Source organism: Hemiscyllium ocellatum, chromosome 6, assembly GCF_020745735.1.
Source record: "Hemiscyllium ocellatum isolate sHemOce1 chromosome 6, sHemOce1.pat.X.cur, whole genome shotgun sequence".
Taxonomy (NCBI): Eukaryota; Metazoa; Chordata; class Chondrichthyes; order Orectolobiformes; family Hemiscylliidae; genus Hemiscyllium; species Hemiscyllium ocellatum.
In genome coordinates, this window is record NC_083406.1 from 94,803,737 (window position 1) to 95,092,094 (window position 288,358).

Below are 288,358 nucleotides of genomic sequence, written 5' to 3' on the forward strand. Positions count from 1 at the left end.
TTATTAATACATTTAGTGTATTTTCAGGCTACAAAATTAATTTCTCAAAATCGGAGGCTATGCCAATGGGTGGCCTTGCTAGTATATCCCACTTATTGGATGGATCCCATTTTCCCTTTCGGTGATCCCTGGAGGGTTTCTTATATTTAGGCATTTTTATTACCCTAGTATTTGATCAGTTATACAAGGCTAACTTAGTGCATTTACTGGAAAGGCTAAGGCAGGACCTCCAGCGATGGGCAGACCTTCCAATTTCTTGGCTAGGTAGACTAGCACTAATTAAAATGAATGTCCTGCCCTGTCTCCTAAACCCTATGAGAATGCTTCCGGTGATGCTGTCAAGGCTGGCACTACGTAAATTATATGGCTGGTTGGGTTCCTTTATCTGGAATCATAGACGGCCCCTCATTAAGCTGAAGAAGCTACAGCTTCCACAGGCAAGGGGAGGATTGGATTTCTCAGATTTTAGGAAATATCAGTTAAGTTCCCTATTAAGTTACATAGCTGATTGGGTCTTGCCTGACCCGCAATCAGTCTGGCTGGACATTGAGGCTTCTCAAGTAAAATGTCCACTTATTAACCTTTTATTTTCAGACAAGAGGAAAATCATTACAGACCACTGCAAAAATCCTATAATAGTAAACACAATTAAAGTTTGGAATATATTGCGGCACAATGGGGGCAACTCACATAAAACATCTCCCTATGCTCCGATAGTGAGCATGGGGATTTCAACCAGGGTTTACAGATGCCACTTTTAAACTCTGGAGATCCAGGGGTATCTCATATTTAGGGGATCTGTTTGAAGAAGGGGTCCTGATGTCTTTTGAACAGCTGCATCAGAAATTTGGATTACCTCATGGAGACATCTTTCGATACTTCCAAATTCGAGATTATATACAGAAGAAGACTAGGTTATTAGATAGTCTTTATAAATCAGATGGAGAATGTAGAGTGCTATGGCCAATGGGGGTATCTTCCGTCAGTCATTTATCATTTATTACATGATGAGGTATCAGGAAATATGGACAATCTGCTTAAAACATGGGATCAGGATTTGGGACTAGAAATCTCTACAGAAACGTGGAATGACATTTGGGAAAATGCCAGAAGAATCACTATCTGCAACAGAACTCAGGCCATTCAGCTGAAGATACATCATGGGGCCCATATATCACCAGATCGATTGGCAAAATTTAGGGCAGGAGCATCTCTAATGTGTCCCAAATGTAAAATAGAGGTGGGCATTCTTGTACATTGCTTATGGACCTATCATAAGATCCGTAGATATTGGACTAAAGTAGCAGGTGCTCTGACAGAAATCTTACGAACGGAAATTAGAGTGGACCCTGTATCTCTCCTGTTGGGCTTTTTGAACTTATCCTCCCTGGATATGCACAGGAAGAGACTATTTACTATTCTCTCTTTCTGAGCAAGGAAAAATATTTTGGTGAACTGGGTGGCTGAGGGCCCCCCTGGACTTTCAAATTGGCACAGATTAATTATGGAATGTATTCCCCTTGACCTCCTTACAAATATGGTGCACCAAAAGACCGCATTATTCCATAAAATATAGCAGCCCTTCTTGAATTATATAAATACAGATATTTCGACCATCCTAACAAGGGCTTTTATTTAATTGAGATGGTGAACCTGGCTGATCCGGGACCCCTTGGGAGTGGAATCCCGCACGAATGCGGGTTTTGTTACATTTGATGTTAATACATTCCGAGCATGTATCTCACTACCCAATTTCTGTGTTATCTGTCGTTTTTTTTCTCTTATTTGAATAATGTAAGAGACTTAATTATACACTCTGGTTAGTTGTAGGTTAGAAAAGTAGTTAGTTGAGTTTTGTTTTTTCTTCTCTCGGTATTTTTCTTTTGTTAAATTTTGGTTATTATTTATTTAAGATTTAATTGTATATCATTGTTTATACTTGGGTTTTTTTTATTTGGTAAACTTGTAAAAATGTGTTAAATTTTCAATAAAAATATCTATTAAAAAACACTTTGAAGAAGTAACAAAGACTAGACACAGGTAATGGAGTAGATATATTATACTTGGATTTTCCTAAGGCCTTTGATAGGGCATCACACAGTGAACTGAGGACAAAATCGATAAATGCAAATTGGCAGCAAGTTGTCTACAAAACAGAAAATTTAGATTTGATGTTAAAGATAGTTACTCACATTGAGAGAAAGCAGGAAGTGACATGCTACAGTGATCTATCTTGGGACCACTGCTTTTTGTCAGTTGTATAAATTATTTAGACTTAAGAGTCACAAGTACAATTTAAAATATTGATAAAGTTGTGACAAAATGTGAAATGTAAACTCACTGAATAGCCATGTCAATGGTAAATTAATGTAAATATTCCTAAGTCTGAGGTGGTGTATCACAGCAGAAGGAATAATGAGATCATATATTCCCAAGAAAATAAAAGTCAAAACATAAACTGCATCAATGCAAGGCCAGTATTTAAGGTCATTCGACATTAGATTATAATAAGATTTGTTAAGAAATATTATAAGATTGAAACTGAAGAAATAAATGGAAATAGAGAGATTCTATACAGATTTAGCAGTGTTAATAAGGATAATATTACCCAACATAATTCCTGAAGTCTTGCCATAATTTTACAATCTCCTGACCATAAATGACTATTGCTTTTATCTGAGTTGTTATTTGATTAAAATACATTACTGTAAGAATAGTTTTACCAATGTACAGTCTCCTGATGAAATCAACTTCTGCATAAGATGCATGCAATCTATTGCTTTTGTATTTTGTGTTTTTTTTCAGTGTAATTACAGCAAGTTACTACAATATGAGGCAGCTTATAATTCTAACAATATTTCATTGTAGTTAAGTGTGCAAGAATATATAGTAGCAAATTCTCAAATGTTCCAGTACAAATTGTATAAAAGGAGATTACTGTGCCATTTTAATAAAATAATTGAATGATACAGTACAAGGAGAGGCCAATCTGCTCACTATGCCACGGCTGGCTCGTTGAAACAATCATCCAATTAGTCCTATTTGTCAGCCCGTTCCCTGCAGCTGCCATTTTTTCCCCTGTCCATTGTTTATTCAAAATTATTATTGAATCAGCTTCCACTACCCTTGCTACCTTGACTTCAGGGGTTATGAGAAGAGATTATACAAATTTGGCCTGCTTTCTTCAGAATTTAAAATATTATTGGGTGATGTGATTGAAGTCTTTAAAATATTAACATGAATAGATAGATAAATTATTTCTACTGGTTGGGGATTCTAGAACTAGGGGTCATAGTCTGAGAATTAGGAAATATTCCTGCACACAAATGATTGTAGATGCTTGGAACTCTCTTCCAAACTGATACAGGATGCTGGATCAGTTTTAAATCTGAGATAGATTTTTTTTGTCAAATAAAGGAATTCAAGGATATGGGTCAAAGGCCCATAAATGAAGGTAGGCCACAGATCACCAATCAACTCACTGAATGTTAGAACAGGTTCAGGGGACTGAACGGCCTGCTTCTGTTTCTATGTTCCTTGCAGTTTACAACACAGCATTGTATTATACACAATTCAATGGTTTAACTCATACAGGAAAGTAATGCCACATGCACTGATTTTGTTTGTGCTTGACACAATGTGAAAAATATTCCCCACTTATTTCACTCCCACAAAAGGGACAAATCCATCGTGAAGTGAATTAAATTTTCTTCCTGACTAAACCAGAAAATGACGCTTTAAATCAACATAAACACAAAGAAGCAATATTTTGAAGTACACATTTGTGCTAGACTACACTATTTTAGGAATACTATCAGATTTGTTTCTAACCTGACAATGTTTTAAGATTAAAATATATTCTGAAAAGTACAAATTTTTAAGCAATTATAAACATCGGGCGGCACAGTGATGAGCACTGCTGCCTCACAGCACCAGGGTCCCAGGTTCGATTCCAGCCTTGGGCAACGGTCTCTGTGGAGTTCGCATATTCTCCCCGTGTCTGCGTGGTTTCCTCTGGGTGCTCCGGTTTTCTCCCACAGTCCAAAGATGTGCGGGTCAGGTGAATTGGCCATGCTAAATTGCCCATAGTGTTAGGTGCATTAGTCAGAGGGAAATGGGACTGGGTGGGTTACTCTCCAGGGGGTCGGTACAAACTTGTTGGGCTGAAGGGCCTGTTTCCACACTGTATGGAATCTAATCGGGACTACTTGACTGATGAATTCATTTTTGTGTATGTTCCACATTATTTCTGAGTCAGAATAATTTTTAAAATTGCATAGAACAGAATAACTTTGAGTAACGTTTTTTTATTTTGAACTTTGGAATTAATATTTCTCTTTATTGTTCTTACTTAGCTTGTGAAAGCTGAGAAATGAGATGGCCTTAATGAAAAGCTATATACTTCCAGATTGGTGCTAGAACTCCCTGTGTTGCCTGTGCATTTGGGACAGGAGGAACTAGAACCAACAACATTCTTAAGCTTCTGAAGTGTAATTAACAGAAATAAAACAAAAAAATCAATAAAATCCAAAAAGGCTAGCAAGCTTAGGAAAATCGACAGTTAAACAAAGATAATAGATAAGTGGATGATAGATGATGAATCCGTGACATAATTGATGGGTGTTGGGTAGGATTCATCTATTGTTTGATTTCTAGGGTTTCCAGTGAGTGAATCAGTTGCTTTCTTGGCCGTAGCCATTTCAAATATTTATGATTAAAGGTACAAAGTAGTTTTCGGATTTCCTGCAGAATATCTAGACGGTGGCTGTGAATTCTTTTTCCACAATTCCACTCAGTAATTAATACACTGACATTTGTAAACAGAACCACAGAAGTCTAGTTACAGAATAAAATGACCTTTGCGCCCAGTAGCACTGAGAAAAGAAAAACCTTACATAAAGCCACATTAAACTTGGAAATTAACACATGAAATAGTTTTGAAGTAAATTAAACACTTAAACATTCATGGAGTGCTGCTCCGAAAATATAACCAATTACTAGCTAATAGTAAAACAATAAGACAAAGGATACATCTTTTTAATTACTTTAGCTCTTAGTAATTGTTTTATTTAAAACTGTATGTGGCTCCTGTTTTCAGGAAGATGCAGCTTACTGTGATGATGGAACATCACAGATATAGAAGCCTCTCTCACTGTTGGAAAGATGTGACTGAAGTAGCTTCAAAATGACACTGGAAGTGGTGGCATTCCATTGAACTGTGATTGCCAGCTCTTCTGATCCTTTGGGAACATACTGACATTTTGTAAATGACTCCAGGCTTAACTGTAGTAACCTGCGCAATGTACGAAAGCATTCCTTCCTGTGATTATCAACATTGTCAAGGACCTTTCCAAGTTAATTAATGTGTGTTACACACTATCGCCATAAATCCTGCTCAAGAAAAATTCACGAGGCAACACAGAATGAAAATGTGAAAGATCTCTGGCACATCAAACCTAATTAGTCATGTATTTAAACAGAAATATGTTCTAAATTAAAAAAGTAAACTAGCTTGTAACAACAAAATTAAAGTTTTAGTAAGATATCTGGTTTGCAAAACAAAGTGGAACAATGAGCAAATCTGTTCTTTTGTGTCCCTCAATATGGGATAATCTAAAAATATAAGGACAGGAGTAAACCACTCCACCTTTTGAGGCCGCTCTGCAAATTGTTCAGCAATCAGAATGGTCTAAAACTGTGGTAGGTATGTATCTGTAATATGTATTTCAGAAAATAAACAACTTATTAAAATGGATTGATTTTATTTTGTGGGATGTTAGATTTTAAAGGTATAAACAAAGATGGAGAGAAAATGGAAATACTCCATGTCTGGGTGAAGTCTGGTATGCTTTGTTAATCTGACTTTTTTCTTTGAACAGCACCTATTCACATTGCACCAATGACGATAGAGCCTTCATCCATCTTAGATTTACTCTTTGAAACTTTCTTCATGAACCTCTTCTGTCTTGTTTGTTGAAAGCCACCTCAAATATTATCTTTACAATTATATGACATTTCTTTCAATTAAGATTACAATTTAACATCAGCTCTTTGAAGCAACACTAAATGTAAAAGATAAATCAACAAATAGAGATTGTAGTTATGTGGTTTTCTGCTGTGATATTTAGAAAACTGAGACCATCAGCATCTGAGAATGATAGAAGACTCATCAGACCAAAATTAATGAACCTCGATTATCTGAAGGACACGGGTAGGGAAAATTTCATTCAGATAATTGAATGTCGGATAATCGAATGATGGATAACACAGTTTAGCCAAGCATCAGACCTGGCGACCTTGTTCGGATAATCCAAAATTCAGATAATCGAAGTTCCTCTGTATTTTAAATTGCAGTTTAAACATATAGCATCCAAGACACTTTGAAAACCCTCAAAAGGCTATTAACATCATTACTGCTAATAGCACTCAGCAAATCAAAATATTTTTATTAATAGACTTCACCCAGATATGGAGTATTTCCATTTTGGTCTGATGAGTCTTCTATCATTCTCAGATGCTGATGGTCTCAGTTTTCTAAATATCACAGCAGAAATTGTGCAGCAGCAAAAATATAAGTACATGTATTAAAATCATCCATTGGCATAAGTTATACGTTGGCCAGGAAATTGCAGTTGTATTGATGGTGAAACTAAGAGCATTCTGGCACCTGCAGTTACATGTGGAAATTGAGGATTTGCTATCAATATATCTCTACTCTTCCACAGGGTGCATTGTTGATTTCCATTGTTGAGAACTTCAGTTAGAAAACATTACATTGACATAAAGCTCTGTTCCTTGTCCTTTTTTTTTAATTGCAAGAAGCCTTGTAAATCTTATGCTTTGTTGAATGATTGTGAATTAGTGCATCATTCAAAACAATTATTGCTGTAAACATCATTCCAGATTTTATATATATTTATATAAATAAATAAATAAATATAATATATATGTGTGTGTGTGTCTAGTTTTTGGTAGTACAGAATTTTAAGTATTACTGAAAAATGACACTTTGCTAAAGCTTTTAATCCTGCACTGATCAGGATAATTAACAAGAATACTAATTCAAGGAGAAAATTAATATTTATATTGCATGACAGAAAAGTGCTGATTGATTTGGCAAATGAACTCAGAGATAGAAGCATTACCTATTAATGCTAATTACCAATCTCCGAATAGATTTTACACCAGGCAGCATGTTCCAGATTAGTCAGCCCTGAAAAATGAGTCAGCAAATGGATACACATATTTTGTTGAGTTGAAAAAGGTGCATTACAATTAGTTGTGACCCTGTGTTCAATATTTGCTGAATAATCCCAAGTGTGTGAAGAATTATGTTGACAAACAATTTAAAACTGGTAGTCAGGCTCACAGTGTGGTACACCCGTATGCACTGGAACCTATATATATTTTATTAGAAGCAAAAGTAAAAATTATTGGAAAAGCTCATCCTGCAGCATCTGTGAAGAGAAATCAAAGTTAACATTTTGGGTTGTGTGATCCTTCCTCAGAACTCTGAGAAAGTTTTTCCAGCAATTTCTGTTTTTGCTTCTGATTTACAGCATCCGCAGTTCTTTTGGGTTAATATCATTTGTTATGCTATTACTAAACAGGGTGCTGATCCTTGAAGAGAGCATGTGGACCATTCAGCTCATCAAATCTACTCTGGCATCCAATGAGATCATGATTAATCTGACAATTCACAATTCCAATTTCCTGCCCTTTCTCCCTTATCCTTGATTTCCTTACTGATTAAAAAATCTGGTGCCAGAATGAGATCAATTTGAGGAAGGATATTGCTAGATACTTGTGAGCAGCTTTTTTGAGGACACAGTATCACAACTCTCAATATATGTGCCAATATATTTATAAATACATTGCAATGATGAGGATCTTGTTGTTCGCTTTTTTAATACAAAAACAACATGAACATGAACAACAGCATTTTGTCCCCATCCTTCATTAATTGTTAATTTAAGCACCTCAATTGGTGATCGAGAAAGAAGGATGTTCACAAACTTTCCTGGCTAGGACTTAATTGGGGTAGAGGCAAAAAAGGCAACAGGATCCATACTCGTCACCCTCCTGCATGATTAAATGTCCCCTACTTCCAAATTAGCTTTGGGGGAGGGCATTACATCCTGTCAATGTTTCCTCATGTGGGGGAATGTAGCATATGTTTTCAGAATAAGGCTACTCTCCATTTAAAACTGAGAGGAGAAGTAATTTCTTCTCACAGCAGTCACGGATCTGTGTAATTCTCTGCCCCATGCAGTGATGAAGATTGGCTAATTGAGGATATTCAAGATTGAGTCAGGCAGATTTCTGATCAACAAGGGAGTCAAGAGTTACGGGAGGGTAGGATACAGCAGCGAAGTGGAATTCAGGCCTTGACCAGCTTAGTCATGATCACATTAGAGGGAAAAACCAATTTAAAATGCAAAAGTAAGGAAAGTCTGAACATGTTTTGTAGCAAACAATTATTATATTAGCACATTTTTATGATCTGCAGTGAAATGTAAATGCTTCTAGCCTACTTAAAATAGATAGAATTAGTAGTTTTCTCTTTGTTTGCATTCTACTATTGTCAAAGCTTTGGACCAATGCACATATATCAAATCAGTAAAGTAGCCTCAGCATTGCATACAGCTGAAAATGTGTTGCTGGAAAAGCACAGCAGGTCAGGCAGCATCCAAGGAGCAGGAGAATCGATGTTTCGGGCATGAGCCCTTCTTCAGGAATGAGGAAGGTGTGCCAAGCAGGCTAAGATAAAAGGTAGGGAGGAGGGACTTGGGGGAGGGGCGTTGGAAATGTCCTCACTTTCTCCATTATTGCATACAATAAAGATTGAAGCTGGTACTATTAACAAAATATATTCTTACTGGATTATACACGTGAAATAAAGGACTATGGCAGGGCTTCACAAATTATTTTCCAACTTGACTCAATTTTAACTCATCACGACCTTCTAAGGGCAATTAAAGAAGAGCAACAAATGACGACCTTGCCAGTGTTGTCCTCACACTGATTATAAGAACTCTTGAAAATGAAGGTGACCCCAGCTATCAACAAAGCAAAACAAAACAGCAATAAAGCAACAATGTAACATTCAGTGTATAATTATTAAAGTTTGCATACCACATATGATATACGTATGGAAATCTGTATTTGAAGTAAATTGTAAAAATATTGTTTTACTTACACAGCTAGGCTTCAGAAAAGTTCTCTATGTTCCCTGGTGACAGAAAATTCAGTGAGGCCCCTCCCCACACACATTGTAATCACTGCCCCAACTCACATACAGAATCCTCTTGTGAACTCTATTCCAAAACCTTCCTCCCTCTTCCTGGGAACCCTTGGTGCTACTCCTCATGATGGGCCTGCAGAATGTCAGGTTCAGGAACTCAGGTTCTTCTCCCTGTTAGATCTTCTGAGGCCCAAGCAGTTTCCACCCCTTATACACCTCTGATCACTACAATTCTATTAAGCATCCAGTAGTAGATTGCACTGCTTTGGCTGTATTGGAGGCTATTGCAGTCCAGGGAAAATGAAAGTCCATTAACAAAAAATCGCGACTCTGCTGCATATCAGAAATTTTTCATCCATGTTAATGAACAGTGGAGGAGGATTCAACAATTTACTCCTGTTCCTAATTCTCATGGTGTTATATTACCATCATTCTCTTAGTTCATTTCATAGATGAACTCAGACTGTAGTGCAGTGATTGTTCCATTGAAAATATACTAAAATCAAAATGGTACAACATATCATTTCGTGGACAGGACCATTGCAGCCTATGCATTATTTCTGCAGATGGAATAGGGATTTCCAGCAAACTTCAAGCAGAAAAAAAATACAGATATTTCCTTGAATAGTGGCAGAAATATAAAAATAACACTTATGCATCATAAATTCTTTTTGAAAATACAGTATGTATTTTGTATTTCAATATATGTTAATTTGTAATGGTGTTCATTCAACTTGGTACCGAGAAAAACACAAGATGCATTACAAAACAACATGAACCCAATGAATTAATGTCCTGTTATTTCTGCCAGAGGTAAATATAATCAGATTAATTCTTCAGGGAAAGTGAAGAAAAAGTACATTTAACTAATGTCTGATCATCTGTTTTTATTTTGTAGATGACTTCATTGGTTAATTGGATCATAACATGTCAAAAACCATAATAGGGATATTAATGTCTTGCAGGCTTTGACTGGCTCTGAAATGCTTGTTGAAAATATGAGTGAGCATGTCCGTAGCAGTTTCAAGGAGAAATTAGAGAATCGGCTCAAAGGACTTGATAATGAAAATGAGCCAGAACAATGCACAACAAAAGACTGGTTATATTCTATTTTCAAAAATTCCTTGTGGGTATCTTTCTTCATGTTTGTGAGGAATATCAGTATTATGATTGAAATATCTTTGATGAGAGTTTCAAAGCATTTACAAATTAGACATAGTTGGTAAAGTTACTTCGATATACCCTAACGGTGAACACTAGATCACCATCTGCTCCACAATCAGAATATTTCATAACCAACTTAATTCTTAATTCTGGATGCTGGAAATCTGAAATAAAAACCAATTTGGCCTCCAGACTTTAACTGTTTCTCTCTCCACAGAGGCTGCCATACCTTTTGAGTTCCTCTAGTAATTTCTTGTTTTTTATTAATCCTTAAAGCCTCTGAGTTCAAAAAGGTGTCGTAGAAAGGAGGAGAGGAAAGGGGAAGGAAAGGAGTTGGCAAGAAGGAGAAAAGCATTAAGGAAAGGAGGATGGTAAGGAAGCATGAAGAATGAATGAAAGAGGGGATGAATGGAGATGGGGAGGAAGTTAAGGGAAAAGTGAAAAGAAAGACGGAAAGAAAGATGGAGACAAAAGAAAGGGAAGGAAAACAGGAAAAGGAGAGAGAAAAGCTACGTAACATCTTTCATTAACTCAAGATGTCAAAAAGCATTTTACAACTAATGAAGTTATTTTGAAATGTAGTGAGATGTAGAAAATGTAGCATTCAATTGGCTGCCTCCTGGAATGGTCTATGCAATGATGCTTCTGTGCCTGCAGCATCACCTTCGCAAGATTATTTTGTGGTAGCAGAAAAACATTCCTGTTCCTGCTTAACAAAAATAATTCTAATTATACCACTCATCAAATCAATACAAGTAGCCACAACAGACCATATACTCAACTAGCATGCAAAAGGTCTGTTGGAAACCTATGTAAATCATAGGAACACTAACCGAACCCTAACAAAATTAGTTTTGCCATAAGCAGGTGGAGGCTCTCATGCAGACTAGACATGCCAGGAAATAGCACAGACCATCATCTTGCAAAACGAGCTGTGCTCTTTTTTTCTAGTGGATTCTGTTGCTTTCAATTTAAAACTCGACTAGCCAGTGAGAGATGAAAATGTGGTCAGTGTATCAGTTATAAATGAGTTAGGCTTCTGAGTAAAGCAATCAGAAGGAAAAGGAAATATTAAAATGAAAGAGAATAATCTGTTTTTATACCTCTATCAGCAATTTGTTTTTTCACATTTCTTTCCCTTCTCCTATAATTTCATGTTCGTTTTTAAGCAATTATCAGGTCATTTAAGTACCATTCTTTGGTTGCAGATGTGTTTCTTTGCTGTCGTTATACCCCCTGTTGTTTTCTGATTCTATCTAAATGCTTATCTTTTTTTTATTAGATTCCAACTGGTTTGCAGCATATAGCCCATCTATTTTTGACTCTTATATAATCCTTTGACGCATATGATTATTACTACAATGGCTTGTCCAGGGTTAAGTTCAATAGAATGCTCAGCAAGGAACTCTGGAGCAAGCATTAGGATGGAGAATATTTGGCTAAAACTAAGCTTCGCTTTAAGAAATAATGGATTAACACCTGGCTAAGTCTGCTAACAATATGGTGCCAAAGGGATTCATTAATTATGATCAATTAAGTGTGAAATATTGATGAAAAATGAGTTCTAGGATTAATGTAAGCAACTGAAAATAATTAATGCCTGCATCTGCTGTGATATGCAATTTATGCAAAATCTGTTCATACTACTTGTACACAGAAGTTTGAAGCAACTACATGGATGATTCACACATCTTAAAACATCCAGGAAAATAATTTGAGGAAATAATTTGGAGTCAAGCTATTATGAATTGAATGCTTGGTAATATTTATAAAGAATATAAAGTCTTTGTTGGATGATCACACTGGCTTTTGTGGAAAGCAGGAGTATTTTTAACATGTTGGGTAATCATTTCTTGACCTACAGCATTATATCAAATAATCATCACACTGTATTCACTCAAATGGAGTCTATAAGCAGAACATCTATGGAATAGAAAATACCTTAAGAATATAAGAATGCTCCTGAGAATTTGCCTGACAATGATAACCGTACCACCATTCTCACTGACACATGGTTTGTATTTTATACTTCACCTAATGCATTCCTATGGCAGATAGGTACAAGCCAATAAGACCTGAAAAGCTGTTCATATGGAATAGACTACATAACTGGGCTGTTAAAAGTGGGCTTTAAACAGACAAAGGGTAGTGAGTGGAATTCAATCCAGATAAATGTCAGGTGATGCACTTGGGCAGGACGATTAAGGGAAGGGAATACATGATGAATGGGAGGACCCTGGAAACCAGAAAGGAAGAGAGAGGGGAAAAAAAGTTCAGGATACTAAAAATCCAAAACAAAATCAGAAATTGCTTCAAGAAGGATCAGAGGGATCTTGATATACATCTACACTGGTCTTTTAAGGTATTAGGACAGATGAATAAAATGGTTAAGAATATATATGGAATACTTGCCTTTATTAGTCAAAGCACCGAGTTTAAGCCAGCACTAGAGAGAGGAAATTTATCAGCATGTTGCCTGGGTTGGAGAGTTTCAGTTATGAAGACAGATCAAACTGACTGGAGTTGCTCTTCTTACAGTAGAGAAGATTGAGAAGAGATATGATTTGAGATGGATAAAATGATGAGATGCGGAGATAGGTTAAACAGGAAGAAACTTTTCCCCTTGACAAAGGCATCAATGACCAGGGAGCATAGATTTAAGGTAAGAGACAAAAGGTTTTGAGGTGATGTGAGGAAAAACATTTTTGCTTTCCATCACTTTACTTATGACTGAGAAGAAACTGATATGGCATTGGCTGGAATGGATTTGTGTGTGTACAGGACATTCCTGGGTGATTTTCCACAGTCAGATACATGTTAAGGTTATAGCTTGGTAAGGAGAGCAACAAGGTCTGGAGCACAATGTTTCAGCAACAGCACTGAAAACTTATCGGGGCTCATAGACTTTACATATTCAGTGCCTCCACTTGATCCAGATATTACATGGAATGAATCAAATTGGCTGATGAAGCAGCCCCTGGGAGGATGCTGGGATGGAATCAAGGACACTATCAACATTAGAGTCAACTCCCGTTAAATTCATGGTCAGAAGCTAAAGTTGGAGAGGAAATCTTAATGACAGTAGCATGTTGGTTATGGCTGAGATGTAGATGTAAACTCATCAGCCTCTCGTTGACACCCAGAGGGAGTTTAGAGAACAAAGCAAAGATCCTGGTCTTCATAGCAAAGCTGACTCTGAGAATGCAGGGGTCACAGTCTAACTTCCCTTTCTAGAAGAAGGTATACTCTCCGTCTGCCTTCCTCATCTGCCCCTCCCCAATGAACTAGATTTTGCTAAGAGCAGTGATGTGGATTTTGTGTCTTGCTAGTGCTTGGACACAAGGACTGTAATCTCACTGGGTACAATTTCCATGCCCTGTAAGTGGACAGGCACCTTTTCTAGTCACTTCTCCTTTCAGGGTGAGCATAGGATATCCTAAAAAGGTCTTGCTCATTCACTGAAACAGGTCCTGGAAGGTTCCCCTGTCTCAACACAGGTGCCCAATGACCATCATGCATCCACTGTTGTCTGTGTGCCCCCCAGATATCACAGCCTTGCCCCTGTCAACAATCCACCTTCACTACAGGACTTCATGTGATGGCTTGTATTGGACATTGGTTACAGTGAAGATTTAAGTGCACAGTTGGGTTCTGCATAATCTTAGCAGTTGATGGCTATCATAGACCAGGCCAGACCCCCTAAAAACATTTCAAGAAAGTAACCCAGACCCTAACTTGGCTGGTTGTTTTAAGCAGGTGTGAGGTGGATTATCCAGGAGGGATGTAATGCAGCTGGTCAAACCACTTAGTTTTATATCTTTCCCCTCTCACCCTAAACCTATGCCCTCTAGTTCAGGACTCACCCACCCCAGGGAAAAGACTTTGTCTATTTATCCTATCCATGCCCCTCATGATTTTATAAACCTCTATAAGGTCACCCCTCAGCCTCGGACGCTCCAGGGCAAACAGCCCTAGCCTATTCAATCTCTCCCTATAACTCAAATCCTCCAACTCTGGTAACTCTGGTAACCCTTGTAAATATTTTCTGAACACTTTCAAGTTTCACAACATCTTTCCGTTAGGAAGACCAGAAATGCACACAATATTCCATCAGTGGCCTAACCAATGTCCTGTACAGCCGCAACATGATCTCCCAACTCCTGTACTTAATACTCTGACCAATAAAGGAAAGCATACCAAACATCTTCTTCACTATCCTATCTACCTGTGACTCCACTTTCAAGGAGCTATGAACCTGCATTCCAAAGTCTCTTTGTTCAGCAACACTCCCCAGGACCTTACCATTAAGTGTATAAGTCCTGCTAAGATTTGCTTTCCCAAAATGCAGCACTTCACATTTATTGAAATTAAACTCCACCTGCCACTTCTCAGCCCATTGGCCCATCTGATCAAGATCCTGTTGTAATCTGAGATAACCTTTTTCCCTGTCCACCACACCTCCAATTTTGGTGTCATCAGCAAACTTACTAAATTTACCTCTTATGCTCACATCCAAATCATTTCTATAAATGATGAAAAGTGGAGGGCCCAGCACCGATCCTTATGGCACTCCACTGGTCACAGGCCTCCAGTCTGAAAAACAAACCTCCATCACCACCCTCTGTCTTCTACCTTTAAGCCAGTTCTGTTTCCAAATGGCGAGTTCTCTCTGTATTCCATGAGATCTAACTTGCTAACCAGTCTCCCACGTGGAACCTTGTTGAATGACTTATTGAAGTCCATATAGATCACGTCCATCGTTCTAGCCTCATCAATTCTCTTTGTTACTTTTTCAAAAACCTCAATCAAGTTTGTGAGACATGGTTTCCCATGCACAAAGCCATGTTAACTATCCTTAATCAGTCCTTGCCTTTCCAAATATTTGTACATCACGTCCCTCAGGATTCCCTCCAACAGCGTGCCCACCACCGATGTCAGGCTCACTGGTCTATAGTTCCCTGGCTTTCCTTACCACCTTTCTTAAACAGTGGCACCACGTTAGCCAACCTCCAGTCTTCCGGCACCTCACCTGTGACTATCAATGATACACGTATCTTAGTAAGAGGCCCAGCAATCACTTCCCTAGCTTCCCACAGAGTTCCAGGGTACAACTAATCAGGTCCTGGGGATTTATCCACTTTTATGCGTTTTAAGACAACCAGCACCTCCTCCTCTGTAATATGGACATTTTTCAAGATGTCTCTGTGTATTTCTGTACTTTCTGTATCTTTCACGTCCTTTCCACAGTAAGCACTGATGCAAAATACTCGTTTAGTATCTCTCCCATCTCCTGTGGCTCCACACAAAGACCGCCTTGCTGATCTTTGAGGGACCCTATTCTCTCGCTGAATGTCTTTAATGTATTTGTCCTTAATGTATTTATAAAAACCCTTTGGATTCTCCTTAACCCTATTTGCCAAAGCTATCTCATGGCCCCTTTTTTCCCTCCTGAGTTCTCTCTTATGTATACTCCTACTGCCTTTATTCTAAGGATTAGAATACTCTTCTAAGGATTCACTCAATCTATCCTGTCTATACCTGACATATGCTTTCTTCTTTTTCTTAATCAAACCCTCAATTTCTTTAGTCATCCAGCATTCCCTATACTTAGTAGCCTTTCCTTTCACCCTAACAGGAATATACTTTCTCTGGACTCTTGTTGTCTCATTTCTGAAGGCTTCCCATTTCCCAGCCATCCCTTTACCTGCAAACATTTGTGCCCAATCAGCTTTTGAAAGTTCATGCCAAATACCGTCAAAATTGGCCTTTCTCCAATTTAGAACTTCAACTTTTAGATCTGGTCTATCCTTTTCCATCACTATTTTAAAAGGAATAGATTTATGGTCGCTGGCCCCAAAGTGCTCCCCCACTGACACCTCAGTCATCTGCCCTGCCTTATTTCCCAAGAGTAGGTCAAGTTTTGCGCCTTCTTGATTGGTACATCCACATACTGAATCAGTACATGTGTTTTTTTTAAACTTGAAAGCATTCTCAGGTAGATCAACCCCAGGTATTTCAAAGTCTAGGTCTTTATGACATAATGAAAGAGAAACCAAGAACAACCTAACCTTGTTAAAGGAGCATCATCATCACAATGGCTGAATTCAGCAGCAAGGCAAACCTTGAGAACTGGGCCACACCCACACTACAGCCTTCTTCTACCTTCACATTCTGTTTGGTCACAGCCTTGCTCCGCTGTTGAGGACTTCTTGACTTTTTCTTTGCTGGAACTAGCTCCTCGGCCTTGTTACCATGGGGGAGCTTGCATGAATGCATAGCGAAGATCATTGGAATAAACTGACAGACAACCATGGTGAGAAAATAGCAAAAATAAAACTTACAGTATGTTAAATCTCATGTCCTTTACAAAAGGAAATTGAATATCCTTCCATAGTCTGGCCTAAGTGTGAATCCAAATCCACAGCAATGTGATTCACTCTTTACTTCCCTCTGGGCATTAATGGAAGGGTACACCAGGTCTGGCATGTCAACCTTACCCAGGTGTTATAAACACGTTTTTAAAAAGCTAAGTTTCATTTTGGGATCTAACTTGTGCAGTGTTATGACCATCTGTAATTATAACAACCTTCCCTGTGTTACTGGCAATCACAAGCCAGTTGGCCACAATACAGTAACAAAAGCCAGTATGTCATAAAGTCAAAGGTTGCCACTGTTCTAACAAACGTTAAGCCTGCTTTTTTCATTAGAGAAAATGGCAACAAAATCTGAGACAGGAGAGTTATGCCTCATAGTCTGTTCCCACTCTGACATGAAAATCCCCCCGCTAGATAAAGTGTTCTGAATTAAGGTTTCTGCTGATGGCAATGTCATGCTCTCAAAGAATTGACTTTTCACCTTTAACATTGACATCACTGCTCTGAGCTAAATATAACTGGCAAGAGAAGGCCAACTTAAAGAGCAAGGTGATGGTTCACCTTCTTTTGGAAAAGCAAACCTGAGAAAGAATAAGAATGTGGATTTGGGTTTGCCTCAACAAACAAACTGGTTGGACATCCCAACAAATCCCCCTTTGGGATAAGTGACAGACTCAGGATCCTATGGCTCACATTGGTCCAAAAGCAGCACATCATAATTATCAGTGTCTACAACTGAACCCTCGATGCAACAGATGAGTCAAAAGAGGCATTTGACACTAACCTTGAACAATTACTGTCCCACATCCGCAAAGGAGACAAGTGCATTCTCCTCAGTGACTTTAATACAAGAGTCAGGAGGGATGCAAACCTTTGGAAAGGCATGTGAGGCAAGGTGGCGTAGGGAAGACAAACTCTAATGATGGAGTCCTCCTCCTGATGAAGTGCCTAAGACATGGCTTCATCATAATGAATACCTCTTCCGTCAGAGGAACAAGCACAACACCTCATTACAACACCCCTGCACTGGCACCTAATAGACTACATCATGGTTCAATTGAGACACTGCACAGATGTCCACATCAACTGTTCAATGACTGGAGTCAACAACTGCTGGACCAACCACTGATTAATCCATTCTACTACCTCCACCGACATGGTCCCAAACCAGCAAAAGTAGAAAGAACTTTGCTGCAGGAGACTCAATGTTGCTGGCAGAAAGACCCAGAGAGGAAAGTCCTACTCAGGGTAGGTCTCATTGCCTCACAGCCAATCAGGCAACAACCAATGTGCCAGAGCCGAAGAGTATCCACAGAACCTGGTCCATAATAATAATCACCAGAATCAGCACCTGTGCGAAGACGCTGAGCCTCTCAACCAAGAAACATCAAGACTGGATCATCGAGAATGATCAGGAGATCCAGGATCCCACAGACCATAAAATGTAAGGTGTTTCTAAACTCGTAGCTCCACCAAAGCCTGAACAAGAAAAAGCAAGCCTACAGAGAACTGAAAGCAAAGATGCAACAAGGAACCTGTGACCAGAAGAATAGATGGTGTGTTGAAAGACACAGGATACTCAGCAACTCACCAACAACTATGATGTACTTTGCTTCTTCAGCACAATCAAAGCCATCTATGGTCAGAGTACCAAAGGACCTACTCCACTGAAAGCCAAAAATGAGAGTCGCTCAAAGACTTAGAAGTAATCTAGACGCTGGAGAGCACTTCAAGGAGGTCAGTGTGGACTTCTTGGGCTGAAGGGCCTGTTTCCACGCTGTAAGTAATCTAATCTAATCTATAAACCTTATTGAATGTATTGATTATGGTTTGTAGGTCGCGTGTGTATACATGCATTAGTGGTATACTGAAGTTCAATGACAGAAGTTGGGGTGGTCATGGTACTGGCCTGGAGGCAATGGAGGTTGGACAGTTTCCTCTTGTACTGTAGGTTAGCTCCAATCTGCCTGGGAGTTACCTGGAGATAGGGTGGAGTTTTGGAGCAAAGAAGATGGTTAGTGCAATGATGCATGCTGTTTGACATCAATTTGCATTCATACCGTACTGGTTCTGTGGTAGATCCAGAGGTGAGGATCATGGCTTGCATATTATTGTGAAGCAGGTGGAGAATGGTGATGAATTTTTATAGGTGGCTGAATTTGAAGAGCCACTCTGAAGAACAACCCACCCAGACCCATTCCCCTACATTTACCCCCTTCACCTAACACTACAGGCAATTTAGCATGGCCAATTCACCTAACCTGCACATTTTTGGACTGTGGGAGGAAACCGGAGCACCCGGAGGAAACTCACGCAGACATGGGGAAAATGTGCAAATTCCACACAGTTAGTCGCCTGAGGCTGGAATTGAACCCGGGTTTCTGGCTAACCACTGTGCCACCCTTAGGATGGCTAAGAAGGTATTTATGAGAGAATTGATGATGAAATCCAACACTGATTCCAGTGCAGCACTGTAGACTTTGGAAACCTGAGGAACATTGTGTTCAAAATTCAAGAGTTGAAACACATCACCAAGCTCATGGCCTACAGAGCAATTATAGACCCCAACCCACTGTATGCATCAGAAGCATGGACCTTATGCACCAGCAACCTCTATCACTGGAGAGTTATCATAAGTGCTGCCTTCACAAAATCCTGCAAAGCCATTGGCAGGATAGGTGTACCAATATGAGCGTCATTTCCTGGGACAATATCCCTAGTATTGAATCACTGGTCACACACCACCAGTTGCGATGGTTGGACACATTGTTGGTATGCTAAAATAAGTCTCCTGAAACAAATGCTCTATTCCAGGCTGAACAATATTAAGTAATCACTAGGACGGCAGAGGAAATGCTACAAGGACATTCTGAATGCCTCCCTAAATAAATGAAAGATCCCCACCAACATGTGGGAATCACTTGCCCTAGGAAGCACAAACTGGAGAAGATGCACCTGTGAAGACACTAACCACTTTAAACTTCACCGAGTGGAAGACATGGAGGCCAAGTGCAAACAGCAGAAAGAATGCACACACTCAGCTGGTTTCCACCCACTGACCTCATCAAACACCACCTCCCCAACCTGTGGCAGAGTCTGAGGCTCCAGGATAGGTTGATTCATCTACAACAGAAGCTACCCCAGCAGAATTGAAGCAAGTCAGCCTTGACCCAGAGGGAAAATCAAAGGAGGAACAGGAGGGAGTGGTGTAAAATTCACTATTCATTCAATATTAGAATGAGGTTTCTCAGGATCTTTTTTTTAATTCACTCATGGGACTTGGGCATTGCTGGTTGGGCAGCATTTATAGTCCATCCCCAGTTGTTCTTGAGAAGGTGGTGATGAACTTCCTTCTTGAACAAGTTCATATGTGGTAGGCTAACAAGCAATTCTCCAAGGAAGGTAATTCTAGGATTTTGACCTAGAGACAGTGAAAGAATGGCAATACAAGTCAGGATGGTGAGTGGCTTTGAAGGGAGCTTGCACGCGGTTGTGTTCCCATCCACCTGTTGCACGTGTCCTTTGAGGTGGAAGTCATCGTGGGTTTAGAAGGTGTTGTCTAAGGATCTTCAGTGGATTTCTGCAGTGCATCTTGTAGACAATATATATTGCTGCTGTTGAACATCAGTGGTGAAGGGTGAAGACACTTACGGTGGTGCCAATCAAGTGGGCTGCTTTGTCATAAAATCATAGAGATGTGCAGCATGGAAACAAGACTCTTTGGGCCAACTTGTCCATGCCGACCCAATATTCCATATTAATCTAGTCCCATTTGGTAGCATTTGGCCCATTCCCTCTAAATCCATCCTATTCATATACCCAACCAAATGCATTTTAAATGTTGTAATTGTATCAGCCTCTACAATCTCCTCTGGCAGCTTATTCCATACATGCACCACTCTCTCTATGAAACAGTTGCACCTCAGGTCCCTTTTAAATCTTTCCCCTCTCAACCTATACCCTGTAGTTTTAGACTCCCCTACCCTGGGGATAAACCTTGAATACTCACCCTATCCATGCCCGTCATGATTTTATAAAATTCTATAAGGTCATCCCACAGCCTTCAATACTCCAGGGAAAATAGCCCCTATTCAACCTCTTCCTATAGCTCAAAGCCTCCATCCTTGGCAACATTCTTGTAAATCTTTTCTGAACCCTTTCATTTTAACAACATCTTTCCTATTGCAGGGACACCAGAATTGAATGCTGTATCTAAAAGTGGCCTAACCAATTTCCTGTACAGCCACAACATGATCTTCCTACGCTCAATGCGCTGACCAGTAAAGGCAAGAATACCAAATTCCTCTAACACCACCCTGTCTACCTACAACTCCACTTTCAAGGAGCTATGAACCTGCACCCAGAGGTCTTTTTATTAGGCAACACTTCCTAAGGCCTTACCATTAAAAGTTGTGCCTTAATTTGATTTACCAAAATGCAGTATCTCATATTTATCTAAATTAAACTCCATCTGCCACTCCTTGGCCCATTTGCCCAATGATTAAGGTCCCATTGACTCTGTGGTAACCTTCCTTGCTGTCCACTATACCACCAATATTGGTGTCATCAGCAAACTTATTAACCATTCCTCTATGTTCACATCCAAATCATTTATATAAATGATAAAAAGCAATTGACTCAGCACCAATCCTTGCAGCACACCACTGGTCACAGGCCTCCAGTCTGAAAAGCAACTCTCCACCATCACCCTCTATCTCCTACTTTAGATCAAATTTTGTATCCAAATGGCTAGATCTCCCTGTTTTCCACACGATCTAACCTGGCTAACCAATATACCATGTAAAATCTTGTCAAGCACCAAGTCCATATAGACGATGTCCACTACTCTGCCTTCATCAATTTTCATCATTTCTTCAAAAAAAACTCAATCAGGTTAGCCAGCCCTGGATGGTGACAAGTTTCTTGAGTGTTGTTGGAACTGCATCCATTGAGTCAAGTGGGGAGTATTCCATTACGTTCCTGACTTTTAGATGGTGGACATGCTTTGGAGAGTTAGGAAAACGTGAGGACTGCAGATGCTGGAGATTAGAGTCAAGATTAGAGTGGTGCTGGAAATGCATAGCAGATCAGGCAGCATCTGAGCAGGAGGAATATAGATGTTTCAGGCAGGAGTCCTTCATCAAGAATGAGAATCAGGAATTTTCCTGCTCCTCAGATGCTGCCTGACCTGCTGTACATTCCCAGCACCACTCTAATCTTGACTCTAATCTTCGGGAGTTAGGAGGTGAGTGATTCGCCGCAGTATTACTAGCCCCTGACTTGCTCTTGTGGCTACTGTGTTTATGTAGTGCGTCTAGTTGGGTTTCTGATCAATGGTAACATCAAGAATGTTGATAGTGGGAATTCAGTGATGGTAATTGGCATTGAATGTCATGGGGTAGTATTACACTGTCTCTTACTGGAGATGGTCATAGCCTGGCATTTATGATGTTTACCACTTGTCAGCCCAAGCCTGGATATTTTCTAGATCTTATTGCAGTTGAACATGAAATGCTTCAGTATCTGAGGAGTCATAAATGGTGCTGAACATTGTTTGCCATTGATTGCACATCACTACTTCTAACTTTTTAATAGAGGAAAGTTTATTGGTGAAGCAGAAGACGGTTGAGCCTAAGACACGACTTGAAGAATTCCAACAGAAATTTCCTGGAGCTGAGATGACTGACCTCCAACTACAACTGTCTTCCTATATGGCAGGTATGCTCCAACCAGCTTGCACCCATTACCATTGATTCCAGTTTTGCTCGGGCTCCTTAGTGGCACACTTGACCGAATGCAGCTGTGACGTCAAAGGCATATTACTCTCACCCCATCTCTGGAACTCAGCTGTTTTGTCCATGTTTGAATCAAGGCTATAATGAGGTCAGGAACTGAGTGACCCTGACAGAACCCAAACTTGGCATCATTGTGCAGGTCATTGCTAAGCAGGTGTTGCTTGATAGCACTATTGATAACACCTTCCACCACTTTACTAATGCTTGAGAATAGACCGATGGTGCGATAATTTGCCGGGTTGGATTTGTCCTGCATTTTGTATAATGGATACACCTGGACAATTTTCCACGTTGTCTGGTAGATGCTAGTTTTCTAGCTGTGCTGGAATAGCTTGGCTAGGAGAACGCAAGTTGCTGGAATGTTGTTAATGCCGATAGCCTTTGCAGTATCCAATGCCTCTGACTGTTTTTTTCAAAAATATGATGCAGAATTAATAGAGTTGGCTGAAGATTGGTATCTGTAATGCTAGCAACCATTCGAGGAGGCTAGACAGATCATCCACTCAAATTGTCCAACTGAAAATCGCTGGGAATGCTTCAGCTTCATCTTTTGCACTGATTTGTTGGGTTCTTCCATCATTAGGCACAGGGATATTTGTGGAGTCTCCTCTAGTGACTTGTTTAATTGTTCACGAACGTTCATGACTGGATGTGGCAGGACTGTAGAGTTCAGATTTGGAAATTATTCAACAACAAAAAAAATGCCCTTTGCAGCATTCCAAATATAATATAGTTTCCTTACAATCTGCCTTCTCATTGCATATGCACTGCTCCCTTGATGCTCTGCACTTTGTCCCAACCAAAAACCTCTTCCCAATCCCCACACACTCATCAGCTTCTCATCCTCTTCCTCCACATTCATTCACATTTTCTTCTGTCACTTTGTCATCCCTACTAACTAACTGAGCAGCCCCTCTTCGTGAATCACTCCTCCATCACTGCTCAACTCCTCTCCTGCTCCACTCCAGTCACTGACACACCAAGAAGCCACCCTCACTGACTCACCTCTTAGTAATGTTGGACCTAACTGGAGGCTCAGGCTCCTCCCCATCCAAGGCTTGCCAGACCCCTACTGCCATCCTAATACTTGAGCTACTCCTTCCAGTACCAGGTTCAAATTCCAAAAATACAAGGGCAGCAACAAGAGGGAACTAGCCAGGAATGTCCCAGTCACTGTCCTGAAAAGCAGTGTCCTGGAGAACTAGCCAACAAGACACAGGACAAAATATAAAGTTACAAGAGAAGCCTATAATGGACAAAGTGGTTAGTGACCCTTATCCTAACTCCAACATCGTACAAACATTGCCAAGTCAATAATGTGTGTTCTGGCTTAATCTCGATGACTGGATGGATGAAAGCCATATACACAAAGATATTCTGCATGGTGAACTGGCTACTGGATCATGGCTTCTTGGGTATCCATTCCTGCATTACAAGTTCACCTGCAAGCAAGACATGAAGATGGCTGACATAATTGTCATTAACTTTCAGTTATCAGTCGCTGATGTCTGTGATCTGGAGGCTGACTGTTTTGTCTGGCATTGGAAGAGAGAGGCACATAGGAGAAGTTCAGAAATAAAAACCAGAAGCCATCCACTTTCTGAACTCAATATTTCTCTGCAGCAAGTGCAGATTGCCATGCTGAAGGTCCTGAGCTATGTCAGGCACTGGTTCACACAGTGCAGATCCTGAGAACCTACAATTAAAGATCATTGTCACAGAGTCACACAGCCCAGAAACAGACCCTTCGGTCCAACCAGTCCTTGCCAAATATACAGATAGTCCTCCTATAATGTAGTAGTTGCGATACCATACAAAGCCATGTAACAGAATATAAATAATGGGGCCTATGAGAAAAACAAGGTTGGGGCAGACTATCAAAAAATTAGTAAAAATTGAAACAAAATAAGTAATTTAATGCAAATGGTAACACAGTCTAAGTAAATCTTTAAATCATATATTTTAATGAAATAATACAGTAGACTTAACATTGAAATCACTGACTACAGCACTGTACCTTTCACAAAGCTCTTCACCAGAAAGCATGCAAGCTCACTGACCACATCAGATGCTTATCCAGAAGTCCAGTCCTCCTCAAGATTCTCCCCCAGATTGAAGTAAAGTTCCTTCTAAACGTAGACTACAATTCCCAGTTTCGTGCTAAGTTTCAAGGCTTGCAACACCGATTGCATTCCTGTTTTAGCTGATCACACTGAATTTGTATTTCACAAACAAAGGATCCATAGGTTGGGTTTCACTGTTCAGCCAGTGTCAGGGGTAGAATTGTGTAACAGCAAACAGGAATTTGCTTTATAAATGGAAGTCCGCAAATCACAAATTAGAACAACTCCCTGTAATCCCAAACTAAACTAGTCCCATCTGCCTGCTCCTGGCTCATATCCCTCAAAGCCTTTCCTATTCATGTACTTATCCAAAAATCTTTTAAACATTATAACTGTACCCACATCCACCACTTCCCTGGGAAGTTCATTGCACACACAAACCACCCTCTGTGTAAAAATAAATTGCCCACATGTCATTTTTAAATCTTTCACCTCACCTTAAAAATGTACCCCCTTGTTTTGACATCCCCCATCCAAGGAAAAAGACAACTGTCATTGACCCTAACTATACCCCTCATTACTTTATAAACTATGAATGATGAATAGTAAAGCCTAGCAGAAATGCTTCCAACAACTGACCATCCCACAATAGTGAAACCAAATAGCATTTCTCCATTACCAAGATGGCCGCCACCCACGGGCGGGTGGATACCACGTGATCACAATAACACAGCAGCTGATTGGTGGGTACAGAAGAGGGGCGGGGAGTAACTGACATTCCACGGTGGTGTGCGCGACGAGATGTCCGGGCATGCGCAGTAATGTGCAGAGGCTGGGCCTCCGTGGGGGTTGTTTACAGTCGGAGGTCGCGGCGTGAATTTCGGGATGAGTGAGGGGCAAAGCGAGCGCGATCGGGGCAGCCAGGGTGCTGTTGCCACCAGCACCACCACCACCACGCCGACGGCGGGCGTATCCCCTCACAGCGCCTGCCCCCTGGAGGTGACCACGGTGGCTATGGACGCGGCTCTCTTCGAAAGTAGTCAGGCAGGAGGAGCAGAGGAAGCCGTGCGGGCTCCTGATACTACAGAGAACTCCAGGCAGGCTAACGGGGAGGAGGAGGATGAGGAAGAAGGAGAAGACGAGGACGATGAAGAGGAGGAGGAGGAGGAAGAAGAAGAAGAGGAGTTGGAGGAGTTAGAAGATGAAGAGGAAGATGACGAAGATGAGGAGGAAGAGGATGAAGAGGAGGAAGAAAGCGGCCACAGCGAGACGGTGATCAGGAAATGTGTGTACCAGGATTGTACCGAAACCACCAACCTGGTGGCTAAACCTAGGAAGCCTTGGATGTGCAAAAAGCACCGCAACAAAACTTACAAGGACAAATACAAGAAGAAGAAGAGCGTTCAGGCTATGGTCAGCAGAAACAAAACTTATATGAGCATAAACTACATATGCTGTGCAAACAGTTATTTTAGGGTTTTATTTCCACTCTGATTCTTTCTTGAAAGGTTACTGGGTTTCTTGAGAATTGCAGACCTTTGACCATTAGTAGAGGCAGAAGTGGACTAGTGGAGTTCCACATGGGTCAGTGGTGAGGCCACAACTATTCACGCTATTCATGAATGATTCGGATGAAAGATCTCCAGGCATTGTTGCTAAATTTGCAGATGCACACTAAGATAGGTGGAGGCACAAGTAGCATGAGGAAGGTGGGAATCTGCAGACGGACTTGGACAAGCTAAGAGAATGGGCAAAGAAGTGGCAAATGGAATACAGTGTGGGAAAGTATGAGGTTATGAATTTTGGTAGGAAGAACAGAGGCATAGACTGTTTTCTAAACGGCGAAAGGCATTGGAAATCTGAGGACAAAGGGGCTTAAGGTTACTGTGCAGGTTCAGTTGGCAGTTCAGAAGGCAAATGCAGTTGTAGCATTCATTTCAAGAGGTTTAAAGTACAAGAGCAGAGATATACTGTCTCTGGTCAGATTGCATTTGGACTATTGTGAGCAGTTTCTGAATACTACCTGTCCCTCCAATCACCTGTGTATCATCTGCAAACTTAGCCACAATGCCCTTAGTTCCTTAGCCCAGATTATTAATGTGTAACATGAATAGCTGTGGTCCGTACATGGACCCCCTGTGGAACTCCACGAGTCAGCAGTTGCCATCCTGAAACAAACTCCCTGATCTTGGCTCTTTGCCTTCTGCCAGTTACCTGGTCCTCTGTCAATGCCATTACAGTGCCTCAGCACCATGGGCCCTGAACTTATTTAGCAGCCTTCTGTGTGACACCTTGTCAAAAGTCTTCCGGAAACCCATACAGATCATGAAATGTGTGGTGCCGTGTTTAGGTAAGGCAAATCAGGGCATCACTTATACACTTAACAGAACAAAGATATCTTGGAGTGCAAGTTCATAGTTCCTTGAAAGTGGAGCCACAGGTAGACAGAGTGGTGAAGAAGGCATTTGGTATGCTTGTCTTTATTGGTCAGTGCATTGAGGAGAGGAGATAGGAAGTCATGTTGCGGCTGTACAGGAGCAACTTTTGGATTACTGCATTCAATTCTGGTCTCTCTGCTATAGGAAAGATATTGTAAAACCTGAATGAGTTCAGAAAGGATTTACAAGAATGTTACCACGAGTGGAGGGTTTGAGCTATACAGAAAGGCTGAATAGGCTGGGGCTACTTTCCTAGAGCATTGGAGGCTGGAAGGGTGACCTCAGAAAAATTTATAAGACCATAGATAGGATGAATAGCCAAGGTCTTTTCCCCAGGCTAGGGGAGTCCAAAACTAGAGGGCATAGGTTCAAGGTTAAAGATTTAAAAGGGACCACTTTTTCATGCAGAGGGTGATGCATGTATGGACTGAGCTGCCAAAGAAAGTTGTGAAGCTGGTACAATTACAACAGTTAAAAGACATCTGGATGGGTATACAAATAGGAAGGGTTTAGAGGGATATACGCCAAATGCTGGCAAATTGGACTAGATTAATTTAGGATATCTGGCTGGCATGGACAAGTTGGACTTGGAGGGTCTGTTTCTATGCTATACATCTCTATGGCTCTATAACTCGACTGAATAATATTTCCATTTCTTTCATCTTCCCGCAACTTTGTTTCTATCTTTCCTACTATTTGGCCTGTAGAATACACTCAGTAACATATAGTTCCTCTATTGTTTCTTCTAATTATGATAACAGAAACTTTAGTGGCTCCTGCCCTAAAATTAGCAAATTTGTTGAATTCATGTTCTTGCGATGGTGAGAGTTGAACTTGTGATCACTAAACTGTGGTACATTTAAAGTAATTTATTGGCTGGGCTGTAAAGTGCCTTCAGACTGCTAATGAAATGTAATATATATGATACTGTATAAATGTACATGTTTTTCTTTATACTCTTTGCTTGTTATCTGCATGTACTGGAGTAAGAAATTAAGTTAAATATCCCCATCCTTTACCCCTTCCAGCTCAGGGTTGTTGAGTCAGCTGTTGTGTATTGCCCAATACTCCAGACAGACCAGGAGTTACACTTGGCCAGTGATTTTGTTAATTGTGATGAGTTCTCAATCTCAATAACTTTGAAACAAAAATGCATAAGCATGAATGCAACTTCAAATAGTCTTGAATAATAAGCTTGAACTTCTTTATTTCCAGTCTTAATTTATAGTAATAATTTTTATTTGAAAGATTTTTTTTATTCATTGATGGAATGTGAGCATCACTGACCAGTATTCATGGCCCATTCCTGCTTCCCCTTGAGAAGGTGGTGGTGATCTGCCTTCTTGAACTGCTGCAGTCCACCTGCCTAATCCATCAAAAAAGTCCACTTTGCCTTTTACTGTACAAAAAAAAAGGTGTTTGCTGCTTTTCTGAATGCTGTATTCTAATCCAACAACTTTCACGATCATCACATCTTGTACCAGCCCACAAATAACTAGATTTATTGAATTTCCAGCTCTTCATGCCAGCAATAACTGTGAAATAAACATTGAACAGTTTTTCTTTTAAGTCAGTTCTGCACCAGATTCAGTAGTCAAAATGAGGCCACAGATGTTTGTTGTTATTTATGTTGAAATAGTGTCCACCTTCAGATAAGGAAAAATGGCATTGTTAAATACAAATAGCTAAATGTTATTGTCTGAGGTGCATCACTCAGCTGTTTGCTTTGTTTAAATGTTTTTTGTGGTTTTCCATACTACTGGTATACATTGAACATCATGCTTTGCCTTTTTAGCTGAGACAATAAACCAAGGTATTGTCTGCCATCTGAGGTGAATGTTAAAAAAAAGCCATGCACCCATTTCAGATAAGAGCCGAAGCATTTCCCTGTGTCCTGACCCTCACCAACATCATTTTAAAGAAGAATCTGGTCATTGTAATAATGCTGTTTGAGGATTTTATGGAAACTGGATGTCCATATGCTACATAATTATCTGTAAAGTATTTTGGGATATGCTGAAAAGGTGAAAGGTTCTACATAAATCCACGTTTGTTCATTATTTATATGTCAGATATTCACCACAGATACCTCAGTCCAGTGATTTATAAGTGTAAGCAAACCTTTAAAAGCATTAGATGTTATTAATTACCATTTCATTGTCTCTGGCACTAAAAATTCAAATGTGGAGCCTCATTCCTTCAAGTTTAATTGTTGGTGATGTTTTAAACATCCTTCCTCTCTTTATTTTTCTTTCTGCACCAGATTTGACATTGATTTCACTGATTCTAACTTACAGTACCTTATAGGTCTTTATGGTGTTAATTTCATAATTCTTCAAATTGATTAAAGCGGTTTACAGTGCTTGTCTTATTCATTCACACCCCAGATGCCCTCTCCTGGACAGTGTCACATTATTGAAATCCTGCATTGTAGTGCACAATATCACTGCTTTGAAGCCAATTCATTTTTGATATGTTGAAGACTTGTGTTTTTAAGGATTGTGGAAAAAGAGGTCATGTCGGGTTTTGAACTGATAAACAGATTGATTCCCTTGAAAGAGATCAGTGAAAGGTCATTATGACCTGGAACAGTGACTAAATGGGATGTTTAATGGCAGATGATATTTTTTAATGTATTCTCATTTCTGAACAGGATGATACAGATGAAAGACCTACATCTGCCACCAAACAACGTTTGAGATGTATGATAGTGCATCAAACGAGTCGTAAAGCAAGCCTCCTTGAGCAAGTTTTAAATCAAAAGAGATTGGTGAGACAGGAATTATTTGATTCTTTTATTTTGAGGAAAATATATGTTGTATTTTTTAAGTGATAAATCCTTGTCATACCACTCTGTTCAAATATGATTCCATTTTTTTTCCATTTATGGAAGGTACTGTTCAGTACATTGTGTATATGCCACAGTTGCTGATCTATTGCGGTTGGGTGAACCCAGTCTGTAAAGTCCAATCAGTAATAAATGCTTGAAATTGTGAGTTTTACCTCCACAAATTTAAAGACAAACTGATGTGAACTCCATGGAAAATTGAATATTCTCCCGTTGAGCAGGATAGTTGAATTTTTACAAGGATTCTCCTATTTGTCTGCTGTAACTTTAGCAGTACAGCCTCAGAACCAGAATCACATACCACGACCTCCGGCAAAAGACAAAGCTGGAACTTTGTATCTAATTTCAGCCAGAAATGCTGAGTCAGTGATCACTCAGCCTCCTCCTAAAGTCCCATTGATATAAATGCCAGTCTTCAGCTATGTTTCAATCGTGTGATTTGAAGACTTGGGTCTAGGCAATGTATTCTGTAAAAGTTATGGGCCCTGGCAAAAGTGCTTGAAGTTCTGTGGTCCAGAACTTCCTGTGCCTCAAGCTAATCTGTTTCAGTACAGCAACAACATAGCGTCTATCTGGCAATGTGGAAAATTGCTCAGGAAAGTCTTGTACTCAAAAAAAAGGGCAAATCCAAATCATACAATTACCTAACATTAGTCAGTTCTCACTTATCAGCAACATTATGCAAAGTGCCATTGACAGTGCTATCAAGCTGCACCTGTAAAGAAATAACCTGGTTTTTGATGCTCAGTTTATTTTCTACTAAAGCTACATAGCTCCTGAAATACTGAAGGTGAGGTGAGAGTGACTGCTTAAGATCAAGTCAGCATTTGACTGGGCATGGCATTAAGGAGCCCTACCAAGATTGAACTCAATGGAAATCAGAGGGCAAGCTTTTTACTGGTTGGAGTTGTACCCAGTTTATACGCTTAATATGCATAGCAAATACAGACAGACCGTTTTACCTTGGTAATGCAAATGCTTTCAGAAACTATCATCTGGAACAAAATTGTCACTTAACTAACAGACAGGTCTATATTTATAAATGTACAGACATCTTCTAGAGCTGACAATTGGCAAGTAACATTCACACAACACAAGTACCAGGCAATAACCATCTCCAGTGAGAAATGTTGCAGCAGTGTGTCTCATATACGTACTGTTCTGCAACAACTTATCAAGGTTCTTTTGATAGCATCTTCCAATCCTGTGACCTCTACCAGTTGGAAGGATAAGGACAGCAGATACATGGCAACACCACCAGCATCTGCAAATTCCCTCCAAGCATCCTGACTTGAAACTGTTTCAATATTTTTAAATTAGGAATGAGTGAAAATCATGGCACTCCTTAAGAGCACTGCCAATGTATCTCCACCATATTGATTGCAATGATTCAAGAGTGCAGCTCATCAGCCTCTCCAGGGAATGGCAATAAATGGCCTAGTCAGCAGTGCCCACATAACAAGAATGAATAAAATTTTAAAAAAACTATTTATTTCTGATGTGGAAGTCTAACTGCAAACAAAAGACTGTTACTATGTCTAGACGTCCATTCTAATGCACACGTTCTAATGGGATGGTTATTGTATCAAATCAGGCTGCTCTGTTCTCAAGCTCACACTGAAAGGAGTTGGACACCTCGTGTTTTTTTTATGCTTGCCTTTTGTTGATGCAATGTAAGGCTAAACTGGGTAAGTACATAAGAAAGAAATGTTACAATGCAATGAAATAATGTGGCAGGTTTGTATAATGTATGGAAAGCTACACTGTTCCATTGAACTGAATGGCCTGTGCTGCTTATTCTTTAAATATGTTGTGCACATTATTGGATCAAAAATACTGTTCTAGATGGTTTGGATAGTTTGTCCATGAAACTTGTTTTATGAGTCCATTTGCCATGATAATCAGTCAGTTAGTAAAGAAACAGATATTTCACAATGTATGTATGTTTGTAGGCTGTGTCCCAGCACTGCTTTGATTTGATCCTTTTAAACAAAAATAATTTTGCTTTCAGAAATGCTACGGAGTACCCAGTTTGAAGTGTTCAATCAGAAATGTGGCTGAAACACTAACATTTAGTTTCTATTCGTGGTCTTCAAGCTTAGCCTTCTGTTGTGAGCATGGGAGGAGAATTTGGTTTTTGCTGTGAAATATAGAATGGGAAGTTTGCAGACCAAAAATTCTACTTGAATTTAAAAAATTGTAATAGAGTACAAAAAAACTTCTATTGCAATAGTATTTGATAATATTTGATGAGTAATGCAATTATATTTATTTTTAGTCATTATTGAGAAGTCCAGAAGTTGTCCAGTTTCTACAACAGCAGCAACGATTGCTGAGCAACCAGGCCCTTGCTCAAAGGCAGCAGTTTCCAGAATCACCAATGTGATGCTTTCTTTGCAAATAAGATGGTAATGTACAGGAGGATAATGCTAATGAAATGTCTGTAAGTCACTGAAGGTTTTCACATTTCAGCTGCTTTACTTCATTACTGTGAGAACAGAGTTTTCTAACACCATTTTGAAAAAAATGTTATTAATTAACCGTGGTGATTGTGATATTACCATATGAAAGGTATGCTTGTATTAAAGGTATGCTTGGATATTTTTGAATATTCCTGATTGGTAATTTGACCCTGGATGACGATTGTGCAGATGAGGTTGAGGGATGATGGTATAAAATGGAGCAGTTTACTATTACAGGACCCAGTCTTGTCACTGAGCATTTTCAAATTAGATACAGCAGCTGAGTGCGAAATAAAGCTCTGTTGCCCCTGCGCCATCAATGTACATCAGCCTAAACAAAAACTATCATTTACGTAATGTTGTATGTGAAGTCATCTGAGGAAGTATTGTGGTGGAGGTAGAAAATGTAGTGGATCCTGACTAAGCAAAAATGAGAAAAGTTGGAATAGCAAGTAGATTTTAAAAGAAGAGTCTATATGGCTTCTGAAAGCAGAAGGGTGTGGAAGGATTTCAAGAATACCTTTATTGTTTGGTACAATATAATGGAAAGTCTGTGGAGTATGTAAGGATATGTAAGGGTTGTAATGTTACAGAAAAGCACTGCTATAGTTTGTGTCTTCAAGCAAATTGCAAAATCTGAGCTGATTTCTGCTGTTCAGAATTTAAGGTTTGAACTATTCATTTTTTTTCTGGCTAGACCAGGTTTTTGTTCAAATTGCCCTGAAGATAGTGATGAATTGTCATTTTGAACTACTTAGTTCTTATTGTGTAGGAAATACTGTTAGGAAGGGAGTTCCAAAATTTTGACCCAGTGAAGGAATGACAATATAGTTCCAAATCAAGGTGGTGAGTGGCTAAGAGGGGAATGACCATGTGGTGGTGTTCCTCAATATTTGTTCTTCTCCTTCTAAGTGATGGAGGTTGTGCTGTCATCTTACAAATCCTACTGATGTACATTCACTCCACACTCTTATTTTTAATTAACAAAGGTAAAGTTGGTTGCAGGCACTACATGAATAATCACAATGCAGACATTGTAGGAACAATGCTCTGCAGGATTAAAATTTTTCTTCTTCATCTCAATTTTTCAGCAGGTTCTTCCTCTTTTGCCTTCACATAGCCAGCCTTCCATTGTTATAAATAAATAATTATGGCATCCAAATAGAATACAAATGCTGTTTTACAGATGCAAGCATAATTTTTAATTCCCAGATGCCTCGCAGAGATTAAACACTGCAGTCAACTGTTATATTCATTCAGTTTGAAATTGGAAATGATTAGGTTAGAGGACATTTGAATTTCTAGAAATGTATGTTTACTAGATTATTAAATGTGTTAAATACCTTCAAAAGTGATTTTGTTTGAAATTTTAATTACAATGTATTAAGCCTGGTCTTTAACAAATTTTGGAATATTGATTTTCAAATAAAGTATGGATATGTAGCTTTTCGTGTCTGGTTTCTTTGTTAACTTCAAAGAAATAGGTTCTGACATTTTAATACTATCCTCTGGTTGTGTTGATGAGAAACTCCATTGTTAATCTGTGATTCTTAAATTGTACTCCAGCCAGGGAAGCCTGGGAAGAATCATTATTGTGCAGACCTTAAAGCAGTCTATGTGATTAGCATAAAAATTTAGACATCATTGTGCCGTTTGTTCACAGTAAGACATAAGCCACAATGTTTCTTCGCTGGAGTCTAATTACCCGCCCAGTCTCAATACAAACACACCCACATCTTGTACAACAGTACATCACTACTGATTAATAAGATGTTACTTAAGATGGTATATGAATGCAATCACCAAGCTCAATATTGTCTTAAGATATGGATTCTGGAGAGGATTTAATAGTGGAGACTTGTGATATTATTTTATTCCCTCTCTCATTACTATCATTTGTAGAGTCCTGGTATCTGAATGTGATGAATTAGTTTGCCAAATCTAGGAATTTTCAGGTCTGCACAAATTGGTAACATAACCTAACTTCTGGATCAGTGGTGCTGGAAGAGCACAGCAGTTCAGGCAGCATCCAACGAGCAGCGAAACAGACGTTTCGGGCAAAAGCCTTTCCTCAGGAATAAAGCTAACTGCCTAACAATGGGATCAATTTTTCAGAGTATTGGAAACAATTGTTTTTAATAACTAAACTAAAATAAAGAAATGCAGATGCTGGAGATCTGAAACAAAAACAGAAATTGCTGCATAAACTCAGCATGTCTGACAGCATGTCTGACAGCATCTCTGGCACGGAAAAAAAAGCAGAACTAACATTTTGAGTCTAGTGACTTATCATCAGAAATTCTGATATATACATGTTCTCATCCAAACATCGGCTCCTGTTAAACATTCTTCAAGAAAAGGGCATGAAAGAGTTCAGGAGCAGACTTGGTCTATATGTGAGGGAATGTTGCCATTTGCGGATTGTGTCCAACAGTAATACTGACACAAGGTGATCCTCATTGTTCATGAGTCAAAACATGTGGTGCTGGAAAAGCACAGCCGGTCAGGCAGCATCCGAGGAGCAGGAGGGTTGGAGTTTCGAACGTAAGCTCTTCATCAGGAATGGGGGGTGGGAAGGGGGCTTCCAAAGGGTCTGAGAGATAAATGGCTGGGGGGAATGTAGCTGGAAATGCGATGCGTGGATGACGATGAGGGGTGACGGTGATAGGTTGGAGTGCAGGGTGGAGCGAATAGGTGGGAAATAAGATGGACAGGTAGGACAGTTCAAGAGGGCGGTGTGCTGGGTTGGAGCGTTTAGATCTGGGATAAGGTGGGAGGAGGGGAGATCAAGAAACTGGTAAAATCAACATTGGGACCCTCCAACCACGTGCAGAAGTTGAGGTGTTCTTCCTCCAGGCATTGGGTGGCTAGAATTTGACAGTGGAAGAGGCCCAGGGCTTGCATGGCCTTGGCAGAGTGGGAGGGGGAGTTGAAGTGTTCAGCCTGAGGGTAGTGGGGTTGATTGGTGCCTGTGTACTGGAGATGTTCTAGGAACGAGGCTCTTAAATCATGTGTTTTCAAATAAACCTATTGGTCTATAACTCAGTATTGTGTGATTTCTGTTTACGTTATGAAGAAGCCAGAGGACCACCTTGGTTCAATGATGAGTGTCTGGAAGCAAGGTAGGGGCAGCACTATGCATACCTAAATGAAAGCTGTTAACCTGGTGAAGTAATGATACAGGATCACATGCATGCAAAAGAGCAGAAGCACTAAGCTTTGGACAGAGCTATGAATCTTGCAAGTAATAGATCATATCAAAGCTTCACATTCCCACCATAATCAGTTGTGAATAATATGAATGCAAACAATTAATGGAAGGAGATGGAGCCTGAGGACTGTCTCCATCCCCATTGGGGATGCCCAGCTCATCAGTTGCAAACAAGCTGCAAAAGCATACATAGGAACAAGGACCAAGAGTAGGTCACTTGGCTCCTCAAGTCTGCTCTGCCATTCAATAAGAACTTAGCTGATCTGACCTTAACTTCAACTCTTAAGTTTCTGCATATCCCTGATAATCTTTTATTCTCTTGGTAATCACAAACCTATACTTCTGCCTTCAAAATATTTAAAACTTTTGCATTCACTGCCTTTTCAGAAAGGAAATTCCAAAGATTCTCAACCCTCAGAGAAAAACATCTCCTCATCTCTGTCTTAAATGGGCTACCCCCCCCCCCCCTTTTTTAAAATGGTGACCCCTAGTTCTAGATTCTTCCACAAGTGGAAAAAACATCCTTTCAACATTCACTTAGTCAGGTCCTCTCAGGATCTTGCATATAGTCACCTCTGACTCTTCCAGAGTTCCAGAAGATGCAAGCCTAGCCTGTATCGCCTTTTCACATAAGGCACTCCACTTTTTCCAGGTATTAGTCCACTAAACTGTCTCTGTACAGCTTACAACATATTAATATCCTTCCATAAGTACAGTGAACAGTACTGATTACAATATTCCAGATGTGGTTTCATGAACTGTTAGATTGAGTTGCTGTAATGTACAAGATTATATTTTTAAAAACATCAAATTGGTATTTCAAGTTGTTACATAATTTAATACTTAAATCTAATTCATTCAGAATTCTCTTTTTTTAAATTGCAACTTGTAATAAATATATGAACAGGTGAGTACCTATCATCTGTATTTTTTTTCTTTCTCAGCTGTTTCTAACAAGGTTAAGATATGTGCATTTAAATGTACCCTGAGGAATAATTATAATCACCAACAATAAGACAAAGCATCTCTCAATTTTCCATGGTCAACTAATTTAACAGAAGTTGCTTGTATTTTATATGGAAAATTGCTAGACCATAATTGACAGAACACCATATTAGATATGAAGGTTAACAAGCCAAATGTAACCATGCAATAATTTAAAAGAAATGGCCCATATAAAACTAGGAAAAACCCATATACATCTTACGCATTAGTTTTAACTTGCCAGTTATATGTTTTACGATCAAGGGAGTTAATAAAGAGCCATACTAAGAGACTGAAGATATGGGATTGTGAGGTGAACCCATCTGTGTTAAAACTTTATCCAGCCATTGTAAGGGTCCATGCAGATGAATCTCTATCCAGCAGGGAGTGCTTGTAACATCTTGACGATGGTACTCTGCTCCCCATCCCTGAAATGATTAAAAAAAAGTCAGTTTTATATGAGCAGTTTTCCTTTTGTGTTTTATCTATTTAAATTTTATTTTTATAATGTTCAGTTATTTTGATACATTTTAGGTTTTCAAAGCCATGCAACATTTCTTCATAATGACGACAGGCAGGCAGGCTTTGATGAGGTCCCTGAAAATGGAAGCATGAAAATTATTTACATGGAGAATCACTGGGAAATTATTGATCTTCAATTCCACAAGACTGACCACATGTGGAACTTAAGTACTAGCTTATGCCAAATGCTCTATTCAGAGTTCACAAATAAATTGCATGACAGTCAAATTGCATGGAAACAGACCTTTTGATCCAACTCGTCTACTCCAGCCAGTTGCTTAACTGAATCAGTCCCATTTTGCCAGTCTTTGGCCCATATCCCTCTAAAACTTTCCTTTTCATTTATCCATCCAGATGCCTTTAAATGTTATAATTGTGCCAGCCTCCACCAGCACCTCTGGCAGCTCATTCCATACATACACCACCCTCTACATGAAAAAGTTGTCACTCGGGTCCCTTTTAAATTTTTCTGCTATGTCGTCTGGTTTTGTAAATCCCTACCCTGGGAAAAAGACCTTGGCTATTCACCCTATCCATGCCCATTACAATTATCTATACCCCTATAAGGTCACCCCTGAACCTCCGATGCTCCAGGGAAAAAGTCCCAGCTTATTCAGCCTCTCACTTTAGCTCAAACCCTACAACCCTGGCAACATCCTTTTAAATCTTTTCTGAACCCTTTCAAGCTTATTAATTTCTTTCCGATAGTAGGGAGACCAGAATTAAACACAATATTCTAAAAATGGTCTCACCATTATCCTATACAGCCGCAACATGACATACGTTCTCCTGTACTCAGTTCACTGACCACTAAAGGTAAGCATGCCAAATGCCATCTTCACCACCTTGTCTACATGTGACTCCACTTTTAAGGAACAATATACTTAGGTGTCTTTGTTCCGCAACACTCCTCAGGCCCCACCATTATGTGTACAAGTCCTACCCTGCTTTGCCTTAGCAAAATGCGACACCTCAGATTTATCTAACACCTTGACTATTAGTTTTGCTTTACGCTGTTATGGTCAGTTGTGATCTGCATTTTCTTATCTTTGCTGCTGCTTTTGGTAGTAAAGCTATCTGCGTATAACATTAGAAGCCATACTACCCATTGACCACTTTCTTTGCAGCTTGTCTTGGCATAATCACTTAGTTCTGTTCTACTTACTCATGTCAATTTACTTTCAGAGATAAGTTCTGATGTTTTTCCTTGGTCTCTGCATTGAATGGCATAGCACTTAATGATTTCAGCCTCCGTCTCAACTCAACTCACCCCAATCTGTGTTCACTGCTCACCGTTAACCTTCAACTCTACAACTTTGCTGCTCCACATTCAGGGCCACTCCTTCAATCTTGCAATTTCATGTTTATTCTGTTCGTACAAAACAACAACAAAAAAAGGTCTGATCCCTTCCTTGTAATCCACAAACCCCCTTTGGATGGTAGGATCCCTTTCCATGCCTCTTTTAAATGCATTTCTTTCTGTATTCAACCTATCTCGCTCACTTACAATGGGACTTTCAAACTTCTAGCTGTCTAGCCTTTCTCCTCTATTTCTCACGGCTGCAGCTACCTATCTGCTCCATTACATTCTTCTCTTTACTGTTGATGCCTCACTCCTAGTAAAACCATTATATTCTCCAATTCTACTTGTCCCTGACAAAATACCTATCTACATTCTCTTAGCCAAGCAATGCAGATAAGAATTTCTACAGCATACAGTTTGTTACACTCATTATTTCCAGGTCTGGCTTGATCACATTAAGCAGCATTAAGACCAGCTCATCTTGAATGCAACTGCTTAATACTTCTGGAATCACAGAATTCCTAAAGTGCTGATAGAGGCCATTTGACCCATTCTGCACTGACTATCCAAAGAACATCCCACCCTATCCCCATAACTCCACATTTACCATCGTTACCCTATCTGCCTGAATATGCCTGAACACAATGGGGTAATTTAACATGGCCAATCCACCTAGCCTGCACATCTTTGGACTGTGGGAGGAATCCAGAGCACATGACTGAAACCCATACAGACACGGGAAGAACATGTAAACTCCACACAATTTTCCAAGGCTGGAATCAAACTTGGTCCTTGGCACTGTGAGGCAGCAGTGCCACCAGGCCACCCATGAAAAAGCAAGTCTTGCCTCTTCCTTACCTTCTCGAGCCTCACCTCCATTAAATGAAACAAATTGTAAGCTGCCTTCATCTTGATCTTACTCACAATTTGTTCAACTGTCAGTACCAGAAAGCTGAGGTTCCTCTTCCACCCCATCCTCAACCTTTCTGTAGTTTGTCTTCTATCTTGCCTCAAGCTCATTTTCTCCATGAGATCCATCTCCTTTTTCATCTTATTGATCTTCATAACCCTAAAGTGCTGAAAAAAAACTTTGCTACCTGGATCCCTATTTAAAGGATTCAGCACCTTCCACAAATGTACTCCACTCTGTTGCTGGCTCGATATGTTCGAAATCAGAATGAAGTGTGACTGCTTGCCAATTTACTCCTCTCCTACCACTGCAGCAGCCTCAAAATGATGGACTGAAAATGGACATTGCTTCAGGCAGTCAGCCATTAGTTTGTTTGGGATGGGGGTGAATGGGAGTTGCATGTGAGTGAAATCCAAAAATCTACTCTTCTGTTAGTTTGGTTTATTAAAATCAGCTACTGTTAAGTCTAGAAGATGTAATGTCCTAAGATACAACACAAGTTATATACAAGTTTACATTCTATATAATTAACAGTTGCAATCCACCATTCAGCTTCTATTCCTCACCCATGTTGTGGTTCTGTTTACCAAGCTGGGAATTTGTGTTACAGATGTTTCGTCCCCTGTCTAGGTGACATCCTCAGTGCTTGGGAGCCTCCTGTGAAGCGCTTCTGTGATATTTCCTCCGGCATTTATAGTGGTTTGTCTAATGCCGGAGGAAATATCACAGAAGCGCTTCACAGGAGGCTCCCAAGCACTGAGGATGTCACTTAGACAGGGGACGAAACGCCTGCAACACAAATTCCCAACTCGGCGAACAGAACCACAACAACGAGCATCCGAGCTACAAGTCTTCTCACAAACTTTGAATTCCCCAAGCATGTTAAACAATGACTAAATACTTATCTTTTCTTAAATAATAGAGCTGCTAGTGAGCAAAAAATAAAATTCACAAAACAGATTAAAAACCACTAATTGTTACTTACAGCTATTCTTTCTGAAAACTAAGCTAAATGGCATCAGTGGAAAATCTTTTTTTAATGGCATGAATTCCATAGTGTATTAACAGCAGTTAACAACACAACAAACATTTTGGATATTGGATATCATCAACCATGCATAATTTTTAAAAACTATCACTCTATAATAATGATTAGGTACTTACTTTCACAAAGCTCATGCGGATGGTACACATTTTTGTCAATTCATAGACCACCTCAAATCCATGATTTACAGATTGCGCTAGAAGCTGGGCAAAGAGCTGATTATTGAATATCTTGAGGCTACAACCACTAGGAATCTTGCAAACAGTAGTTGGATGAAAACCATGTTGATAGTTGCAGTTGCGACTCTGGATAAAGATACTGCTTTCACTCAAGCATTCGGCATAAACCTCACCACCAACATAATACAGGTGAACACCTGGAAGATTTTTTTCATAAATTGTTTATTACGTCTGTTTGCATAAGAATCTTTCTTTCAAAAATGAATACTAAGAGAACTCCAAAAACATGTTTTTTACTACGTGATTTGTTTAAAGAGTATAGAGCTACAGTTTATCTAACTCTCTGAACTTTCAGACAATCAGGATAATGGATCAAAAACCGTAATAATAAGCCTATTGATAACTTTTCCCTAATACCATCTGCTCTTATATATATACACTGTTTAGAAAGCAGTGGTAACAACTTCCACCCTATTTCAGAGGCTGAATTACATATGGTAGAGTATTGTCATGGCAAAGCTTGCAAATAATTCAGGAACACCTAACACTATCTTTTCAGGACTGTGTCTGCATTCTGGTTAAAGGATGAGTAACAATTTGCAATTTATAATGCAAACAAGAATTGAAAATGGAAAAATGTATCCTTAATTTCAAAGGCTGAATGAAGCAGCCCTGCTTTCTAACTATATATGATATCGACCAATTGCCAACATATGAACGCACTATACCATGAAGCTGTCCCACTGTATTTGCAATTCTACAGCTAACCCTAAGAGCAATATATACTTGAGAATCAAATCCCTTAATTAAAAGTTTATTTTTCCAGTGAATTTATGCAGTTATATTTTATGTGTTATATTCTGCTTATATTTCTAGTCAAATTATATGGTGGAATTTATAGTTTAAACTGAACTACTTGGTGGACATTAGGAATCCAACGGATTTATTTGAGGAGGAGCAATGAATTCTCCCAGTATGTTCCTCAATCACCATTACCAAGTACATTCATGTCATTGTTGTTTGTGAGGAGTACCTTTTTGTATAATGGAAGCTACATCCACTTTCATAGTAACAGTTATTACAGTTTAAAGCAATTCATTTTATGTGATGTGCACTGGTACAGCTTGAAACACTGCTTCTAACTGCATAGTTAAGTATGCTGCATTCTTGTGTGTCATCCAAGGCACACATTGTCAGACCAAGTTGTTATGAAGTTAGGATGAGAATTCCTTAGCACTATTTTTCATAACTTGCCCATATTTCTCAATCCTTTTTTACACTTTCCCTGACGAATGCCTGCTGTGATCAAGTTGGTTTTGGAAAGAGTAAGTACATTTCTCAGGAGATTTGAAGAGAAAAATCCAAAAAGACTAAGAAAACTCTAGTGTTTAACAACAAATAGACTTTTAAAGACAAAAAGCATTTATTTATGGACCTGACCTTTTCCAATGTGCCGCCTGGTGTTTTCAATTGTAGAATTTCGATTTACATTTGACAGAAGCCCAAGGCAGAACCTGTTCTTATTATTGGAGGGGTCTGTGAATCCATCAACCAGCAAACTTGTTGCTGATGCATGGAAAGCCTCTCCAACTCTATTGTTTAGTTCATAATAGACGATGGAGCACCAGTGATCTGGCTCTTCATAGCAGACAGGTTGCAAATCTGAAAGGAAATCAATTGACAGGGTTTGACGTATCTCCAGGATCATCTCATCTGTACTTATCAACATTACAGTAATAAAAAATTGTAGTAAAAGTAAACATTCTTTGTGTGTGTAAATTAGTATTGTAGCTAGAGACATTTGTGATTGCAATTTTCAATCAGTTGGATTGATATTTTTATTCAAATAGTTTAACAGGACTTTGCCATTGTTTCTAACCCTAGAAGCTGTTGTCCCCAACAGAAATCCAATAGAGGTATGGAAGAAGTTATCAGGCAAAAGGGATTAGCAGAACAACAGGGCAACATATTTGTATGAATACAATATTAGCAAAGAATAGGCATAAACAGATCATTCTTGGGTCAACAGGGTGCAAATGGGTGGTGTGCCACAGGGATCAGTATACTGGCCTCAACTTGTTATTGTTTACATCAATGATTTGGATGAAGGGACCGAATGCATGGTTGCTAAATTTGCAGATGATAAAAGGACAGATAGGAAAGTATCTTGTAAAGAGGACATAAAGATTCTGAAAAGGAATTTGGATAAGTCAGGGGGCAAAAAAAAGGTAGATAAAGTGTAACTTGGGAAAAAATGTATTTGTTTTCTTTGGCAGGAAGAATCGAAAGGTAGTATGTTATTTAAATAAAGGTAAATTATAGAATTCAGAGATACAGAGGGATCTGGTGGTCTATTCACAAATCATCGAGTAAAAAATGAGGTCTGCAGATGCTGGAGATCACAGCTGCAAATGTGTTGCTGGTCAAAGCACAGCAGGTTAGGCAGCATCTCAGGAATAGAGAATTCGACGTTTCGAGCATAAGCCCTTCATCATAACATGTTAATGTGCAAATACAGCAGTGATTAGAATGACACATGAAATGTTGTTTACTGCAAGGGGAATGACATATGAAATTAGGGGTGCTTTGCTATTGTTGTAAAGAATGTTGGTAAGATCACATCCAGTCTACTGTGTACACTCTTAGTCTTATTTAAGAAAGGATATACATGTGCTAGTTTAGGGAAAGTCCATTTGATTTATATTGTGAAATATTAATTTATAAGAATAAAGTTGCACAGGCTGCGGCTGCATCCATTGGAGTTTAGAAGAATGAGAGGTCATATAATTTAAACATTTGAGATCCTGAGTGTGCTGAAAGGATATTAATAATAGCTTCAGTTTTTTTTTTGTCAGTCAGGATCCCAACACACTTTTACTTTACATGTACATTATTTCCTTTTGATACAAGTACGAGTTATTTCCTGGATTTTTGATACCCATGCAAAGCACTCTACATTCAATTTGATCTAACATCTATTTGCCCAATCCATAAAGGTATTTAAATTCCCCTGTAGCCTATTCTGCTCAGCTTTGGAGTCTACCATCCTGTTAGTCATGTAATATATGTACATTTAGCCACTCTATTAATGATTTGCAGCAGAAACTCATGAACATAACTGATGATAACCCCTGTATCACCATCTTGTGGCAGAGGTTGGAACTAGGTGATACCTTTCAAAAATAAGGATCACCCAATTAAAGCAGAGTTGACAATGTTTTCTCTCACAGTGCTTATGAGACTTTGGATAGCTCTTCCTCAGGGATCAGTAAGAGGGCACAGGTAGTTAGAATTTCATACAACAAGAGAATCAATGATTAACAGGGTGGGGAGCTTGGAATATGGAGTTGATGCCGCAATCAGATCAGCTAAGATTATTGTATAGTGGAACAGGCTAGGAGTGGTCAAAGCACCTGCACGTATTCTAAATCATATGTTTGTACAGGACAATTATCAGTTGATGCACTTTCAATTTACATCAGTCACAGTTCCTGTCAGATACATTCTCCAAATTTCTCCTTCCTTGTGCGAATGCACTAATTTTTATGGATTATATCATGACAACAGCCTTTCAATACAGTACTTTAGCAGCCACCTTTATGGTATTGCCCAAAATAATGGCTGAGAAACATGGAGAAGCACACAATTCTGTAAAATTGTCTTTAATGTGATAAAGATGTCTCCCTTTCCTAACAAGCCTGGGAATTTGGACATTGATTACTGTAATTTCAACGCCTCTTTGGCTGAAATGAATAAAGATACTTGATCAAAACTAAGTGAAATTTTCTACTCCCTTGAGCAGAGTGAGTATTGGTGAGAAAGCTGGACAAATACAGAGATAATAGAAAAATCAGAACCTCAAAGATTTTGCAATTTTCCCCTTAGAGAAAATGACATTAGCAACTCTGCAGGTGCTATCCCTGTGGTTGCATGAGGGGTGGTCCTATGAACTGGGACAGTTTGGTATCCAGTGAAGCTGTAAGCTGTTTCTGTAAGCTTGCCTTCACAGTTTGGACAGCTCTTTCTGCCAGACCATTAGAGGATGGATGGTATGTAGCTTAAATGTTGAATGCCATTCAATTTTAGGAAATACCCAAATTCCCTGTTGGCAAACGATGGCCTGCTATCTGTCAATAAGACTTCCGGGAGTTCTTGTCTTGCAAAACATTGGTGGAGTTTTTCAATCGTTGGCCCTGTGTTTAACGAATGAACTCTGTGCACCTCCACTCTGAGTGATGACTAAGAACATTGAGCCTGTGAAAGAACCTGCATAGTCGATGTGTAACTGTGTCCAGGATTTACCCGACCACTCCCATGAGTGTGGGGAGCTGCTGGCAGCAATTTCTGTCCTTGTTCACACTCTGGGCACTGCCCCACCAATGTGGCTATGTTAGCATTCACTCCTGAGCACCAGACATAACTTGTCGCAAACATCTTCATTTTGGAAACCCCTTAATGACCCTGGTGGAGTTCAGCCAGTATCTGACAGTGACCTTTGCTTGGGACAATCACTTTTGCTCCCTATAATAATATGCCATCCTCTACTGTGATCTGGTCTCTCTGGATCCAAAAAGGTTTGAACAAGGATAAAAATTACTGCCAGCAGCTCCCCTACATTCATGGGAATAGATGGGTAAATCCTGGATTTAGTTACACCTCGACTATGCAGGTCACTTCATGGGCTCAAAGTTCTTAGTCATTGTGTTCCAAGAAGGTTTCAATTCTGGTTCAGATGGCCCTTTGGTTTCACCCATCGTCACCTGCTGTTCCAGTTTTGCCAAGACCAGATCTTTCTGCATCCAAAGTGTGATATTGTCAGCTGTGACTGGTTGTCTGTGCAGGAAGTTTTAAAACCATTACTGACTCTTCCAATGGTAATACCAGCGGCATCATGTCTGCCAGTGAGAGATGGCTCAATACATCCATATTCGCTACATGGCCTCCTGGACAGTGTTCCAACTTGTAATTATATGCAGTTAGTATGACAGCCCACCACTGAATTTGGCCTGAAGCTATAGGTGGCACTGTCTTGTTCTCTAAGTAGACCTAGCTGGGATTTGTGCTCCATTTTTATGACAAATTTACATTCGTGAAACTATTGGCAGCATTTCCTGATTCTAAATATGACTGCCAAACCTTCATTCTTTATTCTGCCATATAAATGCTCTGCATTAACAAATGTCCTGGATGTATACACTATTGGGCATTCCAATGGGCCACCTATGAGCTAATACCACCTAATGCCGAATGGGGAGGAATCACATATCAATACCAGATCTTGCTTGGGTTCATACTATGCCAAGACATCAGAGGATGATAGCTGTTTCTTCACCTCCCTGAAAGCTGTAGCTTCAATTTATGACCATGTCCAAGCCTTTTTTAAGACTTGATGCAAAGGTGCCAGGATGGAAACCAGGTTATGTAAGAACTTTCCTTAGTTTCACCAGCCCAAGGAAAGATCTAAGCTCCTGTACAGATGTGGGAGTCAAGGCAGCTTTGATCACCCTCACTTCATCTTCCAATGGGTATAACCTTGTCTTGTTTACTCTGTAGCCCAAGTAGGTCACTTGGGGTGCCTGGAAAACACATTTTTCCCTTCTAAAGCATACATCCACCAGGGAGAAACATCTAAGGACTATCCAAGTCCTCTAAATGCTCCTTATTGGCCTTCTCTGTTATTATCACGTCATCAAAAGAAATGGTGACCTGTGGAAAACCTTGCAAAATGTTTTCCATTGTCCACTGAAAAATTGCATTGGCTAATGATACCCCAAATGACATTCTTGTATATTGGTACAAACCCCTATTAATTGTAACATGCACCTGGAAATCCTCAACTAACATGACTCTTTGCAAGTACAAATGGCTCGTGTCCAGCTTTGTCAAGGACAGCCCCTCCTACCAGCTTTGCATATAAATCCTCTATGGGAGGTTCTGGGTATTTATCAAGCTACAGAAAGTGGGTTAGTGTTTGTTTAAAATCTCCACAAACCGACACATCGAGTTTCACAATCAGTACAATCAATGCTACCCATTCTGCTTTCCAGCCTCTGGATTTCTGCTTCTACTTTTATATGTAAGGTAAATGGCACTGGGTAGGCCTTACCGAATCATGGAATTGCTACCTGGCCAACATGCAAGATGGCCTTGGCTCCTTTGACAATTCCTTGACCTTCCTGAGAAACTTCCAAGTATTTAATCAGAACTTCACTTAGGCAGTCATTTTCTAATCAAAAATGTTGAACTAATCTAAGTGAATCTTTCTGAACTAACTTCACCCCATCAAGCTTGGGCCCAAACCTTTTACTACAATCAGTGGTAACTGAACTAGCTGTTTCTCATAAAAGACCAGAACCGAAGTTGTATCCTTAATCTGTAAAGGTTCCCTGGTATAGGTTCTCAGTCTATTTGAGGTCTTGCACAAACTTAAAGGTTAGCGTCGAGAGCAAATTTTATTAAAGACTGGATTGGTGATCACTGAAATAGCCTCAAACGGTATCGACCTCCATTAGAACCAAGTGATCATTTGAAGAGATATTTATTTTGACTGATTCTGACTTGGAGGTTGCTAAACAATTTAACTGTTCCCAATCGGATGCAGGATGTGCATTCTCCTGGATACTGACCAATGAGTTTTCTTAAGCTTTGTTGGTCCAGTGGGACTCTTTTGCCATTTTGAGTCAGCACACTGGTAACAACTACAATGGCTTGCCCACCCTAATCATGATGAAAATGTTAACCATTTGGCCAAGGCTTGGCTTTATTTTAGGGTTTTGTTGTGGGCTGACCTAGAGTCCCTCTGTTCAGAATGTTTCCTCAGTGAAGATATGCAATTGCCTTTACTCAAGTGGTCTTCCCTAAGCTCAGCTGGACTGGCAAGTGTGTCCATTTCCATCAGAATACCCTGCATCTCATCTGCTCCACTAGCTGCATTTCCAATAATAAAGCCAGTTGTATCACCAGTTTGAAGTCCAGTTGGGCTTCAGCTAGTAGGTGCTTTTGTATAGTTACATCATTAATCTCACATACCATGTGGTCTCTCTGAATCTAATTAAGGTTAAACCAAAGTCACACACCTCTGCCAGTTGTCTTAACTTAGTCAAAAAATCCCAAACGCATTCGATGGTTCTCAGATTGCTGAGTAAAACTGATAGTGTCTCGGAGTTAGAGGATGCTTGAGATCATAAAATTCCATAACTAATTCTGTCAACTCTTGAAAGATTTTAACATCCGGTGCCTCACGGAAACCTCCAAATAACTGATAAAGCTGTGGGTCCACAAGCTGTCAAGAGAATTACTCGTTGCTTTTCATCTGCTGCAATGTCATTTGCCTGGAAAAAAAATACATTCTTTCCATACATTAGGCCCAGTCTTTGATGGGGATCAAATGAGTCAAACTTCCCATATAATGGCATGATGCCAGAAATGCTTACCCCAATTCAAAGCCGACTGTTGTAAGTGAATTCCTTGAGGAGTGTGCTTTACTCTCAGCGTCAGTGAAATAACTCCATTTAAGCTGGCATCCTGTCACCAAGTCACTCATTATTTACATGTTGATAAGTCCTTGACGTTGATCCAGTTTCCTCAGAGCCAGCTCTCAGCGTGACAGGATGTCCGAAACTCTTGTTTATATCTGTCAGCCAGGGCTCCCTGATCACGCCAGATTAACAGCCCCAATCAGGGAACTCCTATTCCATGAGGTCCACTTGGCTGATAGACATAGATATAGAATCCTGACAGTGTGGAAACAGGCCCTTCGGCCCAACAAGTCCACACCGACCCTCCGAAGAGTAACTCACCCAAACCATTCCCCTACATTTATCCCAGACTAATACACCTTATCTATACATCCTTGAACACTATGGGCAATTTAACATGGCCAATTCATCCAATCTGCACATCTTTGGATTTTGGGAGGAAACCGGAGCACCTGGAGGAAACCCATGCAGACATGGGGAGAACGTGCAAACTCCACACAGTCAGTCGCCAGAGGCAGGAATTGAACTCAGATTCCTGGCGCTGTGAGACAAGTGTTATCCACTGAGCCACCGTGCTGCCCATAACAATCACAATATCTTGTTACAATCACTACAATTTCCTTTTAAATGCCTGTCGAAATTCTTGCTATTTAGAACCATAGGATCATAGAGATGTACAGCACGGAAACAGACCTTTTGGTTCAACTCATCCATGCTGATCATATATCCCAACCTAATGTAGTCCCACTTGTCAGCACCTGGCCCATATCCCTCCAAAGCCTTCCTATTCATATACCCATCCAGATGCTTTTTAAAAGTTGCAATTGTACCAGCCTACACCACTTCCTCTAGCAGCTCATTCCATACACGTACCACCCTCAGCGTGAAAAAGTTGCCCCTTTGCTCTCTTTTATATCTTTCCCCTCTCACCCTAAACCTATGCCCTCTAGTTCTGGATTCCCCCACCCCAGGGATGAGACTTTGTCTATTTATCTTATCCATGCCCCTCATGATTTTATCAACCTCTATAAGGTTACCCCTCTGCCTCCGATGCTCCAGGGAAAATAGCCCCAGCCTGTTCAACCTCCCCCATAGCTCAAATCTTCCATCCTTGTAAATCTTTTGTGAACCCTTTCAATTTTCACAACATTCTTCCAATAGGAAGAAGATCGAAATGCACACAATATTCCAAAACTGGCCTAACCAATGTCCTATACAGCTGCAACATGACCTTCCAACCCCTGTAAACAATACTCTGACCAATAAAGGAAAGCATACCAAACACCTTCCTCACTATCCTATCTACCGGCGACTCTACTTTCAAGAAGCTATGAACCTGAACTCCAAGGTCTCTTTGTTCAGCAACAAAAGTCCTGCTAAGATTTGCTTTCCCAAAATGCAGCATCACACAGTTATCAAAATTAAACTCCATCTGCCACTTCTCAGCCCATTGGCCCATCTGATCAAGTTTCAAATTTCAGCACTGCAGCTGCATTGGTTTAGTGTGCCAACCTAGTGTGCCAGTTCATTTTCCCGTCCATATAGTTGCCCTTATTTAGGTTTAAATTTCTATAATACTAGGCTTCTCTCTCTTTCAAACAGGTGTAACATTCAATCATATTGTGATTGTCAGTTGCATCTTAACTCTGAAATCATTAACTAATCCCAACATATTACATAGTATCAGGTCTAATATAACCTGGACTCTGATAGTTTCTTAGAGGAGCACATTCTGGAATGAATCTTGAAACCACTCTATGAATTCCTTATCAAGGCTACTAACCTCAGAGTCTTTTTTTGAAGAGATTACAAAGGTGGTGGACAGAAGTAAGTCAATGTATATTGTTTAAATGGACTTTCAGAAGGCTTTTGATAAAGTCCTACACAAGAGAGTGTTCACTAAGGTGAGATTACTGATATGGATAGGAAATTGATTGAAGAAACAGAACGATGGTTAAGTATTCAAATTGTTTGGACTTGACTACTGGTGTCCTAGAGAGATCTGTGTTGGAAGCTCAATTATTCATAATAAACGAATTAGATAATGGAATAAAAGGTCAAATATCCAAATTAACTGCTGATGAAATTGGACAGCATTATGGACAGCTTTGGCAACAGCATAAAATTCTAACAGGATATTGATAAATTAGGTGAATGGGCACAGCTGTGGCAGATGGATTTTAATATAAGCAAATGTGAGGTTATCCATTTTTGACCAAAAAAGAATAGATCATGGTTTTTATGTTAGAAAAAACAAAATTAAATACAATGGATATCCAATGAGATGTGGAGGTTCAGGTGCATAGCTCTTTAAAATGTCATGAACTGGTGCAGAAAATAATGAAGAATGCTAATGGAATGCTGGACTTCATATCTAAAGGGTGGCACAGTGGCTCAGTGGTTAGCATGCTGCCTCACAGTGCCAGAGACGCAGGTTTGATTCCAGCCTCGGGCGACTGTCTGTGTGGAGTTTGCACATTCTCCCCGTGTACGACTGGGTTTCCTCCGGATGGTCCAGTTTCCTCCCACAATCCAAAGATGTACAGGCCAGGTGAATTGGTCATGCTAAATTGCCTAAAGTGTTAGGTACTTCTTCAAAGGGAAATGGATCTGGGTGGATTACTCTTTGGAGGGTCGGTGTGGACTTGTTGGGCTGGAGGGCCTGTTTCCACACTCTAATAATCTAAAGAGCTAGAGTATAGGGAAGCAGACGTTATGCGGCAGTTATACAAAACCCTAGTTAGACCCCATTTGAAGAACTGAGGGTAGATCTGGACACCATACCTTAGGAAGCAGGCTCTGGAGGTAGATCAACACAGGTTTACAAGGATCATCCCTGGGCTTCAGGGGTTAAGTACTGAACAGGGATTAGAAAATTTGACATTTATTCTCTAGAATTAAGAAGTTAAAGGGTGATCTAATTGGAGATTTCAGAATATGAATTGGGAAAGACATGTTAGACAAAGATAAACTATTTTCACTGGTTGAAATTTCCAGAACCAGGGACATAGTCTAAGAATTAGGGCCAGGGCATTCAGGAGAGATGTTAGAAAACACTTCTACATGCAAGAGTGGTGGAGATTTAAAACTCTCTTCTTCCAATGGTGGTTGATGCTAATTCAGTTATTAAATTTAAACATTAGAGAGACATTTTTTATTAAGCAAGGTTATCAAGGGATACAGGCCCAAGGCAGGTATATGGAGTTAAGCCTCAGGTCAGCTATGATCGTGTTGACCAACACAGCAGTATTGAGGGGCTGAATGGTCTACTCCTGACCGTATGTTTCTGTTGCCAATTTGGTTTAAACAGTTTAAATGTTGATTTAAAACAGCCATATTTATGGCTTCCCTTTTATTGCAAACACGCAATAGTTCTTCTTGTATTCTTTGTACTACATTGTGGTTACTGCTATGGCACCAGAAGATCACTCTCACTAGTGACGACTTCGACTACTCATCAGTTCCGTGATTCTACACACTGATCTCCTGGACCTCGGTCATCTCTAAATATTACATTAAAATCTTCCTTGATAAACAGTGCTACCATTCCACTTTTCCTAGCTTCCTACTCCCCTTGAATATCATATACCCCTCAATAATCAGGACCCAGTCCTTGCCATCCTGCACCCACATCTCTGTAATGGTTTTCATAGTTACTTTGTTGTGTGATATAAATTCATTTATTTGTCATTAGATAGGAGAGTGACTCCCCTTGACATTACAGCTGCAGTTGACCGAGTGTGACTGAGAGGAACTTCCTGGGGGTCTTTTGTGTTGTCCCTCCTCCTCCCTGTAGATGCCTGTTGGCACCATCCTCTCTGAGAGGAAGGGACACATGGACTGAGGCCAAGCCCTTTTGTTCCCCACTCACCTTGACTCTGATGCTGACTGTCAATGGTTACAGCGATGGAGTTTTGGTCTATTTGTATGTCTGTGTCCAATGAACTCACATCAACATGACAGTCACCAACCTGCCCATGAGAAAGACAGAGGTAGATAAGCAGGAGGCTGGAAGAACACAGCAAGTCAGGCAGCATCAGGAGGTGGAGAAGTCAACCTTTTGGGTGTAACTCTTCTTCAGGACCCTTCTCCACCTCCTGATGCTGCCTGGCTTGCTGTGTTCTTCCAGCTTTCTGCATGTCTGTCTTGGATTCCAGAATCTGCAGTTATCTTTTGTCTCTAACATGAAACAGACAGATGGCATGCATCAACCATGCACTCCTCCATCATTTGATCCTGTTTACTGACTGCCTTTGGCAAATCTGCCTGCGGTTCATGTTCCTGTCTGTGCATTTTTACAAAGTCCTTAATGGCCAAGACAATGGAATCATCTTCTTCCTGGGCCTGAACAGGTGCCAAGTCTTTGGAAGTCCCTTGTGTGCCAGTGACCTGATCTGTGCCATCCTCAACCAGCTGCAGAGACGTGCCAGTGGTGGGCTCACCAGATTGTGCTTCTGAGTCCAGTCGAGATAGAGAATTTATTGGGGTCGAAGTGGAAGTCCCTGAGCTGGTGCAGGGTGCAGGTGATTGGTGCATCATCTGAGGGTTGTTTGGCGTCCTCCTCAGAGATGGAGGTGGAGCTGAGGATTAGCAGTGCTGGTCTCTTCTTTGTAGTTCTTTACTAGGCTCCATGAGAGTTTGCATAAGAGAAGAGGGGGAACTAGTTGTCTAAGAGGGCTGAAAGCTTGGACAAGTTAAGGATGTATTAATAATGGGAGAGCTGAATGGCACAATGAAGCTTATTGGTTTAGTTCCCATTGAGGTTTCTGTGACCCACTGAGCAGTTGTGTTCTTCTTCGGCCAACTGCAGCATTTTCTTCTTCATATGAGGTGAGAAGCTTAATGTATGCCATTGTTCTTCACCCATTCTGATTGGTTACGAGACATCTTTTCCTGCAATGAGATAAAGAAGGGATTGAATGAAAGTGTATTGAAAAACAGTTACTAGTGATGAAGGAGCAAGAGAGGTGTTGAGGATTCCCTAATGAGTGAGTAGGAAATTAGAGGACAGGAAGGGTTAGTAGTTTGTGAGACTGAGGTAGGCAAGAGCCATTGAGTGGACATGTGTCATGCATTAGCGAACAATGTGTGAGCACAACATGAGTGCTGGTAAGAAGCTGGTGTGCAGTTAGATTCCTAGTGAGTGGTTGCTCTATGAGTATGAGAGACAGCAGAGAGAAAAACTTGGTACTTACCTTTGCACAGCCCAGATAGCCATTAAACTGCATTCAGCTCTATTGGTTGTTGTGTTTAATCCTGGACACCACATTAACACAGGCTGTTCTCTCCTTCCAGGCTGGTTGTGGTGTGGCCATACAACAGACTTCCTTTCCACCACCCCATCCACTAACTCCTCCAGGTTCCTGTTGGTGAAACAGGGCCAGCTTCCCTTTTTGGGCAGAAACAGAAAATGCTGGAAAAACTCAGCAGAATTAACGTTTTGGGTCCAGTGACCATTCTTAAGTCCTTTTTGTACAGTTGCTCGGTTACAGTGGTGGAGTAGCAGAGTGGAGGGTACTTTTTGACTTGCAGCATCTGAATTGCTGTAGAGTTGGTAATTAAATATGGCACCAACGCTGTGGACATCATAAAGTTCTGGCAGCTTCCACCAAGCCTGCTGCATGAATGCATAAGATGGTGAGGGAGAAGCCTGCTGTATAGTTAATGAACAGAGGATTATATGAGAAAGGTTGACATGGGCCATGACAGACCACTCGCCATGAATCTCACCAAAAACTACTCTGCCAAAAAATATGAAAATTCAACCTCATGCCTTTCTGCACAGCTCTGTATTTAAGCTACAAAGTTGGTTTATGGTGAAACTTTGAATCACACCATAAGGAGAAAACTTTAACCACTGTGCAAATCAGTTCAGGAAAGTTCCCCTCATTTCCCTTTCATATCAAAGCAACTGAATTGCTTTCATGGCTATTAGCACTGCCAAAGTTAATGACCAAGTAATCAATACAATATTTACTAACATTTCTCTTGTAGATAGAAAGGCATACCCAAACCATTGAAATTGCCTAAGTACAGAAACATTAAATGTAATCAATAAAAACTGGAAACATTCAAGATAACTCCCAATATTTATCATTCAAAACAAATAAAGCAAAGTAGTCAAGAAAGTAACAGACATGATAACACTACATTTCAAATAGTAAGAGACAATCAAACCTCATTGTAAAATTATTTGTTCTATGTCATGATTATCCTGAACTTTAAGACCATATTCTACATTTCCCTAATTCCACCAACTACATTTTATAAAATGCGTATCCCAGATCAGTTCCGTATGATGTTTAGACGGTGTGCTCCACTGTGTTATTATGTGACCTGTATCTGTAGATCTGTTTATTGCTGCTGTAATCTTAATATGATGTGGAGGTGCTGGTGCTGGACTGGGGTGGACAAAGTCAGAAGTCACATGACACCACATTATAGTCCTTTCACCTGATGAAGGGGTAATGCTCTGAAAGTTTGCAATTTTAAATAAACCCGTGGAACTATAATCTGGTGTCGTGTATAACTTCTGACGTAATCTTAATAATCAGTGTTCCACAAACTGGTAAACAAAGTTAAAAATCACACAACACCAGGTTATAGTCCAACAGGTTTAATTGGAAGCACACTAGCTTTTGGAGCGATGCTCCTTCATCAGGTGATTTTTAACTTTGTACACCCCAGTCCAACACCGGCATCTCCAAATCATGACAAACTGGTGTGTCGGCTTACCTTTACAATCAACCAACTCTGGAACAAATGAGGAATCACTTGAGATGTCCATTGGCTGAATGTCACGCATCACTTGTTTGTCTGTGGGCCCATACAGAGGTGGTGGTGTCTTGGCTGCAAACAGACCATGGTCATCATTAACAATTGGAAAAGTTAACTTTTACTTTTTCGATCAGATAAGATGTACATGTTGACCCTTTTAAAAATAATTTGGATTCCCCAAACAAGTAAAGTAATGTCCAATTAAAAATAGAAAATGCTGGAGAAAATCAGCAACTATGACAGCGATTTTCTTTTTATTCATTCACAGGATGTGTGTGTCACTGTTCAAGCCAGCATCTATTACCCATCCCTAATTGCCCAGAGGGCAGTTTAGCATCAATCAGATTGCTGTGAGTCTGGGAGTCACATGTAGGCCAGATCAGACAGTAATTTCTTTCCTTAAAGGATATTAGTGAACCAGATTTTTTTTTCCTGACAATAAACAATAGTTTTCATTAGACTCCTAATTCAGCATTTTTATTGAATTCAAATTCCATCACCTCCTATAGCAGAATTCGGACCCATGTACCCAGAAATGACCAAGGCGTCTAGGTTAATGGTGAAGCGATAATACTACTAAGCCATCACTTCCCCAGATGTGGATAGAGAAGCAGAGTTAATGTTTCATGTCCAATATGATTCCTCAAATGTTCCTTCTCCAAAGATGCTGCATGACCTACAGAGTTTCTCCAGCACTGTTTGTTGATATTTCAGGTCTCCAGTATCTACAGTAATTTCCTTTTCTTAAAGTAACAGCCAAATCATATTAGATCTAACACAGGAAGCGCTAGACAAAAAACAAACAAACATGCATCTATTTCTTTGTCGTGGTAGTCACATGATACGACCATAATGGAATTTTGGAGTCATCAGAGCAATAAATTGATCAACAATAAATAAAAGGAAAGAGTGGCCTTGAGCTTTAAGAACCATAGGCCCAAAGACATATGTTCCTCAGAAGCATGCTTTTCTGTGTGGAATTTGCACATTCTCCCAGAGTCTGCGTGGGTTTCCTCCAGAGTCTGCGTGGGTTTCCTCCCACAGTCCAAAAATGTGCAGGTTAAGTGAATTGGCCATGCTAAATTGCCCGTAGTGTCAGATGAAGGGGTAAATGTAGGGGAATGGGTCTGGATGGGTTGCTCTTCGGAGGGTCAGTGTAGACTAGTTGGGCTGAAGGGCCTGTTTCCACACTGTAAGTAATCTAATCTAGTCTAATCTTAACACGTGCATGTTTCAAATTACGCACTCTGTGACCCTCAATGTAACAACATAAAGAACATACTAAGAAAGAATACAAGATACTTTTCTCTAATAGGTCAGGCACAGAATATGAAGCAGATAGGTTCTGACAGAACTGTATAAAACACTAGTGATGCCACAGTAAGAGTGCAGCATATCATTCTGCTCTCCACGAGAGGAAGAAAGTGATTACATTAATGAAGGTACAGAGAGGATTTGTGAGAATATTGCTAAGAATAAAAATGTCTGAATAACTGGGAGTTCTGAAGAAGGGTCAAGGAACCTGAAATGTTAACTCTGCTTTCTCTCCACAGATGCTGCCAGACTTGCTGTGTTTTCCCAGCATTTTTGTTTTACTTTCTGAACAACCGGGTTTAATTTTGGAACAGAGAAGGCTGTTGGAGAGTTTTAATTGAGGTGTATAAAATCATGAAGGGCTGACTGTATAAAGACAATCTAATTCCCTAAATGAGAGATCCCTACCCATTTACAAATAGATTTAAAGTGATAGAAGGATGAGGGAAGACATCATAAGTTTTTTCACTGAGGAAACTAGAGATCTGGAATTTGCTGTCTGAAACAGTTGTAGAGGCAGAAGCTCTTACTGTATTTATAAAGTACGTAGGCATCCACATGAATTACTAACTTACAATAAACCATTACAGCACAGTAAAAGGCCATTGTGTTTGCACTAGCTATGCATTCTAATCCCACTTTCCTGAATCTGGTCTATAGACATTCCTGGCTTCAGGGTTTCAAGTGCAGATGCAGGTTTTGCCTTGAAAACCAAACTGAGCAATGAATTCCAGACACCCATTACCATTTGCTAAAAAACATTTTCTTCGTGCCCCCTCTAATAGAGTCATAGAGATATACAGAATGGAAACAGACCCTTCGGTCCAACCCGTACATGCCGACCATCCTTCTATGAATTTCCTGTGCCCCCTGGTAATTGACCTCTCTGCCAGGGAAACTAGGTCTTCCTTTTACACTGTACCCAAGCTGCTCATTATTTTTAACACCCCAATTAATTCACCCCTCAGCCTCCTATTCTCTAAGGAAAACAACACTAACCTATCTGGTTGTTCCTCATACCTGAAATTTTCAGACCCCGACAACATACTTTTAAATCAGCTCTGTACACTCTCTACAGCAATTATGTCCTTCGTGTAATGTGTATAGAACTGTATACAACATTCCAGCTGTGGTCTGACTAGTGTCTTGTATGATTCTAACATGAATAATTGAAAATAAAGCAAACAAAGATGATGACAATCCCTGTACTGACATTTTTTGGGTTGTAATGGTCAACTACACAGATATCTATTATGAATTATTTTCAATGAATGTCACTGTATTTATTTTCAGTACCAGCCTTAAAAGGAATTATAACAACAGTTCTACTGAAAGCCAAGTCTACTGTTGTACTCTTACAGCGTTCCTTTGTCATACTCTCAAATGAAAGTAGTAATTTAGATTGCTAAGCCTATTGGCTTTCTTTTGGGAATGTGTTTCTAATCAAACATCACGGTATGTTATCTTTCATTCAGACTTCTATAACTTTACCCTCAATAAAGGTTGTAGTTCACTGGGTCACTTTGCTCCCTTTTTAATTAAAAAAGCAGCATCAACCTTTGGCTAGGTTCAGTATTCAGTGAATTCTATAAGATCTGTACCAGAGTTCATAAAACATGTTCTGTTATTTCGTCAAGAATCCTTACAGTATTTTATCTTCAAAAGTGTTTCATTTACTGTAAAGTGCTTTCAAATGTTCTCAAATTGTGGCAGATTACTTCCCGTTAATATTAATTGAAATGCTACCTGAGAGTTGATATGAGGCTCGTGAACCAGGAGAACTTGGATAGTTAATGTTGCTCGATGATTGAGGGAAAGCGTTGTTTGGTGAAGGCAGATAAGGCGGATTTATTTGCTGGTGAAAAGAGCTTGGGAAAGTAACATTGTGCGGCATCAATGGTTCATTCTGAGGTGACAGAGGCACATTGCGAAACTTGGCAAGTAGGCTATGTTGTGGGTTAAATTCACTATGACGTGGCACAAGTACAGGCGGTAGCACTGTAAGAGAACACACAAGTTCAGATGGCTGGTAGACTTTGACCATAGTTTTCTCTTGTATCACAACAAAATCATTGAAAGTTACCTATAAATCTCAGTCTTAATTGCATACGTATGCTCAAACAAAATATGGTAATTTACAACATTAAAGATTTGTGGATGATTTTAAAATTCTATCACAAATGCTTTTTTTTAAGCTTTGCAGCGCCATTTTCCTTTTCAAACACTGGCATTAATGTGCCCAATCGTTTGAAGAGTTAGATAGTAATTCCTTCTTTTAGCTGTTTGCCTGCTGGCAGTTTCAGAAAACTTGTCATTATCATCATTGGATACTTGCCTTGGAGTAAAACCTACGGCTAGAATCTGTGCATGGAATTTTAATGTGTGGAAGGTGCAGGAAACTTCCACTCAACCTCTTGCACTGGGGCTTTGGAAGGACTTACGATTTGGCAATATCATGAACACATCTGTTAGTCAAAATGTTGATAGGGTTGATAGATTAATGTGGAGACAATGTTCCCGCTTATATGCAAATCTAGAGCTGGGGTCATTGTTTAAAAATCAGGAGTTGCCAACTGAAAACAGAAATGATGCAAATTTTTTCTGATAGAAATAGATTCCTGGAGTAGTTTTTAAGACAGAGGTAGACAGATTCTTGTTCAGCAACAGGCTGAAACATTGTCAGTGGTAAGCGAGAATGCAGATTTGAGGTTACAATCTGATCAGCTATGATTTTATTGAATGATGGAGCAGTCACAAAGGACTGAAACAGTCTACTCCTGCTCTTTGTTCACTTGTTCCAGGCCATCAAGTCTTGGACCCATAGAATTCTGGTTCAGAAAAGGAGGAGCCAAAAGACTTCCCCGTGTCAATTTAACTGTTAAGGTTTTAGTTCAGCTAGTGATGCTGAAAGATGACCATTTTATCATTGGCTCAGTTGTAGTTGTTCCAAGCCATCTCAATTACTAGTGAACAGTTATAACAGGCCTGCTTACGTTGATTTCTGAGCAACTGCTTTTAGTTTTCATTTGACAACCATGCATACTCCTTTATCTCCAACATTCACTCCTCTTCTTCTACGCTGTGCAATTATTCCCTTTCAATTTGAGTGTTAGCAAGACATCCATAACTATATATTCAGTCCCATTGTACAAGTCAACTTTTACAAATTGTAGAAGTTTGAAGCCCCAGCACTGATCTCTGTGGGTCAGTGTGTTCTCCTAATACAGCTGCAGTGGTGACCATTGTGTAATGATCACAGATGGAAATGTACAGCAGATCTTTCTCCTATTTAGATTAGATTACTTACAGCTTGGAAACAGGCCCTTCGGCCCAACAAGTCCACACCGACCCTCCAAAGAGCAACCCACCCAGACCCCTTCACCTAACACTACGGGCAATTTAGCATGGCCAATTGACCTAACCTGCACATCTTTGGACTGTGGGAGGAAACCGGAGCACCCGGAGGAAACCCACACAGACACGGGGAGAATGTGCAAACTCCACACAGACAGTTGCCTGAGTCGGGAATTGAACCCAGGTCTCTGGCGCTGTGAGACAGCAGTGCTAACCATCGTGCTGCCCACTAGGTCAAATGTCAGCAAACTAAGAAAGTTTTAGGGCAATTCTACTTAGATTAGGAATTCTGATAAAGAAGCTTTTTAATAATGAAAAACAAACAACGGTGATACCTTGATTATTTGATCAAGATAATTAGGAAATGAATCAAAATCTTCTGATCTGTTCCTCTGTCTCAACAATTTTACTTATTAAATTTACATTTACAAAACTGACATGTATGTGTAACATGCTCAGTTATTTATCAGTTTTAATCATGGTGTACACTATCATTACTTACATACAAACAATGGCTATTAGTACTGCATATAATTCTGATAGAAAAGAAGAGATTGAAATTAGCTCTTAAGGAATAAGTTGTTTATTATTCTAACTGCACAGAATTACTACCTATTTATCATAAAAATAATTTATCATTTGATAACTAAATATCATTTGATTTTTTCCTAAGCTATAAGCACAAGTCACAGCAGTCATATTGGATCTAAACTTTCTCTGATATTTCTAAAGCTGACTAGCATTAAAGTTTAAGAAGAACTGAGTAAGGTTTTATTTTCTTAGCACTCTCAGTAAACATTCAAAACCTACCCACAAATAATGTCACATATAACAGAATGGAAGAAAGTAACAAAAGTTCATAACAACATTAGTATAAATTCAGCTATAATTCATGTAATGCTTCAGTTGTTGAGCTCTCAATCTCAGCTCTACCATCATGGTTCATAAGGGAGACAACTGTTCTAGGTCATCTTCCATTGGTAACAAAGTGACAGGGGTAAAGACGTGAGAAAAGTTCATTTGCCAGCGCTTTTGACCCTGATGAATGGTAATAAGAAAGTAAGTCTATTTAAAGATATGCTAAGCAGCAAGTCCCATTATTTCTTAATAACTATGTGAGCTATGGTGCCCCTCATATGTGCATTGCTCATTACACAGAGGATTACTAGCAACAAGCACGGAATGATCAGCCTGGAACACCTTCCCCCTCCCAGCTAAGAACAGTCCACGTGAGAGTGGGACTAATTGGAGAAAAAAAAAATGAAGAGGTAACAGATTCAGTTTTGTATTTTAAATTATATGTCAAAAATCTTGTTTCCAGAAGGCAATGTAATGTCAGGATTTAGTCCTCAGGAAACATTTGCTTGGTAATAATTTGACATTGGTGAAAGTGATTTTGTCTTAGGGTATCTTTGATGACTGAAGATTGGAAATCAATCCTGGAAGCTCAATGAAACTAAATGATAACATCCAATTTCCCTATCTTACCTGAACCCGCCCCACCAGAGAATATGAATGACTGTAACATGTGATTGAGTTTGTGAGCTTCCATCCCCACTCACATTCTGAAATATTTGGCCAATTTAAAGAAAATTTCCATATCTATTGGTCATATCTGTTTTGACCCATTTTTGTAGCCATGAAAGATTACAGATGTAGGAAGTAAAAAGTGATAGGTTAATCAAAACTCTAAATCAAAACCAGAAATGAGAAGTAAACTAATTCTTTAGCAGCCAAGTGCGTTGTGAAGCTCCTGGTAAATGTGATTGTTTTATTTAAAAACTAATTAAGACTGGATACTATTAATTAAATATTCATTTACAATAAATCCTTTTGTGCAAATAATAAAAACAAGGCACAAACAATAATATTTATTGCAGATTGAATTAAGCAAGAACATGATTCAATCCTTAATTGTCATCCTTTGCAACAAAGTATGTTTATTATGCTCAATCTTGGGATTGCTCTGGTAGTTTTTGAAAACAAGTCATTGGAGTTTCAAGAATAATACATTAATTTTCCGTTGATAATGATATTAAATGGGAAACCATTTAATTTCAATTAAAGAATTGCATATCTTACAAGCTGTTTATTGCAGCCACTTATGATCTGCAGGTATTTAAAATAAACAGTTGTTATAGGAAAATTGGACAAACATACAACTAATCTCCCCAATTTCTATGTAAATCCTGGATCAACTGCAACTCCAAAACAACAGGTGTAAGAAAAAGCCAGACTTCTCCTCAATGAATTAAGTTTTGAAAGGGACACACATTGATGAGTTAGTAGGTAAAATAAAAACAACATATTGACTAAATGTTGAGACATTAAGATGCAGAGGGATTTCATAAAGGACAGGTTTTGAGCTTTTGATATTATTATGTAATAAGTACTCATTACTAAATCTCCAGGGCAACAGGGGAACCAGATTAAATGAACTAGCATAATAGACATACCTGGCATTTCCACCCTCCTGTAATGATATGGGTTAATGCATACTTCTTTCTGCTTTGAACCAAATGGGAATTCACAATACTCAAGAGGTTTTAACTCATGGTGAGACTGTAAATCAGGCCATCGCCATACCCTGCAGTAAATTACATGCGGTAAGCCTTTACGGTGAGATACTTGTAATCTCCCATCCAAAGACCTTGGAATGGTGACACATTTGCTGAGTTGCCCTGGTGAGCTGAGGGCTTTCTCCAGGTCCTCCATGGCTCCTTTCTTTTTTTTCAGCTTTTTCACAAGCGAATCCACAGCCTTTTCTGCCCATTTTTCTTCCTCGTCTCCTTGTTTCCATCCCAGGAGCCTTTTCACTGCAGGACTTGTGAAGGAAAACAAGCTAACCATAGTCATCATTGAAAATACAGAGGAAGAGCTTTTTTTAAACAGTTAGGAAGCATGAAGAAAATGTCATCAAGACCTTCGAAGCCCGTGCAGCTTGATAACTATCCAGGATAAAGTTCCTGTGATATCTAGAGGTCAGCCACAACAAATCTCTTCAATGCTCTGAATTTAGAGCTGGCCACTGGGAAAGTCTGAGAAGCTTCCAGGAATGGATGCTTTTCTTCTGTAGTCAGATGCCAGCTAGTATTAATTTCACCTGTTAGAATAATACATAGCCATGTTAAAGATCAGATAGCTCTCTCTTTTAAAGGTGTCATTCTTTTCAAGTGTAGTTCACATTTCAATGCTACATTAATTGCTATGAAATACAACACCATCTGTTTAGCTGTGGAATTGTGTTGCAGTGTAAAAAAATGTATATATACATGTACACATACACCTCCACAGTCAATCAAGATTTAACATGGTTAAAATATACAATTTGTGGCAAAATGTCAAATATTTGACTACTGAAATTTTTAATTTCTGTATTTAGAGGCAAATGATATGAGCATAACAACATCTTGAAACTCTGAAATCAGTTGCACTGAAACCTGAACATTGTAGGTGCCTCATCAGCTATCCTAGGGTATGTTTCATTCTTTCATCATTTTCAAAACATGAAAATTGTCATTTAACAAAATAAGCCATATTTTCTGATTCATTTCTCAGGGTAATGCCCTGACCAATGTAAACCTACTTGGTTTCAAATCTAAATAGAATTTGGCAGTTAGCAGTTGACCATAAGATATAGGAGTAGAACTAAACCATCGAGTCTCCCGATCATTCGATCATGGCTGATCTGCTTTTCAAACCCTGTTCTCTTGCTTTCTGTCTGTAACCTTTTATTCTCAATTCAAGAACCTATTGCTGTCTTAAATACACTCAATTACTTGGCCTCCACTGCCCTTTGCAGCAAGGAGTTCCACACATTAGCGACCTTGTGGCTGAAAAAAATTCTTCCTAACCTCAGTTCTAAAGAGCCATCCCTTCGCTCTAGGGCTGTGCCCCTGGATTCTCATCTCTCCTGCCAGTTGAAATATCTTCTCCACATCCAGTCTATCCAGGTCTTTCAGTAAGTTTCAATTGCAGAGACCTATATCAACACTGGTCAAAGGACTCCCAAGCACTGGAAGTAATTTCTTTGATAAAATTTGCTCCACCTCACATTGATCTGCACATTCTGCATTTAATTTGCAAAGGGGTTCAGTTTCCTTGTACACTAACTAATGAAAGTAAATTGGAAGGTGCAGGAAGCATTTAGGAAAGCAAATGGTTGACTTTCATTCCAAGAGGATTTGAATACAAAGTAGGAATAAAAGGTGAAAGTGAGGACTGCGGACGCTGGAGATTAGAGTCAAGAGTGAGTTGCTGGAAAAGCACAGCAGGTCAGGCAGCATCCGAGGAGCAGGAAAATCCGAGGATTCTCCTGCTCCTCGGATGCTGCCTGACCTGCTGTGCTTTTCCAGCAACACACTCTTGACTACAAAGTAGGGATGTCTTACTGCAGTTATGCAGGGCCTTGGTGAGACTGCATCTGGGGTATTGTGTGCAGTTTTGTTCTTCTTACCCAGCACTAGATGTATTTAACATAGAGGGAGTGCAGTAAAGGCTCACTAGACGAACTGCTGTATGAGGAATGATTGGCTTGACTTAACCTGTATCCAGTTTAGAAGGATAAGGGGGAATCTGATTGAAACATAAAGTCTTAATAAGGCCAGACAGGCTAGATGCAGGAAGGACTTTACCCCAGGCTTAGGAGTCTAAAACCAGGGGTTAAAGTCTTAGGAAATGGGATACATTGGAGATGAAAAGATCTTATTCTTTATCCAGAAGGAGGTCAATCTTCAAAACGTATAACCACAGAAAGCTATGAAGGGTGGGTCACTGATTATATTTAAGAAAGAGTTTTTTTTGTTAAAGATATTAAAGGCATCAAAGTGTATAGAGAGAAAGTGGTAATATGCCAGTAAAATAGAAGATCAACCATGATCATACTGAATGGCACAGCGGGCACAAAAGAGCATTTCCGGCCAAAGCTCTTCATCAGGGATAATTCCTGATGAAAGGGTCTGGCCCGAAACATCGATTCTCCTGCTCCTCGGATCTGCCTGACCTGCTGTGCTTTTCCACCACCACACTCTTGACTCTGATCTCCAGCATCTGCAGACCTCACTTTCCCTCAGTCTTAAAGGGCAAAATAGCCTATTCCTGCTCCTCCTTTCTATGTTTCTATAAAAGCTGTCCATCGAGCTTTCCAGCTAGTGAAAGATTTTTGTTTTGCATTCACTGGTGTAATGTTGGAAAAATGACAGCCAAATATGCAAGGATCTGACAAGGAGCAATGTAATAATGATTAGCTAATCTCTTTTCATGTTTGAGGGATAAATGCTGGCCTGGACATTGGAAATAGCTCTATTGTTTTCTTGAATGCCATGGGATCATTTACATCCACCAGAGGGAGATCAGACCAGCTTAACATCTTATCCAAAACGCAATGCCCTCTGAAAGTGGAGCAGTCACTCAGGACTGCCTTTAAATATCAGCTTTGATTTTTGTGCCTTGTCTTTGGAGTAGGATTCAACTCCATAACTGTCTGACTCAGAGGTGAGTGCTACCAAGCAAGTGACCACCAAAATTGTTAACATTCCCATCATGTAATGGGAGGAGGCTGCTGGAAAAGGATTGAGAAAAAAGTCAGAATAGGGTTCAGCCATGAAGTTGTCTGAAAGCTGGGACAAAGATACTAAAATTAGACCATTGGAATTTGGGTAGAATGGTGGCGATGGTTTCATTATTACAGAGAATGCCATTTGTGCATTTGATCAGGGTTCTCAGCGCTTTAACTGGAGCAGAAACCTATATAGAGAGTTTCAAACTTGGATTTGGGGTGGGAAATTCACACAGATTTAGGAGGCAATAATATATTAAAGGAGCTCTTTTGAAAAGGAGAACACAATTAGAGATGGGGTTTGTCCTGTTTCCAAGACAGATGGGAAGGTAGCAGTGTACCAGGGTTACAGTTGGCTTCAATAATAGTGACAAAGAAATCCATGAGCTTTTCACTTCTGTGGAGAAAAACAAAGGTGAAAAGGAACTGAGGGGGAAATTTTGAGTTTGGAGATTGCAAAATTATTTGAAAAAAAGCCACAGTTCACAATCCACTTTGAAAATGGCAGTTTGGCAATATTGGAAAGATGGGTGAAAATGAAAGTCACGTTACGAAGCCAAACAAACAATCTTAACGTTAGTAAGAAGCTGATATCACACCATCACGGCAGGCCACATTTGGAGAGTTGATCCTCAGCTGTAGCAATAGCCACAGTGCCAGGAACTGACTTGAAAAATATTGCATCCAACCAGGTCGACCTGAAGGCCCTACTTTCTCTCCTGTATAACCCAGAATGATGGAGCGTTAAACTACCAACGATAAAAAAAACATCTTTGACAACAGGGAAGTCTTGATTGCTCAGACCCAACTCAGATTTCAGTTACCCTCAGATTTCCAACTCATGGGAGACTTTTTTCAAATGTTTTGGCAGATTGAGTAACTCGTTCGACAAAGTAACAAACATCGACGAATCCTTAAGCTGGGGGAAAAAAAATCAACATTACTTACAAATAAAACAAACCAACATTTATGGTTTAACTTACTGACCCTTCTGAGGTGCGAGGATTCCGTCAGCACGTCTCATGTGACAATCCTATGGACAACCAGAAAAGATTGAAGAGAAAACTTCATTGCGACTTAGGAAAAGCAGCGGTGAGTGAATGAGAGACAGACAGATTGGTAACAGGGACCTGGATAACCTCACTTCTCTCACCCAGACAAAGAATTTCTCAGTCACAGAGCACCACTGTCAGAGTCATGGAGTCCGAATCAGTGAAGTGCCAAAGAGACAGTCAGTCTGAGTCTCTCCGCGCACAGGGATCAAGTTGAGAGAATGCCAATGAGGCAAAGCCACAGAACCCAAGTGACATTCACAGACAAGTCAGAGTGTCACAGTACTAGCGGGAAGACAGCCAGAGTGCCAGAATGAAAGCTTCATGTTTGAATATCAGTCATAGCTTGCTTTCGCAGAAGTCAGCGTCACTAACATCCTAGCTTTCACCACACTGATTTTGGCAACAGTACAGCACTGACATAATCATCATGTCAGGGTCAAAAGTGCAGCATTATGTAGCTGGTGCCAGCCCAGTCTCATCTGTATTACGAGTGACACCACCTTAAAGAAATTGCCTCAAATAAATTTTTTGATTAGTTGTGAAAACCACTCTATGTTATTGCGGTGGGAGAGCCTTCAGCAACTGCAGATTAGCGTACAGTGGAAATCACAATCAGCATAAATGTATCTATGTACACAGCTAGAGCTGGTGTTGTGAACGGCCAGGGCACACTCCCCACAAATAATGCTGACACAAATCATGAGACTCATATCAGTCAATGTCAGCCAGGGACACATTCAGTCTAAATTGGCCTGAGTGATGTGAGAATATAATGGACTCAACCAGTCAGTGCACTCTTAGTAAAGTGTCATTTTACACATACATATTACAGAAAGTGTGACGTTTGTGTTCATTGACCTCCAACTGCAAGTGAAATTTCAAAAGTACAAAGAAAGCAAGGTTTCTGGTCAGTTCTTTTTCAATCAGACTATCCTATGATTTAATTTTTAAAAATGACAGGGCTTCAATTGGGTAAACTGGAATTGGTGTGATTATGGAGACCTCACACTGTTATTAGCATGAGACCCACTCCATTTTAACTTGTCATTTTGATATCCTCAGCTTTTGTTTTGGTAATGACTATGAAAATATCAGCAATGGTAACAGCAACTTCAGGAGTTCTGTCATGCATGGAATAAGGTAGAAACCCAGACATTGCAGCTAGTGCGGGTATACTTCTCCTCAGGGTGTGCTGCAGACGCTAGCCAGGTTATACAGTACAGAAACAGACCCTTCAGTCCAACTTTTCCGCACCCACCAACATCCCAATCTGACCCAGTCCCATTTGCCAGCATTTGATCCATATCCCTCCAAACTCTTCCTATTCATATATCCATCCAGATGCCTTTTTAAATGTTATAATTGTAACAGCCTTCACCACTTCCTCTGGTAGCTTGTTCCATACATGCGCCACTCTCTATGTGGAAATTGTTACCCCTCAAATTGTTTTGAAATCTTTTCCCTCTCACTTTAAACCTATGCCCTTTATTTTGCCCTGGACGAATACATGGATAGGGAGGGAATAGAAAGGGATATAAATCCTGTAAATGAAGACAGTTTTAATATGGAAGGGCAAAATGTGTCAGCACAGATTTGGAGTGCTGAAGGGCCTGTTGCTGTGCTGTATTGTTCTTTATTCTTTTGGACACACGCCATCTTTTGCAATTGTGAATTTGTGAGATGTTGCCCTATAACACTTAGGCTCACCGCAAAGACCCATGAAAAAGTTGCATCTTGTTGAAAGAGGGGGAACAGTTTATCAACTGTACAATTACCATAAACATCCTACGACCCTGAAAAACTAATCTTGTATTTACATAATGTCAAATTTCTCCAAATGATATAAATTCCATATTCTTTCTATTTTTAAAAAGCATATTTTTAAAAGACTTCTTCTTAGTTTTCACATCCCTCTGAGGCAGAGCATTCTGAAGATTCATTGCCTTCTGAGTAAAGACATTTCTCCTTATCTCAATGGGGTTGACCTTGTTGTGAGATAATGTCCCCCTGATTCTACATTCACTCTCCTATCTACATCCACATGCAAGAATTTATCAATTTCAGTAGGATCACCTTTTGCTCTTTGAAATTCTAAAGAATACAGATCCAGTTTTCTCAATCCCTCCTCACGATCCTGCTACCCCAGGAAATAGTTTGGTGAATCTCTGATGGACTCCTTCTGTGGGAAAACCATCCTCCAGTAAGGAGACCAAACCCATACACAGTAATCCAAGTTTAGTTTCACCAAAGTCCATACAATCATATCAAATTATCTTTACGTCTGTACTCAAATCTCCTGACACTGGAGGCCAACATATCATTTCCCTTCATTTTTGCTTGCTACACTTGCATGCCAGTTTATAGAGATTAATAAACAAGGATGCATAGCTCCTAATGGGTACCAATATATTCCAACCTCCCACCATTTAAGAACTGTTCTATCTTTACTACCAATGTGGATTACTTCAAGTTCATTCACATTATGTTCCATTTGTCATTCTTACCCATTCAATTAGCCTGTCTATGTCTGCTTGAAAGTTACTTGAATCTTCCTTACGATTTAAATTCCCACCTAGTTTTGTGTCACTGGCAAATATGGAAATATTGGTCCCCACATCTAAATCATTTGTTTAGATTGTGAATAAATGTAACACAGATCTCTGTGATACCCCACGAGCAGTACAAGTCCCATCTGCTCAGAGGTGAATGCATAACTGAACAGTTGACTAGAAAAATATATACAGCCTGTTATCCTGAGAATGGCCCATTTATTCCTATTCTCTGCTTTCTGCCTGTTAATTGTTTCTCAGTCCAAACTAATATATTGCCCCCAATCTCATGTGTTCTAGTTTGTTTACCAACCTTCTGCATGTGGCCTTATCAAAAGCCTTAACACAGAGGGTGGTACGTGTATGGAATGAGCTGCCAGAGGAAGTGGTGGAGGCTGGTACAATTGCAACATTTAAGAGGCATTTGGATGGGTATATGAATAGGAAGGGTTTAGAAGGATATGGGCCGGGTGCTGGCAGATGAGACTAGATTGGGTTGAGTTACCTGGTCGGCATGGATTGGTTGGACCGAAGGGTCTTTTTCAATGCTGTACATCTCTATGACTCTATGACTCTATTTATTCTGCAACAAGTATCATCCTCAAAAAAACCCAACAGATTGTCAAATATGGAGCGGAATTGAGAAAGGTGGAAAATGTTGCCCCTCAAATCCTCTTTAAATCTTTTCCCTTTCACTTTAAACCTATGCCCTTTAGTTTGCCCTGGACGAATACATGAATAGGAAGGGAATAGAGAGATACAAATCCTATAAGTGAAGACAGTTTTAATATGGAAAGACAAAATGTGTCAGCGCAGGAGTGGAATTGAGAAAGATGGGAAAATATGGTGAAAATGAAAAAAATCACAACCTTGTGTCAAGAAACATTTTTGTGATTTTCATCCTCAGACCTATATTGGTGATACCAGAATCTCACCACTTATGTGGTGACTACCTTATTTCCACGATTTTGCATCACATTAAATTCCCAACTCACATTATTTATATGTCACTTCTGATTCTCCACTCTTTCCCTTAGAAACTATACAGCACAATTTCATGAAATATAACAATGAGCCAGTACTTGGTTACTGCACCTTACTGAATGCTTGTTCTGGTCATCATCCAACAGTTTATTTACCACAACATTTCTGTATGCTCCTTGACCACTATCCTCTTTGATTATTCAACCCCACAAATCAGCATCAGTAAACTATGAGCCTCAACATGTTATCATGCCTGCTCTGGATCCAACTCACACAGCACTTCAGCATTTCAATGCTACTTTGGAGCTTAGGGACACCTATCACTTACATGCTTCTCTCAAGTTGCTGCGCATTCAAGAATAGACATACATCTCTTGCATCTGCGCATGTGCATTTTATGATGCCTAGCATGCTTTCTTAGCACTCATTTACTTGCAGACAGACAGCCTGTTTCTGGCTGACATTGTTTTCTTATTGCACAGTCACTGACCTCAACAATGACTTACAGTCAGTTTCTGTGTGGTTGACATTGCATTTCAGCACATACGGTCTTTATTGCTCAGTTACAAATTGCTAGTCTCTGTTTAGAGCAGGGAGAGAATCAGGTAGTTGCCATCAGGCAGCTCTGTCCAGTTAAATAGAAGGTGAATATATCATTCTGTGATATGTGCTACATCCGTGTCACACCTGCAGCATGTGCCAGGAGTCTACACGCAAATACACTGCACGTGCTTCAAGGGAATGACAATGTGTGAAAGTTAAGGTTGTGCGCTCCTGTGGGGTGAAGGGGAGCAATGGTCAATCAGCTCATCCATTTCCAATTCAGGTGATGCCCACAGTCATTCAGGCACCTACGTCTTACCAAAGTTTGGGAATCTGTATGTGGGTAATCCAAAGAGTAGGCTCAGACTAGCTCTACAGGTCAACTGCTTACAGTTCAAAATGTACAGGTACATTAGTCAGATTTCTGTGGAAAGATCAACCTGGGGGTGCCTACAATGAGACAAAGGAGGGAATTGAGTATGATGCAAGTGGATGAAAGAGTAGTTAGTGGTGGTATAGGAGCAGGGGAGGTGGTGACATGTCCTTGGTAAATGATAGGAAACACAGAAGGAAGGCAGGGTTAGGAAGGAAGGATGAGGTGTGTGACAGCTGTTGAGCGGACATCATGCGTACAATCATAAGAGTTGTCCACGAGTCTTGGTAAGAAGCTCCTGCAGTGGTAGCATTGTTATTATTTTGTGAATTTATGATGTGGAGGTTCCAATGTTGGACTGGGTTGGACAAAGTTAAAAATCACACAATACCAAATTGTAGTCCAACAGGTTTATTTGAAAGTACAAGCTCTAGGAGTGCTGGTCCTTCGTAAGGTAGCTAATAGGGCAGGATCATAGGACACAGAATTTATAGTAAAAAATAAAAGTGTCATACAACTCATGCCAGTAGTTTTGATTAATAATAATTTGAAACCTGCATCCCCATTTGAAGTGATTAAAGACTTAACAGCAATCTATGTTTGTTCAATACATTGCATCAGTTGTAAGACATTTTGATCTTTTGTTATAAATTCTGCATCCTGTGATCCTGCCAAAGTAGCAGCGCTCCAAAAGCTTGTATTTTCAAATAAACCTATTGGACTATAACCTAGTGTTGTGTGATTTTTAACCTTGTGAATTTGGCCACTGTGCCTTCAGTCCCCCATCTCAGTCATTGCTGTAAATTATATAAAATTGAAGTCCCAGCACAAACGCTTATTTGATTCCACACATCGAGCACTGTCAATCAGATAAAGACCTACTTATTCATTCTCTGTATTTTCTGCCAGTCAGACAATCTTTTGTCTATGCTAATATGTTACCCCACAACTTGAGATTTCATTTTCCACAACAACCTTTGATGTGGAAAGTTAACAAATTACCTTTGGAAACCTAACTACTGACTCCCCTCTCTGCATCCCTGTTAATCTCTCAAATGACTCCAATAAATTGGTTAAACATGACCTACCTTTGACAAAATCTTCCTGATTACCTTGAGTTTTTATAGAGTCATAGGCGTGAAAAAGTTGCCCCTCAGGTTCCTTTTATATCTTTCCCCTTTCACCTAAACCTATGCCCTCTAGTTTTGGATTCCCCCACACCAGGGAAAAGACTTTGTTTGTTTATCCTATCCATGCCCCTCATAATTTTGTAACCTCTATAAGGTCAACCCTCAGATGCTCCAGGGAAAACAGCCCCAGCCTGTTCAGCCTCTCCCCATAAGCTCAAATCCTCCAACCCTGGCAACATCCTTGTAAATCTTTTGTGAACACTTTCAAGTTTCATAACATCTTTCCGATAGACCAGAATTGCATGCAATATTCCAACAGTGGTCTAATGAATGTCCTGTACAGCTGCAACATGACCTTCCAACCCCCGTAATCAATACTCTGACCAATAAAGGAAAGCATACCAAACACCTTCTTCACTATCCTATCTACCTGCGACTCCACTTTCAAGGAGCTATGAACCTGCATTCCAAGGTCTCTTTGTTCAGCAACACTCCCTAGGACCTTATCATTAAGTGTATAAGTCCTGCTAAGATTTGTTTTCCCAAAATGCAGCACCTCGTATTTATCTGAATTAAACTCCATCTGCCACTTCTCGGCCCATTGGCTCATTTGATCAAGATCCTGTTGTAATCTGAGGTATCCTTCTTCGCTGTCCACTACACCTCCAATTTTGGTGTCATCAGCAAACTTACTAACTGTACCTCTTATGCTCACATCCAAATCATTTAAGCAAATGACAAAAAGTAGAGGACCCAGCACTGATCCTCGTGCACTCCACTGGTCACAGGCGTCAGTCTGAAAAACAACCCTTCACCACCACCCTCTGTCTTCTACCTTTGAGTAAGTTCTATATCCAAATGGCTAGTTCTCCCTGTATTCCATGAGATCTAACCTTGCTAACCGGTGTCCCATGGGGAACCTTGTCGAATGCCTTACTGAAATCCAAACAGATCACATCTACCGCTCTGCCCTCATCAATCCTCTTTGTTACTTCTTCAAAAAAACTCAATCATGTTTGTGAGACATGATTTCCCACACACAAAGCCATGTTGACGATCCCTAATCAGTCCTTGCCTTTCCAAATACATGTACATCCTGTCTCTCAGGATTCCCTCAACAATTTGCCCACCACCGTTGTCAGGCTCACTGGTCTATAGTTACCTGGTTTGTCCTTACTACCCTTCTTAAAGAGTGTCACCACATTAGCCAACCTCCAGTCTTCCGGCACCTCACCTGTGACTATCGAGGATACAAATATCTCAGGAATGGGTCCAACAATCACTTCTCTATCTTCCCACAAAGTTCTCAGGTACACCTGATCAGGTCCTGGGGTTTTATCTACCTTTATGCGTTTCAAGACATCCAGCACTTCCTCCTCTGTAAAATGTCCGCACTACAGAGGAGGAAGTGATGGATGTCTTCTGAGAGTACAGCTATAATCTCTTTAATGATTGATTCTAACTCCTTCTCCATGAGGAATGTCAAGGGAACTGACCCATAGTTTCCAGATTTCTGACCCCTTTCATGAATAGAGGGTTTATATTTGTTATTTTCTAATCTGCTGGAACCTTCCCTGAAGGGCAGGAATTTTGAGACATTAACACCAATGCATTTATTAGCTCATTAGCCACATCATTTAAGCCACCGGGATGAAATTCTGGACCCAGTGACATCTCAGACCGCAGCTCCATCAGTGAATACTGAGAACCATTTCTCCCCTGGCTGAATATTTATTTCTGGGATGTGGATGTCACTAGCTAGGCCAGCATTTATTGTCTCTCCCTAATTGCCAGATGTGAATTGGGAGTCAGGCACATTGTGTGGCTCTGGTTACATTTAGGCCACACTGTGTAAAGGTGGCAGATTTCCTTCTCTAAAGGACATTAATTAATCTGATGGGTTTTTATGACAATCAGTAAAGGCTACATGGTTGCTATGAGGGCTAGCTTTTTATTCCACATTTTTTTATTGAATTCAGAATTCACCATCATCAATTTTGGGATTTGAAACCTTGCGTCGAGAGTGTGGTGCTGGAAAAGGACAGCAGGTCAAGCAGCATCCGAGGAGCAGGAAAATCAATATTTTGAGCATAAGTCCTTCAGGAATGGGCTAATTTGAAACCTTGCCTCAAGCACATTAGACTGGAGTTCTGGATTATTTGTTCACTATTCTTTTTAATGAAGCCAGAAGCAAATTGGTTGTTTTTTTTCTTCTGCCATTCTCTTTTTATCTGCTACTGATTTTCCATTGTCACCCTCTGGAGGATTTACACTTAATATTTTTCTTTTTAAGTACCTATGGGAACTCTCGATATTCCTGATTTACATTCATTGCTAGCTTCTTCTCATACTCTAATTTTTTCCTCCTGATTAACATTTTAATCATTCTCTTCCACTCTTTGTATTCTGGCAAGTTTTCTAAGCTGCTACTCATCTTTGCACAGTTGTATGCTTTTCTGTAGGTTTGATGCCTTCCCTAACTTCTTTAGTTAACCACAAAATGTGGGTCCTCTCTTTAACATTTTCTTGAGAATAGGAAAAATGTATTCAAAATATATTGAAATATACACTTTAAAAGTTTTCTACTGTCACCATCAATCTATCCACTAGCCTAATATGTCAGTTCACTTCAGCCAGTTCAGATTTCCTGCTCACATAGATGCATTTATTCAGGTTTAATGCATTAAACTTAGCCTCATTCTTCTTCCTTTTTAAATTAGTTGTAAAACTCCTCGTATTGTGATTGCTGTTACTTAGAGATGCCTTTTCTCTGAGGTCATTAATTACACAATACCAACTCTACTAAATCCTGCTATCTTATCAATCATTTGGAAAGTATTCAATGAAGTCTTCATCCTGGCTACTGCTGCCAATTTGATTTTTTCAGTTCAAAGGGAAGTTAAAGTTGTACATGATTATTGCCATCCATTTATCAAAGCACCCAATACGTTCATTGTTGAAGGGGTACTGTAGACAATGCCCCTAGTGATGTGTATTTGGAAAGGCAAGGACCGATTAGGGATAGTCAACATGGCTTTGTGCGTGGGAAATCATGTCTCACAAACTTGATTGAGTTTTTTGAAGCAGTAACAAAGAGGATTGATGAGAGCAGAGTGGTGGATGTGATCTATTTGGACTTCAGTAAGGCATTCACCAAGCTTCCCCATGGGAGACTGGTTAGCAAGGTTAGATCTCATGGAATACAGGAAGAACTAGCCATTTGGATACAGAACTGGCTCAAAGGTAGAAGACAGAGGGTGGTGGTGAAGGGTTGTTTTTCAGACTGGAGACCTGTGACCAGTGGAGTGCCACAAGGATCGGTGCTGGGTCCACTTTTCATCATTTACATAAATGATTTGGATGTGAGCATAAGAGGTATAGTCAGTAAGTTTGCAGATGACACCAAAATTGGAGGTGTAGTGGACAGCGAAGAAGGTTACCTCAGATTGCAAGATCTTGATCAGATGGGCCAATGGGCTGAGAAGTGGCAGATGGAGTTTAATTCAGATAAATGTGAGGTGCTGCATTTTGGGAAAGCAAATCTTAGCAGGACTTATACACTTAATGTGTAAGGTCCTAGGGAGTGTTGCTGAACAAAGAGACCTTGGAATGCAGGTTCATAGCTCCTTGAAAGTGGAGTCGCAGGTAGATAGGATAGTGAAGAAGGCATTTGGTATGCTTTCTTTTATTGGTCAGAGTATTGAGTATAGGAGTTGAAAGGTCACGTTGTGGCTGTACAGGACATTGGTTAGGTCACTATTGGAATATTGCGTGCAATTTTGGTCTATCGGAAAGATTAGATTAGATTACTTACAGTGTGGAAACAGGTCCTTCGGCCCAACAAATCCATACTGACCCGCCAAAGCGCAACCCACCTAGACCATTCCCCTAACACAACGGGCAATTTAGCATGGCCAATTCACCTGACCTACACATTTTTGGATTGTGGGAGGAAACCAGAGCACCCAGAGGAAACCCATGCAGACACGGGGAGAATGTGCAAACTCCACACATAGACCCGCCTGAGGCAGGAATTGAACCTGGGTCTCTGGCGCTGTAAGGCAGGATTGCTAACCACTGTGCCACTGTGCCGCCCTAACCCTAACCCTAACCCTAAATGTTGCGAAACCTGAAAGGGTTCAGAAAAAAATTACAAGAATGTTGCCACATTTAGAGGATTTGAGCTACAGGGAGAGGTTGAATAGGTTGGGGATGTTTTCCCTGGAGTGTTGGAGGCTAAGGGGTGACCTTATAGAGGTTTATAAAATCATGAGGGGCACGGATAGGATAAATCAACAAAGTCCCTTCCCTGGAATGGGAGAGTCCAGAACTAGAGGGCATAGGTTTAGGGTGAATGGGGAAAGCTATAAAAGAGACCTATGGGGCAACTTTTTCACACAGAGGGTGGTACGTGTATGGAAGAAGCTGCCAGAGGAAGTGGTGGAGGCTGGTACAATTGCAACATTTAAAAGGCATTTGGATGGGTATATGAATAGGAAGGGTTTGGAGGGATATGGTGCTGGCAGGTGGGACTAGATTGGTTTGGGATATCTGGTTGGCACGGACAAATTGGACTGAAGTGTCTATTTCAGTACTGAACATCTCTCTGACTCTATGGCTTCTTTCTCCTACTGTTCCTTATTTTTATCCAAAACAGGTTTACCACCTGAACCATGTTAATCTCTAACTATTGCACAAATGCAAATTTAATTAACATTGCTCCCCCTTCACCCTAAGCAAGCTTTCTATTCTTGTTGAATGTCATTGAGACATCAACATTCAGGACCCAAACCTTGTCATCCTGCAGCTGCATCTCCATAATGGCCATCAGAGCAGATTTATTTACTTCAATGTATGGTATCAATTTGTTGCTTTGTTATGAATGCTCTCTCCGGGTCCCTGTCCAGATTTCTGGAACATTTTTTCTCCTATCCTCATTATGATGTCAGACACAAGCTGATTATTTAGTTTCTTTGACATTTCCCTGTCTCCTCTATAAATTCTCTTGCCTCAATTTGTAATGGATCGACATTTGTCTTGGCTAATTTTTTCCTTCTCACATGCCTAAAGAAGATTTTACAGTCCACCTTAATGTTTCACAGTAGCTTCCATTTTAATTATCTTTTCCTTTTATGAATTGTTTCTTGGTCATGCTTTGCTGGCTTCTAAATTGCTCTCAATCCTCAGTCTTATTACTTTAACCAAAATGAAATAGCAAATACAAGAAGCAAAGAGGGATTAAAGAGAAAAAAAGAACTGGCAGGTAATATACAGCAAAATTCTGTAGTTCTTCTATAAGAATATCAATAATTAAAGATTGGTTTAAAAACAGGGAGTAGGGACAAAATGTGTATCTGCACGTGGAGTTAGATGGCATGGCTAACGTGTTAAATGAATAGTTTACTTTTGTCTCTATCTATGAGGCAGCTGCTGCCCAGGCCATAGCGACAGAATAGGGAACTCAGTCACTAGAACAATTCGCAGTCAATAGGAAAGGTATATTGAATAAACTTTTACTTCACGTTGATAAAGCGACACGACCAAATGAGATATGTTCAAGGATATTGACGGAAACAGTAAAAGTGAAAAGTGGAATTGCAAAGATAGTGGCTATCATCCTGGACTCAGAGCTGGTACCAGCTGACTGGAGATTATGTCCTCATTCAAAAAAAAAGTAATGTTGGGCCTAACAATTATAGAACATTCAGTTTAACATTGATGATGGAGAAATGCAAGTTATTTTGGAAAAGTCTGCATTGATTTGCTAAGGGAAAATTGTAACTAACTAACTTGCTGAAATCTTTTTGAAGCAGCAACAGGGAGAATTGATAAGGGTAAGTCTATTAGGTGGTGTACATGGACTTCTGAAAGATGTTCCATGTATTGCAACACAGATTTGTGAAGGAAGTGATAGGGCATGGAATAAAAGGGACAGTAGCTATATGAATAGAAATTTGGCTGAATATTAGGAAGTAAAGAGTACTAATTAATAAATATTCTTCAGTTTGGAGAAGGTTTGTAATGGAATTCCCTGAGAGTCTGTAAAGGGACTCTTACTTTTTCTGATATATACATATAAATGATCTCGATCTTGGTCTGCAGGAGGAAGTTTCAAAGTTTGCGGCTGACACAAAACTTGGAAGAATTGTAAATTGTGAAGAAGACAGATGTAGACTTTCAGAAAAGACATTGACAAGTTGATGTACTAGGCAGATCGCTAACAGATGAAGTTTAATGTGGAGAAGTACAAGTTGATACACTTCAGTGCAAAGAACATGAGAGACCGTAAACAATAATGGGTACTTTTCACAAAGGTGTGCAGAAATAGAGAGTCCTAGCTGTACATGTGCATAAGTCATTAAAAGTAACAGGGCAAACGGAGCTGTTAAATAAAGCAAACCGTATTCTTGGCTTCATTAATAGAGGCATAGAGCACAAGAGTAGGGAGAGTTTGCTGACTTAATGTAGGAAATAAGAACTAGAAACAGAAGTAGATAATTCAATCTCTTGAGCCTGCTCCACCATTCAATGCAATCACGACTGAACTCATCTCTGCCTCAGCTCCACTTCCTGAAACACTTTGGCCTATTATTAATTGAAAAATCTCCATAAATTTCTTTGGTGTCCCAGTCTCTGCCTTACTCTAGGGTTGTAAATTTCACAGCTCAAACCTTTGAGTGAAGTAATTCGTCTTCATCTCAGTTTTAAATCTACTATCCCTTATTCTAAAACAATGCCATCTCATTCTAGATTGCCTGACAAGAGGAAACATCCTCTTTGCCTCTACTTTATCAATCCCCTTTGGGGTTTTATATATCCCAAATAAATCTGCTGTTATCCTTCTGAACTCTAGCTAGTATAGGCCTAAAGTGTTCAATTTCTCCTCATAAAGCAAGTCCTTTATCTTTAGAGTTAATCAAGTGAACCTTCTCTGAATGATTAGATTAGATTCTCTACGGTGTGGAAACAGACCCTTCAGCCCAAACCGACCCTCCGAAGAGTAACCCAACCAGACTCACTTCCCTCTGACTAATGCACCTAATACTATGGGCAATTTAGCATGGCCAATTCACCTCACCTGCACATCTTTGGACTTTGGGAGGAAACCGGATACCCAGAGGAAATCCACACAGCCACAGGGAGAATGTGCAAACTCCACACAGACAGTTGCCCAAGTCTGGAATTGAACCTGGGACCCTGGTGCCGTGAGGCAGAGTGCTCTGTAATGAACCCCCATGCCGCTTCTTCAATGCAATTACATCCAAGACACTTGTTAGATCTCAACTGGAGTATTGTGTAAAGTTCTGGTCTCCACACTTTAGGAATGATGGGAATGCATTGGCAGGAGTGCAGAAGAGTTTTGGAAGAATGGGGGCTGCATGGATGAGAAACTTTAGTAATGAGGACAGATTGGAGAAGTTGGAATTCTTTTCCTTGGTGAGGAGAAGGCTGATGGGAGATGTGATGGATGTTTTTAAAATCTTGAGATGTCTTGTGAGAGTAGGAAGGAATAAACTACTCCTGCTCAAAACAGGATTGAGAAAGAGAGGGCACAATTTTACAATGTTTTACAATGGAAGAAAATGCAAAATGCAACTATTTCTTTCAGTTGTGTTCTAGCATCTGGGCAGGTTGAGCTGTTCGAGAACTGTAAGAGGCGTTCATTCTTAATTACTTGTGTTTTCAAGCGACCTTAGTTGAGGTTGCTGACAGTAATGTTGGTGCAAGATGTATATGAACAAAATGGACAACAGTACCTGACATTAGTAAAACAAATTAAATATCTTCTCACCATTTAGTATGCAAGACAAGCAGGCATTTGTCTCAAGAACCACTTTGGAAAATATTTTCAATGACACTGTAATTTTAATGTAGCTTCCACATGAACAGTGTTTAACCTGTTCAAAAATTAACATTATTGTAAAGCCTGGAGCAGACTGGCAGACTCCTACTGATGAATCAATCAGTTTTTATTTTGCATGAGGGTTTAGTTACATGAAGCATACTGTAGATTGTATGAGCATTAAGATTTATTTTTAAGGTTATGTTTACAAGAGAGGTAGAAAAGAGTAAACACAAGATGAAAGGATAAGAGCAAGAATAACATTAATTGCACTTCATATTTGGGAAAAGTTTGAACTGCTGAGATTAGTACTTGTGAGCTGCTGTTACTTGCATTTGTTTGTCAGCTGAAATGTCATAGCTTTAGCTTGTGTTGATTGCTGGTACAATCCAATATAGTATATGGCTGTAAGATCATGATAATGAGTGAATGCTACAGTTTTTCTGTCTAAAATGGAGATTGTTGTTTGATCTCTGAGAAAGTTTTGGGTAAAATGGTCTCCAAATATGAGAATGAATGGGTTTTCATGAGGTGATGTCTGATAAATTGGAAATGTAGATTGCAGAGGACAGAGGCTGAAGGACAGAATCTTATTTGTTCTTTTTTATTCATTCATGGGATGTGAGAATTGCTGGCAGGACCAGCATTTATTTCCCACCCTAACTGCCCTTCAGGAAGGAGTGGTGAGCTAGCTTCAAATGCAGATGTGTTAGCATGGACTGAGGATTGATTAACAGACAGAAAAGAGAGGAGTAATAAGTCAGCTATTTCATAGTGGGCGATTGTAGCTACTGGGTTACTACAATGACCAGCACTTTGGCCTCAACTATTCACAATCTGTATCAACCACTGTGGTCTCAATTATAGTATATCTAAGTTTGTTAATGATACAAAGTAAGCTGTGAAGGAACAAACGAGGCTACACAGAGATATAAAGAAATTAGGTGAATGGAGAAGAACATGTCAGATGGAATATAATTAATGCAAGTGTGCAGTTATCAACTTTTGGAAGGAAAGCTTTTTTGTAATAGTGAGAAATTGGGAGATGAAATCAAAAATTGCTAGAAAAGCTCAGCAGGTCTGGCAGCAACTGTGAAGTGAAATCAGAGTTAATGTTTCGGGTCTGATGAACCTTCTGCAGTACTTTCAGTTTTTATCGAGTATTTGGGAAATGTTGATATTCAAAAGGAGCTGGGTGCAATTTCCAAGACAAATGTATGTTAACCTTTATTACAAAGCATTTGGGGTATAACAGTGAAGGCATCTTACTGCAATTGTACAGGACTGTGATCGGACATCAGCTTAACATGGGTATACAGTTTAAGACTCTTTACCAAATAAAGTATATGCTACCTTTGGAGCAGGTTCAGCAAATGTTCACTGGACTTGATCCTTGAATGAGGGCATGAGGTGCATTAGAGTTGGTCCTACATTCTCTGGATTTCATAAATGAGAGAACTTAGCATTGAATCACACAAAAAAAAATGTTAAGGAGCTTGTTAGTGTAGACATTTGAAGGATTTTTCTTCTGGTTAAGGAACTTGAAACCAACGTGGAGACCTTCAGACACTACTCTGAAGTCTGAGAAGTTTGGAGCATCAAAGCTTTATTCAAGTATACATAGTGAACTAAGATCTTCTCAAAAAATCAACAGTTATCATAGCTATATTTATACTTCCCTCTGTAGAAAACTATGAATTGCAACCACTCTGTGACCATGGTGTGCCAGTTAACTGAAATAATGGCTGTAAAATTCACTGCGTCGTAGGTTCAATCTGTTCTAAAATCCAAACAATTATGATTAGCCCATTAACAATTGTAAGATCAACAAGCAATTATTTGACCCACAGTTGCTCCACATCAGTCCTTTCCATGGCTGTGTCTGGAACCTTTCTTCCAGACAGGCCATCCACCTGGGATATCTATCTGATGGACATCCATGGATTTGATTGGCCCTAGGCTAAGCTTTTACCTTGCACATGTTGTGATTCAGCCTGTATCTAATGATATGATAGGGGCTTTTGAATTTGCTTTTAAAGCTCGGACTCTCTCTTCCATCAACTCCTGTGCTTCCCAGCAAATCCTCCCTTCCCCTGCCCCAGTAAAAAGGATCTCTCTTTCATTTACAAACATTTGGATATACAAAAGAGAGCAGAAGTAGACAATTCAACTTTATGACCCGGCTTTACTATTCAATAAAATCATACTGATTTCTTCGTATTTTGAGTTCCACATTGCCACCAATTACCTTTTATTCCACTATCTAAACAAAAATCTAACTATCTCTGCCTGAAAGATATTCAAGGACCTCACTTCTATTACTTTTGAGTAAAGCAGTTTCAAGTTGCAAAACACCTCTTAGTGAAAATATTTCCCCTGATTTCTGTCTTAAAAGGATGGCAACTAATGTTAAAACTGTGCCCCCTACTTCTGGTCTCAGGCTCAACAAGAAACATTCTTTCCATGTTTACATTGTCAAGGCCATTGAGAATTTTGTGCACTTCAATCAAATCACCCCTCACTCATTTAAACTCCAGTCAAAATAAACCCAGCTTTTCCTCATAAGACAATACACGTATTCCAGCTATCAATCTCGTGAACCTCCTCTGCACCATTTTCAGTGCATTTAGATCTTTCCTTAGATAAGGAGACCAAAACTACACAATATATTTGCAATATTATATAAAATTTTTACATTTTTTTGTCAGCTCTTCTTGTAATAAAGGACAGAATTCCATTAGCTTTCTTGATTAAATGCTACACTTGCATACTAACTCTTGTGACTCCAACAGTTGAACAAACAATTCCCTCTGCATCTCAGAAATCTGCTGTCATTATCCATTTAAGAAATATTCTGCCTCTTCACTTTTCTTGCCCTTCCCTCACATTTATTTGCATCGCTTGGTATTGAAACTTTGGTCAGAGAGAGAGACAAGGGATTTATGCTGTCCCTTCACTAATTCCTTGGCCACTGTATTGGTCAGCTTCTTGGCCTGTCTTTGCTGCCTCCCACCATAGGCTTCAAGGAGCAGATACAAAATTATTACCAGTTGGATAATTGACAGTCCATGAATGATCCAAATCCATGGATGGAATTGTGCATTATGTCTCTAGTTCCACATGTCCTATCACCAAGTTGTGATCTTAATGTTCTCCACATCCTCCTATTGGCCCACTTCTTTTTTTGTGGTTGTAGAAAACCTTCTAAGATTTGCCCACATCTGTAAGATGTTCATTAAGGTTCTCTGTCAGAGATGGTACCTTATAGTGGAATATGTTGACACCGTCCCATAAGAAGCTTTAAAGGAAATCCCGCATCCATATCTTCATGAAGTTTCAGCAGCAGATGTTGATCAATTCTTGTGCCCAAACTGTACCAGGACTTCTGGAATGAAGGTAGGTTAAGGTGTCCTACAGAGTAAATCTGTGTAGCCAAAAAACATTTGAATAGATATATACACAGCACTCTTCATCACCTGCATAAGAACTTTGTGTTGGTTTATTGTGGCCACCAATTAATTCCATGGTGCAATTGACCTTGTTCATAGTTGTGTTAAACACATAAGTTGCCTTAGTGTCATGATGTATTCTATAAAGATATACCATTGCACCTTGGTGGGTGATGCATCCCTCCACTTTAATTTCCACTAAACCTCCCATTGTTCAAAGTTTATGAGAAGATTTGTAGCTCGGGTGCTCGTTGTTGTGGTTCTGTTCGCCGAGCTGGGAATTTGTGTTGGAAACATTTCATCCCCTGTCTAGGTGACATCCTCGGTGCTTGGGAGCCTCCTGTGAAGCGCTTCTGTGATTTTTCCTCCACCATTTATAGTGGTTTGTCTCTGCCGCTTCCGGTTGTCAGAACCAGCTGTCTACTGCAGTGGCCGGTATATTGGGTCCAGGTCGATGTGTTTGTTGATAGAATCTGTGGATGAGTGCCATGCCTCTAGGAATTCCCTGGCTGTTCTCTGTTTGGCTTGCCCTATGATAGTAGTGTTATCCCAGTCGAATTCATGTTGCTTGTCATCTGCGTGTGTGGCTACTAAGGATAGATGGTCTTGTCGTTTTGTGGCTAGTTGGTGTTCATGGATGCGGATCGTTAGCTGTCGTCCTGTTTGTCCTATGTAGTGTTTTGTGCCTCCCACTGATCACTTTCTGCACTGTAGGAATTCTATGATTCTATGATTAAACAATCTCATTCTGGGTTTGCAAGTGGTAGTATGTCATGGCATGCATCATAATCAGATTCTTTTATTATTCTTAAACAAAAACAGAAATTGTTGGAGACACTCAGCATCATCTGTGAAGAGAAATCAAAGTTAATGTTTCAGGTTCAGTGACCCTTCCTCAGCCCCTTTTATCATTATGATATTTTCAAAATGGTCCAGTATGGAGTTTGGTCCCAGGCAATATTGCATCAATTTTACCAAGGAATTGTTACAAAGTTAGAAAATGCTGGAGAAACTCAGCAGGTCTGGCAGCACCTGTAGAAAGACGAACAAGGAGTTAACTTTTATAGTCCAGCGAAGGGTCACTGGACTCAGAACATTAACTCTGTTTTTCACTCTCTACAGATGCTGATGGAACTGCTGAGTTTCTCCAGCATTTTCTGACTTTGTTTCAGATTTCCAGCATCCACAGTTCTTTATTTTGTTGCTACAAAGTGTTTGGGCAGGATTTACGTGCCACCATTCCCTTGAGCTGACTGAATCAGCCACTGTTCCCTTCTTACTAGTTACATATTAATCAAACGCAGGTCACAAACTTCCCTGCACATGCGTCTGAGCATGGTTTTGAATAGATTAATCTCAGTATCTAATTCTATGTTGTCAATTAAATCCCTAGCCAGCACATTGAGTATATATACTCTTTTACTAGCCCTGCTTCTTTCAAATCCACAATTGAGCATACTTTCTTTTCCTCGGGCTATAAATTACAAGCTATCATAAATTTCTCACATCCACCTACAGTTTAATCATTTGTAATTGAGATTTGCTATGACATTAGGTTGGACTTTGTACTATCAACATTTATTCTGCTCCATTCAATTCTTTGGACTCCTTATTCCAGGAGTTATGTGATTCTTATGGTTACTAGTCAATTGGTCTAGTATGTATTTTGCCAGGCCATTTGACTCATAGAAACATTGAACACAGAAACATTGAAAATAGGAGCAAGAGTAGGCTATTTGGCCCCTAGAGCCTGCTATGCCATTCACTATGATCATGGCTGATCATCAAACTCATGAGCCTGTTTCTGCTTTTTCCATATGTTCTTTGATTAATTCAGCCCCAAATGCTATACTGAACTCCTCCTTGAAATCATACAATGTTTTGGCCTCAACTACTTTCTATGGTAGTGAATTCCACAGGCTCACTAATGTTTAGAAAAAGAAAGTTCTTTTCATTTTAGTTCCAAATGGTTTATCCCATATCTTGGATTGTGACCCCTAATTCTGGACAACCCCATCATTGCGAGCATCCTTCCTGCATCTACCCTGTCTCGTCCTGTTGTATTTTGTAGGTTTCCATGAGATCCCCCTCCTTCTTCTAACGTTCAGTGAATATAATCCTTATTCCACCTCTCCACACATCAGCATCAACTCAGGGTGATTAGTATAGATGTTTTTTTAACTATTTAAAATTTTCCCTAATGCGTTTTTGATAGCAACATCTTTGGGTTCCCTATCTTCACAATGCCGTCCTTGGGAGAGAGAGAGGTCATTGCATTGACGTTTTATAACCATGTTGTTAGATTAAAGCATCTATACAAGTACATTCTAACCGGTTAATGATGTCAAAGCATGATTCTTGACAGTATTGTCTTTTAAGTACTGGTTTCCGTAGGAACTGAGGGAAATTGATCCACCTAGTGCAACCTTAACCATACCTATAACATCTACTGTACCAATTAGAGCTGTGCACAGTGGCATCCTCTCATAATGTCACGGTTACCAGGACGGTGATCACCAATACTGCGAACCACTGGGTTGCCATTGCTGTAATGGTTTACCTAATACAAAAGCACCAAGTGATCTGATTCTGTTCTTCTGCTGGCAGAATGTGAGCTATAGAGTTTGGCTTACAATTAGTGGGATGGTGTCACCCCATCTGACTTCTCTGAAAAGCAAGGTAGCCATTGCTGGGAAAGTTTTCCTTTTACTTTCTATCTATACAGCATAAACAGGTGTTTATAATTGATCAGGACACTTCCTCTTCTTAAAGGGAATACTGCGTTACTATTTGTGCAATTTTGCTTGGGAGCTTCTTAGGTGGTGACTCCTGGGCAGCTCAATTCCTCATCTCGGTCCTCACACAGACACACGGTAGCTACCTCTTGTTTTGGGAATCAATTCTAACAATATGTTTTGTAGTCTCATTGTAATCGAGTGCCTTTTACTCCACAACTATCTGTCCTAAATTATACACATACTGCGAGTCACCATCTCCTCATTCATTTACTGTCTGACAAAATATTAAGAAATGCCCTTGAAACAAAAGGAACAACATTTCTATTTAATTCCAGGCATTAACATATTTTGCTTGTTCATTTTTTATCTTAATAAAAGTAGATTAGAAATACTCAAAAAAAGTCCAACGTCTCTTTCCTTCCTCCAATGAACTCCTTAAGATTCTTAACTCCTGTACTCTATTGTAAGTCATATTCCAAATGCTCAATCAAATGGTGTTTGATATTTGTCTATGTTCTAAATACTGTAAATGAGGTTCCAGTTTCAGCCTGCTCTTGATTAGTCTTCAGTTTGCGTTCAACTCTCAAAGCTATTTTTAAAAAATAGCATTTTAGGTATAAGATTGTTTCTAGTGCATTAAAAAAGAAAACTAACATAAGAGCAAGGATACTTTTAAATTTTAAATGGTAAGTGATTTTAAATAATATCTTCGTTAAAATGGCAGAGGCAGAGTGCTGGACACTTGGCTCCAAGAGGCAGTCACACTCTGTAAATTAGGTTATTCAAATTTCTTGATTCAAATACATTGCTAATTGCTTTGTAAATAGAATATAAGGAAAAGAACTGTTTCGGCACTTTGAGCCATGTGTGAAATCCAAAGTGATACTTCTGCTGGCATTAAGCCTCTGGAGTTGACAATGGTAATGCAATGTCTAGGACTGATATTTTTAGAGCTTACGATCTCAGTTAATACTGTACAGCTGCAAGCTGTTTAAAATTCATTTAGGTTTTAAGAGATGTCCTGTAAGTTTTATAAATAGCCGATGACATACATTATGAAATCACACCTAATCATTCAGGCATCTAAACTACATATAATGCATCTTCAACCTGACACTGCTTAAAGCTGTTCTGATATGGGTATGTTGTGAGGATTCTCTTCTATAGGGATAAGCATTATTCGGACAACATGAGCTCTTGTGTCATAGTGTTAGTGTTCCTACATCTGAAGCAGGAGGCCCAGTTTTAAGACTCACCTGCTCCAGAAATGTGTAATGGCATCTCTGAGCAGGTTGAATTGAAAGTATCTAGACAGGACAATAATTATGTAAGCAGTACTTAAACATTGTGCACAATAAAAAAAAATGGAGAACCTAAGTGGACTTTCCAGTCATCTCCTCTGTAACTGTCGAGGTAAAGGGAGATGCTGCAGTTAGATAAATCTACGGGTGGCCATTGCTGAAGGAGAGATGGGTGAACCACACTGCACTTTAAGGTGAAAACAAAGTGACTCTTAACTGAGGTTTGAACAAATACGGTTGTTGTAAAGGGAAAAGCTTGAATCTTAGGGCTGAACTTTCTCATCTTTGTCAAAGGTGAGAATCTCATAGGGGTCTGAATGATGTGGGCTATGGCAAAATATATGGCAGAATTGGGCATTAAGTACAATGAGGCCCATCTCAATGTCAGGAGCAACTCGTGCCACATTTTCTACTTTACACAGGTGTCATGGTGAGATTCTCACATGCTATTGCAAGATGCCAATTAATGTTCATGCTTAAAAAACAAAAGAACTGTAGATGCTGCAAATCAGTAACAGAAACAGAAATTGCTAGAAAAACTCAGAAGGTCTGGCAGCATCTGTGGACAGAACTCAGAGTTGACATTTCAGGTCGAGTGACCCTTCCTCAGAACTTTTTCTGATTTACACTATCCGCAGTTCTTTCGGTTTTAAATTTAGTATTATACTCACTGCCACTTCTCTTTTAAGTATGCTTATCTTGAAGAAGTTCTGCTCCATTCGCCAATGGGATTCCATTGCAATCTTTTTTTCTTATCTACTGACATCAATTTCACTCTCATTCCTGGTAGTTGACCAGGTATTTGCTAAAACTCATTTCCATAGCCACTTCATATTCCTCACTGACTGCCTCTGGCTCAGACTCACCCCACACTGATTTCAACTCAAGTTTCATCCTTCGTGCTTTGAATCCACAGATCATAGGTATCTTCTCAATGCTCAACGTTCCACAGACAACTGTTCCCGCTGTATCCTGAGATCCACAATCAGGGCCATTTTGTCATCATATGCAAACTCTCGACCTCTCTTTCCAACAACATCACATCATGCTGGCCCAGGGCTGCATTACTCCCCAGTTCCACTTCATCATCGGCTCATTTGACACACTAACAAGAAACTCTTTCTTTTCCTTTCAGGCGTCAAGGCCTACAAGATGAAACAAGCCAGAGATCCCAAGGTCCCCTGGAGCCTTCCTCCCCTCTCCTTCCCTTTAACTCCATCCCCTCTCTCAACCTCACCTGCTGTCGTGAATTCACCATCTCTCCTGACCATCTGCTCTCCAATGTTCATTATTGTTTGTTAAACAGCTTGTTTAACAGCTCAATTTACTTAATTAATATTCAGCTTCATCAAACTTGTTAATTTGATTTTCTGAAAAACCTTCTCCTCTGCTTTTGGTTGCACTTCAGTCCCACGCTCCTGATCTTCAGGCACCCGGTGCGGAGGAGGGAGGGCAGGTCTGAAGACCTCCTCGTGGGTCTGCTGCTGGGCCTGGCCAAACTGGCCATAAACAGGTCCAGGCAGCGGGCCGTGGAGGGGGTCGTTAGGGCCGACTGCCTGCCCCTCTTCCGCGGTTACGTTAGGGCCCGGGTGTCCTTGGAGAAGGAGCACGCGGTGTCCACCAACACCCTGGAGTTGTTCAGGGAGAGGTGGGCGCCGCAGGGAGTGGAGTGCATCATTTCCCCCTCTAACTCTATTTTGATTTAGTCCCTGCCCTCCCCTTCACTGTTTGTTCACACAGCATTGCCCTTTGATGTGAAGGGCACTGCTTGTCACAGGCCACTCGGGTGTTTTCCTACTTTTCCTGGTGGTGGAAATTGAATAAAGATTTGTACACCTGTGTCTCTCACTGTGCCTCACACCTGCACACACACACCATGGGTGCTGGGCATAAAAATAATAAGCACTACCGCAGTTAGGCGGTAGTGTGGGGGTTAATAAAAAAAATAAAAAGAAAAAGAAAAAAAGAAGAAAAAAAAATCAAACTTGTTAATGTCAAGAAAATTTGACAAAGGAAACCAGAGTGGGTACCAGTCGGATTTAATTCAATACTTGCTACGACTAACCTCCATGGGCATCAACATCACAGGTCACACTCCATAGGCATTCATCACACACACCTCACATCCATGGACATTGGCATGTGACATACTCCAGTCTCTAAGAACCCTCATGGTACATCTCCAATTGACCTCCAGGATGCTTCAACACTTCAACGCTGCACCTTGAGCTGCACCACTAGCTATCATTATAAAACTACAGCAAGGACACTCTGCATTCAGGGATATGCACCCAGCTCATGGGCTAGACCAGGCTGCATTTCTGAACTTTCTGTTTGCTCTATTAATGTTTACCCTTTCTGAGTCTATCTAGACACTTACAGCATCCCTGCCTTGCCTTGCCTTTTAGCACTTTCACCCTTAGACAGAAATACTCGGCTCATATTACTGCTATCTAGGCTTGTCTTGAACAGCCAGGCCATTTGTCATGGTTGTCAGCAGGCCTCAGTCATTTCAAGCAGGATAGCCTCCACTCAAAAGTTCCTGATACAGCAAGTCGAGGGCAGCCTTCAGTACCAGTCCAGGGCTTGCTTGGAGAGAGGTTTGGGGAGGAGGGGGCAGAATGAGGAGCCTCTTCACATAAAGGCCGAGCTGAATATTGGGAAGCCTGACAACAGCTTGGTTCTTTTTGCCCTATTGGGTGCTGTTTTCCTCCTGGAATGAAAGAGGGGCAGATTTTATTCATTAATGGAACGTGGGTATGACCAGCATTTATTGCCCATCCCAGTTACCTGGGACAAGATGATGGTGAGCTGCCTTCTTGAACCACTGTGGTCCATTTACTAAAGGGAGACCCATACTGCTGTTAGGCAATGAATTTCAAGATTTTGACCCAGCAACACTGAAGGAACAGTGATATATTTCCAAATTCAGTGTGGTGAGTGACTTGGGAGGAGAAATGGTGTTTCCATTTATTTGCTGCCCTTGTCCTTTTAACTGGAAGTATATGTGGGTTTGGAAGTTGCTGTCTAAGGAGCCTTTTTGAAATTCTGCGGTGAATTTTGTAGATGGCTCTCACTGTCTGCTACTGAACTTCAGTGGTGGGGGAGTGGATGTTTTTGGGTTTGGTGCCAATAAATTGGGCTGCCTTGTCTTGGATGATGTCAAGAATTTTGAATGTTGTTGGACCTGCAGTCACTCAGGCAAGTGGGGATTATTCCATTATACTCCTGACTTGTGCCTTGTCGATGGTGGATAGACTTTGGGGGGTCAGTGGTGAGTGTGGGAGATGGGGCAAAAATTGGATGTGAGGAACACCACATTGGGTAATTAATGAGGGGGGTTTAATAAGATAGGGTGTTGCAGCAACAAATCTATCAAAAGCTTGACATAACTTGGACTTTGTTTAAAAAAAAAATCAGCTTTGGCCCAAAATATTTATTCCTTTGAGATTCAAGGAGGGAGCTCATGGTCCACAGTCTTCCAAACCTTAGCTTATTAGTTCTGCAAATGGTGTCTTATAAAATTGTGCTACAGTAGAGATGGAAGTGCTCTTCACTGCAGGGACTTGCTGCCATTCAAGCTGCTCGCGCCATATTTAAACCCCAGCTCCACAGCATTTTGATTACTACCAAGCAGGAATTAGCCTTCAAACCCGATTACTCTGCTGTTGTAACCAAAGACATGGTCCAGACAGGGAAGCTTACACCCTGTTTCAATGACAGGGACTTGCATATCCTGGTGGAAGGGTTGACCAAAAGAAGGCAGTGCTGTTTCCTCCAGATGCAGTCAGCCTAGGAGGAGATAGTGGACTGAGTTAGCGTAAACTTTTGGATGAAATGCAACACTTAGGTGTGTTGTAAAAAGATTAATGAACTTGCATGCATTTGTAGTGGCTGTTTGCCAATCATTCCTTCCCTTGCCCATGTGTCAAGGTAGAATAATTTCAGCTTGCTGTTTTGGTTTCAGATAATTCAGTGAAATATATCTTGTCACAGACAACGTTACATTTTCAAGTACCTATCTAATGCACAGCAGCCGATTGTGAAATTATTTTTCCATTAGTAATAGTTAGATCTACTATGTGCTACAATGTTTAAAAGACATTTGGATAAATACATAAAAAGGAAAGGTTTGGAGGGATATGGGTCAAATGTGGGTGGGTGGGACTAGTTTAGTTTGGGAACATGATTGGCATGGACTGGTTGGATTGAGGAGTCTGTATTTCCATGCTGTATGACTTTAAATTGCACAGGGTATGTGCCACCATTTTCTCTTTGCTACCTCACACTCATAGGGTCATCACTCACTTTGCCAGTGCAGTAACTTCTCACCAAGTTTCAGGGCATGCATTGTGTCCACTCAATGGCTTTCACCTATCTCATCCTCACTATTAGCCCTCCCTGTTCTCTGCACATCCTACTCACTCAGTGGAGTGGAGACAATGAGGACCAATGATACAGTGGCAGACATTAGGCCTCTAATCCCATCTGAGGATAAATAGTGGAGGTAGCTGAATAAGAACACAACTGCTCAGTGGGTCATTGTGCTATTCAGCTTTCCCATTAACATTTGTACTAATTCTTAACCTGTGCAAGCTTTTAACCCTTTTCCACATCTCATTCCCTCTTTTCTCTTTTGCAGACTCTAGTGAGACCCAACAAAGGATCACAAAGAGGCCAGCACCTCTGACCCTCAGCTTCATCTCCATCTCTGAGGAGGAAACCAATCCACATTCAGAGGATGCACCTATCAGACTGTTAACTGCACCCTGCACTATCTTAGAGACATTTATTTACCTCATGACTTCTCCAGCTCGTTCCTTCAGCACACATCATTACACACTGAAATGTTGTTCCCACCTTGCTGCCTATGAGAGATAGCATTATTAACACTTGGGAATCTCATGTTGACTAAATCCTAATGCCAGTGCCTCTTGATGTTATTGCACGGTCTCACTGACTGCTGCCTCCTTCCTCACAGTCAGTAAAATCTGTGTAATTGTGGCCATCCCAATGGACTGACATCTGATGAACCCCTTTGACAGCCTGTGGCTGCACTCTCTTGACTGATTGTTGTCCCCCTTTATTAACTGAGCAGAGGCTGATAGCCAAATTTGATACCCATGAGGACGGCCTCAATTGGGACCTTGGGTTCATGTCACAATGCAGGTGACCCTACTACACTATACACTCTCTTTCTCACACACACACACTCTTACATACACACACTCACACAGACCCTCTCTCATACACATACATAAACACCCCCCACACTCACACCCTCTCACAGGCTTATACTCCATCACACTCGTGCACATTTTACCAAGCATGCACCCATGCCTTCACACAGTCTCACATGCACTCACACTCACATGCACACACTCATTTTCAGACGCTCTCACACTCTCTCTTTCTTTCGTGCAAACACACACACATATAGGTCTATAGGGTGAATGTGCATTTGCAGATTTATGTGTGCAGATATATTCTATTTTGCTCAAAAAGGGTACAATCTGCAGGCAATGTTGGAGAAAGACCCATTTGTACATACTCTCCATTTTCTGTCAGCCAGTCAGTCTTCAGTCCATGCTAGTATTCTATCCTCTATATGATAAGCTTCTATTTTCCATAATAACCTTTGAAATATTTGTGTATAAAATACCTAATGGAAATCAATGTGTCATAATACATTTATTAACTCCACCTTATACACAGCACCTGTTACTCCTTCAAAGAACTCCAAGAAACTGGGTAAATCTGATCTCATTTTGATGAAACCATGCTGACTTTTCTCAATTACTTTGATTTTCTGTATGTACATATAGCTTCTTTAATGATCGATTTTACTATTTTTTCCATGACAACCTGGCTTATCATTTCCTGTTTTCTGTTTCCCTCTTTTCTAGAAGAGTTATACTTGCTACTTTCTTGTCTGATGGAACACCTAAAGTTTTGGAGGGAATTTTGGAAAATTAACACGAATGAATCAATTATCACATTAGCAACCTTTTTAAGGCCCAGCCCACATCTCCATCAGTTTGCTTAGTGCCACTTGCCTCAAGATTATAATTTTGCTACATTCCTCCCTCTCTTCCACCTTCTGATTTATAGCTTTCATTAGAATGCTTTTTTTTATATGCTCTATCATGAAGACAAAAGAAAAACATTCGTCTGTTTCATCTGCCATTTTCTTATATTCCATGACTAACTCCCCATTCTCACTGTCTTGAACACCAACACCCACTTTATCTACTCTTCTTCTTTTTAAATACCCACAGAAACTCTTGCTATCTGTTTTTATGTTCCCAGCTAGCTTTCCCTCCTACTCTAATTTCTTCCTTCTGATTAACCTTTTAGTCATTCTTTGCCATTCCTTATATTCTGACCAATGATCTGATCTGCCACTCATCTTTGCATGGTTGTATGCTTTTTCCTTAAGTTGGAAATTTTTCCTGACCTATTCATGGAAAATGGGTCCACCCTTTAGAATTGTACCTTATAATAGGAATATGCTTCCTATTGGTATGCTGAAATATGTCCAGAAATGTCTACCATTGCAGCTCTACTGATCTTTCCCCTACCTTAGTGTGCCCGTTCACTATAGCTAGCTCAGTTTTCATGCCCATATAGTTGCCCTTATTTAGGTTTAACATATTAATGTTAGCCCCATTCTTGTGCTTTCAGATTGAATGTAAAATATTGTAGTTGCTGCTATCTACAGGTGCCTTAACCCTGAGGCAGTTTATTAATCCTATCATGTTACACGTTGGGTACAAGTCCATCTCTCCCTGAAAGTGACAACATAAGTGAATAACGTGGTAAAGAAAGCATAACACATGTTTGCCTTCATCAGTCAAAGTACTGAGTATAAAAGTTGGCAAGTCTTTGTACAAGACTTTTGTTCAGCTATGTTTGGAGTATTGGGTGCAGTTCTGGTCACACACACCAGAGTCTTAAATATATTCAGTGACCTGTGGCAATGAATTCCGTAGATTCACCACTCTCTGGCTGAAGAAGTTTCTCCTTATCTCCGTTCTAAAAAGACCTTCCCTTTACTCTAAGGCTGTGCCCTCAGGTCCGAGTCTATCCTACCAATGAAAACATCTTCCTAACATCCACTCTGTCTAGGCCACTGTGGTAATTTCCAAAATGTGCTGCTCTAAGAAATTATCTTGCAAGCATTCTATGAACTCTTCATGCAGGCTACTATTGCAAATTTGCTTTTTCCAGTGTAAATATAGATTCAAGTCACCCATGATCATTGCAGTCTCTGTGAGACAAGCACCCAGTATTTGTTCTTGTATATTTTGTCCAATGTTGTGGTTATTGTTAGGAGGCCTGTAGACCACTGCTATTAGTGACTTCTTTCCCCTAGTGTTCCTCAATTGCACCCAAGTTGATTCCACCTCCTGATCTCCGGCACCAAGGTCACCTTGAACTATTGTTCGAATGCTAAACTTAATTAACTAACTTTACCCAGCTTTTTATTTCTCTTGATTGTCATACATATCTGAATATTCAGGACACAATTCTTGCCATTCTGAAGCCACGTGTTTGATGATACTGCAGATGTGTTTACCCTGGAACACAATGCAGGAGCCCCCATATGCTGCAGCCTTGACAGGTCACCGGAACTGCCATCCATAATGGAGTTTAAGTATTTAATTATAATATTGACTTACTTTTAAATGGTTCCTTTCATACGTTATTAACTTCAATACAAATTTGCATACTATGTTAAAATTTAAGAACAGAAAAGACCTTAATTTCTTTCCAGAGACTCACCAAATAACTAGGTCTGTTCATTGGAGTAGAACACGGACAAATTCCACTCATTTCCGATGAATCAAGCTCTGCTGAAATTCTAGGTCTGACTGCCTGCCATGGGACCCTCACCTCACCCACTCATCTCAATCTGTTTACTCCTGAGAAAATGAAATCTTAGTCTCTACTTTGTTTAAAAGGCTAGAGTGAAAACATTCACATTATATATTAATTATGGATATCGTCACTATAAAAAAGAAACAAAATAGACTACACAAAAAGTTAAAACTGCATTAGAAAAGTGAGATTAAAGACTCCATGGGAAACCACTGAATCATTTATTCTTCTGCATCTGCAATATTTTGGTGGGATTTAATTTGCAGAGAGAATTGGACAATGTGAGCAGAATCCAAAATGGGTGTCAAAGCAACAACTGGGTGACATCAGTTGATTACTTAAGTGGAGACAAAAAGTCTCCGAGTCAGGACTTTTACGATTATATTAGACACAAGGTGATTTAGAAAGGGTGAGGTTACACTGGTGATTTATAACATGATAAATCTATAGCCAATAATTTAAGTGTCTGAAGCATTTCATCCTGTCATGAAGAAAAAGAAAAACAGGTAGTTTGCAGTCACATGCCATACAAAGAATTTAGAGTAATGGTGCCAAAGTGACTTTACAGAGATATTCAACAATCAGTAACAGTAATACTTAATGTGTAAGGCAGGATTGGGATAATCCTTCTCCAGAAGAATTGCTAGATGGCTGATTAACTGGTACACTATGCCCATATTAATTTCCTCTCCATTATTTTAATTGTTATTGATAAATTCATTAAAATAGACAAAAAGAGCAAAGAAAAGAATTTCATAGAACACATGATTTTTTTCATTAACAGGGGACATGGATTTTGTTGGCTGGGCCAATATTTATTGCCCAATCCCAATTACCCTTGAGGAGGTGGTGGTAAGCTGCCTTCTTGAACTGCTGTGGACCATTTAGTATCAATGGATGCCCAATACACTTCAAAAAGCTGAACAAATGGATGATGTATTTCCAAATCAGGATGGCAAGTGGGGAACTTAAAGGTGATCCAGTCCCCATCTAGTTTATGCTATTCTCTTTCTAGGTGGAAATGGCATGGGTTTGAAGGCGCTGACTAAGGAGCCTTGGTGGATTTACGCAGTGCATTTTGGTGGTGGTATGCATTGCTACCGTCTGCACTGGTGGTTGAGAGGTGAATCTTTGTGGATGGGCTGTCAACCAAGTGGGCCGCTTCATCCTAGATTACATCAAGCTTCTTTAATACTGTTGGAGGTTCAGTCATCCAGGCAAGTGTGAGTATTCCATCACACTGCTGATTTGTGGTTTGTAGATGGTGGAGAAGCTTTGGGGAGTCAGGGGGTGAGCTACTTACTGTGTGATTCCTAGTTTCCACAGGAATCTGTTCTTATAGCCACAATATTTATATGTAACTGGAGCAGTTCAGTTTCTGATCAATAGTAAACCCCCATGAAGTTGGGATTCAGAGATGGTGCTGCCAATGGTTAGATTCTCTCTTGTTCCAAATGGCTATTGCCTGATACTTGTGTTGGATAAGTGTTGTAATATAATAATGTGCAATGGCATATCTAACAGGAATTTTCATCCTTTAATGTTTTACTCTTGGTCTAAAACTATACAGTTTCTTGACAGTCAGTAGAATTATTGAAGAAATGGAATATAAGGTAACAGCAATAATTACATATTGTTTTGATAGGACAGTAATTGTGTCTCCAGACAAAGGAAAAGAAAATTAGGTGAGAATACTTGTGGGAATAATTAAGAAGTTGTACACACTCGTGTGATTTATTTGCACCTAAATTTCCTGTCAATCGCACTAAAGTATGCCAAAAATGGTCATTATCTTATCCTGAGGTCTTCATTATCACTGAAGCAAATTTTCTGTCAAATTGGTTCAGAAAAATTGATATTGAGAAACATAAGAACACAGGAAATAAGAATATGAGAAGGACATTTGGTCTTTGAGTTTGCTCTGTCATTCAATAAGATCATGACGAATATTCTACCTTAACTCTACCTTCTCACATCATGCCACTATTCTGTTAGTATCCAGTTTTGGACTCTCCTACCCTGGGAAAAGACCTTGACTAATCACCCTATTCATACCCCTCATGATTTTATATACTCCTACAAGGTGATCCCTCAGCCTTTGATGCTCCAGGGAAAATAGCCGCAGTCTATTTAGCCTCTTTGTGTAGCTCAAACCTCTAACCCTAGCAAAATCCTTGTCAATCTCGTCTGAACCTTTTCAAGTTTCGCAACATCTTGATCCTATAGCCGGGAGACCAGAATTGAATGCAGTATTCCAAAAGTGACGTAACTAATGTCCTGTACAGCTGCAACATGACCTCTCAACTCCTATACTCAATGCACTGACCAATAAAGGCAAGAGTACCAAACACCTTCTTCACTACCCTACCAATGACTCCATTTTCCATGGACCTGCACTTCAAGGTCTCTTTGTACCCCAGGATCTTACCATTAAATGTATGATTCCTGTCCTAATTTGTCCTAGCAACATGTCGTACTTCACACTTATTTAGATTACACTCCATCTCCATTTGACCACAACACATCTTGTGTAAAATAATAAAAGTAGTCTGACTTGGATGCACATACACATACACTTGAAATTCACATACCAAATAGATATTATAGAGTCCAAGAGGTTAGACTTGGCCATAAGTATTAGAAGAGGTTTTTACTTTGTACTTGCAGTCTCTGTTGGTGCACAGTGAATCCAATAGTCTGGCTTCTGGTTCTGAGGTGATCTAAAGCTATAGGGCTTCATAGGAATATAGAACTTGGCAAGAACTTGGCTGATGGGACATATATGGAAAAACAGGACGTGTCCACTTTGACATAAATAATATTCATTTTCTATTCTTAAAGTGGGGAAAAACTGCAGAATGCTTCAGCACAAAGGGATCAAGGTGTCTTTGTCCATGGTCCACAAACTAAAACTTAGAAGGAAGTACAGCAAGTTTATTTTATTTTAGCATGGGATGTCGGTGTCACTGGCCAGGCCAGCATTCATTACCCATCCCTGATTGCTCTGGTGAAGGTGGTGACAAACTACCTTGATGAAACACTGCAATTCTTGGGGAGCAGGGAAACCCACAATGCTTTTAGGAAGTAAGTTCCAAGATTTCGACCCACTGACAAATTCAGGGTGATGAGTAGTTTGCAGGGATGGTGGGTATCCATTCACTTATTGCTTTTCTCCTAGGTGGTAGAGGTTACAGTTTAGAAGGTGATGTTGGAAGTGAGTTACTGCAGTGCATTTTGTAGATAGTAAACACAACAATCACTGTTTGGCAGTAGGAAAGGGACTGAACATTGAAGGGATGAATAAATGCCAATGAAGCGGGATATTCTGTCCTGGATCATATAAAGCTTTGAGAGTGTACGTGTGCCTTGTACATGATGGAGAGGCATTGGTGAGACAAGAAGCGAGTTACTGATGTCGAGATTTCTTTGCCTCCAAGAGCAGATCAGAAGCTAAGTATTTATATATCTGGTTCAGTTCAATTTCTTGTCAATGGTAACTAGGATGTTAATAGTCCTGATTCTATGAAGGTGATGTCCTTGAACATCAAGGGGCATTGTTACATTCTCTCTTCTTAGAGATGGTCACTGACTGGTACTTGTGTAATGAGAATGGCATGTGCCACTTATCAGTCCTGGATATTGACTAGGTCTTGCTTTTGACATGGACTGCTTCAGTTTATGAAGTGACACAAATGGTGCTGAATGTTGTACAATCATTGGCAAACAGTGCCATTACTGCCCTCCTGTTGGAGGGAAGGTCTTTGATGAAGCAGTTGAAGATGGTTGGTCTGAGGACACTAAACTGGAACTTCGGAAGTGATGTTCTGGGACTGACGTGATCGACTTCCAACAACCACAACCATTTCTTTTGTGGTATAACTCCAAACAGCAGAGAGGTTTCCTCTTCATTCCTATTGAGTCTAATCTTGGTATGGGTAGCGGATAGTTGTGGACAGGTGTTTTTCTGACTGGAGTTCTGTGACTAGTGTGTTTTGCATGGATCAATGCTGGGAGCTCTCTTATTTGTAATATATATAAAGGATATTGATAAAACGTATGTGGTCTGATTAGTAAATTTGCAGCTGACATGAAAATTGATGGAGTTTTGGATATTGAAGAATGATGTCAAAGGATACAGCAGTTACAAAATTGAAGGGAGAAAGTGACTGATGGAGTTTAATCCAGACAATTTGAAGTGACACATTTTGGTAGGTCAAATGTAAGAGGAAAGTATTCAGTGAATGGCAGGAGCTTTGGGAGCATTGATATACAGAGGGATCTTGGGGTGCAAATCCATACCTCCCTGAAAATGGCTGCAGGTGGTGAAGGCAATAAATAAAGCATATGGCATGCTTGCTTTCATTGGTCAGGACATTGAGTACAAAAGTTGGTTAGTCATGTTGTCGCTGTATGAAACTTTAAATCGGCCACATTTAGAGAATTGTGTGCAGTCCTGGTTGCCACGCTATAGGACATATGTGGAGGCTTTGGAAAGAGATTTACCAGAATGCTGCCAGTATTAGAGTGTATTAGCTGTAAGGAGAGATTTGACAAACTTAGACTGTTTTCACTACAATGTTGGAGGTTGGGGGGGGGGGGTGGTTGCGACCTGATAGACATACATAAAATAGGCACAGATATGGTGGGTACTCAGAGTATTTTTCTCAAAGTGTAAATGTCAAATACTAAAGGGGTATAGGTTTAAGGTGAAAGGAGGTAAGTGTAAAGGAGATAGGCGAGGCAAGTGTTTTTTCTGCAAATGGCGGTAGGTGAGTTTTGGGAAGATTTGTAGCTCAGGATGAGATTGTGGATGTAAGTTTGCTCGCTGAGCTGGAAGGTTCATTTTTCAGACATTTCATCACCATACGAGGTAACATCTTCAGTGAGTCTCCAGTCAAAGCACTGCCAATGATTCCTACTTTCTATTTATATGTTTGTGTTTCTTTGGGTCAGTGATATCATTTCCTGGTGATATGATTTCTGATGGTGATGTCATTTCTTCTTGTTTTTCTCAGGGGGGTGGTAAATCAGGTCCAAGTCAATGTGTTTGTTGATAGAGTTCCAGTTGGAAAGCCTAAAGAATTCCTAAAAGCACGGCATTCCAACTGGAACTCTATCAACAAACACATTGACTTGGACCTGATTTACCACCACCCCCCCCCCCCCCCCCCCGAGAAAAAGAGTAAGAAATGACATCATACATTGACTTGGACAGGAAATGACATCACAGTTCATTTTAAAAGGGTTTTGCACTCAAACACTGAAGTACATAAGACAGGGTATACAGATGCTATTTCAATCATGCCAGATAGCTGCGTTAGCTAAAGACCGAATAAAATTTGGGTTTTATAACCTGGAAAGAAAATGTTGACCTTGTAGATGAATATAAAAGATAATTTAATATAGAATTCTGGTTTAGTGTTGTAGCCATCAACAGGTTGGGATGAAAAGAATAAAGGCAACACGGGTGTGGTCAGGAGGCTCTTCTTCATGACTGCTCACCTTCATCATTGCGCCTCTTGCTAACTGTTGCTTTTTTTTTTACGTTTCTTGCAACTGCAAACATTGTTTCTATAGACATATTAAAGTTCAAATTAAAAATATGAAATTGGCCAGATTTCATGTTAAAATATGTCCATTTCTTGCATCTTGCTTTGAATCTCAACATTACTGCCAAATTGCTTGTATTGTTCGGTACCTGATACAGTATGTAAATACTTCAAAGTAGAGTTTCAGCCAGTAAACCACATGTACATTTTGAAAACAGAAGGTGTGTCAACTTTGTGTAGACATCAAGCTGCCAAATAAAAGCTCGTGGTGTTAGGCGCAAGGTTCTGGCACGGATAGAAGATTGCTTTACTTAAGGGAAAGAGTGGGGATAAAGAAGTCAAGTGGAGTTCCGCAGAGATCTATTTTGAGACTTCACAACTATTCACATTAATGTATAATGACCTGGTTGAAGGAACAGAAGGCATTGTGTCATCTGCAAGCTTGGCACCAAAGATAGGTGAAGGCACAAGTAGTTTTGAAGAAGCAGGTAGGTGGTAGAGGACTTGGACAGGTGAGGAGAGTAGGCTAAGAAGACGCAATTGTAATTCAGTGATGAAGAGCGAAGGGGGGTGGGGGGGGGAAGGATAGAAACAGAGAGGGGCTTTGACAATCTGAAGCACAAAGAGACTGGAGAGTCCTTGTTCAGGATTCTCTTACCTTAACATACAGGTTCAATTGTATTTACCTTCCTAACTACCAATGTTAGCATTCATTTTAAGAGGGCCAAAATAGAGAAGCAAAGATGTACTGCTGAGGCTGTAAAAGGGTCTGGTCAGACTGTGTTTGGAAGGATGTGTTAGTATTGGAGGGGGTCCAGAAGTGATTCACAAGAATGATCCCAGGGGTGAAGGAGTTATTATATGAGGAGTGGTTGAGGAAACTCTGTGTACGCGACAGAGTTTATTTGGGGGTGGGAATCTTGTCAAAACTTATAAAATACAGAGATGCCTGGTTGAGTAGATGTGGAGAAAAGGTTTCCACTCTTAGGAGACATTAGGATCCAAGGACACAGCCTCAGAGTGAGGGGTGACCCTTTAGAATACAGACGAGGAGGAATTTCTTTAGCCAGATTCTGGCTAATCTCTGGAACTCACTGCTGCAGAGGACTGAGGCCAAGTCATTGAGATTACAGGAGAATGGGGGTTGAGAAATACATCGGCCATGATCAAATGGCCTAATTCTGCTCTATATCTGTGGTGTGTTGCGATTCTTGTATCTGTAGGTATTAAAGTGAGAAACTTAAAATATATATGCATTTGTTAAAAGTACAGAGATAGATGTTTTACAAATGTAACTTTTAATTAAAGTACGTGAATAAAATATTAATTCAAGTTTAAGGACTTCAGATAAGTTCTGGTTTTTCAAATAAAAACTAACTATGAATCAACCATTGCAGCAACCCTCCATTAATACAAGTATCATTATACTGGCTTTCCATCTTAGCCATTGAAAATTGCGCTTAGGAATCAAAACTGCTCCAGAATTAATGATAAAACTGAAGCATCCATATACAAAACAATTGAAAGAAATAAGAACAAACATAATGAGTTAATCATTTACCCCATGTCTCATCAATAATCTGGTATGGCAATTTCCTGCCATCTGACAACCATAAAACACCAAAGAAAGTATTTATAAGGATATCCATTAAATACACATCATAAATGTACATTTTGCTAATGTAGTCTCATTTACAGTCTGAGGTAAACCAAAATACTTCCTTGTAATAATATTGTAGACAAAACCAGTAAACCATTACTCAAACATAATCCTTCGGCTGTCTCAGTCTGGTCATTCACGACATTTTATCTTCGACTTAACCAAAAATACAACCTAGATAGAAAGTTTTCACTTTATTCACCAGGATGCAATGTAGAAAAACAAAGAAAATACTGCAATATGTATGCAGAAAGAACAAAATATTTTACCATCCATCATAAAACATTGTGTGTCCACCATGTCCCTTGATTATATTTCAGTAATGATATATGTCCTTTCATCTTCACGAAAAGATACAGTGCAATAATTTAGTTGACTTTTTTGGGCATTTCCACATTCCAGGCACCCGTGAGGTAACGTAAGCGAATGAAGAGAAGATCTTTACCCATTTGTAACCAACTCCAGAATGGAACTAACTTTGATCCTACAAGGCAATGTAAAATGAGAGGAATTCACACTAATGCAGCATTTGGCCTGCAAAAATATGTTGCTAGTTTACAAAACAATCAGTAATTTTAGAACACAAGACTGTAAAATCATTAAAAAGTTATTATGAATTTTGTTCACAAAATGTTTACTTATATACATCAGAATAATTTAGTTAAAATAAATTATCTCTCTATAAATTGCAACTCGCATCTCTGAAGTTTCAAAAAACATTATGTTTTGTTTTTCCTTTTAGATGTAATCCTGTTCCCGGCCAAGATGACCCAACATCTAACAATGACTGCAGGACTAGGAAAATTATATTTTTCCCCCAATTTGAACACAAACATTCCTAAGTTACATGTGCAATGTTTCAGATGTAGGATAAAACAACCGACCATCAAAAGGCACTTTCTTTGGACCTACATGTCATTTAAATCTTAATCTAATTGACCATAAGGTAATCAAGTGTAAGATCAGAAATTTGATTTTCCATTCTTGCAATAATTCTAACTTTGGAAAAGTGCCAGAGCATTAATAGTGCATTTAGCTAAATATCTTCAATTTTCTGTCATTAGCCATTTTGTCCAATAGCTATGTCAGCTGCATCCATCTTCCACTAGGTTCAAAGTTAATGGGAAAAGCTGTACCTCGTAGGTCCAAATTGAAGGGTTGTGTGCAACTGAAGATAAGTGGCTATACACAAGGGAAAATACTAGGTCAACCTGAAGTACAAAACAATTTTATACATATGTCAATCTTCATCAGGGCACAAGTCATAGAAACCAATGGGTTTAATCAGCAATGCCACCACTAGATGGAACACACCAGATGGAATGCATAGAAGTACTGCTGCAGTGCTACATCACTGCGAAATGACCTGGCAGCAGCCACATAAAGATGGCACTGCATATATATTCACAGGACAGACACAAATGCTAGGAATGCAGGGACGTTCTGCCAGACAGAGAAAATTGAAGATTTTACTCTTTACTGTTTACAATATTACAAGTAACAGTTCTCATTCTGCCATTTAATTTCAGTAGAAACCAGCGTACAAGTCACAACGTCATCCACTTGCGCACACACATAGGCATACTGGTGCACCTAAGATCCTCGTCACAGGAGACCGAAGTCACTAAGCCTTGAAGATGTAAATGCCTCCTGACTGCCATCGTGAATGGTGGTCTGCATAATTTGGTTAATGCTAGTGTTTGTTTCCACCCTGTGAATAGATGAGTGGTGCCACCTCGAGAACAATTAGCGGTTGCTTGATTGCTTGACATGGCATTACATTGCTCTGTTTGAGTTTACAAGCTCAGTGCTCCACATATCAGTGGCATTACCTATCCCATTCAAAATACCAAATTTAAAGACAAAAAAGATATGCTTCTGGTGGAGGAAAATAAACAGATTGAGCTGAATAATAAAACTAATGTAAGAGTGAGGGTCAGTAACTAAACAGTCAAGTTCTTTAATATTTCAGAATAAGAAAGTTATAGTCTGTCTAGAGTTATGTTGATCATTTATCTAGACAACTCATTGAACATATTTGTGCATAATAAACTGTTATGGACCAGGCCAGACTCTTTCGAAACACTCCAAGGTGGTAGCCTGGACCCTAACTTTGCTGGTTGTTTAAGCAGGTGTAGATGGATATTCCAGGAGAGATGCACTGGTCCAACCACCGCGAGAGCGCGAGAGAGAGAGAGAGAGAGAGAGAGGGAGAGAGAGCGCGAGAGCGCGAGAGAGAGCGCGAGAGCGCGAGAGAGAAAGAGAGATACAGAGAGACCAGGGGGACTCTGGACCAGCAGCCTCAAACTGAATTGCCTACGTCCAGAGAACAGCCAGACTGCCAAAACCAAACCAAACCAGAAAAAAGCTGAGTCACTCCCGTTTCATTGTACAAGTGATTGTGTTTTTAAAAAAGCTTGAAAACATTCTCGAGGAGATCAACCCCAGACATTTCGGAATCTGTGTCTTTACAATCTCCTGGGAAAAAAAGCAATGACATGCCAACCTTGTTAAAGGAGCAGCATCATCACAAAATATATACTTGAGTTCTTGACAAGTGTTTTTTTTCAATTAATAGGTTGATGGTATGGGTTTCAATTGCATCATTATTTCCTCGAGCTAATAACATATAGAACCAATTTCACAAATTTAATAGATGGCTGCATTCATTCCATTGGACTGCCATACACTTAAACCATTTATGGCTCATTATCTAAGGATATACTAGCATTGGATGCAGTCCAGAGTAGGTTTCCGAGACTGATACTGGATATGGAGGGATTGTTTGATGAGGAGAGGTTGAATATATTGGACCTGTACTTGTTGAGATATAGAAGAATGAGAGGTGACCTTACTGAAACACTGAAGATTCTCATGGATATGAAAAGGTAGACGCAGAAAGGTTTTTTCTCCTTGGGACAGTCTAGGACCAGAGGGAATTCTCTCAGAATAAGCGGTTGCACAATTAAGACAGAGTGCCTTGGCATTCTTCTGAATATGATTTGACAAGGACATTTCATTGCCCCTTTTAGGCTTATTTATTCCTTTATGTTCTTTCTGCTTCTTTTATATTTTCTAAACCATACGTATGTTTTTTTAACTTTTTGACTAACTTTTCAATATAATCATCATCCAGGGTCCCCGAATCTTGACATCCTTATCTTTCACCCTAAAGTTGAACTCTGATCAACTGGCCTTTAGAAGACTCCCGCATGGATTTACCCTCAAACAGCCACCTCAATCTTATTTCTCCAGTTCCTGCCTGATACTGTTGTAATTCACCTTCCCCTTACATGCTCCACCTGAAAAAGCAAGTATTGCTCACTTCCAAACCAGATTCTAAATTGATTGCTTGGAGTGGTAAACAAATATCCTTAGATTTTACTTCCACTTTGATACCATTCCCAGATAAAATGCTAAAAACAGGAGCAAAAACACAGTAATTTCCAAATTAGTGCATGAATGCTACACAGTTAAGCATAAACTACAGCTGCATTTAAGGCATGGCTTAAGCAATGAAACGATATAGCTTCATGCTAATGACCCAGTTGTTAGAAGTGATCCCATTTCCTTGCTTTTTGTTCTCTGGTGTAAATAACTTACCCTCTATTTCTGTCCATTGCACAGCAACTTCGGCAACTGGAATCTTTAAACACTGGGCAATGTAGAGGAGTTCCACATCAAAAGCCCTAAAATGCAAAAACAAAAAGGTTGTGAAAACATTTTTAAGTTCACTGTTTAGGAATTTAAGAAGGAGCACTTTCACAGAATACACAAAAGGAAATATTTAAAAATGGGACAAAACCATATTTCCAATTTTTCTGCCCCATTTCCTCTTTGCTACCTATCCACCATTTTAAGGCCAAGCAAAATGTTTGCAGGTCTATCTACACAACTCACGTACAGTCTGTCAGACAAAATCAATTACAATATTTCAATTCTCTTCATGTTTGCTCTCCCCCAACAGATGAAGTAATTGCTGCTGTATTTAATCAGACTGAAAAGACAGTATTCCCAGACACTTACTTAATGAAACAGTCAGTTCACAGGATTAATGAAAAAAAATGTAGTGTGAAGGGAACAGCAGTTTCTACAGAGGATGTGCTAAGTGTGGTAAATAAGTTAGTTATTAATAGCTATGGAAGCAGATTTATACTTGCATAAAAAATTGTGTATATATGCATGCTCTGTCATTTTTCTAGGTTCATTTAACAATACCATTTGATTAAACACCAAAACTGATCTAATTTCTCTTTCTAATGTGTTGTTTGGAACCCAATCTTTGATACTGTTCCTCCTATTGTACCAGAATACATTTGGGGTGCTCCATTTGTTTCATTGATTAGATGTTGCCTATTGCTATTCAGTTTGTCATTTTTCCTTCAATTTGATATGGACAAGCTCACATTTGGACTAGGTAGATGGTAGCTTTGTTATCCAGGCTAAAAGGCTGCAAAATTGAGCTACTTGCTTCAAAAAGAACCTGCAAAGCCTTCCTTAATAGCATTTGGGGGCTATTGCCAAAATTGGGACAGCTGTCTCACAAACTAGTCAAGCAAGAGCCTGATGTAACTGTACTCACAAGAATCATATTTAACGGATAATGTCCCAATCACCATCATCACCATCCCTGTAAACGTCCTTTCCCACCAGCAGGACAGACCTAACAGAGGCGACAGTACAGTGGTATACAATCAGGAGGGAGTCGCCCTGGGGGTCCTCAACATAGCTTCAAGTTAAACATGGGCAAGGAAACCTCGCGATTACCACATACTGCCCTCCTTTGGCTGATCAGTAATCCTGCATGTTGGACAACACTTGGAGGAAGCACTGACTATTGAAAGGGCACAAAAAGTACTCTGGGTGGCAGATTTCAATGTCCACTACCAACAATGGCTTGGCAGCAACACTACTGATCAAGCTGGTTGGATCCTAAAAGACATAGCTGCTAGACTGAGTCTGTGGCAGATGGTGAAGAAACCAACAGAGAGAAATGTACTTGACATATTCTTTACCGATCTGCCAGCAGTAGATGCATCTTTCCACGACAGTATCAGTAAGAATGATGGCTGCACAATCTTTGTGGAGACCAAGTCACATCTGCACAATAAGAATACTTTCTATTATGTTGTGCGGCACTGCAACCATACTAAATGGGACAAAGTTTGAATAGATCAAGCAACCCTCCCAAGATTGGGCATCCTTGAAGCACTGGGGGCCATCAGCAGCAGGAGAATTGTACTTCAGCACAATCTCAACCACATGGCCCGGTAGATCCCCACTCAACCATTACCAGCAAGCCAGGGAATTAACCCTGGGTTCAATGGAGTGTGCAGGAGGGCATGTCAGGGGCAGCACCAGGCATACCTAAAAATAAGACATCATCCTGGTGAAGCTACCAAACATGCATGCCAAACAGCATAAGCAGCAAGTAATAGACAGAGCTAAGTGATCCCACTACTAACAGATCAGATCTGAACTCTGCAGTCCTGCGCAATTCATTCAGTTATGAACCGTAAATAAAAAACAAGAGCTACAGATGCTGGAAATCAGAAACAAAACACAAATTGCTGGAAAAGCTCAGCAGGTCTGGCAGCATCTGCGGAGAGAAATTAGAGTTAATGTTTCAGGTCCTGAGACCCTTCCTCTGAGCTTTCTGCTCAGCAATAAATCGCTTAGTGACTCTCAGATTAGGCTCGCCAGGACCAGTCAGCTCCTAACTCAGTACAGACTTGGTTCAAACATGGATGAAACAGCTAAATTCCAGAGAGGAGGTAAAAGTGACCGTCCTTGACATCATAGCTGCATTCAACCAATTGCGGCATCAAATAGTCCTAGCAAAAAATGGGCACCTGGAAACAAATTTTCTGCTGGTTGGAATCATACTTAGCATCTGGGAAGATGGCTGTGGTTGTTGAAGATCAGTCATCTCAGCCCCAGGACATCAATGCAAGAGTTCCTCAGGATAGTGTCCTCAGCTCAACCATCTTCAGTTGCTTCATCAATGACACTTTGTCCAGGATAAGGTCACAAGTGGGGACGTTCATTGAGGATTGCATAAAGTGCTATTTGCAGTTCCTCTGATACTGAAGAAGTCCATGTTCAAATGCAACAAGATCTGGATTGGGGTGACAAGTGCCAAGTAACATTTGCACCATACAAATGCCAGGCAATGACCATCACCAATAAGAGACAATCTAATCACCACCCTTTGACATTCAAAAGGTGTTACCTCCACTGAAGCCCCAACATCATGGGGGTTACTCTTGAACAGAAACTCAACTGAACTCATCATAAACACAGTAGCTACAAGAGCAGGTCAGAGGTTAGGAATACAGTGGCGAATACTGGGACGGCACAGTGGCTCAACGGTTGGTGCTGCTGCCTCACAGCGCCAGGGACCCAGGTTTGAATCCAGCCTCGGGCAACTGTTTGCGTGGAGTTTGCACATTCTTCCCGTTTCTGCATGGGTTTCCCCCGGGTGCTCTGGTTTCTTCCCACATTCAGGTGAATTGGCCACACGAAATTGCCCATTGTGTTCAGGGATATGTAGGTTAAGTACATTAGTCAGGAGTTAGTGTAGAGTAATAGGGGAATGGGTCTGGTTGGGATACTCTTTGGAGGGTCGGTGTGGACTTGCTGGGCCGAAGGAGCTGTTTCCACACTGTAGGGATTCTATGAATTCTATGAGTAACTCACCTCCGGACTTCCCAAAGCCTGTTAACAATCTACAAGGCACAAGGTCAGGAATGTAACAGAATACTCCCCACCTGCCTGGCTGGATGCAGCTCCAATAACATTCAAGAAAACCTGACACCATCCAGAATAAAGCAGCCTGCTTGACTGGCACCACACAAGTAAGCACCCACTCCCTCCAGCAAAGAAATTCACCAAAGATCCTTAGACAGCAACTTACAAACCCATGACCACATCCACGTAGAAGGATAAGGGCAGCAAATAAGTTCCCCTCCAAGCCAAACAGCATCTTGACTTGGAAATACATCTCTGTTCCTTCACTGTCACTGGACCAAAATACTGGAATTCACTCTCTAAGGACGTTGTGGGTCAATTTACAGCACGTGGACTTTAGTGGTTCAAAAGAGCAGTCCATCACCACCTTCTTAGGGATGCACAATAAATACAGGCCAGCCCACGATCTTTGAGAGAGTTTTAAAAACTCCCATCTCTCCCAATCTAGCCCAATATGCTATTTCCCCTTTCTGTAGTGTGCATTTATCTAGCTTCCTTTGATTGTAACAAAGCTGATTGCCTCAAACTACCCTCTCTATTAGTAAGTTGCACATTCTAACTACACTATTGGTAAAGAAGCGCCATCTGAATTCACTGCTGAAATTATAATATTTCAGTCCCTAGTTTGGATCATTCCTGAAAACAATCATTTCATTTGCATCAGTACATTAATTTGATACCTCACAAAATGTTTCTGATGGAGACCACTGTATAATGCAAGACCTTTTCTTAAGAAAAAACTTTGAATCAGATAAAATGAATTCTATTCCAAATATTAAGATTCCAAAGCATACTTTTGTAAAAGTACAAATTTCCACTGTGCATGCTATAAGGTCCTGGTGACTATCTTGAACTGCAGAAAAATGTGCCACAAAATGAAAAACACAAAATATCGATGAAACTACTGTGATCTCCTGTGCTCTATTAATTTGTGCATTACTGGATTTTTAAATGGTCTCACAGCAATATATGAGATAATAAATAAATACATTGACAATACACAGAATTATCATGTGTGTTAAATTATGGAACTAGCATTGATGGTTGCAGGCTCCCTCCGCCCTTCTCAAATCGGAGTTCTGAAAATTGTGATAACAGTTTGGCGAAGTATCAAGGGGAGAGTGACAGGTAGTTCTGGTATAGTGCGTGTTTCAGCAGTGCAATTTGGCTATAATGTCACTGAAGAATTAGGCAACAGTATTTTGGCAAGAGCACAATTTTTAAAACAGAGCTTTAAAATTTGCACTATTATGCAAAATCTCATTAAAATTCCATTACTGACAATGTAAGTAAAATGCCTACAATAAGCCACAGGTTAATCATGTCATTACAACTCAGTGGATATATTGCACGACTGGAAGTGGACAATTTACTATTTTCAACCTGCTGAAATTCAGGTAGACAAAATCAAATTCATGCAGCAGTTAAGATGTTCATTTTTCACAATTATGTTAATTCTTGAATTGGATAGTCTGAATTGGAATTGAACACAATAAATCTGGTTTTTCGGAGGGGGGGGGGGCGGTTATTATGGCATTAGTTAGACTGCCTCCTAGGCATCTGTGAGCTCACAAAACACCACCCCACATAGTTACAGAATGAGATTTGATAATGGGGCAATGAGGGAAACAGGTCGCTTAGGACCTTAACCAACTAGGCCACTAACAAGCGTACCTCCATAGTTATTGAGATTTAAGGGGGAAAAACACAAAGGACTGAGAGACAGATAACTAAATCTGATGGAACAAAAGTGAAATTAGGCACAAAGAAAAATTGAGAGGCAAAGAAACCACTGAAAGACAGCAAGTGAAAATAGGATTCTTTTGATATTATAACGTTTAAAATCTTCTGAAATCTCAAAAGTGATGAAATAAAACTCTCCAGTTGTAATCATTACCATTTGATTCCAGAGCACTTGGATTGGCAGCCATTAACACTCATCACATTGTTAAAATTATGCTTATAATGTCAACATGAAGTGGTGGAGGTGGGTACAGTTACAACATTTAAAATGCATCTGTTTGGGTACATGAATAGGAAGAGTTTAGAGGGATATGGGCCAAATGCTGGCAAATGGGCCTTCATCAGATTGGGATGGTTGATGGGCATGGATGAGTTGGACTGAAGGGTCTGTTTCCATGCTGCATGACTCGATGTAGCTTTCTGTGGCAAGTTTAATGAACAAAATGGAGAAATGTTCTTAACAGGAAGATCAAATACAAGCTGTGATGGTTATAAAGCTCACAGGAGAGGGTTGCAACTCAAAGCAACATTTGATGTTCTGCATGCATTCGCCCACTTGCTTCTTGTCTGAAGTTGCTGCAGCAATCATCCAGATTGAATTGCAAGTGCTATTTGCCTTTGATCATTCAGAGAACAAATTTGCCCCTCTGCTCTTAACCAAGTTGCCATGTGGGACTTTTCATAAAGTGATAAATGATGTTTTGATTTTTCTTTCTGAAGCACAATTGTTTAGCCAAATCGAAGGACATTTTCCAGTGGAGAATTGTCTGATGTCTATTCTGTTGGTAATGAAAACTAATTGCAAGCTTACATTGTTAGAAATTCCTCTACTTTTTACATGAATACATCAATTCACTCTTGATGTTTACTCACAGGATTTTAAAATTCATTCATGAGAGGTGGGCATCGCTGGCTGAGCAGGCATTTATTGCCTGTCCCTAGTTGCCATTGAGAAAGTGCTGATGAACTGCCTTCGTGAACTGCTGCAGGCCACTTGATGTAGGTATACCCACAATGCCATTAGGGAGTGAGTTCCAAGATTTTGACCCAGTAACACTGAAAAAACAGCGATATATTTCATAATTAGGATAGTGAGTGACTTGGACAGTAAATTGCAGGTGGTGATGTTCCAATCAGCTGCCCTTGTCATGGGTATGGATGGTGCTGTTCTAAGGAGCCTCTGTTGTGCATTTTAATAGATGGTACATACTATTGCTACTCAGCATTAGTGGTGGAACCAGTGAGTGTTTGTGGATGTGGTGCCAAGTAAGAGGGTTGCTTTGTCCTGGAGGTGCTAAGCTTCTTTATTATTGTTGGGCAGTATTTGTCCAGACAAGTGGCAGGATCAGTCTTGGTCATCCCTCAATATCTTTGAGAAGCTGATGCAGAACCACTAGGAGAAACTGAGGACTGCAGATGCTGGAGATCAGAGCTGAAAAATGTCTTGCTGGAAAAGCGCAGCAGGTCAGGCAGCATCCAAGGAGCAGGAAAATCGATGTTTCAGGCATAAGCCCTTCTTCATGAATGAGGAAGGTGCGCCAAGCAGATTAAGATAAAAGGTAGGCGGAGGGGCGTTGGAAATGCGATAGGTGGAAGGAGGTTAAGGTGAGGGTGATAGGCCGGGGAGGGGCTGGGGGCTGAGAGGTCGGGAAGATGATTGCAGGTCAAGAAGGCGGTGCTGAGTCCAAGGGTTGGGACAGGGGGGCGGGGGGAGGGAATGGAGAAATCTGCATTCATCCCTTGTGGTTGGAGGTTCCTAGGCGGAAGGTGAGGTGCTTTTCCTCCAGGCGTCATGTTGCCGTGGTCTGACGATGGAGGAGGCATGTCCTTGGCGGAGTGGGATGGGGAGTTAAAGTGTTCAGCCACGGGACGGTTGGGTTGGTTGGTGCGGGTGTCCCAGAGGTGTTCTCTGAAATGTTTGCTTACAAAGTATCATTTCTTGTATTAGAACTATGTCTCACCTCTAGCCAAGCTACAATACAGTTACAATCATAGAATCTATCCATGAATGTGGAAAATTACCCAGATATGTATCATATACAAAAAACAGGACAAATTCAACCCAGCCAATTACCACCCATCAGTCTACTCTCAATTGTCGTTAAAGTGATGGATGATGTCATCAATAATGCTTTCAAGCAGCACCTGCTTAACAATAACCTGCTCACTGATACATGGTTTGGATTCTGTTATGGCCATTCAGCTCTTGACTTTCATACAGCCTTGGTTCAAACATGGACAAAAGAGCTGAATTCCAGAGGTCAGGTGATTGTGACTGCTCTTGACATCAAGCTTGCATTTGACCGAGTGTGGCATCAGGAACACTAGTAAAACGTAAGTCAATGGGAATCAGGGGAAAAACTCTGCTGGCTGGTGTCCTACCTGGCACAAAGGAACTTCATTAGGTATAGGAGCAGAATTAGGCCATTCGGCTCATCGAGTCTGCTCTGCCATTCGATCATGGCTGGTATGCTCCTCACGTCCATTTTCTGCCTTCCTTCCATACCCCTTCAACCCATTACCAAAAGAAAACCTGTCTAACTCCTCCTTAAATTTATTCACTGCCCCAGCATCCACCGCACTTTGGGGTGGCGAATTCCACAGATTCATAATCCTCAGAGAAGTAGTTTCTCCTCAATTCTGTTTTCAATTTACAATCCCTTCTCCTAAGACTATGACCTCTTGTCCTCGAATTCCCCACAAGAGGAAGCATCTGCACCACATCTATTTTATCCACATCTTTTATCATCTTGAATACCTCAAGTTGATCTCCCCTCATTCTTCTAAAAGAATGGTCATGGTTGTTGGATGTCAGTCATCTCAGCTCCAGGTCAGCATGGCAGGAGACCATCAGGGTAGTGTCCTAAGCCCAACCATCTTTAGCTACTTCATCAATTACATTCAGGAGGTCAGAAGTGAGGATCTTCACAAACGATTGCACTATGTTCAGTATCATTTGCAACTCCTCAGATGCTGAAGTGGTCCATATTCAAAATGAAATAATATCTCAACAATATCCAGTTTGGGCTGAAAAGTAGCAAATAATATTAGCCACATAAATATTAGACAATGACTACTGCCAGTAAGAGACAACCTAACCATCATTTCTGGATGCTGAATTCCCTACTGTCAACATCTTGGAGGTTATCATTGACCAGAAACTGAACTGGACTTTACATATAAACAAACAGTGGCTACAAGAGCAGGCGAACTGCTAGAATTTCTGCAGTGAGTAACTCACTGCCTAAATCACCAACCGACCATAGTGCACAAGGCATGAGTCAGGATTGTGATGGAATACTCCCCACTTGCCTAGCATCATACGTACAACCATCATATCCTTCTGCCACCAAGCTCTGTACCACCTATAAGACGCACTGCAGAAATTAATCAAATCTTAGACAGCAGCTTCCCATTACTAGTTCCATTAAGAAGAACAAAGGAATCAGATACGTAGGAACACAATTTGGAAATATATTACCATTGGTGTTGTTGGGTCGAAATTCCAGAATTTCTTAACAGCATTATGGGTATACCTACAGCACATGGACTGCAACAGTTCAAGGAGGCTGCTCACCACCATCATTGTGTCTTCCAAGGAAGAAGAAGGGCTCCTACCCAAAACATCAATTTTCCTGCTCTTCGGATGCTGCCTGACCTGCTCTGCTTTTCCAGCACTACACAGTCTTGACTCTGATCTCCAGCATCTGTAGTCCTCATTTTCTCAACCACCACCACTGACCCAGCTAGCAATGCCCACCACCACCACCAAGTAAACTTTTAAAAATCTAATAGCTAATTGTGTTTCAAGATATTGAGATTGCTGCAATATTCTGGTGATTTGAGACTCTAAATTCACTAATATTGCAGAACTAGAACAGAAAATGGAAAAAATATACTTCTCATTCCCTCACTAGCTTTTTTTTTATTATTTGCCATGACAGCTAAATGGATAAAGTGTGGATGATTTTTCTCCCTCTTTAGTCCAAGGGAACAGAAGCTAATATTTTTAAAAGCACCAGAAGACGACAATGAAAACTGTATAATTAAGACAACAGAATGAAAAGGACAACATAGTGTTTGCCAAATGCAGCAGGCAGGTTCTATTAATTGAATTCAGTGTTATTCATGAGTTAGCTTAATCTCACTACTATAATGAAATATCCTTCCTTTCTGCTTCCTCAATGTCTGATATCCTAGACATCATGTATCTATTGTGAATGCACTATGCAATACTGGCAGTCTCGCTATGATATCTGAATTTTGCTCAGTAAGTCCTAATTTTAGTGATCTTTTCATTCTGAATACTCTGGGTATGCCCCCAATGAATCTAGATTTGCAGTAAACTTGTATACCGCTAAACAGGTTATATTTATCATTTGGTGTGGATTGTTAAGCATGCATCTTTAGTACAGTTTAAGATGACAATGGAATGCATACCATATACTTCTTCTATATGATATTATGACATTTATACGGCTGCCATACATACCGGAAAGGCTAGACAAATGAATACCAACTCATCCATCACCAGCACAGCTAACTGCTCTCAAATATCAGTTCATCTGCTATGGTGGACAAACAATTGATCCTGTTTATAAAATAAATGCACAGAATTTATCACACTTGAGAAAGTTTAGTTTCTTGCCAACTTACTGCATTTCCTGCATTAATGAAAATGCTTGAATCAGATAGCACAAATACCAAATTCTTGATAGAAATTTCTAACAGGGTTCCACAATAATTTAGTACATTATTGCAAAATGCTTATCTTTGAAGTGTGCACTTTCAAAATTATCTCCCTCCAGTGCCGACCATATAAAAGCAAAGCTCATAAACCAATGCTATAACCTTTTTCATTTATCTGTAAAGTACACAAAAAGTACTGTATTGTCAAAATTAAACAATAACAATACTCAATACTAAAGGATTCAGGAAGAGAAAAAGATACGTTGTAGATAATCAGTTTCACAGAATAACTTTGTTTTCAATCTCTTTCCCCCACCAGGCACCCTGTGACTATACAACAACAGTAGTGCCAAAAAAGGGATAAGCCAACTGTAACAGCATGCTGAGAAAAGAGTGTACCAAAAATCCAGTCAGAAACTGAAAGAGTGTGATCAGCACAGACATCAATACAACAAATCACCTCATTTCAAATATTTATCGATAGAATTTTTCCAATAATGTGAATTACTTGATTATAACTCAAACAGGAGAGGATTTATGAAGATAGTCAAGACAAAAAGACAATTGCTGAGCTCACCTACAATATTGTTTGGTAATAGAGTTGCCTAAGGGATTAATTGTCACTTCAGATGTCCACTATTCTCAAGAATGAAAGGTCATTGAAACCTATATTCAAGAGGCAGCGTGGAGACTTTTGACACCACACTAAGAAAGACGAGGATGCTAAAACCATTCTAGTTAAAAATGATAGAGAAGATCCAATACTGCCCAGTCCAAGTATCAAATAAAGCTTTTTAGCACAACTATAACAGCCTAATACGCAACTTGCTGGATATGGCCAACAAATTAGAAGCTTCTACATGTCAGCAGTGGAATCTATTCTAAAGATTCACAGACTTGAAGGTAGATCCATTTCACTTTAAATTGACCAACCAGAAAATACCTATTAAGAAGCACTGATATTGGAATTATGATATTTCTATTCTAGACTTAAATGATCTATTTATTAAATCTTTTTCTCCCTTCAAGCAGTGGAGATTTAAGATCAGGTTTTTGCTGCTTTCCTGTTGTCTTGATAAGAAGCCCTTTAATTAAACTATTTGAGGGCACCTTTAATGCAGATATTTTCCATTTTGTAGAATTTACTTGGAAGTAATTAGATATCAAGGTTATTAACAATTTTATTCAGTTAAATTTATGAAGTGTTGTGAAAAGTGCCAAAAAAGTTTCAAAAAACAAAAGGAAGTTTAAAAAAAACTAAGCATGCCAGCAATAATCAAATCACATCATATTCTGCACTTTATATTTCTAAATAGTTGACTGATTAAAGTCATTCTTTTGCAATGTACAATTATCTAGCAATCAGGGGAAAGTGGAATAAAACATTGTGATGCCAATTTGATCCATCTCCTCATTCAAATTACTTAATCTCAACATGCAAAACGTAATGGTATTTTTCAATCTTCGCACAATTCACCATTTTATAAAGACACAAAAAAACATACCAGCGATCTACATGCAATGTTGAGAATGTCCTTTGAGCTGCTTCTCGAGTCAAAAGCTTAAAGCCACACTGTGTATCCTTTATTCCTCTTACACACAGAAACCACACCAAAAAATGGAAACCATACATGAGTAGAGTTCGAAAATAGGAACGCTAGAACAGAAAAATTATGTTTACAATTGTTAGTTCTGAACATTTGTCAAAGTTGTAAATTTTGTTAGAAATATTAAAGCTGAAATTGCCAGAAGTTCTCCTAGCCAATGGATGTGGAGAACTCCCAACCATCAATCCAAACGCACATTGACTCACACTCAGATCCTGGGTTTGAGTGTCATCTACATAAAAAGGGGAATTGAACCTACATCATTTACAAACTCCCTGGTCAACCATCCTGTACAAAATATGTCAAAGTGGCTCTTTTCTTCCAATGTTTAATCATTAAAGAACCTGTATCTAAATCTCAATTAATCATTCACTTAGTTGACACCCATATTGGCACATTACCGATGGCTGGCAAGACTGCCTTGATGATTAAGCTCTTTAGGTGGTACCAAGATAGAAAAGATGTCCATCTCACTTCAACTTCATATCATCTACCATAATTGAAAGGTTTGAAACAAGCAAAGTAAAAGCTTTTTCAAAAGTTTGTTTTTACATAATTTCAACTAAAATTCAAATAATTAAAATTAAGCTTAAGCAACTTTGATTTGAAGGAATAAATCATATAATATTCAAGGGTTTTTAAATGTAAAATGTGGCTTTGTTATAGTTTATATTCTAAAAAATGAACTCTACAAGTGAAATTCTGGAACTCAAATTTATTCTTGAAGTTCGCTAATGACAATTGTCGTAATCATTTGCCATGAGCATAAGTCCACAATTTTTCAGCTACACTTACTTTGGCTATTGCTTCCTTTTCCAAATGAGCCCTAGACCCACACGAGATAGCCATGTTATCCTAAAGAGAGATCAAAGTAAATTTAATTAGCTGGTTTCACAGAGCAGGATTTAAGTTGCTGAATTCAAGCCATATTAGTATCACAAGTAGCTTCAGAATAAACATTCATGAATTTCCCCGCAATCATGCAGCAGATTAAATTATCTAAAATAGATGAAGTAGCAGACGTATTAAACAATTTGCAGGAATCAATTATGGCAGTCACAATTCACAAAGTTAAATGGCTGCAAACAGTTTTAGAAACATTTTTCTTGGAATGCTATCATGAGTGCATAAAAAGCATAGAGTCCAGAATATTGGACAATGGGCATTAAGATAGGTTTGGAAGACAATGAGTGCGATGCCAGTAATTACAGTTAAAATGCCACTCAAAACAATCACTTAGGATTATAATGCCATTTAAATGCACACTTGCATGGAAAATGTAAATAACGTTCAAATAATGTTTCTAAAATTTGGCTTTTCAATTACTATAATACAGTTTGCTTCAAGTAACATTTTCTATTTCCATAGGTCAAACTTTATGCCCCTGTCACAATACTCACAGGCCATGGCTGGAGATCTTTCAAACCAGCTTCTACTTTTTCAATATCAGCAAACTTCGTAGCTCCATCAGCATCAGCCATTAAGATGTATTTCCCTCGGCATTTCAACACACCCTGGACAGAATTAAACTGTACTGTGATTTCTGTTATATTACTAATTAAATGAAGCAATAAAATTATAAACTCAAGAATGTCATAGAGAATCTTTTACGGTGGGGTCATCCTTTGATAAGTCTGTAAATTGTATGCAATCATGGTCTGTTATAACATTTTGTAATTACAATACCAACATGCGAAAAACCAGGTTTTTCTTTAACATATTCATAAAAAAACAAACTGGACATTGCTTCTCTATAACATAGGATATTTTTTTCATGAATTACATTGTATACTAACATGAAAAAGAATAGGGATATGAATAAGAAGAAGGAAATAATTTTCAAATATTACTTGATTTCAATTTCAGATTTCAAAACTCTGGCAACTAGGTGTGAATGTTGCAACATGCTGGTACATTATACACAGCAAATCTTCTGCAAAAGTTTGGCATTAATAAGATGATTCACACTCCCTGAAATATAGAAGGTTAGGGGGCATCTAACTGAAGTAAATGATGATTAAAGGTTTTGAGAGGATAAATAGAAAGAAACAATTCTGTCTGGTTGGAAAGTCCAGAAAAAGAACCCATAGCCTTAAAATTAAAGCCATAGTATCTCACAGGTCAAGCTTTAAGAGGTGTATTTTGTCCTGGTTTTGTTTTTATGAAGAAAGGTTGAGACAGAGGTGCTGAGTAGTCTGCTCCAAAGCCAATAAAAAGTTAACAGCTTCAGAGGGTTTGGTTTTTTTTAAAGTGGGAACAATAAAAGCAGCCTGAATTGATGGGGTCAAGTTCCCACAGAACCAGGTTTTATTTTAGATTTAGACTTTAGTTGTAGTTGCTGAGGTCTTGAAGCAGGATGTGGAAGCTCTAATTCCTCTCTCTGTCGCAACTAGAAGCTGGGGGTTCTCTTCCAGCTACTAGAATTGTACGTCAGAATCTATTTTACTGAATTTGCTTTTGCTAAGAGTATGATTTTGGAATGTTACTACATTGGAACAGTTAATTAGTTAAAATATCTGCTATTTTAAGTATTTCAATCGTTACAGTAAAGCTTTTTAAAATTTTTTCTTTATATTTTAACTGTAGTATAAAAATAAAGTGTATGTTGCCTAACAGCAAGTCGTTAGGCCAATCAAATTGCATCTGGAACATAATGCCTAAGACTTACCTTTAAAAATGAAAACCTTGAGTCTAGGCTATCTTCTTAATATATTTTGAGGGGGTTCGGTCTGGTCTGTAACAGGCCATTGGGACATCATTCAGGAAGCATACAAAGAGTAATAGAAATTTAAAAATCTCTCTCCCTAAAAGCAGTTTCAACTAGGTGTCAACTGAATAGTACAAAATATGGATTGATAAATTTTTGACAGGTAAAGATATTTAGGGATTTGGAATCAAGGGGGGGGTAAACTGAGTTAAAGTACAGAGCAGCTATAATCCAACTGAATTTTGGATCAGAGTAATGAAACTAAATGCCTGTCTTTAGTTTTATGCTTCTATCCAAGTTATCAAAACAAAATTAGAAAACTGAAGTTAACTGTATCTCTACTGGAAAAGACAGATTCTATCTTGAGGTTTTACACTATTCACTGTATTAAACATATACAACTAGAACTATTAACTATCATGAACAAACTGCTGTTGAGAGTGTTTGATGAATGCATACTACCTGTATGCTTATGTTGTAATAATGACTACAATTCAAAATTAATTTGCTGGAAAGTACTTTGAGATAGCCAGTGAAAAGTGCTACATAAATGCAAGTTTTCTTTCTATTTAAATTTTGGTCATCAAAAGGTCTGGTTAAACAAATTTTGGCCTAAAACTTACCATTTTAACAGCTCCACCTTTCCCACGATTTTTAACAAATGTTAATACACGGACTTTATCAGATCCATATGCCTTGGAATAATTCAGCGCAACCTAAATAGATAGATTTGGGCATTGTATGTTAGAAAAAAATTAATATAAAATTCAGCTTCCCTGCAAAAAAAACAATTTGAGAATTCAGCCACCTGGTGAAACTTTCACATCAACTTCAATAAAATCCTGCATTGCAAGAGATTTAGACTGGCCCATAGAAACCAAAGTCACCACGATGTACAACAATTCTTAATTTCACAGTGGATAGAACTTGATTGACAAACAATTTAAATTTAATCCAGCCCGAAGCAATATAAATTCATTGTTAATGATTTTACAGAAAGGACAAGTTGTATAGTCTCTCCAATAATTGTTATTTATTTCACACAGCTGCTATGTTAGAATTTGGGTTCTAATTATTAATGTTTCATGTCTCATTTTTAATTATTAAACTCTCAAGTAAAAGAGTATCACGTATTAAAGATTGGTTTGCTTTCAACTCATCAGATTATGCACATGCACTGAAATAGTCAGCAAATTTTTCTCAATAGTTAATCACACATTATTCTCTCTTTCAAAAAGTGAACTGCCTATTTCCTAATCATACAAAGAACCCGAGTCTACCATTCAGTCTGCTGAGCCTGCTCCACCAAAGTGGAGGTTAAGACAACTGTAACTGCAATTCCACATGCTTATCTATCCCTAATTTTCAAAATCTTACTTCTAACTGTGTAATAAAAAAAATTTCAAACACTTACTTTCACCACCTTTTTAGGAAGTTCCAAAGATTCATGACTTCCAGAAAAACATTCATCCATCTTTTTTTAAGTGGATAAGTCCTAAATCTTCAACAGTAACACCCAATTCTAGATTGTCCCATAAAAGGAAACAACCTATTCATATCTACCCTGTCAAGACTTTCTCACAACCTTATATGTTTCAATCAAGTCACCTCTTAGACTTCTAACCCCCAGTAGAATACAAGCATAGTCTGAACAACCTTTCCTCATTAGATGACCCAGTCATTACAGGTTTTCGTTTGGTAAACCTTCTTTGGATTGCTTCTGATGCAAAACATAAAAGAAGTTGACAGAGTTGTGAAACGTTTCTTTAAAAACATACTTTGGCTTTGACAGAAATTAATAAAATGGGAGATGAGTAAATACATGCCCTCATGATGTTTTTGTGACATATGGTTTTAAGTCCATTTCTAATTTTGTTTCCCCCTCACTTGGTACTTGCTTAAAAGCTGTTCACCTTCAGATTGATCACCTGTAATCAAAGCTGGAAAAGTTTACTCTGCTTCCCCTCTCCATAGATACTCTCCACCTTATTGTGCATTTTTGGCATTCTCCTTTTATTTTAGTTTAAATACAAACTGGCTTGGGGTAATTTAAGGCATTGACAGGCTTTGTGGCACAGTGGTATTGTCCTTATCTCTGGGCCAGAACATCCAGGGTTAAGTTCCACTTGTCCTGGAGATAAACTTTTACATGTTCAAATTGGCTGACTAAAAGATTTATTTCAATTTAGGATTGCCAATCGGTGCTTCTGCAAATCCCCATATACCAATTTTCCTCCGAACTATGGATCGCCATCTTTCTTAATTCCTTCAGTTATTTATTCCATCAAAATATCTAAAATACAAATAGCCATTTAATTGCAAATTAACAATGAACAAATGAAACAACCCACATTGGCATTGCAGTCACTGTAGGCAGTTTCAGCATTAAAATGTAATACATTCATACTATTTTCAAATTATAAATAAATGCTTTTAATTTCAGTGAATTCCAACTTTTGGCCGATCTTCAGCATAAATGCATTTTTGCTGTACGATAAGTTCAGAACACAACCTACGTAAAAAATCTGTTATGAACTAAACATCAAATCGAGAAGGGGTCATCTAACTATTTTTTTAAAAAGCCAAATATTATTGTGGGTGAAATTAATAGGAAGAAACATTTTACACAAGGTTCCTTTCTGGCAATGCTTTATAAAAGAGCATCTGCAGGAAGATATGAACTTACAACACAAATAATCCAAAGCCAGAAACAGAATAGGTTCATTTTTAAAGTACTTTCACAGGCTGCAAACATTTATTTAAAAAATAAACAGACAGTACAAAAATATCATTACACATTTAGCATAAATCTTAAGTACGTTATAGCAGAAATTGTTGGAAGGACTTCTGTGGATTTGCTTTTGATATTTCTTACCTTTGTTGTTTCATCTCTACTGCCATCATCTACAACAATCACTTCATAGGAAAATAAGGAGTCTTTCCTCTATAAAGAAAGTTTTAAAGTATCTCTTAATATCCTGAATATTGCAAAATAGCATACAATCTGGTATATTTGCATCATATAAAAAGGAATTGGAGGTGTATTTAAAAACTAAAGTACATGATTTAACCCTTAAATGCCTTACTTATGTGTTAGTCACCTGGTTCAGGTATAACGTATAATAAATGCTGAAAGAAGCCAAAGCAGAAATAGCATGAGCATTGGTCAAAATCTTTGAGCTCATTGGATACAAAAGTAGTGTCTTGATGGGTGCTAAATTTATATCACAATTTGAAAAAGGAGAAAGCATGAAATTAGAAAATTATTGGTGAATAAACCAAACATTGGTGTGACAAGTTATTAGAAAGCAATCTGGGAAAAAATATGTTTTCATTTGGAAAGACATGGATCAGTGTCAGCACAGATTTAATAAAGGAAAACCATGTCTGATTAACTTGATTGAATTATTTGAAAGAGTACCATTTTACTGATCAAGGTAGGAGAAAGTGAGGACTGCAGATGCTGGAGATCAGAGTTGAAAATTAGATTAGATTAGATTAGATTACTTACAGTGTAGAAACAGGCCCTTCGGCCCACACAGACCCGCCGAAGCGCAAGCCACCCATAACCCTACCTCTTTACCTCACACTATGGGCCATGCTAAATTGCCCGTTCACTTGACCTGCACATCTTTGGACTGTGGGAGGAAACCGGAGTACCCGGAGGAAACCCACGCAGACACGAGGAGAATGTGCAAACTCCACAGTCAGTCGCCTGAGTCGGGAATTGAACCCGGGTCTCTGGCGCTGTGAAGCAGCAGTGCTAACCACTGTGCCATCGTGCCGCCCACAGGAATCCTGAAGAAGGGGTCATGTCGAAACGTCAATTCTCCTGCTCCTTGGATGCTGCCTAACCTGCTGCGTTTTTCCAGCAACTCATTTTCAGCTCTGATCAAGGTAGTAGAGTAACTTTTTTGTACGTGTTCATGGATGTTAGCTTCAACGGGAAGGCCAACATTTATTCCTCATCATGAACTCCATGATCGAGAAAATGGTGGTGGACCACCTTCTTGCATCATTTCTTCTTAGCTGTGTGGTCATGCAGCTACTGGGATGTCGCAGTAGCAAAAAGACTTACAGGAAACATTATACGTGTGTATACATACACCACAGTTACACGCACAAACTCCTGTTAGATTAGATTAGATTTCTTATAGTGTGGAAACAGGCCCTTCGGCCCAACCAGCCCACATCGACACTCCAAAGAGTAACCCATCCAGACCCATTTCCCTCTGATAAATGCACCTAACACTAGGGGCAATTTAGCATGGCCAATTCACCTGACCTGCACATCTTCGTACTGCAGGCAGAAACCCACCTAACTCCACACAGTCACTCGAGGCTGGAATTGAACCTGGGACCCTGGTGCTATGAGACAGCAGTACTAACCCCTGAGCCACCATGGGAGTACTAGGATTTTGATCCAATAATAATTACAGGTTTTAAGTCATGTTGATGTGCATCTTGGAAGGGAACTTGGTGGTCCACTGAATCTCCTCCTTTTGTTTCCTTAAGTGTACAGATAATGAGTTTTGAAAATGTTTAAGAGTTTTGGCAATTTCCCACAGAATATCTTGCTTAATGGCAACAGTATGTACCATATGCACTAGTGATAAGGAGAATGAATGTTTTAAGTGATGGATGTGGTGCAATCCAAGCACACTCATCCAAACAAGTCTTCCATCACATTCCTGACAAGGGTTTTGTGGACTCAGCAGAATTCCCAGCTTCTGACCTGCCCTCTTAGTCACAGTAAGATTCTTGTACTCAGGAAATGAATTTACAGTTGGGCGCCACAATTCTCTATATTTATACAGCTAATTCAGTTAAGTTTCTAATTAATTGATAGCAACTCCAAGAATGTCGATGGTCAGGATATAGAAGTTGTAATGTTTTCTTTTGTCAAAGGAAAATGGTTAGATTCTAGCTTGATGGAGACAATCATTCCATGGCACTTGGGAGGCATGAATTTTACTTGTCATTCGTCAGAGATGGTATAAGCAGGGATGTACTATTAAGGTTGTAGAAGGCTCTGATTAAATTGGATTTAGAATATTATGAGCAGTTTTGGCCATGTATCTAAGGAAGAATGTGCTGGCTTTAGTTTGTGTGGGCTGGGGGTGGTGGTCTTTATTTGCAAGAATGAATGATCCCAGGGAGGAGTATGTCAGCATTTACAGGGAATTCTGGCTGGGGGGAGTGAAGAGAATGGAGGGTAGTTGTTGGGAGGGCACTTACCACTTTTCCCTCACCATTTTCTATGACATGTTGAAGTTGCTCAAAGCAGTTTAGAAGGATGAGATAGGAGGTGGGGGTCAGGGGGGTTGAATCTCATTGAAAATTACAGAATACTAAGAGGCCTCGATACAGAGGACATGAAAAAAATGTTTCCAATAACAGGAGAGACTAGGACCTGAAGACACAGCCTCAGAATGAGGGGAAGACCTCTAGAACAGATACAAGGAGGAATTTCTTCAGACAGAGTGATGTATCTGTGGAATTCATCGCCACAGAGGACTGTGAAAACCAAGTCATTAAGTGCATTTAAGACAGAGATGGCTACGTTCTTGATTAATAAGAGGATCAAAGATTGTGGGGAGAAGAACAGGATTGAGAAATATATCAGCTATATTCGAAGGGCAGATGGTCCGAATGGCCTGCTTCTGCTCTTATGTTTTATGGTCTTTGCACTCAGACGCAAAGGGAATTTAGTTAGACATCTAGTTCCTTACAGTAGCTATACGAATTCACAAACCTCTCACCAAGTCCTCGATCAACCTAACTGATTACAAGCTTAAAACAGCTGTCAACAGACTTTTTTCTAATTGGTGTTGGAAGCCTTTAAGGTGGTGGTTTACTGAGTGACAGCAAAACATTCATTGGAAAGAACCACTATAAAAAGGTAAACGCAATACAAAGAAATGGAGATTCTGGAAATTTGAAACAAAAACAGAAATTGCTGAGAAACTCAGCAGGTCTGGGAGCATCTGTGGAGGGAAAGCAGAATTAATGTTTCAGGCCCAGTGACTTTTCTTCAGAACTGATGGTCAGTAGGAAAATGTGGTACATGGAGGGGGGGGGAGACGTGAGTGTACATAATAGGTGGAAGTAGAACCCAGAGGGAGAGAAAGTCAGTTCATGCAGACAAAAGGGATGGATAATGGTAAGCCAAGGAGAAAAGATAGCTGATAATAGAATCATTAGTAAGTGAAAACTGGTTGGCTGCACTGAAAGCAGCCCATGAGATGACAGGGCCTGTGATGTAGGGATAGGTAAAGGAATGGAGGGTGGTTTTTAGGCCCCAAGCAGAAAATAAAATGCTGTTATTCCAGCTTGCATTCAGCCTCACCAAAGCAGGCCTGAGACAGAAATGTTGCTCAGTAAATTAATGGCGTGCTGAAGTGCCAGGCAATTGGAAGTTTGGGGTCATTTGTGGACAGAAGATAGATGTCCTACAAAGCAGTTGCCCCATCTGCATTTCATCTCCCTAAATGCAAAAGGAATTGCATCGTGAGCAGCAAATACAGTAGACTAGATTGAGTGAAGTGCAGGTAAATCTCTGTTTTGTCTGTGAGGTGGTTAGACCCTTGCATTGAGAGGAGACAGGAAGTAACTGGCAGGTGCTAAACCTTTTACAGTTGCATGGGAAGGTGTTGGGAGTGAAGGGCCAGGTTGTCCCAGAGAGAATGGTCCCTGCAGAATGCAGACAAGGGAGGGGAGGGGCTTGCCCAGGCAGACCCATTGTTTCTGCCCCAAGGTACTCATCTCTTTCTACCTTGGTTTTTTTTTCCCACATCTCCCTGTGTGCTGTACACTTTGAGTCTCTCTCTCTTTCTGTGTTTAAACAATAGTCTGTTTTTTGATTCTTCCTGCCAAAGTGCATGACCTCATTCCTTTTTACACTGAAGTCCATCTACCACGTTTTTGCCCTTTCACAACCTATTTATATCCTCTGACAGATTCCTTCATCACCACATCCTTCCATCTATTTTTGTTTCAGCAACACTCTGTATCCTCCTCCAAGTCATTGGTACAGACACTAAATTGCTGAGACACGAGGACTGATCCTTGCGGCACTCGATTAGTCGTGCCTTTCCAATCTGAAAAGATCCTTTAAACCTGACTGTCTTCTGTGTTAGCCAATCCTGAATCCATGATAATACATTACCCTCAATACAAGAAATCCTATCTTACAAAGAGTTATGGTTTGTAATTAAGTTAAAATTTTAAAATTTACTGCAACATTTACAAGGCTGTCTCCATAAAAATAACTTGCAAATGTGTTCTTCCAAAGGACAATGTAAAGCATTCATAAAGTAATGCAAACTTTTTCTGTAGTCAAAACAGGGATTTGAAGATAAAAGTTTCATAACTTTCCAGAGCAAAGCACAATTTCCTGCAAAGAATTCTCATCAAGTTATTATTTAGAAATGATATATTTTCCCAAAATAAATAGTAACATTTAACATATTCTGCTATTCTAAAGAGAAAACAAAACTAAGAAAGATAGTGCACTCTCATGTTGCACTATAATTCAAATTCACAAATAACAGTTGGTCTGAAAGAATAAAATTATCAGTACCTGTCTTTGTTCCAAATATTCTAAAGCCTCATCCATCATCAAAGGTACTGTAATTGGGTAAAGCAAAAATGAGAACATGGCAAAATTTACACGGTGACCACTGTTTACATGATATCGATATATGAAAGATAGTGAAACATGACACTTTAATTTAAATTACATTGGAAAGATGCTAGTATTTGGTTGCCAATGGGAAGTATCAATGCAGTGTCCCAGTAAATTCAAATAATGCGATAGTACAAAATAAAATAAAATATTTTGGGGGACAGAAGGGAGGAAGAAAAGTGCTGGAAATCATTATCTGTTTAAGCAGCAGATGACCAGTTGAATGGCATCAAGTAGTATGGTTCTAGAGGATATAAAATAGAGACCAAACTATGAGGAGGAAAGTACTAGGGGAAAAAAAAGCTTGAACTGAGATGTTTTTCTGAGTCAAAGGATATCCTGACACTATTGGTTCAAGTATGGCAATTTAAAAGATTCAAACTAAAGTAAATCTAGTCAAATTGGGGTCTACATTCTAGGAATGAACCTAAAACAAACAAAACTAAGCAAATCACATGGCAATAAAGACAGAACAAAGAATTTTAGTTGTTTTGATGAATACTTGGCTTGACACTATTAAGACCAGTGTTCTTTTAGTTCTGGAGCACACATTAAAATACTTTAAATTTTATTTAGCAGAGGTTTTTTTGCAGAAAAGTACAAAGAACAACATTTCTTAACATTCAAATATCAGTAAACTTTGTGCTCAAGTCTCTGGAATGGATTTTGAATCTACAATTTTCAAGACAAAAGACAAGAATGCTTTTCACTGATATAGCTGACATCAAATTATTTCTATCTTCAGGAAAATATAAACTTGTAGAAGTCAGAAGCTTATATCTTCTAAATATTGGAGTGAAAGCCCAGTTAAATTCAACATAACTGTGGTCTTGTCAAAAAAACTTACACCTTTCTTCTTCATTATAAGATGGAACAATGACAGACAGTCCTTTTGTGGGAGGATCATGAATACTTGGGAATAACTCCTTCCTGCCAGAATTTGGACTTAAAAAGAATTTTTCTGTCTCTCCAAGACTGACGTTTGGCATTTTAATAGCAGTCACGTGTGCGGTGAACAACAGCTGCAAAAAGACAAGAATACCGAATATAAAATATACAATGTGACATTACCTGAATTTAAAGACCCCCCATGTCTGTAAACAGTTTGTTAGACATTTTTTCATTATATTTTTTCACTCCTGCAGGATGGTTTCATATTTACAAGAATCAGATCAATCCCGAGATTGATTTCATTTCAGACCAAGTAAAAGGGTTGCTAACAATAACTAACTCAACAAAAGGGACTTTCAATACTTTGTGAGCCTTGAGATTTTATTTTCTCATCAAAAGGTCAGAACAATAGATCCTTTTAACATCAGGGCATATTTGAAGAGAAATCAGTGTATATTTTGAACATCACCAAATCTCAAAAAGAAATGAAAAAAGCTATTAAGGCACATTTGAACAAAATACTGACAATTAATTCCACTCAAGAGAAGCTCCAAAATTAATATTTTCACGATAACAAAATACTGCCAGGCATTTTTAGCATTAAAATATTATAGTACTTTAGATTGATTGTGTACCAAAAATATTGACTTTTAGGTGGGATTTAAGGAGTGTCTTCTCACTATTACATCACAAAGCATAAATGTTGAGCCATGAAAAGATGTGACAGTTGATAAATTTTGCAATATGCATTAACTGGTATATTGTGATAATTGAATGAAGTGCACCCATTTTGTTCTGAACACAGCTGTGATCAGCAACATCGCTTTTCAACTGATATTAACATTGGTATAATACATGCACACTGATTGATCTTCTATTTTATATGGGTAGTTTGAAAAAAATTGGGAAGAGTTAGACTAACAATTCACCAATGAAAACCCAGGAATTTTATGGCAGAAATTGGTAAACAAAAAGTTTTTCATTAAAAAAAAAGTGATTATCTATACATAGCCTTTCATAACTTCAGGATGTTTCAAAAACTTCACAGCCAATTCACTAATTTTGAAATCCAAAGACAGTGGCTATATTATGTCTCATGCTTAGACATAAACTACCAGTTTACAGGAATAAATGTTGATCAGGTCATAAAGAATCCCTTTTTTTTTAGAAATAGAATAGTCCAATACAGTGTGATGGAGCAAATGATCTGTGTAACTCTAAGTTTGATAGTAAGTTACTGAAGCAAGCAACAGATATCTATGTGAGGCTGTTTGATAAATTGATGAAGAGAGTGTGATTAGGAAAAGTTATCAACTGTCATTGCTTTCTCCTGTTCCTAAAAATTTCTTTATTATTTAAGTGCAGACTCTTGGCCTCTTAGCAGCAGTTACCCTACAGAACAGAGAACATATGAAGTAACAAATGGAGCATGTAGGAAAGGTAACACCATAATAACAAGCAACTTTAATAGATTTGGAGATTGTGATGAATCAAGTTGGCAAGGATAGTCTAGAAAATGAATTGAGTGTATTTATACAAGTTCTCACAGCAGCACATTTTAGGGCTCAGCAGTAGCAGGCTATTCTAGACCTGTTAATATGCAATGAAACAAGATTAATCAATAATCTCATAGGAAAGGATCCTATGAGGCACAATAGTGAACAAAAGGCAAGTTATCCCAGTTTTAAAAATGAGGCAGAGAGACCGTCACAGGTTTCCTGTACAGCCCACAAGATGCAGTCACTCTGCTGAAATGCCTCCACATTTTTTCGCTCTTTAACAAGTTTCCCTTGGTGGTCCTTGCAACACCATAACATAAATCACAATAAAGCAGCATAAAGACCCATTAAAGTCCTCATTTAAAGCAAGCTAATTATTACTGTTTTGTGAATAAAACTTGGGATTGTTTACATTAGAGCATTGAAGGCTGAGGGTACTTGATAGAAGTATGCGAATTATTACGGGCATGGAATAGAGTGGATAATCTGAATTATTTTTCCCAGGGTGGAAATGTCAAATACCAGGTTGAATACATAGCTTTAAGGCAAGAGGAGAAAAAATTAAAAGGAGATGTACCATGAAGAAGGCGGTAGGTGCCTGAAACGCACTGCTGGGTAGGTGTTAGAAGCAAATACAACACAACATAAGAGGCATTAGACAGACATATGAACAAGCAAGGAATAGAGGGATATGGACTATGGGCAGGCAGACTGGATTAGTGTAGAATGGCATCTTGGTCAACACCATGCTGTACTGTAAGAAGAAAAATAGTGACAATATATTCATTTGATGCAGAAAGTTTCAGTTTAACAGTGTTTGATAGAAGTCCTGTGTGTTACAACTTACAGCAACTGAAGGTGAAATCACCACCATGACTCTGGTGGTGTCATCAGCAAACTTGTAAATGGTATTAGTCTGGTATTTGGCGACGCAATCATGGTATACAGTGAGTACAGAAGGGGGCTGACTACACACCCCTGGTACAGTGTTGAGTGTTAGTGAGGATGAACTGTTGTCCCCCAATCTTCAGATTGTGTCCTGTGAGTCAGGAAACCGAGGATCCAGTGGCAAAGAGTGGGGCTTAATCAGAGATCACTAAGTTTAGTAATCAGTCTTGAGGGGATAATAGAGTTGAAGGCTGAACTGTAGTCAATGAGTAGGATTTGTAACAGAGCTGTTCATGGTGTCAAGATGTTCTAGGGAGGAGTGAAAGGCAAGTGATATGGCATCTGACATGGATCTGTTGGTCCAATAAGCGAATTGGAGTGGGTCAAGAGTAGTGGGGAGGCTGGAGTTGATTAATGCCATGATCAGCCTTTCAAAGCACTTCATGACCACCAAAGTTAGGGCCACTGAGCGGTAGTCATTGAGACATGCTGCATGAGCCTTCATATGCACAGGGATAATGTTGGCCCTCTTGAAACAGGCAGTGACAGTAGCCTGCTGAAGGGAGAGGTTGAATATGTCAGAGAAGACCTCTGCTAGTTGATCTGCACACGCTCAGAGTGCAAGGCCTGCTACTCCAACTGGTCCCATCACTTTCCTTGGATTCACACGAAGGAAAACTGATCTGACCTCTGATGCAGTGACTGTTGGGATAGGTTTGTCAGGACTTGTCGCAATAGGTGTTACCTCTCTGCCGAAATTCTGCTCAAAGCGAGCATAGAAGGCATTGAGACAATCTGGGAGGGATGTGTCATCATCTGCTAACTTGCACCTGTCTCTTTTTGGAACCGGTGGTGTCATTCAGTCCTTCCCTTAGTCGCTGGGTGTCTGTGTGGGCCTCTAGTTTGGATTGGTTTTAGTCCTTGGCTGTCTTAATGGCTGTGCGAAGGTCATACTTGGATTCCTTTTATTTGAGTGGGTCTCCTGATCTGAAGGCCTCATGCCTGGTTTTTAGCAGGTTCTGTATGCCCTGATTCATCCAGGGTTTCCTATTGGGGAACACCCCGATTGACTTCCTTGGTATGCAGTCCACCACACACTTGCTGATAGTCTGTGACGGTGGTGGCGTGCTCGTCCAAAGTACCTGCAGGCTGTTTGAACATATTGTAATCAGCTATTTCCAAACATAACTGGAGTTGATCCTCTGCCTCCTCCGACCAGCATTGGACCTGCATCCGCGAGAAGGTCTCCTACTTGAGCTTTTGCCTGTAAGCCAGTAGAAGAAACAAGGCATTGTGGTCGGAGTTCCCAAAATGAGGGTGGGGGATGGAGTGGTAGGCATCTTTCATAGTGGTGTAGTAGTGGTTTAAAACGTTCAGGCCACTGGTGAGGCAAATAATGTTCTGGTGGTACTTGGACAACACCTTCCTTAGATTGGCTTGATTGAAGTTGCCAGTTACAATAAACAGGGCCTCGGGGTGTTCCGTCTTCAGGGTGTTAGTGGTGGAGTATGGCACATCCAGAGTTTCCTCAACCTTTTGCTTGTGGCAGTATGTACACAGCAGCTAATTTAACTGCGGTAACTTCCTGTGGTAGATATAAGGTGCAGCATTTGATGGTGAGGAATTCAAGGTTTGGGTGGCAGTGGCTGCCCAGGATTGCAATGTCTGTGCAGCAAAAGTTGTTGATTAAAAAGCGAACCCCTCCACCTTTTGTCTTACCCTAGGATGCTATACAGTCCATACAATGGATAGAAAAACCATCAGCCTAAAGTACGCAGTCACAAATGAATGGGTTGAGCCAGGCTTCTGTGAAGCAGAGTGCGCAATAGTCCCGCAGTTCCTGCTGGAAGCTGAGCAACGAGCTGAGTTAGTCCATCTTGTTCTCCCGAGGTTGTACATTTTTCCATAGAGTAAAAAATGAGGTCTGCAGATGCTGGAGATCACAGCTGCAAATGTGTTGCTGGTCAAAGCACAGCAGGTTAGGCAGCATCTCAGGAATAGAGAATTCGACGTTTCGAGCATAAGCCCTTCATCAGGAATGATCCCGGAGGCTGAGGGATTGACCTCACAGAGACTTTCAAAATCATGGGGCATAGAAACAGTAAATATCCAAGGCATGTTCGTAGGATAGGGGAGTCCTAAACTGGAGGGTATGCGTTTAATGTGTGAGGAAAGATTTAAAAGGGACGTAAGGGGCAACCTTTTCACAGAGAGTGGTGCATGTATAGAACGATCTGCTGGAGGAAGTGGTGGAGATGGATATAATTACAACATTTAAAACACATCTGGATGGGTACATGAATATGAAGGGTTTAAGGTTGGCTAATGGGACGAACTTAGATTAGGCTATCTCATCAGCATGGACATGGCGGACTGAAGGGTCTGCTTCTGTGCTGTATAATTCTATGACTTTATAAATACACTTGGGTCAAACTCCTGAAGCTTCCTCCGTGACAGTCCTATGGATCCTCCCTTTGTAATCTTACATTACGATGGGAATATACTCATTCTGAGTATTAGGAAATATGCCCTTAGATGTCTGCAAGTCCTTTTCTAGTGACCAACTTCCTAGTCTCATCTCCCAGTTCCTTTCAGCCAGTTCTGATTTCATGGTCACGTTGTTGATCGCGAATTCAAAATACGAACCTTAGATCCAGTCCCTCACTTTCAAACAGGATGTCAAATTCAATCAGGTTGTGATCATGCTCCTACAACAGATATTCTCTTACACAACAACTAACCCAATATAACACAGTGTACTCCTGCAGCAGCAAGTTCTAGAACTAATCTCGAAAGCATTCTGGAAACTCCTCATACAGCTTGCTATCGCCACTGTGATTTTTTCCCCCAATTTCTACACAGATTGTTGTTGGACCTTTGATGCAAACACCTAATATTTATTTTGTATATTTTGCTCTACATTGTGGTTACTGTTACAGGGCCTGTAGACCTCTCCCAGTTATATTTGTCTTGCCTCTAAGTGCTCCTCAAATTCATTGAAACCCATTCCACCCCCTGAGCCAACCCGGAGCCGTCTGTCCACTGGGAGAGACGGTCACAGCGAGCGGACTCACCAGGAGCAAGACGGTGAGGGCAATCGCGACCACCAGCAGCAGCACCTCGCCGGGATCGAACTCCATCACCCAGGGCCGACAACCGCCAGCGGCTTCTCCCTCGCAACCGCGCGAGCCTATGACGGCGGGACAACGAGGCGGAAGCGAGCACCCGGCCGGGGATCGACGAGGGTGCTGCATGCAGCAAGAGGCTCCCCCCCGCCCCCCAGAGACACAACATCGGCGGCTCCTCTGCCTGCAGCGCCACCCCTCGGCGCCCGCCTACCATCGCTGCAGCCAAGTACGTGGTTCAACTTTCAGGGCGTGGGAGTGAGCAGGAGCAGGAGCAGGAGCATGAGTATCTGTGTACAGCTGCAAATGTGTTGCTGGTCAAAGCACAGCAGGCCAGGCAGCATCTCAGGAATAGAGAATTCGACGTTTCGAGCATAAGCCCTTCATCAGGAATACAGTCGGTGTGACCGATACTGATCTTGGGCTTCACTTTCCCCCAGATTCCTGTATTCTCCAAGGGCAGAAATCACACAGGTTATTGTCCAACAGGTTTATTTGATGATTTGGAGATGCCGGTGTTGGACTGAGGTGTACAGAGTTAAAAATCACACAACACCAGGTTATAGTCCAACAGGTTTAATGGGAAGCACACTAGCTTTCGGAGCGACGCTCCTTTCAATCACCTGGTGAAAGCTAGTGTGCTTCCCATTAAACCTGTTGGACTATAACCTGGTGTTGTGTGATTTTTAGGTTTATTTGAAATCACAAAGAAATTTCTAAGCGCTGCTCCTTCGTCAGGTGCAGTGAGAAAGAAGCGCAGAGAACTTACAGCCAGAGAGACCAAGGGCAGAGATCATACAAATAGTGCGACTGGAGTGTTGAATAATAAGTTTCTGCAGGTGACCAAGAGTCTCCAAGGCAGTATCAACTTTATTTCAGACTTGTAACTTGTGTCTTCCAGAGTGAAAACTGAGGCACAATGTTTTTCTTTGCCATTTCCTCATTCTCATGATAATTCTTCCTCCTCTGGTATGAGAGACCAACAGCTATTATTTAATATAGCAACTTTCTTCCTTTTCGCATACTTTTAAATCCGCTTGCCATGTTTTAAGATCTAGACAACTCTGATTTCCCCATACTGGAGACAATACTTGAAGAGATGCTTATATGGATCACAATGGTATCAGAATCGAGAGTGTGGTGCTGGAAAAGCACAGAAGGTCAGGCGGCATCCGAGGAGCAGGAGAATCGACATTTCAGGCATAAGCCCTTCATCACACTAAATGCCTGAAATGTCGATTTTCCTGCTCCTCAGATGTCGCCTGACCTGCTGTGCTTTTCCAGCACCACTCTCAACTCTGATCTCTCGCATCTGCAGTCCTCACCTTCTCCTCACATCGATATCACCAATTCCCACAAGCTACAGATAGATTGAAGTGTTCAGGGACACCCTCCTGCTTAGTTGGGAGTTTGAACAACTGCTCCACTGGTCCCAACTGATCTCTCAAATTAACATAAAAGATGCCAAGGCGTGATTCAAAAAAGTAGAAATCTCCACAAGTTAATGCCAAAGTTATTCCCTCAAATAACAATGTAATAACAATGCATTTTTCACTCTAAGAGTCTGATGTGTGGAATGTTTGTTCATGACGGGTATTGCTTTATACTGTTTTCATTTTTCCATTCATGTAAGTGTCACCAACAAGTCCAGCATTTATTGCCTATCTTGAATTACCCTTGAAAAGATGGTGCTGAGTTGTCATCTTAAACTGTTGCAATCCATTGTCAGTACATCCACAATGACATTACTAAAGGACTTTCAGGATTTTATCCCAGCAACAGTGAAGGAAACATCGAGAATATTCCTTCATACTCCTGACCTGAGCTCAGCAGATTTAGCAAGTAAGTTATTGCAGAATTCCAAGTTTCTGATCTGCTCTTGTAGCAAAATATATAGAGTTCAGTTTCTGGTCAACACGTCCAAATAATTGTGGGGCATTCAATAACGGCAACACCAGCACATTTGGTTAGCACTTCAAACAACAATGCAATGACAATACATTTTTCCCTCTATCAGAGTTAGATATGTGGAATGTTTGTTAGATATGTGGAATGGTATTGCTTTACACATTTTTCACTTGTTCATTGCTTTAAACAGACAAATCTTCCATCACTGTCACACAGTGGCAGTAGCGTTTACATGATGCACTGTGACAATTCACGAAAGTTCCATCAAAAGTACCTGCAACATCCACCTCCGAGAAGGATGAAGCCTAAGCTAAAACGTTGTCCAGGTCGTGTGTGTGGATATTGTGGGAGCAGGCAGCTTGAGGTGGCTGGCGGTGAGAGCGGGAGCAGGCTACCTGGGGTGGCCAGTGGGAAGAGTGGCGATTCATGAGTCCAGGGTGGCAATGGGGTGAGGGGGGATGTTGAGCCTTTGTGAGGAGTGCAAGTTCAGCATGACCAGGCACTGAGGAACTGTGCTGTTGAATTGTTAACTATGTTTCTTTGTTTTTCCACTTTTTAGTAAGAAGGACTGCAATGTTTAACTCTTTACCATTGTTTTCCTTATTTGTCTGGTTTGTATCTAAGAATCTGTACCTAGGTACCTTTGTACCTAAGATAGTGCTGTAAGTGATGACTTGTAAACTTTTCACTGTAATCATGTGAGTATATGTGACAATAAACCTAGTTCAATTGAATTCATGTCTGATTCTCACAAATGAAGATCATGCAATCATCAGGGACAACTCCACTTTGACCAGAGATGGAAGGAAAGGTATTTGACAAAGCAGCTAAAGGTAGTTGGGTCTAGGACACCATCCCGAAGAACTCCTGCAGATATATCTTGGAACTGAGATTATTTGTGCCAGTTATGATCTCAACAGTTGGTGTATTCTGTTCTGTTTACAACAGTCAAATGCTGTAATGTTATCTTGTCCTGTCATCTGTTTTTTTTAAAGAAAATGCACTATTTAGTTTAATGACAGATTATTAAATGCTGTTATCAGCATTAGTTGTTGCCATTTCAGTGCAATTAAGGACTACAGTTGAAAAATTCTTCACAATTTGTCTTACATCCAATTCTTTAAATATTATGGTGTGACTTAGTTAGGATACAAACTCGATGGGCCAAATGGCTTATTTTCTGCTCCTATAGTGTTGAAACTGACCTTTTTTCACCATAAACTTTAGGAAGAATACAGTGTTTAATTTAATCATATTAGATGTACAGTATTTTTAATAAATACAAAAATATATATGCAGCCTGGTTAAAAGGAGTTGCAAAATATTGCTTCCTGAGGCTACAGTTGTCAATCATCGTGCCTGGACCAACTGGCCACATGGTTTCCATTTCCCTTCAGCACATTCAACACTGCAAAATAAAAAGAAAATAAAGCTTACCACGCGGACATGTCGTCTACAACGCGGGGATTGTAGGACAAGAAGAAGAAAACAAAATCAGCGCAAATCAATGAAGGAAGAAAGCTCGTAAATCTTCCGGTCTCTTTGAGGAATCTGCGAATCCATATCCCAGGTTCACATGGTTCAGAAAGAAGGAGAAGGATGGCGGCTGGATTCAAGTGTGTGAGAGGCAGAGGGAGTGAGGGGAGAGGGAGTGAGGGGGAAGGGGAGGGAGTGAGTGAGTGAGAGAGAGAGAGGCAGAGGCAGAGGCTGTGGGAGTGGGGGCAGTGAGAGGCAGGGCAAGGGAGGGGGAGAGATGGAATGGGTGGGAAAGAGGGAGGGGAGCCTGATGGTGTGGGAGATGTTGATGGTGTGAAAGTGTTGTGCAAATTGTCTTTCTAATATTTTTAATCATGAATGATGCAATATAATATTGCATTGTATTCCCTTTCCTTTTTATTTTAGAATGGTAGAGCCTTTGGAATACTACAGGAAATTTCTGGTAGGCTATTTGTCATCTCTGGACAACTTACTTTTGTGAGATTTATACTTTGTGAATTTTTGAGAGAGAATGTTGTTGGAACTATGGAATGATCCTACAGTGAAGCTAGCTGTACCTTTGAACTATGATGCGAAAACCTTTTAAATGATATCCTCATGTGTTTTAGAAAGAAAATTGTCGACCTGATGGAAGGGAGCTGGGGGAATTCAGAACAACAACTCTCAACATAGGTGAGAATTGCACAGTTTATCAAGTGCTTCCATTTGTAAAGTTCAGATTTAATAACTTTGCAACCCTTAATGACCACTTAAAGCAATTTCTCTAAAATGAAAATGTTTTAAAGTAATTTAGCATGGCAGTCTCTACTGTATTTACAGAGGAGAACATTGGACTTTTCTGGACCCTGTTTTGTTTGGAACTTCTCACAGCCAGCTCAGCTTTGCATTTCTGCTTGTCTCTTTCACTGCCTTTCCAAAGAATTAACTGCAGAGATTATGGCTTCGAGGACTGTCCAGTTGTCATTGTCAATGTCTGCCATATCTCACCGATGATCTTGCAGAGAGATGGACACCAAAAGGTCATGATCACGTAGCCACTACTGCCTTTGGGAAAGTGGCAGTCATTTATCCAATGAGACCAAAGGGCGTAAGAGTGATGAGTAAGTTCAAGGTTTCTGTAAGGCTTCAGTGCTGGTTGCTGTGGTTGTGGGTATATTCGTCGAGCTGGGAAGTTGATTTGCAGACGTTTCGTCCCCTGAGTAGGGGACACATTCAGTGCATTGGAGCCTCATGCGAAGCGCTGCCCTACTATGTCTTCCGGATTTTACTTGCTTCTGTTCCAGCTGCTTCCAGTTGCTGGATCCAGTAGTTTATTGTAGTGGCTGGTCTATTGGGTCTAGGTCTAGGTGTTTGTTGATGGAGTCCGTGGATGAGTGCCATGCTTCTAGAAATCCTCTGACTGTCTTATGTTTGGCTTGTCCTGTGATCCTTGTGTTGTCCCAGTCAAATTTGTGGTCCTTATCATGTGTGTGTGGCTACTAGGGACAGCTGATCGTGACTTGTACTTTGTTGTTCTTAGTCAGATTACTGTTGTTTTATGCACTCTTACTCAGTTTGGATAAAACCGTTGCAGCTTTTGTAATGCATGTGTTGATTTTAGCATCAAGAAACTGATGGCTAGTAATTATGGAACCTAATACTTGAAACTATTAACAACCTCCAAAATCACATTGTTAGTGCTGATAGTTTGGCAGTGTGACATTAACATACACCTTAACATTTGACTTCCTGATCCTGATGGTCAAATCAAATTTGTTACTAGTGCAAGAAATTCTATCCTTTGCAACTGCAGATTTTTCTCAGAATGGAATTTTAGCATTATCTACACATTGTTTGACGTGAACCTAATTCATTTTTGTCTTGGATTTCATCCTGTACTGGTATATAAGTAGAGAACCTCTATACAGGATCTAAAGGTAAATGAAAGCAGCAAAAAGAAAAATATGCAAAAGAATGTCAGTGTCAGCAAACAACTCTCTTTGAGCCCACTGCATCTCAGTGGGTACCAATACTATTGCTCTGCTGTAGTTTACCCATTGTATTGCCCTGCTGTAACTTACCCATCAGGTCATCATGGAATGAAGAGATCACATTGAACAACTTCAGGCATCCAACTTTCTCCAACAGCTTAAATAGGTCTCTCTTGTTGTCACGAATGTCTTGGTGAGATCGGTGAAGATAATATATTTTTTTTGTTCAAGATATTTTTCTTCGAGCTTCTTCAATACATTAATTCCAGTTCTGAAACTGATTGTGAAAATGTTTATGATCATATGAATGAGGAACAGAAGTACAGTAAGCTATTGAATCCCCAAGCCTGTTCCATTATTCAATAAAATTTGTGGCTGGTCTGTTTGTTTTGAATTCCACATTTGCATCTTCCCTCAATACCCCTTGACTCCTTTGTCTAACAAGAATCTTTCCACCTCCACCTTCTGAGAGAGAGAATTCAGAATGAGGGAAAACTTTTTAATTTTGTCCCAAAAGAGCGACCCTTAATTTTTAAAACAATGCTCCTTAATTCTGGCAAGAGAAAGCATCCTTTCCTCCTTTATCTTATCGAGATCATTCCAGATTGTAAAGACATTAATCATGCCACCTCTCTTCTGAATTCCAATGGGAATAAGCCCAGCCTGTCTAGTCTATCCCTTTATAAGATAATCTGTTCATTCCAGGTATTGATATGGTAAACCTCCTCTAAATCAACTCCAATGATTTTCTATCCTTCCTTAAATAAGATGACCAAAACTGCACATTGTATTTGAAAGTGGTCTCACCAATGCTTTGTATAGCTGAAGCAAAATGTCCTTACATTTATATAGAATTTCTCTCATAATAAAGGATAGGATTCCATTAGCTACCTTACTTGCTGTACCTGCTTAGGAACCTTTTGTGAACACCTTGATCTCCTGGCAGTTTGGAATTCTGCAGTTGATCTATATTTTCATTTTTCCTGTTGAGTGAAGAATTTTCTTTACCTAGGAAAGATATACTGCCATTGAAAGTTGTCCAGAGGAGGCCGGAACAACATTGTGTTAAGTATATAACAGATGTTGGCTATTAACAAGATTAGTACCTAGGAATTGGTTCTGGCAAGTCTGGGAGAGACTCTATAGTCCAGCAGATGACAGATTTTGAATGGTAATTGAGGCATCTCAGAAAAGATAGTCAGTATATCAGGGCAAGACCAGAGCTGAAGTTGTTCTTTTGATCTGTGGTTTTTGAGCCATAGAATCATAGAGATGTACAGCATGGAAACCCTTCAGTCCAACACAAGCAGAGGAGAGAATTTCTGCTGATGACACAACGTGTTGTTGCCTAATCTCTGTCACCTGATTCCCAAAGTGTAAAGAGTAAAAAACTGAGTTAGAAATATTATTACCTGTACCTGAGTGAAGTGAAAAGGTGACCTCGATTGCTTGTTTTACTGGAAACGTCAAGGAGTCCCTGTCTCCGCCTGTGAAACCATGCATTTAAATTATCTGGCCAGTTTTGTTCGTTTCTTTTATTTATCCCTTTAACTTTATTTGTTTGACTGTTTGTCTTTTCTGTGAGTGGGAGCTGGAAACAAGTGCTTGGAATGGAGGGGAGGGAATGGCCTCTCAGGGGAAAGGAACAGCAGGAGCCAGATAGTGCTAGGATTGACTCTGTTGGACAGCAGGGAGGCTTGAGTGTAGGTGAGTGGTAGCATTAGAAGAGGGGCACAGATAGGCATTTCTGTGGCTGTTAGTAAGACTCCAGGATTGTATGTTGCCTCCCTGGTGCCAGGGTAAAAGATATCCTGTGCCTATTCAGCGATATATTTCAACTTCAGTCACGGCATATATTGGAGATGAAAATTGGGGATTAAATTTAAGGTTCATCCTTCTACTTGACCTACTCTTTAATCCTACTTCAGGCTATCAGTTTAATCTCCTTCAGCCTTGGATTCTCCAATAACTTTATGTTATTCCAACTCTGACCTATCTCTTCGCCCTGCCACTGGGTGCTGTGCCTTCAACTACCTAATCTTTAAATTCTAGAATTACTTCTTCTGCTCTCTTAAGCCCTTTCTTGAAATGTCTTTGCCAAGTGTTTAATCACCCCATCTAATGTTACTGTCCGTTTTTAGTCTGACTACATTCCTTAAAGATTTCCTCCATTAAAAGATCTTTATAAATACATATGTTGGATGTGTAGTGATGAGGACTCCAATAATTAGTTGAACATATTAGTAATTTATATCAGCTTAACTCGTTTATACAAGTTAAATGATGCAGTAAAGCTAGGTATTAGTTTAGATCTTAGAAATGATTTTGAGAAGTGTGAACAGTTACAAGGAAGTTAATATTATGCGTGTGTATTTTTATTCATGCATTTACTAACTGCTGACTGGTGAGATTAATAGGAATCTCTTAGATTCTATCTTTGTTATAGAATGAGATTCTAATGACAATGTGACAAATAATGTAACTTATTTGATGCCCTCTAAAGTGGAGTCACCGCTCACTATTTGCTTGTATGTTTACTTGTTACAATTTTTAAAAAAAGGAATCTGTCTTGAAACAGGAAAAATAACCTGTTGAAACTATGCTTTTCTGACTTCAGGTCTGATGTTACAGGTTCAATTACAACTGCAGATGGTTCTGCACTGGTAAAGCTGGGGAACACGACGGTTGTTTGTGGCATTAAAGTGGTGAGATATCAACATTCAGCTTTTTACCTTGTGTTTCTTGCAGTTTTATTCTACTCAGTTTTTAAAGTTCTTATGCAGTCATTATATTGATTATTATCTAATAGCTAATAAATAGCATTTGTTTCATAGGTTGAAGAAAACAGACTGAGATAACTTGGAGGATATGATTTATTATTTAGTCAGGTACCCTGCTGAGAAGTGACTTGATTGAACACATACACGATCCTGATAGGTCTTGACAAGATGGATGTTTCCTCACATGGGAGAATTTAGAACCAGGGTCATTGTTTAAAGAAATGGGGTCACCCACTTAAGACAGGTGCAGACATGATGAGGCAAATGGTCAAATCTGTACCAGAATGATTCTGTGAAGACAGGGATGATAAGAATTTTTTTCTCTCAGGGTCGAGAGACTTAGGAACTCCCATCCTCAAAAGGTGGAAACCGAATCCTTAAACATTTTGAAGACACAGATAGACACAGAGAAACTCAGCAGATAAGGCAGCATCTGTGCAGAGAAAGCAGAGTTAACATTTCAAGTCCAGTCACCCTTCAGAACTAGAGATGCCCCAGTATGTGCAGAGAGTGTGCATTACTTTTTGTGAGACCTTCCTGAGTGAAATAAATGCAGTATTTGCATTTTGGTGGTTGCATTTGAAACTAGTCATGTGTGACACTTTTTAAAATATTTGGGAGGAAACAATAACACTGTCCGGCTCCATAATAAAACTTAGTTTGGACAATCTCACCATCTGAGTTCCAAATGGACATGGGCATATTATTTTTGGATGATTTAGCCAATTTCTCTGAAGTGTGACCATATTATGATTGCTGTAAGAAGTCGGGGAAATTGTATTGTAGCAGATAGCCTTCTGCACAGAGTTTTATCCTGAACTGGACTATATTCCAGGCTGAAAATACTGCAAACTCATCATTGGAAGACTTAAAGTATGCACCCTAGCACCTTTTTAACAGTGGCTTCAGATTTCTAATCATAGAACTTCTGCATGTGGAAGCAGGCCATTCAATCCATCAAGTCCATACTAACCTTCCAAACAGCATCCCACCCCTGACCCAACCCCCTACCCTATCCCTTTAACCCTGTATTTCCCATGGCTAACACACCTAACCAACACTTCCCTGGACGCTATGGGACAATATAGCATGGCCAATCCACCTAACTTGCACACATTTGTACTGTTGAAGGAAACTGGAACACCTGGAGGAAACCCTTGCAGACACAGGGAGAACATGCAAACTCTGCATAGACAGCTGCCTAAGGGTGGATTCAAACCTGGGTCCTTGGCGCTATGAACCATAGTGCCTCCCCAGTAATGTTGATCTTTGCAGACGTAATACTGTTTCCCCAGTTAGCAAAGAGGAAATAAAAGAGAATTGGAAAACACCAAAAGGCCTTTGTAATTTTGGGATTCAAGAAGCTGAAATAGTCGTTAATGATGACTGAACATTAAACTACCTCTGATTTTATCAAAGTTAAAATTGTTCCAATTAAAGAAATTTTATAATTAACATTGAAAATGTGCAGCATTATTCTATCTTACATTAAAAGTGCTTGGTATTCAGGCTTGTTTTAAGGCCAGTGGAAAAGTAGTGTGAATAAAATAATCAAATTACTTTTTACTTTACAGGAATTTGCAACACCAACTGTAGATGCATCAAATAAAGGATATGTAGGTGCGTTACTGCTAAAATTTTTAAAAAATGACAATTCAGCCTGTAAAATTGCAGTAGTGTAATTGAGTTGGCACTTCATTTCAAATGTGGTGCTAATCTCCTGTTCTGAAATGGTTAAGGTTTTTATTGACTTGTTCATGGAATGTGAATGGCATTGGCAGGGACAACATTTATTGCTCACCCTCAACTGCCTTGGAGAAAGTGATGGTGAACTTAGCTTGCCATTGCATGGCATGTATGGCACTTGTTACAGTAAGTCCCGTTTTAAATTTAACTCGGTTTATATCGGGAGTTTCAGTTACACAGTTCTGTGGCTTGTTTGCTGTCAAGACCTTTTGTCCAATGTTTCTGCTTTCAGTGCCTCTTCACTAGCTCTCAAACGCACCCACTCTTTCCTGCTTCTGCCTTGTGTTCTTGCATTTAAAGTGTCCAGTGTCCGCCTCTGTCCAGACTCATTCTGGACTTGCATGAAAGCTCTGGCCTCCCCTATACAGATAGTTCTGCCTGCATTGACTTCCTTCTGCCAATAGATGGAGCCTGGATAATTGGAATTATACTCCCTGAACTAAGCTTTTGCATACTACTTACAACTAATTTTTCTGTACTTTACAATTTATTTTCAGAGGAAAGTACATATTTCACCTTCATGTTTCAAAGATGTTTCCTGTTGAGAAACATCCTGGCATACTTAACTGTTCAGTGTTTCATTTATATTTAATGATTTACTTATAACGCAAGTTATTTCAGCTAGAAAATCATAGTGTCACATACATGCAGGCCAACCTAGTCATTGCTTTTTTTTCTGAACAAGAAATGTCTGAAGGAACTCCACTCCAGTTGTTATGTTGATTTCTATGGGAGCTTGTGATTGACTTCAACTTTCTTTCACTTCAAATTGTGATTTTCAGGAATGCAACCATAACTTCAAGTGAGGACTGAAATTTGTCCAGGTTCTTGGTGAATCTGGGCACACTGCTTCATTAAATAAGGAGTAATAAGTGGTATTGAATGAGTTGCAATCATCAGTAAACATTCCACATCCAACCTTTGTGATGGAGGGCTTGTCACTGATGATGCAGCTGAAAATGATTTTGCTAGGTACTGTTCCAAGCAGTGGAGGGTTTTCCCTCAGTTCCCAATAAGTTCAATTTAACGTTGATGCCACAACTCTAACTAAATTCTGCTTTGATGTTGAGGGCAGTCACACCCCATTCATCTCTGATATTCAGCTCTTTTGCCCATATTTTGTCTTGGTCCAGATGGAGTTTGAAAAGAGCATTTATGAGCAGGTCATTGGTGGGTTTGTTGCTTGTTAGCACAACAAGCTAACACTGCTTTTGTTAGCAGTGTTTTTGGTTAAGTAGACTAATAGAATATAATTGGCTGAATTAGATTTGTCCTGCACTGTGTAGAAAAATATCTGTGCAATTTTGCACACTGTTAGATCAGTGTCAGGGTTGTAGCCGCCATGAAATGGATTTGTCAGGAGTTAATTGTGCACCTAGCCATTAGACTTTAGTGTCACAGTTAGAATATTGTTACATCCCATGTTGTGCTGAATTCACCTAGTCATTTCTTTATTAAATAGATTGAATCTCATTGGTTTATGACTGGCTTTTGTGATGCTGGGGACCTCGAAGATAGGCAGTCAGCACTTCTGGAGATTGGATGCTTTAGCTGGTTGGTAGAAAGTGAGGACTGCAAATGCTGGAGATCAGAGTCGAGAGTGTGGTGCTGGAAAAGCACAGCAGGTCAGGCAGCATCTGAGGAGCAGCAGAATTGACGTTTCGGGCATAAGCTCTTTATCAGAGTCGTTCTCCCACCAGGCGTTGGTCTCCACAAGGATCCTTCCACGTCTTACAGAAATTTACCTCTTCCTCCACCAATGTCATCTACTGTATCCGTTGCACCCGATGTGGTCTCCTGTACATCCGGGAGAAAGGATGCCTCCTTGCGGATTGTTTCAGAGAACATCTCTGGGACACCCGCACCATCCAACCCCATCATTCTGTGGCTGAACACATCAACTTTGACGGTATTAGGCAAGAACTTTCGAAAACTGATTGGGGGCAGATGTTCGCAGGTAAAGGGACGGATGGAAAATGGGAAGCCTTCAGAAATGAGATAACGAGAATCCAGAAAAAAGTATATTCCTGTTTGGGTGAAAGGAAAGGCTGGTAGGTATAGGGAATGCTAGATGACTAAAGAGATTGAAGGTTTGGTTCAAAAAAACAAGGAAACATATGTAAGGTATGGACAGGATAGATCGAGTTAATCCTTAGAGTATAAAGGAAGTAGGAGTATACTTAAGAGGGAAATCAGGAGGGCAAAAAGGGGACATGAGATAGCTTTGGCAAATAGAATTAAGGAGAATCCAAAGAGTTTTTACAAATACATTAAGGACAAAAGGGTAACTAGGGAGAGAATAGGGCCCCTCAATGATCAGCAAAGTGGCCTTTGTGTGGAGCCACAGAAAATGGGGGGAGATACTAAATGAGTATTTTGCATCAGTATTTACTGTGGAAAAGGATATGGAAGATATAGACTGTAGGGAAATAGATGGTGACATCATGTAAAATGTCCATATTACAGAGGAGGAAGTGCTGGATGTGTTGAAGTAAGTAAAGATGGATAAATCCCCAGGACCTGATCAGGTGTACCTAGAACTCTGTGGGAAGCTAGAAAAGTGATTGCTATGATCGATAATCACAGGTGAGGTGCTGGAAGACTGGAGGTTGGCTAAAGTGGTGCCACTGTTTAAGAAAGGTGGTAAGGACAAGCCAGGGAACTATAGACTAGTGAGCCTGATGTTGGTGGTGGGCAAGTTGTTGGAGGGAATCTTGAGGGACAGGATGTACATGTGTTTGGAAAGTCAAGGACTGATTAGGGATAGTCAACATGGCTTTGTGCATGGAAAATCATCTCTCACAAACTTGATTGAGTTTTTTGAGGAAGTAACAAAGAGGATTGATGAGGGCAGAGCGGTAGATGTGATCTATATGGACTTCAATAAGGCGTTCGATAAGGTTCCCCATGGGAGACTGATTAGCAAAGTTAAATCTCACGGAATACAGGGAGAACTAGCCATTTGGATACAGAACTGGCTCAAAGGTAAAGACAGAGGGTGGTAGTGGAGGGTTTTTCAGACTGGAGGCCTGTGACCAGTGGAGTACCACAAGGATCGGTGCTGGGTCCTCTACTTTTCATCATTTACATAAATGATTTGGATGCGAGCATAAGAGTTACAGTTAGTAAGTTTGCAGATGACACCAAAATCGGAGGTGTAGTAGAGTGGACAGCGAAGAGGATTACAACAGGAACTTGACCAGATGGGCCAATGGGCTGAGAAGTGGCAGATGGAGTTTAATTCAGATAAATGCGAGGTGCTGCATTATGGGAAAGCAAATCTTAGCAGGATTTATACACTTACTGGTAAGGTCCTAGGGAGTATTGCTGAACAAAGAGACCTTGGAGTGCAGGTTCATAGCTTCTTGAAAGTGGAGTCGCAGGTAGATAGGATAGTGAAGAAGGTGTTTGGTATGCTTTCCTTTATTGGTCAGAATATTGAATACATGAGTTGGGAGGTCATGTTGCAGCTGTACAGGACATTGGTTAGGCCACTGTTGGAATATTGCATGCAATTCTGGTCTCATTCCTATCAGAATGATGTTGTGAAACTTGAAAGGGTTCAGAAAAGATTTACAAGGATGATGCCAGGGTTAGAGCATCTGAGCTATATGGAGAGGCTGAATAGGCTGGGGCTGCTTTCCCTGGAGCGTCGGAGGTTGAGGCGTGCCCTTATAGAGGTTTACAAAATTATGAAGGGCAGGGATAGGATAAATAGGCAAAGTCTTTTCCCTGGTGTCGAGGAGTCCAGAACTAGAGGGCATAGGTTGAGGGTGAGAGGGGAAAGATATAAAAGAGACCTACGGGGCAACTTTTTCACACAGAGGGTGGTAGGAGAATGAAATGAGCTGCCAGAGGAAGTGGTGGAGGCTGGTAAAATTGCAACATTTCAGAGGCATTTGGATGGGTATATGAATAGGAAGGGTTTGGAGAGATATGGGCCAGGTGCTGGCAGGTGGGACTAGATTGGGTTGGGATATCTGGTCAGCATGGACAGGTTTGAGTGAAGGGTCTGTTTCCATGCTGTACATCTCTATGACATTCCATCAAGGACATGCAGTTCCTGGACCTTCTTCATCGCCAAACTCTTACCAACTGATGCCTGGAGGAAGAACGCCTCATATTCTGCCTTGGGACCCTGCAACCACATGGGATCAATGTGGATTTCAACAGTTTCCTCGTTTCCCCTCCCCTCACATTATCTCAGTCCCAAGCCTCCAACTCGGCACCGCCCTCTTGGCTTGTCCATCACCTTTCCCATCTATCCGTTGCACCCTCCTCTCTGATCTATTACCCTTTCCCTCACCTTCATCTACCTGTTGCATTCTCAGCCACACACTTTTCCCTCCCTTCCCCCAAACCCAGCCCTCCTCCCATTTATCTCTCAGCCCCCTGGTCCACAAGCCTTGTTCCTGAAACATCGATTCTCCTGCTCCTCAGATGCTGCCTGACCTGCTGTGCTTTTCCAGCACCATACTCTTGATTGCTTTAGCTGGTTGAATCATAACTAGCATAAAGGATGATGGTTGTTGGACGCTGCTTGTATCAACCCCAGGACATCTCAGTAGAGTTTCCCAAGGTAGTGTCCAAGCCTAACTGTCTTAGTTGCTCTATCAATCAATAGCCTTCCATCAGGTTTTAGAAGTTGATGGTAATCAGTAACGTTAAAGTGGCTAGAAACAGTTGATTTGTAGCTTCTCACCCCAGTGACCAGTTAGGGTCCTATTGTCCTCGACTGGATTTCTAACATTTTTAGAGTATTTGTCATCTTTTATACACTTAAAATTCTTTTCCAGTTAATTTTATATTCTGTTTGAAGCTGCAAGTAAGTGTTCCTTTGTTCATTAACACAAGTTGACTGACTTGAAACTTCCAGATATGAAACTCCAAATTACCATTGAGACTTACTGGAAATTGTTGCAGAGCCTTCAAGTCCTCCTAGCTGGCCTCACATCCTTCTAATAGTGCAGACTGAAAATGTCTCACATTTCAGCAACTTAATAGAATACAAGTCAGCTGGCACTACCTGTAGCACTGCATTAACTTCTGGTTAAATGAGTTAGGGAGTAGTAAAGAGATTTAACTATTCAAATGTACAAAGTGCTTAAATTTATGTAGGTAAGGTCATGGCTGATCTGTTTGTTCCAAATTCCGCATTCCCATCTGCTTGCTGATAAACTTTGACCCCTTTTGAACAATGGAATCAATCAGCCTTTGCCTTAAAATATTCAGTAACCCCCACCTCTGTCACTTCCTGAGGCGCTATGTTCCAAAGTTGTCCAGCCCTCTGGAAGAGCAAAATTCTCCTCATCTCCATCTTTAAAGAGTGACCCTATTTTTAAAAGTGTTCTGCAGTTCTAGGCCCATCCTCAAGAATGAACGTAATTTCCATATCCACTTTTTCTGAATCATTCAAGATCTAATAAACTATACTCAAATCTCCCTTTGCTCTTCTAGACTTGTGAAAACAAGCCTAGCCTGTTTAACCGTTCCTCACGAACACCCTTCGTTCCAGATATCAATCCAGTAAATGTGCTCTGAACCGCCTCCAATGCATTTACATTTTTACTCCAATAAGGAGATCTAAACTGAACGGTATTCAGGATGTGATCTCAACTATGCCCTGCATTACAGCATTATATCTTCAATTTTCGTGTAATAAAAGATAGCATCCCAGTATCCTCTTTGATTATGTGCTTAGCAGTATGCTAACTCTTTGTAACGTGCCTTAGAATGCCTAGATAGTTCTGCACCTTAGAAATCTGCAGACCTTTACCCTTTTGATTAATACTCTGCTTTTTTATTCTTCCTTTTAACGTGAAGGTTCTGGTGATCTAATCAAGGTATTAAAAATGATTTAATTTTGATAGGGATCGATACAGAAAGACTATTTCTTTGGCTGGACATCTAGAGGAGAAGACCACAATCTTAAAATTGTAGCTAGGCCATTTAATAGTGATCCTTTTATGCACAAAGGCAGTGAAAATCTGGAAATCTCTTTCCCCATAAGGCTATTGATTTTGGATCAGTTGAAAGTTTTATGGCTGAGATATGTTGTGAGTAAGGGTAGCAAGGAAAAATGCAGTGAGGTGGCTAAATAGAGTTCAAATTCTGATCAACCATGATCTTAATTCAATGATAGAATGAGCTTGAAGGTGAATAGCTGACTTTTGTTTCTGTTTTCCTCTGCAAGTCCACATGGCAAAAATAACGAAAGAACCTTTTATTTTAAAACAGTGCCAAATGTAGATTTACCACCATTATGTTCATCGAGGTTTCGACCTGGCCCTCCCAGCGAACAAGCACAAGCAGCGAGTCAATTTATTTATGATGTCATAGAAAAGTAAGAATCTCATTTGCATCAGTAACTGAACAAATTATTTTTGTCCTGTTGCATATTAAAATATTTTCAAAATAGACCAGTATGATAAATGTAACATTTGTGAACTTTTTTTTCTCAAAAATATAGTTCACAGATCATACAAAAGGAGGACCTCTGCATTGAAAAAGGGAAGGTAAGTAAAATTCAGTGGTAAAGTTTGAGGCTAGCATTTTGAATTCTTTAAAGATGCTGCATAAATACAAGTTCTAGTTGCTATTAAGTACTTTGCTCACTAGTGCTATTTTGGTTCTACCAGGACCAATCACTTCATGACTTCAGTGCAGTCTTACTTCACAAAGACAAGTGGTAAATTGTAGAATGAAGTGAAAGTGACTGCTATTGATCTAAAGGTAGCATTGACTGAGTATTAGGATGGAGGAACCCTGGTAAAATCTACACCAATGGGAAGCAGGAAAACTGCTTACTGGTCGAAGTGACACCTAATACAAAGGGACATGTCTGTCGGATGCTAATTATCTCGGCCGCATGACATTGCTGCAAAGATTTTTCAGGATGGCATCCTTGGCCCTTCAGCTGATTCACCAATGAACTTTCCTCTATTGTTAGGTCCATAAGTTGGTTTGTTTGCTGATGATTACATTATATTTAACACTATCACAACTAACCATTAAATTCAAAACAATCTCGCAAACTGAACAAATGATGAAATTTTTATACTAGAGAGTTGTGTTTACTATTTGAAATCAAGCATGTGTGAGAAGTTAGCTGTCTGTTCTAAGAATGCAAAGACCGAGTAAGAGAGTTCTTGTGTTCAGTTTCTCATTACATGAGAGTGTCTGTTATTTCTCAGATCTGAACAATAGAATAGAGTGTGGTGGAGAGGGCATTTGAGAACTTGGGCTGACCTCTAGTCACCAGAGGTCTTCATGTGACAGACTGATTCTCAACCTGTATCTTTAGGCAGAACATCACTCCAGGTAAGGGGATTTGAAATGCAAGGTTTAGTTTCCTTTCGATCCTTTGCTTGTGCTGCTTTGACCCATGGATAAGAAGTTGTTTTTGTGCAGTTTGATGCACAGGTTGTCGCCATTCTGAATGATTAGTCACACTCTCCTCCCATCTATTAACACAAATGCTGTTAATTATTTTAAGGGACAGATTTGAAACCAGTGAGTATTTTGAGGTTGTCGACTGAGAGTTTACATAGGCCAGAGAGCACAGCGGTGATAGGGCAATGGAACTTGCTGCAAGATACAACATGGGAAGCAGAATTTTGGATGACCTCAAGTTGATAAAAGGTAGAATTTGGGAGACAGTTAGAAGTTCCTTGGAATAGTTGAGTCATAGAGATGTACAGCATACTTTGAGAAAGCTTTTGATAAGGTCCTACATAAGAGATTAGCATGTAAAATTAAAGTGCATGGAATTGGGGGTACTGTACTGACATGGATAGACAATTAGTTGGCGGGCAAGGAACAAATAATAGGAGCAAACAGATTTTTTTTTGAGTGGCAGCCAGTGACTAATAGGATTCTATAGGGATCAGTGTTTGCATCTGAGCTATTCACTAAATATTGATGATATAGATGAGACAAAATGTAGTATGCAGAAGACACAAATCTGGTTGGGAGAGTGAATTCTGAGGAGGATGTAGAGATGCTTCAGTGAGATTTGGGCAAGTTGAGTGTGGGCAAATGGATGGCTGATGAAGTATAATGTGGATATGTGTGAGATTATTCACTTTGGTAGTAAAAACAAGATGACAGATTGGAAAAGGGGGTGGTACGATGAGACCCAAGTATCTTTCTACATCAGTTATTGAAAGTAAGCAAGCAGGTGTAGCAGGCGGTGAAGAAGGTGAATAATATATGTTATCCTTAGTATAGTGAGAGGATTCTAGTAATGAGCAGAGATGCCTTGCTGCAGTTGTAAAGGGCCTTGCTGAGACCATACCTGGAGTGTGCAACTTTGGTCACTTTATCTGAGAAGTGATATTCTCACTATTGAGGGGGTTAACAAAGGTTTATCAGATAGTTCTGCAATCTCAGGAATCAGTCATATGAAGAGAGACTGGATTACTTAGGACTACATTCGCTGAGGTTTTGAAGAATGGGGGGGGGGGGTGGATCTCACAGAAACTTATACAAATCAAACATAGCTAGACAAGGTAAGCACAGGAGGGGTTTTCACCAGGACTGTGCAGTCTAGTACTAGGGGTCTCAGTCTAAGTACTGTTATGAACTACGCCAGACCACTCAAAAGATTCTTTAGCAGGCAGCCCTGACCATAACGTTGCAATTTGTTTCAATACGCGTACAGTGAAAATTACCCAGAGTAAGTTAGTGAGGTTGCCTACCAGGTTTAAAACAAACGAAAAGATTTACTCACAAAATTACATAATGAAACACAAAGAACAGAATAAAGAACCCTACAGAACTCGTGGGCGGCACGGTGGCACAGTGGTTAGCACTGCTGCCTCACAGCGCCTGTAGACCCGGGTTCAATTCCCGACTCAGGCGACTGACTGTGTGGAGTTTGCACGTTCTCCCCGTGTGCGTGGGTTTCCTCCGGGTGCTCCGGTTTCCTCCCACAGTCCAAAGATGTGCGGGTCAGGTGAATTGGCCAAGCTAAATTGCCCGTAGTGTTAGGTAAGGGGTAAATGTAGGGGTATGGGTGGGTTGCGCCTCGGCGGGTCGGTGTGGACTTGTTGGGCCGAAGGGCCTGTTTCCACACTGTAAGTCTAATCTAATCTAACTCAGTCTATCCAAACTAGACTTAATTCTGCTGTCCTGAATATAACAGTCCCAATAAGCAAACCCCCATAAAAACCACAAATGGAACACATGCTTACAGTTTGAGGATAGTAGGGCAGAAAGAGAGAATTTGCTGCCACACAGCTCACTGCTGAACTCCCAACTAGTTCTGGACTGAACTAAATTGCTCAGTTAGAAAGTGGACCACTCCCCTTTCATTATACAGGTCACTTCTAAAACATGACCACCTTGGCCTGAAGTCTCATCTGTTCACATATAAGCAAAAGGCCTGTCAAAACCTTTTTCATCTCTGTATCAAACCAGTCTAATCAGAACCCGGCCTGGTTTATTACCCCTCTGAATAATATCAACGATAGAGTATCCTTGAGCCAAGGACAGCTTATAGAAAAAAAGGACTAGCTTTGTGACAGTACATGGGGTAGGCCTTTTAGGAATGAGATGATGATAGAAAATTTCTTTACCCAGAGTGATCAACCAATGGAATTCTTTACTCTTGAAAGCAGTGGAGGCTAAACATTGAATGTTTTCAAGGAAGTGTCACATATAGTTCTTAAGGCTAATGCTGTCAAAGGTTATGAGGAGAAAGCGGGAACAGGCTACTGAGTGAGATGATCAGTCATCAGTTAGATGAGCAAAACAGGCTCAAAGGTCTCAATGACCTAATTTTATTTTAAGTTTCTGTAAATCTATTATCAATGTTGATGGGAATGATGATTTTTGCAGCTAATGAACTGTGACTGGCAAAGCCAGGTGATACTACAGAGCTAGAAACATATAGACCCTATGATAATGAGGGCAGAAAACTATCTCCGGATCAAACATGAAACTAAGCTTATGAAGCAACTGGCTTAAGGTTGGATTGTCTGCGGAGTTGGTAGTTAGGGAATGGCATTTGAAAAGAGAACTAAAATCAATGGCTTCAATCTTATAGATATTTACTTGGAGGGAAATTTCAGCTCATTCCACTCTGGATGTTAGATACATATTGATAGTGGAGGAGTGGAAAGATTATGGGTAGAGCTGGGTATCATCACATGTGAAAACTAATGCGGTACTTTTGGATGATGTCACGAAGGAGCAGCATTTGATGACAAATAAGAGGGGCCAAGAATACATTCATGCAGGACACCAAAGTTAATGAGTGGAGGTTAGTTGGGCATGCTTGAATCAAGGTTCCTTCATGGGATATGTTTGTACCTGATGAGTGTCCCACTGAAGTGAATGTTGTTCACATGAGCTTAATGACTTTCAGTGGGATATTTAGATGTATTTCATAATTTACTCTTTTTTTTAGATTATATTCCCTACAGTATGAAAACAGGCGCTTCGGCCCAACAAGTCCACACTGATTCTTCAGCCCCGTAGGGGTTTGTAAGAACAGTACCATGAAACCTGTCTGTTTTTATTATACGTCACCAAATATACTGAGAGAAATTGTAGCACTCTTAGCGGTATGTGGTTGCGTCTGTATCTGTGCATTGGATACTTGGTGTGCATCTTAATTATACTGCGGCAATAGAGGATTACTTTGGTTCAGCAACACATTATAAATCTGAGTATTGATGTATCTGTATTTTTCTTTTCTTTCAGCTTGCTTGGGTTGTATATTGTGACATGGTGTGCTTAGATTATGATGGAAACTTATTGGATGCCTGTATCATAGCCCTGCTAGCAGCACTGAAAAATGGTGAGGATGCCAATGTTCTTAAAATAAAAGCCACGTTTATTTAATCTTTCCCTGTAAATCAGTTGCCTCCAATCAGCAGCCGAGCCAGATTTGGAAATTCAGCAAGTGGAGACCCTGACTTAAATTCTTTCACATCACTACCTCACCATGGAACTCGTGAAATGGATTCAATATGCAATGTTAATGTTTAATTATTGCAGAATTTAAATTTTAAGAAGTTTCCACATGAAATATTTGTATTAAACTGGTGTTTATTTTGGATAAGGTAAAGTTACCATAGGGCAGTTCTCTCATTAGAGAGAGAGAGACAACTAGTGATGGTTTAACTTAAGGTTCAGCATGCCCCAGGCAAGAATGGTGGTTGGCAAAGTGGGACCCTTTATAGTGACTTCAGCCAGTATGGGAATCGAACCCGAACTGTTGGAGGCTCTGCATCACAAACCAGCTGTCCAACCAAATGAACTAACCACTTGTGTATGGCAATGCATCGGAAGTGAGGCATGTGAAAATAAGTATATTTCAGTGTGCTTTTTTTCCCTTTTTCTCTGGGTGTTACCTCTTCATTGCCACTTCTTGATGCTTACCATTTTATTATATATGCTCTGGTGCAAATTGCACTTAGCTGAATTTTTGTTTGTTGCTGTTTCGTGCAGTTCATTCATTAACTTGTCAGTGAGAGGAGTTTTTAATTGTTATTAGTAAAGATCTGGAGCTTTATATGACAAATTTAGTTTCCATTCTCTTAAGATAAATATTAAAGAGTTGGACATTAAGCATTTTATTTAGCTGGGTGTGTAAGGAAAGAAACGGGTTTTGTGGGATGATTAGGTGTTTGTGCAGCAACATTTTCTTGAGTTTGACTGGTTTGTACAGCAGAGTGTACATTTTTGAAATGTGTAATATTTGTAAAAGAGCAGTGTTTTCAGAAGTCCAACATAATGAAACAGTTTGCTTTTCACATTAATTTCTAGTAAAACCTATTGCTACATTTTCTGGCTGTTTCTAAATCTGGAAAATTACTCAGAATTAACTCTTCTTTGTCTGCAGTACAATTACCAGCAGTATCGATCAGTGAGGAAACTGGTTTGGCAGAAGTTAACATGAATCAGAAAAATCAACTGAATATCAGAAATCATCCAGTTGCTACATCTTTTGCAATTTTTGATGAGTAAGTTACATTTGAATGTGAATGTATTGTAACACTTTATAACATCATTTTGAGATTATGCTGTATTCTTATGACTGGGTTATCCTTTTTTCCAAATCATTTAGTGCAATACAATCATTATGAAGACAATTTATTGATCATGTCACAGCACAAATTACTAAAGGCAATCAGCTTTATTTCATCCATCTAGAAATACTTTCCATTCATTAGTGTCAAGGAGGCGGAGGTAGTTTGTAATTTTTTTAAAAACTGTGTCCACTGTCCCACCTGAACATCTAATTCACATTTTTGTTATTAATGACTTCCTGAAATCAGTCCTAAATTTTACCAGTTTGAGTTAGTGTACCCTATCTTCAACTACCTGATGAAGGAACGGTGCTCCGAAAGCTAGTGTGCTTCCAATTAAACCTGTTGGACTATAATCTGATGTTGTGTGATTTTTAATTCTAAATTTAAAGTATTATTCAGGAATTGTATTTGGCTGTCATCTAGCTATTCGGTCAAACCAGAGTCTCTCCATTTTAAAAAATCTTATAGCTTAAAGTTTTAAAATCTCCTAAATGGCTTAAAGTCTTCCCCAGTTTGAATGTATAATTTTTCTGATGACCAGAATTGAACAAGTGTATTATACAGTTTAAGTGTGATTTCCTTTGAATTTAACTCCTTTTAGTTTGGCTACATGTTTCAGTATTCTATTGGCTAAGTTGATTCCTGCTTTGCAGTGATTGGATGTGTTGAACTCTATCTCCACTCTCCTTTTTATTCAAAGATATTAGATACCCTCTGTGAATCTGCTCAACTTTATCTCTGTATGATTGGTAGAGATCATTCTCCATCTTTATTTCACTTGGAATAGAAAAAAGTAGTAAAGTTAAAGTATGATAAACAAGTAATGTCTTAAATTTAACTTTCCTGGTTCAAGTTTAGAAATACAATTAATATATAATTTGTAACAAATGCCATGCCTGGAATGCAAAAAAAAATTGTTTAAGTATGGCTAACAACAGGAATTAAATGTTACTAATTGATTAAAGGAAGAAGCTTATAATATTGCCTGAGGATTGAGGATTTAGCACAGATTGAGGATTTTGTGTGGAGTTTCCTCATGTCTGCCTAAGTTTCATCCCACAGTCCAAAGATGTGTTTAAGTGGATTGGCCATGCTAAATTGCCTAGTCGTGTCCATGGATGTGCAGGTTAGGTGGATTAGCCATGGAAAATGCAGGGTTATAGGGTTGGTGGCAGAGTCTGGTGAGATGCTCTTTGGAGGGTCGGTGCACACTTGATGGTCAAATGGCCTCTATCTGTGCGGTAGGGATTCTATGATTCAAAGGACCGAGAAAATCATAAGGGAATAAGAAAAAAATAATAGGAGAGTTGATTGGCAAGGTGTGAAAACAGAAATATTTTATGGATACAGGAAGAGATTATGGGAAGTAATCAGAGGCCCATTGGATTTTCAGAAAATCTTGTGATAGGATACTACACAAGAGCTTAATTCACAAAATTAGGATTCATGGAGTTGGATTAGTATGTCAGCTTAGATTCAGGATTGGTTAATAGTCAAACTACAGAGCAGGAACATTTTCAGGTTGGCAGTCTGCATTTAGCAGTTTAGAGCAAGGATCAATACATGGAAGGCAAAAGTGAGGACTGCAGATGCTGGAAATCAGAGTCTAGATTAGAATGGTGTTGGAAAAGAGCACCCGGTCAGGCAGCATCCGAGGAGCAGGAAAATTTGACGTTTCGGGCAAAAGCCCTTCATCAGGACATCATCATAAGTCCTGATGAAGGGCTTTTGCCCGAAACGTCGAATTTTCCTGCTCCTCGGATGCTGCCTGACCAGCTGTGCTTTTCCAGCATCATTCTAACCTAGACTCAATACATGGAACTCAGTTGTTTATGATCTACTAACAACATTGTTGAGAGGATTCAGTGTTACCTCTCCAAGTTTGCTGCAGATTGAAAGTTAGTTGAGAAACTAGCCTGAGGATAAATTCAATTTAAATGAGAGGGAAATGTCAAATGGAAAGCAGAGTGTGAAGTTATTCATTTCAGTAGGAACATGGTGAAAGACTGGGAAATATGTACGTTGAGGAACCTGGCGTGTCTTATATGTGAAACACAGAGAATTAGCACACAGTTACTACACAGTATTTGCTCAGTTAAGTGTGTGCATGCATTTATTATAAAGAAATTAGCATATAACAGTAAAGATGTCTAACTACAATTGTACTGGTATTAGTGAGGCCACTCCTGGAGTAGTGTACAATTTTCATTTCGTTAAAGATGCCTAGAAGAGCAATGAAAGTCCAATAGTCAGATTTGTTGCAAAAAGGGAGTTGATCTGTGAGGAAAGATGATATACACTTAGACCTGTATCCCCTTGAGTTTAAAATAATAAGTAATTTGTTTATTATGGGAAGCTTGACCAGATGGTAGGGAAATCTAGGACCCAGGGTCACAGTCTCAGAATGGATCAGCAACTTTAGGTCTTTGATGAGGAGAAATCTCTTCATTGAGAAGTGGATAGTGCAGGAATGTGGAATTCAGATAGATTACCAGCCAAATTCTTTTTACATGGCACAACAAGCTCAAAGAGCTAAGTGACATACTCTAGCTCCTTTTTATGTTTCTAACAAATTTAACTTGCTCAACGAGAGTGCTATAGAAAGACAACTTTCTGATATTTGAAGTATTTCTTTTAAAGTCACTTATGAGTCAGTTGGTCTAGTGAGATAGCAGTGTATGGTTGCTGATAGTCACCTGAATCTAGATTGAAATCCCAGTGCGATATTCAAAAAAGTTTTACTCCTAGAAAATGGAGGTTAGTCAGCTATCACTGGACATGGAGGCAAAGAATCAAAGAGTAGGAGATGGACTATGTGAAGGCAAGAGAAGGTTGTAAATTGGAAGCGAAATTTTGAAGGCAAAAGCAGGGATGACTGATACCTTTTTATCCAAACACTTGAGTGTGAGGGAATGGAAAGAATGTTCCATTTAAAAAAAAGAGAAGCATAGCCAGAACCCAGGCTATGAAATACCTTGTATTTGGAGTGTGTAAGTGGATTTGAACAATAACTCACTCAATGTGAGAACAAGTTCAGCAAAGTGGAGGAGGGTAGTGGTGGTTGGACATTGATGTAGCCTCTAAAAGGGAAGAAGCGGAATGCTTCAGACTGTCCTGAAGGCATTGATTATCCATGAAGGTTGCTAGTCAGTATGTAAAGCAGGCTTTTGTCTCATCAAAGTAAGCTTGAATGCTGACCCAAAGACGAATGACCAATATTCAACAGCTTTTCACCAGACTTTTTATTAGTATTTTTTTAAATTAATTATTTAAGGTCTATATAAATAAACAAAATTATCAGTAATTGGAATATTCCAAATGCCACGATTTTAATTTCTTTAAATAATATTTTAATAGAATTGAACTCTAGACCTTACTTCACTGTACTCTATTTTTTCATCAATGGTAAATGACAGATGCATTAGGGGATTATTATAATAATTCATTGTACAATCTGAATGTCATAATGGTGCCAAACCATGTTTTTTTAAACTTGTTTTTAGTGGAATTTTATTTGAAATCTATTGCATATTTGGCTGTATGCACACAGGTATAAATTTGCATTATTACAGAAGAACTGCAGTTTCCAATCTTTATGCTATTATTGCAAAATACAAAATTGTAATATGAATTACTGAAGCTAGGAAACAAGTTTTTGTGGGAGAAACCGATAGTTTGAATATTCTAAAATGTTTCTCTTTTAAAAAAGCACAATATTCATTGTCGATCCAACAGCAGAGGAGGAGACGTTGGCATCAGGGATGGCTACTATAGTAATTGATGAAGAGGATAGGCTTTGTGCTGTTCATAAGCCAGGTGTGTTAACATAAAATGCTAGTTTGCATGATCCTGATTTGGCATAATCTGTCCTTTTGCATGATTTTCTTGGACTTATGTCCTTTATCCAGTTGATATTGTCTTGTACCTGCTGAAAAATGTCACCACTTGCCATCTACCAGCCCTGTTGGGTAGTTAGTTCATTTTCATTTGTTACCGATGTTAAAATTAGAGAACAGGGTAGTACATGTGACCCTGTACAGTTCTGACAGAATATAAATAAGTATATATGCTCCAGTTGAAATAGAAATGAATAATGAAATGACAAAACTGACAGCAAAGTAATTGTTCCTTCACACAAGCAATAAACCATTATGGCAGTTCAAAAGTACATGCTAAGGCTAATGATGGTGTACTACTTCATGCTGAGAGCAATATCATTCCACACATCCAGTCCGTTATCAAAAGTTTCTGGTGCTTCTGACCTGATGTTCCATCGATCTTAGCAGCTTCACTTTGTATATGATCCACCCTATCCTTTACGAAGTCCTACCCTAGGCTCACCCCACCCAAAAAAAAATCTTACTAATGATTTTCCATCAACTGTTTTCCCCCTCGTAATACCAACAGTAATAGGGCTTTAATTTCTGGCATTCTCCTTAAGTCCCTTTATTTAGGCCTTCATTGAGGTCACAAGATGGCTCCAATTCATTTTCTTTCCTGTCTACCCCCCAAAGTTTCTTGTGATTTTGCTAAAAGATCAGTTACAACTCCTGGAAAAAGATACAGTAAAATCATTACTAATAAGAAACCTTGGGTTTAGCCACCAAAAAGTACTAGAACTTTTGTTCCCCCAAGTGCAATTACTTTAGACATCAGATATTTATAAGAAAAATGTTAATTGATAATTCTGTGCAAGGATTTATTTTAGTTTTACTATATTAGAAAGCCTTCAAATAAGATGTGGAAGACACTTGTGAAAAAGACCTGTGTTAGACAGTGATATTTCAGCATGTAATGTGAATGTTTGTTTTAACAATGATTTAAATATGAAGAACTGTCCTTCTTCGATTGTATTGTTTCAGTAAGAACATAACCATTGTTGCCAATCATTCTATCTTTTTCTTTCCATATGGAGGGGGGAGTGGTCTCTCCAGTGAAAAACTCCAGGACTGTATTGTTCGTGCTCAAACAAGACACAGAGAAGTCCATAAACTGCTCACTGAAGTGATGAAGAGTGTAACACCCACAATAAATGTGAAATAGTGAAGAGTTAATCTTGTACAATAAATCAGTTTTTGTCTTTGAAATCATGTACAAGTTATTTTTAAACTAAGTTAACAATGAATTCTTGCTGAAACAAAGACTTATATGCAATGGTTAGGTTTAATTTTTAAAAATAATTTTTAAAAAAAAATTCACTTCACCACAAGAGATAAGTTCAATAAGTAATTTTAAAGTTTAAAAACATGAGATGGTTCATGATTTTGGTGGAGTAGGAGTTCCTCTTTTCCTTTTACTTTTTGACTGGCTGCCTGAATGCTGCTGCTGCTGCTGCTGTTGTTGTTGTTGTTGCCGAAGCTGTACTGCTATAGCCATTTGATGTTGCAAGTATCGTAACTGCTGCCAGGAACGGAAGGGGAACAAAAGAACACAGTTTGTAAGACTTGGAGAAAAATGGTCAGATGTTCAAATTGCAGGCTTGACAGCAAAGAGATGAATCAGTTTAAACATTTTGGAAGTTTTTAAGGATGGAGACAGAAAAAGAAAATTAAACCCACAAATTTAATGACTACAGTCAAGCAGCACCAGTGGCACAGAAGAGTTAAGACAATTTGACACACAAACACTTTGTTCTTGCAGAGCTAACTGCATGCTTGTTAGTCAACGTCAGATCTAAATATGCTTTAGTATTTTCAGTTGGATGCAGATGTGGATGGTAACAGAACCGCAGCAAGTCAGCAACTTCTAAGAGGCATCTGTGCTAGGCTCAGTATTATAATGGAATGTACCAAGTTAACAATTGTATGTTTTGCAGTTTCAAGTTATTTCAATTGTTCTATGATTCTCTAATTATTTTGAAAGAAGGCTAACAATATAACTCAAGGCAAATTGCAATGAAATCATATTGAGCACTAGCATCTTGTATAGAAAGCCATTTCCATAATGCACAGTTGATGTTGATTCCAACTGCAGGTATGCAAAAAAAGTAGATTTTTAAAAGCATTTTTGGGAGGGGATATAACAGATATCCTTTATAACATTGCCTGCAGTGGTTCTCATTCTTTCAATGTGCCACAAGCACTCTTGAGCATAAGTACAAGAGAAAGAGGTGGATGGCTAGGATGTCATTAATGTAAATTCAGTGCTCCAAAGTGATTAAATAATTGCATCCTCATTGCCCAATTTTTTTTTGACTGCTAACTCTTTACAGATTTAAATAAACAAAACATTTTAGATTTTTGGGCAGCACCTCAGAGAGTTTTCTCCATTCTTTATTTTGGAGCTGAGAATTTTTTATTTCATGTAATTATAGCCAAGTTGCTGGATTACTTGTATCTGTTGCTGCTGCTGCAAGGCTTGTTGCTGTTGCTGCTGCAAGGCAGATGTAAGCTGGAGTCTCTGCTGAGGAAGGCTTTGCCCAGGTCTGTTCACAGCAGAGCCAAGCTGAGACAACACTACAGGGGAGATAGGTAGAGGGAAAAGGAAGGACAACAAGAGGTTCAAATGAGGGAGGGAACCAGGATAGGGAAAGATTGTAACAGAAAGGGGATCAGTAGAATTCACCTATTAGTCTAAATCAGAAACATTGCTAAATAATTTTATGGAATGTAACAAGATTACAGGTCTGTAATTTGTTAAATATACTGAGTGTGCACTTAATTTTTTGCTGTTGAAAATAGTTTGCAAGTTTTCAGTTGGAAATATCTTTATAAATATTTGTGGAAGCTTTAACAGCTTTTCACTTAATAGAAACTCATTGAGATATCTCATGTTTCTCAAAGGTCAGTTTTGTTTCAAAACATTTGTTTACTTTCTGGATTTATGGAAAATAGAATGAACATGTCAACCTTTTGACATCCATTATAACAAAATAATGCACACTCAGTACTCAAGGTTAAATAGCTTCAATTTTAATGGAAATATGCATGCTGATCAATTGATTAGTCAGACCTCCACAATACTCGGTATTATCAGCGACTGGAAGATAAATGGATATGGGTTGGTATACTCCTCAAACCACCAGGAAGAATTACGGTGCAAAGCAACAGACATTTGGAGGGTAAGGGAAGGGGGAAAAGCTCAAGGAAAAGGATTATGTGCAACAAAATAAATACATGCATTCAGGCTTTCAAAGAGTTGGTGCAATCTTTTTAATATGCGCACTGTCAAGCAGTGTTTGACTGAAAGTGGCATCACAAGACTCCAAGGGGGAAAAACAATTATTAGCTGTTCATAGGTGCAAAATATAAGGCTGATAAACTAGTCAGGCATTTCTGAAAGAAAGTTACTCAAGACAGAAATAAGAGGAGGAAAAGACACAAGTATAAAGGTGAAAGCAAGAGTATGTACCTGCAGCCTGTGGAGGCACAAAACCTGCTGCCAGGTTGATGACTGCAGTCTGCTGAGCTGTCAAAGCCTGCTCCTGGCTAGCTGGAGCCTGGTCAGAATTCTGCTGGACAGAAGAGAGTTCCTACATCTGAATTCTGTGGTATTTGCATCAGTATGAAGTATTATTTATTCATCATTTGAACATTTCTTCTAGACTAGACCTCAAGGATTTCAACTTCAGTGAATCATAATGATACATCTCAAGGAATCAGTATTTTAATGGATAATTTTAAGAAGCTGATGTAGCCACAAACTATTCTCCTGAAGGATTCTGTATTTTTTGCCAAAGGAAAATTCTGCTCAAATATAAACCTCTGTCTAAATACGAGATTCAGAGTATTCATCCCATAGTTTGTACATCATCTCTTCATTTTCCAGAAACCAATGGACCTAATCTTTATGCTTACAGAGGTAACAAGGGATTTAATTACTTAATTTAGTTCAGTGTTGGCTGAAGGAAAGTGATTACATTTTATATTAAAGAGAATTAATCCTTAATAAGAGAATTATATTCTGAACTGAACTCCAAGCTTGGGGGATAGTCATTCCCAGAAATCAGCCTCAAAAATTAATAAGACATTGTCCTCCACCTCAGAAGTAGCTCTTAGAGAAAAAAAACAGTATCTTGATATGTTCAATTTATATAAAGATTGTTCAAAACTCCAGCAAAGAATGCTCTCTGGGACACACATTGTAACAACTTGTGTATCTGAAGGAAAAGCCTAGTAGGAAGTGAGAAAATTTCATCCAGTATGAATGAAGATATTGAGAAGGAAACATGAAAGACAATCCTAGTTTAGTGCGACATTGAAGTTTGCGAAAAAAAAAGGGAAGCATCATGCATTTTAAAAAAGCAATACAACAACCCTTCTTACCCAAGCCAACACAAATAAAGCAAATTCAACCATCTGCTGCGAAAGATTGCCATTGGTACTGCTGAATTTTTGTGGATTTAATAGCATGGCTTAACATTTGGCAATAACAGTGAAAATGAATCCTAGAATAAATTAACCGCTTAAGTGACTGACTATTTAACTAAGTTATGCAATATAGTTATTGGCCAGGGTAACCACTGTTTTCTCTAGGATTTGCAGTTGGATAGGAGACATTAATTAAAACTTGTAGAAATTTCTTAATTTTTATGTTAATAGGTTTATAAGTATAGGACTGATCCAATGTAAGTGGCTTGACACAGACCACATATTGTTCAAGTTACAGGTTTCAATCTTAGATATTCTGTACGGTCCACTTTTTTTTGTGATGCAAGAAATTTTTGTTTTTATTTACACTTTACTTAGCTGCCTTCGGATTTTTTGGGGAAAAAAATTGAGTGATTCTAAAAGTTTATTGGTCTGAAATAAACTTCTTCATAATTAAATGATTAAATTCTGTACATGAACATTTGTAAAAGAACATGTCCAGTCTTACTAGCTTGACAAGTAATGTCATGTCAAAGTAGACACCACACAGGCTAAGCATTGACTTTTTATCAATGGATGTCACTATTATAATGCAAGTTAAGACTGAAGCACCCCTTTGGACACAAACAAACAGCACCCAATCAGTGTCAATACTGTTTTGATATTTAGGAGAAGTAAGCAATTGAAGACCAAAATTCACTCCCAGTTCTAGCTGGGGAATTACACCAGGGTTGTGTCTCACTAACCATGAAAATGATCACCTCCAGGCAAACAAAAAATATATAAAATATTCAAATATTTTATAATATTAGCTTCAAATTTATTTACTGATTTAATGTGCTAACAACATTTATCTACTTCATTTGTTGACCACACTAGATATTAATCTATTTTAATGAAGTAGTATTATACTTTAGCCAGATTGTTTTTCAAAAATGTTTTCAGATTAAAAAGAATTAAACTTTGTGAATCTCAAATGACATGGATACTACAAATTAAGCTTGTCAATGTTAATCATAAATTAGAATATGATATTGTTTCACCATTATTGCAAAGCAAATTTGAGTGTGTAGGAGAAAGTGAGGTCTGCAGATGCTGGTGGAGAGAAAAAATGGGAGGGGTGGGGCTGGGGAGAAGGTAGCTATTAATGCAAGAGGAGGATGGAGGTGGGGGTAAAGGTGATAGGTCAGAGAGGAGGTTTTGAATGGATAGGTGGGATGGAAATTTGACAGGTTGGACAGGTAAATGGGGTCAGTGCTGAGCTGGATGGTTGGAACTGGGGTAAGGTGGGGGAGGGGAATTGAGGAAACTGGCGAAGTTCCCTCAATTCCCCTCCCCCACCTTCCCCTGGCTTGAAGGGTCCCAAGGCAGAAGATTAGATGTTCTTCCTCCAGGTATTGGGTGGTGAGGGGGCGGCGATGGGGGCGGCCCAGGACCTGCATGTCCTCGGCAGAGTGGGGTGGGGGAGTTGAAATGTTTGGCCACAGGGCGGTGGAGTTGATTAATGCGGGTGTCCCAGAGATGTCCTCTAACGCGCTCTGCAAGAAAGCGTCCAGTCCCTCCAATGTAGAGGAGACCGCATAGGGAGCAACGGCTACAATAAATGATGTGTGGGAGTGCAGGTTTCAATTTTGCTGTCCATTTTATAGAAACGGTCAAGGAACATCATATACTGGAAAGTGTGTAAGAGGAATATCCCAGCCCTAGTAGCTTTAGTTTTCCCATATTTTAAGATTTACATTCTTGTCATTTCAAAAGCTGCATTCACAACTGCGTGGTTCAGTTGTGTTTTGCAGCCTGCTTTTAGTGAGTCAACTTACTAGCTTTGTAACATGTAAAGAAAATGCACCTGTTCTCCCTGCTGTTGAGGGCTGGAGATTGCAGACTGCTGGGATGACTGTTGCTGAGAAAACTGGGGGAGCTGTTGCTGCTGTAGTGGATTGAAGATCACTGGCGGGCAACTTGAGAGCTGGGATAGGATTAAAAATGTAAAATAAAGACAAAACGACTATCTAAATTTGGATTACACTGTATTATCCTTAGAACTACATCTCTTTTTTGGCCCAGAGGCATTTTAAGAGCTTACATAGAGAAACATTCATTATCATTTTTCAAAGTCTGTCTGAAAATGAAATAAGGCCGTTAAGAAATTTTAAATGCATTGCTTTTGAAAAAAAAAGTCATGGCGACAAGGGCATAATTTTTCCCATCTTGACATGGCTAAACTTGCTAAGTGAATTCAGAAAACATTAGGAGCCAACCACAGTGTGGAGTTACATTTCGGGTAGCACAGTTAGGAACAGCAGGTTAATCATTTTCCCCACTTGGCAGTCCAAAGGACGGAAGTCAGTTTCACAAAGTATCAAGATTGTGTACGATCTCATTGCTAATCAACATCCTACCCCTCAACAGGATCCTGTATTAATTTGTCTCTGTGGATTCAAGTATCCATGTTCAAATTGACACACTGCCCAGATATTTCACTTAGGAGAAGGGATGCGCTATCTCACAGCTCCTGTGTTGTCACAGTTACAAACAAAGTTAAAAAGGTGATGGATTTCTTCAGGGTGGTATTTCATTTTCCTTGGTGAAATATCTGAAGTTTCACAAGTTGGCGATAATGGGAGGACTTGTAATTCAGCTACTGAGACATGTATGAATGATACTTAACAGCTTTGCTGAGAGCTGGATTGCCTGGAATTCTCATATGTGTAGATTTGATTTAACCTCCTGCCCCCAAACCCTAAAGGGTACTGAAAGAAATGTAATCGGGTGGCACTCCAACTGCAAGCCAAACTTTCAAAACCAATATTTTCATCTGTTAGACCTTGAATAGAAATGCGGTGACTGCTGGAAATCTGAAATAAACACAACAGGCTATATGACGTATTACACACACGGGGGAAGAGAAAGAGTCAATGATGATGATGATTTTTGATCCTGGGTCAGGCAGATCTCCCATCTCAATGTGTTGGCAATCTGGATGGATAGGCTGCCAGTCCCTGAGGTGGGCTGAGCACGGAGCCTGCCTCAGTGCTTCAGCACTACAGCCAAATATTGAAATATTCCATCAGCACTTACCTTTAATCTCTCAGACTCTATGCCTCACCAAAGCCAATCCATGCCACCTAAAGATCTCTACTCAACTCTCATAGCCACTCATGTGCTTTATGTCAGTCCATGCCACTTTACTCATTGCTCATGGCTGCTGACTCCCTAGGCCAATTTAGTGCCTACTTCCACCCACCATTCTTTGATGGGCTCATCAGTGACAAATGGAATTAAATCAGGTAAATGTGAGGTGATGCACTTGGGGCAGGACAACATGGTACGGCCATTGGAACTACCAAGATTCAGAGGGACCTTGGTGTGTGTGCACAGTGATCCCTTAAAGTATCAGAATAGGTGGTTAAGACAGCACATGGTATACTTGTCTTTATGAGTTGAAGCATACAATTTGAGAGCAAATTGATTATGCTGGAACTGTATACAATGTTGGTTAGGCTACTGCTAGAGTAGTGTGTGTAGTTCTGGAATCCACAGTAAAGGAGGGAAATGATTGCATGGGAAGAGGTACACAGATTTACCAGGATGTTGCACTGGGAGCTGGACAGTTCCAGCTATGAAGAAAAATCAGACAAACTGGGGTTGTTTACCCAGTAACAGAGGAGATAGACAGGGGACATAATTGGGATGTACAAAATATGTAGGGCTTGGATAGGGTAGACAGGAAGAAATGTTTCCTCTTGATAGAAGGATCAATTTGGGATGGATGTTGCATCGATTTTAACATAAAGGGCAGAAGATTTAAAGGAGACATGAGGAAGATCTTTCACCCAGAGGGTGACAAGAATATGCAACTCTCTGCCTATAAAGGTGGCAGAAATGTTCATAACATTTGAGAAGTATTTAGATGTGCAAATCACATGTAAGGCTAGAAAGTTCAGTGGCTGGTTTTGACCAAAACAGTTGCAATGGTCCAAAGGACCTTTCTTCTGTGCTGTAGATCTCTATGACTGCAAGGTGAGACTTGGATATCTTCAACATTATCATCATGGCAGGGTCTCCTCATGGTGAAAAACCAGGCCACTGTTTCAGATCTATGTCCTTTCATCAGAATGCAAGCAGTTTTGAGCAAGTGAAAGGGAGATGGCAGGGGAAAAACAAAATGGAAAGTGTATGATAAGATTTGAGAGATTAATGATGAAACATTTCATGATATAAGATGCCAGGCCAAACAAATTGGTTCTGGTATGAGTGAAGAAATGATAGATACATCTAGAAGAGATGTTAATTGCAGGATTCTGAACAGTTGCCATTCAAAAACAGAGTTAAAAAAAAAAGCAAGGAGAAAGAAACAAAAATAGGGCAGAGTTAATGATCTAAAACTGTCGCATCCAGGAAGTTGCAAAGTGCTCACTCAGAACACTGAGGTGCTATTCCTCAAGCTGGGGTTGAGCTTCATCAGAACACAGCACGAAGTTGAGGTCAGTAATGTTTGATTGGCAGCAATGTGAAGGTCTAACATAAGAAGCAAATGGTCACTCAGGGTTATGTTTGTGAACAAACTGGGAGTTTCCACATGGCTTCATTGGAACAGTGCCATAACTACTGCTTTACACTGAATGAGCTCAACCGAGGTACAACACCTGACATGCAGTTTACAGCATTAAATTATGCATGATCATATGACTAAAACACTGAAAGCTTGCTAGGGTATGTGGAGCTTTCTACTATGGCATTCCATCCCAGCAAATTTTCTTTGTAATATTTATTAAAATATATTTTGTTAGGCAGTTTCAGCCTTTTTGAAGCAGTGTCCAAAAACACGTCTAACATGTCAGATCAGAAGGAAAGTCTGATGGAGAGTTAAATGGACAGCTGTAGTGTTAGGGTTATATTTGTAGCTTGTCAGAGATGATCTGCAAAGCAGTTACCCATTCTATTTGCTGTCCCCAATGGAGAGGCTATTTCAGGAGTAGAGAATGCAGTATTCTAAATTTAAAGAAGAACAAGTTTAATTGTTAAATGATTTGGGTCTTGGACATTAAGGGAAGAGCATGTGTTGCATCTCCTCATTTACACGGTAAGGTGCTATGGAAGGGGAGGGTGTTGAGGATGACAGTGTCCCCTAACAGCTGTCTGAAGGGGCTGCTCTCTACATAATTCCCTGGTCTACTCCTTATTTAATCTCTCTCTCTCTCTCTCTCTCCCCTTTTCCCACAGTACAATTCCATGCCAACCAAAGAGATGTAAAAGCTGCCCCTTTATCTCCTTTCTTCCCACCATCATTGTCTGAAACACTGCTTCCAGATGAAACAGTGATTCACATATTTTCAAATGAGCACTGCATTCACTGCACATGACATGGCTTCCTCAACAATAAGACAGCCAAATGCAGACTTGGTGACCACTTTGCAGGACATCTCCAAACAGCTCACAAATCTGAGTTGCCTCTTATGTTAATTCTCCACCTTCTTTGCACTCTGAACTTTCTATCCTGAGCTTCCTGCTGCATCCCAGTGTGTTCACGAATTTTAAATCATAAACTCTACCTTTTTGTTTTCTTTATATTTTTTCCCTGTTTGCTTTACCTTACACATCTTTCTTTTGCTAGCTATTCAAAATTCTGTTTCAGTTTTTCTAGAAATATCTTTTACTTCTTGACTTGCCCCATCATGACTCCCTTTGACTTGTACCATGACCATTTAGACATTCAATCTCTTACACATTCCACATGATCACTTTCCTTTTTGTTTATTTTCCCATCCTCTGAGCTTTTATTGCTTAAATTTTACTATATTTCTAACTTCTCCCAGTTCTGATCAACAGTCACAGGCCTAAACAATAATAACTTATCATTTCTCTAATGCTGCCAAACCTATCATGACAAGTATGCAGAGCTAGGCTTCAGACAACTTAAGTAGATCTTTTGAGAAAGAGAGAGAGATTGTTAGCTATGTTTTATAATATTGAGAGCTTTTAGGATTGCTCACATCTCTCTTTCACTCTTTAGGCAATTGCTTCAATTTATTCCATTCCTTTTCCCAATTCCCCACAGCTATGCAAATTTTTCCCCTCATCAAATAAAATTTTGAAAGTTATCGTCCAAGCTGCTTCCCCAATATTTCACTCAGTGCAAAATCATATAAATCATTAAACGTTTTATCTAATATCAACTCTCATCTTTCCTCTGTTTCTTTGTCAAATACCTGAAACCTGTATCCTTTAGTTGCTTATCTTCCACTCCTGGAAACAGTTCTTTCTTATTTTTTACTTCACAAAACCCTTCATGATCTTGAACAACTCTGTTAATCTTCCCTTCTAAAGCTCTACTCCAAGGGAAACAGTTTCTCTTGTCCCTGCATCTTTGCACCATTCCAAAAAATTTCTTCTGTAGTGTTTGAGAGTTTGAAATTCTTCCTAAAATATGATATCCAATTTTTACATAACATCACAGCTGGGACCCAATCAGCCATTTTTAAAGGTTTTGCAGAATCTTCTTGCATTTGTACTCCTTGGCTGTTTGTAAAGCTAAGGATGAGTCTTTGTTTTAACAATAGCTTTCTCAATTTTACCTGCCATCCTTAGAAAAAAGGTATGTATACCCTAAATCTCTCAAGAACACTCACTAAAATATTTAGTAAACAGTAAATTTGATTATATATTAGAGAAGCTAATGCAAACACAACAAATCTATTACATCTCCGGATGGTTTCTTGAATGCAAAGCATAACAGTGTAGAACATCAATGTACAACATTTGGTTCCATCAGTTGACAGGTCCAAAAATGTATTGTTCTGCAAAAGAATCTAATTTATTGAAAAGGATGGTTGATCATTCAACCTCAAACCCACTACACCATTGAAGTAGACCATGGTTGATTTTTTCCCTCATGACATCTTCATGCACTATCCTCCGATCACTCACATCTCGCATGTTCCAGTGAGTTAATCTTTCTTTCTGCTAAACCTTTGATCCTTGAGGAGAGAGTTTCCAGTCTCTGTCTGATGAACCTTTGTTGAACACCGTCTATGGCAACTATACCTTTCCTTAGGTAATGAGGCCAGATCTGCATACAATATTTCAGTTTTTGAGTTATCAAGACTCTACACATACGAAGGACTTACATTCCTGTTGAAGGGCTTATGCCCGAAATGTCAATTTTCCTGCTCCTCGGATGCTGTAGATCGCTGTGCTTTTCCAGCACCACACTCTCAACTCTGAAAACCAGCATCTGCAGTCCTCACTTTCTAAGCAAATGAAGCAAGACTTCTTTACTTCTGTACTCATATTCTCTAGCAAGAAAAGGTCAACATATCGTTTGCCTTCCAAATCATCAGCAAAGAGACTCTGGTCCCTTTGGACATCGGTGTTTCCAAATGTCTCACCAATAAAGAAATACTCTGCATTTTATACTTTTCCTACTAAAATGGTTAACTTCACATTTTTACCCATTATATTTTGTCACCTTTTTGCCCTTATAGCACTGTGGATTTACCTAGACTATGATTACAGTGGTTGAAGAAGGCAGCTCACTACCACCGTTTCAAGGACAATTACAAATGGGCTTAGCTAGTGATATCCATATCCCATGGATGAATAAATCCACTTGAAGCTTCTTGCATTCTCCTCACAATTCACATTTCTGCCTAGTTTTTGACATCAGCAAACTTAGAAACCCATTTATTGTTTTCCATCTGTTAACCTGCCAGTATATGATCCGAAATCCCTTGAGATCAAAAACAAAAACAGAAATTCCTCGAGAAACTCATCAAGTCCAGTAGCATCTGTACAGAAAAGGCAGAGCTAATGTTTTATGTCTAGTGACCCTTCATCAAAATTCTTGGGGTTCTGAAGGAGGGTCACTGGAAATGAAATAAATGTTGCCAGACCTGCCAAGTTTCGCCAGCAATTTTTGTTTTGGATTTCCAGCATCCGCAATTCTCTGTTTTCCCAGCCCCCTCAAATTTTGTTTACTACGCTCTAGAACAAAGGAAGGTATGTTAGAAATTAAAGCATTTTCAAAAGGAATTCAGATTGAAGAAACAACATTACATGATCTTTCTCCTGTCATAAGTACAAACACACAGTTCTTCACATCAGGAGTAAGTTCACAACAAAGATAGATGAAAGGTAGGTGCAACTTTTAAATGAATCAAATCCAAAGAACTGTAGAGAATACGTGGTTTCTAAGGATCGACATGGAATTACACATACAAAATATACATGAAACACATATGAGATAAACAAATGCTGATCAGCAGTGATTAAGGAAATCAGTATTTAGAGTGAAGTAAATTGCTATCATGTCAAGTTAATTAATGCCAATTAACAGCATTAAGTGCATAGTATTGGAAATTCTTGGTCTTCACAGGCAGAACCAAATGCTTAAAAACATATGTATACTTTGCTGTTGAACTCCCTTTCTTCAAATTGGCATTTGCCACAAGTTTGGATCATACTGTCAGAAGAGCCTTGCAACTCGCTGCAGTGCACCTTTTTTGGGTACATAATGCTGCCACCTTGTGTCAATGGGGAAGGGCGTGAATGTTTAACTTGGTGGACATGATTGCAATTAAGTGAGTTGCTTTGTCCAGGGATGATGTCAATATTATAGAATCTTATTGGAGCTGCACCTATCCGAGCAGTGCAGAATGTCCCATTACACTCCTGACTTGAACTTATAGTCTGTGGCAAGCTTTGGCAAGTCAGGAGGCGAGTTATTGGGCACAGACGTCCCAGCATCTGATCTGCTCTTAGACTTCTGATCAATGGTAACCTCAGAATAACAGTGGGAGATTCACTGAAGGCAATGCCATTAATGTCAAGGAAAGAAATTTCTTTTGGGAGATGGTCATTGCCTGACACAGGTGGTGCAAATCTTACTTGCAACTAATCTGTTCATACCCAAATGTTGTCCGGGTCTTGTTGTATGCAGGCAGACTACTTCAGTATGTGGAATTACAAATGGGATTGAGCACTGAGCAATTATGTATCCACGTATGACCTTATGAGGGAGGGAAGGTAATCAATGAGGCAGCTGAATATAGAGAGACAGGTAGAACATTACAGTACAGGTCCTTTGGCCCTCGATGTTGCGCTGACCTTTGAAACCAATAAATATAATTGAATACTTCCCTGAAGAACACCTATAGATGCTCTGGGTTGAAATGATTGATCCTTAACAATTGGAACAATCTTCCTTTGGACAAGGTTTGACTCTAATCTTGACTTTAACTAGTAGAGAATTTCCCCTCAGAATCACAGTTCGGTTACAGTACAGAATCTCTGCATGAGCCCAATGTCAATCGCCTGTCTTCTGCCCTAATCCTGCACATTTTCAGATGATGGTGTAATTTCATTTTGAATATTTGAATTAATTTGCCTCCACCACAATTATGAGGAAGAGATATCTAGACCTTAATCACTCGCTGTGTGAACATTTTCCTTTTGTATCTTTTCTGCTTCTTCCCTTTTAATGTATCCCTACACATTCTCAACTGTGCCATTAATAGAAATGATATTTCCCTATCTAACCTCCAAACTCATGATTTTGAATACCATCACCAAACCTCCTCACAGCCACATTTTCTTTAAGGAAAACAGTTCTAAACTTTCCAATCCACCTTCAAATTCAAGTTCATCATTCCTGCAACATTATCATGGATCCTTTTAGCAATCTCTCCAAAGCTCTCATAACCTTCCTAATGTGTGGCATGCAGAACTAGATGCAATAGTCCTAATTGTCATCAACTGCACTTTTATTTAGCTTACTCGATGCCTCAGTCAAAGGCTGCCTTGATGTCAACAGCATTTCCTCTCACATCACCTTCGGAATTCAGTTTTTGTAATGATGTCTGGAGCCTAGTGATTCTCTCAGAACAGTGACAATTGATGAGCAATTGCTGAGTAAGTGCTGCTGATAGCACTGTTCGTGACATCCTCCCATTACTTTGCTGAAGATTAAGAATAGACTGTCGTGGTGATGATTGGACTTGTCCTGTTTTCTGTGAAGAGAACATATCTGGCAATTTTTGACATTGTCAGATAACTGCTAATGTTGTACCCGTAATGGAACAGCTTGGCTAGATGCAGGAGTTGGAGCACAAGTTTCCAACACTACAGACAAGATGTTATCAGGATCTAATGCTCAGAGTGCTCAACCTTTTCTCATTATCATGTGCAATGAATTGAACTGGTTTATTACTGGGGCCTTTGATGCGGACATCCTGAGGAGGAAGGGAGAGATGGATCATCTACTTGACACTTCTGGCTGAAGATGGCTGAAAACACTTAAGCCTTGGCTTTTGCATTAAGATGTTGTGTTCTATTTTCATTTCAAATATATTTCTGTTTGCGCCAAAGTTTGATGTGCAATTATTATCCTTCAAGAAAATTTCACTTTGAGCAAAACTATTTTTGAAAAGCACAAGGAACTTATAACACTTTGATAAAAAGGAACCATTATAAGTGACTCTTACTAAATTTTGAAACAATTAGATGCATTGTTATGTGCCAATAATGATTACATATCAAAAAAAAGTCATCATATTCCTTCTGTGCATGTATACATCTCTGCTTGTAAGTTATGTAAAAATTCTTTAAGATAACACATTATAGAACCTTTAAAAGATATACTCTGAATTAAAACATTACACCTGCCAGCACAGCATACCACTGCATCATCCCAAAAGGGGTATTTAATTAGTGGCAGTCAGGATAATAATCATTACCTTAGACAGGAAGCAATCATTCAAGTATTTACCACTTTGAGTTCTCTGCCTCAGTTTTAAGGCTTTATATGCTAAATGTTTATAATAACATCATATGCATAGATATGTGTGTATTTATACACACAATCTGTCTGTGAGTGTTACTCCGTTGTTACAGCTATGCAGGATATTGGTAAATGCTTTCAAATATGTGTTTTTTTTATTGATTGTTCAAATATTTGATGCTGTACCACAGACATGGTCTTACTCAATTAACCATTCATAAACTTTAGAACATTTGCCTTAGGAATTTTTACTATTTTCAGATGGTAGTCTTCCTCATATTAAGAGACAATTTTTTTTGTTAGATGTGACAGCATGACCAAAAAAGAAATGCTGCAAAAACATAAACTTCCATACTATGAATTTGAAGTCCAAGCTGGAATGGAAATGCCAAGTGAAGATTGAGTGATGTACAATTATAGAAATACATGGATGTACGCCTAAATGCTTTTCTAAACAAGTTGTGGCAAAATGCTTGTAAACACTGCACGAGGGATTTTGAAAGCACAAGATGCTGAAGCACCGCAGCATGTGTCCTGAATTGTTAGATCAAGAATATCAATGCATGCAAATTTTACCGGGTTGCTACATAGAACATAGAAAAATACAACACAATACAGGCCGTTTGGCCCTCGATGTTGCGCCGATCCAAGCCCACCTAACCTACACTAGCCCACTATCCTCCATATGCCTATCCAATGCCCGTTTAAATGCCCATAAAGTGGGAGTCTCCACACTGCCACTGGCACGGCATTCCATGAACTCACGACTCGCTGAGTAAAGAATCTACCCCTAACATCTGTCCTATACCTACCACCCCTTAATTTAAAGCTATGCCCCCCTCATAATAGCTGACTCCATACGTGGAAAAAGGTTCTCATTGTCAACCCTATCTAAACCCCTAATCATCTTGTACACCTCTATCAAGTCACCCCTAAACCTTCTTTTCTCCAATGAAAACAGCCCCAAGTGCCTCAGCCTTTCCTCATACGATCTTCCTGCCATACCAGGCAACATCCTGGTAAACCTCCTCTGCACCCGTTCCAGTGCCTCCACATCCTTCCTATAGTATGGCGACCAAAACTGCACACAATACTCCAGATGCGGCCGCAGCAGAGTCTTATACAACTGCAACATGACCTCAGGACTCCGGAACTCAATTCCTCTACCAATAAAAGCCAGTATGCCAAATGCCTTCTTCACAGCACTATTTACCTGGGTGGCAATTTTCAGAGATCTGTGTACATGGACACCAAGATCCCTCTGCTCATCCACACTACCAAGTATCCGACCATTAGCCCAGTACTCCATCTTCTTGTTACTCTTACCAAAGTGAATCAGTTCACATTTACCTACATTGAACTCCATTTGCCACCTTTCTGCCCAGCTCTGCAGCTTATCTATATCCCGCTGTAACCTGCCACATCTTTCCTCACTGTCAACAACTCCATGGACTTGCTCACCCAACCTTCTAGCCCCTCCTCCAGGTCATTTATAAAAATGACAAACAGCAATGGTCCCAAAACAGATCCTTGCGGAACACCGCTAGTAACTGCACTCCAAGATAAACCTTTACCATCAAGTACTACCCTCTCTGTCTTCTTCCAGCCAGCCAATTCCTAATCCAAACCTCTAATGCACCCTCAATGCCATACCTCTGTATTTTTTGCAGTGGCTTACCATGGGGAACCTTATCAAACGCCTTACTAAAATCCATATACACCACATCTACCGCTTTACCCTCATCCACCTCCTTAGTCATCTTCTCAAAGAATTCAATAAGGTTTGTGAGGCATGACCTGCCCTTCACAAAACCATGTTGACGATCCTTGATCACATTATTCCTATCCAGATGTTCATAAATCCTATCTCTTACAATTCTCTCTTTGCCCACAACAGAAGTGAGACTCACTGGCCTATAGTTACTAGGGTTATCCCAACTCCCCTTCTTGAACAAGGGAACCACATTTGCTATCCTCCAGTCTTCTGGCACTATTCCTGTAGACAACGAGGACATAAAAATCAAGGCCAATGGTTCTGCAATCTCCTCCCCTGCTTACCAGAGAATCCTAGAATACCATCAGGGCCTGGGGACTTATCTATTTTCACCCTTTCCAGAATTTCCAACACCTCTTCCCTACATACCTCAAAGCCATCCATTCTAATTAATTGTGACTCAATATTCACATCGGCAACAATGTCCTGTTCCTGAGTGAATACTGACGAAAGTATTCATCGAGTCTCTCTCCAATCTCTTCAGCCTCCACGCACAACTTCCCACTACTATCCTTGACTGGACCTATTCTTACCCTAGTCATTCTTTTATTCCTGACACACCTATAGAAAGCCTTTGGGTTTTCCCTAATCCTACCAACCAAGGACTTTTCATGTCCCCTCCTTGCTGCTCTTAGCTCTCTCTTTAGATCCTTCCTGGCTACCTTATAACTCTCAATTGCCCCAATTGAACCTTCACACCTCGTCTTTACATAGGCCGCCCTCTTCCCTTTAACAAGGGATTCAAATCAGTGTTACGTCAGTGTTAAAAGAAAATAATGGCTTAAATCAAATCAAATTAGTATACAATCTTCTTAGCAAGGGACTAGTGGCCATAAATAGTGAAATTAATAGTTTAATTGTCAAACTAAAATAACATAATAATACACAGCAACTTAATTGATAAAAAGTGATCCATAGCATTTCAACTTTAATCTGTTCTTAGTGCATAGTATTTTGGTTTTCATGTTATGTTTCTTGTATTTGTATGATTAAGGCTAACCAAAATTATTGATTCTGCATTTGTCTCATAATTTCAATTTAAAATGACTAACGCGGTTATTGCAATATGGTTTCGCAACCTCAAATCAGTTCTAAGGCAGCATTTATCTCTTTTTTACCAACAATTCTGGTTTGTACATGAATGTGAATTATAACTGCCATTGTCGAGTCCCTTCAATGATTCTAAATTATGCACAATACATCTATTAGGAGGAGTACAAAGCTTTTTCAATTTATTGTATGAATCAAGAGGAACAGACTTGACTCATCTTACTTTAGTCATTAAATTAACTCTGTTACTTTTAGGAATGCTAAACTGTTGTTTGGACAGCTGAACTTGAACTGGATAGATATAGTTTCTATCAAGATAAAGTTATGTTCTGCTCAATAAAGATTAATGTGGCACATAGGATCTCAATAACAAAAGTAAAAGCAATGTAGTTAAGTTAGTTGCACGTGTTATTCATTTGTACGCATTATGGTTGGGCCTAATATAACATGATGGTTCCAATCCTGGGCAATCATGTGATATTAGAAAATCAACATAATAGCAGCACCATTTAAATTAATGGGACTGAAATCGTGTTATGGCCAATACAGGTAAGGAAAGTTCGCATTCTACAAATAATGGTCTAAATTCTTAAATTGCATTACAGTCAATTCGTGTTGAAGAAATGCAGGTTTCAGCAGAACCGACCACATTTGTGTTTATTTTCCTTGAGAGAAGATTGATGTATTCAAAATCCTGAGAGGAGTGGACAGATTTGCCCGGGCAAAGTTGACTCCAGTGGTGGAGAATCGAGAACGAGGGGGACAAATACAAGTTAGTTGGCAAATAAAAAGCAATGCAGACATGTGCAGAAACTTCTTCACAAAATGACTGGTTAAGTTTGCTGCTGAAACATGTGATGGATGCAAGCTTGATTGAGGCATCAAAGAGAAACTGAATCATTCTTCAAAAAGGAAGAACGTGCAGGGCCATGGAGAGAAGACCAGGAACAGCACAGATGAATCACCCCTTGGAGGTTTCTTTTTCCAAACAATTTCTGATAAAATACATACATCTTGAAAAGCATCCATATTACAAAAGAGGTGGTGATGGAATTCTTAGAATGCATAAAGGTGGACAAATCGCTGGCATCTGATCAGGTGTATCCCAGAACTTTGTCAGAAGCCAGGGCCACGCAGTGGCAGATTGAGTTTAATTTAGGTAAGGCAGAACTTATACAGTTAATGGTAGGACTCTTGGAACATGTCACTGAACTAAAGGACCTCTGGGTGCAGGTGCACAGTTCCTTGAAAATGGAGTCAAAGGTAGACAAGATAAAAAAGTATTTGGTATGCTTACCCTTATTGTTCAATGCATTGAGTATAGGAATTGGGATGTCATGCTGTAACTGTACAGGACATTGATGAGGCCACTTTTAGAATACTACGGTCAATTCTGGTCTCCCTACTATAGGAAAGATGCTGTTAAACATGAAAGAGTTCAAAAAAAGATTTACAAGGATGTTGCTGGGATTGCAGGGTTTGAGCTATAGGGAGAGGCTAAATAGACTGGGAGTTTTTTTTCCCTGGATCGGCAAAGGCTGAGGAGTGACCTTATTGAGGTTTATAAAATCATGAGTGACATGGAAAGGGTCAATAGCCAAGGTATTTTTCCCAGGGTAGGGGAGTCCAAAACTAAAGGGCAAACACTTAGGTAAGAGGGGAAAGATTTAAAAAGGGACCTGAGGAGCAATTTTTTCATGCAGAGGGTGGTGCACGCATGGAATGAGCTACCAGTGGAGGTTGTGGAGGTGAATACAATTCCATCATTTAAAAGGTTCGTTACATGAATTGGAAGGGTTTAGAGGGAAAGGGGCCAAATGCTGGCAAACGGGACCAGATCAGCTTAGGAATTCGTTGGTGCGGCCTAACTGGATCGAAAGGTCTGTTTCCATTTATCTGCGCTGTATAACTATGACTCTATAATACATATGTATACACAGTGCTCTCAATCAGAGTCACATTTTAGCTTAAATTATAGCTTTAAAGAAAAATAAATGATTAATTAAAATAATTTATCTTCAAACTTTCCTGGTGACATGGAAATGTTTAAGAATCCTTACTGCAGTAAACATGTTATTATTGCATAGTCTGAACTATAGCTTATGTCACATATGGCCTACAAATCTGTAGTTACTTTTCCCCCTGGAATCTGCTACCAATGTTTTACTGTTCTGATTTCCAAAGTTACTGTTTACATGGTTGGCTTTGCCTGCAGTTTATGGCAGTTTAGAAAGCTTTTCATTCACTGATGGAGGATTCTAACAAATGAAGGATAACTATTTCCTCAAATAATTTGTTCATCATTAATTCAGAATTCCTAATTGATAGCAACAAATATTAATGTTATAATGGAATGTCTGAGCTATTGCAAAACAAAAAGCGTATATAGCAGTTTTGATTGGGAAAGGAATTGTGCCTAACAGAGAACTATCTATAATGTCAGTTAACTTTGATGTTAAGAAAGGCATTTTGATGTTCCAACCTTTGGAAAATTTACATTGCAAAAACTTCAATTGCTCAAAGGCATGATACATATTTTGCCTTAGTTATTAAAAATCAATTTTGATTTAATTGCTATTAGAGGCCAGGATACTGTGGAGAAGAGGAAATTGGGGCTAAAATGGAGATTCTATGTCTCTATGTAAAATAAATCCTGTTCTCAGTTTGCACTAACAAATATTCAAATCAAAGTAGCTGTGGGATTGATATTCATGTTGTTGCTGTTTGGAATTCTTAAGTTCAAATTGTGGGCTGAACTTGAGCAGAATTTAAACTTGACATGCCATTATAAACAGGCATGTTCCATATTTCAAAAATACCATTGGGTGACAAACATGAAACATCATAGGCAACTGTTATCTCAGAACCAGGGCAGGGAAGTTGACTTTAACTAATAATGAATTCAAATAATACAGGATACTCTATTACAATCGCAATGAATCCTACCTGAAGCAAATTCAATGGTCGGAAACCAGGAGAATTTTTTAAACCAACAAATGAACCACCTATAAGGAAAACAATAACATATTATTTTCTGTGAATAGTATATCATTTGGTTCAAAATCACTATTTTTGTTCAGGCAAAAGAATTTAAGCGTATCTACATATCTAATATTTGCAACGCATTTATAATGTCACATTTCCAAATAGATTAACACGTCTTGTATCTAGTATATAGTAACACTATTCAAAAGCAAAATATCCTTTTAAAGGAAAAGTCCTGTCGCTGTCCTGGAACCTATAAGCAGATGCAACTTCTATGATGAAATGAGAGAATTTAAAAGTAGCCATAAAATTAAGAATAATACACATATCCCTGCTCTAAATGCCATGATCAACACCATGAACAATTCGCTGCTTTTAACATTTGAGTATGCACAATAATATTGCAGCTAAACATTTATTAACATATTGGGACACAAATTAAGTGATTGTCATTTCTAATTTTGAGTGCTCATTACACTAACAAAAATGAAAAACAAAACAATGATAGCCAAAAAAAATCAATCTGAATTCAGATTTTGGTCATAATAAGATTAAAACTTTAACCTAACAACTGTGTCAGTTTAGACACGTTATGCAATCTGACATTTGGAATCTGAACAGATTTGATAGCATCTTCAAACTGCATCATTGGCAGCATCAAGTTATAGCACTTCATTTCTGATTTTATTTAGTGCAGATTGAATTTTATTTTGGCTAAGTTAGAAAACAGAACTTTTGGATTATTCAATTTCAATACATTCCACATGCTTGATTAGATTAGATTGATTCCATACAGTATGGAAACAGGCCCTTTGGCCCAACAAGTCCACACCATCCCTCCAAAGAGCAACCCATCCAGACCCATTCCCCTACATTTATCCCTGACTAATGCACCTAACACTCTGGGCAATTTAGCATGGCCAATTCACCTAACCTGCGCATCTTTGGACTGTGGGAGGAAACCATGCAGACATGGGGAGAATGTGTAAACTCCACACAGACAGTCGCCCGAGACAGGAATCGAACCTGGGAACCTGGCCCTGTGAGGCAGCAGCGCTAACCATTGAGCCACCATGCTTACAACTATCAGAAACTCTACAGATAATTATCCATGTTGGCAATTAACTTTTTAAGAGGTGACAGAGAGGTTGATGAGGACGATGCTGTTTCATGTGGTGGATACGGACTTGCCAAAGACCTCTGAAATTGTGCGATGCAACAGACTTGTGAACAAAGGTGTTGTGGACTAAAAGGGACACCAGCAGATAAGAAACCGACTAAGTGACAGGAAACAAGTTAGTGGTTATTGGATGTATTACATGATGGAGCAAGGTTTGAAGTGAAGTTCCCTAGGTGGGGTGTGCTGGGCCCCTTGCTCTTCTAATAATGTATTAATGACACAAACCTTAGCTTACAGGGCACAATTCCAAAGTTTGTAGATGATATGGAATTTGGAAACATTATAAATTGTGTTCGGATTGGGAAGAACCTCAGAAGGACATGGACAAATTGGGAGAATGCACAGACAAATGGTAGATGAAGTTCGATGCAGAGAAATATAATTAATTTTTGCTGTAAGAATGTGGAGAGACAATATGAAATAAAGAGTACAAATCTATAGATGAATTGAGTGAAGTGAACAAGGCATATGTTTGCATAAATCATTGAATGTGGCAAGGAAGGTTGAGGATGCAATTAATAAAGCATACAGTATCCTAGGTTTTATTAATTAGGGCATAGAATTCAGGATAAGGAGTTTATTTTGAACCTGTAAAAGACATTTGTTCAGTCTCAGCTAGAATACTGAGACCAATTCTGGGTGCCACACTTCAGAATAGATGTGAAGGTGCTAGACAGAGCGCAGAAAAGACCCATGAAAATGAGCCCTAGAATGAACCACGTGGTGACGTAGTGGTAATGTCAGTGGATGAGTAATCCAGGGTCTCCGGCTAATTTTCTGAAAACATGGCTGTGAATCCCACTATGGCAAATGACGATGTTCGAATTCAATAAAATCTGGAATTATAATATAGTCTAAGGGTGCCACTAAACAAATGGGCTGTGGTGATTCAGGAAGGCCGCTCACCGACACCTTCTCAAGGGCAGTTAGGGATGGATAACAAATGCAGACCCAGCTTGCGCAGCCCACATCTTCTGACTGAAGGGATATAAGCACTGTTGATTGTTGTAAAGTCCTATTTGGTTCACTAGTGTATTTTAGGGAAGGAAGTCTACCTTACATTACAAGAGAATGCCAGGTACACAGCAACGTGGTTACGTGGAAACATAGAAAATAAGAGCAGGAATACACTCTTGAGCCTGCTCCACCATTCAACATGATCACAGCTGATATGCAAACTCAATACCCTAATCCCAGCCCCCACCACATCCCTTAATCCTTTTTCACACAAGAGCTAGATCTACCTTCTTCTTGAATACATAACATTCAGGCCTCAAGTACTTTCTATGGTAGTGAATTCAACAGACTCACCACTCCACGGGTGAAGAAATTTCTCCTCATCTCAGTGCTATAAGGTTGACCCCTTAAATTATTACCCCTGGTTCTGCACTCCTTCTCCACTGGGAATATCTTTCCTGCATCCAAAATTCCTATCTCACTGTTAGAATTTTATAGGTTTCTGTGACATCTATCATGATTCATCTAAATTCCAGTGAATACAATCCTAACTAACTGAATCTCTCCTCATATGTCAGCTTGCCATCAGAGGAAATAATTTGGCAGACCTTCACTGCACTCCCTCTATATCAAAATTGACCCTTAACTGCCATGCGAAAAGGCCAAGAGAGCTAATCAATTCTCAAGCAATCAATCAGCGATCAGCAACACATGCAGGCCAGTGAAATAATAAAAAGGCTACAAAAACTTGGGATTATATTTTGTGGAGATGTGAAGCTTGAGAGGAGATTTGTTTGGACAGAATAGATAAGGAGAAACTGTTGCCATTCATGAAAGGATGAAGAATGAGAGGACACAGATTTAAAGTACTTGGTGAAAAAAAAGCTAAAGCAACAAGAGAGGAAGTTTTTTTCATTAAGGGTTCACAAAGCACTTCTTGAGAGTGCGATGGAAACAGATTCAATCGAAGCATTCAAATGGGAATTAGATTGCTTTCTGAAAATGAATAATGTGCAGAGCTACAAGAAGCAAGCAGGGGAATGGAACTCAGTATAGAGTCATAGAGATGTACAGAATGGAAACAGACCCTTCGGTCCAACCTGTCCATGCTGACCAGATATCCCAACCCAATCTAGTCCCACCTGCCGGCACATGGCCCATATCCCTTCAAACCCTTCCTATTCATATACCCATCCAAATGCCTCTTAAATGTTGCAATTGTACCAGCCTCCACCACATCCTCTGGCAGCTCATTCCATACATGTTCCACCCTCTGTGTGAAAAAGTTGCCCCTTAGGTCTCTTTTATATCTTTCCCCTCTTACCCTAAACCTATGCCCTCTAGTTCTGGACTCCCCAACCCCAGGGAAAAGACTTTGTCTATTTATTCTATCCATGCCCCTCATGATTTTGTAAACCTCTATAAGGTCACCCCTCAGCATCCGACGCTCCAGGGAAAACAGCCTCAGTCTGTTTAACGTCTCCCTATAGCTCAATTCCTCCAACCCTGGCAACATCCTTGTAAATCTTTTCTGAACCCTTTCAAGCAGCAGTATTATGATCCATTTGGGAAAGTGTGCTGGATTCTGAAAGCCCAGTGCTCTTGGGATTAGCAAAATGTTGACAATATAATCAAAGCATTCAACATCCCAAATACCTATGTGATGGAACCAAGTTAACAGAAAACAGTGACCAGGTTCCTGTACTTAAAGATAACCATTTATTGCAAATAAGTAAATTCTAATAATAAGTAAACGGCTATGAATATCAATGTATGGCTCTACTAGTTAGAACTCGAACTCCCTTCTAAAATTCACATACATACATACACAGGCAAACAAAAAAACGTGGTTTTAGGAATGAAGAGAAACAACTGGGAACCACAGCTCAATAGCACCATTTCATAAGGCTTGCTAGGATGATCGTTGTTGAAAATGTGTTGCTGGTTAAAGCACAGCAAGTTAGGCAGCATCCAAGGAATAGGAAATTCGACGTTTCGGGCATAAGCCCTTCATCAGGAATGAGGAGAGTGTGCCAAGCAGGCTAAGATAAAAGGTAGGGAGGAGGGACTTGGGGGAGGGGCGATGGAGATGTGATAGGTGGAAGGAGGTCAAGGTGAGGGTGATAGGCCGGAGAGGTCAGGAAGAAGATTGCAGGTTAGGAGGGCGGTGCTGAGTTGAGGGAACCGACTGAGACAAGGTGGGGGGGAGGGGAAATGAGGAAACTGGAGAAATCTGAGTTCATCCCTTGTGGTTGGAGGGTTCCCAGGTGGAAGGTGAGGCGCTCCTCCTCCAGCCGTCGTGTTGTTATGTTCTGCTGGTGGAGGAGTCCAAGGACCTGCATGTCCTCGGTGGAGTGGGAGGGAGAGTTAAAGTGTTGAGCCACGGGGTGGTTAGGTTGGTTGGTCCGGGCGTCCGAGGTGTTCTCTGAAGCGTTCCGCAAGTAAGCGGCCCGTCTCCCCAATATAGAGGAGGCCACATTGGGTGCAGCGGATGCAATAGATGATGTGTGTGGAGGTACAAGTGATCCTTTAACTTGCCAGGATATTCGGTTCTTCAATCTTTTTTCTCCAGATTCCTTCGCTGCAGGTGCAAGATGATTAGTACATAACTGTAAAGTCCCTTAAGTTACTCTTTAAAGGCAACAGTTCACAGCAAATGGTGGGTGAAAAATAATCATGTTTCTTCTGGCTTCAGGTAAAACTACTTCAGAATGAAAACACACAATCTGCCCAATCAATTCAGAGGTCCAAAGGCTTCCACCCTGTATTGTCCACATAAATTGTTTAGCCACCTGGGAACCAATTTGAAAGTCGCCATCAGGCTGATTATCTTTGGCATCCACGATTGGTCACAACTGCACAAACCCAATCAGCTGCATGTTGTTGGTTAAGTCTAGCCCTACACATATCCCTTGATGCCATGCCATTGACAGTTTCCCCCACTGCTAGAACACAGAAAAATAAAGCACATACAATGAGTTTCAGTAACTTGTTTTTAAAGTGCAGCAATCCCACAATCCATGGTTCTTAACAGTTATTTTTCCATTTCAGTTCGCAAACAGCATAACAGAAAATAAAATGAAAGTGTCGTTATAGTAGACAATGGCTTGAATGACTTTCGTCAGAGCTATAACAATTGTGACTCAGTTTTTTTTTTCTTTTCCATATCCAAGCTGAAAAGAAAATTCTGGATTTCACACAATTTTAACCAATGTTAAGAGGGATTTCCTAAAGTGCAGGTACACTGAAAGCAAAAAGTATACAAGATAAAGAGTAATTGTTTCAAATATTTCAAGAACCTCACAGACCAAGTGTCTCGCTCAGTACTAACCTGCTTGAGCTGCAGATTGCATGGCAGCTGGCAGTGAGCTTGGCACCAGTCCTGCTGGTGGTAGAATGCTGCTTAGATTTAAACCTGAAGGAGTTATGGTACCAGCATTACTCCCCAGCATAGGATTTGAGCCACTCATCAATGTCTGTGCTCCACTAGGGATGGGGTGGGGTGGAGAAAAAAATAAATATATTATCCACACACTTCTGTTTTACTTTAGTGGAAAAAACAAATATATTTTACATATGTTTCTGATTTATTGTAACTAATAGGTCACATATTTTTCTCAGCATCACTTGTAAACAAAAGGGTTAAAATAAACATGCAGACTTAGTGTGAAGCTACGCAATCATGAAATTACATATCTAATATGGTTATAGGAAATTAACTTTGTGCCTGTTGAGATTTATGTAAATAAATCAGGTAAAAGATCTCGTATAAAAGCTGACCAAACAGACATATGTGTCATCACAATTAGGATAATTAAAAAGACAAGCAAAAATTTTGAAACATGCAGTTAGAACCACAGAATACCATACCAAGCAAGTAGTAACATTCAACACCATATGACTTAGACCACACATGGAGTATAAGTGGCTACTTGTAATCAATTTAAGTTTACATAAAGGAAGTGCAAGCATTTAGGAAAGGCAACAAAATTATGTCCATAAATGTTTTAAATTTTTGAAATCTGATTTACTTTCATTTATTGGAGTAGCAATTTTAACAGATACTGTAATTTTAAAATTCTCAAAACAGATTCCAAGCCTTAACAGACCTTTCATAGTATTGTCAAATAGTATTCTATAATTGCTTGTACCATTGCCATATATGACATTATTTAATATGATGTGGTTAAGACACTTTAAAAATGCGTTCAGGTATCAATAATTAAATATTAAGAAAAAAGTATATACTTATACATATATTAACAGTAATTGGAAATAAGTTATTGTTTTACAATTTTTTTTGTCCATTAAGACTTTGGACTGTAGTGAATTCTGCCATCATTGTGATGTTGGAGGTTAAGGAGATCCGATATATCTTAGCTTGGATGTGTATTGTTGTGCCAATAATTGATATGCAGTTCACATGTTTTTAGATGGACATTCATGTCTATTCAAAGCATAATCATTCATTTCAGGGAAATTAACTGTATTCTAATTCTGCACAATGGTAACAGTGCTGGGTGAGAATGGAAGTTAGAATGTTAGGTCTCTGACAGGAAGACTATTTACCAACATGATTCAAAGGGTAATTACTTAAAAACATTAAAGGTGTATGATACACAGAGGACTATACTTAATACTGGAAGTACTCTTCCTTGGCTCTCCTTTCACATCAAGACAAAACAAACTCAAAATATTTATTTCTGGTTACAATTCCAGTTTTAACATTGATGATAACATTTTGTAGCACTTTTGCCATTTTAATATGCTGACTCAGTAGCAGCATTAATTAATTGGATGGGGGAGGGTTTAACTATTACCCAAAAAGTTGATCATTTGGAAAGGTTTTGAATTAGAAAGGGTTAAAATAGCAATAAATACATTGAACGGCACATACTGTATTTGATCAGATATACAACTCTTTCATAAAAATAAACTTTCAATGATTTAGAACTGGTGGTTGAGCTTTGTTCTTGTAATGCACAAATAGATAATATTTCTATTTTGTTAATACTTCATTCCAATTGTACTATTAAAAGTTCTAAGAAAAATTCAACACTTTATCAGGCTGTCTTTGAACTTTATCTTTGAATGAACATTTACTTATATATCTGGATGTAGGTTTGCTTGCTGAGCTGGAAGGTCATTTGCACATGTTTCTTCACCATACTAGGTAACATCTATAGTGAGCCTCTGGACAAAGCACTGCTGGTATTTCCTGCTTCCTATTAGTATAGGAATAGAAAGCAGGAAACATAAAAACAGAAAGCAGAAAACACCAGCAGCGCTTCGTCTGGAGGCTCACTGAAGATGTTACCGAGTATGGTGATGAAACATCTGAAAATGAACCTTCCAGTTCAGTGTGCAGAACCTCAACCTGAGCTACAGATCTTCTCAATACTTGCTTATTTATATAATGCCAATGAAAATCATCACCTTTTAAGAATGCCACAGATATAAAGAGAACATTGCACCATTTCTGTAGTACATGGAATAATATATGAAATGCAATTGTTTTTGAGAAGCGAGTTATACAAATTATATCATGAACATTTCTTCTCTAACTGGAGGGATAAAGGGGCTAGAAGAAAGAAATTTTACTTCATGGGGAATGCTTCTTAGTAATGAGGATGACTGTACAAGGTAAGCAGTTTAATTTCCTTCCACAATCAATAGAAAGTGTTTATTCTGAATTATCTGTTATGTTGAATACTGATTGTGCTGTAATGTGAAAAGACTTGGATGTTTGATTACAAGTGCTTGAGATAACTAGCGAATAATGCATCATTTTCTGAGGGAAAAGGATTACTGATTAATTGGAGTAAACCAGGCTACTCTGGAGGAAGGCAACATTTTTCTTTACTTATATCAAACACCTGAAGGAAAACTAAACTGTCAAAACCAGTCAACAATTAAAAATTAAATCTAAAAATTGGCTTGTAATAGTACAAAAACATGTTCCAGTTATTAAATGTTGTCTAAAACCAATATTCTGAATTTATCCTATGAAATAATTATTAGCTTTAAAGGCAAAACTCAAGTGGGCCAAGATGATCAAATGATAATTTCAGATGGCATGATAAAGAGAATGGGCAAGAAGTATGGCTAAAGAAAATTTCAAAGAAAGCATGAAATGAGGTGACTTAGTGATTTGAAAGAGTAGAAAAAAACTGAACACAAATCTAAAAAACATTATTCCCTGCACGCTGAAATGAATAGAAAATGTAGCAAAACACTCAGGTCAGGTAGTATCTGAAAATACTGGATGAATTTTTTAATGGCTTGAAATAATACCTCAATTTTGTTATCCACACATGTTTTATGACATGCTCGAGAGCTTTTCAAAGCCTGTTTCCCCAACCAGGGTAAGCTGTCTCTCATAAACAATACCATGAAAAAGTCTGAAGGGTTTGATAACGAGGTTACATTTTATTCTACAGCACTCCTGCTCACATAGGTTTGCTTTCCTCAGTTTCTTATCAAAGCATAATCCTAACATCCCAGGAGCTAATCTAGTAGGATCTTTGCTGTATTACCTTCAAGTCAAGGATATCCTCTCTTAGGTAGGGAGACTAAGACTACGCACAATACTCCATGTGTGGTATCACCAAAGCGTGTGTAACAATAGCAAGACTTCTTTACTCTTGTACTTGTGACCCCTTGAAAGAAAGATAAACGTGCCATTTGCTTTTCTAATTGTTTACGGTACATACATAACTGCATTCCTTATATAAGACACCCAAATATCTATCTACATCAATATTTAAGTTTCAAGTCTTTTAAAAATATTTTTCTTTTCTATTCTTATCAAACTGCTGTCAGTTGTCTATATTATACTCCATCTACCAACTTTGTTTCCCACTCAGTTATCTTTCGCTGGCACTTTGTGTCCCCTTCATAGCTTTCATCACCATACAGCTGTATATAATCAGCTGGCTTAGAACACAATAATTTCCATCTCTTCATCCAAATCATGAACATAGACTGCAAATAGCTCAGGCCTCAGCACTGATCCTTGTAACACTTTACTAATGACAGCTAACTACCTTGAAAATGTCCAATTCTACTGTGCTTTCTGTCCATTGACCCATCTTTACTCCACGTTAATGTTACTTCGAACTCTTTGAGCTCTTACTTACATCTGGTAAGTTAAACCTTTCCTTATGTTTCTGAAGCCATAAAACCTCTTCAACAACCAAAACAACTGGACTAAACAAGCTTGTGGAAAACTATAAAACTCATCATGCAGAACCACAGTATAAAGGAAGAGCAGCAAAGAGAAAGGCATAATTTTGCTGTATCTGTCATTATGGCATCAAGGCAGACATTATTTCACTCTGCAATCTGATGAGTTTGCTTCTGCAGTGTATGAAAGATGCTGAATGTAAAGTCAGGACATGTTGTTATCACAGTTAGCAACAGCAAAAGTCAATAACATTGAAATAAAGTAAAAGTACACTTTGGCTTTTATGATTAATACAACAATTAAAATGTTTTAAATAGGGTTAAAAGATTTATAAATATTCTTACCAAACTGAGCCCACTACATTGATGAAGTTGAGACCCGCTGGGTTTGTCATCACCTGGGAGGATGAACTCCCTGTTGTAATGGAAGTTACCATAGTGGAAAGAGGAATGGTCATTACTGGCAGAGCTTGACTGAGAGCCATCTGCTGTTGGGCAAAAGGGGTTAAAAGGGTCTGCGGATTGAGGCCTGATTCTTGTGTTGATGGGGTAGCTGAGGGAGTGGCTGTAGATGCTGGGGTTTGCACATCAGAAGGGTGTGGAGTTGATGAAGGGGTGTTGGTTGGTGTGGGGGTAGATGGCTTGGGAGTCCCAGATCCTGCTCATTAAGAAAACAAAAAGTGCTAGGTTATTACTTTAAAACCGAAGTAGAGGTTTTCTGTAAAACTGACCAAAAAGAAACATTTAATGTTAATGTGAAGGGGAAACAAATTTACTCAAATAAACAGAAAAAGTGACTTGCAATTGTATGTACTATTGTCAAGTGGATTGCATGGTCATCTGTAAGCTGGAAATCAAGTCACTTTCCACCTATTTAGTTTGAATAATATTATAGTTTAACACTGCAGCTGCAATATCTAAATAGGAAAACTAGCCTTTGAAGAAGTGCTCCACTGCCCGAGTAATTATTAGAGAAAAAAAATCAGACCTCGGTCAGTAGCTGTAACTTTAAACCTTTGCCGATATGTATCAAAATAGTTAAATATTTAATACATATTGTGATATTATACAATTAAGTAGTTTAATAGCATATTTTAGCCATACATGGAATGAAGTACCAACGTGAATTAATCTTTTACTCAGTTCTAAGTGCAATAATCAGCAGTGGTAATACATAAATGGCAATAATCATACATACAAAGGAAACAAGTTGTTGTATTGCAACTATTGATAATTTTTAGAAATTGGAAAACAAGTGAATATACTTTGGGGACAGCTTGTACCAAAGATAAGAATGAAACTTTAATAACAGTTGTGCTTTTAAGTGTTTTAAGGCTCTTCCAACAAAGTTAATTTTGAAACGTAAAAACTGTACAGTCAAATTTTATCTTGAATAGCAGAATTCCTTGTAAAGCTCTATTAAAAAAAAACAAGAGGTCAATTTGAGAGTCCACAAATAAAAGATCTGAACAGAAATTTGAATATACCATGTGAATGTTAAGTGAAAAAGAACACACTGTCTTAAGTTTAGCACCCAAATCAGTCCAATTGGAACTCTACAAATGTCCTTCACATTTAACAAAGTGGGAAATTTATCTTGGTGGGTATCGCAAGAAATCAGTAATTTGTTCTATATTTTCACAAACTATGCAGGAGGTTTTGAAACAAGTATGGAATAAAAAACAAACTCTATAGTTGTAATCCATCTGTCAAAAAAATCCCAATGATGGAATGTTACATTGTATTACAGCTACTAGATTTAGGTTCAAAAGCAATGAATTCACTTTTTTATATGCTTTGATGTATTGTATCCAGGAATCCAAATTCAGAAGAAAATTACTTTAAAATAATTGACAAATATGTAAAATTAATGTAGTTTACTTTTGCAATATTATGTTTATATACTTTGATTTAGCTTGTTTCTCATCCTGTAAATGTTTTATCCTTTGAGTCCTTCACTGGTCTGACACATACTCCTCCAATAAAACTTGAGACCTCTCTATCCCCCTAGATCATTATTAATTTTCTGGTTCAAATATAGATTCCAGCAACTTAATTCTTCAGTCACATTGGTCATTTTCAAAGCTGCTTCAAATAATTCTCAACTTTTAGAATCTCCTTCCACTCTTTTTGTTTTGCATTTTCTCCAACCATCTATTTCCATACTATTTATATACCCTCTGTTTATTTCATATTGAAAACTTCAGTTCATTAATTGACTCAAGATCAGTTTCAACACGAGGTTGTGATTTCTCGGATTTGTGCATCTTCTTGTTGTAGAAAAAGTTTCCTCTCATGTGCTGGTCAAACTCAGACTATTTCCAGTGTGCCTGTATCACTAAACCAAATTAGCAGCTTGTCCAAATTTTCAGATCAATTATCAACTTGATCAAGCCATGGCTGCAGTGTCCAGACAAAAAATTTAGCCACATAGGATGAAGACATTTAAGTCAAAGATCTCCATAAAGCATAATGACAATAAAAGATCAGTCATGATCATAATGAAGGTGCAGCAGATTCAAAGGCCTTCCTGATCCTAGTTTCTATATTCCCCAAATCTCAAATGTAATAATTCTTGAAAATGAAAAGACTTGCATTTATATAGCTTCCATTCCTGATGAAGGGCTTTTGCCCGAAACGTCGATTTTCCTGCTCCTCGGATGCTGTCTAACCTGCTGTGCTTTTTCAGCACCACTCTAATCTAGCCCCTTGCATTTATATAGCGTCTTTCATGACCAGTGGACACCCCAAAACACATACTAGCATGAACCCATCTATGGTTAGATGAGTATAAGATTTGTTGCGGCTGTACAGGACATTGGTTAGGCCACTTTAATTAGATTAGATTACCTACAGTGTGGAAACAGGCCCTTCGGCCCAACAAGTCCACACCGACCTGCCAAAGCGCAACCCACCCATACCCCTACACTTACCCCTTCACCTAACATTACGGGCAATTTAGCATGGCCAATTCACCTGACTTGCACATCTTTGGACAGTGGGAGGAAACCGGAGCACCCGGAGGAAACTCACGCAGACACGGGGAGAATATGCAAACTCCACACAGTCAGTCTCCTGAGGCGGGAATGGAACCTGGGTCTCTGGCGCTGTGAGGCAGCAGTGCTAACCACTGTCACCGTGCCGCCCGTATTTCACTTCTGAAATATTATGTGCAATTCTGGTCTCTTCCCTATCAGAAGGATGCTGTGAAACTTGAAAGGGTTCAGGAAAGATTTACAAGGACGTTGCCAAGGTTGGAGGATTTGAGCTATAGGGAAAGGCTGATCAGACTGGGGCTGTTTTCTCTGAGGCTGAGGGGTGACCTTATAGAGGTTTATAAAACCATGAGGGACAAAGATAGGATAAATAGACAAGGTCTTTTCCCTGGGGTGGGGAGTCCAGAACTAGAGGGCATAGGTTTAGGGTGAGGGGGCAAAATATGAAAGGGACCTAAGGGGCAACTTTTTCACACAGAGGGTGGTACGTGTGTGGAATGAGCTGCCAGAGGAAATGGTGGAGGCTGGTACAATTACAGCATTTGAAAGGCATCTGAATAGGTATATGAGTAGGAAGGATTTAGAGGAATATTGCTAAGAGCTGGCAAATGGGATTAGATTAGGTTAGGATATCTTGTTGGCATGGACGGGTTGGACCGAAGGGTCTTTTTCTGTGCTGTGTATCTCTATGACTTTAAGTAAAAGAATATGTTACAGTTAATGTAACAAGCAGGGTATATATACATTGCATCAAATGGTTTTTATTCTGTTTATATCACATTTTAGGTAACGAAAATGGTACAAGGCAGACATAAATTTTAAATATTATGAAACAAACCAAGGTACAAATTGCAGAGTATGTAAATTATGATGTCATTTCAAGAAATATGAAAAATCTTTAGTGATGATGGCATTAACCTCAGAGCTATAAGCTATAAATTGTACTGAAATTACTAATAAAAAGAATTCTAATTTTACTTAACTTTAGATTGCTTTAAATTCTCAGGCTCAACTTCAACATCCCCAGTAGATTGCTTGATATAATGATTATGTGGGTTGTCAATTTACTTATAGCTTTTAGTTTTAACTTAGAAATTCTCAGCAAATAATTTCCAGAAATCCTTTGAGCCATCTTGAGCTGCACAGTTATACCACCAAATGTACATTTACAAAAGTTGAAGACAGCTTGCCTGGAATTCTCTTAAAGAAGTGGACAATCTCATGTGACTGTCCTGGTTTAGATGTTCTGCTAACCATTGCCAGTGAAAAAGAATCAGATTTTCAAATGCATACCATGACTCAAATAATTTCTAAAGTAAAATCTTTACATACTGTTTGGAACCAACTCAGTCCCTTAAATAGATGTAAAATTAATTAATTTTAAAATTAATTTGTTCCTCTACGCTCTCCTAAAATTTCTCTTTACTGTTAGGTTTACTTGCTCGACCAATATCTCAGGCTTACTTTGTAGCTGAGGCTTCACATGAATAAGATTTAAGACAGTAAAGGATTAGATTTGAGCAGAATGACACCAGTAAGGGTCTGGCAGTAGAAGATTTACTTTATAAGGAAGATGAATCAATTATTCTTAAATATTTTAGAAGGTTCAACCACTGAATACTTACAATAATACTGCTTCCAATTTTAATATAGCCACATGTAAATCTATTCAGATCAATTCCACATAGCTGCAGGAATTGCTTTATTCTGTAGATGAGTTTAACAGTTATATGCATGTACCCTAGTGGTACATCTAAAGGTGAAAAATAAATTGTATTGTGGAAAAACACGCACTTGACTTTGTCTTGGCTCGTGAACCATAACTCAGCATCTCTAGGGGCACACACACATTGCAAATTAACATGCATTTACATTAACGCATATACAAAGTCTCTAACAGTTCAAAAACGTGCACTGTGTGTGCGCGATAAATTATTTTAAAAATTACTGAAGAGACAAATTCTCTCCACAAGTCTCACTTACATTGGCACTGAAGTGCTCTAAAGTATTAGCTATTCTTCACCTTTTTTTTCCAGTTAATTATCAAGGTGTACTATAAAGGAGTTTGATGCAGTTATTACAATTGTGAGACAGTACAGTGACTTACAAGAGTAATTTAAGCAAAAATGTTGTAACAAATAAAAATAATTGCTACAAAATATTTATATTGAAATATATCACTACATTTTTATACAGTACTTTTCATGTCTAAACACTGCAAAGCACTGCATTCAGAGAAATACCATTTGAAGTCCAGCCATTGTTATGTGAACAACACAAAAGCCATTCTGTGCCAGCAATATTCCCCAAAAAGCTATGCCAATCTTTAGCTGGTACTGATCAAGTAATAGTGACTTCCTTTAAACAGTGGAGCAGAACCTTTAACATTTACTCAAATGACTAGATCAGGCAGACAGGAACTGTGTTTAACATGTTATCTAAAAACAAACATCACTTATCTGATCTGCTTTGTAGTTTTCATCCATTTCATATTGTTAAGTACTGTTGTGAGGTGGGGGGGGAAAAATCATCTACTCTGTATGCAAGATTACTGCAAAGTAATTCAAGTACCAAGTTCTGTTCATCTGCTACCATTGTGCTTGCTATGAATATCGGGTCTTAATCTGGTAATTTATAATTTTTAAAGTTCTCATCATTATTTCACATCTCCACATCCTTAGCCCTTGCCATCTCTGTAACTTCCTTGTGCCCTATAACCCTCTAAGGTCATTGCGCTCCTCCAAATTCTGACATTTCTGTACATTCCTAATTTCTACCACTTTTTACCACTGGTAGCTGTGCCTTCAGGTGTGTATACCTCATGGCGTTAGGAGTAGTCTATTAGTCCAGGTATAGCATTGGCTATTTAACAGGAAACCAGATAGTTGGATAACTGAGAATATTTTCAGTTTTCAAACTGAAAATAATGAAGTACCAAAGATATCAGTGTTGAGACCTTCACTATTTACTAAAACTATATTATTCACTTGGCTGAGAGGACCAATTATTTTGCAGCCTAATCGCTTAGATTACAAATCCAGTTAGGAAAGCAAACTGTGAGGGGGATTCTAAGAATCTGTAAAAGGGATATATAGTTAGGTTGAGTTGGCAAAAAGTTAACAGATGGAGAATAAAGATGAATGTGACATTGACCATTTTGGCAGGAAAAACACAAAAGCAATTGAACTAAAAATGGAAAGGGATGGCAGAATGCGTTAGGACATGGGGGACATAGGTGTCCTGTGTCCTTGTATATGAACCACAAAAAAATGGCTCATATACAAGTAATGTGAGGGAGAATGAATTAAAGTACAGAAGTCTTACGACAACTGTTCAGGGCACTAGTGAGACCACAGCTAGAGTACTGCGGACAGTGTGGTCTCCTTAATTAAGGAGGAATATACTTGCATTGCAGATTGTTCAGACAGGGTTTAGTAAGTTGATGCGAAGGGCTCGTTTTGTGAGGGAAGGTTAAGCAGACTAAGCCTACACTCATGAGAGTTTAGTAGAATATGAGATGATCAGGCTCAGAGAAAATGTTTCCCCTTGTGGGGTTCCAGAATTAAGAGCTCAGTTTAAGACAGAGATTAGGAAAAATTCCCTCTCACAAAGGGTCCTTAATTTTTGGAATTCTCTATGGCAGACAGCAGCAGGAATTCAGTCAGTTGATCATTTGATTAGATTAGATTACTTAGTGTGGAAACAGGCCCTTTGGCCCAACAAGTCCACACCGACCCACCGAAGCGCAACCCACCCAGACCCATTCCCCTACATTTATCCCTTCACCTAACACTACGGGCAATTTATCATGGCCAATTCACCTAACCTGCACATTTTTGGGTTGTGGGAGGAAACCAGAACACCCGGAGGAAACCCACGCAGACACGGGGAGAATGTGCAAACTCCACACAGTCGCCTGAGGTGGGAATTGAACCCGGGTCTCTGGCTCTGTGAAGCAGCAGTGCTAACTCGATCTAGACACTTTTGTGGTTGTTAATGGTTGGCTATGTTGTTAGAGTTACATATTTAGGTTAATTGTTTTTAGTATGCTAGGACACTCACTAGGTCTGTCATGCACCATTATCGAGGAAAACACCTGTCTTGTTGCTTCATAGAGCACTCTCTGGCCTGGATTCACTTGACAAGGTTATTTTGATTGAGTACAAAGGGAGAAGGGCAGAAAACTTGAGTTAAGGCCACAGTCAGATCAGACATGATCACACTGAACAGCAGAGCGGGTTCAAAGCGGCAGTCCAGTTCCCAGTTTCATGTTCTCAAACCCTGAAATATGCCTCTCTTTCCTCCTTTAAGATGCTCCTTTAGAAATGCTTCTTTGACCAAGCTTTTGGTCATTGCTCTTATTGTGGATTGGTGTGAAATTTTGTTTGATAGCACTCCTCTGAAGCACTTTGTCCAGATTTTCCTCAAGGCGCTATATAAATGCAAGCTGCTGCTATCACCTATGGTAATTTAACAACTCCAGTTCACATTTCTAATGCCATTTGACCACTTCTAAGGTTAATATTTGATGCGTTTCTTTCAGTAATTTTGCTTTGTCTTTTACCTCGTGTTTTATAGGATTACAGTACCCCAAGCATGTAAACTCCAATTCATTGAAATTATCACTATCTTTTATCATCAACTCTTTTACACATTCATTTTACACCAATGCTTGTAAAAGGTTCAATTTGTCAACCACAGCACTCATTTATTTTTACTTTTGACTATTTTGAGTACACAGACATACAAAATGAGGTATTATACAATTATATACATCAAACTTAATTAAATAATACATTTAAATGTGGCACAAATTCAACATTAGAGAAGGCATTTTAGGGAAAAGCCATACTAAGCAATTTAACTTCTTAATGTGTATATACACTATTTACAGAGAACTAGTCACAAATATGTTGCTAGTTATTCCACTCACTTTGTGAAGAACCCACTGGAGACATGGCTGGTGGTGAGAGGATGTTCACTTGATTAAGATCCATAGAATGCTTTCTAGACAGATTAACACTTTTGGTTGGTGGAGGAGGGGGAGTTGTGGATTTCAGGTGGCCACTTGATTGCAACGGACTAAAGACATTTCCTAAAACAGAGCAAGAACATATTTTAGTTCACTATTCTATTTTAAAATTAAATTTACCATCAAGCTCTGGGCAAATGGATGTCTTAATTTTCCACTCCGTGCATTTTTTAGTCCCTGTCTTGCTCATCCTCCAAGACATTAGGTACACTTTTCTCCACAAGAAAATAGATGGACTTGTTTCCTAGTCCTTGTCAAATCTCTTCTACTATTGTTGCTGGAAACAAAGGAAAACTTATAAACAGAAATAGACTGCTTGATCCAACAAATCTGTTCCTTTTCTAATTGATCACCAACTTATTTTCTTAATTTTTACTTCCCAATCTATCCTTACTTTTTCCAAAGCGTACACCTCCAAGAATACAAGCAACAGTATCCTGCAGTGACTCATTCTTCTTTCAAAGAAGAAACCAGAATTATTAATGCAATCAGAACATCCTTGAGAGTCCACTCAAATTAGTAACCTATATTAAGTAAATTATCTATCATATTACTTGTAAATAATGTCAAACCTTGAGGAGTTTTTCTCTTTAATTTTTCCAGTTTCAAGCACACAACAGTTGTAATCTAACAACTTGGTCAGATGAGGCATGATTGAGCAAATATATGTGTATATCTATCTATCTATCTTTGTACTTCTTGGTCCTCAAGATCAGATATATGCTGACTCTAAAGGTATTTAACTTATCAAATAACAGCATTTTCGATGATCATCTGCAACATCAAGTAGGAATGAAGGAAGAACAACATGGAGAATTTTAACAATAATGTTACAAGTGGATAAAAGCCCAAATTTTATTTGCATTAATTATGTGTTTTAAATTAATCACGTTACCATTTTAAAATAATCACATTTATAGATTTCTCACTTCAGCAGACAAACAGAGCAGCCAAAAGGTGTTTGGCAACATAAGAAAATTACTCACATGCCTTTCAAGAATATCTTTTAATTACTACCCTTCATCTTATTCGTGAAGAGTACAGATGAGGATTTTCACCATTTTTATTTGATTTGTAAAGCCAATATATTGATTTTTATCTACATGAAGAATGATTATCATTGGATTTCTTAATCCCTTAATTAAATGCAATCAAAACAGAAAGGATTGGAATGAGAAGGAGAATGGACACTGTACAAGAAAGCAGAAATGCCACTATGAAATAATAAGGCTAGCATAGAGTAGTACCTTAACCCCAAGAAGTCACAACATAATGTTACATTTTGGTAATAAATCTTTGCTAGATGTTTCAGTTCCATCCTTCTGAAGAATAATCATCTTCATTTGTGAATCAACATAGGCATAATCAGAGATTATTGCAGTTGGGATATAAACAATCATGGAAACGTTTACCTGAAGAACTGTTACTGGCGCCACTAGGGAGTTTAATGGGTGGCGGGCGGTGCTTCACACCCTTCCCCAGTATAGAAGATTGGACAGATCCAGAAATTTCTTCAGATTGCTATAAAAAATAAGAACATGGCTTATAAACAATAAGAACATGGCTAATAAAATAAATATTGTACAGAATATAGAGAATACATTTTTCTTTAGATCACATGCTATTTTCACTTTGATAATCACAACATACCAATAATTTACATCATAGCATTTAACAAATACACTAGTTATTTTTGAAATGAAAGAACATTTTACACAGGAAATTATTTCCATCCTTTGCACACTTTGTTCCTAACAATATGCAGATTGCATTGTCTACTACAATGTGTGTGAAGGTAACTATGACAGCCATGTAACACGTGAGTATTCCAATCTGAAAATTATAGGCCTTACTTTGTTTTGGAAGATCAATTTTTTTCACCATTGCACATATTTTACATGTAGAAGACTATAAGCTAAAACTATACAGTTTTTTATTCCCTAATTAAAATCTCATGCAACTTCCATAATAAGATTGCTGACTGACAGTAACACAATTACTTCGGGTTATTAATCAACATTAAATCAGGAACTATATATAAATATTACCTTGTTTTAAATGGAAAAGGTGCCAGTTTAGGGTTGAAATAAAGAGCAGTGAAAGTTGCATAGTCTCACAGGGACTTATACCAGAGACAGGCATAATTAGTTTATGCTTAAATTCAACTTTGCTTAGAAATCACAAGTTTGTTGAAGGTGAGTTTCTACTACACAAAAAAAACTAATTTCAATTAGAATTTCACTAAAGGAACTATCCAAAATATGGATACAGATAAAGAAAATGGACAGAATTCTTCAAAAAAGTAATTGTGCTGAATTCAAATCAAACTTGAACCTTTAAAAATTCAAAGTCTAAATGGAGAAGCATATGCTGTGAACTCACCTCAATTTCTTTCCCAGGAGATAAGTGACTCTGACTCACTGAGCCAGCTGAATTGTGAGAAATCTTCACTGGGCATTTGGTGTCCTGCTGCAAAACCTCAAAATACTGCCTTACAAACCTAAGGTTTAACAAGTTAGATTTTAATCACCATACCCTTATTATGAAAACTGTAATAACCAGTAATGTAGAGGACAGAAAATGCAGCGCACTCACCTGTCAGCTTCTGCTTTTGTACCTATAGGGAACCTGTTGTACAAAACAATGTTTTTTAGTTTGGATTTGTGGATCGACAATTCAATTACAAACACATTTCTGCAAGTTTGATACGATCAACTCTTGTGTTAGAATGCTATTGGTTCAAGCCTTATTTTAAACATCAGCTGAAACTTTAGCAAGTAGTAAGGTGCAATCTTTTAATGCAATGTGCAAGTGAGAATTCAGTTTAATTTAAAAGAACCTATGGATATTTAGGAACAGTTAATAAAGCTCCTGGTAAACATTTTTTCCTGAACTAATAAAAAAAAAGTCATTCACTTTGTGCATGTAGGACAAATTGACCACGGACTCAGTGAAAGATAAGACGTGGTGGAATTTCAAAATTTCATTAACTAGAATACATTGTGGAATGTCCTGACAGGTTTCATAAACCAAAGCTTATAAATTTCTATCTTTTAACATAATATTTAGTAATTACAAAGCATTTTGTTACATAACCAGAATGATGCTTTGATCCTTTTGAATGTCACACACTGGGCGATTCTTTGTGACATCACTGTTACTGAAACTGAGCACAACAGTTTCAGGACAAAATGATAATCGCACTTTCCATCTGAATAATTCCCTAACCTGAAATAGTTTAAAAGGAATCATTAGAGTAAATTGCTTGCCTCCCTTGTAATATTTTAAATTGTTGCTTAGAGGCAGCCGAGAACATTTGGTTTATAAATCTTCCTCAGGTGGCATTGTAGGCAACAGTTAAGGATAGGAAGGAAGAGTACAGGGAAAGTAGAGGGAAAGAAGGCAATGGTTGTTTGTGACGGTTGGGGGCTGGAGTACCTGTTAAAGACAGAATGGCTGGCAGGGGCTAAGTCAGGGTCACTCGGATAGGGGAAACTACAGGAAGGGGGTCACAGCAAAGGATTGAGTCAGCAATCAGTAGTACCAATATTGGAGAGGGGCAGCTGGGGAAATCTGAATCCGTCCCCTCTTTCTCCACCCTGTTTTTTTTTCAAATACTATAAGGCTTTCCAATTCATAACAACTCTATTTTCTCAAACAATAATCACTACCACCAAAAGCAGTTCCTGTGCAATACTTTTAGAAATATTCTAAATACTTTTAGAAAAATACTAAGAAACCTAAAACTGGCACCAGTGAAGACCAAAATCAAATGAACCCAAGGTGGTTGTACTGTGAGCAGTACATTGGTTGCCCTGGAATTTAAGGACCAACAAAAACAGATTAAACCTTGTAGGTGAAAGAACTTCAAGTAAGTATAGATAATGAGGCTTTAAACATTACAGTCGAGCCTGCCAGAAATAGTATGACGTACAAAAATACAAAAAACGCTGCATACAATATTTTAAATTTAGTTAGTATTGCTTCGGGCAAGTCAGTATACTTTGTTTTAAATTGAAAATAAATGTACAGAAACATTAATCAGAACTGTTGAAAAGTCAGAGATCTGAAACATTAATGATGTCTCTCTTCACAGATGCTACCTGACTTGCTGAGTATTTCTAAAAGTTTGTGTTTTTATTTTTGTTAGTGAGGAAGTGTTTCTTCTGTATACTATTACAGCTCATGTGCATTAAATTACTCCTTCCACTAAACCTAACACTGTAATTACTACCAGCAGATCACTACACAAATGTGTAACTACATTATTTCATTGATAGGAAATACATTAAAAACTATTCCCTGAAATTTCTTTCAACAACGTTCATTGGTGAAATTACAGCTTTCGCTTTGTGCTTCAAATGTAAGAGCACAAAAAAAGATTTATTCCAAAACAATTATTTTGCATTCTTACAGCTTACAATTCAGTCCCAGTCCTATTTCCTATCCTGCAGCACAGCAAATTTCTACTTACGGGATGTGAGTAACCAAGTGTTCGTTTTCTTCCTCTGGTTTGGGGTCCTTCGTCATTTGTATCTTACCATAAAAGAGGGGATCATCTGATGACTGGTAAATTATTAACGTGGAGGCATGAACTTGATCGGTTCCTTCCCACTCAAAAATATATTCATCGTTTGCTTCCTGAAAGGATTCAATAATTAATTATTCTTAATAATTAAATAAAATGTTACACTTAGCACAAAAACAAATGATTTACTGGTGGTTAAATCTTTTCTGGGTTCAAAACCCACTCCAGGATAGAGGGCCAAGGAATATTGTTTATATTGTGGCCAAACAGGTTGAGTTTCAACCAGTAAATCTTTTCAACACTGATGAAGTTTTAAACACACCATTACTTTTTGGAATCTTGGACTTTAAACTAGAAGTAAATGGGGTTTTGATTTTAGTTCTGTGAAGGTGGTTTGTACTTTTAGAAAGATCAGAAAGTCATTTTTAACAGCAAGTTCAAAATTGCATTTTCAAGAAACATGACTTAATTTAACTGATTAGGAATTCCTGCTGAAGGGATTCTGCTCAAAATGTTGATTTGTCTCGGATGCTGCCCGACTGGCTGTGCTTTTCCAGCACTACACTCTTTGACTCTGATCTCGAGCATCTGCCGGCCTCACTTATTCCGAGTTGAAGGGCTGATTGGCCTACTCCTCCTCCTATTTCTTATATTCTAAAGCTTTGAATAAACTACATGGGAAGATAATTGCTTAAGTATCTACTAAGTTGAGATTGTATGACCTATAGAAAAAGAAGCCAGAAAGTACAAACATGTTCAGTTCAAAAGAAGTGATTGATATATTCCAGCAGAAATGCAACTTAAGTTTACATAAGAATTAGGAGCAGCAGTAGGCGTTTCAGACCCTTCAGCCTGCACCTCCATTTAATACAATCATAGCTGATCTCATCGTTGCCTGTTTCCTATAATGCTTCAACCCAACACTATTTAGAAACCTATCTCCTCCTTAAATTTATTCAGTGTCGCGACATCCATCACATGCTGAGGTAGCGAATTCTACAGATTCGGAATCCTTTGCGAGTAATAATTCCTCCTTATCTCAGATTTAAATCTGCCATCCTTTAGCCTAAAACTATGAACTATGACTACTTATTTTATATTGCCTCAAAGGAAAACGCCCACTCTATCTACTTTGTCAATCCTCTTTGACTAGTATAGGCCTAACCAACTCAGTCTCTCTTCGCAAAACAAGTCTCGCTGGAATTAAACTAGTGAACCTTCTCTGAACAGCAATTACATTCTTCCTTTAGTAAGGCAACGAAAACTGTATGCAGTACTCCAGATGACATCTCACTAATGCCTTGTACAGTTGGAACAAATCTTCCCTACTTTTATACTCCATTCCTTCAGCAATAAATGACAAAAATTTATTTGCCCTCCATACTTCCTGCTGTACCTGCACACTAGATTTCTGTGACTCATGCATGAGAACACCTAGATCTCGCTGTACTAAAACATTTTGCAGTTTTTCTCCATTTTGATAACTTGCCTTTTTATTCTTCCAACCAAAATGAATAAGGACAAAAAAAACTACAGCACAGGTACAGGCCCTTTGGCCCTCCAAGGCTGCACCAATCCAGATCCTCTGTCTAAATCTGTTACCTATTTTCTAAGGATCTGTATCACTCTGCTCCCTGCCCATTCATATATCAGTCTAGATACAATGACGCTATTGTGCCTGCATCTATTACCTCTGCTGGCAACAGGTTCTGGGTGCCCACCACCCTCTGCATAAAGGACTTTCCATGCATATCTCCCTTAAACTTTTCCCTTCACACCTTGAACTCGTGACCAGTAGTAATTGAGTCCCCCACTGTGGGGAGAAAGCTTCTTGCTAACCATTCTGTCAATAGCCCTCATGATTTTGTAGACCTCAATCAGGTACAGCCTCAACCTCCGTCTTTCTAATGAAAATAATCCTAATCTACTCAACCTCTCTTCATAGCTAGCGCCTTCCATACCAGGCAACACTTTGGTGTAAAAAAAACTGTTTCTGCCTGGTTTCAAATCGGGGACCTTTCGAATGTTAGGTGAACATGACAACCACTATATTCCCTAACCTTGATAATCTCACACTTATTCAAGTTAAACTCCATTTGCCAAATTTTGTCCTATTTGCTGAACCTACCCATATTCATTTGTAACTTTATTATCTTTTCATTTCAACTTACTTTTCCACCTATTTTAGCATCATCTGCAAATTTGACAATAGTACATTCTATCCTTACATCCAAGTCAAAACTGTACACAATGGTCCTGGTGTGATCTCATCAAGGCCCTGACTGAATTCTTATCTATCACTTGCATCTAAAAAAAGCCACGTAGCTCCACAAGCATAGAGAAAGCCAACTAATGTAATCAATGTAAACTAATATAATCAATGAATAAATGTATTAACAAATCAAGCGAATTCATTACTCAGTCAACAAATTATCAAGCTTAAACAATTATGTAACACCTTCTGAACTGAACACTGTCAAATTAAATCCAAAACAAGTATTTTTTTCAGCAAATTTATCCGAATAGTGAGAATAAAGCTCCACATTGTCAGAATCCTTTAAACTCCAAATTGTTGCTACTCCATCAGAAATATAGCAATAAGTAGTGTTCATTCTTGCACATCCTCTTTAAAAATGGCAGTTTACAACTTTTTATGGACAGAATATAGCTACCAGCATTTGAAACACAGACTTTACTGAACAAGGTCACTTAGCCTCTGTTGACCATCACACTTCTTTACCACAACACACCTTACCAAATATGATTAGATTCCCTACAGCGTGGAAACAGGCCCTTCGGCCCGACAAGTCCATACCGACCCTCCGAAGAGTAACCCACCCTAACTAATGCACCTAACACTACGGGCAATTTAGCATGGCCAATTCATCTAACCTGCACATCTTTGGACTGTGGGAGGAAACCAGAGCACCTGGAGGAAACCCATGCAGACACGGGGAGAATGTGCAAACTCCACACAGACAGTTGCCCGAGGCAGGAATTGAACCTGAGACCCGGGTGCTGTGAGGCAGCAGTGTTAACCACTGAGTCACCGATAATGCTACAAAAGTTGAGGCAACAGTCATCTTACAAAACGAATACATTTCTTTCCAGCTAATTCTTATATTAAAACAATCAAACTTAAAACAGTTGTCCAACACAGCAGTTTGAAAAAATTACAACTGAAATCATTAGCTTTCGTAAGATGGTCAAATTATCTTTGTTAGTAACCAAAGCCATAACCAAATAAAATGTCTCGAACTTCACATATAAAGATGCTTGTAACCAGCTCTCCATCGTTCTACAAGTATATGTACTTCAAATTTGAAATTTTATTTTTGTAATAAATATTACTTTATGAATAAAATAATTCCAAATATTTTCACTTTCAAAACATCCTTACAACTGAATTAGAAATAGGTATTTCTATTTTGTCCCACATTCCCAATGTATAAATCATTGCAATTGGAAGAACTGCCACTGGAAGTTCTATTAGTGTGAGAACAGGTTCCACATGCGAAAGAATAGAGGTACATACATGGATTGGCCAGACAGCTGTTTGCGAGTCATCAGATTTGCTAGCTTTTTCCACTTTTGCATACTTTTCCACCTAAAGCAAAGGCAAAATTTGTAACCAAAATTAGTTGAAAGAAAACAGAACAGCTGTAAGAAACCACTGCATTAATCACTTTCCTGCTGCTAAAAATGCAAAAATTCATTCAAAAGCTATAGTTAGAGCTGATAAACTACTCAAATAGGACCATCAAACTGGATGCAAGTAACTGACAGTGGCTCAATTTCCCAGCTGTCTATTTGAAGACTGGCTTTGTGGAGTGCAAACACACAAAAAGGCTGAAATCGTCTGAAAATTGCAAAACTGAACAAAAAAAATCATATCAATTAGTATACCATACATCAACAAGGGACTCAAATTAAAGATTCCGTTGTCTGACTCAGGTAATTTGTTGCATGGATTAGATTGCAAAAATTCAATTTTACAGTCTTCAGGTATAAAATTTGCTGTACTCAACTACCTGACTTTTGCAGAGTTTAGATTTTAATATTCAACAACAGCAAAGTTGGGGAGAAAATTGACTCTGAAGCAAACAACATAAGATAGTGAGGAGTTGCAGGGAGGAAATGATGCAATGGTAATCTCACCAAACTAGTCATGCAGAACCAGTTGAATATTTTAGGGACATGTTTAAATTCCACCATGGCACATGGTGAAGTTTGAATTCAATAAAATCTTCAGCAACTATGTAGCCACTGTCGATTGTCATATAAACTCATCTTACAGCAAAGCATTTGACTCTTAACTGCCCTCTGGGAAATTAGGGATGGACCATAAAACCCATGAGAACTATTTGCTAGGTATCAGGAAGTACTGACTATATGGGCTTTCTTGTTTGTAGATGAACTTTTTGGAACTGGGAATAATTACTAAAATAAATCTTAAATGTCTTCACAGCACACTTTTAGCTAATCATGTGTAATGGCTTCTAAAATGGCTCTTCTCTGTTTTGGATATTAGTTTCAACACGTCAAACAACAAGTACTGGTTTGTTCTTGGCTGGTGTCACAGAATTCCACAAATAGTAGAGGTGTTCATTTTTGGCCTGAGAAATTAGTTAGTGCCATCTGGCCATTATAACTGAGAGTGTTGCAATTGGTAACGACTGTACTTATCTTTGTTTGTACTTCTACTGTAACCATATTATTAGAGATGTAAACACTTGGTCAATTTAATAATATAAGCTTGATCAGTAACCTCTTTTCACAACTTTAGACATCCATGCATGTTTTCAAGACAGAACTTGCTGCAATAAAATACTCCCCAGTAGAGAAGTGCTACCAACTCTTGAAAAAGCTCAGATAGAGTTTTTGGATGAAAAAGCAACACAGCCCACCCAATGAGCTCTATTACACTGTGATCTTATGACAAGTACAATAAATTACATCTTTTTATCTTGCATATTATGTACAAACCTCAAATTACCAGCGACAAAAATTGATAATGGCATTGTGCCATCAAAAAGGCATCTCAAACCGTACGAATCTCAGATATAATAGTGGATATCCTTAACAAATGAAATTAAAACTCGAGAACAGAATAGATCCAACAATTACAAAGGCAATAGGTGGAATTAGAGTCAGAATAAATAATACATCAGGAAAGAGATAGGATACAGAAAGAAAATATCTATATATACATATTTAGATACTCCAGTTTCATTGTTTTCTTTAGAGCTCCAGTGTTGGATAATATATCAGGACACATTAAAGGAGTCTTTAGAACTTGAATTTCCAACCTTAAAATGGTTATAGAGAGTTGCAACACCAGCAATTTAAATGGTACATAATGCTGAGAGCTTTCTTCTGTTTTGTCAAAGCTAATGGTAAGTTGTCTGGCAACCTGTAGTGAAGTAGAAATCATGTAGTTCTTTACCACAAGATGCTGTTTTATTTGATTTTTGTTTACACACTATTAATAGCATTTGAAATGTACCTTCACTCACTAATTTTTAGGGAATCACTGCACAATATTTTCAATTCCAAAGGAAGTATACTTACATCAATTTCAGATGGGACTGTGAGCTGGCATGGATTTTGTTTCCACATGTCAACACACTTCAAAAAAAGGGAAAATAGTTCTTATCAGAAATGTGTGTAACAGAAAATAATAAATGAACACAAACATTTATTATGAAAAATAAAAAAGAAACATACACTTCCAGCTTTTGAAATTTTAAGGTCAATGTGTGGTGCTGGCTTTCTTTCTTTTCTTCTTTGTAGATAATCAAACAGTTTAAGATGAGGTGGTGGTGTGAATTGGGCTATTTCCTGCTGTCTGTTCAGTGCTGGCCGAGAATACCGCTTCATACACCTAATGAAAGTAGCCACAGTTGACACTCTTAATGATCTAAATTAACAACCAGTGAAGAGTTTAACAACAAATCATAGTATGCTACATATGCGAGCTGAATTTAGATTTTTGCACAGTAAGTTACTTCTTGTCAGTTTGCGCAAATTATCAGTGACAATGAGTCTTACTGTCTAGATACAAACAGCCAGTTTTACTGGGTCAATTGTTGCAGCAACTGGTTGTCGATAATTAAAAAAAATACGTTTGTCTTTATTTAAAATGTTAAATAAATCTCTAGTCCAAGTAGAATTTCAAATAGTGCTGAGTTTCAAAGAACATTTTCAGAGTCATATTGATTTAAATAGGAGTAAAAAAGAGGTTTTGAAGGCTGCAGCATATTAAAACAAAATTTTACTACATAATATTTATCTAACACCCACCTTTTCATTGGCCTAGTATTCATCTTTTGCTTATTGTAGAGAAGTCTGTTGGTTGTGCATGTTACAGTGAAGGAAGGATCTAAGCAAAGAGGCTCTGATGTATGGAGCACCAGTTGGCTTTCAAGGACAAGTTTATCATCCTGCATCATGAGAAAGATCAATTTCAAATAGCACAGCTGTACCTGTACTGATTTTAGCTTAAACATTACTGAAAATTTAATTAGTCAATTAGATGTAAAGTGGCTAAAATGAACAAGTGCACCTTTTTTTTTACCTGAATGAAGTCCTAGAAACTGCATTGAGATTTTGTTTCATAGCATTCAGCCATGATAATTATTTACAAAAGATTACAAAATTAATATTTCCAATAAATATACTTACTATGATTGAGAAACTTTGAGTTAGATTCTGCGCAATTTACCTGTGTCCATTTGTGGTTGTCACTTGTTATGGCATGTACATCACAAATCAATGTCTGCAGAAAAAAATCATGAAGATTGATATAGTAAAATGCACACATTAAAAAGTTATACAAGTTCAAGATGGGCATCTGGCAGGCAAAGCTGAACATTATATTAAAACTAACACAAAAGCATGATAAACACTAACTGACAATAACCTTATACAAGTAACTTACATACCAAAACAAGCATTTTAACTTACAGTTAGGCTACAAAAGAAGTCATAAATTGTCATTATCTTATTTCTATTTGAGAACTGTTTTCATTTGAACAACAAACTCACAATAAATGACTTCATCTGACTGCAATGACCTAACAATAATGTTACATGTTCTGGCATGCTGACACAGCATAAGCAGAAGAACTGGATGAAATACTTTGTAAAATTAATTCTTGGGATGTGGTTCTATTGCCTATCTCCGGTTGGCCTGGAGAAAGTGGTGTTGAACTGCATTCTCCGCTACTGCAGTCCATTTGGTGGGGGAGGCAGCGACGGTGGCTTGGAGAGGCATTTCTAGCTGGTGGTATTCCCACGTATTTGCTGTCATTTTTCTAGATGATGGTGGTTGAGAGTTTGGAATGTGCTGTCTCAGGAGCCTTCAGCAACATCTGAGACTGGAAAGTTTGAGTTATAGAGGCTGGATAGGTTGGGACACTTTTTCACCGGAGCATAGGAGGATGAGGTGTGATCTTATAGAGGTTTATAAAATTATGAAGTACATAGATAAGGTGAATAGCCAAGATCTTTTCCCTAAGGCGGGGAATCCAAAACTAGAGGGTATAGGTTTGAAGTGGGAAGACATAGATTTAAAAGGGATCGGAGGGGCAAAATTTTGATACAGAGGGTGGTTCGTATGTGGAATGAGCTGCCAGAAGAATTGGTAGAGGTGAGGACAATTACAACATTTAAAAGACATTTGGAAAGGTACATAGATAGGAAAGGTTTAGAAGGATATGGGCCGAATGCAGACAAATGGGACTAGTTCTGTTTAGGAGTCTTGGTCGGCATGGATGTGTTAGGTTGCAGGGTCTGTTTCCATGTGACTCAATAACTCTGCTGAAATATAGTGCAAATCCATACTGCAGATTTTGCTATAATCTTCAATTAATGCTACTTAAGAACTATTTGAAAACTCATAGGGCAGAATATAAACTACCACAGCTTATCTTCTCATGATTAAGTAATAATAAGGTTCAATAACTGGCCATAGCTTTCTGGGATCTAGAGACTAATGAGGGGAAAAACAACGGAAAAATAATTTTTGGATTATCCTATGCAGTAAAGTAAAATATCATCCTTAGTTCTACTCTGAAATAGCTCCTGTAGATTGTTATGAAGGTGTAGAGGTGTACTGTACTTTTTGGAGAGTTGAAAAGCTAGCAGAACTACCTAACACAGTAAAGTATTCTGAACAAGGTAATAATGTAACATTTGGTTAAACAGCTATAGTAGCTGGGTTGCCTGGATACAAAAAAGAAATTCAAATTCAGCTCATCATTTTAAATTATGCTACAAGATACCAAACTCCAATCAAGTTTGAATTTAGTATTTTGACAATATTAAAACTAATGAAACAATTTCATGTTTTATAAATATAAATATCAGATGTTTTGAATAGTTACCCAAAGTGGCAAAGAGAACTGCCAAAAGGCCAACAGACGTAAGCTGCTAGTAAGAACTCTCTGGGAGATACCTGTCTAGAAAAGGAGTTTGCACAGAAAAAAAAACATCAACACTGACCTGGAGATAAAATCTACAGAGGACGTTACAAAGAGAAAACCAGCTAGCTGGTTTTGAAATTTGAATTGGTTGCAGATCTTAATTGGGGGTTTTATCGGACCAGTACTAAAGAGGGGGAGATAAAAGATAGGCTTAGAGAAAGGAGCTGTAAATATTGTTAGTTAATATTTGCTTGTTAGACTTAAAGAATAAAGTTCTTAAATTTTTTTGGACTTTAAATAGTGACTTTGGGATAGTTCTTTGCTTCTTGAATTTTTACAGATTAAAGCGCTGGGTGAATCTTTTCTGTGTTGCTCGCTTAAACTAGCAGAGGGGTTTACCCTGAGTCATAACAATACTGTCAGTGGTTAAGTACATTCCAACACAAAACAAAATACCTACTGCAAAGACAGTCACAAAAAGTGTGGATTTCAGGAACTTTTTGGTAAGACATAATACCAACCTCATTAAAAGTGCTGTGTATGATGTCAGTGTGAGGGTCAAGGGACATTACACGTAATGTAAGACATGTAAGACACAATTCGTTACCTGCATTGTGGGCCGAAGTAATATATGTCGGCTTTGGTACGTCGGTGCTTTCGCATGACCAGATTGCCGATAATCTCGTACTTCAGCTACAACGCATCCACAGTGAAAAATGTTCACCTAAAAGGAAAATAAAACTTTAAATAAAAACGTTCAACATTCATTGAACAAATTAGTGCGAAGTTTATATCAAAAATAATTTTGAAGAAAGTCTGATCAAATGACTCGATGAAGTCAATGCATGGGCTTTGTATTAGAAATAATGGCAATGCTATTGGAACACATCATTATCAACAGTAAGTCAGACAACATTTTCTAGCAACTGTGTATGCACAAACATAGAAAACAGGAAGTCGCTCTCTGTACTGACTAGCTCCATTTGAAGCTTCACTTTTACATTATCATGCCAAGAGACACAATGTTCATAAACATGACATGATGGAAAATATTAACACAATCAATATCCACTTAACAGGCCAGAAAAGATTAGGATCGTCCAAAAAGTGAATTTTTAAATGATGTGATTAGTCTTAATGACTTCCATGCAACCTTTTTGGAACTGAACATTTTCTTATAAATTAGATTTGAAAACCAAAATGTAATTTTTTTTCTTGGTCTCATCTCTCCCTCAAACACATTTTTAAAAATACTCTTTAGGTTGTTATCGTCACTGAATCAACAATTATAACTATCAGATCCTGGTTCACACACCGTGTCAACTCTGATCACAAAGGCCACAGATTATCACACAAGGGCAGCATGCTATTTTGGATTTTTAATAATGATTGGCTCCAACATAAAAGCCCATAAAAAAATCTGTGGGAATATATAAGGGCAAGAAGTGTCCAGAACCATCTGCCAATCACGGACCACAAAATCCATATCTTCAAGGCATTCCAATTTCTTATCTAGCAGTGGAATCAATGATGCACAGTCAAAGGAAAAGTCCTTTGTCATTCAAAATTATGCCATGAAAGGGCAGATAAAATAACCAGCATAGCAGCAATGTTCTCTGAACTCAGGAACTACCTTTGTATTCAAGATGCAAGTTAGGTTTTCAAGGACAAATTTTTATTTTAAGCTAAACACTTATGTATATTGGTGTAGAATTTGCCATATTACCAGATTAATTTCTGAAAGGACTACCAGAATAACTTGCTCAACCAACTTGGCATCTAACCTTTTCATGCTATTGAAGAATTATCATTAATTGTCGGATTTCTTCCACATCCAGTCCAGCTTAAGCTCTGATCAGCTGCTCAGAATGTGGTTTTGACTTTGTATTTAACTGCCGCATATGCACTCACCCTTGTCCCACTACAATGAACTCTCAGGTGCCAGCAGCCAGCCTGCTAACCTGCCCGCCAATGGGTCATAGTTCAGGTTCCCAGGGTTTATCTGCCAATTTTGCTTTGGTGAGAGATCAACACTCATCTCAAATTCAACATTGCATACCTCCTCATTACTGGAGTTCAGTACTGGAAATGTCCACAGCTGGTTACTGGAGAGCTGCCACTCTTTGACATAGGTTTTCCCACTCTGAACTTCTTCCATCCACAACTTATCCTCCCAAGTTGAGGATAGGGAGAAGGGGCAGATTCTCTGGCCTGTGTTACCTCATGGACTGGGTTTGTCTCAAAGAAGCAGAACTCAAAATTATAACCTCCTAATTACCCTTCACTGTAAGGTCTTTTTTGCCATTAGGAAGAACTATTTTGGGACCAACTATAGTTTTATGTTTGGGATTATTGCAGCTCTGGGATGGCATATACGATAGTGAATCAGATATAAATTGGTTGGATTGCCCAGAAGGCTTTGTTCAAAGGTCGCCATGACATGGAGGTGCCGGTGTTGGACTGGGGTGGACAAAGTTAAAAAATCATACAACATCAGGTTATAGTCAAACAGCTTTACTTGAAAACACTAGTTTTCGGAACACCACTCCTTCATTGGTTGGTTGAGGAACGGCGCTCTGAAAGCTAGTGCTTCCAAATAAACCTGTTGGACTTTCGTCTGGTGTTGTGTGATGCTTAACTTTGTTCAAAGATGTCACCCAAAACCTAAGTGATACAGGCAGAAGATCTACCCCACAAAACACACTTTCATCGGCCTAACAGGGAACTTTCTAACACCCGTCCCCAAAGCACTGCCTTGGAATTATTCGGATTCATTTGCTTCCATTGTTTCTTTTGTACATGTTTTATCTCACCTGAGATTTTTCCAAAAGGTCTACAAGAATTGGTGGCAGTTCCTCTGCATCCAAGTATTCTAGTAACTCTCCCTCCTCATAAGGCAAACGGATTGTTTCCGAATCTGGAGTTAGAAATGATTTTAAAATAAATTTCAATGTAAAAATATGCAGCTCAGGACATCTTTCTTTACACATACAGGCAATGGATATTCTCCAACAACTGCATCTGAATTTTTTTCTACATCTGCAAGAAAACGGACAAAAGGCAGTGACTACAATACTGAAGACACAAAAAATTTAGCAAGGATATTTATAAAGCTCACAATTAATAATTTACAAAAATCAAACAATCATACCTGATCCATTTTTCCCTCTGAGCATGAGGGAATAGCCTTCATTCCCCGGATATAGATTTATTACAAGGCATGACACCCTTTCTTGCATAACCAGTTTTTCCAACAGGTTAACATTTCGTCTTAATTTCTGGGAATTAATCAGAAATATACTTTTTAAAAATATATCAAATCCTGTTCAAAAGCAATTAACTGGATATGACAACATACATTGTGGCATTAATACACTCTCCACAAAAGTGATGCAGCTATCTATAAATAGTGAACTGACATACTCTCCTATATTGGCATTAAAATGCATAAAGGTAACAAATACCACCAGAAGAATGCTTACAACTATGATATGACTCAACCATTTTTTTCCCCTTCTCACAAATTGTCTCTATCAATTCTTCTCTCCTGTTGACTTTTTGCAAAGACTTGTTTCAACAATCACTGACACTTGTCAATATTTTTATGACAGCCTTGACAACAATCCTGGTCAATTACTTCATAGCAGATGTACACCTTGAATTAGTCTATCCTCTCTGATTCAAAGACCTGCTCCAGAGATGCGTAATCACACCTCTGAACAGACTGATTAAAATAATCCCCTCCACCTCTGTCCCGCAAAACATATCAACTTCAGTTTTGACATTTGCAATTACTCTCACCTTAGTAACATTTTGAGGAGAGAATTCTGCATTTCTTTATTCTTTAAGAAACCCTTCTTGACATGACCTCTGAAAAACCTTGCTCTAAAGTTGTGCTCCTTTAGTCTGGTTTCCTCTACCAGAAAAAAACTGCTTCTCTACTCATTCTATCTAGTCATTTAATCATCTGAAACACCTCAATTTGATGAACTCTTAATCTTTTAAACTAAAGGGATTACAAAATTAGTTCATTCAACCTACACTTACACAACACTAGGAGAAAATGAGGACTGCAGCTGTTTGAGATCGGAATCGAAAAGCATGGCACTGGAAAAGCACAGCATCCAACTCACATTTCTAACCACAGCAGGATACAATCCTTGCTTCAAACTTTATGTACTCCATGCAAAGGCCCCCAAATAAAATCAGCAGGATTTCCACTCCTGATTCTTAACTTTTCTGATCCAAAGTATTTTGACAATTGTAGAATCCAAACAGTTGAAGTCAACCAACTCAGGACAGATAAAGAGTTGAGTTTGGAATAGTTTAAATTGGTGTGGCTTCATTTATTGAGAGCATTCACTCACAAAACTACTTCATCTGATCACAAAGCCGATTAAGAGGATGCCTATCACACGACCAATTACTGAAGAAAGAAGCAATGTTTTCAGAATTCAAACTTTTTTTTAAAAAGGTCCCAATATGAGTTTAGCCATTTCTAAAACAGAGTTGTATTTTGAATTTTATATTTGGAAAGCCAGACCAGTGTAACCATTAAGAATGCCAAGCAAAAAGAGAAGGCAGACTTAATATTCATTTCTTCTACTTTCACATACTTAATTTTTATATCTAATTAACAATAAGGTATGAATTTGAATTCTTAAAGGTTTTAAAAACGTTTTCATAAAAACTTCCAGCAAACTATAACAGGCTTATAGAGGAATGACAGAGGAGTGAATGAAATGGGCATACCTTCAACTCTGGTTCTTTTTCACATTCTTCCATATACAGGTCATACAATTTCTGATGGACTGATTTCCTAAGGTAAGAAGTTTTAAAATTGAATGTTTTTAAACTTTTATTCATCAACAAAACATATTAAACTCTAAAATATTTTAATTACAGAACGCCACCTTCCACTAGATGAATGCCTTCTTTTTGGAGGTCGTTGTCTGGCACACCCAATAATGTACTACAAAATAAAATAAATCATTATAGATATACACTGAAAAACTGAGTAACAGGTGTAATAAGAGTTGCAGTGCAATGCTACACAGCAAGACAGATGAATTGTCATAGTTAACTCACCTCTGCACGGTCCAATGCATACTCCAAAGCGTGATACTGCAGATAAACAAACAATTTTACGAAGGAATTCTAGAGATACTAAGCAAATTGAAATCCAGTTTTAGGATTTGTTTTCAGAACATCCATTTAAGCACACGCATACGGTGCCCATCTATGAGCATCCTAATAATGCATGTATTTCAGTGACCTCGAAAAAGCAATCCAAAGAACAGGTTATTTGTACAGCTTACCTAAATATATATTAACTAGGGAGCTAAAATCCACTACTTAATAGCTTTCCTCCCCCAATTTCATACATGTTCTTCTCACTTATGCAGAAAGCACCCACTTTACAAGTGATAAAGGAAATAATTGCTTCAACTCTATTACAAGATTATACTCATATGAATCCAAACAGCATCATTAAAAAGACTATAGATGGCCTAAGTTTCACCAGGAGTTTAACCTAAAATACTACTGTACTTTTCAATAATATTTCAAGTTTTAATATATTGAAAGCATCCATAAAGAAAAGTAATTGTAAAAACATAAGTGTAAGAGAATAAGTGTTCAATTAAAATAATTTATTTTAGCTGCAGGGAAATAAATTACTTGGAATAATTGTGATATTAAATCATATTAATTTTCTATTCCAAATCAGAGCAAGTTTACAGAACCAAAATTTACTTCCTAAATCATGAGAACGAAGTTCACACTAAACTATCACTGAGTCATTAGTTTGTAAACCCAAGCCATCTTCATCAAAACACAATTTAAAACCTAATGTAGAAATAATAAGTATTAAAGAATACAAATGAAAGTGAGCAAATAACATCACAGAAAGAGATGCACAACATAGGTTTTCAAGCATATTATCTGATTACCAGCCAAATAATAGACTAGCTGAAGGTGATATTGCTAAAGTTGACAAATGGTTGGGTCAAAGAGATGGGTTTTAAGGAGACAGTGGTCCTAAAGAAAAGTTCAGATGGTCTGAAATGTTTGGCAGACAGAGGGAAATGTAGGTTGGAAATTATTGGAACAACTGAATGTGATGGCAAAGTGGGAACTGTAAGAAGTCGAAGTGGAGTGTCTTAGCTCTTTTTAATATCCAGGCTGCCGTGTGTGGTGAGGGCTGGAGGTCAAGGAATTATGGTTGCTAATTTTTTACCAGGAAAAACTGCAGCTAGAGCACTTTGCAGCAACAAAGCTGTTGGACAATAAAGAGGCAATGGAGGAAAGTGAAAGCTGCGGTATCAAGCTACTTCTCATATCATGTTTTACAAAGTAAAGCAGGGTGAATATTTGGTATTTAAAAGTGAGAATTGTTTTTGACACATGAACATAAAGGATAGCTACTTAGGAAATGGAACCAAAACTCACTTTAAACATATACAGCCAGCATTAAACATAACTAGATATCCCAACTTTAGGAGGAGTAAGGTCAAACTTGACTTTGCTAATGTAATTTTATGCCTTAGTTTTAAAACCAGTAAAATATCAATACAAGTCTTTCCACACTCTAGGGTAGGACAAGTCCTTTGGTTTCAATTTTTAACATTTTTTTGCATCAAATAGATATGCACTTGGAACTAGTTTAAGGCAGCAAAACTATTTCACAAACAAATCCTACAACCAGCAGATGATACTTTCCTCTTGTCAATCTGCACTAAAACTTATGAAAAATGCAGAGGTGAAAGATTAGTCTAGCTCCCCATGACATGCAATCTCATTTATTTTTAAAAATTATTTAAACTAATCTTCCCACATCGCACTGCCTCCTAGCTAAGTTGCCACTCTGATTCAAAATCAGCACATAACTAAACTTTTGAAACTTAAGACCAGAATTCATTTACATTTTATCTTTTGTGTTGTAACTGGTATTACTCAGTGAAAAATATAGCACAATTCCTGACAACTTCTTAAAATATTAAATTCCTGCTCGAAACTAATTTTAAGTAAATATAACTTTAGTGATCAACAAATGGATGTCAATTGGCTAATATTTTAAACAGGAGTTAGCATGAAATTTCTGAACTATACAAAACTCACCATTGTGAAAGATTCAGGCCTCAGGCAGCAGAACCGAAATCATAAATGCACGCACAAAGTCATGACTCTCCAACAGACAATGAACTCTGTTAAAAGCAGAATGAGTTCATTGCTTTGCAGGATTTTCACACAGTAATTTAATGTAGTGAGGCACCTAAAGTATAAGAAAGATCAATTCTTTATATTCCAAATGGGTGATCTACTAGTTATACTTTCATTTCGAGATTTTAAATAAGTTACATTTGAAGCTGTTAATTTCCGATCCACTTCAGACTCCTTTATATTATTCCACAGGCAACACTTCAGCTAGTATACTGCAGGTGTTCAGTAAAGGCGCCACTATACAATTCTTCTGTTGATTTATCATTCTTGTGCAAAAGCACTTCCTTCACCTTAGCACTTCTCAGTTTTCTGCCACAGCCATTTAGCTATTTACCCAATTATGTCTTTCATCCAATTATAAACAGAAAACCTCAATCTAGATTTGATGCTAGAGTAAATGCCTGTAACATCCACCAAATGTGCTCATCAAGAATTCCTTGTGAAAGTGAAGTTAGTGGGGATGAGGTTAAACTCCAGGAGCTACAAGTGTAACCAAGTTTTTACACAAAGAAAGATCCTAAACCTCATCTAGTTCAGTATCCAATTGTTATTTCAATTAGTTTATGCAAGAAGAATTTCCTGACATTTATCAGTCTGAACCCTTGCCCCACTCTTGGTATTTAGCCCAAGGCAATAGTGCAGCTTGAATTTTTCCATTCTCTATGTTAACTTGGAATTCTATCAGGGCAAAAGTGAGGACTGCAGATGCTGGAAATCAGAGTCTAGATTACAGTGGTGCTGGAAAAGCACAGCAGGTCAGGCAGCATCCAAGGAGCAGGAAAAATCGACATTTCGGGCAAAAGCCCTTCATCAAGAATGAAGCAATATCAGCCAGCTTATAGCTCAGCTGAAAAGCTTGGGGTTCTCCAGTTTCGTTTTCCTAACTTAGAAACTGGCACGAGTGGCCAAATTTTCGTTACCAAGATAGGTAGCTCAAAATGGGAAACCTTATACCACACCTGGATAAAGGGGGATGTGGTGTTGGGAGTTGCAAGGGATGAAGTTGTGCTCATTAATCCCAGAAGCAGAGTGTAAATAACCACAGGGGCCAGGACAAAGGCTGGCTGGATAGAAAAGTACTTTGGTTGACTGGAAGCTCTGTCTCTAACCATCACCTACTCTGCACCACCTACCCACACCATAATGACCCCTCATATCCTCAACGACAATGCATATCCATATCCATCCACATCCCAACTCACCCTGTATCTGCCTATGACCTCAGGAGACATAATGAGTTAGGATAGAGGATTACAGAATTAGAAACAGGGAGTTACAGAGCTCAGCAGCCTAAGGACCCAGAGGTGTGATCACCATTAGTGAAGCACATCTAAACAGGGATGTGCAAAAGACCATTATTAGATGAGTACAGACATCTGAATGCTATGAAAGATTGCAGACATAGAGAGGGATGAGAACATACAGAGATTAGGCTCATAAGGTAAACAGTCTATAAAACTGTGTAGAGAATTGGTGGGGCTTTGTAAGTCCACAGGGCATACAGTTGAATCAAAATTTTTGGTTACAATTTGAAATCTATATAAGAGCGGAATCATAGAGTCATAGAAATGCCTGGCATAGAAATAGACCCTTCAGTCCAATTTGTCCATGCTGACCAGATATCCTAAATAATTCTCATCCCATTTGCCAGCATTTGGCCCATATCCCTCTAAAACCTTCCAATTCATATACCCATCCAATCACTCGCGTTGTACAGAAGTCAAAGCTAAGATTGACTTTTATCTTTATGTAAGATATTCCTGTTAAAGACATTTCACCTTTATTCATTTCTAGCAGGTCTGATGATTGATACAAATGGAAGATACAAATTACATCCATGAGTATGCCAGATTTTGGAATGAGCAGCAGCCTTTCGAAATAGGATTTGGCAGATTTAGAAAGCGAATTAATAAAAATCCTTTAAAAGGGAGAATTTCACCTCTGTTCTAAGTGTAGGCAATTTATAATTGCTAAAAATGGGAATAATTCTGTTAAGAAACTCACAGACTGAACACAAAGTGTCATTAATTCTATGATTTCATATGTACAAAATAGTAGAATACAAGTGTTAATAACTGCCTTCAGCCTACAATTCCCTGGGATTATGCTACTAAACCATTTTCTCATTCCAAGAAGTGTAAGTTACAGAAATTTTTAACGATGTCTCTAAATGGGCAGAAATCTTTGAACTACCCCAACCCCCATAAGTGATTAACGGCTAAGGTACTGTCAAATAGGGCAGATTTGCTTGGTATCTCCCCAAGATTTTTAACTGAAGTGTTTTTACAACAAGAAGCACTTTGAGCTAAAACCTTTTAAAATTCCCTTCTTCTCCTCAGTCTAACTGAATTAGTTTTGAACGAAATTATCAAAATTGTTAGAGATACCTCCCCAATCCAACACCCTCTGGTCCATAACCTCTCTCATCTGGCATCCACAGTACAGTTCCAGTTTTGGTCTACATGAATAAACCAAAGATCTCCAGTTACTGGCAATTCAAAATGCAGACTGGGTGGCTGCTTTGTGTAACACCTACATTTTGTCTGTAAAAATGACTCCAAGCTTCCAGTTGCCTGCCATTTCAAAACACCACCGTGTTTCAATACCATCATTTCTGTCTCAGACCTGCTCAGTACTCCAGTGATGCCCAGCACTGGAAGAACAGCATCTCATTTTCCTCTTGGGTACCTTGCAACCTTCAGAATTCAATTTTGGGTTCAATAATTTTACTGCCTTCCATGTCTTTTAACCACTCCCATGCACCAGGTCCTGTCATGACATGGGTTGCTTTCAGCACAGCTAAACCATTTTCACCTTCTCACTGATTCCATTATCACCAATCTAGCTTTTCTTCTTCCCTGGCTTACTATCAATAATGCCTTTGTCCGCCTAACATCGTTCCCTCTCTGTGGGATCAATCTCCACTTACCTGTTTACTCTTTCTCCCGCACTTTCCCCACCAAAAAACATTTTTCTAGATGCTATCAGTTCTGAAGAAGGGTCACTAGAATTGAAATATTAACTCTGGTTCTCTCTCCCCAGATGCTGCCAGACCTGCTGAATTTCTCCAGTAATTTCTGTTTCTGTTGGTCTATGTAAACTTGCTCTTTCATTCATGAGGTCATGATGTATACACGCATACTTTGCACTAACAGTTATTTTAGTGAAGTACTTTTTCTTCTGTTTGAATAATTCAGATACTATTTGTTGACACTTTGGTTAAAAAAAACTGTGTTGCTCAGCTGAGTAAGGGAGGTATTAAAAAATCTTCTACTTTATTTACTTTACTCTCAATGTCTGTCTGCTTATTTCTGTGTAAATTTATTCTTTTCTTGGTTTTACGGTATATTTATTGTTTCAATTATGATTTACAGCATTAAAATTAATTGAATCTAACAATAAAATATAGAGCTATGAGCATATTGCATAGTACTTTTTAAAAATATTTAAAGACAACATGCTGAAGATGACATGGGAGCTTGTGTAGTTAAGCAACTTCTCTGGTTCTAAGGCTGCCAGGTTACAGAAGTAGCACTTACAAGGCCAGAATTATAATGGTCAGATTGAATGGCAGAGCAAGATGGACTGGTCATATGGTAAGGTCAGATAAAAATATATCTTTTGCTACCAGCTGGTGAAACACCACTTAATTGTGGCACATGCTATGTTATTGCTGAGACAAGATTGCTGATAATATTTCTGTTGCCTTTGGCTTAAAGGAAACTATCAAAGAGAAATCCGATGATTGGTAAACTGTGTCTTAACACATCTATTCCTGAAAGGCGGTTACATAGTTTAACCCCAGACCACAGATCTGCTGGTTGAAGGAGGCATGTCGTTTAGAGCTAACTGCATTTTCTATATTAGAGATTTTCTGTAGCCAGATGCAACACTCACAAAGGTCCCAAGTTCTCAATGAATATGTAGCAGCAAAGACATTACACTTCTGACCAGGTGGGATCAAGAATCTTTATCATTAAAAATGTTGTCAAATTTAAGAGATGCTGAAACAAGCCAGTGAAGTGTATAATCAGTAACTCAAGAGGATAAAAACTAAAGAAAAAGACTATTTCTAGATAAATCAAGAAAACAAGTGTGGAGGTGGGGAAAGAGCTGAAAGCACCATCAAAGGCCACATTTACCTTGTAATCCCATTTCTGGGCAGCTGCAGCCATTGGTGATACTTTCCATACTACAAAATGCTATACATCCCACCCAAAAAGAAAAATCACAAAGCTATCAGAAATAGGTGATAAAGCGATTTTACTCTCTCCATGGAAAATCAGCTAGAATAATCAATAGTTGGAAAGTTGTCTAAGAAAAATTGTAAACCCTATTATCTAATGCATGTGACGATCTTCAAGATATATGTTTTACCATCAGTTAAAAAGAGTAGAAATTTGATAGAGTAAATTATTGGAGTAAATAGATAAATTATGATAAGAGAGATGACAGGTCGAGGATTAGAGGACACAGATGTATGGTTTTGGGCAAGGCATACAAAAGATATGATGAAAAACCCTTTTACACAGCATGTGGTAATTCCTGGAACATTCTGACTATAAGGGTGATGGAGGGGGAGGCAACTGAATTTCAAAAATAAGCTGAATGGGTTACTTGAGCAAAATACTCTTGCAAGGCTATGGGGTTAGAGCAGGGAGATAGGAGTGATTTCATTGATCTGAAAGTCAGAAAATGGGTTGAACGGTTTCCTTATGCACAACAATCACTTTACTCTACATTCACACTGCCACTACTTTACCTGTTCCACTACCTCAAATCTAAGGTACTTGCTTCTTTCACCTACAGCTTCAATACTAACATGGCCTACACATTTTGCATTTGCCTCACAACTAAACACCACTGATATAATTTTAATTTATGCTGCTCTCATCTTCCTAGATTTACTTAGGATAGCTGGTGTGCATGGACAGATTGGACCAAAGGATTTGTTTCCATGCTGTACAGCTCTATGACTCCATAACCTGTCAGTGAAGTGGCTTCTTAAATGATCACCCTCTTTGTCATCCTGAAGATTCCCTAGACAGCAACGTGTGAAGTCTGACATGTCCCTTCAGTATGGACGATCGGATGTGCAGGATACCTGCGTACAACTCGATCCCTTTTTTAACTGACCAAAATTAAACTCCAGCAGCGCTGATATCTGCTGTTCAACTAAATATGACTGGAATGATTTGCCAATTTATCATCAGGTATTGCGTAAAATCTACTAAATGTGTCATTATTATTCAAGTGCAAGCCTTCAGTGGGCTATTCGATTTGGAAGCCTGGATATCCTCCCTCTGGGGGGCGGGGTATGTGCAATAATTGGCTGATTTCCCGACCCCAGCCACCTAACCTCAGACACTGGAGGAGAATCCGATGAGAACAGGCAGGGCAGGGCAGCCCACACCCCCTGCCGGCCCGGCCAGGCCCTGCTCTCACAGTTTAATTAACCGAGAGGAAGGAGAAACCGGCGCAACACCCGCCACAAAACAAAAAGCTGACTTGCCGCTTCCCGTGCCATCGCCGGCCATTTGCAGAAGGATCTCGACCACCCCACCCCTCCCCCCTCACTCGTTTCCGCGTGCTTTTAATATAATGTTTATATATAAAATTTTTGGGCGCCTCTAACCCACCGCTCTCCAGGCGGCCATTTTCCTCCAGTTTACCGAACTTCCGGTCTGGAGCCAGGTGGGCGGGGCTAGGTAGCGGAAACAGCGGGTCAGAGGGCAGGAGAATACTTCAAGGTGCAGCCTAGTGTTCCCTGAACATCTACAAAGGGAAGGTTCAAGCAAAGGGCAGCTTGGAGAAAGGCATGATCAAGCAGTGCTTTTGAATTGCCAAGAATGGATGTTGATCTTTACCTTACCATTGAATTGCCTGATTTTTTTTAAACTAAACCCAGAAACTGCAAATTTTCTGACATTAGCCTATGGGCAGCATCCACATTTAGCATTTATGGTTACGAAAAGCAGCCTATTTAATTGTTTTCCTGCATGGAAAAGACACCATATTGACTCGCAAAAAATGTTGTCGGGTCTTTATGGAGAGAGATTATGTCTTGATAATAGGGCAGCGGATTTGGCAATGAGAGGTTGGAATCATTTGAGAATATGAAAGTGCTCAGTACAGAGATCGAACAAGGAAGCACTAAAATATCCTGATGCTTGAATTTGTGGTGGAGAATGTGGGGCTTAAGTTAACTGAAAGAGATGGAATAGGGAGTTGATTGACTGGTTGAGTTCTCAGCGCTGGCATTGGGGAGGCATAATGGTAAGGTCAAGCGTGTGATGCTGGAAAAACCCAGCAGGTCAGACAGCATCCGAGAAGCAGAAAATCAGCTATTGCCCAAAATGTTGATTTTCCTGCTCCCTGGATGCTGCTTGACTTGCTGTGCTTTTCCAGCACCATACTCTTGACCCTAATCTCCAGCATCTGCAGTACTCACTTTTGCATAATGGTAAAGTTACTTGACTAGTATTTCTGATGAAGAGCTTATGTTTGGAACGTCGACTCTCCTGCTGCTCAGATGCTGCCTGACCAGCTGTGCTTTTCCAACACCACACCTTTTGACCCTAGTAATCCAGAGACACCAATTAATCTCCAGTTAGGGCAGCACAGTCCCAGGTTCGATTCCAGCCTTGGATTACTGTCTGTGTGGAGTTTGCACATTCTCCTCATGTCTGCGTGGGGGTGCTCTGGTTTCCTCCCACTGTTCAAAGATGTGCAGGTCAGGTGAATGGCCATGGTAAATTGCCCATAGTGTTAGGTGCATTAGTCATAGGGAAATGGGTCTGGGTGAGTTACTCTTCGGAGGGTCGGTGTGGACTGGTTGGGCCGAAGGGCCTGTTTCCACACTGTAGGGAACCTAAAAAAAGTCTCACCATAGCAGACGGTGAAATCTGAATTCAGTATTTATTTTTAAAAGTGAGTAATGGTAACCTAAAACCTATCTGTTTCACAGCTATCCTGTTGGGAAAGGTAGCTGCCAACCTTGTCTGGTCTGAAATATATGTTACTCCAAATGCATAAGAATGTGGGACTCCTCACTTGTGGTGCTGCTGAGCAAAAGAGCTTGTCCGGATGCTCTCAGTAGTCCAGATTTTCTTCCCCAACCCTTTATAAATCAACATTTCCCAGTCTGTCACCATTAAAATAACATTCCGCCATTCTCTTTTTTTCCTATGGAAATGGGTAAATCATGCGTAACCACATTTTACTGCATCTGCAATGTATTTATCCACTCAAAAAACTTTGCTAAATCACTTTGAAGCCTCTTTACATCCTCATCACCATTCACAATTCCTTTTAATCTTGTGTTGTCAGCAACCTTGTAAATATAACATTAAATTCCCTCATCCAAATTGTTGATATATTGCGATTAACTGGTTCCCAGGGACTGATCCCCATGTTACTCCACTAGTTACTATTTTTCGATCCAAAAAAAGTCCCATTTATTCTTACTCTGTTTTCTAACTGCTAACCAATTCTCAATCCATTGGCAGTATATTAACCCCAATCTCAATTGCTTTAATTTCACACACTAACATTTTAAATGTGGGATTTTAACAAAACTTTTTTGAAAATACAAAAATACAATATTCCACAGGTGCTCCCTTAGCTACTGTACTAACTGCTTATTCAAAAATCTCAGGTAGGTTTGTCAAATATGATTTCCCTTCCATAATTCCAGATTCAATTTGTCTGATTTCATTGATACTTTCTAAGCATTCTGTTATCGCAACTTTTATAATAGTCTTCGACATTTTACCAACTACTGTTGTTAGACTAACCAGTTTGTAATTTTTGTTTTCTCTCTTTTTTAAAATGGTGGGGTTACACTTGTCACCTTCCAGGAGTGTTCCACAGTCTATGGAATTTTGAAGACGACAACCAACGCTGCCACTATTTTCTTGGCCACTTCCTTCAGAACCTGGGATGTAGATTATCATCTGTGGAGAGGAGAGTGAGACTGAACACTCTGGTGATGATGATCAGCAGGCAGACAATCAAGTTGTTAAACAGTTGGGAAGCTTCCAAAGCATTGCAATCTGAAATATGAATCTTGTTAACTCTGTTTTACCTCTTTGATACACTTAGCATTTTTATAATTAAATAATGTATAACCATGCATATCTTTTGTGCTAAGTATTTATCTTTGAGATAAGGGAAATGTCTCATTATGTTTTGTGGTCTGTACTTCAGTGTATCTTTGAGAGACATGTTCATGACAACATTACCATATTGCAGCATGTGACCTGAGGATATAAAGGCTCACTCAAAGCATGCTGCTCCACTGGAAGCATGTAGCTCCACCTAACCCAATAGTTTAATGTAAACCCTATCACGTTTTTGACTGTGAATGAAGTATTTGAACATAATTGCTAGCAGTAGTGAATGTCTGTTGGATTCTTCAATACCTCAATTTTCATATTAAATTCTTATAAGGAGTAACATAAGCATTGTTGCAGCAGGTATAAGATTGAAAGCTCATACCAAGTAGTGGGGGCTGTGGTAGTTATGGCTGCAGTGACAGATGATTGGCTCCGAAATGGTCTCATCCACGTCCTGAACAAGTATGCCTGTACATTTTTATCATGCATGAAACTGGTCTGTTTTACTATTTTATGCAGGGTCACTCTTTGATCTTGAAAGGTGAAATGTGTAATGGTGGAAACTGAAGCAAAACGTGCGTCACTGCTACGGCTACATGTGTGGCATTGTAAAGCTGCTACTTCTTTTGAGGCCCACACTGCTTTGTGAATGTCAAAACACTGCTCATGTAGTGTAAGGCCAAACAAATCCATCTGGCTGACCTCTAGCATTTTTGAGACATGGATGAGGAAGAGGGCAAATCATATTGTTACAGATAAAGAAGTTTCTGTATAGACAATTGCCCCACCCACCTTCCAATGGCTGTTTATGGTCAGGCCATTATGAAGTGTGAACAAATTGAGTAGCAAATACATTTTTAATGCATTTACTATTTGCATTTGCATTTTTTTTTTGACATAGAACATGTTTGTACACAAATCAGGTTATATATGGGCCTCCTTGGCCAGCTCAGAACACCATTTAATGTGAATTTCTAGGTGGATCAGTTGGAATTTCACTCATTGTAATTTTACTGCATGCTCAATTTTAATTTCAGACAGTTGAAAACAAATGGGAAATTGATCTATCAGACTTCGTGTTGCAAATGTTGGTTTGCAGCATTAAAATTTATTTTAACATGTAATATTAAAAGCTCCAGGAGAGGGAGCACTGTGAATTACAAAGTTTTCTATGTTGCAGTAAAAACTGAGCTTTTGTGTTAAGAATGCAACAGCATCATTTACCTTGGAGACAAAACTTGAAGGACTCAGCCGAAGGTGAATATAGTAGATTGGTGTAATTGTGACAGCAAGGCTGCAAATAGCATGATTGTTGCAAGAACCATTACAGGAAATGTTTCCAAATACAGTTGTCTCACAATGTTTAAAATGATTTTCATTAAAGGATATTTCACTCCAAAGACATTTTAAATGTAAACTTCCTCCACTGAAATATTTTGCTGTAAGCACTTTATTTCTTACCTGGGTCCTTTCAGTACTGAAATGGCAACAAAGATATATTCCTTTCCTGGATGCTCAACCTTATTTCCTCTACCACCAATGCTTAATGGCAGCAATGTGTACCATCTACAAGGTGCACTTTAGAAATTCACCAAGGCTCTTTCCAAACCCATGACAACTATCTTCCAAAAGGACAAGGGCAGCAGATACATGGGAACATCAGATGCAAGTTGTCCACCATGTTATTCATCATCCTGACTTGCAAATATATCACTGATCCTTCAATATCACTGGGTCAAACTCCTGGAATTCCCGTTCTCTCTAATGGCATTGTGGGTCTACCTGCAGTACATGGATTGCAGTGGTTCAAGAACGCAGCTCACCACCACCTTCTCAAAGTTATCTTGTGTTGGGCAATAAATGCCGAATTAGCCAGTAGTGCCCATGCCCCATGAGTGAATACAAAAGAAAGGCTTAGTATAGATGGAATTTGAATCACTATAAAAGCTTAAAAAGCTTGTGTGAGACCTGCGATTGTGAACAAACTTTTCTCTTTTGTACTTAGACTGCTGGATAGTTACTGAGGTGGAATGCATCGTTTTGTGGTGGTTAGATTTAGGAGAAGCCAGCTTGAGCAAGTGTTTCTGTGCCAGGAATACATTTCTACGTATAGTCTTAGTTTAACAGAATAATTATAGTGTGGGATTTATACTCACACAATGAAATATGGGTATAGTTAACTTATTTTGTGTTAATTGATAGTCTGTTGAGAATACCAACAATTCCACTTGCTACCTGAGTTTAATTTGATTTTTTTGAGGGGAGTACTAAGATTCAAATTTGGACATTTCTGACATACATTATGAGCAATTTTAACAGAGGTGGATGGTCGATTTCTTGCAAGTTTAGAATTGGCGAGTTGGCCAAAAAATAGAATCTATAGACTTCAGGCTTTCAGTCTTTAAGAGCAGTGGAATCATGAAGTATCACAGAACAGAAGGCAGCAAGACTTTACTTATGCGGCTCTCAGTGTAGCAAATCAATTGATCCCATTCTCCCATTCTAGATCTAACACTTGCAAATTTATTTCCCTCAAGTATTCGTCTAATTTCCTTTAGAAAGTAATGATTGTCTCTGCTTCCATCATTCTTGAAGGCAGCTTGTTAAAGATCATTAAAATTTTCCGTACATAAAAGATTTCCCTTACATCCCCCGATATCTCTTGTTCAAAATTTTAAATCCATGTCTCCAGTGCTTATATTATCAATTAATGAAACTGGCTCTTCTTTGGATCTGGAATAATCTTGTATAATACTTCTATTTGCACCAATGAAAACAACTCCAGTTTCTCTAACTTAAACTTGCAGCTAAAATCCCTCATCCTTAGAAACATTTGCATAGATTTCCCTTGTACTCCTAAGTCATTTATTTGTAAATGCCTCCATTTAGTATATAGCCAATCCAGATCAAGTCCACCTCTTCGGCAACTTCCCTGATGATGGGAATTCATTGGGGGCTTGATAGGGTAGATGTGGCAACATTGTTTCTCCTTATAGGAGAGAAACCAATACCTCATAAGAAAGAAGCACCCTTTAGGAAGGGTTTAAAGTGATATGAGCCAAATGCTGGCATATTGAACTAGATTAATTTAGGATATTTGAGTTGGACTGAAGAGTCTGATTCAGTGTTGTATGACACTATGTCTCTATTTAAGGCACAGTTGAGGAGGTTTATTTTAATCTCAGAATGTAGTTAATTTGTGAAATTCTTTAATACAAAGGCTGTTGAGGCTATCTTATTTCATACATACAAGCTGAGGGAGACAGATTTCTTATCATTACAGGAATCAAGGGTTGTAGGGCTAAGGCAGTAAAGTGGAATTGTGGTTTATTAGGTCAGTCATTTGGGGATGGCTTCTTCAACATGATTAGGGCAGAAGCTCCAAAAGTGTTGTATCATGAGAATTGCAGTAGATTGAGGTATTGAAGTGTCCATCCTTGATGGAGATGCATGTGTTCAAGAATGAGACTAATTCTGAAGATGTTAAAGAAGCCAACCCCTACGACAAACCCTGCATACGCACTGGATCTGCTCAGATGAGCAGGAACGTGATGGACACCTAAAGATTTTGAAAGACTGTCACATAGGAAGGGAACATGATGCTCAACTCATCGATGGCTAGTTCTGATGTGCCACAGCAAAAAACTGCAACCACCTCCTCAGAAGATAGACACAGGATATAACCAGTGCAGTACCCTTCATTGTCCAGTACTTCCCCAGAGTGGAGAAACGATTCCACGTTCTTCACAGCCTTCAACATGTCATTGATGACGACAATCAACCCGCCGAGATCATCCCTACACCTACACTTCTCGCTGTTAATCAATTGCTAAACCGTAAACAGACCAAGGTTTGCAGCAAACTATCCAGCCTTCAGGACAGCATCAACCACAACATTACACAACCCTGTCACAGCAACCTCTGCAAGACATGCCAGATCATCAACATGGATACTACCATTACATGTGGGAACACCACCACCATGAACACGGCAGGTACTCATGTGACTTGGCCAACATTGCTTATCTCATATGCTGCAGGCAAGGATGCGCTGAGGCATGGTATATAGGGGAGACCATGCAGATGCTATGACAACAGATGAATGGACACCGTGCAGCAATTGCCAGACAGGAATGTTCCCTCACAGTCAGGAAACACTTCAGTGGTCAAGGACATTCAGTCTTTAATCTTCGAAGAATCATCCTCCAAGGCAGCCTTCAAGATGCACAACAAGCCAGAATCCCCAGCAGAAACTGCTAGCCAAGTTCCATACCCACGAGGACGTCTTTAACCACAATCGCACTACATATTCATGTTGCACTACATGTGACCTCACCATACTGTTCTGTATCCGTAAAATCTTCATTACTGTCTTGTTTTGGCACTATCACCTTGATAAATTGTTATGATCACTCTACCTTAATTAGTTTGTACAATTTTAGTTTGTACAACTTAAGATCACTTATTACTCTGGTTAGACACTTGATATGCAACACTTGTACCTATTATGTTATGCCAGCACCATCTTGTTTTAAATTTTTTTGTAATTATCTCTCTGCCTCATTTAATCATATTATAGGTCATCCCTTTGCTTGTTATTCAGCTGTTGTTACTTTACTCACACTGTCTGACACTCTTGATCACCTGCAGAGACCTATTAGTTAGCCTGTTGACACTCCTCTCACACCATTTATATGAGCTTTTGATCTCTCTGCCTACAAATTCTGTGCTTGTGTGCTTTTCTCTCACTTCAACTGACAAAGGAGCAGCACTCCAAAAGGTTGTGATTCTAAATAAACCTGTTGTAAAAAATGAGGTCTGCAGATGCTGGAGATCACAGCTGCAAATGTGTTGCTGGTCAAAGCACAGCAGGTTAGGTAGCATCTCAGGAATAGAGAATTCGACGTTTCGAGCATAAGCCCTTCATCAGGAATAAGAGAGAGAGAGCCAAGCAGGCTGAGATAAAAGGTAGGGAGGAGGGACTAGGGGGAGGGGCGATGGAGGTGGGATAGGTGGAAGGAGGTCAAGGTGAGGGTGATCGGCCGGCGGGGGGTGGGGGCGGAGAGGTCAGGAAGAGGATTGCAGGTTAGGAGGGCGGTGCTGAGTTGAGGGAACCGACTGAGACAAGGTGGGGGGAGGGGAAATGAGGAAGCTGGAGAAATCTGAATTCATACCTTGTGGTTAGAGGGTTCCCAGGCGGAAGATGAGGCGCTCCTCCTCCAGCCGTCGTGTAGTTGTGTTCTGCCGGTGGAGGAGTCCAAGGACCTGCATGTCCTCGGTGGAGTGGGAGGGGGAGTTAAAGTGTTGAGCCACGGGGTGATTGGGTTGGTTGGTTCGGGCGGCCCAGAGGTGTTCTCTGAAGCGTTCCGCAAGTAAGCGGCCTGTCTCACCAATATAGAGGAGGCCACATCGGGTGCAGCGGATGCAATAGATGATGTGTGTGGAGGTACAGGTGAACTTGTGGCGGATATGGAAGGATCCCTTGGGGCCTTGGAGGGAAGTGAGTGTGGAGGTGTGGGCGCAAGTTTTACATTTCCTGCGGTTGCAGGGGAAGGTGCCGGGGGTGGAGGTTGGGTTGGTGGGGGGTGTGGATCTGACAAGGGAGTCACGAAGGGAGTGGTCCTTGCGGAACGCTGATAGGGGAGGGGAGGGAAATATATCCTTGGTGGTGGGGTCCGTTTGGAGGTGGCGGAAATGGCGGCGGATGATACGTTGTATGCGCAGGTTGGTGGGGTGGTAGGTGAGAACCAGTGGGGTTCTGTCTTGGTGGCGGTTGGAGGAGCGGGGCTCAAGGGCGGAGGAGCGGGAAGTGGAGGAGATGCGGTGGAGGGCATCGTCGATCATGTCTGGGGGGAATCTGCGGTCCTTGAAGAAGGAGGCCAGCTGGGCTGTGCGGTGTTGGAATTGGTCCTCCTGGGAGCAGATGCGGCGGAAACGAAGGAATTGGGAATATGGGATGGCGTTTTTACAGGGGGCAGGGTGGGAGGAGGTGTAGTCCAGGTAGCTGTGGGAGTCAGTCGGTTTATAATAGATGTCTGTGTTGAGTCGGTCGCCCGAGATAGAAATGGAAAGGTCTAGGAAGGGGAGGGAGGACAGACATCTATTATAAACCGACTGACTCCCACAGCTACCTGGACTACACCTCCTCCCACCCTGCCCCCTGTAAAAACGCCATCCCATATTCCCAATTCCTTCGTCTCCGCCGCATCTGCTCCCAGGAGGACCAATTCCAACACCGCACAGCCCAGATGGCCTCCTTCTTCAAGGACCGCAGATTCCCCCCAGACGTGATCGACGATGCCCTCCACCGCATCTCCTCCACTTCCCGCTCCTCCGCCCTTGAGCCCCGCTCCTCCAACCGCCACCAAGACAGAACCCCACTGGTTCTCACCTACCACCCCACCAACCTGCGCATACAACGTATTATCCGCCGCCATTTCCGCCACCTCCAAACGGACCCCACCACCAAGGATATATTTCCCTCCCCTCCCCTATCAGCGTTCCGCAAGGACCACTCCCTTCGTGACTCCCTTGTCAGATCCACACCCCCCACCAACCCAACCTCCACCCCCGGCACCTTCCCCTGCAACCACAGGAAATGTAAAACTTGCGCCCACACCTCCACACTCACTTCCCTCCAAGGCCCCAAGGGATCCTTCCATATCCGCCACAAGTTCACCTGTACCTCCACACACATCATCTATTGCATCCGCTGCACCCGATGTGGCCTCCTCTATATTGGTGAGACAGGCCGCTTACTTGCGGAACGCTTCAGAGAACACCTCTGGGCCGCCCGAACCAACCAACCCAATCACCCCGTGGCTCAACACTTTAACTCCCCCTCCCACTCCACCGAGGACATGCAGGTCCTTGGACTCCTCCACCGGCAGAACACAACTACACGACGGCTGGAGGAGGAGCGCCTCATCTTCCGCCTGGGAACCCTCTAACCACAAGGTATGAATTCAGATTTCTCCAGCTTCCTCATTTCCCCTCCCCCCACCTTGTCTCAGTCGGTTCCCTCAACTCAGCACCGCCCTCCTAACCTGCAATCCTCTTCCTGACCTCTCCGCCCCCACCCCACTCCGGCCTATCACCCTCACCTTGACCTCCTTCCACCTATCCCACCTCCATCGCCCCTCCCCCTAGTCCCTCCTCCCTACCTTTTATCTCAGCCTGCTTGGCTCTCTCTCTCTTATTCCTGATGAAGGGCTTATGCTCGAAACGTCGAATTCTCTATTCCTGAGATGCTACCTAACCTGCTGTGCTTTGACCAGCAACACATAAATAAACCTGTTGGACTATAGATTAGATTAGATTACTTACAGTGTGGAAACAGGCCCTTCGGCCCAACAAGTCCACACCGACCCGCCGAAGCGCAACCCACCCATACCCCTACATTTACCCCTTACCTAACACTACGGGCAATTTAGCATGGCCAATTCACCTGACATACACATCTTTGGATTGTGGGAGGAAACCGGAGCACCCAGAGGAAACCCACGCAGACACGGGGAGAACGTGCAAACTCCACACAGTCAGTCGCCTGAGTCGGGAATTGAACCCGGGTCTCAGGCGCTGTGAGGCAGCAGTGCTAACCACTGTGCCACCGTGCCGCCCACAAACCTGGTGTCATCTGACTTCTGCCCTTGAATGTCAATAGAGGAGGCAAATCTAATGTCAGGCAGAGCATTTTGAGGTAGAAAAAAAGCATTGTGTAACACAGATATCCATGTGCCTATTTAATGCCTGGAAAACAGGCACATAACATAATAAAATGATATTGTGGTGTGACACGTATGCACACCATTTTTGTTTCAAACAAACTATTGCAGTAAATTCCAGGATACTGAAGATACCAACTTAGACCAGCTGATACGGGAAAACTGGTGAAGAAAACAAACGCTAGGAGTAAAAGAATATGCTGAATGATTACATCTGGTCGGCCAACAGGATGCATCAGCAGCATTGCAATACTATGCCATTCACAGATTTATTCCAGCAACTGATTAACTGAACTTATTTACTGAAGGTTTATGAAAGGTTAATCTGTTCCAGATTATTACATTGCATCCAGACCACTGTGATTAAATTGGTCCCACGTTGCTCACACAATTTGTCACTAAAAATGTTGTGCAATACTAAATTCTTCAGGCAAATTTGTCTATGGGATTTAAGGTGGTCAGAGATTATTTCCTTTGACTTTAAAGTATCCCTGAAGGCCCAGGACTGCTCAGGATTTCTGAGTTGGGACTCCAGCACATTGTTGGGGCAAAGGAGTGTAAGCTTTACTCTGCAGCTAACTGTGATCAAAGGATCTCCTTGAACTTGAGGCTGACACCTGGTGAAATGCCTTTTGCTTTCTGAGGTTGCAAAATCTGATGATGGAAAGGGCAATTAATTAGATGAGTTGTCACTTAGCCAATTTCCTACTGCTTTCCCATCTACACCAGAACTGTATTCAGGTGGCAAGATCATAATTGACTTTTCTGCGCCATTGCTGAAAATGTGTTGCTGGAAAAGCACAGCAGGTCAGACAGCATCCAAGGAGCAGGAGGGTCAACGTTTCGGGCATGAGCCCTTCTTCAGGAATGAGGAAAGTGTGTCCAGCATTCCTGAAGAAGGGCTCATGCCCGAAACGTCGACTCTCCTGCTCCTTGGATGCTGCCTGACCTGCTACGCTTTTCCAGCAACACATTTTCAGCTCTGATCTCCAGCATCTGCAGTCCTCACTTTCTCCTTTTCTGCTCCATTGCCAATTGAAGTTCTTAAGTGTTCAATTAAGGAATATTACCCAATAGTATAACAAACACAGCAACAAATACAAACAATAAAACACCTTAAGGTGCATCAAAAAGGACTTGTGAAAGATGATATGACCCTGAAATGTATATTAGGGCAGATGATCAAATGCTTCTTCAAAGAATTAGGTTTTAAAAATGCAATAATGGAGGAAGTGAAGTATAAAGACAGAGAAGGATAAGGATTGAATTCTAACTATTAAGTCCCAGATGAAGCCATCAATGGTTGAGCTTGGTGATGCTCAAGAAGTCATAAACACCATATTGGCAAACTGGGAGATTACAGAGAATGGGAGTTTATGGATATATTTGGGAAAAAAAGGAGAATTTTAAAAGGTCTACATTGTTTGACTAGGAATGAATTGAATTCAATAAATGGCAACTGTGTAACCACTGTCAATTGCTATATAAACATTGTTTCATAAATGTCCTTTAAGGAAGGAAATCTGTCCTTCTTGCCTGGTCTGGCCTACTTGTGACTCCAGATCTATAGCAATATGATTAACTGTTAACTACCCTCTGAGCAATTAGGGATGGACAATAAATGCTGGTCTAGCCAACATCACATGAATGAATAAAAGGAGATTGTGGTGAATAGGACCTGGTTCAACTTAGACAGCAGAGAATTGGATGAATTCAGGTTACTTAAGGTTGAATTTAAGAGATTGGTCAGGACTCTATTAGATTTAACAAGTCTATAAGTATCAAGACATGCATAAGAAATTCAGCAGATGAGTTGAAGCAAGAATGGAGTTGAACAGTTGTACAAGTGGAATAGTCAAAAATATATTGCTAATTATTGGGCAAATATTAATTATTCTTTCATGGGATGGAGGTGTCACTAGCAAGGTCGACGTTTCTTGCACGTCTAGAATTTCCATTGAACTGAGCCATTTCAGTCAAGAGATAGCCATATTGTTTTGGGTATGGAGTCACATGTCAGCCCTCTGGGTAAGAATGCCAAGATTCCTAGTAGATAGGCAGGAGGCTGGAAGAACACAGCAAGCTAGACAGCATCAGGACTTGGAGAAGTCGGCTTTTCAATTTAAGATTTTTATTAGTTCAATTTAAATCCACTGACTGCAGTGGTGTGAATTGAAACTTTGATTTCCCAGAGCATTACAGAATATTGATTCAGTGACATTACAGTTATAGCATGTTCTCATGTGGGGTTTTTCAGGCCTTCGAGGTTAATCTATGTATCATATCACCTCCCACAGATACCCGAAAGAGTTACAGTCCTATTGGTCTTCATCAGGTAGAGGTATCTGACTAAACCTTCCATTCAGAACTCTTTATCTCATGGTTGCCTCATACTGTCACAAAGCTAGTCCCTTTTTGTTTCTAAAAACTTGGCTCAAGGATACTCTGTCCTTGATTTTTTCGGAGGGGTAATAAACCAGGCCAGGCTTTGATCAGTCTGGTTTTCTATAAAGATGAAAAGGATTTTGAGAGACCTTTGGTTTATATGTAAACAGATGAGACTTCAGCCCAAAGTGGTCATGATTTAGAAATGACCTGTATAATGAAAGGGGAGTGGTCAGCTCTCTAGCTAAGCTGAGCAAGTTTAGTTCAGTCTTAAACTGGTTGGAAGTTCAACAGTGAGCTGTGTGGAAACACACTGTCTCTTTTTCTGCCCTTCAACTTCAACCTGTCAACATGTGTTCCATTTATACTAGATTTTAAAGGGAGTTTGTTTATAGGGACTGTTGTGAATATTTAGAACAGCATAATTAAATCCAGTTTGGATAGACTGAGCTCTGTAGGGGTTCTTTATTCTGTCCCTTAGGGTGTTTCATTGTGTAATTTTGTGAAAAAACGATTTGTTTGTTTTAATGTCCAGTAGTCAACCTCGTTAACTTGCTCTGAGTAATTTTCACTGTACACTTACTAAAACAAATTATGGTCTGGGGCTGCCTGCTTAAGAATGTTTTGAGTGGTCTGGTCTAGTCCATAACAGATTGGGGGCTTTTTGCAGGATTTTAAACAGTGAGTGGTGGGTGCTAGTGTCTTTATTTTGGATATTGGTTTGGTTGGGTAGACAAGGCTTGGGATAGTAATGACTCTATCAGTCGCCAAAAGTTTTCTGGATGAAGATGTGGTGACTTTTGGAAGTTTTGCAAAAAGTGAATAAGTTGAAAATGTGTTGCTGGAAAAGTGCAGCAGGTCAGGCAGCATCCAAGGAACAGGAGATTCAACGTTTCGGGCATAAGCCCTTCTTCAGGATGCTGTTCCTTCTCCTGTTCCTTGGATGCTGTCTGACCTGCTGCGCTTTTCCAGCAACACATTTTCAACTCTGATCTCCAGCATCTGCAGACCTCACTTTCTCCTCCAAAAAGTGAATAAGACCAAGTTGAAAGAATTAGCAGAGAAGCTGGAACTGGAACTGCCTGCTTCTGTGAGGAAAGGAGAGATAATTACAGCAGTAGGTCAGCATTTAAACTTGCTGGAGAAACCCTCAGAATCTATAGAGACAGCAAGAATTCAATTGCAAATGAAGCAGCTTGAGTTAGAGGTGAGAGATAAGGAAAGGGCAGCAGAAATGAAACAGTTTGAGTTACGATTAGAAGCAGAAGAGAGGGAAAAAGAGAGAGCAAAGAAAGAAAAAAAGAGAGCTTTTGAACTTCAAAAACTGACACTTAGAAAGGAAAGTCAGCTTAAAAGGCTGGAGATAAAGGCTGAAGGTAGGCTTAGTGAGGAAGAGAGTGAGGATGAGCAAGCCCTAACCCTCCAACCACAAGGTATGAATTCAGATTTCTCCAGTTTCCTCATTTCCCCTCCCCCCACCTTGTCTCAGTCGGTTCCCTCAACTCAGCACTGCCCTCCTAACCTGCAATCTTCTTCCTGACCTCTCCGCCCCCACCCCACTCCGGCCTATCACCCTCACCTTGACCTCCTTCCACCTATCCCACCTCCATCGCCCCTCCCCCTAGTCCCTCCTCCCTACCTTTTATCTTAGCCTGCTTGGCTCTCTCTCTCTTATTCCTGATGAAGGGCTTATGCTCGAAACGTCGAATTCTCTATTCCCGAGATGCTGCCTGGCCTGCTGTGCTTTGACCAGCAACACATTTGCAGCTGGTGTCAGAAGCCTAGTGAGAAGTTGTTTATGTATGTTCAAGCATTGCCTAAATATGATGAGAAGGATGTGGAAGCCCTTTTCATCTCATTTGAAAAGGTGGCTAAACAAATGCAGTGGCCAGTGGCAAATTGGGTTTTTTTGATCCAAACAAAACTTGTAGGTAGGGTTAGTCAAGTATTCGCACCCCTATCAGAGGAGGTATCTGGGGAGTATGAGGAGGTGAAAAAAGCCATTTTAAATGTATAAGAGCTTGTACCAGAAGCCTATAGACAATGTTTCAGGAATCTAAGAAGGGACGCTGGTCAAACCTATGTTGAGTTTGAAAGGATCAAACAGTAATTTCGATAGATGGATAAGAGCCTTAAAAATTGAACAAACCTATGATATTGTTAGAGAGGTTATTATTTTGGAGGAATTCAAAAATTCACCGTCTGCAGCAGCATGAACTCATGTGGAAGAGCAGAGAGTTGAAACAACAAGGTTAGCAGCTGCAGTGGCTGATGATTATGAGCTGGTCCGTAAAACATAGTTTGGCTTCCAGAAACGATTTCAGTTCATGAGGGATAGAGACTTGGGCAAAGTGAAATCTTCATGTGAAAAGGGAAAGGCAGACCTCAGTAAAGATCATAAGATAACTTACCACAGGGTAAAGAACAAATCCTTGAGGGGTACAAAGAAATTAAAAAGTCCTGGTGTTTTCATTGTAATAAAGTGAGCCACACAAAATCACAGTGTTGGTGGGCTAGGAGAAAGTCAGATCTAGGAAAATGAGACAAGCCTGGGAGTTTTGTTGGACTAGTAACAAAAGGCACAAGGAAATTAGACCACTGCCTCAGAGTGTACAAGATGATCAGAGGTTGATTAAGGGGCATGTGCCAGATCTGCTTAAAAAATATACTTGCAAGAGTAAAGTTTATTCACATAGGCCAGGAGTAGTAGGTAATAGTAGTAGTATTACAATATGAAGGGACAGATAATCCTCTCAGTATGTAATGCTAAAGGATGAGGAGATATGCACTGCTGAGGGACTATTGCTAGAAAAGGTATTGGTAACAGGAAAGCATGGTGTGACAAAAAGTGCTCAGTTATGTAAAGTGAGGCTAGGGAGTCCAGAGAAGAGTGGAGAATTTGTGGTAGGAGTACTGGACAAACTCTCAGCTCCAGGAATACAATTTGTCCTTCCAAATGATATAGGTGATTCACCAATAGGCGTGCTGCCTACTATAGTTGAAAAGCCAATTAAGGATAAAAAGATATAAAGGATGTTTATCCAGGAATTTTCTCTGGTTGTGTGATCACAAGATCACAGAGGCACAAGTTGAAGCAGGAGAGATCAAAAGGCACAGATAAGAAAGCTGACATAGTGTTATCCAAAACTTCCTTTGATGACATAAGTGGAACAGAGAAGGAGCAAATAGATAAACATGCAAGTGTTTTTAGCTCTGTTAAGCTGATTGAATTACAGCAGGAAGAATAGGAGTTAAAACAGTTATATCAAAAGGCATTTACAAAGAAAGCAAGTGAATACATTTCTGTGTGTTATTACTTAACAAATGATGTCTTAACGAGGAAATGGAGGACTTCACACTTTCAAGCAGATGAGAAATGGGCAGAGATTCATCAAATTGTTTTGCCAGTCGGGTATAGAAATGAGGTGCTGCAAGTGGCGAATGAGCTACCACTTGGAGGTCATTTAAGGGTGAGGAAAGCACAGGCTAAAATACAAAGACCTTTTTTATTGGCCTGGACTACACAAAGATGTTGTTGAAATTTGCCAGACATGTCATATGTATCAGCTATTCGGAAAACCACAGGCAGTAATAAAACCTGCACCTTTAATACGTATTCCAACATTTGAGGAATGTTTCACAAGAGTCTTGATTGATTGTGTAGGTCCCCCACCTCAAACAAAAAGTGGGAATAAATATTTATGAATAATAATGGATGTGTCAACTAGATTTCCAGAGGCAATCCTATTTCACAAAATCACAGTTAAAAGGGTTGTAGAAGAATTACTTAAATTTTTTACTAGATGCAGATTACCAATAGAGATCCAGTCAGATCAAGAATCAAACTATTCAAGGAGGTTATGAATAAATTGGGAATAAAGCAATTCAAATCTACTGCATACCATCCAGAATTGCAGGGAGCGCTAGAGAGGTGGCATCAAACACTAAAGACATGTTGAGGGCTTATGGTCAGCATTATCCAGATGATTGGGATAAAGGAGTTCTGTTTGTACTTTTTGTGATCAGAGGTGCATTGAATGAATCCACCACACTCAGTCGGTTTAAATTAATTTTTGGGCATGAAGTAAGAACACCATTAAAACTGATGAAGGAGAAATTAATAAGTCAGAATACAGAGACCACCCATTCCCAATTTTAGGGAATGATTAAATAGAGCTGGAGAGTTGGCTAGACAGCTTTTAAAATTATTATCGTATACAATGAAACAGGAAGCAGATAAGAAATCACAAATTCACAATTTTGCAATTGGGAAGAAGGTATTGGTGTTGCTTATGGTAACAGGTCAGTCTTTAAAAGCAAGGTTTAGTGGACGATATCAAATTGAGAGGAAATTAAGTGAGGTGAACTACTTAATAAGGACTCCAGACAGAAAGAAATCTCACAGAGTATGTCATGTGAATATGCTCAAAAGGTATTTTGATAGGGAAGGAAAGAAAGAGGAGAAGGTGTTAATAATTACAGCACAGAAGGAAGAACCACGCTCAGAGGAATCTGAATTGGACATTCCTCAAATCAAATTGGACAATGAGGAAGTTGTCAAAAATTGAGATAAATTATTGTGTTATCTTCCACAAGAAAATCAAAATGACCTGAAAGAGTTATTACTATCACACAGAGAGATATGCGAAAATAAACTGGGAAGTACTAACCTAATTGTGCATGATGTAGAGAGAGGAAATGCTGCTCCGATTAAGCAACATCCTTATAGGCAAAGCTCTCTAAAGTTGACACAAGTTCTGAAGGAGATAGAGTGCATGCTTGAAGATAGCATAATTGAAGTGAGTTACCGTGACTGGAGCTCACCCATAGTCATGGGGCCAAAGCCAGGTGGTACCCAATGATGATGTGTGGACTATCGCAAAGTCAATGCCGTTACAAAGACTTATGGATATCCAAATCCATGGCTGGAGGACTGTGTCAAAAAAGTGGGACAAGCAACTTACATTTCTAAGTTGGACTTACTCAGAGGATACTGGCAAGTACCTCTGTCAGAGAGAGCAAAGACAATTTTGGCTTTTGTAACGCCAAATGGACTAGATCAGTTCAAATCCATGCCATTTGCTATGAAAAACACTTCAGCCACATTTCAGAAACTGACTCATAAGGTCATTGCCCAACTGTGTGATGTATATATTGATGACTTGATGATTTCTAGTCACTCATGGAACAAACATTTACAGCATTTATCGGATGTGATTGATTGACTTCAGAAGGCAGGCTTGGAAGTAAGCCTAGCTAAAAGTGAATTTGCCAAAGCCCAAGTCACCTACCTGAGCTATGTTATTGGACATGGACAAACGGACAGGTATTTTTCCAGCAAGTTGAATGTTCATCAACAGAAATATTCAACGGTGGAGAAAGAGACATTAAGTTTGATGTTGGCATTACAACATTTCAGTGTTTGTATTACCAGCAATCATATACACTGATCACAACCCATTGACATTTGCAGAAAAAAAACTAAGGACACAAATGCCAGGCTGTTTAGATGGAGCTTGTTGTTGCAGCCATTCAATTTGAGAATTGTACATGTGGCAGGTCATGAAAACGTGATTGCCGATGTGTTTTCGAGACTTGAATGTGATATAGAGGTGTTAGGTGATGGGTGTATCTGAATTTGCATGCGATTGTGCATGTTTGCATGTTTATAGTTAGTATAGTGTATATTTGTGTTTAGATGACTGACCGGGTTTTGAGGGGTTAAAATGAAGCCATCTTTTGGTATTGATGGTTCATTTTTTCTTTAAAGGAGGGAGATGTCACAAAGTTCATCCCTTTTTGTTCCTAAAAACTGCTTTTGGCTCAAGAAGACTCTGGCCTTGATTTTTTCAGAGGCTGAATAAACCGGGCCATGCTCCGATCTGGTCTGGTTTGGTACAGAGATGAAAAAAGATTTTGAGAGGCCTTTGGTTTATATGTAAACAGATGAGACTTCAGGCCAAAATGGTCATGATTTAGGAGTGACCTGTATAATGAAAGGGGAGTAGTCAGCTTTCTAGCTGAGCTGAACAGGTTTAGTTCATCTTGAACTGGTGAGGAGTTCAACACTGAGCTGTGTGGAAACACTCTGTCTTTTTCTGCCCTTCCACTTCAACCTGTCAGCATGTGTTCCATTTATACTTGGTTTTAAAGGGAGTTTGCTTATTGGGACTGTTGTGTATATTCAGAACAGCATAATTAAGTCTAGTTTGGATAGACTGAGCTCTGAGGCATTCTTTATTCTGTTCTTTAGGATGTTTCATTGTGTAATTTTGTGAAAAAAAAAAATTGTCTGTTTTAAAATCTAGTCGTCAACCTCGCTAACATATTCTGAGTAATTTTCACTGTACACATACCGAAACAAATTGCAAAGTTATGGTCTGGGGCTGCCTGCTTAAGAATGTTTTGAGTGGTCTGGCCTAGTCCCAAAAAAATACCACATTACTTTTAAAAGTAATGCAAATGCATAAGTACAGCTCTGGGACTCATGCATCTCATTATTCTTAAGGGCAGGCAAAGTGCTCAAACATCTATGCTTATGTTTCTTAATTCTTTGAACCCTTTACAATAGAATAAATGCACAACAGCATGAGACTGAGGATAGACAGGGGAAGGATGCTTGTTATCAAAGTGCTCATGATGTTTGATGGAGTGGGGGTTGCCGAGCTTACAGGCGAATGTGGGGAGCATATGTGTCCTGAATGAGAGATTAGATATGTCGGGCCATCTTGTGAGAAATCTTCCAAGGAACTAACACCTGCTGCCCATCTATAAAATTTCAGGGTAATGATGCTGCATTGACACAAACAAATTTTATGGTTTTCTCTGCAAGCTTAACATCCTAGAATCTGCAAAGGTGCAGAAGATGAAAACCTCCAAACCACAGGCCCAACTCTTTGACCTACAGCGATAAATCTTCAAAGGAAACAGCAACAAGTCATTCCACCCCACCTCCATCAATGCAGAACTTTCACTTCAGTGGGTAACTTATCTAGTCAAGTTCGGGTCAGCTCAGTATTGATACAGGATTTTGTCTAAAAGTTGAGAAAAGAACCAACAGGATGAGAAAACAACCAAAGCTTCTGACACTTGGAGGATTGCTGGAGGTGCCTGCTGAGTCGAATATAGATGGTAAGCCCTGGACACAAGCCTTTAACGAGCAGTTGGAGACACAGAGGTAAGATTAGATTAGATTACTTACAGTGTGGAAACAGGCTCTTCGGCCCAACAGGTCCACACCGACCCGCCGAAGCGCAACCCACCCATACCCCTACATTTACCCCTTACCTAACACTACGGACAATTTAGCATGGCCAATTCACCTGACCCGCACATCTTTGGACTGTGGGAGGAAACCTGAGCACCCGGAGGAAACCCACGCTGACACGGGGAGAATGTGCAAACTCCACACAGTCAGGAATTGAGTCAGGAATTGAACCCGGGTCTCAGGCACTGAGGCAGCAGTGCTAACCACTGTGCCACCGTGCCGCCCACAAAAATAAGTAGAAGATCTGACAGAAGTGCCTAAGCTCATGCACAAATTGGAGTGAAGGACAAAGGAGTTTTCCATTATTTTTCCTGATATTATGGCTCTACTTTGTGATTGCATGACTAGCCCATGGATCAGATGGCAGTCATTATGGAGAGCCTGGTCTAAACAAAAAAACAATATTTGCCAGATATATACTTTGGAGCTTTACTCCATCATAATGAGCCATGGATATATTCATTTGTTGGTTTAGTGAGAGTGGCGGAGGGACTCTGATCTCTCTCCAGGTGGACTGTCCCTTTAGGAGGTAAGAAAGGTACCATTGTGCACTACTTGAGATGAAGACAAGAACCCAGGAATTGACCTTTCAGACCACTCCAGAGGTGCTCAGCTGCACATCTCTCCTCTGCCAAGGGAAGAAGAGTATGCCTCCATCAGCTCAGACAGAGAAGGTTGCACCCACAGCCATCAGTGGGTTGGAGCTCTCTAGGCTCCAGGACACCAGGGACACTCAGCAAAATCTGTGAATTGACAATCAACAAACTTCCATTAGCTCAGCTACAGCCATTGAGGTGGCATCATGTTGTAGCAAAGAGAACAATCAAGGAATAATGAAGTATTATAAACATTCTGTGCATCTCTACACTTTTATCCAATATATTGCTTTATCTATGTCCCTGTGATCTCTTTCCTTTCATTCACTCATGGGACATTAGTTGTCGCTGGCTGGGGCAGCATTTGCGGCTTGTCCATTGTTGCCCTTAAAATTCAATCTCCAAATGTTTCTTGCAGTGTTATTGACCACTTTGAGGGACCATGATGATCCCCATATACTTACATGTGCATCAGGTGCAGCATTGTAAAGAGCTCAGAGGCTCTCATTCATAGTTAACATCTGGGAATATCGCAACCTCTTGGAAGTGAGAAAAAAGCTACATGATTACATACAAGAGCCAATCAGTATATTATAGGCCTTCTACATGTAATTGAAAGATCAATGGCATTTGTAAACTAAGCTTCTACAAATCAGTGATGAACAAATGACCCTTGTAAACTAGGTTTTGTCTCATCTCTGCATCACCCCCATGTGAGCCTCAAACTCCTTACTTATGCTCCTGCCAGCAAACTGAACAGGGCTTTATTGTTTAAAAGGGAGTAAAACAATCTACAGTGTCTGACGAGCAGAGAATCATCACATTGATCAGTTAGAAAGCAAGCAGTCCTTTCAGGGCATGAAGGTTCTCAGATTCTTGATCATCTATAAGTTCTGTGCATCTATGGTTGTTCATGCAGAGTTATTGGTTCTCAAACCGAGCCACTAACATGTTACTGTGGGCCTGTTTGCTCATTTCACATTTGACTAAGTTTCCTTAGTGACATGCTACAACATGGAGACAGACAGCCAAATCAAATCAGCCTCCTTATCCCTGGATTGCTAACATTAAAATTAAAATACTCCGTGACCCTCAAAATTACCCTAATAATTCCTAACCAGACTTTTTAACTAACCAAAACCAGATTTTGTGAATATCGGACACCAGACATTATGAATAACCAATACCAAGTTTAAGCTGAAACAAGATATTAACAATTTATTAATAATGCAGTAGCTTTTGCTGAGCATAGTCAAACAACAGGATGATCTAATTTAAACCCAATCTTCTTTGATTCTAGCCCCACTCACAGAGCAACAGAGAAACAGATATAGTTAACAGATAAATCAAAAGAAAAAATAAAACCAATGTAACTGGCCAGTTCACTTAAGTCATCTCTATCATTTGTAATATCATATGGATATGGAATTGTATCTTGCTTGGTTTCATGAAAGCACCACTCAATGCAAGCAGCATTTAGTCAGCTCAAAAGGGATATTCACTTACTTGTTATAACTTTAAGTAAGTTGATAATGGGAGGGTAGCCAGAGAGCAATCAAACTCTGGCCTGTAGCTTTGACATGCATAATCCTTCTGGCAAAAATACACAGTTCAAAATCAATGCAAACTTTGGTTTCTTTTCAGGTCCTTCCCAACATTTTCTTTGCTGGACTCATTGGCACTATAATTCCCTGTGACGCCCTTCTTAATATTCAAATATCTGCCATCTGTTTGAGCATCTACAAAGTTCTTTGAACATGAATCAACCTGCAATTAACTTCCAAGTCTGGCCCCCTAAAAAATTATCAATTTCTTTGTTCTCTTCTTTTTTTCCCAAAACTGCTGCTCACAACATAAAGGTTACCTTCAGCTCTCTGCTCACAGTTCACAGCTCCAAACCAAATCAATTAAAAGTAACAAACAGCAATGACTTCCCCAGCATCAGCATCAAACAATCCTTTCCAATCTTCTATATTTGTGGCCTGTCATTGTCAGTGCATAGCAATCATTATTCTCAAAAGACACATTTTGTCAATAATTTTGGTTTTGTACACATCAGAATAATTCACATGAACACCAATTCAATGGGAAACCAACATTTATACTGCTTGAAAAGAGAGTACTATCTGGTTGGCCAGCAGACACTCATTGGTAGAATCATTACCATGGGGAATGCAGCAATTAACTGCTAATTAAAAGCCAGGATTTGTTTAATTTTTAAACCGTGAGAGGTTGACACTGATTGGTCAGGACACAGCCCTGAGAAATGACTCAGTGAACGGTTGGTATCTATCTTGTTGAGTTGAAACACGATGCATATTATGGGATCCCAAATGACTTGTCCAATTTTCACATATAACTTGAATATGTGGCAGTATTGGGAGTCCTCAAGGCCAACCTGGACATACGTATCAGTAAATCTGACATAGTGATCAGAATAGTCATCGTGAACAAATGTGACCTTATTAATGAAATTATTTAGATTACGTACAGTGTGGAAACAGGCCCTTCAGCCCAACAAGTCCATACTGACCTGCCAAAGCGCAACCCACCCAGACACATTCCCCTACATTTCCCCCTTCACCTCACACGACGGGCAGTTTAACATAGTCTTGGTAGAAAGTGAGATCATAAGATATAATGATTTGATTTGATTTGGTTTGATTTATTATTATCACATACACTGAGATACAGTGAAAAGTATTGTTTTGCATGCTATTCAGACAAATCATACCTTACATAAGTACATCACGGTAATAGAACAGAATGCAGAACATGGTGTTACAAGTACAGAGTAGGTGCAGAAAAAGATCACACTAATGTATGAGATGTCCATTCATAAGTCTGATAATAGCATGGAAGAAGCTGTTCTTGAATTAGTTGGTATATGTTTACAAACTTTTGTGTCTTCTGCCCATTGGAAGAGGGTGGAAGAGAATATAACTGGGGTGGGAGGGGTCTTTGACTATGTTGGCTGTTTAGCCAAGGCAGCAGGAAATTTAGACAGAGTCAATGGATGGAAGGCTAGTTTTTATGATGTACTGGGCTGTGTTTACAGTTCTCTGCAATTTCTTGTGGTCTTGGGCAGAGCAGTTGCCATACCCCAAGCTGTGATGCATTCAGATAGAACAGTGTAAGGGGCCAGAGCATAATGTGAAACTGGGGATTTAGAAGGAAGGATTTGGGTACCTAATGAGATTGAGAATATACAGAGAAGGATCTGGTTATATATGACACCATAAGGCCCTTTGCACAGTGAACAACAGTGCGAGAAAAAAAAGTGACTCACGAAAATTTTGTTTATGACTTAAATTGTTGTTGGTTGTAAGATTTCTGATTTGTTTTCTCTCTTAAGATGTAATTTATAATTGAAGCCAAGCTCCAGGATTCAGTACTAATTCCAATCCAAGAGATTTGCCTGGCATTGCTCGTTTGCTCACATTGGACATACACTGAGGAGGCTTTGTAATTCAGATGACAAGTGCTGTATGTCAACCAAAAATTAATAGTAATTGCTTCCAAAATGTCTGCATTACTAGTTTTACAATCAAAGTTAATAGTTTGTACTCTGGTTTCATAAATATGGATCTAGTTTGTCAAAAAAAAATTCCTTCAGGAAAATTCTGACACATTGCTGTGTAAACAAATTGATCAGTTTTAAAATCTGGTCATCTTTCACCGCTGTCCTGTTGCAACTGGAACTTAAATTAAAACACTTTATTATCTAACATTCATATTTTACAAGGTACAGTTAAAAAATCAAATATGATTTGGATGTGGTTGACTAACAATATTGAATGCCCAAGAAATGAAAGAACAAGATGAATATTTGAACACATTTTCTATGTTTGGAGCAAAATTTCATCATTTTTCCTTCTGGAGGAAGAGTTATATAGAAAAAGAATGACTGGAAAGTTAGCAAAAACAGTGGAATTCATTGAATTTTTAGACTTCATATTTTTCACTATTTTCTTGGGTTCACGAGACTCATTTGGGGAAAATTAGGATCACGAACCATCACAAACACCTTCCTTTTTGTCAGAGATAGCTCTAGCATCAGTGGATTTTCCAGTTCCTCTTACTGATGCACTCAGTTGAATGCCACTAAGGACAGCTACTCTGCTCTTTTCCTTTCGAATTTAGCTCCTGCATCCAAGCCACATAGCTATACTGGGACCCAAAGTTGATGAGCAGGAATTCCATGTGTGGAATGGCAGCAGCCTTCTGGCGATCTGAGATGGCAGAAGTGGATGCAGCTTCTTCTAGTGATTGGAGGAGCTGGCAGCAGCAGCAGCAATGGCAGTAGCAACCTCAGCACCAGCAAAGATGTCCTCCCAGCAGTCAGGGCCGGTGGCCGCAGCAATGGCAGCAAAGCTCCTCCGGTGATCAGAGGTGGCAGCGGCAATGGCTGTTTCAAGATGGCATCGCCAACAAGGAGACATCTCAGAGGAATGTGACCAGAAAGGGACTGTTGCTGAGATGGCGGTGGCAGTCTGACCTGGCAGCGGAGAGGGGACTCCTGGTTGCAGTAGGTTCCTAGTGCCAATAAAGCAGCAGCAGAGCTGGGACTCCTGGCTCTTGGTTACTGTTGGTGAAGTGGCGGCAGCAGCCTGACCTGATAGTAGAGAGGGGACTCCTGGTTGTGGAAGGCCCGGATTTAGGGATTCTTGGTTATCATTGAGGTGGTAATGAAGGCAGACCCTGGTTGTGGTTGGTCTGAATCTGGGATTGGAGGATAACTGTGGTTTCAGTACAGGACATAGCGTCAGTGATGGCGTCTGCGAGGTGGGCCCAGTGATGAAGAGATGGCACCTAAAGCAGGATGACTCCTATGATGGTGGGTCCGGTGCAGGTGATGAAGGAGGGGTGGAGACGTGCGTGCCATTGGTGAGCCAGATCAGGGCTCAGGACTCATAGGGGAGATGGCCGAACAGAGATAGACTCTCATTCAGTTACATCTGTTGTTCTTTTTATTGTTAAACTATTCAAAATCGCACTGGATTGTGGTTGCAGTGAAGCTTTTCACTGTATTTTACTGTATCATTCACTATAAAAGGTAAGTGACAATAAATCATTCAATTCAATTCAGGTGATTGGCAAGTTAATGTAATTTAATGTCACATTAGATGATTCCTTTCATCATTTTACTGATGGATGGGTTGAAGTTGTTGGAGAGTTAGTTGATCAGGATAGATTTGTCATGAACGTTGTGTATTGTCATATGTTGGGAAACTTTCACATTGTTAGGTAAATGCTAAGGATATGGTTCTAACAGAAGCTTGGCTAGGGGAATCTTTCTCTTCAACAGTACAGCCTAATGTTGTCAGGGATGAAAGCCTCTTTTATGTCAGGAAATCCATATTCTATGGAGTGAATTGAATTGACTGGACACTGGTGTCTGTGATGGTCAGGAAATTTGGAGATGGCCAAATGGAATCAACCACTTTGTAATTAGTTTGAAGACAATTGCAAATACTTCAATCTTGTTGTTTGTATTCAGTTGCTGAGGTCTAACATAGTTGGCAATGCAGATGTTCATACAATTGGATGTTCACTACATTTTTGGTGGATGGTAGGGCCCCAGCATGATTCTCTATTCTCCCCATAGAACCAGGGTGGGGCCTTGATTGGATAATAAAGAAGTGACAGATAGAATAAAGTGTAGGGAGCTATGAGGTTATGTACTTTGATAGGAAGTATAGGGGAATGGCTCCGGAAATCTGATACACAAGAGAGACTTGCGAGCTCTACTTGAAGATTCTCTTAAGGTTAACATGTACGTTCAGTTGCCAGTTAGGAAAGCAAATGCAATGTTAGTATTCGTTTCAAGATGGTTAGAATACAAGAGTAGAGGTGTAACTGCTGAGGCTGTGTAAGGCTCTGGTCAGACGGCATTGGCAATAATGTGAGTAGTTTTAGGTCCTGCATGTGAGGTAAAATGGACTGGCCTTATAGGGGATCCAGAGGAGGTTTACAAGAATGGTTCTAGAAATGAAGAGCTTCCTATATCAGGAGCAGTTGAGGACTCTAGGTCTGTACTCAATGGAGTTTAGAGGGATGAAAGGGAATCTCATTGAAACTTACAGAATACTGACAGGCTGGATAGAGGGGATTGAAGAAAATGTTTCCATTGTAGGACAGACTAGGATCCGAGGGCAGAGGTTCAGAGTAAAGACACGACCCTTTAGGACCAAGATGAGGCAGAATTTCTTCCTCCAGAGAGTGATTAAACTGTGGAACTCAATGCTGCAGAAAACTGTGATGGCCAAATCATTGAATATATTTAAGACAGAGAAAGACAGTTTTCTAATTATTTAGAGGATTAAAGGTTATGGGGAGAAAGGAGCAGAATGGGTTTAAGAACACATCAGTCATGACTGAATGGTGGAGCAGACTTGATAGATTAAATGGCCTAATTGTATTCGTATACCTTATGGTCTTACGTTCTTGCTACTTGTTGAAGCTTTAGTGTCCAATCTATAAATAAGGTCAGTGTGGACTTGTTGGGCTGAAGGGCCTGTTTCCACACTGTAGGGAATCTAATCTAATCTAAGTAATTCTCAGTTAAAGTTTCTTCCTTAAGGCTGCTGAGCATCTGTTCAGAAACTGCATATATTACCATCACTTCAGGGCTGAAATGAATCTCAATCAAGGTAGATGCATGTTTGATTTGATTTGATTTACTGGTTTATCTGCTGGCACCAGGCATCCCGATGAAGGAACAGCCGCTTGACTGGCAAACAGGCTATCACTCAGAGTGTGGGGGCTGTGAGTGTGCCACCTTTGATCTTTGCCCTTTTGCCGAGCTGAATGTGAAGTTTATGAGCAATCAATTCAACTGAAAAAAGTGGGTGTGCTGTGGAACTGTTTGGCTCATTGAATATATTGGAAGCCATTGCATCTTTGCAGTAATCACACTGCTGGCATTCAGCATGCCTCATGTCTCACCCATTCAGACCCCATGTAATTTGCCAGCTGGAACATTATTGATAACATGTGTAGATAACATAATACTGAGAAATTGCATTTTTAAAATTAGTTGTCTCCAGTATAACTTCAATCTGAATTACATGCAAACGATTCTTGTATTTTCGTAATCACATCTGCACTGCAGATTTCTGCTTTATGTGAGCAGTTTCCTTCATAAAAAAACATTTTATGTCTAGCCACTACTTACATCATTGCAGACTGCCATATGAAAACATTTTCATTTTGTTTGATATATCTGTTCGATGTCAGTCGCAACATATTCATCCACTGAAAGTTAACTAAGTGACATAACTGCTTTCTAATTTTGTCAGGGTAGCTGGGTATTGATTTCAAACTTTTGGCATACTCTTTTTATTTGTGAAGTTATACATGAGGTGTAAAGAAAGGACTATAAAACACAAATGGTTATTTCAGCTGATGCAATGGTGACATTTCAGATAGAAAATAATAAGCTGTTAAAGATAGACAAGTTGGATTTGAATATAGCATTGATGAGGAATTAGCAAGCATGAGAGGCCAAGGTACTGGTTTTTTAATGCTGGTTCTCTGAACATGGCACAATTTGAAGGTTTGAGCACTACTATAATGCTACCCTAATGAGCTTTTGTGGGTGTAATGTTTAGAACACCATATGGTAAATAAATAGTGAAAATAAATTTGAACATTTTAAAAAATTAACAAAACAAGAACTGAAGGTCACATTGAAGGAGGGCTTCAGGTCTCTTGTTGGGACTATTTAGTCTCCACTTCTGCTGATCAGTAACCTGATACAAAGGTAGTCTCTTTTTTACTCTTTCAAGAGTTGTGAGTTTCACTGGCTGGGTCAGCACTTGTTGCTCAATTGTCCTTGAGAAGATGACAATTAGCTGCCTTTTTGAACTGCTGAACAATCAAAATGGATTGGAGACACAATCGATGTGCTGTTGGAAAGTAAGTTTCAGGACTTTGACAGAGTGATAATGAAGAAACAATGATACAGTTTCAAGTCAGGATTGTATGGATTGGAGGAGAACTTGTAGGTGTTGCACGTTCCTATCCATCTGTTGCCCTTGATATACTGAGTAATGGTGGAAGATGCTGTCAAAAGCAGCTTGCTGATTTGTTGTGCTGCATAGTGTCATACAGTCATAGAGTCATAGAGATGTACAGCATGAAAACAGACCCTTCAGTTCAAACTATCCATGCAGATCAGATACCCCAACTCAATCTAGTCCTACCTGCCAGCAACTGGCCCATATCCCTTCAAACCCTTCCTATTCATATACCCATCCAAATGCCTCTTAAATTCTGCAATTGTACCAGCCTCCACCACATCCTCTAGCAGCTCATTCCATACATGTACCACCCTCTGCGTGAAAAAGTTGCCCCTTAGGTCTCTTTTATATCTTTCCCCTCTCACCCTAAACCTATGCACTCTAGTTCTGGACTCCCCGACCCCAGGGAAAAGACTTTGTCTATTTACTCTATCCATGCCCCTCATAATTTTGTAAACCTCTATAAGGTCACCCCTCAGCCTCTGATACTCCAGGAAAAACAGCCCCAGCCTGTTCAGCCTCTCCCTATAGCTCAAATCCTCCAACGCTGGCAACATCCTTGTAAATCTTTTTTGAACCCTTTCAAGTTTCACAATATCCTTCTGATAGGAAGGAGACCAGAATTGCACGCAATGTTCCAACAGTGGCCTAACCAATGTCCTATACAGCCGCAACATGACCTCCCAATCCCTGTACTCAATACTCAGACCAAGAAAGGAAAGCATACCAAATGCCTTTTTCACTATCATATTTACCTGTGACTTCACTTTCAAGGAGCTATGAACCTGCACTCCAAGGTCTCTTTGTTCAGCAACACTCCCCAGGACCTTACCAGTAAGTGTATAGGTCCTGCTAAGATTTGCTTTCACAAAATACAGCACCTCGTATTTATCTGAATAAAACTCCATCTGCCACTTCTCAGCCCATTGGCCCATCTGGTCAAGATCCTGTTGTAATCTGAGGTAACCTTCTTTACTGTCCACTATGCCTCCAAATTTGGTGTCATCTGCAAACTTACTAACTGTACCTCTTATGCTCGGATCCAAATCATTTATGTAAATGACAAAACATAGAGGACCCAGCACCGATCCTTGTGGCACTCCACTGGTCACAGGCCTCCAGTCTGAAAAACAACCCTCCACTGCCACCTTCTGTCTTCTTCCTTTGAGCCAGTTCTGTATCCAAATGTATCCCTGTATTCCTTGAGATCTAACCTTGCTAACCAGTGTCCCATGGGGAACCTTGTCAAATGCCTTACTGAAGTCCATATAGATCACATCCATGCTCTGCCCTCATCAATTCTCTTTGTTATTTCTTCAAAAAACTCAATCAAGTTTGTGAGACATGATCTCCCACGCACAAAGTCATGCTGACTGTCCCTAATCAGTCCTTGCCTTTCCAAATACATGTACATCCTGTCTCTCAGGATTCCATCCAACAACTTGCCCACCACTGATGTCAGGCTCACTGGTCTATAGTTCCCTGGCTTGTCCTTACCACCCTTCTTAAACAGTGGCATACTGTGGAAGGTACACCATGTTTCCAGTACTTGTTGGTGGTGGAGCTAGTCTAGTGAATGCTTAAACTGGTGGATGAGGTGCTGTTCAAGGGTATTGTTGTGTCCCGGAAAATGTTGAGCATCTTCTGTATCATTAGAGCTGTACATGCAGCAAGTAGAGAATATTCAATCACACTGTGCCTTGTACCTTGTGGACAATGAATAGGTTTTGGAAAGTCAAGTGGTGAGTTGGTCATTATAGAATTCCCAGTCACAGATTCCTGTAGCCGTAACATTGACATGCTTGGTCCAATTCAGTTTCTGGTCAATGGTAACTTCTGGATGTTGATGGTCATTTTACAGCAGTTGTTGCAATAATGGATGGATTTTACTTGGGCTAACCTACCAGTTCCAAGGGAGAAAACTTGAAGGAATGCCCTTCAGGCACTTAAGTAGCCATTGCTGGCTCTCTCCTTAGATTGATAACCCCGTTGAAGGAAGTCCTGCTGTCAACAGTTGCCAGCACTGAAGCTGAAGCTCTTCACTGCTGCCGGCCCCAGTGGAAATAGAGATTGCAGGTGGCACTGGATGTATCTGAGGTCTGAGATCACTAGGTGGTGTTAGACCAAGTGTGAATGAATGTTGTGGGAGGTCCAAAGAGGGTTTCCTGCTGAGTGTGTGGGAACCTGTGCAGCTCTCAGTTAGTCCCCAATCACCACTAATTTACAGTGGTCTCATTAATCTCTCAGTTGAATTGCAGCCATTAGCAACCAGGAATCCCATTACAGCACTTTAACATAATTGCAGTAGGATTTCCTGCTGATGGTAGATTAGATGGTAGATTAAGTTAGCCTGATCTCTTTGTTTTCTGCTGTGATAAGCTGCATTACACTTAGACCAATGAATCAATTAAGAGCTCCCACAAGTTCTTCCAAATAGCTGTATGATTTGGTTTCCCAGCATTTTTGAAGTTGTTTTCTAACTGATGCTGGTGTTCTAGGTTAACATACATGTCCCTTTGTGGAACTCCCTGGTTTCTGTGATGAATCAGCTTCACTTCCCTCTGGAATCTGTTGTCTTTCACTATAACAGCGAATGGAATGTCTGGTCCATGTCAGTGAATCAACATTACAATTTGTGGTCTTGACTGGGTAGACATGGAGAGGATGTTTCCTTTTGTAGGAGGATCTAAAACTATGCATTACTGCTCTTTTAAAACTGAGATGAAGTGAAATGTTTTCCCACAGACGGTTATGAGTCTTTGGAATTCTCCTCCTGAATTGGCAGTGAAAGCAGAGTCTTTGAATATTTTTAAGGCTGAGGTGGTAAGCAGCCAATTAAGAGTTTACCAGGGGTATTCAGGAATGTTAATTTGACATTATAATTAGATCAACCACAATCTGAATGATGAGCGGAACAGGATGCAGGGACTGTGTGACCTGTTCCTACTCCCTGTTTGCATGGTTACAAAGTGCTGAACCAATCAAAATTACATTTTCTCTGACTTTTAGTACCCAAAGGGATAAGCCCGTAAAATCTAAAGTAATATTTGGAAAAAAAGTGCTTGTGTGGAGCTCCATTGTGAAATCAGGTGACACAGTGTAGTGTTCCAGAAGGTACAAGTCCCTCCTGTCTCAAAGATATCTACAGTTTTATTGGTTCTCCCTTCTGGGTAATGAAAGGTTTCTAAAAAGGGAAAGTCTCTCAATTGTCAAAGCCATCCCTGTCTCTCAAGCCATTCTCTGAAGTGGTGCAATAAAAGCAGAAATAGATGAAAAATTGTTGGCAAAAAAGAAGTTCTCAGAATCTAAATGTATTTAGCACATATGTATGAGTAATGGTTTTTATTCACTCATGGGATTTGGGCATCATTGGTTAGGCCAGCATTTATTGCCCATCCCTAGTTCCCCAAGGGATAGTTAAGAGTCAACCACATTGCTGTGGGTCTGGAGACATATACAGGTCAGACCAAATAAGTATGGCAGGTGTCCTTCCCTAAAGGACAGTTGTGAATCAAGAGAGCTTTTTCCTGACAATTGACAATGGTTTCATAGTCAACACTAGACCCTTAATTCCAGATTCTTTATTGAGTTCAAATTCCACTATCTGCCATGGTGGGATTTGAACCTTGAACCCAAGAGCATTAGTATTTTTCTGGATTAAGAGTCTAGTGATGATACCATGAGGCCATTGCCTCTCCCATAACAGATAATTGTCTCAAAATATTAATTGGCATTGACAACATAATTTTACATTAAACTATCATAGAAAACAAGAATGTTCCATTATAATCCAAATAAGCATCAGGTTAAATGTAAAAATGCTTTTTTGATCCACTTACCAATGGAGCTGATTGCCACCTAGTGCATTCAGGTGAAGCATTCAAAGTTAAATTAAATACATTATGATTCAGAAGGAAATGAAGGCTTATAGACTTGTGGTGGAGAACAGATTAAAATCAATACTTTGGACCTTTGAAACAATATAACAAGCTGAGACACTGAAATTATGTATTTACATAATACTTTTCAAGACTTCACAATATCCCTCAGCCTTTCACCACCAATTAAATATTTTTCAGTGTAGTGTCTACAGTATTGTAGGGTACAAAATGTGACTGACATTACAGTGCAACTTTACATTTCATATGGTTGAATTCCTTACCAGGTTTTTCATTTACTTTTTTCTTCTTTTCAAAATCTTCAAGGAAGTTATTTGAGGTGGGGCAGCTGTGCAGTGTTCAAAATGGTAGTTATCTTGACCAATCTACCACAGAAGCATATTTGGGAAAGGAAAGGAAGAATAGCAGCAGTTGTGAGAATCTGTGCACGGCAAGTTTCCAGAAATAGCAACATGATAAACTTCCAAGTAATAAAAACAAAACACTGCAGATGCTGGTGGTCTGAAATAATAAAAACAGAATATGCTGGACAGCAAGGTTTGCCAGCATCTGTGAATATAGAAACAGAGATAATATTTCAAGTTCAGTGACTTTTCTGAAGAGAAGTCAAACCAGAATCAAAATATTAACTCTGTTTCCTTCTCCACAGATGCTGCCAGACCTGATAAGTTTCTGTTTTTAATTCAAATTACTGGTAAAGTTGTTGTAATGGCTTGGTTGAGGGGTAAATGTTGGGGCATCAACAGAATTTCTATGCTCTTATCTATTCTCTTATGTCCACCTGAGATGACAGTTGGAGATTAATTTTGATGATGTGCTCAGCTTTCTGGAGTGGTGCCAGAATATGCAAATCATAGGGAAGAGTATTATCATTAAGTCACATTGAGCAGTATAGCTAACTTGGGCGTTGATCTCTTCATAGCCAACTGCCGCCGCGACATTAACCGCCTCAACCTCTCCACCCCTCTCACCCACTCCAAACTCTCACCCTCGGAACGTGCAGCCCTCCACTCCCTCCGTTCCATCCCTAATCTCACTATCAAACCTGCAGACAAGGGAGGCACTGTAGTAGTTTGGCGCACCGACCTTTACACCGCTGAGGCTAAACGCCAGCTCGCGGACACCTCCTCCTATTGCCCCCTTGACCATGACCCTACCTCCCACCAACAAACCATCATCTCCCAGACCATCCATAACCTCATCACCTCAGAGGATCTCCCATCCACCGCCTCCAACCTCATAGTCGCACAACACCGCACTGCCCGTTTCTACCTCCTGCCCAAAATCCACAAACCTGACTGCCCCGGCTGACCCATTGTCTCAGCCCTGCTCCTGCCCCACAGAACTCATCTCTGCATACCTCGAAACGGTCCTGTCCCCCTTAGTCCAAGAACTCCCCACCTACGTTCAGGACACCACCCATGCCCTCCACCTCCTTCATGATTTTCGCTTCCCCGGTCCTCAATGCTTATCTTCACAGTGGACATCCAGTCCCTGTACACCTCCATCCCCCATCACGAAGGACTCAAAGCCCTCTGCTTCTTCCTTTCCCGCTGTACCAACCAGTACCCTTCCACTGACACCCTCCTTCGACTGACTGAACTGGTCCTCACCCTGAACAACTTCTCTTTCCAATCCTCCCACTTCCTCCAAACCAAAGGAGTAGCCATGGGCACCCGCATGGGCCCCAGCTATGCCTGCCTCTTCGTAGGATATGTGGAACAGTCCATCTTTCGCAGCCACACTGGCACCACCCCCCACCTTTTCCTCCGCGACATCGATGACTGTATCGGCGCTGCCTCATGCTCCCACGAGGAGGTTGAACAGTTCATCCACTTTACCAACACTTTCCACCCCGAACTCAAATTTACCTGGACCGTCTCAGACTCCTCCCTCCCCTTCTTAGGCCTTTCCATTTCTATCTCGGGCGACCAACTCAACACAGACATTTGCTATAAACTGACCGACTCCCACAGCTACCTAGACTACACCTCCTCCCACCCTGCCCCCTGTAAAAACGCCATCCCATATTCCCAATTCCTTCGTCTCCACCGCATCTGCTCCCAGGAGGACCAATTCCAATACCGTACAATCCAGATGGCCTCCTTCTTCAAAGACCGCAATTTCCCCCGGACGTGATCGACGATGCCCTCCACCGCATCTCCTCCACGTCCAGCTCCTCCACCCTTAAGCCCTGCCCCTCCAATTGCCATTAGGTCAGAACCCCACTGATCCTCACCTACCACCCCAGCAACCTCCATATGCATCGTATCATCCATCGTCATTTCCACTACCTCCAAACGGACCCCACCACCAGGGATATAGTTCCCTCCCCACCCCTATCAGCATTCCGAAATGACTCCCTCATCAGGTCCACACCACCCACGAACCCAACCTCCACTCCCGGCACCTTCCCCTGCAACTGCAAGAAATGCAAAACTTGCGCCCACACGTCCCCCCTTACTTCCCTCCAAGGCCCCAAGGGATCCTCCCATATCAACCACAAATTCACCTGCACCTCCACACACATCATTTACTGCATCCGCTGCACCCGATGTGGCCTCCTCTATATTGGAGAGACAGGCCACCTACTTGCAGAACGTTTCAGAGAACACCTCTGGGACACCCGAACCAACCAACCCAACCACCCTGTGGCTCAACACTTCGACTCCCCCTCCCACTCCACTAAGGACATGCAGGTCCTTGGACTCCACCATCGCCAGACCATAGCAACACGACGGCTGGAGGAAGAGTGCCTCATCTTTCGCCTAGGAACCCCCCAACCACAAGGGATGAACTTAGATTTCTCCAGTTTCCTCATTTCCCCTCCCCCACCTTGTCTCAGTCAAATCCCTCGAACTCAGCACCGCCTTCCTAACCTGCAATCTTCTTCCTGACCTCTCCGCCCCCACCCCTACTCCGGCCTATCACCCTCACCTTGACCTCCTTCCACCTATCGCATTTCCAACACCCCTCCCCCAAGTCCCTCCTCCCTACCTTTTATCTTAGCCTGCTGGACACACTTTCCTCATTCCTGAAGAAGGGCTCATGTCCGAAACATTGACTCTCCTGCTCCTTGGATGCTGCCTGACCTGCTGCGCTTTTCCAGCAACACATTTTCAGCTCTGATCTCCAGCATCTGCAGTCCTCACTTTCTACTAGTTACTGGTTGCCATGTTGGAAATGCATCCCATATCCCAACTCTATCTTCCATTAGGTAATCAGTCTTCTATCCATGCCAATATACTACCTCCAACACCATGGGCTATTATCCTATCAAGTAGCCTAATGTGTGGTATTATACCAGGCGCCTTTTGAAATCCAAATATATTATATCCACTCCTTCTCCTTTATTGATTCTGCTTGTTACCTCCTCAAAGAATTCTAATAAACTAATCAGACTTGATTTCCTTTTCATGAAGCCATGCTGACTCTATTTGATCATATCATCTGTTTCTAAATATTCTAATATTATATTATTTATTACAGACTGTAATATTTTCCCAGATTTTAAGCTATCTGGCTGATTCTTTTTGTCTCCTTCCCTTTGTAAATAATAGGGCCACAGTGACAGTTTTCCAGTCCTCTGATTTAATTTGATTTGGATACAGGAATACAGTGAAAAGTATATAATGTTGCCACACATGGTGTCATCTTCGGTATAAGTACCCAGTACAGAACCTTAAGAACAAAGTAGAAAGAAAGAACAAAGTTAAAAGTTAAACGTTGCGGGGATCCAAGATGGCGGTGATCTAAGAGGATCGTGTTGCAGAGCTCCGCACCACAGCACAAGCAGGATGAACTTCTAACCCGCCCAACTCGGACCATTGCGATATCTTGGGACTCTGGAAAGATCGTGAAGTCCCAGGAAACTGTGAAAAATCAATTTGCCTGTGTTTTCGCCATCCAGAAATGCCTAAGAAAGGAGGACAAGCGTTCGAGGCCAGGCCCATGGCCCAGACTGCATGATCCTTGGACTCCATTACCTATCAGGCCCTGGTGAAGGAGTTCACGAAATCTCACGAGATGTCGGGTAAGCAGATAGAGAAGAAGCAGGCCCCAATCTCTATCATGCTGCAGAAGCATGATAGCAGTTGGGAGACCTGGAAAAGAGGATGAATGATGTTGAATACAGAGTCACAGTGGTGGAAGCTGATACCAGTTCTTCCAAGGATAGGATCCAAGCCCTGGAGACGCAGGTCCGTAATTTGCGTGACCAAATGGATGATTTTGAAAACAGTGGCAGGAGAAAAAAATATTTGGATCGTCGGTCTGCCAGAGGATAAGGAAGGTGGGTGGGCAGCAGAATTTATTGAGGACTGGTTGTCGAAATCCTTAACATGGAGGCTGGAATGAGAGGCTTGAAGATCGAGAGGGCTTACCGGGTCACAGCATGGAGATCAGGTCTGGGTCAATGTCCTTGTTCTCTCTTGGTGCGGTTTCATCATTGTAGAGATAAGGAGACAATTGTGGAAACTTCCAGAATCCAGGGGAAGGATCCAAAGGCCCTAATTTATGAGGGTTCTAAGATCATGTTCTTCAAGGTCTTATCAGCGGCAGTGATCCAGAAAAGAAAATCCTATAACAGTGTCAAGAGAAGACTGAGGGAGCATGGGATTCAGTACTCTCTGAGGTATCTGGCGGTGCCTCGGATAACCTAAGATGGATCCAAATATCTCTTTGATACGTCAGAGAAGGCAAGAGACTTTGTGGACAAATTAATCTAATCTGAATAATTTAGTATGTACAAGATGTAGTGTTGTTTGGGTATGTCTTTTTTTCTCTTTAAAAAACAGAGGAAGTCTGGTTGGGGCTTTCTTTTCCTATATTTTTTATTGGTAATAATCTGGTTTAAACTATGTTTGGCGGCGGTTGAGATGTGATTTTCAATTTCTAAGTTAAGTTATACCAAAGAATTGGTGAGGTATTTACCCCTTTATTCTTTTAAAAAAAAATTTTATTCACATTGCTATTTCATGGTGTACTTTCTTTCTTTTCTGCTTATGTTTGCAGTGTGGCTCTAGCTAGGAGGAGGGAAAATGATTGGGATGGCTAGATATCTACTTATGGGCAGTTGATACCTGGTTCAGGTATTTAAATAACTGAGCTGCAGTCTTGGCATTGGGATGGAAAATTGGGCTTTGGGATGGATAGTTGCCCCCTTTGGGCAGGGGTTTGTTCCACTATTCAGTGCCATTGGTGCTTTATATGTTGGTTTGTTTTTTGGTTTTTGTTGTATATAATCTTTGATAGCTTTGTAGGTTTGTTAACTGTAGTGGTTTTAGTCTATGCAGGTTTATGTTCGATGGATCTTGTGAGACTAAGGCTCGGCATTTTGAGGTTTGAGTTCCTTCTCTCTGGAATGTAAATGTTACTGCAGAAGATTATGGCTAATGACTTGATTAAATGGTGCACCTGGAATATTAAGGGGAGTCACTCACCAATTAAGAGGAATAAGGTACTTAGAAAGAAGAAGGTAGATATTGTTTTGTTACAGGAGACATCTTGGATAATAGGGAGCATTTGAAGCTACAGCAGAATGGCTTTGATTGGGTTTACTTTTCATCTTTTAATATCAGAAGTAGGGGAGTGGCTATATTGGTTAGGAAGAATCTCCCATTTAAGTGTGTTAAAGATACACACAGGAGGTTTGTAATTCTCAAAGCCCTGATAAACGGGGAAGATTATGCTGTTTTAAATGTTTATTGCCCTCCGGCCCATCCCCTCAATTTTTTGGTAGATGCGTTGTCTAAACTGATCAGTCTCGAGTCCAGACATATCATGATAGGGGGAGATTTTAATTGTGTAATGGATCCCACAGTAGACAGGTTGCCCAAAGGTACCCCCCCACCCCCCACCCCCTGTGGGTCTGTGTGTGGAGGCTGGTGGACCTCTGGAGGCATCTCCACCCTTCAGGTTTTACATTTTTTTCCAATCCACAAAGATATCACACCAGGATTGATTTTTCTCTGACCCCTGTGACAATCCTGGACTTGGTGGCATCTTGTATGTTTGGTAATATTACCATCTCTGATCATGCTCCAGTGTACCTGTTGGTTAAGAGTTAGGACGTTACAGTGGGTTTGAGGCACTGGTGAATGGATCCCTTTATCCTCAAGGATAATAAGTTTGTGGAGTATTTCCCTAGGGAATTTTGTGTGTTCCTAGACATTAACTCAGGCTCGGTTAGTAGCCCATCCATCCTTTGAGAAACTGTCAAAGCAAATACCAGAGGGTTAGTTATTTCCTACTCTGCCAATAAGAAATGGCAGAAGGTAGCCGAGAAGGCTTACTTTGACAAGTCCTCGTTGGTCAAGCTATAGATGATTACAGCGCTGTGGGCTGCATTGAATTCTGTGCTCACACAGACAGCAAAGAAGGAGCTTACCTTTGCAAAGCAATGGTGATATGAGCATGGTAACAGGCCAGACAAATATTTAGCATGTCTCTCCAGGAAAAGGAGCACCCCTCACGCCATTACGGTGATTAGGGAAGTGTCTGGGAACCTAACTTGTGACTCCAAAAAGATCAATATGGCATTGTAGAGATTTTACTCTAAATTATACCAATCTGAGAGTTGTAAAGAGGGATGGGCCAAAATTGAGTTTTTTTTTAAGGATCTGGAGCTCTTAGCATGAACAAGGATCTTTTCTCAATGCCCCCTTATCAGTGTAAGAGGTGCAGAAGGCTGTGAAGCAGCTTCAGAGTGGAAAGGCACCCGGGACTGACCGACGTCCCAGTGAATTCTATAAGGAATTTATAAATATATTGTCAGGCCCAATGTTCAACATGTTTAATGACTCACACGGCCATGATTGTCTCCCACCATCTCTGAGAGGCCAATATTTCACTTATTCCTAAAAAAGGGAAAGTCACACAGGACTGTGCTTCGTACAGGCCCATTTCATTCTTAAATGTGGACTTCAAAATCCTCTCTAAGACTTGCATTAAGACTGGAGACTGTGTTACCTTCTATTGTTAAAGAGGATCAGATGGGCTTCATAAAGGGCCGCAGTTCTTCCAATAACATAAAGAGGCTGCTTAATTCAAGTGTGTCAACAACAGTCAATACAGGGATTGGTGATTTCTCTAGATGCAGAGAAGGCATTTGACAGAGTTGAGTGGCTGTACCTTTTCTATACTCTGGAGCGGTTTGGCTTGGGCAAAGTCTTTATAAGATGGGTAAAAGTTCTCTACAGTGACCCTGTCACTGCGGTTCATCGCCAATGGGGTGCGATCAAGCAATTTTGACATTTTTAGGGGCAGCAAAATTTGGGAGAAGATTTGTAGCTCGGGTGCTCTTTGTTGTGGTTCTGTCCGCCGAGCTGGGAATTTGTATTGCAGACGTTTTGTCCCCTGTCTAGGTGACATCCTCAGTGCTTGGGAGCCTCCTGTGAAGCGCTTCTGTGATGTTTCCCCCGGCATTTATAGTGATTTGTACCTGCCGCTTCTGGTTGTCAGTTCCAGCTGTCCGCTGCAGTGGCTGGTATATTGGGTCCAGGTCGATGTGCTTATTGATTGAATCAGTGGATGTTTAGGGGCAGCAGACACGGCTGTTCCCTTTCACCACTGCTTTTTACTTTGGTGATTGAACTATTGGCAGCGATTCCAATATATCAGCTCCAGAAGTGGGGTCAAAATTACATACGATTTCGCTGTACGCGGACGATGTCCTAATTTTTTTGTCAAATCCAGCAGTTTCGGTGCCTCACCTGATACTATGCATTAGTGCGTTTGGTGCCTTTTAGGGGTTCAAGATTAATCTTTCAAAATCAGAGGCTATCTCTATGGGTGGTTTTATAAAGGTGCTAGGTCTTGAGAGCACATATCGATTCCCAGTTAAGTGGTCACAGGGGGTTTTGCGTATTTGGACATATTCACTATTCCAGCTCTGGATTGGATGTTCAAAGCTAATTTTGTTCAATTATTTGACAAATTCAAACAAGACTTTCAAAGATGGGAGGCACTTCCAGTCTCGTGGTTGGGTTGGATAGCGCTTATTAAGATAAATATTCTCTCCCGTTTGTTGTACCCTATATGGACGGTCCTCCTGATTTTCAATAAGCAAAAATTCTGGAGACTGAATGGTTGGTCTCAGCTCTTTTATTTGGCATTGTAAGTGGCCCCTCATTAAATTAGCTAAACTACAATTGCCTCACAGATTTTGGGCGGGGGGGAGTGGGGGTGGATCTCCTGGACATTAAAAGCTACCAACTAAGCTCGCTTTTATCCTATGTGAGTGATTGGGTCTATGGGGACCCTCTTTCAGAATGGTTAGATATCGAAACCTCCCAGACAAATTGCCCTCTTACTAGCATGCTATTTTTGGACAAAATGAAGACAGTTATTACCATAACCCAATAGTTATCAATACTGTTAAAGCATGGAGGGCAATTCGGCAGAAGGAAGGCAATATTGGTAAAAAATCTTGTCTTACACCTATAGTGGGTATGCCGGGTTTTCAACTGGGGATGATGGATTCAGGATTCAAACATTGGGCCGCTAGGGCCCTGCATGGGCGATTTATTTGAGGGAGACACAATGATGTCCTTTGTTCAGTTAGTACGGAAATACGAGCTATCTGAAAGGGATCTCTTTCATTTTTATCAAGTTAGGGATTTTATTCAAGAAAAGACAGCATTTTTGACTGACCCCTAAAAATCCGACATAGAGAGGAGGGTGCTCAATGCTAAAAGTACACTCTCTGTCAGCACTTTATATCATCAATTGGGGGGGAGGGTGCCCCCTCAGAAGAGTTTGATTGACTCTGCAGGATATGGGACAGAGAGCTAGTTGTTGAGATCTCCTCAGAGGCATGGGAATATATTTGGGAAAATGCAAGAAAGATATCAATTTGCAATAGGACCCATGCTTTACAGTTGAAGATTGTCCACTTGGCTCTGCACACTTTGTCAAAATTTAAACCAGGGGTATCTTCAACATGTCGCAAGTGCAAGGTTTGTAAGGGCACTCTTAACAATTGTCTCTGGTCCTGTGGTAGGCTTCAAACATACTGGAGTACTGTGGCGGTTGCAATGGAGGTGCTTTTGGGTGTAAGGGGGGAGAAGAACCCGATCTCTCTTCTTCTTGGCCTTCCCAGAGTGTTCCCTGCAGATGCACATAAGAAAAAGCTTTTCAACATCCTCACTTTCTGTGCAAGAAAGAATATCTTGCTAGGTTGGGTATGCAAAAACCCCCCGGGCCTGTCAGGTTGTTGGAAGACTATTATGGAGCACATTCCCTTGGATTTTCTCACAAATACAATACACCACAAAACAGAATTTTTATAAGACACAACAGCCTTTTTTGGAATATCTGGACACAGATTTATCTGCTACACTAATAAGGGCTTTTATATATCCACAACGATTGTGTTTTATGAGTCCAATATCTAGGGAGGAGGAATTGCAAATGTATGAGTGTTTTATTTGACTGAGTTGAGTTATTATTATCTATTAGTTTGTTGTTGGTTATTACTTATTTAGTTAAATAGTTAGTTGCGTTTTTTTACTAGAAATCTTTCTATATACATTTATACATTTGTACATTTGTACATGAGGGCGGGTTGGGTTTAGTTTTACTTTTTTTGTGTTCTTTCTTTATATTGTTTTGAATTGTATTGTTTTGTATTTGTTGTAATATTTTTAAGAATCTGTTTTTTCCATTAAAATATATTTTTTTAAAAATTAAACATTGCAGTAATTATTGCTCAGTGACACCTTCTTAGTTTTAAGGAGAAAATAATGAAATAAAGCTGAAAGTTCAAACAACTCAGTCTTTCTTACGTGGTTAGCCATGGCATTACTGCACTTGGAGGAATCCACACTGAGGCCACACCAGGCCAAGAGACTGCCACGTGCCACTGAAAGACCACCTTACCAGGCTGAGAGACCACCCCACTGAGCCAGTAAGAGATTGCCATGCCAGAATGAGAATCCACCATGCCAGGTCAAGCGTCCACTTTGCTGGGCTGAGATTCTGCCTTGCCAGGTCTAGAGACTACTACGCCAGGCTGAGATTCTGCCTCACTGGGCCAAGAGGCTGCCACTTCAGACGGGGAACTTTTCCAGAATCTAGGAATTCCTAAGATATTGCTACCTGTGAATCCACTATCTCTGTAGTTAATTCCTGAATCCCAGCTTGACGAATTCCAGCAGGGCCAGTAGAGTTATTAGTCTTTAGTCCCATTAGCTTCCCAAGCAGCTTTTCTATTGTAATAGTTACTGTGTTTATTTCCTCTCCTCCATTTGCCTCTTGATTTAATCACTTTGGAATATTATTAGTATTTTCCACTGTGAAACCAAATGCAAAAGCTTTTTTTTTGGTTTTTCTATCATTTCCTGGTTCCTCATTACTATTACAAATCCTCATTTTTGAAGAGATTAATGTGGTGACTTGTGAGGTCATCCAGGTGACCCTCATGGAATATGAGTTCCCTGATTGAGTCTGTTAATCTGGTCCAACCAGGAAACCCTGACTGACAGATAACAGCAGTGTCAGAGGTTCTGTTTCCTTTGAGAGCTAGTTCTGGGAGAGCTGGTTCAGTGTGAAGAACTCTCCACATGTAAATAAAGGGTGACTTGGTGATGGATACCAGCCTCTTTCAACTTACATTCAATTTGGTTTCTGTCTTCCTTTTCCATCTTGATATTACTTGCATTTTTACTCTCAAAATTTATCTTTTCATTCTTTTTCTTTGATCATCTTTTATTGGTTTTAAACCAATCCCAAGCCACTAGGTTACCACAAATCTTTTCAAAATTATGTGTCTTTATTTCAATTTAATGCTGTCCCAAATTTTCCTGGTTAACCATAGTTGACTCCTCCCCCTTTTAGAATCCTTTTCCTCACTGCGAGATATTTTTGCTACAAATTAAAACTAAGGAATGATTGCTAATGCAGTGCCCAGTGCCACAGCATGTAACATTAAAACTGGACAATCCATAATTGGTTTTGTTATCTTGTTCATGGTTGCTGTTAGCAATAGACAACCCAATGCACAAATTCCTGACATGTTAATACTGTGATACAGATTTCATTTTTCTTTCATCATAATTTGTAATAGGATTTCCATCCTTATTAATCTCAAGCTGTTCGTCATTAATGAACAGGTGCACAGCATCATTCACCCAGTGTTGGGATATTTGATGACTGCCAACTTTCGTTGACAAAATAATATGTATAAAATGTTGTATGAAATCTTTATTAACTGATCATGTAGGCGACTCATTAGTTTCACGATCATTCAAAATACAGCACCTCTCATGATACAGCCTGCCCAGTAACATACTGGATGTTGGCGTGGAATATTTTTTAAGTTCTGAAATAAGGTTTGGAAGCCAAAACATGGACTCAGCCACAACAGTGCAACATTGGGAGATATTAACATTACTACTTTAAGGTTAGAGGTGCAATCTTACACTATTAAAACATAAAAATAAACTTATCATTTATGTCAAATAAATATATGCTGAAAATGTGTTGCTGGTTAAAGCACAGCAGGTTAGGCAATTTTCAGCTCTGATCTCCAGCATCTGCAGACCTCACTTTTTACTGTCAAATACATATATGTATAAACTGAATTAATACTCCAATAGCCAAAAACCCAAGGTTTCAGTTTCTTGACTCTGTGTATAGAAAGCAGAATCAGACGCATTGTGCTTTACAAATACAATCCACATCATTACTTTTGTCATGGAACCAAAACCTCAGCTGATTTTCATGGCTTAAAGCAATTATTGGAGTTGATTTTGGTTCAAACTGGAAATTTAGGAAGTGAATAAGGGTTTTGATCTTGCTACTAGGCTGAATGCAGCAGCGAACTTCTTAAACTATCGGTATGACCAGGCCTCATTATCTGCAGGACATGAGTTGTGAGTGTTAAGACATTACGAGTCGGTAATGGAGGATGGCAATCAAGGTAGTTGAAACATCTGCTGGAGGTTCCAGTCCAACTAACTGTAAGTGGAAAATAATTCAGCTGATTTAGCAGCGTCCTGCAGTTACCTTTAAGTCTCTCCACATTGGAATGCATGTCCTACCCATGACATAGGAAAGAACTGAAACCAACATGGTCATTCTAAAAGATGAGAGACTTAACAAACAATCCAAGTCTTTTTCAATACATGATTTCAGTTGCATCACACAGTAAACTTTTGTTATAAATTCTGTGTCTTACGATCTTGTACTCCACAACCACTGATAATTAAGCAGCGCTCCGAAAACCAGCACTTCCAAATAAACCTGTTGGATTGTGACCTGATGTTGTGTGACTTTTAACTTTGCACACCCAAGTCCAACACCGACACCTCCAAATCATTAAAATTGCATTGGATTCCTACTATGGGCTCCAATTTAAATATACATAGAAGGCTATTATTTTGAGGCCCAGCAATTAAGTCAGGCATGTCTTGAGTGGACACTTAAACAGCTGCATATCTGCCACTCATCTATTTGGTGTAAATAGACAGTGGGAGAAATAAAAATCAATCCTATTGTGTTTTTGGCTGAGGCTGTCTTGTGGATTTGACCAGATTTTCAAAACAGTTGCAAATTATTAATACATTCATTGATCTGAGCAGTTTGTAAGCATTATTTCTGACAAATACTTTATGGCAAATTATTTATTATTACAAAACCATCAAAATTAAATTTCTTTACACGTGTGATGAAAATATAAACAAAATACTCAGCAAGGAATATGAAATATCAAACTTCCGTCACTCACTCTCTCGGGGGGAGCTACAATGTGATGAGTTTAAGGGAACTAGACCATAGGAACCGAGTATAGAAGAAAATGGACGCAGCTGGAACTAAATTGGACAACTTATTTACTACAGCACAATTTCCCAACGGTGCACCAGTAGCACATTAAATAAACAATCCGCTTCTAGTTCAAACCTAGCTTAATACTACATCTGCAAACACTCAGACATAAATATTTATTAAGCTGCTTGAGGTCCGTGCTGCCTGTAAGCCCTCTGGAAAATCTGCTGTAATGTTCACTATGATCTATGTCTATGTTATAATAGGTACAGAGTGCATTATTCTCGCATTTAAAGATTTCTGGGTCCCTTCTGAAAATCTCTGCCATTTTAAACATCAATGTTTGAATCTCCCATGTTACAGACAAAGGGTAAACAAGGTTATATTTTGACTAGGTTTGAGGAAATAATTCACTTGACATCTACTGTATCAACTAGAAATGTTTTAGCTGACAGTTGTTAACTCTTGCAGTGATACATAATGAGAGTCTATCTTTGACGTTAAGAAATATAGTAATGAAAATGTTTCAAAAATTAGAATCAATCCAGGGAAATCCTGAACTTTGAAGTGAAGAGATTGTCCCCAAAACAAATAGGGATTTGGAGAATCTATAGAAAAGGCTGCAATTGGTTAAAGAAATTGGCCCTTCAGACCTTAATGGCAAAAGTTCATTAAATATCATAGCACTATCTCCAAACTGTCACATGGCCCAAAGATGTTTTCACAATGGGGTAGTAATGTAAGCTTTAATGTTAGAAAGCAAGTGTGTGGGACTAATTAGATCGCTCTTCCAAAGAGATAACTAAGACACAATGGATGGAGCTACCTCTAGTTTGCACTGTTTTTATTTCTGGCTTTATGATTCTATGTGTTGTAGAGCAATAAGAGAAAGATATTGTTAAAGGTGACTAGACAATTAAGGATGATCGAACTCCAACAAAAAAGTTAATTTTATGATTGTGAAAATCCAAGAAACATTGAGGTGCAGTCTGTGTTCTTAATAAGTTGATCAGATTTTTTTCTTCAGGTTTTAATGTCTTTGTAAGAGTACGCAATTTTACTTACGGTTCTTACAGTACTTACAATTTTACTTACCAGCCACGGTGGCACAGTGGTTAGCACTGCTGCCTCACAGCGCCTGAGACCCGGGTTCAATTCCCGACTCAGGCGACTGACTGTGTGGAGTTTGCACGTTCTCCCCATGTCAGTGTGGGTTTCCTCCGGGTGCTCCGGTTTCCTCCCACAGTCCAAAGATGTGTGGGTCAGGTGAATTGGCCATGCTAAATTGCCCGTAGTGTTAGGTAAGGGGTAAATGTAGGGGTATGGGTGGGTTTCGCTTCGGCGGGTCGGTGTGGACTTGTTGGGCCAAAGGGCCTGTTTCCACACTGTAAGTCTAGTCTAATCTAATCTAATCTTCTTTGTAATTCAGCTAAGACACCACTAACATATAACTGAGTAGTCAAAATGAACTGTGCAAATGTTGCTGGATTATGTTAATTTCTAATAGGAATTTGCTTGCAGCAAATGGGATTAAGTGCATTATTTTGGCTGTGAATTGGGACAGTTAAAGTGTTGGGGAAAGATGTAAAGCATGGAAATGTTTTCTATTTTAATGTGGTCATTTAGAAAATTCTGGATTATGGGACAAAACAGGGAAATGTATCAAAATCACATAATTTAATTTTGCAATTGAAAACAGCCAATACACATTATTTCCCACTCACCAAATGGTGAGTTGCAACCCACAAACCCAAATGGGCTAGCAGCTCACCAGGGAAACTGAAAGATGGCTGGTCTCAGAAAACTGAGCAGTTTGAACAGGTAAATTTACACCTTAGCTTTAAAAAATCAACACACCTTGGCATAGGTGAATGTGTTAGAATTTGATCATTTTACATCCTCTAATGTCAGGTTATTTTAAGAAAACAACTCATTTTCTTTGCCAAGCAGTTGTGCCATACTTTAAACCAGCAACATAATTTTAATCCTTACACTACAAAGGGAATGGTAGCACAATGGGTGTGATACTGCAGTGCTAATCCAGAAGCCTGAACTGGTCATTTCACAGACCAAGTTCAAAAACCATAGTAACAGCTAGGGAGTACTTAAAATTCAATGAATTACATTACTTTGAAATGATAATACACTAGCCTTAGTTGTGTAGACTGAAAATGCTTGAATGCTATAAAAACCCTAACTGGAAAATTAATGCCCTTCAGGTGATTAAATCAGCCTTCATTACCTGGTCTGGCCTACGGCAATATGGTTGACTTTAACTGTCCTCTGAACTGGCCTAGCAAACTAAATAACTTGATAAAACTGCTGTTGAAAAGTTCATTGAGAATGGAACTCGACAGCTCAGTTGGCACTGATCTTAGGACAAAGGCATACAAGTTAACAATGCAAAGTCCTTCCCATTAACACTGGGGCCTTATGCTAAAGATGGGGGTTGGACAAACAACAGCCTGGTATACTCAAACCCACAGAATAATACTTTATGGCAAAGGATTTTGTGTTTGGTGTTGGGAACCTGATGTCACAACTGTTTCCAGACACTAATCCTGCACTGGAGGTGAAAGTAGTCACATTTCCCCATTTGGAGTTGAGTTTGATGGACAATTAGTGGGGTGTGGCACAAGATGGAGGCAATAGAATGCGATCTGATTTCAAGACATGATGTTGACCATAAATGTGGCAACTGTTTCAATTTCTCATGGAAGCACATACTGCATAGGAGGAGAAGCAGAGAACTGACGCAATAAAAGGAAGAAAAAACTGCTGTGTAATTCCTTTCATGACTATGAATGTTACAAAGCTCTTTATAGAAAATGAAGTACTTTTTTGAAGTATATTCATAGTTCTGAGATATAGCCCACAAAGTCTCTTGAAGGCATATACAGAGAGACAAAGGGAAAGAGAGAGATGAGGGCTCTTGTTTCTAGAAACTAGCACTCATAAGATGCATTATCTACAATGTGCTGTGCTCATTGTTCAGCTCTCCTTGTGAATATGACTGCCTAATAAAAGTGATGTATTTAAACAGTAGGATGATATTTTCATGAGAATAGCCACTGTTCATAACCAAAGGGAGTGATGTAAGCCATATGGAATAAATTAGTTGAAATGTACAAGCAGCGATTATGTCTGCTGGATTTGGCTTTACTATATTAATCAATTCTGAATAAAGTGTTTATTCCATTAAACATCTGCACTTTTTTAACAATTCCATAGAACTATTGAGTTATATGGAACATAAGAACCAAAGGATTAGGAAAGGAGTAGGCCATTTGGCCCCTCACCAATGTCCCACCATTCAATATCATCATGACTGATCAGCCAAGGCCTCAAATCCTCTTTCATGCTAGCTCATCATAGCCCTGAACTCTCCGATGCTTGAAAAATCTATCTCACTCTTTTTAAATACTTTCAGTGATGTAACATATAGAAAATTCCAAACATTCACTACTTGCTTGGAGAAGAGATTCCTTTGCATTTCAAATTCAAATGAGTCTTCCATTTTTCTGTAACAATGTCCCCTAGTTCAAGTTTCTACCACTAATGGAATCATCTTCTCAATGGTTATCCTATTGGCCCAACTGGGTGCTGGGCCCAGTCCACATACCCGGCCCCTCAGAACAGCTGGAAAGGCTTTCAGGAGCACCCAATAGGTACTCCTTCTCCATCTAACATTGAGGAAACCTCAGAGTCTGAAATGGACACAGCAGATGTAGCAGCCTTGACGCCTGTACAAGAAGAAGAGAATGAATATCTTCCAAGACATTCCAGGTACAAGAGGTGAGCCACAGTCCGGTACATACTGTCCACATCCAAGGTTGAGTCAGAGGAACTGGACCTGCGTGTGAAAATGGCACAAGAGAGGCTGCAAGAAAAAGAACAGGCCTATGTGCCCTGACTTAGAGGAGGAGGACGTAATAATTGTAATGAAGTCAGCCAGGTGCACTTCATAGAATATGAGTTCTCTGATTGGGGCTGTTCTGGGAGCCTTGGCTGACAGATATAAACAGGAGTGTCAGAGTGTTCATTCTGAGAGCTGTATCTGAGAAAGCTGGATCAGGACTCTCCATGTGTAGATAAGGGGTGACATGGTGACAGGATACCAGCCTCTGTGGAGGTATTTCAGTTCTAGCCACTGGTGGTAGCAAGTTCCACATTCAGATCCCATTTTTTTTGCAAAAACAAATTTCTCCTGAATTCATTTTTGGTGACTGTCATACATTCACAGCCTCTAGTTGTACCCTTCCCCACAAGATGAAACATTGGTGCAGATTTCTGTAGGGTTGAACGACTCCACGGGACCTACAAAAATAGTGAACAGACCCCGATACAGAAGAACTGCTCCCATTTCTGGCATGTCAGGTTTAGGTAATCAGGGATGAGATGGTTCTGGATTGGGATGTTACTGATGTGTGATTTAGAGGTGAGAGTAACTGGAATCAGTTAGGCTATTTAAATTCATTGTTGACTTCAAACAGACTCCAGTTAATTGTTGTCAGGCCTTATACAGTTTGGGCGGTCACAAATTTATGGAGCAGACTTAAATATTCTTGAAGGGCAGATTATGACATATAACTGTTATAAAGTGAAGTTATTTAAATCCTTAGCTTGTGAAAAACCACAAAAAGGACTACAAGCATTGGTCAGAGGTTACAAAACACGATTCAAGCAGTTTCAATAACTGTTTGTAAAGAATTTCCCCACGGTTCTTTATGAATATTTGGTGTGTTTTTAAAAGCCATAATTATCCCAGCAAGACATTCTGAGTTCAATGTGTGATTGACTGATTAAAAAGCCTATTAAATTTTTAACTGTCTTTGATGTGAGGTACAAATAGAAATGTGTTTGTTTTTATCTAACCTGCTCACCCCTGACCATAGACAATTTCAGCATGGCCAAACCACCTAACCTACACAACTTTGGACTGTGGGAGGAAATTGGAGTACCCAGGGAAAACCTTCGCAGACATGGGGAAAACAGACAAACTCCACACAGTCATCCAAGGCTGGAATTGAACCAAGGTTCCTGGCACTGCTAAAAGTTGAGTTGCCACACCATCAAAAATTTAGGCTGGATCTTTGTCATGGAGACATTTGAGAAGATCAGGTTCAGTCGATCCATTTCTATGGAAATAAACAGGTTTTTACCTGTGAGAATATGGTTAGGAAGAATGTGATTGAGTTAGGCTAACGCCTCCACGTTAGTTATGGAGGTGGTGAGTGCCAATGTATGCTGTTTGGAAAGACTGCTTCAGTTCTTTGAAATCTCAGTCTAACTGTTGGGTGCTTTAGCCATTACCTGCCAGTATACCCCATCCACATGTCCAATGCCCCTCATGTACTCCATCACCTGTGATGATTGTTTATACCTTTCATTTCTATAGCCACTCAGTATCACTGATGAGAAGACTTCAGGACCCATGTGGAGATGACTTTTAATAAACTAAGAGTAGTCTAGCTTGTGTACATTTGATTCAGAAAATAGAATACTCATTCATAGAATTTATTCAAATGTTTTAAATCTCCTCAAATGATCAATCTGTGGAAACAAGTAAACTTCCATTCAGTATCCATATCAAAGACAGCTAATGTTTTCATAAACTCTTCGCATGATCAACCAATATGTGAACTCAGCAATCCTATTGGGATAAATGATTTACAAGCCTTTGTAACTTAGCCAAGCATTCATAATGAACTCAGCTGTAGTCACATCCCAAATGGGAAATGTTAACAATGATGCCTATCAAACATTCATAGAACAGATGGGGATTTTTTTGTTTAAGCTTTATCAGATGCCCTGTCAATAAATGCACTCTGGCATTTTTAACTTAAAAACAAACTGCCAATTGCAGCTTTTTTTATTTTAAAGGGCTGGTGATTTAAACTGCTTCTGATCATAATACTTGAAGAGAAATAATCTGCCTTTAAGGAGAATTTATGCCATCTCCATAAATTTGTGACTCTGAACTGCTGGAAGGACCATTGGAACATTAGAAATAGAGGTAAAAACAATGACTGCAGATGCTGGAAAACAGATTCTGGATTAGTGGTGCTGAAGAGCACAGCAGTTCAGGCAGCATCCAAGGAGCAGCGAAATTGACGTTTCAGGCAAAAGCCCTTCATCAGGAATAAAGGCAGAGAGCCTGAAACATGGAGAGATAAGCTAGAGGAGGATGGGGGTGGGGAGAAAGTAGCATAGAATACAATAGGTGAGTAGGGGAGGGGATGAAGGTGATAGGTCAGGGAGGAGAGGGTGGAGTGGATAGGTGGAAAAGGAGATAGGCAGGTAGGACAAGTCATGGGGACAGTGCTGGACTGGAAGTTTGGAACTAGGGTGAGGTGGGGGAAGGGGAAATGAGGAAACTGTTGAAGTCCACATTGATGCCCTGGGGTTGAAGTGTTCTGAAGTGGAAGATGAGGCGTCTGGTGGTGAGAGAGCGGCGGTGAAAGAGGCCCAGGATCTCCATGTCCTCGACAGAGTGGGAGGGGGAGTTGAAATGTTGGGCCACGGGGCGGTGTGGTTGATTGGTGCGGGTGTCCCAGAGATGTTCCCTAAAGTGCTCTGCTAGGAGGCGCCCAGTCTCCCCAATGTAGAGGAGACCGCATCGGGAGCAACGGATACAATAAATGATATTAGTGGATGTGCAGGTAAAACTTTGATGGATGTGGAAGGCTCCTTTAGGGCCTTGGATAGAGGTGAGGGAGGAGGTGTGGGCGCAGGTTTTACAATTCCTGCGGTGGTAGGGGAAGGTACCAGGATGGGAGGGTGGGTCGTAGGGGGGTATGGACCTGACCAGGTAGTCACGGAGGGAACGGTCTTTGCGGAAGGCGGAAAGAGGTAGGGAGGGAAATATATCCCTGATGGTGGGGTCTTTTTGGAGGTGGCGGAAATGTCGATGGATGATTTGGTTTATGCGAAGGTTTGTAAGGTGGAAGATGAGCACCAGGGATGTTCTGTCCTTGTTACGGCTGGAGGGGTGGGGTCTGAGGGCGGAGGTGCGGGATGTGGACGAGATGCGTTGGAGGGCATCTTTAACCATGTCGGAAGGGAAATTGCGGTCTCTAAAGAGGGAGGCCATCTGATGTGTTCTGTGTTGGAACTGGTCCTCCTGGGAGCAGATACGGTGGAGGTGGAGGAATTGGGAATACCGGATGGCAACTTTGCAAGAGGTAGGGTGGGAAGAGGTGTAATCCAGGTAGCTGTGGGAGTCGGTGGGTTTGTAAAAAATGTCAGTGTCAAGTTGGTCATCATTAATGGAGATGGAGAGGTCCAGGAAGGGGAAGGAGGTGTCAGAGATGGTCCAGGTAAATTTAAGGTCAGGGTGGAATGTGTTGGTGAAGTTGATGAAGTGCTGAACCTCCTCGTGGGTGCATGAGGTGATGCCAATGCAGTCATCAATGTAGCGGAGGAAGAGGCGGGGAGTGGTGCCGGTGTAATTATAGAAGATCAACTGTTCTACATAGCCAACAAAAAGACAGGCATAGCTGGGGCCCATATGTGTGCCCATGGCTACCCCTTTGGTCTGGAGGAAGTGGGAGGATTCGAAGGAGAAATTGGTAAGGGTAAGGACCAGTTCAAATGAGAGTGTCAGTGGAAGGGTACTGTTGGGGACATCTGGAGAGGGAAAAACGGAGGGCTTGGGGGCCCTGGTCATGGTGGATGGAGGTGTTGAGGGATTGGATATCCATGGTGAGGATGAGGCATTGGGGGCCAGGGAAACGGAAGTCTTGGAGGAGGTGGAGGGCTTGGGTGGTGTCTTGAACGTATGTGGGGAGTTCCTGGACTAGGGGGGATAGGACAGTGTCAAGGTAAGTAGAGATGAGTTCAGTGGGACAGGAGCATGCTGAGACAATGGGTCGGCCAGGGTGGTTAGGCTTGTGGATCTTGGGAAGGAGGTAGAACCGGACAATGCGGGGTTCCCGGACTATGAGGTTGGAAGCTGTGGGTGGGAGATTGATTTAAACTTGGAATTAATTTAAATTGGCCCTGCTGAATTCAAATTTGTATCTATGATTCATCCTGCCAGTGAAATTAGATATGCAAGAAATATGGGTGGAAATTCTGCATCTGGCCATATCATTCAGGGATAGACTGATGACCACATCTCATTACAATGGAAAGTGAAGGCCACTACTGTCCTCATCTGAAGTTCAGAGGAAGCTTTTCGGCTCTCCCATAGACTCGCTGAGCAAACAGACATAGGACTAAGATCTGATCGATATTTTCTAATCAACCTGTTCAGAGATTTATTAGACTCTTCTTGGGTAGGTAAAACTTCAACCTGGGTTCCTGGCTTAGAGTAGGTCACTATACTTGCACCACAACAGCCCTTCATAAAGCTTGCATACATATACTTCAGCACAATTTTGCAAACTGTCGAATTAAAATGAAAGAGCTGAATTATATAATGTGACACTGGTTCTGTGCATATCAACAAACTTATAACATACCTAAATGGGAAGGAATGTTACTTCATCAGCATGCAAGAGATATGCAGCCTCTGTGGAAAAATAATGTTATGTTAGAACTAGCCATCATTGTTCTTTTGGAAGCTGAAGAGCCTCATTCTTCTTTGACACTATGTCCTTCTTTATGGGTGAAATGAAAGTTGGAAACAAATTCTTTCCATCTTCCCAAATTAATACTGACTGGTTCAGCCACTTTCTCCCGTTTGCTTGTCATGCTTCTCTTTCCTCTCCCTCTAATTCACACTGGTATTTATTTCCACTTGCAGTTCATGCTTATGTTCCCATATTTTGTGCTGCATGCAAATTGAGCAGCCTATATTTGCCTGTAGTTTGCTGCATGCTCATTTTGTAGATGACTGCAGGGAGCATTTCTCTGGATTGTCACTGAGGGGCCATGTCTCAGGCATAGCGGTTACACAAAGAAAACTATGAATGACTGCAGGCTTTATCTGAGTATAACACCAGAGCATGGACAGCACGGCCAGTGGCTTGTAAAGGGTCTGTAACCCTCAGCTTTTATTCCGACTGCAGCAGATGACAACATTGACATCTCTGTTTGCTATTTACAGTTAAGACTTTGAATGTTTGGAGGTACAACCTACTGCCATCTATCAATTGCAGTCCATCAATTTAAAAGGTTTCATTCTTGCTCACTGGGAGAGGAAATAACTCAATGTGTTTGCATCTTCTTATCTCTATAATGTTCTGCAGCTGGATGACCCTCTGAGAAGCCTGTGTTCCTCCAGCAGTTCTGGTTTGCGTGGGTAACCCTTCCTTCACCTAACATTCTAAGCTGTAACTTCAGCAATCAAGGCCTCAACCTTTGGAATTTCCTCCCTTTCTCTGCCTCTGGCAACTTTTAAGATATCTTTTAAACTTGTCCACCTCTCCTTTTTGGAGGAAAGCTCTCCTGTTTCAATTTCTGTCTGAATCCACTTTTATGAAGTGTCTGGGATATTTATTAAGCCTCTGCTATAAATGCAGGACATTGTTTATGGCATGGACTGTGCGACATTGATTTGTAATTCTAATGAAATCCCTCAAATGTCTCAAAATCCCTCTGAAATTGAAGACCATTTCTAGAATTTGTACGTGCACTTTTCAAAGCAGAAAACTAAAAGTGTGATTCTTTGTTTTCCCATTGGATGTGCTGTTGAACTCCCTGAGACTGCAAGCAAATAGGAATCACTGAACTGATTCTTCTGCTTCCTATGGAAACCTTGATTAATTAATTGAATGTTGAATGAGGTAAAACTGGAGTTTTAGCAGCATAAAACCTGAAAGAACTGTGGATGTTATAAATCAGAAAGAAGAACAGAAACTGCTGGAAAAGCACAGCAGGTCTGGCAGCATCTATGGAGAGACATCAGAGTTAATGTTTTGGGTTGATTGACCCTTCAGGGAATGCTGTTGAACTTTTTCAGCAATTTCTATTTTCGTTTCAGCAGCTTATACATTTAATATATACTACTGTACTGTAAAACCTTTCACTCCCTGAATATCTGCGTCAGTGCTTGTGGATTGTGAAATTTCATTACTATGATGACAAATATTCAGAAATAAAATACACTTTACAAGTTTGATTGTGATGGTTCACCTCTTATTTTCTCAGGTCCAAAGGGATTAAGTTGTCAGGTCCAGCAGGATTTGGTTGCAGGTTTATTGGACTGGGGTTGTTATTGTTGTGTGGCTAGGTCAGGGGGAGAGTCTCAGGTACATGGATGGGAGAGGTTCATTGGGTCGGGGTTCTGGTTTTGAGTGCATATAGTGATTCTGGTGAGTTTGGTGTCAGATCCTGTGTGGTTAGGAGTGTGGTTTGGCAGAGTCATGACGGTTTCGGGTTTTGCTTGAGGATGGGGCAGGAGACTGTAAAGGGTTGGGAATAAGCGTTGATGTCGGGTTGGGCAAGGTATCAACGGTTAGTCAGGGATTCAGATCCATACGGTTGAATCTTCTGGTGCTCGTTGCATTGTGCTTTGGTGGAAGGCTGAAGTGACATACTTGCTGTATATCACCAAACTCACCATTTAATTGGCATGTCAGTCTCCACAGTGAGTACCACATCTGAGTCCCACCCCATTTTATCACGTACTGTTCTCAAAGCAACTCACCTCTCACTGGATTCCGAAATTGACAAATATTCCTGTGATTGGTGACATTTTTAAAAGGCTGTTGTGCTCCTTAAGCAGTTTCAGCAGTCTGGTGAATGACCAGCTTTGTAGGAAGAGGGTCAAATCCTTCTTCACTCCACCAGCATAAGTCTCACCATTTCTCTCTGATACATCAAACTCACTCTGTCTCTGCTGGTGTGTCCACCTTCCAACAAGGGTCTTGCTCTACCACTCTCAATAATACATAGAACATTCTCCCTATTCTGCCTCAGCCACAGCAACCTGCTACACCACTGACCCTGTCTGCTCCCTATTCACTTATGTGGGAAACCTGCAGCAACCATGCGAGTTGTACCACCCATTTTTATCTCTGGAATACCCGCCCACACCACACAGTAGGGGAGAAAGAGTCCAAACAAGTGGTGGACTTCTGTTCATTCAGCTCCTCATCCCCAGAGCATGCTCAGTCAGAAGCAGAGTAAGAGGCTGCCCTTCACTATTGTTCTGGAATTCCCCCAAGTAAATACTATTCTCCCATGGTTGGTCTGAGGCCTGTTGACATTGCTGGCAAGCTTCCTGGCTTTATATCCACTCGAAGTGACATAGCAAGACAGTAGTGATGTATCTCCAGTCAATGGGGCAATGTTTCCTGATGAAGGGCTTATGCCCGAAACGTCGAATTTCCTATTCCTTGGATGCTGCCTAACCTGCTGTGCTTTAACCAGCAACACATTTTCAGCAATGTTCCAAAACATCAAGACAATGCAAGCCAAAGCAGGAATGCTGTGAGCATTCAGGGCATCTCAGAGTGAGTCAATGCTGTGACGGCAAATAGAGAGCCTGAGATGCAGATGCAACGTGGAGGTCCTTTGGAGCCAGAGATGACTTGAACTGACCTAGAATCTGCTCTGGTTTCTATATTGAGTTTTCCTGATAGTTAATTTGCATGGTGAGTTTGGTAAAATCACAATCCCCCTCGTGGTAAGATGGACTGTTAACAAGATGTTTAGCAAGTGATGATGATCATCAACTGGGAACTTGCTGCACCCTCGTGAGAATTTCACCACGGCTGCTTGACAAATACATTCATGGTGTGGGGAAACAATCTCGATATTGAGTTGGGTCTTGCTGAACATCTCATTCGATTTTACCACTTATCTTGGCATAGCCCACATCACTCAGAGTGATTCTCACCAAGATGTTGTCCATTGTTACCCAGGAACTACAGTAGATTTTTAATATTTTATCTCTCACTGGGTAATTAATGAGTTTCTTTAGGAGAAAGCAAAGTTAATGTTTTAGGTCCAATGACCCTTCTTCAGAACTGTTCTCTGTTAATTCTGCTTTTTCTCGACAGATGCTCCCAGATCGGAGGAGATTTTCCAGCAATTTCTGGTTTCATTGTTTGTAATTAATAAGTGTGACTGATTCACAGCCCTCTGAAATCTCTGACTCTAAGGGACCATTTCGGAGAGTTCCAGGTGCAGAGTGATAGCCTGAAAGGAATTCCAATTTTTAGGCAAATCCCACAGAGTCAGCTCCACCCAAGCTTCGCAGTGCATAATTGTGATCTATGTTGCAGACATTATTTGGAATGCCTACGTCAAAACATTTCAGGCCAATTTACTTAGGTCAATGGTGAGCACTGTCATTTAGTCACTAACTGTGACAGTCAGAGGGGGACCTTCTGCCCTCCCTGAGTTACAGAGCCCTAAGAACATTGTAGGGCCTCGATTGAAAAGGAGAATGATATCAGATTGCCAACCTTTTCTCCGATTATTGAATGGATCCTTTTAGACCTAGTGGCAGCTGCATATTATAGTCACGTACAGTTGTCCTGCAGAACCCCAGCCCAGCAAGGAACACATTAAAGCATTTGGATTAGATTCTGACAATGGATTGGTGTGTCAGCTGTTATTGTGTGCACACAAGTCTCCGACTGTAGATGAATGATCATGTGTGAAATTCATAGTCAGCAGGAGACAGTGCTGAGGCTCATATTACTTCAGCAAAAACAAAACTTGTTTCTTTAACTACTCTACAAACGTTGACCACTAGATGGAGGCAGCTTAATATTTTTCAATAATGTTAATTTATCAGTAAGAGAAGAGGAAGGAATGTACTTCTATTTATATAATATCTTTCACAATCTCAGGATGGCAGAACCTGTTAAACAGCTACTGAAATGCTTTCAAAGAGTAGTCAAAATTGCACTCGAGGGGCATAGTGCAGTCAATTGGCAAGGTTCCAGTAGCAGCAACACAGTGAAGACCACGACATTGCTTTTCTCCCTCCACTTCTTCCCTGAAAATTCCAGTTCTCAAAGTTTCAGGAACAAAACTTTAAAATTTTCTTAGTTGTCTGCTCTTCCTCTTTGAGTTATTTGTCAATAATCTGCATGAAGGCATTGTCTTTATTGTCTGGAGATTGACAGACAACATGAACGTGGTGTCAGAGTACTCAACAGGAAGAAAAAGTTGCATTCTTAATCTAAGGTTGATGAAGGATTGAGCCAGCATTTGGACACCAATGCCCCTGTGTTGCTCAATGTAGTGTGAAATATTTTGGTGAGGATGAAGGTAGATGACAAAGCAATAAGAGGCAGAATAGGATACAGGAGTAACAGAAAGGGAAAGAATGATGATCGAGTTGATGTGTGGAGCTGCAGGAGCAAATATCAGGTAAGCAGATGGAGTACTACCTCCGAGTTCATGTTGCTTTCTACTTCTGCACGACATCGTAGCCAGATTCCTCACCCAGCAAGTCACCTTCCAGCTCATGGTTGCATTGACTGGCAACCTATACCTGCCACCTACAAATGTGAATCACAGTCAATCATAGATCCCTTCACTCCCCATTGGTAACCCATACATAGCGTCATGGAGTCATAGAATACAGAAACAGACACTTCGGTCTAAATCATCCATGCTGATCATGTTTCCCAAACTAAAACAGCTCAGTTTTCCTGCATTTGGCTCATAATCCTTTACACCTTCCCTATACATGCACTTATCCAAATGTCTTTTAAATGTTATAACTGTATCTCCATACACCACTTCTTCTGGGAATTCATTCCACGCATGAACCATTCTCTGTGTGAAAACATTATCCCTCAGTTCCTTTTAAATATTTTCTTCCCACTTTACAAATATGTTCCTTAGTTTTGAACTCCCATGTCCGAGGGAACAGATCTTTGCGATTCACCATATCTATGCTCCTCATGATTTTATAAACCTTTGTAAGGTCAGCCCTCTATCTCCTACCTGCCTATCCAGCTTCTCCTTTACCCAAACCCTCCAGTCCTGACAACATCCTGGGAAATCTTTTCTGAACCCTCTTCAATTTAACAAATCCTTCCTATAGCAGGACAACCAGAACCGCATACAGTACTCCTATATTCAATGGTCTGAGCAATGAAGACAAGCTTACTAAATGCCTTCTTAACTATGCTGTTTACCTGTGACACAACTTTCAAAGAGCTATGTACCTGAACTCTGAGGTCTCTCTGTTCAGCAACACTACCCAGGGCCTTACCTTTAACTTTATAAGTCCTGCTCTTGTTTGTTGTACCAAAAAGGAATACCTCGCATTTATCCAAATTAAACTCCACCTGTCACTTCTCATTCCATTGGCCCAATTGATCAAAGTCCCTTTGTAATCTTACATAACCTTCACTGTCGACTATACCACCAATCTTGGTGTCATCTGCAAACTTACTAACCATGCCTCCTATATTCTCATCTAAATCATTTACATAAACAGTGGACCCAGTACTGATGTCTGTGGAACAGCACTGGTCACAGGTCTCCAATCTGATTTTAACAAACCTCTCTGTCATCACTGTCTGTCTTCTGCAGTTAAGCCAATTTTGTAACCAATTAGCAAGCTCACCCTGAATCGTGTGTGATCTAACTTTACCAATCAGTCTACATTTGGAATCTTGTCAAGAGCATTATTAATGTCAATGTGGACAATGTCTACCAATTCTGCTGTTATCAATTTTTATCTGCCAGTGGGTGTTGCAGTTAGAGCTATTGCCACACGACATACCTCCTTCACTGCCTCCTGAAAGAAACAAACAGATCAAAATCAAAGAGAAACAAAAGAGAACAAAAGGAGTTTAACAGAAGTGAGAAACTGGGAGACAAGGAGGAGAAAGAGAGACAGAAACGAAGAGGAAAGCCACAGAGCTATGTAGCAATAAAAAAAATGCCATGTACTGGGAGGAAAAATGCATTGAAACAACTTAACCTCACCTGATTATTGGGAAACTGAAGGGATCAGATCCTTCATTTTGTCCGCCAATTTTTCCATCATAGACAGGTTGGAGGTGTGAAACTGACATCCTGGTTGATTTCACATGCAGAATTTTATAGGTGATGGACTTTCCTGCCTCTCCACATGATGGGTTGGAGGGGGATACATTGTGGCCAATTTCCCCTGCCTTGCAGCCATTTAACACATGGGATTGAGGTGGAATTCCCACATATAACTTAGGAGGAAGTCCTATCTCAGAGCGCTGCCAACCCATCTGAGCAGCCGGCAGCTCTACACTTCCAGCTGCTCCACTGTGGGTCTCAGAGTGAGCTCAGGAGACCAAGTAAGAGTGGGTTTGTTGGACACATGTGGCAGGGGTCGAAATGGCAAAGTCAGGTTGAGAGGAGGGCAGTGCAAGGGTGTAGGTCAGTGGAGATGGTACAGATCTTGCATGTTGGAACACTTAATATAAAATAAAAGACACTCTCAGAAATGTCCCTTCCCACTGCCCAAAGTTAGATTAGGGTGATTTATTGGGCATGTCCTGAGTCCAAAACTCAAATGAATCAGTAAGTTGAAATGTTACTAATTTTAAAGCATGAAATAACTAAAACAATCCATGAAGCAGCAAAGAAGACTGGATACTTCATTGTAAGTGTTAAATTTTAAGTATCTCACTTTTTAAGAGGGTTCATTTTTAAAGACTCCATGTACTGTGAGTATATATTGCTGCAATCTGTCAATTCAGAAATTGGATAGTTTGCCACTGCACTTACAATGTGTTTTACAGATTTAAGTAAACTATCATCCCGAGTTGCTCAAATCCTTACGAGCAATACATTGTTAGAATATTATCATTGAAATGATGGTATTCAGGATCAGTATTCCAGGACACTTCTCTGCTCCCTATTCTAGCAGCACCGAGCATAACCATAAAACTTTAATTATTGTTTTGATTGAGATCAATGATAGCAACAGCAAGAGATATTTATCTAGAATTCCTCACAGAAACTCACTGAACATTTCACAAGTTAGAGATAGCCACTGAGTAGGATAAAAGTAGATTTTTAAGAGCAAACATATAAAAGCATGCTAAAACTTGCTTTGCATTAAAACTAACTATAGCACCAAAACGTGTCCCAAGGGCTCACTTGAGCATAATCAGACCAAACTAGATATGGAGTCAATGTAGGAGACAGTAAGACTGAATATGAAGCCAAATAGGTAGGGTTGAGAGAGCATCTTAAAGGGGAAGAGAAAGCTGGAAGGCGAAAACGTGTTGAATCCTGCATGCTGATTGCATGGACTTCCAGCTTCAGATAACAAGGACTTTATTGTATACTAACTACATCCACTGATTCTCCTTGATCAGTTTTATTAATAACATATTCAAAAGCTCAGCAATTGAGAAAATTGAGTATACCTGCAAGAAACATGAAAACAGGTGGAATGTTGTTTTTAAGTATAAATCTTTTATAAATGAAAAGGAAGAGAGTAGCAAAATCCTTGAATATATTTAATGGCCAATCTTCAACAAACCTCTGCAGTAAAGAATTCAACAGAATTCCTTTCTCACTTCTGCTCCAACTGAGTTTAATCCACTCCTCTTCCACTCTGACTGAGCTCGATCCACTCCCTTGCCATTGCTGCTCTGACTCAGTTTGATATTTGCAAGTTTATCCTCAAATTTTATCTCCTTTTTTCAGTTCTATTTTGTTGGTTTTAAAAATTTTCCCAATCCTTGGCACATGATGTGTTTTTTCTTTCCTTTTGATTCTATCCTTCCCTGATTATCCATGATTGGCTTATCCCATTCTCCCTCACTGGGATATTTCGTTGTTGTGTGCCATAAACTATGTTATTAAATATCTTCCATTGTTCCTCAACTGTCTTTACTGCTACACACTTTCGCAGTCCACAAAAGCGAGCTCTGCACTCATTTCTGTTTAATTAGCCTTATTTAAGCCTAGTACAATTATTTCCAACCCAAGTCCTTCCTACTAAAACTGAATGCGAAATTTTTACCATTTTATGCTCGCTGTTTCCTAAAGGATCTTTTAATCTGACAGCATATATTAAACCAGCTTCATTGTACATCACTAAGGTAGTCTGACCCCTGACTGGCTCCACTACATAATGTTCTAGGCAACTGTCCAGGCAGAGGAACTCTGTGAATTCTTTCTCATGACTACCTCTGCAAATCTGACTATCCCAATCAACATGCAGATTAAAGTAACCTATGATTAATGTGTTATCTTTGCTACATGTTCTCATTATTACTTGGTTCATTCTCTATCCCAAAATACAACTACAGTTTGGGGGCCTGTGGATGACTCCTACCATTGTCTTCTTCCAATAAGTCACAAAAGACTAACATGCAGATGTAGCAAGCTATTAAAAAGGATAATGGAATTGGGTAATGCCTTAAGTACAAGAGGATTTGAGTCCATGAGTGATGAAGTCTTGCTTCAATTATTAAGACCGCACCTGAAGAATTTTGTGCTGCTTTAGTCTCCTTATTTCATATATTATGACATTATAAAGATATTAATGCCATAGAGAGAGTGCAACAAAGTTTCACCAGACTTGTTCTTGGAATGGTAAGATTGTTCTTTGAAGAGAGATTGGGAAAATCGGGCCTGTATTCTCTAGAGTTTCAAAGACAGTGGGGTGATCTTATTGAAACATATAGAATACTTAAAAAGTTAGATAGAGTGGATAAAGGTAAAACAGAAATTGCTGGAGAAACTTAGCAGATCTGGCAGCATCTGTGGAGAGGAAGCAAAGTTAACATTTCTGAAGAAGCACCATTGGACTCAAAATATTAACTCTGTCTTCTCTCCATGCATGTGACAGGATCTGAAGATTTTCTCAAGCAGTTTATGTTTTTGTTTGTCTCATATATCCGGCATCCACAGTTCGTTCTTTACTTTATTATAGATCACCTGGCTGGGGAGTCTAGAACCAAGAGGTACCATTTCAAAATAAGGGCAATTCCACTTAGATCTGAGATGACTTTGTTTTTACTCAAATGGTTGTGAAACTTTGGAATTCTCTGCCACAGAGGGCTGTTGAAGCTCACTCTTTGGGGTAGAGATTGCTAGATTTCTAACTACCAGAGTTATGGACATGGGGTGAGTATAAGGCATCAAAATGCTCATTCAGCCATGATTTTATTGAAGAGTGAGGCAGGATAAATGGAAAGAATGGCCTAGTTCCTACTTCTGTGCTCTAATGTATCATTAATACAACTTTGTGTGTGTGATGGGTTGCTTTTTCTTGTGTATTTTAGACTCCGTGAGATCTGTAAGCCATTAGAAACAATTTAATCCTAGCTAAGAACTATGAAAAAGTCACATTTATTGGAGATCCGGGAGGGGCAGCAAAAACAACACTGAAAAACCTATACAATTGCATTTTCTTTGGCTATTCAAATACATGTTGTAAATTTTCCATTAAATACAAAGATCTTATTGTGCTGAAATCACTTTACAACTAAAGTTAAGTTGTTTAAGATTGATTTAAAACAACACTTTTTCAGTATTCAATGATAAAACTGCAAATTTTAGAAGCCAAAGCTGTTTTATGCAATTTTATAGTTTTCTCCTTTTCTAGGTCTTGACTTCTTACCTCCTCACATCTGCTTTCAGCTCAGAAACTCTTAGAAACTTTCAATTTTGGAGCCCATTATGATTTCTGCTGCCAAATTGGTTTTCCCAAAGTACTTACAGGAGGCTGTAATATTAATACTTTCACTGCTGGAAGTAAGGGCAATCTGTTTCTGCAATGATCCAAGAGCAACTGTGGGAAGAGATGTTGATATGATTGATGCAATGTCTTTTGCAAGTCCCATACCACAGAATTTTCCTTATAATGTACATTCTGAAAGCAGACACTTCTAAAATTCAGGAAGCGAAAATAATCTATTCTGAAAGTGTAATATCTAATATATAGTAGTACATAAATATGCCTAATTTGTTCTTATTATTTTAATCTTACTTATGCACTTTAATTTTATTTGTGAGTATATGATATGCTGTTTTGTCATTTATATCATTAAATTTGGGTGGGGGAAGAGGCATGTTTTACACAGGCTGGGCATAGAGGGGGAAGGGTAAAGTCACTGAAAATATGATTGTATTCGGATTTTGGTTTTAACATGCTGACTTTCAGATTTAACTTGGACGCATGGAGAAGCGGGTTAACAACTTAGATATGTGAATAATTCAATTTTGATGATATCTAAAATCACACTCAAATTTAACAGTGCATCAATGGCTTCTTAAAACTTCCAGCTGAAGCCCAGGCGATTACAGAATGACAATCCATGGACTCAGGCAAACGCTGCTGTAGATAATCTGTGTTTCCAGCTTCTTTCTGACCTATCAGTAGAAGTAAGTTTCCTGAGGTTGTTTGTGATCAGAGATTGATTTCTGCACGTTGGAGGCTTTGACAGCTAGATCAGGACAGGTGGCACAATATCCTGAAGAAGGGCTTATGCCTGAAATGTCGATTCTCCTGCTCCTTGGATGCTGCCTGACCTGCTGCGCTTTTCCAGCAACACATTTTTCAGGTGGCACAATATCGGCCTAGTTTGGACCCTGAACAAGATTGCCTTCAATAACAGAAACAACAGAAATTCACCAGGGCTCCTAAAGTGGCAACTTCTGAACCGTGAGTACTACTATTCAGAAGCGGGGGG

General features: G+C 39.7%; 6 protein-coding genes across 15 annotated transcripts; 2 read left to right on the top strand and 4 right to left on the bottom strand.

The window, feature by feature from the left end:
* Positions 1 to 4,351: 4,351 nt before the first annotated feature.
* Positions 4,352 to 4,699, bottom strand: LOC132816958 (uncharacterized). Its single transcript, XM_060826983.1, is given in 1 exon segment — positions 4,352 to 4,699. A coding segment is annotated over 1 exon segment (348 nt).
* Positions 4,700 to 25,464: 20,765 nt separating this feature from the next.
* Positions 25,465 to 33,817, top strand: rfxap (regulatory factor X-associated protein). The gene is made up of 3 exons (XM_060826146.1): positions 25,465 to 26,053; positions 29,732 to 29,848; positions 32,205 to 33,817. Exons 1-3 carry the CDS (start codon positions 25,526 to 25,528, stop codon positions 32,310 to 32,312), a joined length of 753 nt encoding a protein of 250 aa, XP_060682129.1. The 5' UTR covers positions 25,465 to 25,525; the 3' UTR covers positions 32,313 to 33,817.
* Positions 33,818 to 36,773: 2,956 nt separating this feature from the next.
* smad9 (SMAD family member 9) lies at positions 36,774 to 66,408 on the bottom strand. The gene is made up of 7 exons (XM_060826147.1): positions 66,010 to 66,408; positions 61,922 to 62,568; positions 57,858 to 58,109; positions 54,756 to 54,869; positions 41,983 to 42,204; positions 40,483 to 40,739; positions 36,774 to 37,011 (listed from the first exon to the last, which is right to left on the bottom strand). Exons 2-7 carry the CDS (start codon positions 62,322 to 62,324, stop codon positions 36,868 to 36,870), a joined length of 1,392 nt encoding a protein of 463 aa, XP_060682130.1. The 5' UTR covers positions 62,325 to 62,568; positions 66,010 to 66,408; the 3' UTR covers positions 36,774 to 36,867.
* Positions 66,409 to 101,696: 35,288 nt separating this feature from the next.
* On the bottom strand, positions 101,697 to 133,758 carry alg5 (ALG5 dolichyl-phosphate beta-glucosyltransferase). Its single transcript, XM_060826148.1, has 10 exons — positions 133,613 to 133,758; positions 128,108 to 128,282; positions 127,156 to 127,202; positions 122,449 to 122,517; positions 120,197 to 120,289; positions 118,267 to 118,380; positions 117,662 to 117,721; positions 116,765 to 116,916; positions 105,681 to 105,766; positions 101,697 to 102,561 (listed from the first exon to the last, which is right to left on the bottom strand). Exons 1-10 carry the CDS (start codon positions 133,676 to 133,678, stop codon positions 102,446 to 102,448), a joined length of 978 nt encoding a protein of 325 aa, XP_060682131.1. The 5' UTR covers positions 133,679 to 133,758; the 3' UTR covers positions 101,697 to 102,445.
* Positions 133,759 to 137,160: 3,402 nt separating this feature from the next.
* On the top strand, positions 137,161 to 160,692 carry exosc8 (exosome component 8). The gene is made up of 11 exons (XM_060826159.1): positions 137,161 to 137,187; positions 137,474 to 137,510; positions 137,677 to 137,740; positions 141,670 to 141,743; positions 143,393 to 143,438; positions 149,802 to 149,907; positions 150,034 to 150,079; positions 154,272 to 154,368; positions 155,416 to 155,536; positions 159,315 to 159,421; positions 160,521 to 160,692. Exons 1-11 carry the CDS (start codon positions 137,171 to 137,173, stop codon positions 160,646 to 160,648), a joined length of 843 nt encoding a protein of 280 aa, XP_060682142.1. The 5' UTR covers positions 137,161 to 137,170; the 3' UTR covers positions 160,649 to 160,692.
* A 57-nt stretch (positions 160,693 to 160,749) lies between these two features.
* Positions 160,750 to 223,710, bottom strand: supt20 (SPT20 homolog, SAGA complex component). 10 transcript variants are annotated; one of them, XM_060826152.1, is made up of 25 exons: positions 223,668 to 223,710; positions 217,927 to 218,012; positions 215,896 to 215,931; positions 215,721 to 215,779; positions 215,560 to 215,626; positions 213,959 to 214,085; positions 213,621 to 213,724; positions 211,415 to 211,531; positions 209,106 to 209,159; positions 208,685 to 208,824; positions 208,109 to 208,265; positions 207,953 to 208,009; positions 205,917 to 205,988; positions 202,328 to 202,494; positions 200,449 to 200,481; positions 200,236 to 200,353; positions 199,266 to 199,374; positions 197,755 to 197,916; positions 190,171 to 190,483; positions 185,972 to 186,126; positions 180,465 to 180,523; positions 165,764 to 165,883; positions 162,956 to 163,055; positions 161,936 to 162,060; positions 160,750 to 161,005 (listed from the first exon to the last, which is right to left on the bottom strand). In XM_060826152.1, the coding sequence occupies exons 2-25, from the start codon at positions 217,927 to 217,929 to the stop codon at positions 160,862 to 160,864; spliced, it is 2,598 nt and encodes an 865-aa protein (XP_060682135.1). In that variant the 5' UTR covers positions 217,930 to 218,012; positions 223,668 to 223,710; the 3' UTR covers positions 160,750 to 160,861. The 10 variants fall into 10 exon arrangements, with proteins under 10 accessions (XP_060682135.1, XP_060682134.1, XP_060682136.1 ...); XM_060826151.1 differs by having other exon boundaries at positions 217,927 to 218,080; positions 223,668 to 223,705; XM_060826153.1 differs by lacking the exon at positions 215,896 to 215,931 and having other exon boundaries at positions 217,927 to 218,080; positions 223,668 to 223,705.
* Positions 223,711 to 288,358: the final 64,648 nt, after the last annotated feature.

What these genes read in the sequence shown, in the direction of transcription:
- smad9 (XM_060826147.1), bottom strand. Translation starts at nt 62,324, where the DNA reads ATGATGACTATGGTTAGCTTGTTTTCCTTCACAAGTCCTGCAGTGAAA. An exon ending in AGCCTCATATCAACTCTCAG is followed by an intron (nt 54,870 to 57,857) that starts GTAGCATTTCAA and finishes GTCTGTTTGCAG; the next exon opens with CCAAGACACCACCACCTCTG. An exon ending in AGAGTTGGTTGATTGTAAAG is followed by an intron (nt 42,205 to 54,755) that starts GTAAGCCGACAC and finishes ATTTCCTTTCAG; the next exon opens with ATTTGCAACCTGTCTGCTAT.
- alg5 (XM_060826148.1), bottom strand. Translation starts at nt 133,678, where the DNA reads ATGGAGTTCGATCCCGGCGAGGTGCTGCTGCTGGTGGTCGCGATTGCC. An exon ending in AAGATCTCCAGCCATGGCCT is followed by an intron (nt 117,722 to 118,266) that starts GTGAGTATTGTG and finishes ATCTCTCTTTAG; the next exon opens with GATAACATGGCTATCTCGTG. An exon ending in ACATTGCATGTAGATCGCTG is followed by an intron (nt 105,767 to 116,764) that starts GTATGTTTTTTT and finishes TTTGCATTTTAG; the next exon opens with GGCTTTTGATGTGGAACTCC.
- supt20 (XM_060826149.1), bottom strand. An exon ending in CGCCAGTAACAGTTCTTCAG is followed by an intron (nt 197,917 to 199,265) that starts GTAAACGTTTCC and finishes GCTCTGTTTTAG; the next exon opens with GAAATGTCTTTAGTCCGTTG. An exon ending in AATGTAGTGGGCTCAGTTTG is followed by an intron (nt 186,127 to 190,170) that starts GTAAGAATATTT and finishes CCCCATCCCTAG; the next exon opens with TGGAGCACAGACATTGATGA.
- exosc8 (XM_060826159.1), top strand. An exon ending in AATACTACAGGAAATTTCTG is followed by an intron (nt 137,511 to 137,676) that starts GTAGGCTATTTG and finishes CATGTGTTTTAG; the next exon opens with AAAGAAAATTGTCGACCTGA. An exon ending in AACAACAACTCTCAACATAG is followed by an intron (nt 137,741 to 141,669) that starts GTGAGAATTGCA and finishes CTGATGTTACAG; the next exon opens with GTTCAATTACAACTGCAGAT.
- rfxap (XM_060826146.1), top strand. Translation starts at nt 25,526, where the DNA reads ATGAGTGAGGGGCAAAGCGAGCGCGATCGGGGCAGCCAGGGTGCTGTT. An exon ending in AGAAGAGCGTTCAGGCTATG is followed by an intron (nt 26,054 to 29,731) that starts GTCAGCAGAAAC and finishes ATTTCTGAACAG; the next exon opens with GATGATACAGATGAAAGACC. An exon ending in TTTTAAATCAAAAGAGATTG is followed by an intron (nt 29,849 to 32,204) that starts GTGAGACAGGAA and finishes ATTTATTTTTAG; the next exon opens with TCATTATTGAGAAGTCCAGA.